Here is a 205360-nt window from a genome sequence, read left to right as displayed (position 1 = left end):
ACACTAGAAGGAATCCACAGTAGACTAAATGATACAGAGGAATGGATCAGTGAGCTGGAAAATGGAGTAGTGGAAACCACTACCACTGAACAGTAAAAAGAAAAGAAAATGAAAAGAAGTGAGGACAGTTTAACAGACCCCTGGGACAACACCAAGTGCAGGAATATTTGCATTATAGAGGTCCCAGAAAGAGAAGAGAGAGAGAAAAGGACATAGAGAACATATTTGAAGACATAATAGCTGAAAACTTCCCTAACCTGGGAAAGGAAACAGTCACCCAAGTCCAGGAAGCACAGAGAGTCCCATACGGGATTAACCCAAAGAGGAATACACCAAGACACTGTAATGAAAATGACAAAAGTTAAAGAATATTAAGCAACAAGGGAAAAGCAACAAATAACTTACAAGAGAACTCCCATAAGGCTATCAGTTAATTTATCAGCATCAACTCTACAGGCCAGAAGGGACTGGCATAATATACTTAAAGCAATGAAAGGGAAAAAGCTACAACCAAGAATACTCTACCCAGCAAGGTTCTCCTTCAGAGTTGATGGAGAAATCAAAAGCTTTACACACAGACAAAAGGTAAAAGAGTTCAGCACCACTAAACCAGCTTTATAACAAATGTTAAAGGAACCCCTTTAGGCATAAAAGAAAAGGCCACAACTAGAAACAAGAAAATTACAAAATGAAAATTTTAACCAGTAACGGAAAACCTACAGTAAAAGTAGGAAATCATCCACACACAAGGTTAGTAGGGAGGGTAAAAGAAAAAAGCAGTAAGATTCTGTATATTCACAATAAGCAGTTAAGGGATACACAAAATAATTAGATGTAAAATATGATACCAAAAACAGCAATCATGAGGAGAGGAGAATACAAATGCAAAATTTTAAAAATGTATTTAAAATTAAGAGATCAACAACTTAAAACAATCAAGTATATATATAGACTGCTCTACAAAAACCCCATGGTAAATGCAAACCAAAAATCTATAATAGATATACACACAAAAAAGAAAAAGCAGTCCAAACATACTACTAAAGATAGTCATCAAATCACAGAGAACAGAACAAAAAGAAGAAGGAAGGGGGGAAAAAAGACCTACAAAAACAAATCCAAAACAATTAACAAAATGGTAATAAGAACATACATATCAATAATTACCTAAAATGTAAATGGATGAAATACTCCAACCAAAAGACATAGAATGGCTGATGGATACAAAAACAAGACCCAGTATATATGCTGCCTACAAGATACTTGATCTAGAGACACACACAAACTGAAAGCGAGGGGATGGAAAAAGGTATTCCATGCAAATGGAAATCAAAAGAAATCCAGAGTAATACTTATATCAGAAAAAACAGACTTTAAAATAAGACTGTTACAAGAGACAAAGAAGGACACTACATAATGATCAAGGGATAAATCCAAGAGGAAGATATAACAACTGGAAATATTGGGTTGGCCAAGAAGTTTGTTCAGGTTTTTCCATAACATCTTATGGAAAAACCCAAATGAACTTTTTGGCCAACTCAATATATATGCACCCAACATAGGAGCAACTAAATTTATAAGGGCACATATTAACTGACATAGAAGGATAAACTGACAGTAACACAATAACAGTGGGGAATTTTAACATGCCGTTTACACCAATGGACAGATCATCCAGACAGAACATCAATAAGGAAACACTGGCCTTAAATGATACATTAGACCGAATGGACTTAATTGATATATAGAGCACTCCATCTGAAACTGGAATACACATTCTTTTAAAGTGCACATGGAACGTTCTTCACGATAGATCACTGCGGCCGCAAAAGAAGCCTCAGTAAATTTAAGAAAAGTGAAATTTTATCAAGCATCTTTTCCGACCACAATGTTATGAGATTAGAAATCAACTACGAGAAAAAAACTGCAAAAAAAAAAAAAAACAACCCACCACACACACATGGAGGCTAAACAGTATGCTACTAAACAACCAATGGATCACTGAAGAAATCTAAGAGGAAATTATTGATAAAATATACCTACAGACAGGGGCTTCCCTGGTGGCACAGTGGATAAGAATCCGCTTGCCAATGCAGGGGACACAGGTTTGATCTCTGGTCTGGGAAGATCCCACATGCTGCGGAGCAACTAAGCCTATGCGCCACAACTACTGAGCCTGCGCTCTAGAGCCTACGAGCCACGACTACTGAAGCCCGTGTGCCTAGAGCCTGTGCTCCGCAACAAGAGAAGCCACTGCAATGAGAAGCCTGTGCACCGCAATGAAGAGTAGACCCTGCTCGCTGCAACGAGAGAAAAGCCCGCGCGCAGCAACGAAGACCCAACACAGCCAAAAAAAAAAAAAAAACCTATAGGCAAATGAATACGAAAACACAAAGATCCAAAACCTATGGGATGTAGCAAAAGCACTTCTAAGAGGGAAGTTAATAGTGATTCAAGCTTACCTCAGGAAACAAGAAAAATTTCAAATAGACAATCTAACCATATACCTAAAGCAACTAGAGAAAGAAGAACAAACAAAACCCAAAGTTAGTAAAAGGAAAGAATCATAAAGATCAGAGCAGAAATAAGTGAAAGAGAGAATAAAAAACAATAGAAAAGATCAATGAAAATAAAAGCTGGTTCTCTGAAAAAATAAAATTAATAAATCTTTAGCCAGACTTATCAAGAAGAAAAGGGAGAGGGCTCAAATCAATAAAATTAGAAATAATAAAGAACTTACAACTGACACCACAGAAATACAAAGGATCATAAGAGACTACTATGAACAACTATATGCCAACAAAAGGAACAACCTAGAAGAAATGCACAAATTCTTAGAAAGGTATGATCTCCCAAGACTGAATCAGAAAGAAATAGAAAATATGGACAGATCAATTACCAGTAATGAAACTGAATCAGTAATCTAAAAACTCCCAACAAACAAAAGTCCAGGGCCAGATGGATTCATAGGTGAATTCTACCAAACATTTAGAGAAGAGATAACACCTATCCTTCTCAAATTGTTCCAAAAAATTGCAGAAGAAGGAACACTTCTGAATTAATTCTATGAGACCAGCATCACCCTGATACCAAAACATGACAAAGATATCACACACAAAAATATTTCAGGCCAGTATCACTGATGAACATACCTGCAAAAATCCTCAACAAAATACTAGCAAACTGAACCCAACAATACATTAAAAGGATCATACCCCATGATCAAGTGGGATCTATCCCAGGGATGCAAGGATTTTTCAATATTCATAAATCAATCAATGTGTTATATCACATTAACAAATTGAAGAATAAAAACCATATGATCATATCAACAGATACAGAAAAAGCTTTTGATAAAATTTAACATACACTTAGGATAAAACTTTCCAGGAAGTGGGCCTGGAGGGAACACACCTCAACATAATAAAGGCCATATGTCACAAACACACAGCTAACATCATACTCAACAGTTAAAAGCTGAAAGCATTTCCTCTAAGATCAGGAACAAGAGAAGGATGCCCACTCTTGCCACTTTTATTCAACATATTTTAGGAAGTCCTAGCCGCACCAATCAGAGAAGAAAAAGAAATAACAGGAATCCAAATTGGAAAGGAAAAAGTAAAACTGTCACTGTTTGTGGATGATATGATACTATACATAGAAAATCCTAAAGACGCTACCAGAAAACTATTGGAGCTCATCAACGAATTCAGTAAAGTTGCAGGATAAAACATGAATATACAGAAATCTGTTGAATTTCTATGCACTAACAATGAACTAGGAGAAAGAGAAATTGAAGAAACAATCCCATTTGCCATTGCATGAAAAAGAATAAAATACCTAGGAATAAAACTACCTACGGAGGCAAAAGACCTGTCCTCAGAAAACTATGACACTGATGGAAAAACTGAAGACAACACAAACAGATGGAAAGACATAGCATGTTCCTGGATTGAAAGAATCAATACTGTTAAAATTAATATACTAACCAAGGCAATCTAGATTCAGTGCAATCCCTATCAAAATACCAATGACATTTTTCACAGAATTGGAAGAAATAACTTTAAAATTTGTGTGGAAATATGAAAGACCCTGAAAAACCAAAATAATCTTGAGAAAGAAGAACAGAGTTGGAGGAACCACACACTCTGACTTCAGACTGTATTACAAAGTCAGTAATCAAAATAGTATGGTACTGGCACAAAAACAGACACATAGATTAATGAAACAGAATAGAGAGTCCAGAAATAAACTCACAAACTTATGGTCAATTAATCTATGATAAAGGAGGCAAGAATATACAATGGAGAAAAGACAGTGTCTTCAATAAGTGGTGCTGGGAAAACTGGACAGCTACATGTAAAAGACTCAAACTAGAACACTCCCTAACGCCATACACGAATTAAACTCAAAATGGATTAAAGACCTAAATGTAAGACCGGATACTATAAAACTCTAAGAGGAAAACATAGGCAGAACACTCTTTGACATAGTTGTAGCAATGTCCACCTCTTAGATTAATAAAAATAAAAATAATTTAAAAATGGGACCTAATTACACTTAAAAGCTTTTGCACAGCAAAGGAAACCATAAATAAAACAAAAGGACAATCCACAGAATGGGAGAAAATATCTGCAAATGAAGTGACTGACAAGGGATTAATCTCCAAAATATACAAACAGCTCCTGCAGCTCAATATCAAAAAAAAAAAAAACAAACCAATCAAAAAATGGGCATTTCTCCAAAGAAGCCATACAGAGGGCCAAAAAGCCCATAAAAGATGCTCAACATCACTAATTATTAGAGAAATACAAATCAAAACTACAATGAGGTATCACCTCACACCAGTCAGAATGGCCATCATTAAAAAGTCTACAGACAATAAATGCTGGAGAGGGTGTGGAGAAAAGGGAGCCTTCCTACACTGTTGGTGGGAATGTAAATTGTTACAGCCACTATGGAGAACAGTATGGAGGTTCCTTGAAAAACTACAAATAGGACTACCATATGATCCAGCAATCCCACTCCTGGGCATATATCTAGAGAAAACAATAATTTGAAAAGATAACATGCACCTCAATGTTCACTGCAGCACTATTTACAATAGCCAAGACATGGAAACAACATAAATGTTCATCAACAGAGGAAGAGATAAAGAAAATGTGGTACATATATACAATGGAATATTACTCAGCCATAAAAAAGAATGAAATAATGCCACTTGCAGCAACATGAATGGATCTAGCGATTATCATAGTAAGTGAAGTAAGTCAGAGAAACACAAATATCATATGACATCACTTATATGTGGAATCTAAAAAAATGATACAAATGAACTTATTTATAAAAAAGAAACAGACACACAGACTTCGAAAACAAACTTATAGTTACCAAAGGGGAAAGGTGGGGGAGCGATAAATTAGGAGTTTGGAACATATACAAACTACTATGTATTACATAGATACTCAACAAGGACATACTGTATAGCACAGGGAACTCTATTCAATATTCTGTAATAACCTACATGGGAAAGTAATCTGAAAAAGAATGGATATATGTACATATATAACTGAATCGCTTTGCTGTACACCTGAAACTAACACAATATTATAAATCAACTATACTCTAACATAAAATAAAAATTAAAGTAAAAAAAAAAGAGAAAAGAGAACACTCATACACTGTTGGTGGGAATGTAAATTTGTGCAGCCACTGTGGAAAACAGTATGGAGGTTTCTCAAAAAACTAAAAATAGAACTAGCATACAACCCAGCAATTTCACTACGTGGTATGTATCCAAAAAAACAAAAACACTAATTTGAAAAGATACATGCACCCTAATGTTCATGTTTACATTTACAGCATTATTTACAATTGCCGAGACATGGAGACGACCTGTATCCATCAACTGATGATGGATAAAGAAGATGTGGTGTATATATATAAAATGGAATATTACTCACCCATAAAAAAGAATAAAATTTTGCCATTTGCAGCAACATGGATATGTTAAGTGAAATAAGTCAGACAGAGAAAGACAAATAGTGTATGATATCACTTACATGCGGAATCTAAAAAATACAACAACCTAGTGAATATAACAAAAAAGAAACAGACTCACAGATATAGAGAACAAACTAGTGTTTACCCATGGGGAGAGAGAAGGGGGGAAGGGCAATATAGGGAAAAAGGGTTATTATAGGATTATATGAAATCATGTGTGTGAAACTTTTGAAAATTGTTTTGAAAAACTGTTTTGAAAATTGTTTAAAAGCACTATAGAATTTAAAGAATCTTTCACTCAATAAAAAAAATTAAACAAAGAAATTCTGCTAATGTCCTCATTAACCTCAGCATCATTTTTATGAAAACTATTATAACAATTGCTAAATCTAGGTAGGAGGTATGTGGGTTATAATTACACATGATTTTTTAAACCTCCCTGCATGTTTAAAATTATTCATAATATAGTTGGGAAACAAGTTATTGAGACACTCCTATTATAGTGACCAGCTGCACTATACACGTGTGGGGAGGGAGAGATTTAATTTATGGTCATTGGTTACCCTTCTACCAATGAAGAATTTTAGGCAAGTCAGGGGGGATGTTGTGATGCAAGTATTAATTTGGCAAAAGCAACTTGCTGTTGGCAAAGTTTCTTGAAGGGTTTTATTGCTAGGTCTCAACTAAAAAACATACACTTCAAGATCTGACTGAACACATCATTATTTGTAACAGGAAGGATAGAAATAAGAAAAATAAAATTTAAAAGGGAGAGTGATGAAAATGGTGGAGGAGTAGGACATGGAGCACACCTCCTCCCACAAATACATCAAAAATATATCTACATTTGGAACAATTCTCACAGAACATCTACTGAATCCTGGCAGAAGACCTCAGACTACTGAAAGTGCAAGAAAATCTCCACATAATCAGGTAGGACAAAAGGAAAAAGAAAAAAAAAAAAAGAGAGAAAGGAATTGGGATGGGACATGCACCCCTGGGAGGGAGCTGTGAAAAGAAAAATGTTCCCACACTTTGGAAGTCCCCTCACTGGCAGGGAGATCAGCCGGGATGGCGGGTGGGAGTGCAGCAACTGGTTTGTGGAAGGCAAAACAGAGAGAGACCTGCACAGACGGTTGGTACAGCCACCCTGTGCTCCACAGCCTGAGATGTGTGTCTGCCGGTATGGGCAGGGGCTGGGTGAGGAAGCTTGGGCTTCAGAGGTCAGACCCAGAGAGAGGACTGGGGTTGGCTGCATGGAGACAGCCTGAAGGGGCTGGAGTGTGGTGCAACTGCAACTGAGGATGTACATGGAAGAAGCCTGGGCCCACCAGAGAGGCAAGGCACCACTGTTGGTGGGCAAGCGAGGAGAGGGGTGGGACCTATAGGTGCCTCTTTCCCTGTGTGTGTGCTTTCAAGCAACAGGACACCACCTACATGAGCTCCAGGGGCAGGTGCAAGCTGCCACTGCCATCGTGGGCTCTAGAGGTGGGTGTGGGCCACCACTGCTGCTGAGAGACCCATGAGCAGGTGCCAGCCACTGCCCCCACAAGCACAGGCCCTGGGAGTGCACATGGGCCACCGTATCGGTACATGCCCTTCAATGGGATAACAGCACATGCTGAGGAAAGAGGTGGAAGGCATCCAAACTAAAACATAGCCCTCCCACCAAAAATATTAAACCCACACTAGCTACACAGGGACGCTCCTGCATATAAATAGCCTTCCGAGACTACAGTAGATAATTGTTTCTCCTAAACTCACAGAGTAAGAGAAATATAAGTAAAATGAAGAATCAGAGGAACCACTCCCAGTTAAAAGACCAAGAGAATTCTACTGAAGGAACAAACAATGTAACAGACTTCTTCAGTCTAATAGATACAGAGTTCAAAAAGGAGGTAATGAAAATACTGAAGAAATCAAGAAAGGCTATTGACAGAAATGCAGATTACTGTAAAAAGGAATTAGAAACTATAAGGAGGAGCCAAAAAGAATTAGGAAATTCGTTTGCCAAGATGAAAGCTGAGCTAAAGGCAATGAATAGCAGAATGAATAATGCAGAACGAATAAGTGAACTGGAAGACAAGAATAATGAAATTACCCAATCAGAACAGCAGACAGAAAGCCAACTGAAAAAAAAAATGAAAGCAATATAAGAGACCTGTAGGATAATATAAAGCAGCCAATCTATGCCTAACAGGAATTCCAGGAGGAGAAGAAAGAGAAAAGGGGATTGAAAATGTATTTGAAGAAATTATGGCTGAAAACTTCCCAAACCTAAAGAAGGAAACAGATATCTAGATACAGGAAGCACAGAGGGTGCCAAATAAGATGAACCAAAACAGACCTACACCAAGACATAATCAAAATGGCAAAAGTTAAAAATAAAGAGGATTCTAAAGGCAGCAAAAGAAAAACAAAGAGTTAATTACAAGGGAACCCCCATAAGGCTATCAGCTGATTTCTCTACAGAAACATTTCAGGCCAGAAGGGAGTGGCAAAATATATTCAAAGCCTTGAAAGGGAAAAATCTGCAACCTAGAATACTGTACCCAGCAAGATTATCATTTAGAATAGAAGGAGAGAGAAAGAATTTCTCAGACAAGCAAAAACTAAAAGAATACTGCAATAGTAAACCTATCCTAAAAGAAATATTCAAAGGTCTTCTCTAAATGAAAAAGAAGCAAAAAGATATAGGAAAAAGAAAAAAAAAAAAGATATAGGGAAGAGAATATCACAACTGGAAAGTAAATCACTTAAATAAGCAGATCAAAAGATCAAGTACAGATCAAATACAAAAAGAAAAAAAATTATTTGTGAAAGTGACAATAAACACAAGGACAAACACAAGCAAAAGGATAAACATAAAGATGTAAAAGGACATCAAAATCATAAAATGTGGGGGAGGAGAGTAAGAAAATGTTGATTTTTTTTTTTAAAGAATGTGTTTGAGCCTATATGACTATCAGTCTAAAGCAAGCAGACATAGGAAGGGGTTAACATACTTGAAAACAGCGTACCCACAAATCAAACACATACAATAGATTCACAAAAAACAAAAAGAGAACACAAGCATAAAAGGCAATCATCAAACCACAAAAAGAAAAACAAAAGAAAAAGTAACAAAGATGAAACATAGAATCAACTGGAAAACAAGGTTCAAATGGAAATAAATACATATTTATCAATAATTACCTTAAATGTCTACAGACTAAATGCTTCAATCAGAAGACATAGAGTGGGGGGGCTTCCCTGGTGGCGCAGTGGTTAGGAATCTGCCTGCTGGTGCAGGGGACACGGGTTCGAGCCCTGGTCTGGGAGGATCGCACATGCCGTGAAGCAACTAGGCCTGTGAGCCACAGCTACTGAGCCTGTGCGTCTGGAGCCTGTGCTCTGCAACAGGAGGGGCTGCGAAAGTGAGAGGCCCGCACACTGCGATGAGGAGTGGCCCCAGCTTGTCGCAACTGGAGAAAGCCCTCGCACAGAAACAAAGACCCAACACAGCCAAAAAAAAAAAAAAAAAAAGACATAGAGTGGCAGACTGGATAAAAAAACAAGAGCTTACAATATGCTGCCTATAAGAGACCCACTTTAGGGCAAAGGACACACAAAGATTGAAAGTGAGGGGATGGAAAAACATATTTCATGCAAATGGAAATGACAAGAAAGCAGAGGTCACAATACTCATATCAGACAAAATAGACATTAAAACAAAGGCCATAAAGAAAGATAAAGAAGGACACTATATAATGATAAAAGGATCAGTACAAGAAGAGGATTTTATGCTCATCAACGTATATGCACCCAATATAGGAGCACCCAAATACATAAAACAAATACTAACAGACATAAAGGGAGAAACTGACAGGAATACAATCATAGTAGAAGATTTTATACCCCACTCACATCAATGGACAGATCTTCTAGACAGAAAATCAATAAGGCAACAGAGATCCTAAATGATACAATAGAACAGTTAGACTTAATTGTTATTTTCAGGACATTACAACCAAAAAAACCAGAATACACATTCTTTTCAAAGTGTACTTGGAACATTCTCTAGGACTGACCACATACTATGGCATAAAACAAACCTCAACAAATTCAAGAGTATAAAAATTATTTTAAGCATCTTCTCTTGACCACAATGGCATGAAACTAGAAATCAACCAAAGAAAAAGATATGAGAAAAAAAAAAATGATTACATGGAGACGAAAAAACATTCTACTAAAAAAACTAATGGGTCAACAAGGAAATTAAAAAATATCTTGAGACAAATAACAATGAAAACACAACCAAACAAAATCTATGGAATGCAGCAAAAACAGTTCTGAGAGGGAAGTTCGTAGCAATACAGGCCTTCCTCAAAAAACAAGAAAAATCTCAAATAAAAAACCTAACCTACCACCTAAAAGAATTAGAAAAAGAGGAACAAACAAAACCTACAATCAGCAGAAAGAAGGAAATAAAGATCAAAGGGGAAATAAACAAAATAGTGATAAAAAAATAGAAAAAAGTCAGTAAAACAAAGAGTTGGTTCTTTGAAAGGGTAAACACAACTGACAAACCAAGTCACCAGGCTCACCAAGAAGAAAAGAGAGAGAACCCAAATAAGCAAAATAAGAAATGAAAAAGGAGAAATATCAACCGATACCACTGAAATACAAAAAACCATAAGAGAATATTATGAACAATTGTATGCCAACAAATTTGACAACCTAGAAGAAATGGACAAATTTCTAGAAACATAAAGCCCACCAAAACTGAATCAAGAAGAAATAGATAATTTGAACAGACCTATCACCAGAAGTGAAGTAGAATCTGTAAACAAACAAAAAAAACCCAAAAAGAACCTCCCTACAAACAAAAGTCCAGGACCAGATGGCTTCACAGGTGAATTCTACCAAACATACAAAGAAGAAATTTTACCAATCCTTTTCAAACTCTTCCAAAAGATTGAAGAGGAGGGAACACTCCCAAAGCCATTCCATAAAGCCACCATCACCCTGATACCGAAGCCAGACAAAGATACCACCAAAAAAAGAAAATTACAGGCCAATATCTCTGATGAATATAGATGTAAAAATTCTCAACAAAATATTAGCAAACCAAATCCAACAACACATAAAAAAGATCATACACCATGACCAAGTGGGATTTACCCCAAGTTCACAAGGATGGTTCAACATACACAAAATCAATCAATGTGATACACCACATCAACAAAGGAAAAGACAAAAACCACATGATCATCTCAATAGATGCAGAAAAAGCATTTGACAAAATTCAACATCCATTCATGATAAAAACTGTTACCAAAGTGGGTATAGAGGGAATATATTTCAATGTAGTAAAAGCTATTTATGACAAACCCACAGCCAATATAATACTCAACAGTGAAAAGCTGAAAGCCTTCCCACTAAAATCTGGAACTAGACAAGGATTCCCACTCTCAGTTCTTCTATTCAACATAGTATTGGAAGTCTCAGCCACAGCAATCAGACAAGAAAAAGAAATAAAAGGTATCCAAATTGGAAGAGAAGAGGTAAAATTGTCATTATATGCAGATGGCATAATACTATATATAGAAAACGCTAAAGACTCCACACAAAAATTACTAGAAGTGATAAATGAATTCAGCAGGGTAGCAGGATACAAGAGTAACATATTAGAAATCAGTTGCATTTCTTTACACTAACAATGAAATAACAGAAAGGGAATGTAAAAAAAAAAAAACTTTTTAAAATTACACCAAAAAAACCCCCACAAAACCTTAGGAATAAACCTAACCAAGGAGATGAAAGACATATGCTGAGAACTAGAAAATATTAATAAAGGAAATTAAAGATGATTCAAAGAAATGAAAACATATCCCATGCTCTTGGATTGGAAGAATATTGTTAAAATGGTGATAGTACCCAAAGCAGATTTAATGTGATCCCTATCAAATTACTCATGACATTTTTCACAGAACTAGAACAAATAATCCTAAAATTTATGTGGAACCATTAAAGACCCAGAATTGCCATCGCAATCCTGAGGAGAAAGAACAAAGCAGGAGGCATAATCCTCTCAGACTTCAGACAATACTACAATGCTACAGTAATCAAAACAGTGTGATATTGGCACAGAAACAGGCGTATGGATCAATGGAACAGAATAGAGAGGCCAGAAATAAACCCACACATCTATGGTCAATTAATCTTTGACAATGGAGGCAAGAATATAAAATGGGAAAAAGACTCTTCATCAAGTGGTGCTGGGAAAGTTGGACAGCTGCATGTAAAGCAATGAAGTTAGAACATACCTCACACCATGCACAAAATAAACTCAAGATGGCTTAAAGATTTAAACCTAAGACATGACACCATAAAACTCCTAGGAGAAATCATAGGCAAAACATTCTCTGACATAATTCGTACCAATGGTGTTTTAGGAGGAATGATGTTTACACTGAGAAGAGGAGCAAAGACTCTGAGGGTGGTGAGCTTATGGTGAGTTTTGTTAACAGAGTGTACATTATTCTAGAGTGGCAAGTTTGTTCCTTTACTCAATGAGCATGTATTTGTTGATGATTTTCTTTCCACCAGGCACTGTACTGGGTGATAAGGAAACAAAGACAACTAAGACACAATTCTCGTCTTCTAAGAATTATAAACTAATGAGAGTTCATGAAACATGGTCATAAAGAAAACCATACTAGAAAATTAAGTTGCCTGATTTTCTACCAGGTCATTTGTCATTTGATTTTTGGGAGTTCTTTATATATTTTTGATACTAGCGCATTGTTGGTTATATACACTGAAAATCTCTTCATGTTTGTAGCTTGTTGTTTCCCATTCTTTAAGTTGTGTTTTTAATGAAAAGTTCTTGTTAAGTAATTGAATATATCAATATTTGCTTTTATAGTTAAGCTTTTTTGTATCATATTTAAGAAATCCTTTCCTCCCCTGAAGTCAGAATGGGGTATTCACTGATATTTTATTTTGAAAAACTTAAAGTTTTGTTTCTTAAATTTAAGGTCTGAATGCATTTGAAGTTGATTTTTTTTTGTATGGTGTGAGATAGTAATCTATTTCTCCTTTTGCCCTCTATATGAAGAGTCAATTTTTTGCAACTCCACTTGCTAAATAACCATACTTTTTCCCCAATGACCTGATATACCATCTCCACCCCTTCTGAAGTTTCCTAAATTAATAAGTCTATTTTGGGTCTATTTTTTCTGTTCCATTGGTCAAAATGTATATTCCTGCACCAAAAACACACTGTCTTCATTACATTAGCTTTATAATAAGCCTTTATATATTGAAAGGAAGTCACTCCTTTTTCTTCTCCTTCAGAAATATCTTGGCTATTTTTGGCTCTTTGCTTTTCTATATAAATTTTAGAATAAACTTGTTAAGTTCCGCAACACTTGAATGGGAATTTTACAGAAGAGTTAATGTGTCTGGCTAATAAACATGAAGAATAGCTCAGCTTCATCAGCAATTGAAGGAATGCAAATCATGACCACAAGGAGATATCATTTGAACCTACTGACAAAAATTCAGAAGTTTAATAATACTAAAGAGATAATATGGACCAACAGAATCTCTTGTATACTCTGGTGGGAGTAGAAATTGGTACAAACACTTCGGAAAAAAAAAAAAGGATGAAATTACATAATATTTAACATTTGCATGTATCTTTTTACCTCTCTAGATGCAGTCTCTAGCTTTCTCCACCTTGCTCTGTGTGTTTGGAAGCTGACCTTTAGAGACTTTAATCAGTGGGTTCCCTGGTATTCTGGTTGGGTTGGGTTGAACTAATGAAAGACCCCGGCAAAACACTGGAGAGAAGGGTTGAGTGTGAGGTCAGGGTTTTTAGTGAGATCAGCTCTCTCTCTGCCAGGCTGTTGATTGGCTGAGTTCTACTAAAAGCTAGAGCTCTGTTGGGTAATACTCTCCTACAGCTGTAGCTGCCCTCTTCAGGTTCCAGTAATTCCTCCCTCTCCCTGCCTCTTCAGAGACGGGGATGCCTGTGGCTCCCTGCCCTTGCTAGTGCTAACGCGCTTCATTAGCCCGTAATAGTTCCTTTATTTAACTTTCCTCAGTTATACAATTTGACCTTGTTCCTGACAGGACCCTCACTGGTACAATCTAAAACTTAACAATTTCACTCTTAGGCACATACACAAGAGAAACCAAAGCAGGAATGCTTTCCAGGAGACATGTTCAAGAATGTTCGCAACACACTTGGCACACTTTGGTAATAGCAAAAAACCAAAAACCAAGGGGGGGAAGGGCTCAAAGCCAATTGTGATATATTTGCAACCTAATATCATACAAAAGTGGAAATTAACCGTAACACATGCAGCAACACAGATGAGTCTCAGGAACCAAAAGTTGAGGAAAAATTTTTGAAGCAAGCCATAGAAAGCATGATAACCTTTTTATAAAATTGAAATTATTTATACGTGCTAAAACTTTTTAAAAGTGAGGCATGACAAAAACAAATTTAAGACTGTGGTTACCTCTGAGAGGGAGGAAAAGGGTAAGATTAGGGTAGGCAAGGAGGACATTGGTAGGTTATTGGTAATATTATCCTATGTTATGAATTAGGTGGTGGATTCAGAGGTTAAAATTAATAAATTGGTTAAATAAAAACAAATGTATAATAGATTAATGTTAAAACATAAAAGCAGGTTTAGGAAGCCTGGAATTCCAGGATAAGAGTTTCATATTTAACCTCTAATCTTCTGAAGTTTTTGAGCAGAAAAGTGACATAACTATACATTTAAGTTAATTTGCCGGAAGTGGACAAAAGCAGAAATTCAGAAGGATCCTTTGTGAACTGATGGCGTTCTGGTCCTGGAGTCATGGCAGTGGTATCAGAAGGAAGAGAAACAGGGCTAAGTATTGATAATATTCTTTGTGGAAATCCAGAAGGCCAAAACAAGAGAGGACTGAAGTAGGAGGCCAAGAGTTAATTTTCCGGGTTTTCCATAACAGAATTTTTGAAGCCAGAATTTTAAATATAGTCTTTTAAGGAGATATGAAGAACTTTAAATTGATGCTGTCTCCACAGTGGCTAAACTTATGCTAAATAAACTGAATGCCTCCATTTCTTGGGCTCCTCCCAGTCCTATTTACTGGGAATTAAATTCAAGAGTAAAGCTGTGACACCGCAAAATCACCGCTGGGTTTTAGCTGCATCCGCTCAATCAGTTATGTCTATCTAGCTGATGCATATTATCCAAATTTGGGCTTTTTTTGGTATTTTTGTTTCTATATGGGAGGGGTACCATTAAAAGATATAAAGGGACTTCTCAGCTGAAACACTGAAAGAAACCTTATTCCAAATGATAAGTTGTCACTGCTTGAATGTCAATCATTCTTAAATCCTGAACACACTTTCATAACCAACATTTCTCTTAAATATTTAAATGGTATCCTATTTCCTACATTCAATAAAAATAATAAATCTTATTAGCGAATTCAATCCTGTGGGTTGAGTTGTTAATCCCAGTACTCTATTTATACAATATTTTCAAGTTTATTTCCTATTTTTATCTTGTCCTTCAACTGCAGTATAGTTCAGGGTTGCCTATTTTTAGTGCACACAAGTACCACAGGGCAGAAATGCTTTAACACTTCACTGTATAACCATGGCAGTTCTGGACTGCACCTTCCCTCCTAGCAGGCGGCCTGTGCTTATGTCATCTGTGTCTTCCAACTTAAAGGGTGAGTCTAAATTTTCCTATTTACCAATCATAAAGAATACCCATTTTGTGGCAAGAAGAAAAAGAGCAATAAAATATTTTGATGACCCTGTATTTTAGAGGAGACTTCAAAAACCTTGTCTAAAAATAAGACATTTAATGCAAGTGCCAAAGAGCAAGTAAATCATTTTTAGTAATCCTAGGACTTCTGACTGTGTCCAGGCTTGATTTGGGGAATCCTACTATGAGAATTGTTTTATTCTTTAAGAAAAAAAATCTGAACAAAAGCCTGACTTCTTGCAGAATCTTTGACAACTTTTTCTTTTTTAAACCCTTATCTAGATGAGCTGTCTGTGAAGCAAGCTGACCTTCACTTAAACATGAATTTAAAATCTGCCTCACATGTCTGAGTGGGGGCAAAATGCCAGGTGTATTTAGGGATATCTGGTTAATATTGTTGCAGATTATCCAAATCAGCTCACTCCTAGAAGGCTGAGAGTACAAGCAGAAAAAGAAGTGACTGTAATTAGGACATGGAGTTGTGGGGTGAGACAAAGATGGTTGGGTGAACGGGGTTGTGCGTTTCCTCTTTGGCACTCAGGCTGTCCATGCCATCTGCTGCAGAATGGGAGGAACAACTGGGCTTGTCCTCAACAAACACTGGCAGTTGGTCTTTTCATTTCCTCCCAGAAGAATTTGTCTTTACTAGGACAAAGGTCTCTGGAGCATCACAGAGATTTATGCCTTAAGAAATGCAGTGAACCATTTGGAAATCAAGATTGCTTTCTTGAAACTTTAAGTGGTCATAAAGAAAGGAGAACTGGAAAAATGAATTATTCCGAGGATATCTGCCCAACACAATGGTCCTAATGTGAAATTCCATTTGCTACTCGCTTGAAAGGGTATGATTTACCATAAAAATATCAAAGATTTTGAGACTCAGTCACCAGGGAGGGTGTGGAATAGCAAAGTGAAGTGTGGTTTCTCTTGGTTGCAAGAGAAGAAAGTGGCACATGAACATTTAGAGAGATGTTATATCCATGTGATATTATTCACATCATACTTCCCTTAAAAGCTATTTATCTAATTATTTATTATTTTCCCATTACTAATTTTTGTTCTCCATGAGGGAAAAACCATACCTAGTTTATCCTCCATGCTTAGTCCATAATACATAATAACAGCAGCAGTTAACATTTTGCCCTTACCATTCGCTCTTCTAAATGCTTTACTGATATTAATCATTTAATCTACAACAACAGGTATTATTACGTCCATTCTTACAAATGAAGAAATTGAGGAACAAATTACCCAAGATCACATCTAGTAAATAGAAAACCAGAACATAAACCCAGGTACTCTGACACGGAGTCCTCATTCTTCTATACTACCTGTCATATTAAGCATGCGATGTAAGTATTTGTTGAAAGAATGAACGACCAATTCAGTAAATTGCTTTTTAAAATCTTGACTAGGTGAGAAACAGGTCATTTAAATTTTTCTTCTCTCTCATTAGAAATATTGATCCACCTCCCTACAAATGTAAGAAAATAGTTATAGCCAACTGTATTGATAGCATGATAATGACCATAACCAAACTTCAATCTTGATACAACTACTGTAGAATTCCCTCCAATCCTAAAGAGACATCAAGGAAATCTGGATCATTTAGGTTAAATTTGCTCAAACCTGTCTTGATTTCCATTTAAACATATGCTGCCAGAAATACACACAAACATATTAGGAGGCACAGAAATCTTTCATAGTATTTGTAAAGTGGCTTACAGATTTAGAAATTTCTATAAATGAGTTAATTGATTTTTAAAACCCTCATTAAGTGCCCACTCTCTAAAGTACTATGGCTCTAATCAAGTCACCACCTCTTCCAAGGCCTTTAATTATTCCTTCTATAGAGAAGGACTTCGAATGGACACTTTCTCCAAATTCGAATTCATTGTAACGATTATTACTTGTCTCCATTTTAATAGATTTTTCCAAGGGAATAGGTGAATTTCATTGTTTCATAAATAAAATTCTTTAAGAATCGTAAGAAATAACATATGTGTACTAGTAAATACATTTGTTTGTTTCAAAACTCTACTTCATGATAAAAGTACAGTAACATTTAACTAAGGAGAGATTTTATTGGTTTTGTTAAAATCAGTTTCATTCAGGAGTGTTGACGAAAGCAGTGAGGGTTGCATTCTGGACCGGGACACCAGAGAGCTGGGTTCTAGTGCTGATGATGTTCCCAACTTACCGGGAGATCTTATCCAAGTCATTTAACTTCTCAGAGCCTCAATTCCTTCGTTAGTAACACTAAGGTTCTATGACGTGACCCTTGCCTCTTCCAGAGAACATATATTTTAATAAATTACAGAAGTACTATGAATTTAACATTTTAAAGTAGTCATTTTTAAGGGGGAAAAAACCCATCCTTTCTTGAGATCTAGATTCCACCTAAGTGGTACTGTTTCTCTGTGAAGAGATAGAATGAGCTATGGTGAGGTGACTTGTGTAAATGATCTCATTCGGGAGGTACCGAGGGGACAGAGACTTGTCATTGCCAAGTAAGTCACATTTAAATTCCCTCAAGCCTTGAGAAATAATGTGAGGGAAAGTGCAAAAATAGCACAGTCATTCCTTTGGACCAAGTTGACTCCTAGGCCTCCTGAGAGCACCGCAGCTGTGTATTCATCTATACGCAAAGAGAAGTAAGAATCCTCTATATTTGGCACATGGTGCTCTTCTATATACCAACGTGCTCATCTATCAATATATTTTACGCTGAGCCTTTCGGTAAGGAAAGATCCACCATGCACACTGCTTCATGCACAGCTACACATGTTGAAGATGCTTTTTTTTCCCCCTGCAATATGGAAAACTGCAAAGCACAGAGCCACACTGAACCAACCAGAATGAAGCTAGAGGCAGCTGTATCTGATTGAAACCGTAGAGAGAATCGAGACTGACAGAGTTGCAGGGCTAGAAGGTTAATGAGTCCATAGTCCTGCCTCCAGGCAGAACTGTCCTGAACCATTCCAGGCAAATGACAGCTCAGCCTCTTGGAAAATAAAATCTTCAAAACACGCTTCGGTAACATTTCATTGTCTAAAATGTCCTTATCCTCATAAAGTTCTGAAAGCAATATAAGTCCACACTCTTCTGTTTAATCTCCCTGTTGACAGATATATAGAATAATAAATTGACAGAAATGTCGAAGATGATGAGAGCCTTAGAGATGGGTCACAGACTTGCTTATCATCCTCCCAGAGACCTCAGAGGAGGGAATAATTAGCACATCTGTGGACTCTGGTTCTAGTTACAGTAATATTATGGGTCCAAGTATTTGTTTATTATAAATCAGATCTACTATTTATCATACATTACTAAATAAAATTTTGCCTTGCACTCCATAGCAAGAATCATAGCAAACACTATCTGAGCTGAAACATTTAATCAAGGAATATGTTCTTACATAAAAGCAAAGGAAGTACAGACTGGTGTGCAAATAGCCCCATACTTCTTTATTTACTAATCTTGTTATAGCATTCCAATTTACGGATACGTTCTTACATATAATGCTTCTACTAGATTACCGCCTCTTATGCCTCTGGGCATTAGGAATCATGAATGGGTTGGTGGCATTGTATAAAGACAAGTGTAGGTCATTTGCGGATCAGGGTTCAAATCCCTTGTCTGCTACCTATCATCTGCATGGTTAAGCTGCTCCGTCTGAGGCTTATTGCCCTTACCTGTAAGAAGAACTAATAATACCTATTTCACACTGATCTTGGAAGATAAAATGGGAAAATATTGGTAAAAGCACCTAGGACCTAGCAGGCAGTAGCATAAGTGTTAGTTGACCACTAACCATGAATCTGATCTGCTACATGCTGCCTTTCTTTCCTCTTCTCCATTCCTTAAAAGTTCCGAGAGAGGGTGATCGAGTGTGGGACAAACCTGCCTCCTCTGACTGTCACCAGGCTGTGCTTCTGCTTCCATTTGGCCTCTCTTCTATAGCTGATCCCCATGCTAACTTATCAGGGGATTTCCCTTAGGGACATAAAGGGTAAGAGCAAGGAGACCTTACGATGCCAAGTTAAATGCGATGCTGGATTTTAACTTGATTTTTAAAAAAAATCTGTGCATGTTACGTTTGTGCTAAGAACAAGTATTTGGAATTCAGATTCTAAAACACTATATTCATTTTTAGAAAGCCGTAATAGAACTGCTTTGTGCAAAGGATAAAAAGACTGATTCAAAGATAGACTACTTTTTAGTTCACAGGAGTGAGCAATAAGAGGAACTATTATTCATTGTGAAGTAGAAATGCTAATATCTACAGGATTTGAAATACATTTAAATAATGTCTTATTGTCAGAGAAATATGTTCTTATTACATAACAGATAGCTATAGAGACATTTTAAATCACCACTCCAATTTTATGATCCAGAAACCACTGATATTTGAGTACATTTTCTCTTTTCCTGCACATATTCTGACAAGCAGGACTGCTTTTAAGTTCAAGTTCTGCCACTTCCTAGTTAGTTGGTGTTGGGCATATTAGTTTCTTTAAGCATCTGTCACTGCATCTGAAAACTGGTATCAACTTCATAGAGTTACTGTGATGACTTGTGAAATAATGCATATGAAGCACTCAGTACTGTGTGTGGTACATAATAAGCATTCAGTCATGTCAGCCATCGTGATTATTCTTTGTTGTGTATTATTTTAAATGGAAAAATGACAATACAAGGAGAGGAAATGAGGGTCACTAGCAAGCTGTTTTGTCTTGAGCTCTTGGAGCCAGTACAGTACAGAAAGATTTCTCATGCAACATCATTAGAGACAATTTATTGAATGCTTTACTATGTGATTCCAGACACTAGGATATTATAACTGATTTAATCCTCACAACAGTCCTGAGACAGGTGGTATTACTATCTTAATTTTACAGATGAGTAAACTGAGCCAAAGACAGGTTAAGTATCAATAATATGCAAAGTCTCACAGCTAAGTGACAAAGCTGGGGTTGGAATGCAATCAATCTAGTTCCAGCGTCCATTCTTGTAAACTGCTGGGCTGCAAGCCCTGTACTTACCCAGCCTTAAGACTTCAGAAAGAGCCCAGCGTCAGCGACAGAGACATCAGTGGTTTAGTGGACAGGGGGATCTTATCCATCTTACCCAAGGCCATAGACCTCACCGCGTGCAGACGGTGGGAGGGACATGGCAACAGTCTTCGCTACTCAGGGGGAAAGGAGGCTACCATTTATAGGGGGAATTGATGTCAAGTTGGTTCAGTTACCAGGGAGACCAGCAGCTGGAGCATGGGGCAAGCACGCAGGCTGTTAATTAGGCCCTATAATTAAGCGGATTGGATAGTCATGGGAGGGAAGCAGGGCCTGGTTGAGCAGGGGACGTACAGAGAGAGAGCAGCCACCTTGAATGGCCTGACCGTGCATTCCACCCCTACTCGACCCTTACCATCTGGGTCCACCCCTCTTCCCTGATATCCCTGGGGTCAGGTATGTAGAGGTGCAATACAACCAAATACCCCACATACCGAACAGACAACTGCAGCTAAAGAAAATCAAGAGTCCAAGAGAGGGACGATCTTTGGGGGCCATGTGCTTATCAGGTCAATTTTTCATGGAAGTCCAGAGGAGGATGACTTACTCCTCTAGCTACAGCGACCCAGCAAACTCACTGCACAGTGAAGCCACCACAGTCACCCAGTCCGCAAACAGATTCCCTCCACTCAGACTAAGGACAAAATATAAGACGTTTAACAGGCACAATACAGGGAAAATCATGACCACTAAGCAAAATACAAGCAGTAACAGCCTTCTGAGATAATACCGTCTCTACCTGTGGTTTTCATCCTGGCCTGCAGGACCCCGCCATCCCTCCTGTCTACCCTCACTGCCCATAGCCGGTGCTAAATAATGAAGAAGTGGCATAACAGGCCACATGGCTAATATAATGGTGCCTTTCTCCAGTAGGGAGCCCGGATTAATTACTCTAGTAGTCCTAGGTGGGGCCCGGCAGGAGACAGGTGAGCTCTGTTAAGTCCCTTTCTAGTCCTATTCACCACGGGGAGGCAAACCGAAACCACCAGGGCCTTACCTGTCAGTCCCAGGGCCATTTTATAAGGTGTTCCTCTGGGTCTAGATCCTGTGGCAAGGGCAAGAGCAAGTTAGGGTCCTAGCCAATAACTGGCAGTGGGCCTTCAGTCCTTTGGTAGTCAACAGTGGAACTCGGATTGTGCTGGATCAGCTGCCTCTGGGTTCACGTGGCGTAAGCGCTGGGATGGTTGCTCCCACCTTAATGGTTGTTTAAGTAGCCTGGCAGCAGTGGGGCTGTAAGGCAAGTGGAAATGCCAGCGTATGTCATTTTTACTGGCCCATTCCTGAACTTCATGGCCAGGAAGGTGGATCCCTTGGTTCTTCTCAGTGTCCATGGCAGAGGGGGCGGGGTCTGTATATCACGCACAGCTGTTCTAGATCCCAAATAATGGTTTTGCGGTTGCTACACGACTAGGATAGACCTCTTGTAATGTCTTTTACCTGTTGTAGCGCGTTGTAGACGGCATTTAGCTGTTGTTCCATCACACCACATCATTGTTCTGTCCCCTTCCATGGCTGGGACCTGAGGCCCAAGGGTACTCTGATTATTTTCGTATTGTCACAGGCCCCTAACAAACACTTCCGAGTAACTGGTCATGTCCAATTCACAAGCCTGTCCCTGAGTTAACATCCCTAAAGCCTGTGTCTTGCTTAGGGCTGGTGGGTCAGGGATATGCTCATCGTACCCAGCTAGATAACAGCCAGGTATTTGATAATCCAGGTGCTTGCATTTTGTCTGTATTCACCAGCCATCCCTGGGCACTCAGATGAGTCACAAGCATGGGGCTGCTTTTCAACTGGAAAGAGGCTCTGAGGTTAACAGGATTTCATCAGCATAATGGGAGAGAACGACATCTCTCATGGTAAACAGCTGCCACGGGGCTCCACAAGCTAGTGGACAGACACCTTACCCCGCAACTTTCCGCTCCCCGTCCTTATTTCCCGGCATCTCAGCGCTCACGGGAGTTTCCTCGGCCACCTGGCTGGCTCACTAATTGTTAGGCTGCAAGCCTTGTACTCACTCGGCCAGTCTCAAGACGGAAGAAAAAGTTCGTAGTTAGCGACAGAGACACCAATGGTTTACTGGATAGGGGATCTTACGTGTCTGAAGCAAGGTCCTGGAGCGACACCCCACTGCGTGCTGTGCGCGGCAGACAGCGAGCAGGAAACGCCAGCAATCTTTGCTACCTGGGGGCGGGAGGAGGGGCGGGAGGAGGGGCGGGTGGGGGGAGCCAGGAGGAGGCCACCATCTAGAAGGGGAATTGACGTCAGGTTGGCTCAGTTACTAGGGGGACCAGCAGTTGGGGCATGGTGCAAGCAGGTAGGCAGTTAATTAGGCCCTATAATTAAGAGGATTGGATAGTCATGTGAGAGAGGCAGGGCCTAGTTGATCAGGGGATGTACAGTGAGCAAGAGAACAGCCATCTTGAAAGGCCTGACCATACATAAACAAATACAGAAGAGTTTAATATTGAGCAGATATTTTTGCAAATAGTACAGTTTAAGTCAAACATTCTAAAAAGCACTTAAATTTTAACAATTTAAATGCAATTAATTAGAAAAGGACCACATAGATAAATACCAGAAAAAGAATTAGATGCCCTATTCTTTCAGAAAGAATGTTTTGCAGTGTTCCCAAGTGGCTTATTATGCCCATCCAGCAACGTTACAGGGCCTCATATTCGATCCATTTCTTCTGAACTTTGTAGGTAGCTAGAAATGGTTAGGCAGCAAGCAGTGTTCTTGGAAAAATAGATTCGTGTTACCCTTGGAAACAGAGTGTGTTGCAAGAAAGTCTTTGGCATGAAACAAGGCTGAGTATACACAGCCGTCTCTCAGATGGTGTGGGTTTGGAAACATAAGTGGACAAGCCAAACCCTTTAAGTCTTCCTTTTCCTTTGAACTGAATTCCAGAATGTGTTTTTTATGTTACTGTGTAGCTTTTGTGTTTATCCTTATTTATTCCTGCATAATATTTCATTGAGTGGATGTGGCTATTGAATGAAAACAAGATCCCTCAGTCATTCCAAACTGAGTTAAGTTAAAAGTTCCATGCTTTCCAAGCTCATCTACTCATCCCTTTTGGAGAGTGAGAGAAACATCCCAAAGCATGGGTGTGGTCAAATGATAAAGCGAAATTGCTGTCAACTTTTGGGGAAAACTGGTATGTTCAGATATTGCTGATGGAAGCGTAAATTTGTATATTCCTTTTAGAGAACAATTTGGCAACATTTACGAAGTGCACTATAAATGTTCATAATATTTGGCACAGTTCCCCCTATTCCTGCGAATTTATCCTAAGGTAATAATTATAAAGAAAAAAAAACATAAATGGAGAGAGAATTCAAATGTAGCGTTAATTATAAATAAAACCTAAGGAACATACTGACTGTTCAACAACAGACAAATAGATAAGTAAAACATCCATGGAATATTTTGTTCCATGAAATAATTATAAACGTGAACTGTATAATAACATAGAAAAACAAGATGTTAAAAAGCAGGGATGATGATCTGTTTACTTTGATTATACCATGTGATGTGAATAAACTAGAAGGTAACGTTGAATAATGGAAGCGATGGTGTTAAAACAGGAAAAAGGACTAGGTGATTTTTTTTCTTCTTAAATTTCTTTTTTTTTTTTTTAAACTTTGGGTTTATTTATTTATTTATTTATTTATGGCTGTGTTGGGTCTTCGTTTCTGAGGGCTTTCTCTAGTTGCGGCAAGTAGGGGCCACTCTTCATCGCGGTGCGCGGGCCTCTCATTATCGCGGCCTCTCTTGTTGCGGAGCACAGGCTCCAGACGCGCAGGCTCAGTAGTTGTGGCTCACGGGCGTAGTTGCTCCGCGGCATGTGGGATCTTCCCAGACCAGGGCTCGAACCCGTGTCCCCTGCATTAGCAGGCAGATTCTCAACCACTGCGCCACCAGGGAAGCCCTTAAATTTCTTTAAATGTTGCTTGAGATAGGCAAAATAACTGACAAATAAGATAAATAAATGGATGAAGAGTTTTCTTTGTCATTAGAAGAGCAGGTAGATTTTCCTCTTCCCACCCCCAGTGTCAGAAACCAACCAACCAAACACATCAAAAACGAAACTCCTTGCCATTTGCCTTTAAGGAGAGCTGCCAGGTTTAGAGTTTACATCTCTGAAATAGCCACTCTGGTGAGAAAAGAGACTAAGAACGAACTTCTGGAGTAGGGTCTTCAATTTGCAGTAAGATTTCACTTCAAGAGATCATACTCTTCTCCTCTCCCTTCCTTTCCTTCCTCCCTCCCTCCCTCCCTCCCTCCCTTCCTTCCTTCCTTCCTTCTTTCCTCCCTCCCTCGTCCCTCCCTTCCTCCCTTCCTCCCTCCCTCCCTCTCTTCCTTCCTTCCTGCCTCCCTCCCTCTCTTGCTTCCTTCCTCCCTCCTTCCCTCCCTCCCTTCCTCCCTCCCTCCCTCTCTTCCTTCCTTCCTTCCTCCCTCCCTCTCTTCCTTCCTTCCTTCCTCCTCCCTCCCTCCTCCTTTTCCTTCCTTCGTTCCTCCCTCCCTCCCTTCCTTCCTCCCTCCCTCCCTCCGTACCTCCCTTCCTCCCTCTCTTCCTTTTCTTCCTTCAAATATAGCAGACATTTATATTGCTCCTCTCCTCCTTCCTCTTACCGATTTCTTTCCTTGATCATCAATAGGGCTTTAAGGCCCCCTTTTCAATACTTTTTAGTACTTTTTTTTACTTTACCTTCCATCTTTAGGTAATTATTTTACCCTTTATTTCTATATGTTATTTACAGTTAATTCACTAGTGCACTTTTACTCTCACCCTGTTTTGTGCTTCTTTTAAAGATACCCTGGCTGACTAGCTATAATTTCATTTTCAGTAGTGGATATAAATAAAGGTTAACTTGACTCCAGCTCTTAAATAGCACTTTTATGGTTAAGTGGTTATGGCTAAGTTTATGGCTGTGGTTAAATAATTTCTCAGAAGAACTAAAAGTTAATGGCTTTGCGTCATTAAGAACATCTTCTAATTATTCCTGTCTTTTATTCAAATTCTGTTATAAACAGAGTAAATGCTTTAAATTTCTTTATATTTATACAGTACAAATAAATGCCTTGTGGGGAAATTAACCATACTTTTTCATCCGTTTTTAAAATAGTTTTTGTCACTTAGTGTATATAGTTTGTCATATCGTTGAATAGTATTTCTATTTTTCATTTGTGTGGAGTAAACTAGCCAGGTATCTGCTGCCTAGTCTGTTTGCAGTGATTATATCATTTTGTGTTGCTAGTGATTTATTTTCTGAGAGTTATTCATATTGAAACATTTTCAGTTCAAGTGGATCATTGCCCTAAAGCACTTTTCAACTTAATAAATATAAGTAAAAATTGGACTTTTCATTTTGTTATGAAGTTTTGATTATAGGCAAAAACTCTAATTTGACTCTTTTCTTTTTTTTTTTATTTTTTATTAATTTATTTTTTATTTTTGGCTGCGTTGGGTCTTCGTTGTGGTGCGTGGGCTTCTCATTGCAGTGGCTTCTCTTGTTGCGGAGCACGGGCTCTAGGCGCACGGGCTTCAGTAGTTCTGGCTTGAGGGCTCTAGAGCGCAGGCTCAGTAGTTGTGGTGCATGGGCCTAGTTGCTCTGAGGCATGTGGGATCTTCCCGGACCAGGGCTGGAACCCATGTCCCCTGCATTGACAGGCGGACTCTCAACCACTGCGCCACCAGGGAAGCCCTTGACTCTTTTCTTAACTTAGTTCTTTTAGCATTTAAAAATACCAGATATCATTACAAAAACTTATGCTTCTCCAAATGGGAATGTAACACTGTTACATTTTCTGTTTCTCTGTTTTCGTAGGTGACATGTAAGTCATGTTTCTCTGTTTTCACAAGTAACATGTAAGGGTACTTCTGAGGCTTAATTTAACCATCATAGGTGACACTTGAGCAGTGTCATTATGAAATAATATGCAAATCCTTCACCTTAACAATACTCACCGAGAAGCTACTATGTATTAGGCTCAACGTGGGGCCCTAGGATACAACAGGAAGCAAGACTGTACCCTCTTTGCAGACTGTTCTCTTCACCTGCAAAATAGGAAACTGATATTTTATAAGGCTCCTTTTAGGAGTAAAGTCTCTAATTAATCTGATTGTTTTTATTTCAAAGATCATAAAAGATTATCCATTTTAGTAAAAGTGAAACTTAAAAAAAAATTAAGATATTTTAAGTGATACCTGGTTCAATATCTAGAGTTTACCATGGTAGACAAGAACTGGTGAATGTTAGGGTTATCTTTGAATATGACTATAGATGTGTGTATTTATATTTTCAAATATATGTGTATTGCACAAAGGAATTTAAACTGTAGGTTGCCATATGCACTCAGAAAATTGAACAAAAGCAATGAAACACGGTAAATACAACAAAACACAACAAAACAGAAGTTAGAGGGTTTTACACATAGACTAAACCCATTCCCTGAAAAATTCAGGGCATACATTAAATATTTCTACTACCATGATACTGAGATGAGAGGATAGCCTTATGGTATTACACACTGACTCTTCAGAAAATCCAATATTAAAAATCCTAAACTCATAAGAGAACTAAGTGTATTAGTTCCATGTTACACAAGGAGTCATTTGTCGGTTTTCTTTAAAAGGAACCATTTATGATCCCTCCACGAGTATATTTATAACATGATTCCATGTACAAAATTTCCCTTTCTGCACAGTTTCTCAGTAACAAATCTATTGTGTAAAGCATGGTCCACTTGTAATCTTCTTATACCGTACTAAGCTAGGCTGAGCAGCCTCAAGGTCATTCAGACTGGTTTTGGCTTCTGTGTAAAGACGGCCCCAAGCTATTTAAGGAACATCTGGCTGCTGGAGAGCTTGCAGCCAAATTTGCCGTTCATCACTAGCAAGTGCCTGCTTTTTAGATATTAACCTCACTCCTGGCTCCATCTAACTTTTCCATTCTTATTTTTCATTTACTTTGTTTAAAAACACATATTAATTAAAAAGTTAAAAAAATTTTACATGTGAAAAAAACTCTCAGTAATCTACCCTAAATTGTTTTGGGTGAATATCTAGATATAAATAAATAAAAAGGGGCTAAATAATTTGTGTGATCATTAGGAAACCCAAAAGACCAGAATTACGCAATAGCCTATTGCTTTAGTTATGTTTATGCTAAAATATCCAAAATGAATAACCACAAAAAAGCATCACTTTTTAACAGACAATAAGTCACGTGTTAGTAAACACAAAGAGTTAGCATGGGTAAATGACTTATTTAAATACATGGTTTTACTTGAAGTAATCCTAATAGTACTTATTTGTAAATTAAATTCTAAACAGTATATAAATCTGCATAAATAGACTATGACATCTTGAAAACTGCTTCAATCTTTAAAATAGTACATTAAAGTTGATTTACCACATGATCCTCATGAAAATACCTATGACATCTACATTAATACACAGTGAAAGGATAGTAATCAGTGAAACATCTGGGATTTCCACATGAATCAACACTGGTGCATTGCTAATGTAACACTCAATTACATCATGTTTAATTTATGTGGAAATGTTTGGATATGCCTAAAATGTCTGTGGTAAATCATTTTGGATCTTAATTGAACATTTTTCTGTGATAAATTACTCTGTAAGCACTGAAATAATATTCTTACATAACTACCAATTTATTTTGAAAGACTCCAACAACCCCAAATCATTATTTTCTTTGTATGATCCTAAGCTTGTATCCTTCAGGAATTTATTTTCCTTTCTGGTAGCAAATAATTTTAGCATTCATGAAATGCTTATTTCCATCCCACAGCTTGGTTATCATTTTTTAAAACTCAAAATATCTATGTTATTTTAATATACTAAAGATCATGGTGAGCTATAGTCTCTTCAGTAATGAAAAATGCTTAGAATTAAAAATTTGACACTCTTTTCCCCAATAATAAGCTACTTAATTTAATATACTAAAGTAGTGATACTCTATTTTCATACTCAATTACTTTATTATTAAGAATACTTAAGGGACTTCCCTGGTGGTGCAATGGTTAAGATTCCGCCTGCCAATGCAGGGGACACGAGTTCGAGTCCTGGTCCGGGAAGATCCTACATGCCGCGGAGCAACTAAGCCCGTGTGCCACAACTACTGAGCAAGCCATAACTACTGAGCCTGTGCGTCTGGAGCCTGTGCTCCGCAACAAGAGAGGCCGCAATAGTGAGAGGCCCGTGCACCGCGATGAAGAGTGAGAGGTCCGCGCACTGTGATGAAGAGTGCGAGCCACAACTAGTGAACCCGCGTGCCAAAAATACTGAAGCCCGCACGCCTAGAGCCTGTGCTCTGTAACAAGAGAAGCCACTGCAATAAGAGGCCTGTGCACCTCAACGAAGAGCAGCCCCTGCTCGCCACAACTAGAAAAAGCCCGGTGCAGCAATGAAAACCCAACGCAGCCAAAAATAAATTAATTAAATTAAAAAATATTTTAAAAAAGAATATTTAAGAAAGGAGTTCATTTTCATGGTGGAGACTAGTTGAAATGTCACCATTATAGTTAATACAGAAAAGATTTTATATGAAGCTGAGAAATAAATATTTTTAATCATAAAAATACTATGATACTAAAAATTAATAATTTCCCATGTCACTACCATTCATTACCTGATGAAATGTTTAAATCAAATAAATGTTTAAATCAAATAAATTCTATTTTGAAATTTTTATACACCTGTTTACTTGAAATATAATTCCCCCTAGAACTATAATTAAAGTAATATAATTTAATTAAAATTGATGTAAATTTATATTATTCTAATAGTTATAAACTTAAATTGGACTATGATTTTTCTATCATCTTCCAGAAAAATGAGTCAACAGCAAATCTGGAGACTGTACCAATCAGAATTCTTGGCTGCAAACAAACAAACAGCAGCACCAACAAAGCAACATGATACAGCAAAGGTAATCATGGGTTCTTCAGCTGAGGCCTTAACTGGATTTTGTGACTCCCTTCCTCCACTACACTTTCCTTGCCTTCAGTTTGAATCTCAATGGGTCATGATTCTTTACCCAATATGGTGAGGGATCTGAGCCCCTGGTAGCCTTGCTTAAATCGGATTGCAGTATACTGACATTTTCTTCCACCCACAACTGTGGCAGTAAGTCTACTTTCCCTTAAGCAGAACTGACAAACATAGTAACACAGCAACAACAGTAATAATCTTTTCTCTCTAGTTTTTTGTTTTTGCCTGCTTCCATAGGGCATGAAGAACCCAAACTGATTAGGTGCAGCCTTAGCTTCCAATTCAATGGAATTCCAATCCTCATGTTCCTATTCCATCAGAATCCAAAATCAAAAGGATAGAAAACAAACAATTGGCAAGTGAGTTAGTAAATATAATCCTGAGAACCTCCATTCCAATTTTAAACCCTACAATTCTAGACTTGGATATTCTGACCAAGTGGAAAAAGAACTCCATGTGGCAATCGTTTGTTCAAAATGTAAACCATATCCTGCAAGAAAACACATCAACCCCCCACGCTGTTGACTCTCGGTTAAGCTTATCTGACTCAGTGACTAGTTTCTTCTAGTAATGGGGTATGCAATAGTATCAATGAATCCCTTGAATATTAACCCATTGTCTTCCTTGTTTCCTTAAAAAAAAAGAGTTCCTTTAAACTGAATCTATTTAGTGTGGGGTACCATCGCCTTGCATAAGGCAACCAATTAATCTACAGATGGTGTAATGACAGAGAAGAATGATCAGGGAAAGCACAAACAAATTCAGAATAAATATCTACTGCAATAAGGAAAAACTGCTGCTCGCTGCTCCCCATCCCATAAAGATGATAGGTATTCCGTGTAGACAACTTGATATCAAATTGTTCTTTGGTCTCTCTAGGTATAATGCTTTTTAGAAGGCCATGATCAGTTACTGATACTAGAAAATGGAGTGTTCACTGTAGCCGGATGGCCACTGATGAGAGCTCCATGTTGTTGAAACCGCGGATAATCTTCATTCCCTCTATGATAAACATTTGGTTCACGAATCCGCTGGCATTGCTGAGAAAGGAGGTTAACCTATATTTACTGAGTGGGTCACCTTATCTGTTCAACATACCCTTTCCCCAAACTCCCTCCATAATCTCCAACCCTGCTCTTCCCAACTGTCTGGCCATCCAGCTAGTTCATTAGCCACTGAGTTGGTATAGGTTCTTGTTCTGATTATCTTTACTGCATATAAAATTAACCTACAATTTAGTGGCTTAAAACAATCATTCTATTATGATCATGGATTCTGTAGTTAAGGAATTCAGGTGGAACACTGGGGATGGCTTTCCCTTGCTCTATGATGTCTGCTGCCTCAGCTAGGAGGTCTTGAGTCTGGGGATGACTCAATGACTATGGGCTGGAACCATCTGAAAGCTCCTTCACTCACATATCTGGTACCTAGACTGGGCTGACTCAAGGACGAGGACTGGTGACTGAAGTAATTACATGTGGCCTCTCTTGGCAACCACATAGCATGACAGCCACAGGGTGATAGGATTTCATTCCCAGGGACCACAGGAAATAAGTTAATTAGCTGTTTCACTTTTGCCTAGTAGAATAAGGCAGATCTAAATTCTATCTCTAAAATGACTAGAATTTTAAATTCCTTCACCCTCAACAAAGCCAGATAAAAGCCCTGGATCCTGCCAATTTCACCAAGATTCTGTGCTGCAACTCACTACGGGTAACAATTTCTGTTTATATCGGGGTCTTGGTTGCACAGCAGAAACTGACTCTGATCCTACTAAACAGAAAAGGACTTCACTGGAAGAAAAAAGGTTGGCTCAGACAGTCCATAAGAGGGCTAAAGAACCAAGCTCAGAAAAGGGCCCTGAATTAGAGACTGGGAAGCAGAGAATGTAGCTAAGCTCATATCTCAGGATCAGCCTGGAGAGAACATCTCCACGAACAGTGCCCCCACTGGATCCTGGCTGCCGCTGCTAACATGAAGACCTACCACCGCTGTGACTGACTTCACTGTTCAGTCACCTCCAGAACAACCCCTAACTACCCCTGATTTTGTCACTTTCTACAGATCCAACATTCCCATATAGAGCTTCCTGCTGGCCAAACTTAATGGCATGTCTGCTTCCTAGCTCTTGGGGTGAGAAGAGGGGATGAATGCTTCTTCTAGTTCCCCAGAGGGAAGTGGGACTCTGCGTCACCACATTTACACAACAGGATTCCTACCAAATAAAAACGGGGCTTAGATTACGGGCAGACAAAAATAAAGCACATACCTATTGAACATGCTTAATCTGATTATTTAATAATTAAAATGAATGAATGGGTGAATTAACAGTAAGACTTAATTAGTTCAAGCAACTACTTTAATAAAAAGAGCCCCAAGCTTCTAGCCTTGATGTTGCTATGTGACTGGGTAAATCATTTAACCTCTCGAGTTCTTTTTTCTCATATATAATAAGAGGGTTTGGCCTCTGATCTCTGATTTTCATTAGAACTAACGTCTTTTTAAAAATTATTGTCAGTGTTATTTGCAGAGGCTCATCCACATGGTGGAGCCATATGCCTAGGACTTGGCAGTACCCACTGCACTAGTTTTTATAATATTTAAAAAACCCTTAGTGAACCAAGTTGGCTAATTTTTTTGAAGTTACAAATGGATTGTTTTAATGTGTGTATATAATGAAAGATTATTGAACAAAGCTTGGTGAAATTTAATGGTGATGCATCCAATTTTCCATTTTGTGTGCAGAAATTTGGGGATTAAAAAAATTTTTTTTAACATTGTCTCATTTAGTTTTCTGAACTCCAACACAGTTTCATCGTCTGGAGATAGCCTATAGCCTGGAAAACAGCAAATTCAAGAAAACACCCTTCCCAAAAGAGTGTGGGTTCTTGGTATAGAAATCTTTTCATGAGAGACTTGGTTCCAAGGTTCTCCATGAGGAAATTTGGGTACTTTCCATTTAATTCTCTCATCTGAGTCATTCCTTCAGTGGCCTAGATGTCACCTCTGAGGATGATTCAACCTTTTCAAGACAACACAGAATCTTTTCTATCCTCTTTGGGAAAGATCACAAATATGCTTCGGAGGGAAAGATGATGACATTCCAGACTGTCTGGCTTCCCCTTTCACAGTGATTCTATTAGGGAGTCTCTCAAGCTTATAGGCAATCCCCCTTCATCCATCTTTTGGCAGCCCGTACTGAACCAAGACCAAATCTTCGAAGACTTAACTCGTGGTGGCTCCCACAGCCCATCCTTCACAACAGAGCAATGTCTTGTAAGTTCAGAGAAGCATGTTTGCACTTTGGACAAAAATATGATTGGCCAAAATTCTGCACAGTTTGCTATACCATAGGATGGATCCAAATTTCCAAACAGGGTTATGACAGAAAGATCAGACAATTGGAATAGGCATTCAGAAATGGCTGCTCATCTAGCAACATGAAGTTCCCATCCTTGGGGACTTTTGGTTTCATTTACCCGACTTGAGTCATGTCTGTGTAAGGGAAATTCCTAGTGAGGTCCTGGATGTGACCACTGGGTGTGCTCCAGTCTCCTCAAGCCAGCACCAGGTCAAAACAGGACCTCATTCAGTGAAGCTTACAGTCAGACTGGTTCCCTCAGTCTTGCTGTGGGGCTGGCTCCATGGCTACGGGGAAGCTCGCACAGCAGGAATATGCGTTCAGAAGTTGCCTTCCAACCAGCTACATTAAATCCCCATATTATGGCAGACAATGGCTGTTATATTTCATCGCATAGACGTAACCAAAGATTACTGGTTAGTTGAAGATTTAATACGAACAGATGATGGGTAAATTTCACAAGTGACACAGTGTTGTTTGGAACATTTTCATTTTCTCACCAACATTACAAAAAATAAAAAATAAAAAAATCACAGCTGAAGGGACCAGTAATAATGATCTACTTCATGAGCGGATAGAGAGAAAACTCAAGAGGAGAGTAAATGTTCACACTTGTACTGTGTTAAAATTCTTCACACAGGGCCTGGCATAAAATGATCATAACAGTGAACTAACATTTGTGTTAGTTAACTTTACGACATGGACATATTAGTACATCTATTTTTAGGGAGGAAAATTGAGGTATAATAAAAAGTTACATTGCCTAAGTACATCCTGTTAGTCAGAGATGGGCTGACGTTTGAACTCAGGTCTTTTCTTACCACAGCCCATGGGCTTAGCCACACTACTCTGCTTGTGATGGATGCAGGCTGAATAGATATATTTTTTAAATAAATAAATAACGCTAAGCACAGAAATTATAGAATACATAACGCCTTCTTGGATTATGATTTTTTTTTTTGTTTCTTGTTTTTAAAGTACTCTTTTCATATCAGAACATTTAAAACCCCACATTTGTTTATTTATTTATTTATGGCTGTGTTGGGTCTTCGTTTCTGTGCGAGGGCTTTCTCTAGTTGTGGCAAGCAGGGGCCTCTCTTCATCGCAGTGCGCGGGCCTCTCACTATCCGGCCTCTCTTGTTGCGGAGCACAGGCTCCAGGCGGGCAGGCTCAGTAATTGTGGCTCACGGGCCTAGTTGCTCCGCGGCATGTGGGATCTTCCCAGACCAGGGCTAGAACCCGTGTCCCCTGCGTTAGCAGGCAGACTCTCAACCACTGCGCCACCAGGGAAGCCCCGGATTAAGAGTTTTTAAACCTCCTCTTCATTCCTATTATATTCCTATAATTTTGTTAATTTATTTTATTAGTGTCTCGAATTCAGTTTAGCAAAAATATTCTTCCTAAACTTTAATAAAATCTGTTGGTTAATATAGACATAGCTTGCTTTGTGTTAACTTTTTGTACGTGAAACTGTGTTGACCTTTGATGTATATACTGTATAGCTGTCAATTCCCAAGTTTAAGTATATGTAAACAAAAACAAAATCTCTTGTATTTTTTAAAAGGTTAAATGAAGTGACAGAGCACATTGATGACCTATGTAAATACAATAGATTTGCTGAAGGGACTGTTTCAGTGGCCTTTACATACTGGTGTCAAGTTCAACCAAACATGGTAAACTTGTTCCAAAAATACATGTCATTTTTAGGGGTCACATTTATTGCTGAAATGACATTCTTATGTGCTATAAAAATGACAGTCATTTTATGTAGACCCCTTTATTCATTTGCCACTATTCTCTGTTTCTTTTTAGGATTTCTGAGGATTTTTATTTCCTATTGTATATCCAAACCAACCTTACTGTGTCCCTTAAAAAGAACTTTCCAGAGAAGCATCCAGGAATTAATAAGTAAGCAATAGAATACTTTAGATAAGTTTTACAGACTGTTCAACTGTCACATATGCCAAAAAAGTCACTGTTTTTATATAGACTGGTAATTGACCTGATAATCTGTGTAGGAAGTGAGTTGTTTTATTCACTTACATATTTATATATTATACCATTATACAGGCATCCAGTGCTTTGGGGAATGAATACTTACAAAATAATGTTAGTTAAAAGGTCTTGTCAAGTAAGATGAAACTTATTTTAGTTGCAAAATCAGGGGTTGGCAAACTTTTCTGTAAAGGGTCAGATAGTAAATATTTTAGGCTTTCCTGGCCATATGGTCTCTGCTGCAACTCCTCAACTCTGCCATTGTAAAGCAAAAGCATACAAATAGTGCAACTGTGTTCCCATAAAACTTTACGGACACTGAATTTTGAATTTAATTTTTACATATCACAAAATATTATTCTTCTTTTGATTTTCTTCAACCATTTAAAAATGTGAAAAGTATTCTTAGCTTGTGGGTCCTCCGGCTGTAGTTTGCTAACCCCTGCAATAAACAGTGAAATCAGACGTAGGTGAATAACAAAAATCTCCCAATGAAATGATTTTTTAAATGTTAATGATAAAGGGCTTCCCTGGTGGTGCAGTGGATAAGAATCTGCCTGCCAATGCAAGGGACACAGGTTTGATCCCTGGTCTGAGAAGATCCCACATGCCGTGGAGCAACTAAGCCCGTGTGCCACAACTACTGAGCCTGTGCCCTAGAGCCCGCAAGCCACACCTACTGAGCCCGCGCGCCTAGAGGCTGTGCTCCACAACAAGAGAAGCCACAGCAATGAGAAGCCCACGCACCGCAACAAAGATTAGCTCCCGCTCGCCGAAACTAGAGAAAGCCCGTGTGCAGCAACAAAAACCCAACACAGCCAAAAATTAAAAAAAAAAAAGTTAATGACAAAGATACAAAGATAGTGGCATTTTAATTAGTATATTTGCTTTTGCTTTTAATCTCTGCTAGGAATTTTCATCTTCTTTGTTACCCCTTCTGAATTTACAGTGTTTTCTAAATCCACTATCTTTTCTTTTTACTATCGGTCAACCATTTTACCCTTGATCCTGTATTCTTCAAAACGTGCACTGATTTGCTATATTCTTATAATTTATAATAATTGATAACAATTATTGAGATAATTAATAACAAAGAATATATTAGCTTCTTCTTTATCCTTGCCCTGATGAAAGTTGTCATTTTATATGTTTTTAGGTTTTCATAAATGCAGTAAGTATTCCTCTGTCTTCTTAGTAATATAAAATTTTCTTCCCTCACATTTCTCTTTACTGATAGATTATGTTTAAAATATGCTGATGTACTATGATAATTTTGGCTCTTCTAATAATGATGTAATCTAAAATGGGGATTAATGGCTATTAATAACATTGGCCCTGAACATTGGCCCTTGTGGAACTGGTCAGAATATGGAAGACCAGAACCAGAAGTATAGGCAGGATTAAAAGTTGGGTGAAGATCTGAAATAGAAACACACAAGGATAATTGTTTTAATGATAAGAGGTGAAGATGTGATACTGAAGGAGAGTTCAAAGTTGGCCATACATCCAAGGAAAAAGGACAGGCACATTATGAGAATAAGTGACAAAAGTTCTAAAAGTTCAAAGGTGTCTTTTTAGAGATGGACTAGGCCACTGGTGAAAACTAAAGAATACTAATTAGTTGACATTTTAATACAGATTATGGGTAAGATTCATAAACAACAGAGTGTCTGAAAAATGTTTGTTTTCTCATAACATTATCAATATTACAAAAAAAAAAAACCCCTCAGAGCAGAAGAGAAAAGATCACTAAGTATGAACAAGTTGATGAGCTGATAACATCCATATTACCAGCTGATAACATTGGTTTGGCAGCTGGTAATATGGATCCTTAGCTAGAGAGGCCAAGGTTCAAATGTATGTGAATGGCAGGCATTGCACGGTGAAAAGCCCAAGTGTAGAAACTGGCACACGAAGTAGGAAAACTAGAGACAAGGTAGAAAGAGGAATGGGATCAAGGAAGATATTCACAACCTGGAATCTGAGTCATCTATCAAAGATAGATTGAAACTTGCAGGGTACAACCTGAATTTTGAGTTCCTACCAGCATTGGGAGAATAGTCACAGATGAGGTTCTTCTGCAGAGGAATTAGAATGGCAGGAAAAAAAGAGAGAGAGAGCGAGCTGTACTATAAACAACATAAGATAAGAATGAAGTGACACCATAGTTAGATTACATACTTTTTATAAAGTGAAACCTAGGTCTTTCAATTTATTCATTTAAAGTATGTCACTATTCAAATTATGTGTCATCAGTTAGAGATTAGTTGATGTTTATTTTAGTCATTTTAATGAAAAATATGGTCATGGAAAATGCATATTTGATTGTGTATGTCCTAAAATCTGGTACTCATGCCTGTTTGGAGAAGTCCATCTGGTCACATACTTGGCCTCACACCTTAACGACCCAACACTAAGTCCTGTCCTAGCCCCTGAAACATCTCTCTACGCATCTATTTCTTTCCTCCCGGTTGTCTCAACTTAGTTCAGGTCTTTGTCTTATTTCACTTGGATTATTGAAATGTCTTCACAAATTCTCTCTTCACTCTGGAGCCAGAATGATCTTTACAAAACAAAAATTACCTCATGCCCCTTCCCATCACTTTAAAAAGCCCAGCTCCAATTAACACCCAGCTGCACAACTTTGCTAATGTACTTTTATGTCTCCATGCCACACTTTCATTATCTATCAACATAAAATCAGGAGTAGTAGCAGTACCTAGAGCATATACTAGTTACAAACACAAAGTGAGATACATTTAAAACAATGAGGAGCCCACATTTCTGTAACTGAAACTTGCAGAAATGCATTACATGTTACTCTTATTATTGAGAATGGCATTCAAATTCCTTTGTAGGGCATTCAGCACCCCTCATGATCTTGCCCTTGCTTTCCTGTCCAGCATTAACCCTCTTCACTCTCCGTACCATTCCCTCCTTTGCACCAGCTAGGCTCTGCTTGAGCTATACTGAACTACTTGCAGCTATTTTGAATCTTCCATTCTTTCTCTTGGATTAGGGTCTTTGCACATGTACCTGTTCTATCTGGAAAGTCCCATCTCACGTAAGTTGCCTAATTAAATTCTATTCTTTTTTAGGACATAGCTTCATGGTCATCTTTGCAAAGACTTTTCTGGTCTCCCATGCCTGGACCAGATGCTCTTTCTGCCTAGATGCCCTGTGTACCTGTGTTTTCACCTGTCTTCCTAAAGATTCACTGTAACTGCTTGCTTCTTTGGCTTTCTCCCCATTTATCCATAAGATTCTTGGAGGCAGAATTTTCTGAGGGCAGAGCCTATGACAGTGCCTGGCACATAATGCACATATAATAAATATTTGCTGCCTTCATGAGTGAATAGGATGGCGTAATACAGTTGTTACAGTTGTTACAGTTGTTACTTCAAAAGTGAAACAAAACAAAGCATATTGGTGGCAATTATATAAAAGTCCTATTTGTTTCCTTCCCAAAATATTCAAGTATGCTGGAAATACATAAGTAAATGTGGCATTTGGAATATAAATAGGTCTTAAGTGAAAGTTTGTAATCATTATATATCAAGCATTTTAAAAATGTACTGTAAAAATACACTTAATGTTACAAGCTGTAAATTATTGAACCAGATAGAAAAAATCAAATTGGCAAACAAATTATGTTTCTATTTATAATTATTTCTTACTTTTTTTTGTTTTTCAGTTAGGGTTTCTCCTTTAACTTTGAGATAAACATGTTCACTGAGCTTGGCTTACTCGACTGTAACCCAGGACTGACTGAATTGAAGCTCACTGGAGAAATACAAATATATTTTTATTCATCATGGCAGATGCTCTTTGAAACTTGAATTGTGAGAACAGAAATTCAATTAATGTGTTTTTCACTTGTTCTTCTGACACAAAGAGGCCAAATGACACAGTGGAAAGATCCTCAACTAAGTGTCAAGAAAAAACCTTGTATTCTAGTGCCCTCTTTGCCACTTAAAATAGCCTTGTGACTGTGTGTCATTCAATATCTCTGAGGTTTAGATATGGAAAAGAAAGACATGTTGTAAGTGGCACAGCAGGGGTGGTAGAAAGTCTCTGATATGTACATGCCTGGGGAGTCCTGGTTTTGCCACTAATACTTGGGTGACCACTGAACAATCTGTTTTCATTTTCTCTTACACTCATTTACATACTGTAAGTGCTCAGCATATACTGACACTTTGTTAGGGGATTCAGAAATAAAATACATAGTTCTCATCTAGAGTAGCTCAGAGTTCAGTGTAAAAGACAGAGATCCAGATCTCTGATAATATCATCTCTAGTCACACATCCCAAACATTTATGTGCATAAGAATCACCTGTGGATTTCCTTAAAATGCAGATTGTGATTCAGTAAGTCTGGGGTAGAGCCTGAGATTCTATATTTTTCACAAGTTCCCAGGCGTAGAGACTGTGGACCAGTGGACCACAGTTTGAGGAGCAAGTTCATTGGGATATAAACAGAGAGATGCTGAAGGAGCACAGAAGAAAGGAAACTAACTCAACCAGGAAGGCTCCACTGAAAAGGGAGGTATTTATGCATACGAGTAGAGGGAATATTTTATAAAGGACAGAAGTGTGAATGGCTATGATGTGGGTGTGGAAGAAAAGATAGCAAATTGGTGGAGGCATGTGGCAGGGAGACCAATTTCCAGGAAGTGCAATAGTCCACGTGGGGGATGATGAGGACCTAAATTACCTTAATTCTTTCATCTGATTATTCGTAGCTCAGTTTTGCAAATGGGGTGTGGTGAAGAGGGCCTCATGAAGGTGGGAATAGTGTGGATGAAAATGAAACAGATTTCTCCCAATATATTTATGAGGTAAAAAATAACAGGACCAGATTTCTGATTGGATGTGGTTGAAGGTAAAGGATGAGGCATGCAGGGATGTTTGCATCTCAGGTGACTGAAAAAGAGGGTTATTTTTTAACTCAGGAATTCAACAGAAGAAGCAGGTTTGGATTTGGTGGGGGAAGTGAAAAGTGAAGATGAAGTGAGTTTTGAACACATAAAATTTAATGACTGGGAGACAGAAATTCATGTCCATTTAGGTGTAAAGATCCACTGTTGCTCCCTTTTCTTAAATCCATTGTCCTTGAATGATGCACAGTTACTACTTTCTATTTAGCAATAAATAAAACATCTTTGAGGATGAATTAACATTGCACAGTCATCTCAGGAGTCCCTTTAGGGATTTTCTTTTCTCACTTATAAATTCTCTTTGTGTATCCTTAGAAGTTGACTATCATGACTTATAGTATTAATTTATTTTTCTGAATACAACATTTTTTTATCTTGCCCATGGGTGGGTCATATAATACAATTCATTTTCTGTGTCTCTTCCTCTTAATTGTTGCTGCACCATTTCAGCTGTTTTTGTTGAAAAGTGATTATTGACTTTATTTTCTCCTTTGACACTACCATTTTATTTCTCATGGGCTTTATCTGATTATACTTCAGACTTTTAAAATAAGTCATTCTGAAATAATCTGTCCTGAGTAAATTCTCTTTGGTAGTCCTATAACTTATAGCTTATATACTAAAGTTGAAATTTATTACTTAATATTTCCTCAATATATCATGAAATATCTTGCCCCTTCACCTTTGCTGATATTGTGTTGCCACACAACCTTCAAAACCTAGTTTTCTCTTTCAAGATTTTTAACTTTTCAAGAGAAGTAGAAATCTAGATTTTTATCTGAAGTTTACAGACCTTAATGATGTTGGCTCAAATATTTTAAAAAATACTATTCATAGTTGTTATGGTTTGATCTGTCAACTAAAAAGATATGTTGAATTCTTCACTCCAGTGCCTGTGGATGTGACCTTATTTCAAAATAGGGTCTCTGCAGAGGTAATCAGTTAAGATGAGGTCATTAGGGTGAACCCTAATACTGTATGACTGGTGTCCTTATAAGAAGAGAAGGAGAAGAAGAACTACAGTCCTGCAGCCTGCAGAATGAAAACCACATTCACAGAAAGACAGACAAAATGAAAAGGTAGAGGACTATGTACCAAATGAAGGAACAAGATAAAACCCCAGAAAAACAACTAAATGAAGTGGAGATAGGCAACCTTCCAGAAAAAGAATTGAGAATAACGATAGTGAAGATGATCAAGGACCTCGGAAAAAGTATGGAGGCAAGGATCGAGAAGATGCAAGAAATGTTTGACAAAGACCTAGAAGAACTAAAGAACAAACAAACAGAGATGAACAATACAATAACTGAAATGAAAAATACACTAGAAGGAATCAATAGCAGAATAACTGAGGCAGAAGAACGGATAAGTGACCTGGAAGACAGAATGGTGGAATTCACTGCTGCAGAACAGAAAAAAGAAAAAAGAATGAAAAGAAATGTAGACAGCCTAAGAGACCTCTAGGACAACATTAAATGCACCAACATTTGCATTATAGGGGTCTCAGAAGGAGAAGAGAGAGAGGAAGGACCCGAGAAAATATTTGAAGAGATTATAGTCGAAAACTTCCTTAACATGGGAAAGGAAATAGCCACCCAAGTCCAGGAAGCGCAGAGAGTCCCAGGCAGGATAAACCCAAGGAGAAACACACCGAGACACATAGTAATCAAATTGACAAAAATTAAAGACAAAGAAAAATTATTGAAAGCAGCAAGGGAAAATCAACAAATAACATACAAGCAAACTCACATAAGGTTAAGAGCTGATTTCTCAGCAGAAATTCTACAAGCCAGAAGGGAGTGGCACGATATGTTTAAAGTGATGAAAGGAAAGAACCTACAACCAAGATTACTCTACCTGGCAAGGATCTCATTCAGATTTGACGGAGAAATCAAAAGCTTTAGAGACAAGCAAAAGCTAAGAGAATTCAGCACCACTAAACCAGCTCTACAACAAATGCTAAAGGAACTTCTCTAAGTGGGAAACACAAGAGAAGAAAAGGACCTACAAAAACAAACCCAAAACAATTAAGAAAATGGTCATAGGAACATACATATCAATAATTACCTTAAATGTGAATGGATTAAATGCTCCAACCAAAAGACACAGGCTTGCTGAATGGATACAAAAACAAGAGCCATAAATATGCTGTCTCCAAGAGACCCACTTCAGACCTAGGGATACATAGAGACTGAAAGTGAGGGGATGGAAAAAGATATTCCATGCAAATGGAAATCAAAAGAAAGCTGGAGTAGCAATATCCATATCAGGTAAAATAGACTTTAAAATAAAGAATGTTACAAGAGACAAAGAAGGACATTACATAATGATCAAGGGATCAATCCAAGAAGAAGATATAACAATTATAAATATATATGCACCCAACATAGGAGCACCTCAATACATAAGGCAACGGCTAACAGCTATAAAAGAGGAAATCAACAGTAACACAATAATCGTGGGGGACTTTAACACCTCACTTACACCAATGGACAGATCATCCAGACAGAAAATTAATAAGGAAACACAAGCTTTAAATGACACAATAGACCAGATAGATTTAATTGATATTTATAGGACATTCCATCCAAAAACAGCAGATGACACTTTCTTCTCAAGTGCATACGGAACATTCTCCAGGATAGACCACATCTTCAGTCACAGATCAAGCCTCAGTAAATTGAAGAAAATTGAAATCATATCAGGCATCTTTTCTGACCACAATGCTATGAGATTAGAAATAAATTACAGGGGCAAAAAACGTAAAAAATACAAACACATGGAGGCTAAACAATATGCTACTAAATAACCAAGAGATCACTGAAGAAATCAAAGAGGAAATCAAAAAATACCTAGAGACAAATGACAATGAAAACACGATGATCCAAAAGCTATGGGATGCAGCAAAAGCAGTTCTAAGAGGAAAGCTTATAGCAATACAATCCTACCTTAAGAAACAAGAAAAATCTCAAATAAACAATCTAACCTTACACTTAAAGGAACTAGAGAAAGAAGAATGAACAAAACCCAAAGTTAGTAGAAGGAAAGAAATCATAAAGATCAGGGCAAAAATATATGAAAAAGAAACAAAGAAAACAGTACAAAGATCAATAAAACTAAAAGCTGGTTCTTTGAGAAGATAAACAAAATTGATAAACCTTTAGCTAGACTCATCAAGAAAAAGAGGAAGAAGACTCAAGTCAATAAAATTAGAAATGAAAACAGAGAAGTTACAAAGGACACCGCAGAAATAGAAAACATCCTAAGAGACTACTACAAGCAACTCTATGCCAATAAAATGGACAACCTGGAAGAAATGGACAAATTCTTAGAAAGGTATAACCTTCCAAGACCGAATCAGGAAGAAATAGAAAATGTGAACAGACCAATCACAAGTAATGAAGTTGAAACTGTGATTAAAAATCTTCCAACAAACAAAAGTCTAGGACCAGGGTTGGTTTCACTTCGTAGAAACAGCCCACTCTCCCTCTGAGAGTGTAACTGTGCTTTAATAAACTTTGCTATGCAAAAAAAAAAAAAAAAGTCTAGGACCAGATAGCTTCACAGGTGAATTCTATCAAACATTTAGAGAAGAGCTAACACCCATCCTTCTCAAATTCTTCCAAAAAATTGCAGAGGAAGGAACACTCCCAAACTCATTCTATGAGGCCACCATCACCCTGATACCAAAACCAAAGATACTACAAAAAAAGAAAATTACAGACCAATAACATTGATGAACATAGAGGTAAAAATCCTCAACAAAATAGTAGCAAACAGAATCCAACAACACATTAGAAGGATCATACACCATGATCAGTGGGATTTATCCCAGGGATGCAAGGATTCTTCAGTATACACAAATCAATCAGTGTGATACACCATATTAACAAACTGAAGAATAAAAACCATATGATCATCTCAAAAGATGCAGAAAAAGCTTTTGACAAAATTCAACACCCATTTATGATAAAAACTCTCCAGAAAGTGGGCATAGAGGGAACCTACCTCAACATAATAAAGGCCATATACAACAAACCCACAGCAAACATCATTCTCAACAGTGAAAAACTGAAAGCATGTCCTCTAAGATCAGGAACAAGAAAAGGATGTCCACTCTCACCACTATTATTCAACATAGTTTTGGAAGTCCTAGCCATGGCAATAAGAGAAGAAAAGGAAATAAAAGGAATCCAAATTGGAAAAGAAGAAGTAAAACTGTCACTGTTTGCAGATGACATGATACTATAGATAGATAATCCTAAAGATGCCACCAGAAAACTACTAGAGCTAATCAATGAATTTGGTAAAGTTGCGGGATACAAAGTTAATGCACAGAAATCTCTTGCATTCCTATACACTAACAACAAAAGATTAGAAAGAGAAATTAAGGAAACACGCCCATTAACCACTGCAACAAAAAGAATAAAATACTTAGGAATAAACCTACCTAAGGAGGTAAAAGACCTGTACTCAGAAAAGTATGAGACACTGATGAAAGAAATCAAAGATGACACAAACAGATGGAGAGATATACCATGTTCTTGGATTGGAAGAATCAATATTGTGAAAACGACTATACTACCCAAAGCAATCTACAGATTCAATGCAAACCCTATCAAATTACCAATGGCATTTTTTACAGAACTAGAACAAAAAATCTTAAAATTTGTATGGAGATACAAAAGACCCCGAATAGCCAAAGCAATCTTGAGGGAAAAAAAAACAGAGCTGGAGGAATCAGACTCCCTGACTTCAGACTATACTACAAAGCTACAGTAATCAAGACAATATGGTACTGGCACAAAAACAGAAATATTGATCAATGGAACAGGATAGAAAGCCCAGAGATAAACCCACGCACCTATGGTCAACTAATCTATGACAAAGGAGGCAAGGATATACAATGGAGAAAAGACAGTCTCTTCAATAAGCGGTGCTGGGAAAACTGTACAGCTACATGTAAAAGAATGAAATTAGAACACTCCCTAACATCATACACAAAAATAAACTCAAAATGGATTAAAGACCTAAATGTAAGACTGGACACTATAAAACTCTTAGAGGAAAACATAGGAAGAACACTCTTTGACATAAATCACAGCAAGATCGTTTTTGACCCACCTCCTAGAGTAATGGAGATAAAAACAAAAATAAACAAATTGGACCTCATGAAACTTAAAAGCTTTTGCACAGCAAAGGAAACCATAAACAAGACCAAAAGGCAACCCTCAGAATGGGAGAAAATATTTGCAAAAGAATCGACTGACAAAGGATTAATCTCCAAAATATATAAACAGCTCATGCAACTCAATATCAAAAAAACAAAGAACCCAATCCAAAAATGGGCAGAAGACCTAAATAGACATTTTCCCAAAGAAGACATACAGATAGCCAAGAGGCACATGAAAAGATGCTCAATATCACTAATTATTAGAGAAATGCAAATCAAAACTACAATGAGGTATCACCTCACACCAGTTAGAATGGGCATCATCAGAAAATCTACAAACAACAAATGCTGGAGAGGGTGTGGAGAAAAGGGAACTCTCTTGCACTGTGGTGGGAATATAAATTGATACAGCCACTATGGAGAACAGTATGGAGTTTCCTTAAAAAACTAGAAATAGAATTACCATATGACCCAGCAATCCCACTACTGGGCATATACCCAGAGAAAACCATAATTCAAAAAGACACATGCACCCCAATGTTCATTGCAGCACTATTTACAATAGCCAGGTCATGGAAGCAACCTAAATGCCCATCGACAAACGAATAGATAAAGAAGATGTGGTACATATATACAATGGAATATTACTCAGCCATAAAAAGGAACGAAATTTGGTCATTTGTAGAGACGTGGATGGACCTAGAGACTGTCATACAGAGTAAGTCAGAAAGAGAAAAACAAATATCGTATATTAACGCATATATGTGCAACCTAGAAAAATGGTACAGATGAACTGGTTGCAAGGCAGAAATAGAGACACAGATGTAGAGAACAAACATATGGACACCAAGTGGGAAAGCAGTGGGGGGTGGGTGGTGGTGGTGGGATGAATTGGGAGATTGGGATTGACATATATACACTAATATGTATAAAACAGATAACTAATAAGAACCTGCTGTATAGCACAGGGAACTCCACTTTGCTGTACAGTAGAAACTAACACAACATTGTAAAACAACTATACCTCAATGAAAAAAAGAAAAAAAAAGAAGAGACAGGAGAAATACACAGGGAAAAGGCCATATGAAGAAGGCAGTTATTGTAATGATGCATCTACAAACCAAGGAAAAGCAAGGATTGCTGGCTGTCACCAGAAGCCAGGATGGGAGGCATGGGACAGGTTTTCCCTCACAGCCCTCAGAGGAACCAATCTTGTTGACTTCTAGCCTCCAGAAGCATGAGATAGTAAATTTCTGTTGTTTTAAGCCACATAATTTGTGTTGCTTTGTTACGACAGCCCTAGGAACCTAATACAATAGTAAATAAACACACCTGTGAGTTTTATATATAGTTTGCCACTATGTAATATCAAGTGATTTTCTTACAGATACAAAACCCTAGGAACTTGTAAAAATACATATTTTTGGCTATGCTTTTCTGGAATATGGCAAGGTATTTCATACCATTATCAACATCTCTATTTTCATCTGACGTTTCAGTCAAATAGATGACTAGAAAGTTAAGTATTTGAATTTAGTCCCTCAGTAAATATTAAACGCTTACCAGGTACCAGATATTCTACTAGGTACAAGGGATAAAACTATGAATAAGAACAGCCCTTTCCTTAAGAAACTTACCATTATAACAACAGTTATAATACAATAATGGTGATGATGGGAAAGTAGCACAGATTGCTATGGGAAGACAGAGCAGGGGCACCTAATACCAATGAGAGATCAGGAAAATCATCCAGTTGTGATGTGCACAATTTAATTGTATAGGAGTGACATATCAGCTGATTTGTCTTACAACTAAGTATGTAACAGAACTGAGATCCCAACCCAGGATCTCTTACCCAAATGTCTTTCTACATCACCACACCACTTTGGTTTTTTCATGTGCAAAAATGAGGATAATATTACTCCTTAAAGCTTTTGTGAAGATTAAATAAAACTTATGAAGCACACTGGCCTGATGCTTGGTCCTGGCAGACCTTACTAATGTCCACCAGAATCTGGTTCTTTTACCTGTCCTGGATCTTAGTCTATCCTGACTAATACATTGGTCCATAATACATGCTCCACAAACTTTCTTCTCTCCTTTGACAATAATATAGGGCACAGGGTGATAGAAATAACCTTTAAATTAAAAAAAATTAAAATTTAGGGCATGAATTGCACAGCTGCATGTAATATATTCTTATTCCAGGTTCTGAGACAAACCAAAAGCAGCTTATGATAGTTGAAAAAGTCACTATGCCCTAAGACCAGCTGAAATGAAAAATCCATTTGCTGTCAGAAAAAAGTCACCTCTCATTAAAGATCATTTCTTTCATTCTTCCAAACCAAATTATTTAAGGTTAAAAATAGCAAAAGAACCTTATGAAAAAACATATAAATGCTAAAAAATCCCAGCCTGAGGTTTCGGCAACTATTCTTAACATACCTTCAGAGGGTTTGACTGTCATTACTACAAATAGAAGACTTCCAGGAAGGCATTATTCAACAAAAAGAAGTCTTTTATTTTCTCTACAAATCTGGGACATGGAGAGAAAGATGAGAGTAAATATAATTCCAAGTTTTCCACTCAAACAAATCTAAATGCTTCTGCCTAGCATTCAACGTCTTGATGATATGTTCTCATTTGCTAACTAACCGCATTTCCCACTTTTTTTTTTCCAACATAGACTCCATTTTCATCGTCTCCTCAAAGTTCACAAACAAGCCATATTCATGCTTTCTTTATGTCTTTATCCATTTGCCTGAAATGCTCTTTTCTCTTACTTGGAGAATGGGCTCTAGGTCTGCTTCCTGTAATTGTATTCTGTCCTCTAAGAGTCAATGCTTTTTAAAAATTTATTGATTTGCTTTTATTTTACCTTTTAAAAAAATTGAGATATAATTGAAATATAACCTTATATTAGTGTCAGGTGTACAACACAATATATGTATATATTGCAAAATGATCACCACAATAAGTTTAGTTAACATTCGTCAATACTTTTTACGGCCAGTAATTTTGTCTCTTATCCGAACTATGGGTTCTCAAGAACAGGAATGGTTTTCTACAGTTCACCTCCATCTCCTCAAAGCTCTGGCACAGTACTGAGCACACCATCAGCAGTAAACAAATACTTCTTGGTTGATTGGTTTGTAAGTGCGTGTGGAGATGGTTGGGTAATGCAGTTTGAGGAAGAATCATGGAAAATTGAAGGGGTTCCAACAGAAGGACTTGTGACAGAAGTCAGAACTAGTGTCTAGGGGTGTGTGGAGGGCTTGAACATCATCCTCTGTGGTTGTTTAAAGCTGAGTATTAACAATTAGTGACCATTGGGCAGCGGGCAGTAGGATAAATGCCTCACAGAGAATGAAAGCAGGCGATCAAGCACTTCAAAAACTTTCCTGCTTGGGAACAGCTCTGGTGGCTAGAGAAAGAGGCCCTGAAAATGATACTGTTCCCATGTTAAACATTAGACATTGCATCCTCTGCTGTCATCTCCACTTTTGGGAAGCAGATACATGATCAGTGGGTATACTGTATGTGCTATGTCATTTTACCCAAACTGTCATCTAAGTTATGGATACAGCACAAAGATGTTTTATGTAACGGTGGAGTGTCAGTTAGTTAATAATGTTGTGATACATACTCATGTGAAGTGTATTAGCATCAATAAATACTAATAAATATTTAAGATGTTTGGGCAGGTTTTTCTCAGCTGCCTAGTTGTACTGTACTATCCTGTATATCCTGTTATGAAAGTAGTTTTCAGGTATATTATGTTAAACCAGGTGTTGAGCTAGATTTCACATTCCTAAAAAGGAAAGGTCGCGTGGTAGACAGAGACATGAACTGAGGGGCTTGAGTAGAAGCAGAGGAAGGAAGGATTGAAGTAGCTGTTACACTGACCTCAGTTTATTCATTTGAAAAGTATCTCTTCTATGCCAGCTACTGTTCCACACACTGAGGAGCTACAGGTGAACAAGACAGACACCCTCTGTAACCATGGTGCTTATGTTCCATTTGGGGTGATAGACAATCAATAAATGAATTAATGATAAAGAGATTCAGACAGTGATTGATGCTATGAAGAAAATAAAACAGGGTGTTGTAATAGAGTGAGGGAAGGGTTGACGAAGAAAGACTGTCTGGAGAGGTGACATGTAAGCAGAGGCCTAGATGACACAGGGGAGCTGCACTGCCCGAATGCGGGGGAAGAGTGTCCCAGCAAAGCCCTTTAGGCTGCACTGAGCTCAGTATGTTTGTGTCTGAGGAACAGCAGGCAGGCCAGTGTGATAGGAGCCTGGTGAAGGACACAGGAACGAAGGGGATGGCTCAGACCTGTAGGCCATGGGGAAGAGTTGGGCTTTAGCTTAATTGAAGATCGGACCCCTCACTACTGTTTTACTGATGCTGGTAGTACCTGAACATATTCCACCTGCTCCTAGGTTGTAGCTTCAGGTCCGTGTTCTCTCCTTTCTCTTGTCCTAGCTGCTGTTCCGAGGACTCCATCATCTGTCAAACAGAAAGACTTAACATCTTTGACTGATTATTTGGAGAAAACACATACCCGGTGTTTTGCATGAGTCTTTCCTTACAAAGTATACTTGGTCCTCATGTGTGGTTATTCTGCAACAAATGGTGTACTAGTTATGGCACTAAAATCTGAATGTGAGAAGCTGCACTTCATCTCTTATGGTGTTGGTGCCAGGGCCAACTTATCCATGTGGCACAGTGCCTAAGGCCCACAATAGTCTATTTAAAACATAAAAATGTTTCAATTTATTCTAAAAATCAGAAGAAAAAGAATGAACTTTTAGGTTAGAGAATACAAGTAATATTAATATATTTATTTTTATGCCAATGCAGTCATAAAATATAATTTAAAATATTTTTATGGAAGAAGAGGCCCATGAAGGCAAAGTGTCTAGGGTCCATGAAAGTCATAATGCAGCCCTTGTTGGTGCTTATGTGATAATAAATACTAAGGTACTGTTTAGTCTTCAATACAATTATTGTTTGCACAGAAAAACATTTTATTTTGTTCATTCTAGTTTAATGATTTAATAGACTCTAAACATTTGAATAGTAAACCCGTAACAGTGAAAAAATTTTGTGTATCCCATAGGTGTACATTTATTTATAATATATATATTATCTACTACTGTACTGTTATATTGTATGAAATATAACATATAGTTATAAGTATATAAATAGAAGATTTTAAAGTCTAGGTTAAGGGTGAAATAATGTTTAAATAATTTTCAAGTTACTAATGATACATAAAATCTTTGCTCTTAAAGTTATTGATAATTATTTTTAGTGAAAACCATATAATTGAACATGCTGAAATTCTATGAAAGTTTTATTTTAACATTTAGTAATATGAAAGTCAAGTTAAAGGTTCAACTTTTTAAACTTGGTTTTAAAGGCTAACATAACTGAAGAAGATATTTACAAAAAATGTTATATTCCAATGAAATGAGTACATCAAGGGAAATACTTAGGAAATCATGATACCAGTTTTTCAATTCCATCTACCAATTACACAAACAGTTTTTGAAATTCAGCAACTTGGTGTCTTCTTGAGTAAAAGCCACTTGTTTTTGACACCTAATCAGAAGTTGTTGCATTGTTACACTTTTAGCAAGATCCACTGAAATCTTCAGAAGATTGTTAAACAGATTGTAAAATGTTAGTTATTTTTTAAAGTAAAGAGCAGTCATGAGAGAATTTATAGTTGTCATATTTACATCTGCTGTTAAAATGCAGCAAAATCATATATTTTCAAAAATACTTTCTCTATATCAATGAGTTTCAAAAACAATTACTAATCACTCATTATTAAAACATCCACTTTATTTTGATGTGCTGGATGAAAACATGTCTTTTTTCAAAAAAATATCTACAAGGTAGCATTCTGTTGAGACCCACCTACCAGTGCAGAAAAGTACAGCAACTCTGAAGCACTTATCTAATTTGTAAAAGAAAAATGTATGACTCAATTTTTATTTCAACCACCACTTCAAGTACTTCAACAAGATAACTAGCGAATGTCTTTGTAGGACACAACGTTGTGGTCACTGTCTTTCTCATTACAAAGTATTTAAAGATTGTAATACTTAAAATAATACATTTTCAAATTCACTTGGTGGGACAAGGAAATTGCAATACATGGCAAAATGCTGAAAGGGAACCCAGGAGTGGTGGAGCAGTGCTGGCTGTCACAGTGTGCTTTCCATGTACCTTGCACTCACTGTATGACCCATGACCTCCTGATACACACAGCAAGTGAGGTGCCAGTGTAAATATCTATATTAATGATTAGTACCGCTGAATTTCTTTTCTACTTTTTTTAGGCAAGAAATAAATATATTTGATGTTTTCATCTTGCACTATAATGGATTATTTGTCTTTGAAGAACATTCTGTAAAATTGCCATTGGGTGTTCCTCATCTTTTAGAAATTTTTTATTCTAGTTGTCTTCTCCTAACATATTTACTATGACATCAGTTCCTTTTTGTAATTTTTACCAATCAAAATGTTCTTTAAAAGTAACAATAACAAACAAATAAATATAGAGATTACTGACACTTTCTAAACAGTCTGTGCATTTGCTAGGATTCTTTTTGGGGTTTCTCATATCAGCTGAAATTAATAATAGAGATTAATTGAAGAAAAAACTCCTTTCTCCAATTAAAAAGTAATTTTCCAAAGCCTCTGTTCATTATTCGAAAAGAACAAGCTTACATCAGCAAAAAATATTCAGAAAGCTATGAAATATGCATATTCTTATTATGACTGAGCAAACACAGGGAATATAATCAATACTTTATAATAACTTTGTATGGTATATAATCTATAAAAATATAGAGTCACTATGTTGTACACATGAAACTAGTGTAATATTGTAAACCAAGTATACTTCAAAATAAAAAGACTGAGCAAACAAATTTTGATCTTGAGCAATAAAGTTATTTTTTCACTTTTTGTCTGCTTTCTGTATGAGTATCACATACTTATACAATAGAAATATGCTGTGTGTTTATCAACCCCCCAAAAAATCCAAATACAGAACAGTATTTCTGTGGCTTTAGCATTATTAAAGGTTAGAGAAGCAAATGTTACTTATGTCAAGTTGGAATTTTTAAAAAAGTAAAATGACATTATCTAACTTACCAAAGATTGGAAACCAGAGGGCAAACAGGGATTAGTATTTCAGAGACAAAATATTAGAAATAGAAAAGAGTACATTAATAGCTGGGATAAAGTCATTCAATTAACTGACTATTTTCAATTCAAAGCCGACTATAACATCAGTTGCTAATAATTCAATTCATATTTGAATCAAGTCGAAAACTCGGCTTAGAAGAATATCCCTGAATGTTTTAAGAATTTACCAGGAATCCTTTATGCATTAGTATTGCCTATTACTTTTATTCAAAACGGTGGTGGTGGGGAGGGAATGCCTGGGAAAATAAGCCAGTTTTGAAGTAGTATTGTAAAAAAAAACTTTAAAAGTAAATGGCCGCGGAAAAAAATTCTATTCAGCTCATCAAATTTGCCTTGGTCTAATCCGTATTTACCAACTTACTTCCTCCTAGCTATTTCCATCATTTTCTATCATTAAACTAAGACAGTAGTCCTCAGTCTTGAAACTAGCAGAAATAACCTCCTGAGGGAAGTAATAACTACCTACCTCTTTGACCGCACCTTCTCTGTCTACTTTGAGGCTTCTTCTTCCTCCTTCTGTCCCCTAAATGTTCCTGCCTGAGGTTTGTTCAAGTTTTTACTTTTTGCTTTTCAGACCCTTGCCTCTGATAATCTCATTTACTCTATGATTTCAGTGATTGCCTCCCGGCAGAAGAATCCCAAATAGGTGACTCCAGCAGAAATTTTTCAAGCTATAGTCTCATATCCCAACTTCCTGCTGGTCATCTACATTTGGATATACTACAAGCAGTACAAACTTAATGCCTACAAACCTAAAAGCATGATCTTCCTACATCATCAATTTAACTCCTCTGTTTCTGTTAGTGCTTCATTCCCCTACCTATGTTGCCTTGAGACTCGGAGCCCTTTAAATTATTTGCCTTCTCCCTTACTGTTCCATCCTTACTATCATTACTTGCACTATTTTCAATAACATCTTAACTAGTCTCCTTACTTCTAATTGAGGAACATGTCAACTTGAATCATCATTCTAATTGATGATTGTGTTTGTGTTTCATATCTTCTTTAAAAACCTGTGTTTGCTTCCTATTTACTTATAAAAGAATGTTCAAATTCCTCAGTCTGCCATTCAAGAATTTAATGATCTGTCCTACCTTTCTAGATTCATTGTCCGTCATCATATAACTTATAGCTTATACACTTAAGTTGAACTTTATTACTTAATCTTTCCCCAATATAACATGCAGTATCTTGCCCCTTCACCTTGGCTGATGTTGTGCTGCTGCACAACCTTCAAAACCTAGTTCAAATTAAATCTTTTCCAAGATGCTTTACCTGATAACTCTAGCTAGCTGGGATCTCTGTTGATTTGTTCCTACAGGCACCATGATGCAATGGAAAGGGTATGGGCTTTGGAATTCTCTACATCTAGGTTCCAAAGTCGTTCTGTTAGCTTTGTGACAACAGGAAAGTCATCTAACTAAGTCTTGGTTTTAACATATATACAAAATGAGAATAATACAACTTAGCAACAAGTTCAAAAGAAATCCTGTGTGATATGATTGATGTCACCAGAAGGAGTCCAGTTGAGTAGCTAGCTACCAGTAAGCCTAAGAAGGTAAAATTTTTCTTCATTAAGATATATCAAATACTTGGGATTTCCCTGGTGGCTCAGTGGTTAAGAATCCGCCTGCCAATGCAGGGACACGGGTTCGAGCCCTGGTCCGGGAAGATCCCACATGCTGCAGAGCAACTAAGCCCATGAACCACAACTACTGAGCCTGCACTCTAGAGCCCACGAGCCACAACTACTGAAGCCCGCGCACATAGAGCCCGTGCTCTGCAACAAGAGAAGCCACCACAACGAGAAGCCTGCGCACCACAATGAAGAGTAGCCCCCGCTCGCCGCAACTAGAGAAAGCCCACACGCAGCAACAAAGACCCAACGCAGCCAAAAACAATTAAATAAATAAATTCATTTATATATGTATAAAAAGATATATCAAATACCAACTAAGGACTAGGCACTTTAAAATAAAGGGTGATGATGAAGATAAACACAGTCTCTGCCTTCACAGAGGTAATAGTCTGAATTCACCTCAGCCCAGAGTCTAGTCCTCTACTTTGCAGACTCAGAAATGACCTGGAATTGATTAGATTAATGCATATGATACTTGCTTAACACTGATATGTGAAACCAGAATAAACAATTTCTTATTTATACTGAAAATGTAACTGTCAAACAAACTGACCCCTCAACGTGGTCTAACCAGTTAGCTATGGAATCAGAATGAGAAGGGGAAAAGATTCAAATATTTGGTGGACTTGGGTTCTGATGGCCAGATGGGCCAATCTGTAACACAGGAAGATGGACTTTCTTTGTTAATACATGTGTATTAAGAGATGACACCTGGCATATCAAGTCCAAGAGAGGCTACAAAACAATACACCCCTCCTACCTTCCTCATTTCCTAAAGATTTGCAGAAGAGGTTCCCAAATATTCCTATGGATCTTAAAGGTAGGGATAAAAATGCTCACCATAGATCTCTGCAAAAAGTATTATCTTATGGTGAGGCTGGGGGTTATGCTGAGAGAAGTGGATAGAACTCTGAACTAAATTCTGAGCAGAACTTATGAATGTGAGGACAAGGCAAAGAGAAATCACTGGATAAAAAAGGATGAACTCAGTTGAGTATCTGCCATTTGGCAAAATAGCAGCTCAGGGTCAAAGATTAGATTTCAATCTCAAGCCAAAAAAATGTCATTATTGTACTCCTATAAAATTATGTGTTTGGTAATATATTATCTAAATTTCTTGAAGGCTGATACAAGGCCTGGTTTGGCTTTCTATTAGAACACCATACCCAATAGATAATATGCTCTGCATCAATACTTAAGAAAGGAATGAATGACCCATCTTATCCTTAAACAAACGGCATACATATTATCTAGGCATCATCTGCACATTGGGTAAACCCGCTTATGAGAGAGATTTTTGGTGACTGGAAGAGAACATTGAAGTAGGCTTTAAATGGCATGAGACTTAAGTAGTACTAGGTTGGCACCAGAAGGGAGGTTGAAATCTTATCTCTAGCTTCCCTGTATCCCTTTGATATTTGAGTGTCCGTTAAAAGAGAGATCCCCAAGACATATTGGCTGGGCATGATTAAATGGAAAATATAGAGTCAAAACAGCCTTAACAAAAAAACATTTTTCTGAGGTTTGTCTATACCCATTCTGCAGGCCTTTTAGCCCCTCACAAAACTGTGGAGTGCACAGTAATCATAATAAGCTGTTAATTATTATTATTATTATTATTATTATTTATCTCTCTACCCATCACCAGGTTCATTCCAAAAACTATTGATATTTCAGGTGGCTAGCACACACATAGCAAGATAACAATAAAAATAACAGCAATGACCAAAATATACAGAAGGAAGTCAAAGTCAATGCTGAACATAAGGAAAGGAAAATAAGCTACAACCATGGGTAGTGCTCATACAGAGAATGCAGGCTTTTGGGATCTGTATACCTGCTATAAATGGACTATAATAGTGACACTGAGCTTTCTTACACAAGCATTTGAACTTCACAAGTATATTCTGATTTTCCTGGAAAATCCAAGTTCTTTAGAACATGAGCAAAAAGAATCTCTAGGGAAAGAAGAGTATATTAGCCTTTCTTCAGGGTATACTGTCAGATTTCCTTAGGCCTAAACCCACAGTGCATTGCTGGTTTAAAAACCACTACCTGAGATTTCAATTCCTGTAGAATGCTTCTTAAGTGAATTTTCATTTCTACTTTATCTTGCCACTATCTCAATCTTTTTGCCCTTTCTTCCTTCTTTCCCTCCTTCCATTCTTCCTCCCTCCTTCCCTCCCTCCTTCCTTCCTTCCTTCCCTCCTTTAAAAATCTAATCTTGGTATTCGCTTAAGACATTCATTCAGAGGCTAGTCTTTCACTTTGCTGGCATTGCTATTTAAATAAGAGATACCTAATTTGTTTATATTTTAAAAAAAATTAATGAGAAGGGAACTATATTGAGCCACTGAAAGTAATAAAAATTGAAATATAAAATATTTTATACTTTCATACAAAAAGCTGGCAGAATCTCTGTGAGCCATCTGGAGCTCAGGAGTTTGAGAGCGTGCATATTTTTGATCTAATGAAGGCAGGCATGCACAGGTGTGCTGGAAGGCACTCACGAAACGTCATGCTTCCAGGACTGGAGAAGAAAGTATGCTCCCTGGAGTATTGTTGTGGTTTTCTTTTCCACTTAAAAAAATGATATTGTGGGACTTCCCTTGTGGTGTAGTGGTTAAGATCCATGCTCCCAATGCAGGGGGCTCGGGTTCGATTCCTGGTCAGGGAACTAGATCCCATATGCATGCCACAACTGTTTGCGTGCCACAACTAAGGAGCCCATGTGCTGCAACTAAGGAGCCAGCTTGCTGCAACTAAGACCCAGCTCAACCAAATAAATAATAAAATAAATAAAAATTAAAAAAAAATGATATTGTATGGAATGTAGCTCATAAAAGTGTCAAACTGGTAGTTTTGCAGCCCCAAATTTCTTCCTGCAAAGCAAGGAAGGAATATTACAAATTTGCTGAAACATTTTTAGTAATGGGACTTAACTGGGGCATTATAGGAACTTATAAGCATGCCAAAAATTTTACATGAAATAGGTTGAGCATCTGAAGGTTCTGGTAAGAGATAAATGAATACATTCATAAGAAGTGCAGGTAGCTTTGCATGTTAAGTCAATTATTGCTCCTAGAAGTTTCATTTTTAATTAGGCACAAAGATTACTTAAAATGGCCATTCATGGCAGAGGGCCACTTAACAGAAGATAATGGGATCTCCAGTAGATTGTGCTCCTGTAAAATAGGTTCCTGCACTGGCTGGCCATGGGGCCACCCTCCTATGTTAGAAGAACTTAAATTGTTACTATTATTCTCCTGTGCTTTATATTACTCAGGGGTGGACTTTATCTTCTAAAAGCCACTGAAAAAAATGTATGGCTCCTAGATCAGAGAGAAGATGCTTAAGCTTTTCCCACAATTACTAATTGCTTTGCTAGCACAGCTAGCTGTAAGCGGTGGGGCGGGGGGGGGGGGGGGGGGGGGGGGCTACAAAAGTCCTATTTTAAAGGAATAAAATATAGAATAGGCTAAGATTTGATGATGAAACTTCATTTGTCAGTTCTAGAGGATAGCTAAAAGGCTGAGCAATTTTTTATACTCTTGTGAGAGCTATGACAATAGAGCACTATCAAGGTAGAGAAAGGAATCCTGGTTAACACCCCTTGATTTGGGATGGGTCACCAAAAGGATGAACTCTAGCAGTAATGGTGAATCAGAAGTAGTAAGTCTTTGGAGGACCTAGAGCTCAGCTTTGAGTCATCAGCAGATGAGATAATTCCAGAGTGCTAGTTCTTCCTGGAAGCAGGTGGAAGAAATTACAATCCTTTCGAAAGGAAGCTAGCATCGTCCTAGGCCTCCAATTATTTCTAAAAGTTATTTTGCAAATCAATGTCAGGTAAACAAAAATAAATAAATAACCAGGAGCTTAAAGAGACAATAAGACATGAATCAAATATAACAAGAATAGCAGATAATAGACACATGGGGGGTTCAAAGACTGGCATTATAAGACACATCTTCTAAATAACACATTACTTTCAAGGAGATAAGAAACAAGACTGCGAGTTTTAACAGGTATTTAGATACTAAAAATAGGATAATTTTACATGAATTTATGTATGAATGAATGGATCTATTAATATCTTGGACACAGCTAAAGAAAGATATGTCAGGAAAAAAATGTCTAGAATAAAGTATGAAAAAAAAATTGGTAACGCATGAGAAACCATAAAAGACAAGGAAGGCACAGTGATAAGGTCTAAGATATATATAATTAGAATCCCAGAAAGGGAGAAAAGAGAGAAAGGGGAAAGAGCACTATTTGAAGAGATAATGGCTAAAAACATTTCCAAGTTGACAAAAAATGTTACGTCACAGATTCAAGAGCACTTACAGACTGCAAGAAGAATAAATAAAAATAAATCCTCACCTAGGTACAACACAAAACAATTGCTGAAAATCAAAGTAAAAGGAAACCTTAGAGTAAGGGGAGGCAAATAGGACTCAGATTACTTTCAAAATAAATGACAATTAGACTGAGTTGATTTCTCAATATAAACAAGTAAGCCAGAGCAATGGAAGAATATATTCAAAGTGTTGAAAGAAAGTAGTGCCAACCAAGAATTCTATAGGTAGCAAAAGATCCTTTAAATATGAAGCTGAGCAGAAAAGAACATTTAACAAAATCCTATAAGTCTTCATAATAAAAACACTCAAAACTAAGAATAGAAGTTAACTTTTTCAACTTGATAAAAGTCAAGTCTATGAAAACACACAGCTAACACCATACTTAATGCTGAAAGATTGAATTTTCCCCCCTATGATAAGAATCAAGACAAGGATATCTGTTCTCACTACTTCTATTCAACATTGAACCGGAGGTTCTAGTCAGGGCAGTTAGGCAAAAAGAAAAAAAAGAATAAAAAAAGAAAAACAAAATAAAAGGTATCCAGACAGGAAATAAAGAACTAAAATAGTCTCTATTTGCAAATGACCTGATCTTGTATGTGAAAAATCCTAAGAAATCACACACACACATAAAAAAACACCCAAAAACCTAATAGATCTAATAAGTGAGTTTGGCAAGGTTGCAGGATACAGGATCAATATACAAAAATCAATTTGATTTATATAAAGTAGAAATGAATAATCCAAAAATGAAATTAAGAAAACAATTCCATTTACATTAGCATCAAAAAGATAAAGTACTTAGTAATAAATTTTTTAAAAGTAGTACAACATTTATAATCCGAAAACTAGAAAACGTTGTTGAAAGAAGCTAGAGAAGACCTAAATAGATGAATAGACGTATCTCCAAAGAAGATATACAAATGGCCAATAGGCACATAAAAGATGTTCAACATTGTTAGCCATTTGGGAAATGCAAATCAAAACCATAACGAGAAACCACTTGGCACCCACTGGAATGGCTATATTCAAAAGAGAGATAATAAGTGTTAGTCAAAATGTGGAAAAATCGGAACCCTTTTATATTGCTGGTTGGAAAGCAAAGTGATGCAGACACCTTGGAAGACATTCTGGAAGTTCCTTAAATGATTAAACATAGAGCTACCATATAGCTCTGCAATTCCAAATAGAAGTGAAAACATATGTCTGCACAAAACCTTGTATGCAAATGTTCATTGTGGCACTATACACAATAGCCAAAAAGTGGAAAAAATCCAAATATCCATCAAATGATGAATGGATAAACAAAAATGTATATACATACGATAGACCATTTTTCCTCAGTAAAAAAGGAATGAAGTACTTACACGTGCTACAACATGTATGAACCTTGAAAACTTATGCCAGGTGAATGAAGCTCCCTCCAGGGAGCGTCCAACTATGTTGAGATATAGTTCACACACCATATAATTCACCACTTAAAATGTACAATCCAATAGCTATTAATATATGCACAGATTTGTACAACCAACATTACAATTAAATTTAGAACATTTTCATTGCCCCCAAAAGAAACTCATACCCGTTAACAATCACTCTCCATTTTACCCCAACCCATGCAGCCCTAGGTAACCAATAATCTACTTTCTGTCTCTATAGATTTGCTTATTCTGGACATTTCATACAAAAGTGCTCTAATATCCTCCCATTATCTGGAAAGATGGTAAAATTAAATAAATATAATTTGATAAGTCAAGAATATACGCTGTGATAGCTGATATAATCACTAAAAGAATAGTAAAAATGTGCATTAGTCCCAAGTTAATAATGAAGGAAACAGATGGCACATTCAAGCTGGGTAATTTGAAGAGAGCTTAATAAAGGAGCTCTTTATAAAGATGTGACCAAGTTTAAACAAAACAAAATAAAATATAACAAAAGGAGATAGTGCAGAACTCCATTGTGTCAAGAATTGTCTGAGATTTTGCATAGCGTGCAAGCTGACAAATTATCCTGCTGTAGTTTCAAGGATGCTGGCAAAAGACACAAAACTCCTGGGTGAGAGACAAAGGACAGTTTGTCATTCACAGTAATAGCAGTAGCCAGAGTATCAGCATTTGTGCAGTTCTCTGAGCCTGAAATTCCCATAGGGTTACATAAAGAGGTCAGGTAACACTTACACATGTAGTAGATTGCATTGCAGGAGAGGAACCATGCCACCTGACAGGGGAAAAAGAGAATAAATATCCCAACTTCATATTCTTCCCACTTTTCAATCTCTTACTGGTGTCTTCCATTGAACAAAACCAACCAGAAATCAGAAAGCAAGGAAGCTCTTTGATGTCATCCATAAATTTGACCTTCCTGGGGCCCAGGGCAAGGTGGAAAAGGATGGCAAATGAATGAGTCAGATGGGACAAATGAATAAGCAGAGGGGAAAACATGAAATAATACAAAATAATCCAAGAGAAGATAAGAAAGAAGGGGAAAAGGAACAAAGAAATGGTTAGATAAGGAGATAGCACTTCTTGGGATAGAGATTTAACCCAAAATGTTCTTCAATTAAAAGCAATGATCATCTACTTGGATAAAAACCAAATGAGCAAAGAGACTTAATCATATGTCATTTACAAAAGACACTTCTAAAACATGGAGATAAAAAAAATGTTGACACAAAGTATGGAAAAAAGATGTACCATAAAACATCAGCCAAACTGTATTAGTATCAGACAAAAAGGTGAAGGCAGAAAAGTTACTAGAGATAAAGGCGAACACCTCAAAATGTTAACTGTTTCAATTTACCAAGAAGACCTACTAATTCTAAATTTGTAAAATAATATACTAAAATTAACTTCTAAAAACATAGCCTTAACACCTATAAAGCAAAATAGAACGTATACAGTAAAAAAAAAAAAATCCACAATCATACTGGGGGATTTTAATATAACATCTCTCAGAATATGGTAGAATAAACAAATAAAAAATCATTATGAATACAGAGAATTTAAACAACATGGTTGACACATTTGACCTAATTGACATGTTTTATATATATATGTAAAACAATAAATCCAACAACCACAGAAAATACCTTCATTTCAAGCATACACATACTATTACAAATGTTGACCATATGCAGGGCCAAAAAGCAAGTTTCAACAAATTTCAAAGGACTGAAATCATATACATTCTGTGACAACAAGGAAATTAAACTACATATTAAAAAAAGAACAAAAAAAAAAGACAGCTAGAAAAAACTCTATCATAATGGAAAATACATTGAACAGAATAATAATCAAAATACAGCTCATTAAAGCTTGAGAGATACAGCTATGGTCATACCTCAGAGGAAATACATGTCTTTAAATGTGAACATTAGAAAATATGAAAAGCTAAATATCAATGAGCTATAAGCATCCACATGAAAAATTTAGGGAAAAAAAAAGAATAGCAAATAAACCCAAAGAAAGTGCAAGAAGGGAAATAGAAAAGATAAGAATGGAAATAAACAAGATCAAACACAAACAGACAATAAGGTCATTCCTGAAAAGCTTTAAAATTCATAAATTCTGGTGAATATAATCAAGAAAAAAAAGAGAAGGCACAAATATCCAATGTTAGGAATAAGGAATAGGCCAACACAATAAATCCTTTAGGTATTAAAAAGTTAAGAAGAAAATATGAATAATTTTCTGCTAAAACATTTGAAAATTTAGATGAAAGAGATGAATTCCTATAAAATGCTACTTGTCAAATAGACACTAGAAGAAATAAGAATATTAGAGTAGTCCTATAACTATTAAAAATATTAAGCCATTTATTAAAAACTTTCCCGCAAAGAAAACCACGGGGCCAAATTACTTTATAAGTAAATTGTATTAACTATTAAGGAACAAAGAACACCAATGTTATATATACACTCTTTAAGGAAAGATAAAAAGAGGGACACTCCTCATCTATAATAAGGCCATCATAACCTTATACCAACACCTCATAAGAATATTATAAGAGAGAAAAATTACAGGCCAATCTCATTCATGAACATAGATGCAAAAATTATAAACAAATATAAAAAAAATGTAAGAAAGAATGAGTAGGGTTTATTCTATGAATGCAAGTTTAGTTTACCATTAAAAAAATCAACGTAACTCATTACTTCAATAGAATGGAGGAAAACCATATAACCAACTCAGTAGTTGCAGAAATGCTGTTTAATAATATTCAATATCCACTCATGATAAAAATTCTTAGCAAACAAGGAATATTAGGGAACCCTCCTTCCTTATGATAAGGGTATGACAATATTATATTTAGTATATATCCATTTGAGATGGGGAATAAGACTAGAATCTGTGCTACCAACACTCATACTCAACATTGTTCTCAAATTCCTAAGCAGTGTAGTAAAACTAAAAAAAGACATAAAGATATAAAAATTAGGATGATGATTGAAACTGTCATTATTCATAGATAATATGGTCATGTACATTGAAAACCTAAGAATGTTTTCAGTAAAATTTCTAGAATTAATGTGTGAAAGTAATTATGTGGTAAAAAAAGATCAATACACAGAAATCAGTTGTTTTTCTCATCAACAACAAATGATAGAAAATCAAATTTTAAAAAGGTATCCAAAATAGTGTAAAAATATCAGATATCTAAGAACATGTTTAACAATATATGTGCAAGGTATCTATGAAAAAAACCATGAAGCATCATTGCAACAAATTAAAGATATAATCAAGTGAAAAGACATAGCAATTTCATGGATTGGGCCTTTGTAAAAATATTATTTCTCCCCAGATTGATTTATAGATTTAATATAATCCAGTCAAAATCCCAGCAGGTCTTTGCAGAACTTGTGACTCTAATTCTAAAATTAATAGACTGAAGAAGAATAAAATGAGAAAAGCCTTGTTCTACCGAATATTAAGACCTTTTATAAATCATAGTAATCAAGGCAATGTGATATTGGCATAAATATTGATAAATAAACCAATGGAATAGAAGAGAGAGCCCAGAAAAGACCCATGGATGGATGAACAATTGAATTAGACAAAAGAGGCACTGTAAAGTTGTGAGGAAAGAATAATCCTTTCAATGAATGAGCCTGTGACAATTACCTATTTATGGGGACAAAAATAAAAAACCTCTATATTTTCACACCTTCATACCATTAGAAAAAAAAAATCAGGTGGATCACAGATTTAAATGTGAAAAGCAAAACAATAAATTTCTGGAATATACAGGGAAAATTTCTAAGCAGTATACAAAAATATCATCATAAAAAGATAAATTTGGCTATATTAAGAACTTCTGTTTATCAAAAGATACCATTAAGAGATCTAAGATGTGAGACATAGAATGGGAGAATAGATTTACAAGACATAACTAAAAAATAGCTAGTAACTAGAATATAAAACAAATAAGAAAAAGACAGACAACTCATCATAAAATGGGCAGGAGAATTGGTACTTAGCAAAAGAGAATGTCCAAATGGCAAATAATCACATGAAAAAGTGCTCAACCTCATAAGTCATCAAGAAAAGTCAAATTCCACCATGAGGTATCTCTGTACGTGCACCAGAATATCTACTGTAAGAATTCTAATAATATTCCAATTGTCAAGGATGTGAAGAACTGGGGAAAGGTATGCATTGCTGGTGGTCGTGAAAATTGGTACAATTAATCTGAGAAACTGGCAGAATCTACAGGAGATGAGCATAGACACACCATGACCTCACAATGCCACTCCTGCATACATGCCATGCAGAAATGCATGCATATGTGCACCAAGAGAAGGGTGCAAAATGTTCACTGCAACAATACTAATAACAGTCCAAATCTGGAAATAGCTCGGATGTTTATCAGTAGTAGAATGGATACATGAATTGTGGTATTTACATACAATAGAAGAGTTAGAAAAACTACAGATACTTGTAAAAGCATGGAAAAATATGGTAAATAACGTGTAAAGGGAACCAAGTCAAGCACGAAAGGATCATACTGCATGAATCCATTTAAAGTTCCAAACCAGACAACCTACTCTATTGTGAGTACGGATGGATACTTACGGTTAAACTATGAGTTGATTACTCTGAAAATCTGGATTGGAGGGCGGGACTTTTGGAGGACTGACAATAATGCATTTCATGATCTGACATCAGTGTTTGCCTTGTGATAATTCATCACACAATTTTGTCTGTGAACTTCTTTTCTGTACATGTGTTATCTTTCCCAGTATAAAGGGTTAAGACATTTGATTTGATGAGAAAGGGAGAGAATAAAGCAAGGAGGACATATTTTCCTTAGGGGTAGGAAGGCCGGGAGGGGCCAGGAGACAAACTGCTTCCTTTGTCATTTTACAGACTCAAATCAAAAAGGACAAGGGCCACTAGGGGAGGACTCGCTCTTTGGTGCCAAGATATCTGCCTTATTGTTTCAGATATCTTCGTTAGTTATGGGAAGGAAAATCTCTTTTTAACTTCCCTTTTGACAGAAGAATGCCTCTGTATTCTCTTAGGCTGTACTAGGTCTGGTAGTATTCTGCGCCTTTTATGTTGCATAATTCTTTATTTAGAATCATTTTTTTGTAAACCTCCTGGATACAAAAGCTAGTTTGTTTGTTGGCTTGCTTCAAAAATGTGAATGAGGGAATTCCATCATTCTTGGTATAGATCTTCAAGGTGTCTGGGAGTAAACTCAATATTAACGTCAATCTACAAGACAAAACTATTTAGGTTCTCATTCCTCAGAGATTTGTTCTTTTTCTTTTTGTCCCCAGTTACCACAGGTATAACAATTTTTACCCATGGAAGTTAGAGGAGGAGCATAAAGTCTGCAAATGGATACTCCCTGGATTTCCACTAAATGAGAAAATGCCCAGAGAGGGGAGACACAATTGAGATCTCATTCTAACCAATGAATACTCTTTCTTGAGGTTAAAAATTTATGCTGGGAAGTGGAATACTACTGGGCAATAGTATTTCCAGTGATTCCAAAGATACAGTTTCCACCTACCCTTTTCTCTGGCAAAAAAGACAGTCTGCTCCCTCTCTCTCTCTGTGTGTGTTTGTGTGTGTGTGTATCAGAGACAGAAAGAGAAAGAGTTGTTGAGAATAGAGAGGGGATAAACATTAGCCATTGATTCACTTTCCTGTTAGAATGCTCAAACTATATCATTTTCAGAAAGGAGCAATGGTTGCCCGCAGAACTTTTGGATGAAAAGAGGAATGATTGATGATGATCAAGATGATGAAAGTATACTTCTTTATGTCTTTAGCTCAAGTTATCTGCAAATACATGACTCTTTTTTATTTTGCTGGAATGACCTCAACATATCTATATGCTTTTACATTAAAGTCTCTTAAAACCCACATACGGAATCCAGACCATACTTCAGGGAATTGGATGTGAATGAGGGCTTTGCCTGGCACACAGCATCAATATGTTAGCTATAATCATGATTAGTATTACTGATTTTATCCCTCAGGGGAACTACTGGGCTTAGCCGTTGCATTGCATAACATGTCCTACAGACCACACCCAACGTGTGACCCAGGCCAGTACTGCTCTTCATTGGGTCTTAATTTTGACATCAGAAAAATGAAGAACTTGGATTCTGTAAGCTCTTTGACTCAAAGATTTCCTGCCTCAGTGGAGTACTCCAGGTTTCTCACAGGCTGGGGGTGAGCAAACCCTGGGTGTCAGCAGTGGTTGGTGCCAAGGGCCGTGTGTGTGTGTGTGTGTGTGTGTATGTGTGTGTGTGAACACACAGATATGGAGGAGGGGGTTTTGCCAGTTTCTTCAGGAGGCAGTGTTTGCCTTTCCCTGGGCAGAGGTTGAGAAGGTTAAGAAAACCTGGTGTAACAGATGCCAGGGACAAATGTTACCTAATTTGGTCAAAGAACAAAGAGTGTGTAAAATATGTGAAAATCCCAAACAGTGCAGTGGGATGGGGACACTTACAGGAAGAGCAGAAACAGAATTACTACCCAAGAATTAAGAGTAGGGTTGCCTTATCTCAGAGGGTGAGCCTAATGTAATTACCACTTCAAACAGTCTGGATGGTGAGGATGGAATCTTCTGGGTTGGAAGCTTGACTGCACTATTACTAGCCCTATTTGTACCAGGTACTCCATGACACTGAGCCCCAATTTCCTTAACTGTAAAATGGGGTAAACATCTAATTTATGAGGCTGTTGTGAGGTGCAGCAGGACTAGGCAGAGTGGGGACTCAGTAAATGAGAGCTACTTTTATCAGTAGAAAATTAATTTTTCTAATTCCCAAGATCACGTCAGGTTTACTCATACCTTACTAAGAATCCTCAAACGTCTCAGTAGTTTTCTACACCGATTGTACTCCCTGTTCCCCGTCCACCCCTTCCCCACGCCCGTGTGTTTAGCTGCGGAGTGGAAGGAAGAAGAGGCACGTGGGGGAAAGACCGGGACAAACCTGGCCCCCTGGTCCCCTGGCCTCCAGGCACGGTGGGGCCTGTCATGGCGGCCCGGCGACAGCTTAGGTGATCTCAGACAGCAGAGCAGGAAGAATGAAAGGGTCTGGGGGTCAGGGCTGCCCAGACCCCTGCCCCGCCCGCGGTCGGCCAGGCTAGCCCTGCGCGAGCGCCGGCTCACACGGGTCCCACCTCCCGCGGCGCGGGCCCGCCCCGACCTCGGGCTCAGCCTCGCGCTCGGGCGCCCACCTGGGGAGGCGGCGGCCCGGACCTCGGGCGCCGGTAGCCAGGGCCCCGCGCGGGTGGCGCGGGCTCCGAGCCAGCGCCCCCCAGCGCCCCAGCCCCCGAGCGGGGCCCGCCCGGCGCCCTCCCCGCCCCCACTGCGCCTCGCCCCGCCGCCCGCGGCCCCCACCCACCGGCCGCTCCTCCCCTCTCCCCACCCTCCTCCTCCGCCCCCTCCCCTCCCCCGCCGCCTCGCCTACCGCCCGGCCGAGCGTCTGAGCCGCCCCGGCCCGGAGCGCAGGCGGCGAGGCCACCGCACCTGCAGCGTGCTCGGGCTGCCGAGCCGGCACCTCGCCTCCCGCCGCCCGACCTCCTTCTCCCCACGCGCCGGGTCTCCCATGACGCCCGAGCTCCCCGGCCGGCGACAATGACCACTTCCCTGCAAGATGGGCAGAGTGCCGCGGGTCGGGCGGCTGCCCGGGACTCGCCGCTGGCCACCCAGGTGTGCGGCGCTGCCCAGGGGAGGGGCGACGCCCGCGACCTGGTGCCGGCACCCTGGCTTCACGCGCGGGCGCTCCTGCCCCCTCCGGACGGGACCCGCGGCTGTGCTGCAGACAGGTAGGCAGCCCTCGGAGGGCGCGGGGGAGTGTCCTGGGTTGGCAACCGGCGAGGGGGTGAGGAGGCGGTCCTAGGGGGCGAGCCATGTGCCCAGAGCTGGGCCAAGTTTGTGAAACTCTCTGAAGACAATTGCCTTTGAGCTGGCTCCTACCGGATCAGCAGGACATTGCGATCTCTCAGCGCCTTATAAATAGCATCACCGTTTCATTGAGAGCTTCGGATCTTTCTCGCCTCTGCCCGTCGGTGTGAACTAGGAGGCCGAGCTCCAGGCTGGCCAGCCCCCTTGCTTCTTGCTTCGTGGTCCTGCATTAAAAATAAAATCCTTTTCTTTCATATATTTAAAAAAATCATAGAATAAATGAGTTCACCTCCCACATAGAGTCTTACAGCGACCCTGGAGAGGCAAAGCACGGATTGACATTTGAGCAGTCTTGCTGTTCAGCAGGAAAGAATAGAGGCTTTAAAAGGTTTCCCAGTCTCCATAGCATTCATCACTAAGTGCCTGTAGAGTTCACAATTTCGCACATACTTCAGGAAAGAAAAAGGCTGCAACAATACAAAAATCTGTAGTCCTTTATATTCATACATTTAAGTGGTGCTTTTTTTTTTTTTTTTTCTTCTTCAGATTTTCAAAGTGCTTCAACTTCACTGAAGTTAAAATTACTCCGCAGTGGACTAGAGTGCATTAACACCAGCAAGTTCTATTCACTTAACCTTCTCAAAAACACTGCCTTGCAGTTTAGTATCTATAAGCACTTGAAAAATCAACAGACTGTGTGTGGGCAACATTGTGAATGAAATTTGAAGTGCGATGAACCACAGCTATAATTAATAAACCATAACTTGCAAAAGTGATTAGTAAAATAGCATAGGGATGAATTCAGTAAATGTTTATAGACTTTGTCAATTTAGTGGATGCAAAACAATGTCTAGCTCCTCAGGATGATTTTTGCATCAATAATTCTGTAGTCTGTATTTCAGCTTCAGGAAAATTATCAGAAGTGCTGGAAATGGGGTTTCCAGGCCTGGTGATTTTTTTTTTTAAAGGCCCCCAAAAAAGGAATACAAAAGAAGATTGATTTATAGCAATTAACTAACTTATTTTGACCCATAGAAAGTACACCACAGACCTTTGCCATACACTTTATATAATATTAGTGTTGTCACAGAGTGGTGCATGCTGGCCTTAACTTTTTAATCCTGACAGCAATTATATTTTACATTCTGTTTTATGTAAATTACACTCTATGTTCTCTTGGTGTAGGAGAAAAAAGAAAGATCTTGATGTTCTGGAAATGCCATCTATTCCAAACCCTTTTCCTGAGCTATGCTGCTCTCCATTTACATCTGTGTTGTCAGCAGGCCTGTTTCCCAAAGCAAATTCAAGGAAAAAACAGGTATGCATTTAAAAGTGTTCTAATTCAAAAATCTTAGGAGTTCTACATCCATTTAGTCTTTAAGATACTCTTACACTATTAACAAAGTACTAGCATGGCCTATTTTAAATAACTCTATTGACTGATACAGTTCATAGCCATTAGTTTCCTTCAGGGTCTCAGTTTTCACATCTGTATAATGGGAACTTTAAAACTTACATGTCAGGCTTTTGGGATGGGTTAAATGGAAGAATATATGTAAAGTACAGAGCCTGGGAGCTACTATTATTCACATTGTAGGTGGGAGAGTTATATATGATAACAGCTGAACGATTTTAAGTCAGAAATTGGAAGGGCTGGCGGTGGTGTCGTGATGAGAAGGGGATTGACTGGTTCTTTTAATACCTTCTTTAATCTTTCACGTTTTCAACCCAAGCCAACTTTATTTACTAAAGGAAAGTGATAATGGTGAACTGTGGTGAAAGGTAATAGGAGTTTTGGACTCCGCAGGTTTTCTTTCAGCGAATTCCTCAGTTTGGAGGCTACTGGCTGCAGAAGGCAGATGACTTGTAAGTGATGATTAGCTTGTGAACTTAATTTTTATGATTTTCTTTCTTTTCAAGTTTCTATTTTGGGACTGACTTGAGCAAATTAGACATCAAGGACCAAGCAACTATGGGGAGATCCAAAACAATTATACATTTTTTGAAAGAAAAATTAGTGTATCCTAGGATAATCCCATCTCCTTGAATATGCTTTCTCCAAATTTATTTTTTATTTTTTTTTTTTATTTTTTTTTTTTTCTCCCAATTTTGAATCAACAAAACAAAGAGAAGCTTCACTATGCAAAATGTACCTTGTTCTTGCAAGGGTAGACGCAATAAATTTAAATAGTCAGATGCTTGCAGCAAGGAGAGGGATAATGAACAGAGAGGAGAAGACAGTCAATTATTTTCCCCCATCTGTTGTTCTCTTTCGTTTTTCCAGCACTTTTACTACCTGTGATGGGTTCAATAATGTGTGTTTATAGTTTTAGGAATGAAGGAAATGCCCCACGAAATAGATGAATTCTTGATAACATACAGTAATAATAGAGACAGTAGAGAAGCATTCCATGGGATGCTGTATTTTGATGGATGTCTGGTATAATAAGGCTTATATACTTGTTTTTTTGGGGGGAGGTAGGGGGTTGCAGTTTAATTGGTACATGTGCTTTTTGGATAAGGATTGGAGAAAGTGGGAGTAAATATTCCCGGAGCAGAGGTGTGTTCTGAATTAGAGTCTTTGATGGGGGAGGCCAGTCCTTCAGTATGTGGGACTGAGACTTTGGATGGGGAGATGATCAAGGAGGAGACTCTTTCAAGACCTGTAAAGACAGAGCCCAAGGAAAAAACAGCCCTGCTGAAATGTCTGGGCCTTTTAAGAGCTTGGCTTTGGGGTTAAGATGTAAGATGGGAATGTAGATGATAGATTTGTCTGTGCGTCATGGTGGTGGAAAAAATCGATTCTGGACTGTCCCTATGATCCAGAATGGGAAAAGGAACTATCTGATGATGGCATAATAGGCATTTGGGGAATTTAATACATTGTTTCCCTATTTATGGAGGGCCTGCTATGTTCCTTGCACCATCCTAGGCGCTGAGGCACTGAGCTGGGCAAAAATGCCACTCAAAGGGTGTTTATCAAGGTGGGGCTTTGATTCGGGGTTGGGTTAAGACTTAGGAGTTGAACAGAGGAAGGAGAGAGGACGGGGTCTACTCCGACTTTAATTTTGTGAATGAGCACTGGGAGAATGCCTCCTCTACCAGATGTGCCCAAGGGGCAGCGATTGTTTTGAATAGGGAGAGAATGTTTTATGCTTAAGTTAATAGAGGGAGAAAAACGAGAAAGAGAGTGGGTGTGAGTGTCAGGGTCAAGTAAAGGTTGTGGCCTAAGTATGGGTAGTCATCATCTTAGAGTAAGACGCCTGATCTTGGGGAATAACATTTCTTCAGATCAGGTTCAGCAAATCGGCAACATGGGAGAAGGGTGCTATGCTACCCTTGACTCTGACCGGTTTCCTGCTTCGGCCTTGGGTCCTGTTTCCACGGTGACCTTTTCAGAGAGCACTGCTCCCACACAGACAGCTGTGCTGTTGCAGGAGCAGAGTTCTGGCCTGACTCCTGGAGACCAGTCCCAAAGGGTTGTTTCCACCTGAGAAGTGCCCTTCCTGCTCCTGCTCTCTTCCGTGGCCCGAAGGTTGGGGGTCCCCATGAAGAGAAGGTTATCCCAGAGTTGGGGAAGAGGAACGTTCCTTTCTGCATTCTTTTAGTTCCCTTTTCCCCACCTGGACTTTGCATTTAGAACTGATCCTTTGTTTTTATTCCTTTGTATATGCTCAGTTCTTTGGAATGAGGGAGGTTTTGGGAACAGATGACTCTGTCAGTAATTCTCCCAAGCTCAGTCTTTGTGACACAGATTACCCTTTTACAAGATGATATTTCAGGCCCAATTATCTCTGACCTTTGGTTGAGATGAGGTAGATGACTATATGTGCTAGGTTTCTATTGAATATTATTTATGACTGCAACGTGATAGGAGACGATGTCTCATTTCTTTATAGTGTCTCTTTCATTTGTTTTGTTTAACCGTTCCAGTCATTTTAGCAATTCTTTTCTCCCCATAGAAAAAGTGAAGAATTGCACTTGTTACTTATAAATAAATGACCAGAAAGTTTGAAAGAGTCCAGACTGGAAACGTTAAATTTCATGTGGCCTTTCAAAACCACAGTCAAAAATCATTTTACAGGCCATAAATATTTTTTTTTTTTTACAATTTGAGATGTCTTCATAATGCATGAGTGGTAAAATGCATTGAAGCCACAAATAGGATATGCTTTATCTCTTTTTGCAAATAAAATGTCTCAAAGTATACAATACTGTATGCTTTCAGTATTTTTATTTTAAAATAAGAACTAGATTGAGATAAAATCTGGATACTTTATTCCCTCTCCCCACTTTTTTTTAATAGTACTGGCCAGATATATTTTTTAAGCATATTTCTTTGTGTTTATCAATGAAGCAGATTTAAAGTGTATGTTCCATATACATGGTTCAGAAAAGTTACCTGCAATTTAAATTTTATATGAAAAGTGACTTAACCTATGAATTTAGGTGTCTTACTTTTTTTTCTATTTCTGATTGAAATTTACCAGGAAATCATGCTTTAGCACTTATTATTTGAAGAAAGGGAAAGAATAAGATATATTTAGCCCTTGCAAAAGAATCAGTTCTTTTCTCGAGTTTGTCTCCCCCCAGGTTATTTTTGTGCTTGGACTCAGTTTGTGTAGTAGCTCTGCTTAATTGCTTTCCAGGATTTATGTAGGATAACTAATTAAAAATAAAGCTACTGAAGATTTTAAAGATAAAAAAATCACCTATGAAAAACAGTGTGTCATGGAATGTTCAAGCTGGAAGAGATCTTTGAGATCATCTAGGTGAAGCACTCTTCTTTTACAGGCGACTAAGTTGAGGCTAAGAAATGCTATGTGGCTGATGGTGTCACAGCTAGGACCTGAAAATCGGATTTCTTTTTCTTTTTTTTTTTTTTTAATTTAAAAAATTTTTATTAAAAATTATTTTTAAATTGAGATATATAAAGTGATATATAACATTATATTAATTTCAGGTGTACAAGATAATGATTTGATATTTGTACATATTCTGAAATGATCACAATAAGTCTAGTTAACATCTATCCATACATAGTTACAAATTTTTTTTCTGGTGATGAGAACTTTTAAGATCTACTCTTTTAGCAACTTTCAAATATACAATACAGTATTATTAACTATAGTCACCATGCTGTGCATTACATCCTCATGACTTATTTTAACATCTTGACTTGTAAAGTATAATTGCTTTACAATGTTGTGTTAGTTTCTGCTGTATAACAAAGTGAATCTGCCATATGTGTACATATATCCCCATATCTCCTCCCTCTTGCGTCTCCCTCCCACCCTCCCTATCCCACCCCTCTAGGTGGTCACAAAGCATGAGCTGATCTCCCTGTGCTATGTGGCTGCTTCCCACTAGCTATCTATTTTACATTTGGTAGTGTATATATGTCCATGCCACTCTCTCACTTTGTCCCAGCTTACCCTTCCCCCTCTCCATGTCCTCAAGTCCATTCTCTACGTCTGTGTCTTTATTCCTGTCCTAGCCCTAGGTTCTTCAGAACCATTTTTGTTTTTTTTTTTAGATTCCATATATATGTGTCAGCATACAGTATTTGTTTTTCTCTTTCTGACTTACTTCCCTCTGTACAACAGACTCCAGGTCCATCCACCTCACTACAAATAACTCAGTTTCATTTCTTTTTATGGCATATTCCATTGTATATATATGCCACATCTTCTTTATCCATTCATCTGTCAGTGGACACTTAGGTTGCTTCCATGTCCTGGCTATTGTAAATAGAGCTGCAATGAACATTGTGGTACTTGACTCTTTTTGAATTATGGTTTTCTTAGGGTGTATGCCCAGTAGTGGGATTGCTGGGTCGTATGGTAGTTCTATTTTTAGCTTGTTAAGGAACCTCCATACTGTTCTCCATAGTGGCTGTATCAATTTACATTCCCACCAACAGTGCAAGAGGGTTCCCTTTTCTCCACACCCTCTCCAGCATTTATTGTTTGTAGATTTTTTGATGATGGCCATTCTGACTGGCATGAGGTGATACCTCATTGTAGTTTTGATTTGCATTTCTCTAATGATTAATGATGTTGAGCATCCTTTCATTTGTTTGTTGGCAATCTGTATATCTTCTGTGGAGAAATGTCTATTTAGGTCTTCTGCCCAGTTTTGGATTGGGTTGTTTGTTTTTTTGATTACAAGCTGCATGAGCTGCTTGTAAATTTTGGAGATTAATCCTTTGTCAGTTGCTTCATTTGCAAATATTTTCTCCCATTCTGAGGGTTGTCTTTTCGTCTTATTTATGGTTTCCTTTGCTCTGCAAAAGCTTTTAAGTTTCATTATGTCCCATTTGTTTATTTTTGTTTTATTTCCATTTCTCTAGGAGGTGGGTCAAAAAGGATCTTGCTGTGATTTATGTCATAGAGTGTTCTGCCTATGTTTTCCTCTCAGAGTTTTATAGTGTCTGGTCTTACATTTAGGTCTTTAATCCATTTTGAGTTTATTTTTGTGTATGGTGTTGGGGAGTGTTCTAATTTCAGTCTTTTACATGTAGCTGTCCAGTTTTCCCAGCACCACTTATTGAAGAGGCTATCTTTTCTCCATTGTGTAATCTTACCTCCTTTATCAAAAATAAGGTGACCATATGTGCTTGGGTTTATCTCTGGGCTTTCTATCCTGTTCCATTGATCAATACTTCTGTTTTTGTGCCAGTACCATACTGTCTTGATTACTGTAACTTTGTAGTATAGTCTGAAGTCCAGGAGCCTGATTCCTCCAACTCCGTTTTTCTTTCTCAAGATTGCTTTGGCTATTCAGGGTCTTTTGTGTTTCCATACAAATTGTGAAATTTTTTGTTCTAGTTCTGTGAAAAATGCCATTGGTAGTTTGATAGGGATTGCGTTGAATCTGTAGATTGCTTTGGGTAGTATAGTCACTTTCACAATATGAGTCTTCCAATCCGAGAACATGGTATATCTCTCCATCTGTTTGTATCATCTTTAATTTCTTTCATCAGTGTCTTATAGTTTTCTGCATACAGGTCTTTTGTCTCCTTAGGTAGGTTTATTCCTATGTATTTTATTCTTTTTGTTGCAGTGGTAAATGGTAGTGTTTCCTTAATTTCTCTTTCAGAGTTTTCATCATTAGTGTATAGGAATGCAAGAGATTTCTGTGTGTTAATTTCATATCCTGCTACTTTACCAAATTTGTTGATTAGCTCTAGTAGTTTTCTGGTAGCATCTTTAGGATTCTCTATGTATAGTATCATGTCATCTGCAAACAGTGACAGCTTTACTTCTTTTCCTATTTGGATTCCTTTTATTTCTTTTCCTTCTTTGATTGCTGTGGCTAAAAATTCTAAAACTACGTTGAATAATAGTGGTGAGAGTGGACAACCTTGTCATGTTCCTGATCTTAGTGGAAATAGTTTCAGTTTTTCACCATTGAGAACGATGCTGGCTGTGGGTTTGTCATATATGGCCTTTATTATGTTGAGGTATGAAAATTGGATTTCTTGAGGCTTTGACAGCCCTTTTTTAGGAAGGTACAATTTCCACAGAAATTGAGAACCATAAGAGTAGCACAGTAATAAACCTATATCAATTGTTGTTAGTTACAACTCTGCCCATAATACAAAAGCAGAGGCAACAAATGCCATTTGATAATTTCCACCTAAGGACCTGGATTCCTTTTTTTTTTTTTTCCTTCCTCAAATATAACTGTCTCTTTGTGCTTTTTTCCTCCAGCTTTCTTCTATCTTCTTCCTAAAATTGATATGAAAAATCTATCAAATAATTGATCTATCAACAAGTAAGGTTTATTAGTATTATTAATAACCAGATTTTGTGTGCAGTTTACAGTCCACAGTCACACTAAAGCCAGGAAGTGGGTCTGTCATCCACATTTTAAGATTTTGTTTTTTAAAGTACATAAACAGGAAGTGATTTGCCCATGCTTCCACAGTTTAGATAAAGGAAGATCAAAAAGAATGTCGTTTCTGAATGTGTTTGCCCCTCACCACACTGTTTTTGGTTTATTCCATATTGAGTTAAACCTTTTTGTATATCTCAGGAAAATAAAAACTATCTTCCAAATAACTAAGAAATTATTTTCCACATGCTCTGCCTTTGATTTCGTTTTCATCTCACATGTCAGGTACTATCAAAAAATAAGTTCATCTCTGTCCCCAAATTAAACGACCTCTGATGTCATTCCTTCATGATGGCAGTAATGATCTTAATTTGTACGGTGCGAAACTTGCATGTGTGGCTCTTGTGTGGCTGCTGCATTATCCAAACTCAAATACTAATTTTTCCAATATACACAGAAGTAGAAAGTAATGAACTATGCCCCCATATTCTCGTTTTACAGATTCAGCAGTTATCAAGATTTTGTCTCATTTACTTCATCTATTCCTTTTTGAAATTTTTATTGTATTTGTTGAAGTACAATAAATAAATTACTTAAAAAAATGTAAAACCTAGACATCCTGTCACTGAATCCCTACCTAGTTTTGTATGCATTGCTGAAAAGTACATTTTTTCATTTAACCAACATGCCATTATTCCCTAACAAAAATAAAAATTCCTTGGTATCATTTAAAGTCATTCATAATCAAATTCTCTTAGTTGGAATGATACATGAAATCCTCAAATTACAAGCTGATTATGTTTCAAAATCTTTAAATTAGGTCTTTGGCAATTTAAATTTATGGAAACAGCGTATCAATTGTATATAGGTCCCCTAGGCCATTTTACAAAATCCTATATAATGTAAAATGAAACGTAAATTTCATATATTTGCAGAAAATGTAACAGACACTTTCTCCATTCTCTCTCTTTTGTTTTCCCATAAAAACAGCACATAGTCTCTGCTTCTTTTTCTAAATCCATTTCATCCTCTGACATTTCTCTACAGTCTTGCTTGTCTTGATTGCATGTCACTGCATGTGGCCCCCAGTGGCCACCCCTATTGGAATAAATATTTCCTCCTATTACTGGTTTAACACGTGGTAACTGACGGGAATCTATCTTTGGAGAGAGCTGTTAGCCCAGTGTGTTCCGCTCTTATTCAGTCAGCTGTGGCCAAGGGGACACAGGGACCTGGGCCGTTGTTCACTCAGCAAGGGTTATGGAACAAATTCTGTGAGTAGGAAGTGCGAGTTCAGTAGGTATGATGTATGGAGGTGGGGAGGAAACAATGGACAACTAGTACCCTAGGGGAAAAAAGCTCAAGCAAAAAATAGTTGACACACAAACAAATTCTTATAATATATGAATGATACATGGCAACCCACTGATTAATTTGGCTGACTTAGCCTCCACAGTTCACAGTATCCAACTCCTTTGCCTCAAATCATTTAATTCACGTGAAGGGCATTTATTTGACAGTGGTTTCAGTTGATGCCACCCTTCAGTGATGGTCATCTTCCTTGGTCCTTGTCCTGAGCCTGCATCTTATTGAGGTCCCTTGGCCTCTGATGACAGGAGCTATCAACTCAGGATCCTCCCTACTTCATGCTAGTTACCTTTGTCTGTAACAGAAGACAGCTGTCTCTTCCTATTTTAAAACTTAAATCGCCTAGCAGATCTTCTGCTCGTCAAGGTTTTATTTCCAGTTTGAAGGTTGCCTCTAATTTTTAGTTAATTTGCAGGATACACTTGCAGTCCAACCTTTATCTGCAACATGAATTTTATTTTTTACTTCTTTGAAAGCTCAGCTTCTGGTTTGTTTTTCCCTAGGGGCATATATTATGTTCTATCAGGAGAAGGAAAATTGGAGTCATTCATGGTTCAATATAAATGTGGATCTTAATATAAAAAAGCTTTCTGCAGTTTTATGGTTGTTGCTTTGAATCATGTCAGCTTATATGGAATAGTAATAAACTCCATTGTATAAGTATGCACTGATTTGAGTGAGGATAAGCAGACTTGGGAATTGTCCTTTTGGTACTCTAGGTAAGGGATGGCTCAATGGAGAACCTAGGAAATGGCCACAAGTCTTTGCTAAGGAAAGGGAGCAGAAGGGAAGCTTCCAGAATCAGTTTAGAAGACAAATAGGTGAGCTGACATAGGGAGAGCATCTTTTACTTCTTGTCCTTCCCTTTGGTTCCACTCATTGAGTAGTTTTCAAAGCCACAGAGAAAATAAACACAAATAGGAGGATTAACATTCTTAACTAGTTTACAAATGCTTCTGTCTATTCCAAAAGATCCTTTTTAAGTTGGCTGTTGATTCACATGTATTTTTCCATAGATGTAATGTTAGATGTGGTGGTTAGGTTGTTAGGGCAGGCAGTAAAAGTTTTTTTAACCCACAATAGCTCCCCCAGATGGTAGATTTACAACATCCTGTGCACCAGTTTTTAATACAGTTTCTATGGAAAGATGTGGGGCCATATGATGTAATTGAAAGATATTGGACTAGGAATCCACAAACCTAGTTTTTAATATGGTCCTGCTGCTGCTGAGTGATGTGATATGAGCCTATTAACCACACTTTCTGGGCCTGAGAGTGCTACAATTTTATTCTATTCCTAAAGCAAGTGATTCTAATGGCTCTTGAAGTACTAATGATTTCATAGTAGACGGGAGGCTTTTTTGGTCCCATTGGCCCCAGCAGTTCCCTCTCAGTCTTTGTTCAGATCTTCTCACGTGGTTACCACACCTCCTTTGATGAAGAGAACATTTGGGTGCCATGGGGCAAGGTGCACAGGAGCCACCTTTATGGAGATGATGTGGGCAGGAAGGGGCTAATTAAACTCAAAATTGTGCATCAAAGTCTAGGTCCAAATAATAGAGAGTCAGAAAAAGTATTGTATCTGGGAGGGGCCAGGTTGGGTGGTGAAACTGTATTTAAACTTAGAAATAAGGGTATGAGATTAGATATGAACATTGGAGGCTGGCATAGGTTCAGTATGCACCTGGTTGTGCTTGGCTTAAAGGGTTTGAGGTAGGCATAACTTCTAAGACCTTCTCTAAACAACTCTTGCTCAAGTCATGCATTTGATCGCTCAAGTCATCCACTTGATCACTCAAGCCAAAACCAAGGAGTCCTCTTTCTGGCCTTCTGTCAAGTACTGCTACATCTTTCATCACACTATACTTGAATCCATAAACTTCTCTCCGTCTCCACTGCTACCATCCCAACTTGAGCTACTGTCTTCTGACATCTAGGCACCTTATAAATGGCCTCCTTGCTTCTATTGATACTTCAGCTTATTTTGGTCCATTTTCCATACACTTGTTAGAAATGCACTTTTAGAAATGTAGATCACATTATCTCACTCTCTAGTTGAAAACTTTTTGATAGTTTAGGATAAAATTCAAAATTCTACCTTGGCCTACAGGATTCTATGTGGTTTGGCTTCTGTCTATGTCTTAAATTGTACTTGCATTCTACTCTTTATTCGTTATACTCCAGCCACAGTAGAGGGACAGTCCTACCTGAATGTGAACTTGGCAAGCTTTTTTCTACCTCAGAGCCTTGAGCTTGGCTGTTTCCTCCATCTGGAACCTTTTTTCCTGGTTCTTTACAAAGCTGACTCTTTATTCTTTAGATATCAGCATAAGATCATCTCATCAAGGAGGCCTTTTTTGACTAAAGTATCCCTCTACACCTTTTTTTTTTTCCCATCCTATCACATTTCCTAGTATATTTCCTTGATTGTACTTACCATAATCTGAATTGTCTCATTTATTTATTTGCTCTAATTACTGTTTTTCTTTCCAAATAAAGTGCTTTGGTTTTGTTGTTCTTGGGTTCTTTCCTTAAAAGAATTAATGAGTAAATGGATTAATGAAGATAAGTAGTTAAAACCAATTTAACAAATTATATTATTTATTTATTTATTTGTTTTTGGCTGTGTTGGGTCTTCGTTTCTGTGCGAGGGCTTTCTCTAGTTGTGGCAAGCGGGGGCCACTCTTCATCGTGGTGCGCGGGCCTCTCACTGTCTCGGCCTCTCTTGTTGCGGAGCACAGGCTCCAGACGCGCAGGCTCAGTAGTTGTGGCTCATGGGCCTAGTTGCTCCGCGGCATGTGGGATCTTCCCAGACCAGGGCTCGAACCCGTGTCCCCTGCATTAGCAGGCAGATCCTCAACCACTGCGCCACCAGGGAAGCCAACAAATTATATTTTGACATATTTATTCTAATCATGATTAATCATCTTCCTCCTCTTCATCAAATTTTAAAATGTATTTCTAATTTTGTTAACAGATTCTATTAACAAAAACAAAGTTATATACTAGGCTTCTGGACCAGTGAGATTTTAGCAGTATATGTCTTTTGCTTTCGTTACACGCATAGGAAATTTTGATCATGTGTAATGACATTAACGGATATATTTCTGATTTTAATCATTATTCTTATCTAATGGAATTGTAAGTGAAAAGTACATGGTGAATTGTTATACTTCCAGCGTATAGTGTTAAAAACCCACACATTTAGGAAAAATTAAGTGGAATATCAATTGGGTTTATAATACGGGTCTCTTAGAGCAAGGAGTAGATGTTAGCAAATGTTTTAATTGTTACCTGTTAATGTCATTGGTAAATGATTTAGGCCAGTGCTCATGCTGTAGAAATGGGGAGACATATACACCATGGATATACATGAAGACTTTCCAAGAGATTTACAAACTCAAAGATTTAAGATAACCAGCTTTCAGATCCTCATCTTCCATTTGTACTTTTTCCTAAAACCCACCTGTGTTCACAGTAACCTTCTCACTTGGTGCATTACCCCGGGGCATGTAAACCTCTAGGGCATCACACACAGGGAAAGCTTCCTTTAATGATTAATCAAAGTACCATGAATCAGAAGGGGTTCCTGTCTTTTTATGCCTTATATTTCTGTTAAGGGAAGACATAGTTAGAAATAAGGATTTTGGCTAGTGTTGAAACATTCTAAATTCAGATATATGATGATGTGATGGGAGTAATGACAGTTTTCATTTTTCATTTTTCAATTTTCATTTACTGACTTCAGTTCTTCCCTCTACTGACTGTTGTCAAACATATATAGCCTTTGAGGGAGAGTTTCCTAAGAACAAAGCAAATAGCGCACCAGTGGGAAATACTGAATGCTGAAAATGGCCTTTTGTGATGTATTTTCCACTATTCTCACCACTTGAGACACATCCATAGCTGAAAAAAAAATGTGCCTGCAAACATCTGATGTTATATATAGGTTAGTGCTGTGGGTGAGGGAAGTTCTCTGGGAAGCCGACTTGGAGCCTAGGTTTGCCTGCAAGAAGTTTACTGGGGCTCAGAGCCCTTGGAAACAATGCCTGTGGGATGGACACAGGGACAAGTTGGGCTGCAGTGCAGCCACAAGAGAGGCATCAGCTGATCCCCTAGGAGCTCAAGCTGGGATGGTCTTACAGAATTGTTCAGAATTAGGGCTCAGAGGCTGGGCTGCCCTGCAAGGACCTGATCTTGGGCATGGTGGCTCTCTTCAGCTGAGAGCAATGGCAGGCAGGGAGGACTTAGCTGGGTCTTAGTGGCTGACACACTAACAGCAGGGAGAATTAGCGCTTCACTCCTGAAGGGGGCAGGCTTGGACGGTGTGCTGCAGCATCTACAATAGTTAGTAGTTCGGATTATTTTAAATGTAACAGAAATCCTGTTTGAGACTACCAAATTTTTGAAGATAAATTGGATAAAACTCAAGGATATAATTTGTACATAATTTCTTTCAGATTTTGTGTCTTAATATTGTCCTGTTTTATCAAATCATATAATGAAATATTAATTCCAGTCAGTTCCCATCCTATTTTATCATAAAATATGTTAGTATTTTCCACTTTCTATTTATAAAATATACTAGCTGCTAGACTAATTTTTAAGAGTATATACCATTTGCTTTCATTAAAACCATAAGAAAATTTTATCATGATGAATACTACAATTAATGAAGCTGTTTCTAATTTTATACTTAATTGTTAAAAATTACACCCAAAAGCTGAAAATCAAGGAAATGTACCCTCACACAATTGCCAAAGGAACCCCATGGCCTTCCTAGCACTTTGTCATTACTCCTCAGAACTCTTAATTCTGTACTATTTTAATTTTGAGAGCTTTCAGCTATTTCTTTTAAAAGCTGTATTCCATAATGAATTTTTAGTGGTCTTTAAAATATTTTTTCTCAGAATGCATATTGATAACTCTGTTTGAATTGAAAAGTAAAGTTGGACTCTATTTGATAGAACATTAATCTGATTTGGCTGATTGATTTGAGAGTGAGGACTAACTTTTCCAATTATATGGTTGACATTTTTCTTAAACTGAATGAACTAAATTTACAGTCCTAAACTTTTTTTTTAATGTTTAACTTAGAAGGATTTAAAAAATTATTTTTATTGAAGTATAGTTGATTTACAATGTTGCGTTAGTTTCTGGTGAACAGCAAAGTGATTCAGTTTGCTATATATGTATATTCTTTTTCATATTCTTTTCCATTATGGTTTATTACAGGATATTGAATATATAGTAGTTTGTACCTGCTAATCCCAAACTTCTAATTTATCCCTCCCCTATTCCCTTTTCCCTTTGGTAACTATAAGTTTGTTTCTATGTCTGTGAGTCTGTTTCTGTTTTGTAGATAAGTTCATTTGTATCGTATTTTAGATTCCACATGTAAGTGATATCATATGATATTTGTCTTTCTATATCTGGCTTACTTCACTTAGTATGATAATCTCTAGGTCCGCCCATGTTGCTGCAAATGGCGTTATTTCATTCTTTTTATGGCTGAGTAATATTCCATGTCTATATACATATCACATCTTCTTTATCCATTCATCTGTTGCTTGCTTCCATGTCTTGGCTACTGTAGATAGTATACATCCCTAAACTTTTGATGAAAATACATTTAAAGCACATTATAAGACAAAAGCATTTTATTAAAAAAATTGGAAATAATGCAAAAGCCTCTTCAGTATGTTGGTTTGGCCAAAGTGTGATAAAATTAACACTTTTCCCTCATATTTTTCTGAGTGTTTTACTTTGAACAAAATATATTTAAGTGAAAGAGTACCATATCGTTAGTGGTAAAGCCTTGTTGATAAATTGTCCAGAAACTGAGAAAGTGAATGAATACGATTGGGTGACAAATCTTTTCCAAGTCAGGTGGTTTACATTCATTGTTTTCAGTTACATTATAAGACACTTTAGTTGATTTACTGGATGATGGATCATTAAAAACTATTTTTAGCTCAGATGGAGTTCAAAGATTGACATTGCCTTCTACTACCTCTGCACTCTTTTCTCCCTTACTCAGCTTAGTTTTTCTCTCTAGCACTTACTGTAATCTGGCATATTACATGTTCACACATGTATCTGTTTATTCTCCCATTGCCTTTTTGCACTAGAACATGAGCCCTGTGATGGCAGGGACTTTGTTTTATATACTACTCAATCTCCAGCAGATAGAGAAATGCCTGGCATTTAATAGGCCCTCAGTAAATTTTGCTGAATGAAAGAATAAATGAATGAATTAATGCATGGGGAAGGAGCAGAGGAAGTAGTTATTATTAAGGGAAGGAATGAGGGAGTATTTGAGAATGTACTGATAGTTTAATATAAATGATAAAGAGTTTGGAAGGAAACTTAGGAATGTGAATTTAGTTTAGTTACTGGGAGAAGTCTGATATTGTTAGATGTTAAAAGAGATCCTCATCAGGATAAACATTTGAGTATTGATTTACCACTATTAGCACATTCTAAATTTGGATAACCCCTGCTTAGAATAAATACTGTTCTTTGCCTCTTTGGTCTCCTTATAAGCATTTTCAGTCTTAGCAGCCCAGAAGTGCCAGTTAAAAAGCATGTATGCTTTATGGGACTAAGTCCAGTAAAAGCTTTTCAATCAACCCACATTCACAGTGGAAGATTACTTTCACTCTTGGGAAGGATGACACATGCGTGTGAAGCCAGTATTCAGATGAAAGGGGTACTTTGATATTATTTAACTGTGTATTGGCAAGACTTGGGCCAGTATCTAGTTTCTCTTTAGAGACATTTTGCATTATATTACAGTACTCTTACTGTGCTGTGCCAGGGAAATTAAGATCAGCTGGAACACTCTGTAGGTCATTGGCTTAGACTCTTAGGGCACTGGGAACTTGATGTTTTGTTTTCATGACCTCATTTAGGCTGAACCTGTCTTTGTCTCAAAGGCATAAGGGCCCCTTTACCAAACCATGTCTGTACCTTGGGACATGTATGGGAAAGGTTTAGAGAAAAGTGATTTGAAAGTATTGGGTCAACCTCCATGTAAAGAGTACTTGATAAATTAGGACACTTTAGTCAAGAAAGATGAGGAGGTGGTATAATTAAAGTCCCCTCAACATGGATGTAGCCATCCAATTCCATGAAATCTGAAACATACTTTGAAGGTTAAAGAAGATAGTTTTAAGAAAAATGAAAGGAAGAAATGTTTACAGGTCATGTTGCAGTTCACGGGCCTTGTGCTCTGGCAGATGCTTTCTGCAGAGATTTCCAGAGGATGTCACTCTTGTGGAATGAAACACCTCTTCCATGTTTCTCAAAGTGGGAGTATATGGCGTGTATATGCATATGGGGTGTGTGAGGATTGTGGGAGGGCCGTATGGGAAGTTGCACGATAAACATGGAACACTTTTCTAGAACAATAATTTTAATTGAAAATAGGAGAAAACAGTTTTAGATTAAAATAAACATTCCTGTTTTTATGAATAGAATGCATAATTTACATGGATTTTTAAGAACAAATTATATACCTTAGAGTTATTGCCTACCCTGAGATGGCAAGGGCTGTGTAATGACTTTCTTTTGCATTTTTGGTAGTTCTGATGGAAAAATTTGAGAAACACTAGTGTGGTTTTCAGGTCTGCGGTAAGTGGCTTTTTGTGATTCTCAGGAGGATAGGTTATCATCTCTCATTTCCTTCTCAGTTCTTCTTTCTTGCTAAAGCTTCTCTGATTTTATTGGTACCTATATCATTAATATCGAGGATATTGGGTTATTAAACATTTGAAGTGTTTTTCCTACTCGGCTTTCCTGCAGCTTGGCAGGAAATTGCTCTCACTAAAATCTCTAAAGACCACCATATTCCTGAAGACCTACTTCAGTGCTTATTTTGGTATCTCAGCAGTTTGGGGCATTTTTGACTACTCTTTCCTCCTTGAAACATTCTCTTGGCTTCTACTTCTTATAGGTCTCTGTTGGAGAATCTTAGTGTTGGTGTTCCTTAGGGTTTTATACTACAGCTTTTTGTTTTCATTTTATTTTCATTTTACTGCCAGAGTGATCTCATCTACTCCCATGGCCTCAATTACAGTCTCCATATAAGTCTAGACTAGGTTATCCTGGGCTACTTGCAAAATATCTTTATTTATACAGTCCATAGACATCGCACACTCAGCATATTCCAGACCGAATTAATACTTTTCCTCTAAAACTTACTTCTTCTCCTGTGTTGCCCTTCATTGGGAATGGCATGCTCTCTACTTACACTAGAAAATCAGAAATCTTGGTTCTCTTTTGGCTGCTCCCAATTCCTCTGTCTCCTCATACAATTGGTTACAAAGTCCTCTTGGAAAAACAACTGTTGAATTTATCCATTTTTTACAACCTCTCTGCCATTGTCAGAGTTCAGACTGAATCATCTCATAATTACTTTGAGAGTCTCCTCGCTGATTACTCCGTTTTTAGTCTTGTTCTACTCCTAGAAGTGTAACATGCTTAAAACAATTTTTTTTAAAATTGAGGAGCTAAAATTCATATAACATAAAATTAACCATTTTAAAGCATATAATTCAGTGGCATTTAGTACTTTTACAGTTACTTTTACAGTGTTGTGCAACAGTTACCTTTATTTAATTCCATCACCCCAAATAGAAACCCTGTATCCATTAAACAGTCACTCCCTACCCCTGCCTTCCCCCAGCCCCTGGCAACCATTAATTTGCTTCCTGTCTCTATGCATTTAGCTAATTCTAGATATTTCATATAAATGGAATCATATAATACATGACCTTTTGTGTCTGGTTTCTTTCACTTAGCATGTTTTTGAAGTTCATCCATGTTGTAGCATGTAATAATATGCTTTCAACCGTGAAATAATTCCAAACATGTAGAAAATTTCGTATTTTTTCTTTTGAAGAAACAGGAGGTTGTTCATACATGGTAGCGCCCCTCTTTGTTCCTTTGTTCTCAATCTTGTTTTGTCTCTCCTTTCCCCCTACTATTAGGGAACCACTGTTCTGAGGTTGGTGAGTATCCTTTCCTTCCATGTTTTTATACTTTTGCAATATATAGCACTGTACTGTGTTTTAGTGATTTATGTAAAAATGTATATTGAATGTATATCTCTGCAACTTGCTGTTTCATTCAACATTTTTGATTAATCCATCTCAGTAAATATAGATCTAGTTTATTTTATTTCATTGTAAGTATATATTACAATTTATTTATCCTTTCGCCATGAAAGAAAATCGAGAATCTTCTTAATTTCTATCATTAAAAAACACACCAAAGTGTAAGGGCTTCTCTACTGTATATATTTATAAGTGGGATTATTTGCCTCTAGAGCAGGTACATGACCAGTTTTACTAGATGTTGCCAAATTGTTCTCCAAAGTGATTGTACCCACCAGCACTATATGTGTCTCCATTTCCACACTTTCTCATCAACAGCTGGCATTTTCAGATTTTAAAGTTTTTGCCAATGTGATGAGTGTAATCAAATTTAATTATGACATTAATTTGCTTTAGCTTGACTACTTGTAAGGTTGAACATCTTTTCGTTTGCTTCTGGCCATTCATATTTCTTCTTTGTGAATTATCTATATTTTTCTATTGTGTTTGTCTTTCTTATTGATTTGTAAGAGTCCTTTATATAGTATGGATACTAATCTTTTTGTAATTAGAAACACTACACTAATCTTTTCTCAGTAATTGTGGCTTGTCTTAACTTTGTTTACACTGTCTTATGAAATAGACTATTTTTGTCTTAATTTAGTTAAATCTAGTTTTGTACTTGTGTGCATCTTACTTAATAAATTTTTTCCTCCTTCTGTCTCATGAACATATTTTCATCTAGTCATTTTAACATTTTACTTCTCATACTTGAGTCTTTAACACAGCATGACTTGTTTTTATGTATGGTAGGATTCTAATTTTACTCCAAATGGGTATCTACTCATACAAATACCATTTATTAACCACCTCTTCCTTTCCAAAGCATTTTAGCATTTCTTTGATCATGTATCATGTTCTCTTTTTTATAGTGAAGTGATGGTTTTAAAAGGCAAATCAGATAATTTCATTCTTCTCTTAAACCATTCCTCAGATCCCCATCAGTCTTCGAATACTGATTTTAATAGGGCTCTTGGGGTACTACATAGCTGGACCCCCTTTCTAATCCTGTCACCAACCCTTTCCTCCTTATACTCTGTGCTTTAGCCACACTGAACTCCTTTTAGTTTTCTAGTATATCATTCTTTTGCTTATCTGACCTAGTGAGGATTAGGTCTTTATGTAAGATGTTCGATCTTCCTGCATCTCTTTTCTCTTTAATCTTTAAAAAGCTAACTTCCAATACCTCTCTTCAAACACTTAGCTGAGAGAGTCTTCTCTTCCTCTCCCAGATCTGTGGTAGGTGCCCTGCTACTAGGTCAGTTATGTTGCATCATCCGTCTGTTGACATAACAGTGTTCCACTATCCAGGAAGCTCTCTGGGGGCAGCAGGAACCAAGTTTGCCTTAGACATCAATGCATTTCCAGACCCTAGCATTGTGCTTGGCACATTGTAAGCCCTCTATAAATACTTGCTGAATTGAACAGATGGTGCAGATAACGTTTTTTACCTAGCATTTGTCTTTGAAATATCTGATAGATGGTCTATATAGTCTCCTTAAACATTTTCAGTGATGAACTTAATTTTCTTGTGACCAATAGAACCCTAATAAAAATGCTTTCTTATGAACTGCATGTAAACCAAGATTGTGTATAATTTTTAGAAAATAATTTAATTACAATTTTTTGTAGTATTTTACCTTTCTGTATTTAAATTTTAATTTTGATCTATTCTTCCAGCATGTCAGGATATTATTGAATTGCATTCTTTCTTTACAGTAATTGTCCCTCTCAGTTTTGCTTCATATGCATATAGGTATAGATGACATTAGTGTCTTCATTCAAGAGTGAAAAACAAAGCTTGCTACTCTAGCCTGCGTCAAAGGTGATGCTAATGGATTAGCCAACACTTTTTTTCTCAACATGTTGCTAATCCATTCAACCAATATTTATTGTGTCTGCTTTGTATTATTCATTGTGCTTGGTATATGTATAATTATGTCATCATTCTGGTCTTACTCCTGTTTGGTCTATCAGGAGTGTCATGAGATATTGCTCAATTATTCTTTACAAATTAAGATATTTTAGTCCTGGATATTTCTTTGACCTATCAGTCTAGAGGCTTATTTAAAGATAATAACTTAGGAGTTATTGCTGTTATCAGTAATATTTATTCAGTCCTTACAATGCACCAGGTGTTGTGCTAAGAAGATAAGTTTTATAACATCTACTTTTCCCAATACCTCAGTGAAGTAGATGCTGTCATCATATCCATCATATAGGAAAGGGTGTTTAAGAAAGATTGTATCATTTGATCACAATTTTACACAGACGGGAAGCGACAGGGGCAGGATCCGAACTCAGACTCCCCTGTATTAGTGACATTTGCAGACTCCTGATGACCCTTCCTTTCTTCCTCCCTTCCTCCATTCTCTTTTTTTTTTTCCCCTTAAAAATTTTTTAAAAACAAAAAGGAATGTTTTAAATAGACCAGCCCCCTACTATGAATAGTTTTGCAAGGTAGAATTCTAGAGGTAGGCATTGCTGAGACATCTCTCATACATGGTGTAACCAGTGTGCCCCATGGAACAGAGCCAGTTTTAGATTTACCCAGAGGTTCCTTTCACTCAACATTAGCTTGAACTTGATTAGTTTATCTCTAGATATATGAAATTTAGTAATTGTGCAGAGTTTAAATATTAAAATGCTTTTTGCTCCTTTGAGAAGAATGACTTTTCAAAACTATTAAGATTGGCTCCTAGATTGTGGAGGTCCAAGCAATTTAGAGCAGCATGACTTCTCTTCTGCTGGTTCCTAAGGGTACATAGAGCCTCCTGCCTCTGTGTTAGTGATGATACAGTTTCCAAGGTACTTTCAAATATGTTATCATTTTTATCCTTTTAACATCTGAATGCTGTCAGTAGGAGAGTTAGTGTTATCTCAGTTTTACAGATGGAAAGAAGCAGGGTCAAAGATCAAGGGTTAAATCCTATAATCTTGCATAGTGAGGACTTGAACCCATATTTTCAGATTTCAATGCCAGCCCCGAGTGCCTAACACGAAATTGATAGGTGGCATTCTACTTAAAAACTACATATAAAATTCCTCCTTTGTGCTTTCAATATCACCAATGTTTATGTAGTGGGACATAGATTGTGACAGTCATAAAGAGTTGTCCTTTAAACTTCACGTGAAACCCAACCTTACTATATTCTGATCTCCTTCTACCTCCAGTGCTTTTAATTTTTATGGTATTGGTATATTGCTTTCAGTAAATATTAAAAAAATCCTTTTTATTGTGGTTTCAGGAAGTGTTAGAAGTCCTTATTATTATTTTTTAAAGTAGGATTTTGGATGATTTTTTGGAAACTACCAGGGAAATTGGATCATTCTCAAATCAGGATGTATTCTGACTGAAAGAGCTTAGCTGTGCTCTGGGGTGTTAAATTAATTTTTCATTGACAACCCTTGACTGGGATTTAACTGAGGTTTAAGTTAGTAAAAATCCTGCCCTGTGACCTAGAGAACAATTGGATGAAGTAGATGAAGGGGAGAACAGTGTATTTTCTCACTGTGTTTGTTGCATTGGACAGAACCCAGGTCATCTGCAGAGATAGTAGAGATTTGGTACAGACCTGTCCTGCCACTACACTGTCACCTTTAGCAAGTCAAATACCCATTATTAGACTAAATTTAGGGCTGTAAATATCAGTGCAGAGAATACTGGTTTTTAAAGCATGGGATCAAGAATGATGTAAGTGTTCATAGATTGAATTAAATTCCATTAAAAAGAGAAGTTAGTATCCTTCATTTATTAATATGATTACCCTCCAATCCCAGAAAAGTTGTTTTGTATATGTAATGCATTAGGGTGGCAATTCTCAAAGCTCATCAGGCATGTCACATACCTAGAGTGCTTGATATAAGTGAAGATTCCTGGGTCTTATCCCTGGGGAGTCTATTTCCATAGGTCTGGAGTGGGGCCGAAGTAGTAGAACTTTTAAGAAACACCTATTAGGAGATTCTTATGATTCTGATGCAGGTTGTCTGTAGACCACTTTAGAGGAAACTTTGGGATCATTTGATTGAATCAAGGGTTGAAAGAACGGCGTTTTCCTTACAGAGGAAGAATTAGGTAATCCACCGTTAGTATGGAAGTGTTACTCCATGTGTACATCCACATGCTTTAGATGCATTTGTGGTTCTGTAAAATAATTTCTAGAGGATAACATTTGTCTAAATATTTTTATTTCCTCTCCAAGCTGATTTGAAATCACATTACCTTTAAAAGTAAGGTGTATTTGTGGTTTAATAAAGAACTTCTACGGCCATGGGAATTGGCACAGCTCTGTGACTGGTGAAGTGGTTGCTGAAATAGATCACACAGGAGGGTGCTGTTGAGATATGGTTTTGTCTGTAGTTAGTTCCGAAAACAGACAGCAGAGGGGGCATGCTTTAAATGACCCAGAGAACCTGTGACCGGATTATTTTAATATGAATTATTCTAGATTGCATCATTAATTCATTTCATTTCGACCATTAGAAAGCTATCATTTTTGAAACAAATGATCTATTTAAAGAAGGACCATATGATCAGACATTTTTATCAGTTATTTATTTGAGGAAACATATTTTAATTGTATATTTAAATAATTCTGGTTTCTTTTCACATTATGTTGTGAACACTGGTTCTAGCTAGCATCTCTTACAGCTAGGGTTTTTTTTTTTTTAGTTGTAAGAATTAAGAGCCTGATAAGTTAAATGGTTAGTTGATTATAAAATTAGAATTGACAGATACCTCCTACAGATTATTTGTTGAATAAAGTTTTGTAGTGTTTGCCTAGGTATTGAAGACACATATCATTCAGACTATATTATATCATTAAAAAATTGGAAATGAATCCCATATCCTAAAACTTTTTTCCTTCCTTCCAGACTTAGTGCATATGTAGACTCTTTGTTCATAACTTGTTTTTTTTTTTTAATGTGGCGTTTTCCAATACATGCTTTTATCAGTTATTAATTAATGTTCTATTAGTAACAATAGAATAAATCAACTTGAGTTAGGTTACTAAGCAGAAAAGGAATGCTTCCTTTCCTGTTCTTTTTGTCATATTGTGACCTTTTTGAAGCCAGGGACTGTTTGTTCCTTTTTATCTTTTTAGTTTCTACTATGAAACATTGGACAGAGTAATGAGTGTCACTGTTGGTGTTAATTCCTAGATACAGGCTATGCTGGATTAAAAATGCCTATCGATCCTTTGCTACACCCCCTATTGAGAGGTGGAATCTGTATCTTGTCCTCTAGAATCTTAGAGGGATCTGATTATTTGGCCAATGTAATACAGTGGAAGTGATACTGTGACAGTTTCTGGTCCAAGGCTTTGAGAGACTGGTAGCTTCCATTTACTGTTTCTTGGAATACTCTCTTTGGGAGCCCCCAGCATTCTTATCTGAGACCAGTCTGACTATATTGAGATCACCATGTTGGAGAGGCTCCAACATGCTTCTCTGATTGATAGTCTCAGCTAAGCCCAGCTTTTCAGGCATCTCTGCCAAGGTGCTAGACACGAGAGTGAAGCAATCTTGAATCCTCCAGACCCACCCATCCTCCAGCTGATTACCTGTGACCTCTATTGACATCATATAGAACTGAAGAATTGCTTAGCCAAGTCCTGTCCTGATCCACAAAATCATGAGATACGATAAAAGCATTCTTGTTTTAAGTCACTGTGTCTTGGGACAGCTTGTTATGCAGCAAGAGGATGACCAGAACACAAGCAAAGTTCCTGAGAGAGGAATAGATGGTGATAAGTGGAAGGAACTTTGGAGAACATATTATCTAACCATTCCCTTTTGTAGGGAAAAACTGCATTCCAGAGAGATGAAGTGACATGTTCCTTTCAAGTCATGCAGACAGTCATGGTCACGGTCAAACTCTAATCTGACTTTGTTTCATTTGCTGCTGGAAGACCCTAGATCATTAATTTTGCACTTTACAACTGGTAAGCGAAGACATATGGATATAGCCTAGAGACACCTAAAAAATAGTAACATGAGAGAAAGAACTTTTGCAACCTTGAAAAGGATCCCAAGACAGTCTCTGTTCCAGGAGTACCCAGGCCAGCCATTTTGTATGATTTAACTACTATTAAAAAAAGTTACATTCCAGTGTAAATGGATGTTTCACTTACTATTCAAAGATAGTAAGTAATGTTAGAAAAATAAGCATGCACACAAATAATGGATGCTGATTTCCTATATAAGCAATCTCAACATTTATGCAATTTGTATTCCAGAAACTCCTTGGTAAATTTGGAAACTTTGAATGCATTTTTCCATGGAAACAATGATAATCAAATTTCAATTTAACACATAATGTGCCTAATGTATAGTACTTTAAATAATCACCATATTTATTAATTTTCTATGGGAAGATGCTTTTCAAATTCCAGCTTGGTATCTGTGAACCTGTAAGTCCAATCTCTCCCTTTATTTGACCTTGGCAGAGGAACTGGGCTCTACTCTTCCCATTAGCAGTGGGAGCGAGCACCTTACCTTGTTCTTAGCATCAGCTGGTGGCAGATGTCTTCTTATGCTTAAGGAGGAAGGAGAGAAGATTCTGGGGGCTCTATGCAGTTGGACAGTGTACTCTACTTGGTGATAAGGAGAAGAACGGGAGCAACAGCATAGCTCAGGACTTCTTGCTCTTTAAATTTCTTAGTTCAGATCAGCTCCTAGTGCTTTTCCTCCCCTCTTTCTTCTAAGAATCCTAGAGATTGGTTTACTTGCTTTCTATTCCATCCTTCCCAATAGCTTCCAATGCTGGAGAGGGTGTGGAGAAAAGGGAACCCTCCTACGCTATTGGTCGGAATGTAAATTGGTACAGCTACCATGGACAACAGTATGGAGGTTCCTTAAAAAACTAAAAAGGATATGATCCAGCTATCCCACTCTGGGGCATGTATCTGGAGAAAACCATAATTGGAAAGGATGCATGCACCCCAATGTTCATTGCAGCACTGCTTACGATAGCCAGGACATGGAAGCAACCTAAATGTCCATCAACAGAGGAATGGATACAGAAAATGTGGTACATACTACACACAATAGAATATTACTCAGCCATAAAAAGAAACAAAATAATGCCATTTGCAAGCAACATGGATGGACCTAGAGATTGTCATACAGAGTGAAGTAAGTCAGAAAGAGAAAGACAAATATAGTATAATATAATTTATATGTGGAATCTAGAAAAATGGTACAGATAAACTTATTTGCAAAGCAGAAATAGAGTCACAGATGTAGAAAACAAACTTTTGGTTACCAAGGTGGGGTGGGACGAATTGGGAGATTGGGATTGACATATATACACTACTGATACTATATATAAAATAGATAACTAATGAGAACCTACTGTATAGCACAGGGAACTCTACTCAGTGCTCTGTGGTGACCTAAATGGGAAGGGAATCTAAAAAAGAGTGGATATATGTATATGTATAACTGATTCACTTTGCTGTACAGCAGAAACTAACACAACAGTGTAAAGCAACTATACTCCAATAAAAATTAATTTAAAAAAACAAGGTATCAATTCTTAAACTCACTAGAGACGGGATGAAGTCTTTCCATTTTTCTATACTTTTCTATTTCTAAAGGTAGGACAGTGATTTTCTTTTCTATTCTATTCTTTTCTTCCCTTCCCTTCCCTTCCCTTCGCTTTTCCCCTCCCCTTCCCCCCTCTTCTCTTCTCTTCTCTTCTCTTCTCTCTCCTCGCTCTCTTCTTTCCCTCCACTCCCTCCTCCCTCCCTCCTTCCCTTCCTTCCTTCCTCTCCACTCATTGTCTTATTTCTCTTAAAATCAACCTAATTTCTTTTTATGCCCTGGGAATTGTTATCTGATATAGTTAATTAAATACTTCAGTTTATTTTTAGATTTAGGGAAGGTGAGTGGCACCTTTACTGCTTATATAACTAAGACAAATTATAGGTGTTTCTACTAAGTTATAAGCCCGTGATAGGAGGGACTACACCTAATTTTTCTCAGTAATCCCTTTTCACACAATTTTGAAATACTCATCACTATTTACTATGTAAATGAATAAAGATTAAAGATCACAGTTCTGACCTCTCTATGGTTATATATCTGTGCAGTGAAAGAGGGTGAAATGCCCTGAAACTTATTTTAAAATCCCATGAATGCTTGTATATTGCCCACATTCCTAACCTGTGTATTTAATGCAAGTGTATGTGAAGATTTAAAGTCAAATTTTGCCTTTGGTTTTCTCTTTTACCTTTATTACTGCTTGACTTTCTTGTTACAATATCATCAAACAGTGGAACCATGTAAGGCCATAAATGAGGTATGGTTAATTTAGTAATAATAAGGGCAATATCTGACATTAAATCCTTCTATTCCTTAGAGTAAGATTGAAATAAATGAAGGTTTTATACATTAGTTCAAGGATTATAGACTACAACTAGGAATCGTGTGGTTTTTTTTCAGCTGGTTTTTTGACAAGTGAGCTTTACTCAGAACAGAATAATTTGCACTATGACAGTTCTAGCTTTCTTCAAGGATAAGACAGAAATTGTGCAGAAAAGTTCAAGGTAATTTTTTTGTTTTATGTTTCCTTGAGCCTGGTTTGAAGTGTAAAAATAAGATGCCAGGAAGCCCCAAATTGAAGAACATATTATTCTACAAAATGTTATCTTCAGGTATTTATCAGTTTTTGGCGCTAGCCATTCTAAACTATTTGCTATTTTTTATCTTCTTAGACCAAATGTCCTTTAAATAATTCTTCAAATTATCGAAAACACAACTATGAGAGAATCCTAAATAGTAATTTTGAGAGAAAGTTAGAATAATATGTAAGGAAACATTTTATTAAAGATCTTGGTTAATTCTTAGTCCTTTTTCTTTTTTTTTAAAGAAAGCTGGCATTTTAATGACTTGAGTGGTATTAATTATCTACTTCTTATGTTAGGTTCAGGATTCTTTAAACATCCATTAGGGCACAAATTATTTAGACACTCAGTATTTCAAAAGAGGAACTTAGCTCTCTTTGCTTTATTAAAACTCGACTTATTATTGTTATAGATTTTATAAAAATTCTTGTGTCCCTTCTATCACTGCTGAATCAGTTATGTTTGGGAAAAATTTATTTGTTATTGTGCTTGGAGTGGAATACCTATAGTACTAGTTCCCAGGTACTAATTCCCAAATACTAGTGCCCAAGTTGGAAGTTTATATGTAGGTACCAAATATAGAATGCAGCTTTTGCCTGCATTTTCCCTGAGCATATTTTAATTAGACTCGTGACCTTATTCTGCACTATTGCAATAGTCCCTAAATGCCATGTAGTAGTCTCCCAGACCATATCTTTCTCTCTTTTGTTGCTAATGCTAGAGTACTCTTTCTAAGAACCTAAATCTGAACATGACATTCTTCTCTGTTAATCCTTGAATGACTCTCCACTGGTGGAGATTGTTGTTGAGAGTTCCAGTTCATTCAAAATTTCAGTCCTTTGTGACCTATTTGTTCCTCTTTGGAGGCTTTTAGGATAGTCTCTTTATCACAGATGTTCTAGAATTTCATGATGAAATGTCATGATGTGGGATTTATTTTAGAAAAATTATTGCGTAGGGCACTTTGTAATCTGGAGATTTGTCCTTCTGTTCTGAATTTTTTTCTGTAATATTACTGTGTTATATTCCTACTCCCTGTTTTCTCTTCTCTATTTTAGAATTAAACAAGTCTGAGTTTGTTCACTTTATTTTGTTCATGTATATTGTCTATTTTCTGAAATAATATATATTGTTCCTTTAAAAGTGGGAATGCATTTAGAAATATCATCTAAGTAAAAAAAAAAAAAAATTCTACCAACATATTATTTTTGTGTATCTGTATCTTAAATGTCCTATAAAATGACTTCATATTCTAAAAAAAAAAAAAAAAAATGAGCCTATTTAAGTGATATAATTTTTAAATCATTTCTTCCCTCTCATCCTTCTTTTGGTCTTTTTTGTTCTACTTTCTGGGTGATTTTTTCAATTTATGTTTCCATTTTGAAATAACCATTTTTTTAGTAATTATATCTTTAATGTCTAAGAACTGTTTTCTTATTCTAAGTATTCCTTTTTAATTTTTATAGTATCTTGATGCAATTTCTGCCATCTCTGTATATTATTCTTAGCTTCTTTGAAGTTATCGTCTGTCTCAGTCATTGTGTCTGATTTTTTTCTTTTTATTTGTTGTGCTCCTTTCTTATGTGCTGGAGATACTTATCAAATGTCTGTTGACTTTTGGCTGCCCATTCATATTTAAAAATGAGGTCATAAAATGATTATTGAAAACTCTGTTTGTTGGCTAGTAGTTTTCATGGTAGAGCAGTATTAATCAAACTTACTGGGAAATACACATGACTGTGTACGTCTTATATCTGAGGCCATTTAGTTCATCCAGACAGGGATTCTCCAATATTTTTGCTTGGGGATATAAGCGTGGCAGGCAGTGTAGGAGATAGGTGAGGATAGAGTGCTTGGAGAGTGGATGTCCTACTATTTGGGATATAGATTTTCACCCCCAGCCTCCTCTGACCCTGGAGCCAATTCCATTTCTCTTAAGACTATATCTCCCTTGAGGCTTGGTAGAAGTAGTGGCCTGACTCTGCAGCATGCAGAAGGAGGATGTAGGAGTGTAAAGACACTTTATACAAAATTTCAGGCCATGACCTTTTTTAAATGTCTAATAACAGCACCTCTTCTGTACATGTCTTATATTTTTAGTTTCTGAACATATCAGGGGTTTGCAGGACATAATGGATTGCTTTTCATTGCTTCTGCTCTCAGGTTTGACCTCCCTCTATTCTCCTAAGTCATGTACTATTCTTTCAGCCATTTTGTGTTTTCATATATTAAAGTTTGTTGTTAAATCTTCTCCTTGATCTCTGTGTAGCCGGAGTATTTTTGTTTATTGTTCTTGTTTGGGGGAATTTGAAAAGGAGGAGAAGATGTATTACACTACAGCCTTGAAACTTTAAATCCATTGAAAATGCATTCATGCATTTATTCATTTAATTTTTAATTTTATTCTCTTGAGTAGCTATAACATACATATAATTCACAGTATAAAAATATATTAAAATTATTCATCGAGAAGTCTTGCTCTCGTTCTTGAATCCATTGGTTTAGGACATCTCCCCCAAGCCCTACAGGGATTCACATTTATTAATAACTTTTATATATCCCCCATATTTATTTATGTAAATATTAATAACTATAAATGTATATTTATTTGTAGGCACACCCTATTTACTTTGCCTTTTGGCTTAACAGTTTCTCTGGATATCTTTTCCTGAAAACACTTTAAAAGGTACAAACCACTATATATCATAAAGTGATTTGTATTAATTTAGAGTTTAGAATTAGTTCTTAAACACTTGCAATCACATTTTTTATGAAATTCAAGGATTATCATGGGGATTGTGCAGAAGACTGGGGAATAAAAGATCAAAGAGGCAAGGGCATGGAGGCAGTGTTGAGATGCGATGAGAGAAGCAGCACAGGGTTGAAAGGAAATGAGGAAAATAGAAGTGGGTATTTAGGCCGACTTTCATAAACTGAGGAGTATTTCCACACATGGAAAAATTAGTATAGGTAGTATAGTGTTCAACTACATACAAAACACATACAAAGTAAGCAAAGTAAGTATATGGTGAGTTTTACCATATGCTTCCCAAAATATCTAGTAAATAGCAAAGTTTGCATCAGAAAGTCTTGGCACTTCTAAAAGAGAACACACATCTGTACACGTCTTGAAAAGTTTTGATAGCCTCAAGACCGTTAAAGGATTTCTGTGGCTTTTATGTATAAAATAAAATACATGTATATTCAGCAATAAATATTCATTCAGTGATTCAAAATGAGGATGATGCCTTCAAGGAATTTATTTTCTGAACATCTATATCAACATTATACAAAAACAAGTACTCAAAGACTTTGCTGGTTGTAATTCAGTTAGTAATGCTGAGTAAATAGTTCCATCATGCTTCGTGTATGTGTAAATGAGAAAGCTCTACTAAACCAGCTTCCTGGTCTACATAACAGAAAAAACAACGCAAAAAATATTTGGTGATTTGGAAAAATCCTGCCTGACTGATCTTAAACATCAGTCTTTAGTTGGGAAGTAATATAACTTTATTTTATATTTTAAAGTTAAAAGAAGTATTTAAATTTAAGTAATTTATTTAAATTATTAAATACTGTAGAAAGCTATAACCTCTATACAAACAAAAGATAAAATTAAAACCACTGAACAAAAATAAAAGTACAATCCCATTGCTTAGAAATAACTCCTGCTAAAATCTTGGGTACCTTATCTCTTTCTACCTCATTAACGCATCTAAACATACTTTAAACTTTTTCAATCAAATACTGTATATTGATCTAGAGTCATAAGCTTTCAGCAGGAGGGGTCCTATTAATGATTTTTTTTCTTATTTTACAAATGTACAGACTGAGACCCAAGTGAATTAAATTACTTGCCAGTACTGGGCTATGATGCTTTATCAAGTGAAGTGGAGGCAAGAGGAGACCTAAGGTTTTCTGATGATCTTTCTGCAGTGTCACTAAACTGCGAGTCACACTATTCCTTTAATTTTTCAGATTGTTAGCAGGTTGCCATGCACACGAATGCCAGACTGTGAAGACTCAGGCTGCTTGAACACAGTGTGTTGATGCCAGCCATCTGCTTGGATCCCAGCCTGGTGGTGCCAAGAGGCAGGGCCTCCAGGTCAGAGCTGACCTGTTCAGGGTTGGGTCCCAAAGGCCTCACTGAGATCAGTAGCCTACGAAGGCTATGAAGTGGCCTATGAAGTAGCCTATGAAGAGCAGAGGCCCTGAGCCAAGCTTACCAAGCGTGTCTGCTCAGCCGCCCAGAACAATGGATAGTGCTTTGGAGAAGGCAGTGGGATCAGGAAATAGTTTCTGAGGATTAGTGGGGAATGGTAGGGAGTAACCTGCCCTAAGGCCTTTGGAAACCTCTGGTTTCCAGACCAACAACCCAGAGGGCTGGAGGAAACCAGGCCTTCCTATGTCTGTCCTCTAATTCTCTGAAAATTAGCAAAATAACAGCATGGTATTTCAGGACTCAGTTGGACTTGGGCAGAATAGCCTTTTCTTTTTCCCTTTTTTATTGAAGAGTGTAAGTACAATTAAGGCACTCAGGATCTAAGCCTCTACTGAAGATATTAGCCATGTGGGGTGGCGGGGGTAGGTGGGGAAGGGAAAAGGAAGGGAAGGAGGAAAAGATTTTTTTTTTTAATCTTTTGAAACATTCTAAGACTTTTGTCACTCAGTAGACACTTTCAATGCAATGTTTTGGTCAAAACTGCTTACTTTATCGTCTAGAGTGGAAGGTACCTTAGTGAGATACTGACAATAGAAGTGAATGCTAGTATAATCTCCCCCTGTACTCCTTTTCCATCTCTAGTCTTGGAAAGTCTACATTCTACACAGAAGACTGATGTGGAAGAGTATTTTTAAGTGTCAGTTTATCCCAGCAACTGCTGGGTTTTAGAGGAACTCTCAATTAAATACATAGAAATTTCTATGTATTATTTCTCATCAGCTTAATGTTAGAACTGAAAGCAATTTTCTAGGGCTGATAGAAATTCATTAGGCCAAATAATTGTACTGGGTTAACAAACTGCATAATTGATATAGGATTATAGCCAAGTATTGTCGTGTTATTACATACGTGTTGTAGCTGTTTACAAAATAAATCAAGTGGCAGTTTTACAAATATGCATTAGAATAGAACCAGTGCAGTTGTACATTTAGAGCACTTGTAATACCAAAATAATGGATTGGATATTTTCTTTTCATATATTGCAGAATATGATTATGTCTTTTTTGTTTAAAAAAAGTAAAACGACTTCTACAAAGCACTATAAAATTAGTTTCAGCCATAGGTTCAGATGAAATAATACTCTAGAAAAGACATGTATAGTCTTGTAGGACTCATCCAATGCCTGGGTGCTATATAGAGAGCATAAATTAAATGTCAATTTGCATTAGATTATAATCTAAATAATAGTTTTGTTGTTTTGTCCGACTCCAAACTATTGGATTTATCTTCATTTGGGTGTGGCTTAAGGTCATGCAATTTATTTATTTTATTCTGGAATTGATACATCCGAATGAGTGTAGTCTCATTCAAGATAAACACTGATTTATCTTGAATGAGATGACATTGATTCTCGTGATGGTGTTACTGCTCAAAAGTTTGTAACAACTGACTTGCTTTTAGAGATTTATAACAATCTTTTAACCATTCCCACTGGTGACTGATCTTAATTCCTTTAGACTGTTTGATTTTGAGAATTAGCAAAAAGTTGTTTTGAATCAATTCTGGAGAATGATGTGAACACTCGAACTAGGAAATACATGAAGAAGTTAATGAGGCTCTGAGTTTCCTGCTTGACCTGAACACGTTGGTATTTCTTAGGAAGAATGTAAAAATTGCTTGTGGAAAAGAACATTTTTAGGATAAGGGTATAGGATGTCTAAAACTTCTTCTGTGACATTTTCTTTGGAATTGCAAAGTAGAATATTTTAACTAGGATAGTATTTTTTTCCAAGGGCAGGGTATTATTATAGTTGTAACTTGAACTAAATACATCCTAGTAGGACAGTATTGTGAAAGCAAAAACACAATAACCATAAATCACTATAAATAGCAGTGGAATACAGTGACTATAAAATGTACACACTGACTCCAGCAAAGACCCTCTATGTACTGTGATGCATACATTCAACCTACCAAAAGTGCAAGTCTACCTCATCAATTTTGTCATGCAACTAATATGTACCATTAAATGAATGCTATTCAGAAAAAATTTTTGGAATGATCTATCTGAATTGGGAATTTTAATAAACATGTCTGGGAGGTTTAAACAGAAACCATCTTCTTCTCAAAATAGCTTTCCCAGCAGCAAACTGAACATTCAAAACTACCGCATTGACTTTAGAACCATGTTACTTAAAATAGCTTACAACTCCTCCCCATTTATGCCAGAAAATAATGGTCCCTTCTTAATAAACTGTCTCATGGATAAAGGTGGCTGAAAATAAAAATATAGGTTTATTTTAGACAATTTAGAATGAAGCTCCACGTGATGAGATCTACCTGAATAACTTGTGAGGATTTCACCCATTTGCCGCATCTATATGTTCTGGTATATTTGTTAAATCAGGATCATTATCACATAGTCACACCTCATAAATATTTGAACTTGCAGTCAAGAAAATGCATATTCTCTCACAATTACTTAAAAGTTAAGAATACTTTTCTCTCTCCACCTACATACAACTCTATAATGATGTCCACATTTGCTTTCTCAAAGTTTCTGCTGTGACCACTGGCAGAAACAGCATAGCAAACCAGATGGTCTGTTGATTTGAGTCGAGAAATTCTTTGGCCCTTATTTAATTCAGTAGTTCTACTCAATCTGCTCAGGAGAGTTTACTGAGAGAACATAAGGATGCTGCTGTTAAGATGAGGTACATTGGCAACGTTTCTGCATTTCTTTCCTACCCTTGGCTGGGCATTGTCGTTAGTTCTCTTATCTTTGTAAAACCGTTAAATGAATCATTTAAATAATAAAGTCGTTTCTCCATGTGGCATAATATTTTAAAAGATGGCTCTATGATTAAATCCTGTTACCTACAGAAACTTTGTGAAGATCGGAAACAGATTTATCTGTTAACAACTGATGAGAAGTTGACCATTTCATTTGGCTTCCGAAATATTTTGGTGACCCCTGTGGTTCTAATGTGGAAGGGTTGCAATGAGTAGGAGCAAAGTCCTAAACAAATGCACGGACTGTCTCTGGAACTGGATGTTTATATCAGAAGTTGCCATGACAAACACCATCTCTGAAGAGCTCCTTCGTGAGCTCACCTCTTTCTAGTGTTGTCTGCAGCGATTCCATGGTACCCCCATTTTGTATGAGAAAACTTTTATGTCAGGTACAGTTTTCTTCACAGTCGGTCCTGATATCTAGAATGAAACTTTGGAAGATAATCCTAAATAGAGTTTCTCTTCGGGGAGGTTAGCAGACTCTGAATTGGAGAAAATAAAAATGAGTAAAGATATTTGCCTTGAATTATTTGTTGGAATTTCAACTTACTGACTCCCTGGGTCTCCTTCCTTCCTTTTCTTTATTGTCATTAGTTATTTGTTATTTGTCTGTCTGTGGTATGAGAGTTGGTACGTATAAACAATATTACATTATTGTGTCAATCCTAGTATTAAAAAATACCTCATTTATAGACATATTGGAGTTAAGCCTGTTTGGGGAATACGGTGTTCCAATAAACTAAAATTTTTTATTAACTGTAAGAAAACTCTTTCATGTAGAAAAACTGTCTTGGACAGAGTAGTTCACCTGAAATAATGAATGCCTGGCACCACACCTGAAACAGAAAGGGTATTCATCTATAATTAATAGCGAAAGGGGCCCTGTTTTTAAGGATGTCTTCCTTTGACCCTCACTCGTGTTTAACTATTTGGCTAGGTATAGAATTCTAAGTTCAAAATAATTTTACTCTCAGAACTTTGAATATATTAATCTATTGTGGTAGACTAGTGGTATATTCAAAGCATGGACTATTTCTCTTATTGTTGGGGTTATGATATTTCACTAAAATATGTTTAAAAATTGTCTTAAAAACCCCACTATTCCTGCTCTGTACTTGGTAGGTTCATTTAATCTCAAGTTCACAGTCTTTTCTTCAGCTAAGAGAACATTACGTGTTTCATTATTTTCTCTCTTCTGTTTTTCCCTTCTGGGCCCAAATTTTGCCAAGCATTATGTCAGCCTTGTGGTTTTGAGCTAGTTAACCTCTAACATCTTTGATCATCAATTGCATTATTATAAAGTGGAAATTATAATCCCCAGGAGGCTAGTACCCAAAATGGTAATTATTTTTTCTCCTGCAGATGCCTTGTTCCTCTGAGCTTATCGTTTTGATCAAGGCACTTGAATCTAAATATAGACTTCTGGCTCTTAAAGTGATGTCTGGGCTGTTTTTAGCATGAAGGTTATTGGACATGACTCTGGTCTTCCTCAAGGTAGCACTGGCTCATTTCTGAAGGCTTCTTTGGATAGCATAGCTGTGTTATATGGCAAATACAGAGAAAAGAGTCAAAGTATATGTTGAAATGGGAGATAGAATGTTAAATAACAAGGCGACCCCGTTTGTTATAAGGTAGAAGTCTATACAAGAAAGCTGTGGGATCTATAGTATTTCCGTATGGATTCAGCTGATGAACGCCTGCCAGATTAATCTTCCCAGAAGAAGAGCTCTGGTCATGTCACCACTCCTTAAAAATCTTCATTGGATCCCCATTGCCTACAAAGTTAACATCAAGTTCTTAAACTTAATTTTCAAGTTGTCCAAAACACTGGCTCCAGTGAAACTTTCCAATCTTATATCCTACTATTCTCTACATACTCATTCTAATTAAAATACATTATTCTGTTTCCCAAATCTATCCCATGCTGTTCCCTTTGCCTAGAATTCTCCCTGCCTCCTATTTATTCTAGTGAAATCCTTCTCTTTTACGGTCCAACTCCAGAGCTTCTTCCTTTGCCAAGCCTCTGGCAATCTCTGCAACTCTTTCTCTATATGGCCCGAAGCACAGAATTTGTACATCTCTTATAGCACCTAACATACTGCACTGAAGTGACTTTAGGTAGAAACTACGTCATATTCATCTGTGATTTACTAAGGTCTAACGATGCCTCTTTTGTAACCTGTGCTTGGTAAATATGGTTGAATGATTAAATGAATGGATGCATTATAGTAATGCTGCATTGTAATGTTTTACATGGAGGAAAATAGATTTGGAGATTGTTTTGTTTTGTTTTGTTTTTTGATGGAGCTGACTGGTGACCAAAATTGTGCCTTGTTGACTATTTTGATTAGAGATTTAAAAAAAAATCATTTATATGATCACTTCTTGATTTTTATAAATAGCTATAAGCACTTGCTAATGAGACAGGAATACGGTCAGATATTTGGGAAATATTTACTCAGCTTTTAATCCTTCTCCTTTTAAGAGTCTTTGTGAAGAAAAATGAAAATCAGATATAATACTGCTTGTGACTGAAAATATTGTGCATTTTAATGAAATTTCTTATACCATCTAACTTGTTTTGCCTGTGGACATAGTTTGGAAATAAACTGACTTGTTGCTTGGGATTGACCATAATAAATCTGCTGAGAGCTGAGTTCTATTTCAAAATGCATCCTCTCTTCTAACTTCTTTTCCACTAATGAAATTGAAGATATGAAGTATCTTATTCTTTAAGTAGCAGCATTCCCTGTAAATAAGTATGTAACTTTTATAAATGCACTAGCAGTTTCTTAATGGCTGTGAAGAAGTGGAGTAGAGCAAGACATTACATGGTAATTTGTTATGTGTGACTTATAATATTTGGGGAAAGAGCAGCTATAATTTTCTGTCTTCAGTCAGCAGGGTGGCCTTGATTTGTGGCAAGTCAACATATTCCTCTGAATTTTTGCGATGATGACAGTACTTAAGAGGAAAACACTTAAGTCTTCTGGAAAGAACTTTTAAATTGTAGGGACTTACATCTAATCATCCCTCTGATAACATACAAATATTTTTGTTTCTTTCAGGAAATGAGTGTGTTTTCAAGTTTATGTTAGTTTTTTCCCCCTTGTAAATGGAAAAATACTTAAAGACCATTTTGTACAACTACCTCACTTTGCAGAGAAGGATAGATGCTCTGAGAGTTGGTAGAGGACCTGGGGCCAAAACTCAAGTCTTCCAACTTAATGCTAACAGTATTAACAACAACACATAATAGCAGCTAATATGTATAATATTTTCATATACTCTTATTATAAGGAAACTGAGGCACTGAGAAATAGCTTGTTCAAGATCACACTATCAGGGCTTCCCTGGTGGCGCAGTGGTTGAGAATCTGCCTGCCAATGCAGGGGACACGGGTTCGAGCCATGGTCTGGGAAGATCCCACGTGCCGCGGGGCCGCTAAGCCCGAGCGCCACAACCACTGAGCCTGCACTTTAGAGCCGCAAGCCACAACTACTGAAGCCCGTGTGCCACAACTACTGAAGCTCACGGACCTAGAGACCGTGCTCCACGACAAGAGAAGCCACCGCAATGAGAAGGCTGTGCACCGCAACAAAGAGTAGCCCCTGAGCACTGCAACTAGAGAAAGCCCGTGCGCAGCAACGAAGACCCAACGCAGCCAAAAATAAATAAATAAATACATTTACAAAAAAAAAAAAAAATTATAACCTGTGACTTCGAGAAAAAAAAAAAGGTCACACTACCAAGTGGTAGAGTTGGGGTCCAAAAATAGGTTGTCTTCCTTTGAGTCTCTCAGCATAACCCAGAGATGTGGTAATACGTGGTTTCACTTTTTAAAGGAAGCTTTTGAGTGCATTTAAGTGCCCTAAGAAAATTAGGATTAACTTTAAACCTAATATCACAACATTAGTATTAGTAATTGTTTTGTAAATGTCAGTTCATCTCATTGCAGAGCATAACTAAGTTACAATTCATAGACAGAAAAAAATTCTTTTATTATTGGGCTGAATAAAAATTTCTTATTTAAAATAAAAATATGATGGAAATTGAAATTGGGTTAAACCTTTCATAGTTTATAAATTGAATTCAATGTAATTCATTTCAAACTCTGGGTACTAATATAGAATTGATTATAATGCATAAGTGCATATGAGGTCACCTAATCATGTATATTCACAGGGAGGCAAAACAAGTATGATTTTCAGCACCAGTAAAGAAGGAAACTCCCTCAAATAAGAAAAGCTCCACTTTATTGAATTTATCTAGAATGTTTACAGTCAGAAAATCTATTAAGAAATTATGTCAATTTTAATGTTTTTTACATTTACGTTTTACTATTTGTCCTATTTTATGTTCCTTATTTTTTGTTTCCTGCCTTCTTTTGGACTAATGAAGTATTTTAAAATTATTTAACTATTTCACTCTATTAGCTTGTAGGTTTACACTATTTTACTATTCCGTTTGTGATTATCCTAGACTTTGTAACATGCATCCTTGACTCCTTGAAGTGGTACTGTTATCACTACTCAGACCAGTTGACTCTATTATTGCCCTTCCATCCTTTGTGTTAATGTTGTCATATATTTTAATTCTACACATATTTTAAACTTAATAAGGCATTAATATGTTTATTCAAAATTCATTTTGAATTACCAGTATATTTACCTTTTTCATTGCTCTTCCTTGCATTCTGCATTTAAAAAAAAATCTGGAATCAATTTTCTTTTGCCTGAAGAATTCCCTCTTATACTTATTTTAAAGCTGTTCTGCTAGTGACAGATTATCTCTGGTTTTCTTTCTGTGTCTCTGTTTTGAAGGGTATTTTCACTGGGTGTAACATGCTAGGTTGGCTTTACTTTCTATTAACATTTTACAGTTGTCTTTTCATTGTATTCTGACTTCTATCATTTCTGTTAAGACATTATCTGTCAATCTTATTACTGATTTTTCAAAGATAGTTTGCTGTCTCAGGCTGCTTCTGAGATTTCCCTTTGTCTTTAGGTGAACCTAGTTATTATTATTATTTTAAAATATTTATCTGCTTGGCATGTGTAGTGCTTCTTAGTTTTTTGACTTAATGGCGTTCCTCAGTTTTGGAGTATCTTGACCATATGAAGAAAGTTATTTAAATATTGTTTTTTCCCAGTTCTTTCTCTGCTGACCTCATGATCTTTTTTTCTTTGCCTCATATATACCTTTTGCTCTTTTTTCCTTTCTCTTTGCTCTTCTTATATCAATTGAATGTTTTTACTGTGATATTCCAGTTCACTAATCTTCTCTTTGGCTATATCCAACCTGCTATTAAAGCCATATTTTGAGTTTTTTGTTTTATTATTGTACTTTACACTTCTAGAATATCTATTTTATTTATTTTTATAGATCTGAGTTCTTTTGTGAATTCTCCATTTTGTCATTTATTTTCTTGAACACATTATTTACAATTATTTTGAAGTCCATATCTGATCCAATATCTAGATCTTTTTGTATGGTGTTTCCTCCTCTCTCCCCCTGCCCTGTTTTTTTTGTATGCCAGTTGACTTTTTAAATCAGATGTTGGACATTGAGTATAAAAATTGAAGAAGTTTTAAAGAAGTCGCCTTCTTCCTGAGGCTGTTCACTCTAGTCTCTGATTGGATGGATAACCTCAATCCATTCATGAGAGTATCTGAGATGACCAAAGACAACTGCCACAAGGAGGAATAATGGGTGGTATAGTTTAATGGTAGAAGATTTAAAGCTAGGCAAATTTAGAAAAGAGGAAGGAAGATATGTCTAAAAATAACAATGAGGATCAAGAAGAACCTCTGCCCACCTCTGGGCCATGAGAAGTGTGGAACAGTGATCTTCAGTGATAGTGAGAGTTCAGTTAGAATGAAGGCAAAATTGAGGGAAGAGATTAAATTTTGTGGGATTTTGTTCATGATTAATTGTGAGATCCAGAGGCATAGTAAAAGGATTTCAGCAGTTGGGAAAGTGTGGGGTGACAAGGAGGTGAGGTACTGATCCAGAGAATATGGGGACTGAGGATGGATGACCTGGGAGTTCTGGGCTTGGAGTAGCTGACGTAAACAGGGAAAAGTGCATAAAGAGATTATTTTGAGGGACTCTCAGACAGATACTCATGGTGAAACTGTAAGGAGGGAGAATCTTTCTACCAGGACATAAAGTTCTGTATTCTCCTATTAACTATTATGATAACAGTGTGGAAGAGGAGGTGTGTGGAGATCTGAAGCTTCCGCTTAATTCCTAGAATGAACTATAAGAGAAGAAAATAAGTGGATTGATTTTGGAGATATTTGCAAAGTAAAATTAGCAAGACTTGGTGATAGAATGGATATGAGGTGTGAACAATGAGGCATGTCCAAAATTACGCCCAAATTTCTGGCTGTTGCAGCTGAATAGATGGATAGTAGTGCCATTCACTGAGCTAGAAACACTAGAAGAAGACCAGATTTGGGTGTCAGATGGTGACATTGTGAGTTTGATTTGGACTTTTTGAGTATAAGGTGCATTTGAGTCATCCAAATGGGGATATCAAATAGCCAATTAAATACATGAGTCTGTTGCTTCACAGAGATATCGGAGCAGGAGATGTGAGTATGTGGGCATCTGCTTATATGGTGGTGATTGAAGTTTTTGGACAGAGTGAGCTGGCCAAATGAGAGTCAACAGAGAGAAGCTAGCCAAGAATGTTCACATATGCTGAAGGGCAAATAGAAAGGAGGATGAAAATGTTCATTTTACTTAACTTCAAGGAGATCATTGGTAAGAGGGTTGGATTAAGTCCTTCAGAGTAGAAGCCTTAGATTATAGTTGGAGAAGTTTGTTGGTAAAAGAAAAAATGATATTTTAGCTGGAGAGAAATTTTAGTATCTTTTATTTTTAAATCTAGGGGCTTCAGTATGTTTAAAAGCCAGTGAGAGAAGTCTGGTTGAAAAAAAATTAAATATACAGAAGAAAGAAAAGAGCATAACATAAGGCTCCTAGGAAACTGGAGAGAAAGGGGGATGTATTAGTTTCCTATTGTTGCTGTAACAAACTACAGCAAAAATTAGTAGCTCAAAACAAGACACATTTATTATCTTACAATTTCGGAAATCTGAAACCAGGTCATTGGGCTAAAATCAAGGTGTCAGCCTTTTTCCTTCTGGAGACTCCATCTACTTGCCTTCTCTAGCATCTGGCTCTTGGTCCCACATCACTGACCCCTGCTTCTGTTTTTACATCTCTTCATTTCTGTTTCCGTTGGCACATCACTTTTTCTGACGCTGACCCTCCCTACCTTCGCCTTGTAAGGACCCTTGTGAATATCTTGAGACCACCTGTATAATTCAGGATAATCTTCGGTTATCAAGATCTTTAACTTAATCACATCTGCAAAGCCCTTTTTATCATGTAAGCTAATACATACAGAACCACAGATTCCGGGGATTAGGATGTGGACTTCTGTTTTTTTTGATGGAGGGGAGCATTATTCAGCCTGCCAAGGATAGAAAGGACCATTTTCTAATTTAATTGGAAACAAGGAAGGTAGAACATGTGCAAGACATGGGTGTGTCTGTAAAAATATATTTGGGGGCACATATTACATATTTTCTCTTTAAAATGGAGTTGTTGCACTTGCTTGAGGGGAGAGGCAGACAGGAAATTCAGGGAAGAAAGTTCTAACCTAACAACTAGAGCACTCCTTCATTTAGCCAATAGTTAATAAGAACCTGCTGGGAACCTGATGGGTACAGGGGTACAAAGTTATAAACACACAGCAGTTATTATCTTTCTATACACAGTTAGAGGTTTTCAAGGTGTGCTAAATGACCATTTGACCAGAGGCATTTAAAAAGGATTCCTGGGTACTAAGTTACAGATGACCTCACAGATAATTCTGATATTTACTGATTGTTATAAGTAACGTGTACTTCCTAAATACAATATATTTTAAAGAAATGGGTAACATATCATAGAATGCATTAAATGCTAATACCAGAGATAATTGCTCAGAAGTAAGGAGTGTAGTAAGTATTCTTAAGGAGTCCTTGTCAATATTTGAGCAGTCAGAGCTCATGACACTCTACTTTTACTAAGTACTTGAACTTTAACTTGAATAATCTTATAGCTCTTTACATTTTAAGTTTTACATGAATAGTACATGAACTATAAATATTATAAAAAAATAAATACATTAAAAATAACCACTTCGCGATCACAGGTCTCCTCAATCTCACTTTCTTCCCTAGAGATCAAGATTGTTAAAAATTTGGCATGGATTCTTTTAGGTTTTTTTTTTTTCTTATGGGTTTACTGACACATGTGTATATGTGAAAGTATAGGTATTTTCTTTGTTTTTTACACAAATGGGGTCATACTAAATTATTGCTCTATAGTTAAAAAAATTCAACATTATGTTTTTGCAATCTTTTTTGTTAATCTGTATGTTAGTTCTGTCAGTTGCTACCTACTAGTGCATAGACTGAATGCAATATATTTTATTAATATGTAACCATTTTCAATACATGAGTTGTTTCCAAATTTTTCTCTTGTAAGCAGTGATACAGTGAACATTCTTCCAGATGCCTTTCTAATGTTTATGCTAGTTAGTCTAGAGAATCAGGAAAGGAGTAGTTATATCAAAAGGCGTGGCTTCTCAAGGTTTTTATAGATGCTGCCAGATTTCATTCCTTAAAGTCTATTCCCATTTATTCTACTTTCTTTTATGTCGGACAGTACCACTTTCTTCCTAACACTCGTGCCAGCATTTGACATGATCAATATTTAAAATATTTGTCCAGTAGTGAAAGTGCCTTATTTTAATGTATGTTTCTTTTGGTTACTAGTGAGACTGAATATTTTTTTCAAGTTTTTATATTCAGTGGTGTAATATGTTTGTTCATGTGTATGTGAATTGTGTGTTCATATCTGCCTTTTGGTTCATTTTTATTTTGGGAGGTATTTATTTTTTCTGTTAATTTTTAGGAACTCTTTGTATATTCTGAGTATTAGTCCTCTCTTAAATGTGTTGTACACATATTCTCTCAATCTGTGCCTGGTGTTCGAATTTTAATTTGTTGAATTTTTTTATGGCTTCGAGGTCTAGATTATTAAAATTCTTTGGTTATTTTTTCTAACGTATATAAATTAGTTAAATTAGTGAAATTTTGGGAATTTCTTTTTAGTTTTCTAATTTTGGAGTCCATTTTAGTATCAGGTTAAAGAATATCCTTTGTTACTCAAATGGGTAGAGTCAGTCTTTTTTGAGTATCTCATCCTTTCTCCCTTGATTTTCTGTACCAACTGCTGCATATACACATGGATCTGTAGGTAACTTTTTAAAAATTGGATGACTGCCTTTTTATATTATGTTAGGTATGTCAGGTATAGAAAGACACTCATTGATCTTGTTCTTCTAACTTTCTTGGCTATAATTACACATTTTCTTTACTCTGAAACAGTTTGAAAAGCAGAGACATCATCTGTTCCTTAAAGATTATGTAGAATTTCTCTGTAAAATAAACTATCTGTAGTGGCCTACCTTTTTGGGGAATAGCTCTTTGACAACTTGCTGTCTTTCTTCTATCGTAATTAATGTCTTTGAATTTTCTGTTTGCTGGATTCAATATGTATAAATTATATTGTCCTAGAGAATTATCAATTTCATCCAGATTTTATTTACATAAAATTGTGGGAAGTATTTTCTTAATATTCTTTTAATTGCTTCTTCATTTCTCTAGTATTATTTCTTATTTTATATATTGTTACTTTCCCTTTTTTCCCCCTTGATTTGTTTCACTAACTATTTATCTGTTTTATTTTTTCCCCCCAAAGATCAGATCTTGCATTTATTTATTAGTTCTACATTTTGCATTTTTTCCAAGTTTTAATTTCTACTTTTATTTTTACTAAATTTCTTCTTTCTGCTTTCCTCAGATTTAACTTAATGATATTTTCTAAATTTTGGATACTAATGAATTTATTTTCATTCTTGTTTATTAATAGATATGTGTTTAAGGCTATGAATTATAGTGTGAGAACTGTTAGCAGTAAAAGATGTGATGTGTAGTGTTTTCATTAAATTCATTATTCTTATTAGTAGTAGTATTATTTATTTATTTATTTAAAAAATAAATTTATTTATTTATTTATTTATGGCTGTGTTGGGTCTTCGTTTCTGTGCGAGGGCTTTCTCCAGTTGTGGCAAGTGGGGGCCACTCTTCATGGCGGTGCGCGGTCCTCTCACTATCGCGGCCTCTCTTGTTGTGGAGCACAGGCTCCAGACGCGCAGGCTCAGTAATTGTGGCTCACAAGCCCAGTTGCTCCGCGGCATGTGGGATCCTCCCAGACCAGGGCTCGAACCCGTGTCCCCTGCATTGGCAGGAAGATTCTCAACCACTGCGCCACCAGGGAAGCCCAGTAGTAGTAGTATTATATAGATATTCTGCAATTTCAACTTTTATTTTTTTCTTTGGAGAGTTATGTAAAGAGTCTTAAAATTTTTCCTAACCCCAGATTTTATTAGTAATTTTTCATTTTATTGTACTGTGATCAGAAACTGTTGTCTGCATTCTTTACACTATTAGAATTTATTGGGGTTTTATCTGTGACCTAAAATGGGACCAAGTTTTTTTTTTAACCTTTTAATTTTTTTTAATAAATGTATTTATTTTATTTATTTATTTTTGGCTGCATTGGGTCTTCGTTGCTGCGCACGGACTTTCTCTAGTTGCGCAAGCAGGGGCTAATCTTCATTGCGGTGTGCGGGCTTCTCATTGCAGTGACTTCTCTTGTGCGGAGCACAGGCTCTAGGCACGCGGGCTTCAGTAGTTTGTAGCATGCGGGCTCAGTAGCTGTGGCTCGCGGGCTCTAGAGCTCAGGCTCAGTAGTTGTGGCGCACGGGCTTAGTTGCTCCGCGGCATGTGGGATCTTCCCAGACCAGGGCTCGAACCTGTGTCCCCTGCATTGGCAGGCAGATTCTTAACCACTGCGCCACCAGGGAAGCCCTAAGCATTTTCTTAAAGAGAAGTTATATTCTCTGACTTAACATTAGAATTCAAAATGTAACAGTTAAATCTATTTTGTTGTTTATATTAGCCTATTTATATTTTTCATATTTATATCTACTTTTTTTTTTTTTTTAATTTATTTTTTATTTTATGGCTGTGTTGGGTCTTCGTTTCTGTGCGAGGGCTTTCTCTAGTTGTGGCAAGCGGGGGCCACTCTTCATCACGGTGCGCGGGCCTCTCACTATCGCGGCCTCTCTTGTTGCGGAGCACAGGCTCCAGATGCGCAGGCTCAGTAATTGTGGCTCACGGGCCCAGTTGCTCCGCGGCATGTGGGATCCTCCCAGACCAGGGCTCAAACCCGTGTCCCCTACATTGACAGGCAGACTCCCAACCACTGCGCCACCAGGGAAGCCCCTATATCTACTTTTTAATACACCTGTTCATCATGGTTTGAGAGGGTTGGATAGTAGTCTATTAATAGTGTGTCTCTATCCGATTTTCCTTATATCTCCTGTACCTATGTGTATTGTATGACACCTAGACATTCATAACCAATATATTTTTTATTGTGAATCACATCTTTTAGCATTAAAGTTTTCTTCATTGCTTGTTTAGTGCTTTTCTGTCCTGAGTTCAGTCTTGCATGATATTGACCACTGTATTCTTTCCTTCCCTCCCTCCCTCTGTTCTTTCTCCATCCCTCCTTCCCTTCTTTCTTTTTTTTCTTTCTCGCCCACCCCCCCCCTCCCCTTACCCCCACCACATTCTTTGTTTTCAAACTTTCTCAGTCACTGGGTTATAGGAGTCTCTTTCCCACCGAATAGAGTGGAATCTGCTTTATGATTCAAATGGAAAGTTTGTTTTCTTTCAGTAGGTAAGTTTGGCTCTCTAACATTTATTGAGATAACATAAAAGTTTGGTGCTAATACTGTTATACTATTTTATATTATGTTTTAAAATTTATAGGTTTTGAAGAAAATTTACAAGGTGTTCTGCCTTCTTAGCATTGTGTTCTTTTAATTAGAAAGGTTTATATTTCTGTTATCATTATGACTATAACTACATGGAAACCCTTCAACCTCTTATTTCTTTAAACATTATCTATTAATCCCCTCTAAGGAGCAATAATAAAATTAATATTTTTCTTCTTCCTCCTCCATTTTCTACCAGCTGATTTTAGCATTATAAAATAATTTAGTTAAATTCTCCTGTGATTTATCAGTTTTAAAATAATATCTTTTGATCTCAGTAACATTCCATGTTTTTCCTCCTTCAGCCTTTATCTTTCCATGTTTCTTTTATCATTTCTGCATTTTAAGGCTTATATTACTTATATTTTATTATAGCAACATAATTACATAGGGATTTAGTCCCATAATTAGTTTTGGTATTTATTATAGTCCTTTTACTTTGAATTTTCCAGCTGGCTCTCGGATGACTGCAATTTATCTCCTAGTAAATTCCTCAAGAAGGTTCCATGGGAACAAGATTTTATGTGCTTTCATATGTTCAAAACTTTTGAATATTGTCTGTTACCTTTACAGTCAATGAGTTTTGCTAGATTAAAAAATCTCATTTCTATTTTCTTTCCCCAAGGATTTCATGAGCATTACTCCATCCAGTGGAGTAACTAAAAGACAGTGGGGTCCACTGAAACTTGTTGAATGTTATTGTGGAGAAATACTGCAACAGATTGATTTCCCCCTAATGAGCTACTGGGGCTTTTTTGCCTTGATGTCCAAAGCATTCTGTAAATTTCAAGTCCAATAAAGTAGGGCATTTTACTGTTGACTATTAAAATGAGTTTCTCTGGGGACGTGTGCCCTTCAATATGTATTTTATTTTATGTTTTAAGCATTAAAATAGTGTTTCAGATTTATTAGTAGTAAATTTGGAATAGGGAAATCAATATAGACCATAAGGAAAACTTGAACTTTCTATTCGTTTCCCAGCTACCCACTCACTTTTCATACAAAACAGACCTTGACTCCCACATCTGAGTGAAATGGGTCTGCAGAATCTTTCGGGGAATGATAGGGTACCAGTGGCCAGCCTCAAACCTTGTCAGGTCTGAAAATAAGATTACAAGAAGGAAATAACATTTCAGTCTTGTCTTGAGAGACATAACCTAGGTTCAGTTACGACTGCGTTTGCCATGTGAGGGTAAAGAGCTCAGTGTCCATTTATTGGTCAGTGTGGCAGGCAAGGTATGCAAGATGGAGCCAATTGTTTGAGCTAAATTAATGCAGTTTTTTTTTTTTTTTAAAACTCATTGTTACCTATTTTGTAACTTACTCATTCTTCTGTAGGGGAAAGAAAGACTGTGGAAGAGAATGAAGAGGTTAACTGAGTATAGTAAAATATGCATCCCTCAATAGAAATATAAGGAATGGAGTGATAATCGTCACCCTTTTCCTAAAATCTTGTTTGAAATTTCCCTACTGTTACACTACAACTGAAGCTTTCACACCACTCTATACGGACTTCTACATTCTGTATTTTATAGCTAGAAATACACTAATAAATTTTTACAAAATATCGCATATGCTTACTATTGTTCCTAGTGTATTGCTAAATACCTATTAAGCTGTGGACAAATTATCAATGAACATTACACAAGTAGCTTAATTCTCCATGTTGGGATAATAGACCAACCCACTGCACAACTCTATTCTTATTTTCAGACAGTGGAACTCTTATATTGCTTTTCCCTAAAGTATACTGACGTATTTTATCTTAGTCGTAAAGTATGAAGATGTCCTTCTCTCAACAGAGTATGAAACACGCCTTTAGTGGAATGTTGAACCCTCGTTTCAGAGCAAAATAATATATGGCTATCAGAGCCTATTAAGAGGAAAATACTTAAATTCTTTTAGAAGTAAACTTTGTATGGAATGAGTTTCTGATGTGCCCCTCTAATCTTTTTTTTTTTTAATTGAGGTATAGTTGATTTACAATGTTGTGTAAGTTTCAGGTGTACAGCAAAGTGATTTCAGTTATACATATATATGTATATCTATATATCTATTTCAGATTTCAGTAGTATTTTTATTATAAAAAGTTTTCTTATATTTTATTTTTATATATTTATTCTTTTCCATTATTTTGATTTTCTTCTGGGGAGATTCCAGTTACACATGTATAGATCTCTTTTACTTGTCTTTAGTTCTCTGTTTCTAATACTTCTTAAATTTAAAACAGTTTTCTTCTCTCTTTGGTTGCATTTTTGTATCTGTCATCTATTACCTCGACTTTGATGGATTTCAATACATAGCAATTAAATCTCTGGAGCTCTGCTAGCTGATGTTTCATCTCCTCTTACTGTCTTGGTGTTTCTTCTCTATCCTTTTAATTGTCTGCTTTGTGTGTGAACAGATACGATTTTGCTTCATTAATTAAAAAAAAAAATAATTTATTTAATTATTTTTGGCTGTGTTGGGTCTTCGTTTCTGTGCGAGGGCTTTCTCCAGTTGCGGCAAGCGGGGGCCACTCTTCATCGCGGTGCGCGGGCCTCTCACTATCACGGCCTCTATTGTTGCAGAGCACAGGCTCCAGACGCTCAGGCTCAGTAGTTGTGGCTCGCGGGCCTAGTTGCTCTGCGGCATGTGGGATCCTCCCAGACCAGGGCTCGAACCCGTGTACCCTGCATTAGCAGGCAGATTCTCAACCACTGCGCCACCAGGGAAGCCCCCCATTAAGTATTTTTTGTTCTTGGTTTAATGTATGATCTTAAATTTTATCTGTTCTTTGGCAGTGCTTTTCTTGCAAGTAGTCCTCATCTGCCATTTGTTTTTCCTGTGCCTTTTCTCCTTTCTTCCCATTCATAGTATGTTTGTACAGATTCGATGATGGTTCTGTTTTGTTATTCATCTTCAAAGCAGTGGGTTTTTCTTGGAACATATTTATGGGAGGTTCATGAGGAAGACAGTCACAGTTTAGGTACTAAGTTAAAAAGACTTCCTTTTTTGTGTTTGAATTTTATTTTCAGTCTTTAATTCTTCTAAGCTAAGGGATATGGGAAGGTGTGACATTTTTCTTAATATAATGACTTCCCACTGCTACAGAGGTATGGTCTTCCTGCAAAAATGGATTTCTGACCTCCTTTTTTTCCCGTTATTTATTTATTTATTTTAATAAATTTATTTATTTATTTATTTTTGGGTGTGTTGGGTCTTCGTTTCTGTGCGAGGGCTTTCTCCAGTTGCGGCGAGCGGGGGCCACTCTTCATCGCGGTGCGCGGGCCTCTCACCGTCACGGCCTCTCTTGCTGCGGGGCATAAGCTCCAGACGCGCAGGCTCAGTAGTTGTGGCTCACGGGCCTAGTTGCTCTGCGGCATGTGGGATCTTCCCAGACCAGGGCTCGAACCCGTGTCCCCTGCATTGGCAGACACAGTCTCAACCACTGTGCCACCAGGGAAGCCCTGTTTCCGTTATTTTTTAAGGATTTTTGTGCCTATGTTCATGGGGGATATTGAGAAACTGGATAATATTTTGATGCCAGTCTGATTCTCATACCTTGCAGGTAAATGATAATTCCTCTCTCAGGAAGTGTTAGGAATTTTATCTTTTCTCTTTGAATTTGTCACATTTCCCACTATTTGTCTAACATGACTACTTTTTTGTTCAAATTAGCCATCGGGGGGCACTTTTAGTTTAAAATTTGTAACTATTCAGCTCAGGGAACTTCTGTCTTTTCTTTCTTATTCCTTGTGCTTTCTTTTTTTACTCTTTCTGTAACTCATATTCTATGTGTGTTGATCTTTTTAGATTGTTCCTCCATGGTTTCTTTTTCTTTTCGTTTCTTTGACTTTTCCCTTCACATTGTGAGAGACATTTTCTCAACTTTATCTTCTATACTGTTTATTAGTTGTTAGCTTTGTTTATTACAGTATTGTTTGGAAGTTCTGGGTTGCCTCATCCTCTACATTCCTTTTCTCTTAAGTATTTATATAGTATTTAAGATGACCTTATATTTTCTCTAAATATACTCTAAACCTAAGTTCTCTGGATCTGTCTTCACCATCTTTTCTCTTATACACAAATTCTGGCTATAATTTCTTGTGCTCTTATCAGTCTAATCCCAATGATTTCTAGCTTCTAGAGATTCTTTTAATTTATGGTATACTGAAGGTACCATTCTTATATCCCAGCATAGCAAAAAAAAGAAATGATTTCTTCTTTCTTAGCAAGGAAATTATCTCTTTATTTTCTTTCTCTTCCTCCTTCTCCTTCTTGTCATTTTAAGGTTTTGGGGGCATGAAGAAAGTTAGGTGCTTGTTTTCTGTCTGCTTTCTTGATCTAACTATTTTTCTAAAGAGAACCTTAAAGTATATGAAATTTGAAGAGTGTAGGTAAGACATTTATCTTCTTATAGCCTATACTTTTGTTAATTATAATTTATGTTGGAAGCTCAAATACAGGGAAAAATTATAATTTTATTTATATTTGTTAATGTATTTGGCCACTTGAATCTGTGTTTCTACTTCCTTGTCATCTTTGAAATCTTGACTTCCTTCTAATCTGGTAATTTCCATTTCTCTCTAAGACTCATTTAGGACTCATTTCTCTGTTTCTGTTTTCCTTCCTTCTAGTCACTTCCATAGTTTGTCTTTCACACTGAGGTAAAATTCACATCTTATCAAATATCACTACCCTTGAGGATGAGAGTCAAATTTCTGAGCATGACATAGAATGACCATTCTTGTCTGGAAGCTCCTTCCATGTTTTTCATCTTTGTATATATTTCCATTACTTGGAATTACCTTCATTCTTGGATCTTTTGTCCACTTAGGGAACTTGTCTGCTATCTCATGGTGAAAGTAAGCTCTTTCTTTTTTATGGTTCCAGAACTTTATTTATACTCAGTTAAAGAACTTAACATATAGTTGTAGTTATTTTTAAGTGTCCATCTGCCCTCCTGTAGACAGTACAATACATTATGCCTCCTTGATAGGCAGCCATAATGCTCCTAGAAAGCTATGTCAGGTGAAGAATACATAGGCACTTTTAAAATACTTGACTGAACTGCAGATTGGTTATATTTATCATGACTAAGGCTTATAAGTCATTCAGTAATTTCTTTGAAAGAGGAAACTTTCTATCAGAGTTTAAATCAGTAAGAAATCCTAGGGGACTTCCCTGGTGGTGCAGTGGTTAAGACTCCGCACTCCCAAAGCAGAGGGCCCGGGTTCAATCCCTGGTCAGGGAACTAGATCCCACATGCATGCCCCAACTAAAAGTTTGCATGCCGCAACTAAGGAGCCCTCGAGCCACAGCTAAGGAGCTCGCCTGCCGCAACTAAGACCTAGCGCAACCAAATAAATAAATAAAATAAATAAATATGAGAAAAAAGAAATCCTAGACATTTTTGATGGAAGGAAGGAACTGTCAGAGTAGAGGGGGAGAAATAGGATAGAGGAAGATCAGATCAGGCCCATCAAGTGTAAAGAATGATGCCCTGTGTATACCTAGAGAAGCAAAAGGTCTTTGAGTAATATGAGCCGATAGAACTAGAGGTACTGAGTTTGTGTCTAAAGATCTAGACTGTTTATTGCTATTAAATGCTATAACCAAATATTTTAAGACTTTTCTAAAACCGGTGTTCTTAGGACAACAGTTAAATTTAGTGTCGACACTACTGACCACTAACAGAACTATGTCAGATAGCAAAAGAATATCCAAATGATCCTGTGAAGAAGACTGTGTGCTTTTGTTCAGATTAAATCATAAGGCTAGCAACTGTGAAGACGAGAAAGGGGGCTTGTCCGCCATGTAACCGGAGTGACTAGTCTTTCCACATTGATTGTGAGTGAACATGATGCCTGCTGTGTACAGAGAGCATCCTGCTAGGTATTCTGGGAGCAGCACAGGAGATGAAATCCTGGGTCCCACACTTAAGGATTATAGTCTCCTTAGGCAAACAACTGGGGCCTATGAAAGGATTTATTAGCTATCAAAGCAGTGTATTAGTGTGTGCAGAGAAAGGCATGAGAAATGGAAAAGTTTAAGTCCTAAAAAAAAAAGTACAAAACAAGGAATGATATAATTTAGATGGAGGAATGACTTCTTGGAGGGGTCAGTTTTGATCTGTATCTTTGGGGGAGTTAATGAATATGGAGGGGCAATGAGCTACCCCAAATGGGTAGCACAATAGCACAATATACAGGAGGAAAATGGAGGGGCAAACCAAGTTGTGTTTTGTGTAAAGCAGGAGACTGGTCGATTGGTTGGCTGAAGAAGTATTTGTAGGAATTAGTAATCAAGAAGCATTCTTGTGCCTTATAGCATTTTTTCCCCATGTATAAAGACACTTGGGGTGACAGAGTGATGGTTAAAGGGAAATTACACATGTCCCTACTTTCAGGGAGCCTACATTCTAAATGATATAAGGTGCTCACACATAGAAAACAGTAGCTGAAGCTTGACTAAACTGGTATATGATGAAGGGTAAAGAGATAGTCTGGAAAAAATAGATATGGTTTGAATCTGTAAAATGGGAACAAATGATGCCTGCTTTACGGGTTTGTTAGAATAAAATGAAATACCATATGTAAAGTGCCTAACACTTGACAGGCACTCTGTGTTTGTTGTCGCTCCCTCCTTTTCTACCTCTCAATTCTAAAGTAATATGTGCAAAAAAAAAAAAAGGAAGAAAGAAAAGGAGAGAAGCTTGAAGGATGAGAGATCAGTGAAACTTTCAGAAGAGGTGGGACTGGTTTTGGGCCTTAAAAGATTTGTGGGTTTTAGAGAGTGAACATTATGAAAAAAGAGGTGGAACTTGAACGCGCTTCAGGGAACTCCAAGGAGCTTTTGTTGATGTTGAGTGGGAGAAGAGGTCTGAAAGGCAGGCTTGGAACCTAGATGTTGGCTGGTGCTTATGTCGCATTCTTCTGCCCAGATTCCACCTTGTACACTGCTTTGACCAAGTGTTGACATGTTGCCATGTGTCAGCTCCTCTGATACGCAGGAGTTATCAACTTTGAATTCCCCATAGCAAATAGCATAGTACTCTACACATACTAAGGCCCTCAACGCTTATTTATTAGGTGAGTTAGTAAAACAAATGCTTAGGTACATCAGAAACAAGGGTGGTATGAAGATGACATTTTATGCTAATACTACATCAAATTATATAGTACAATGTGGGAGAGAATATTGTAGAGTAGAATAGTAGAGTATCTTGGGGAGGGCCAGATGTGGTGTTCACCTTGGCTGATTGACTTATGTACTTCGTGGACTTGGATAAGTTTTTGCAATACATACTTGTATCTGAGACCATTTTTAGCCGTCTGCTCTTCTGGCCTCAGTTTCCTCATCTATTGAATAGCTAGTACCTGCTTCATAGAGTTGTCATGAGGATTCAATGAAAACTAGCTCAATGCCTGGCTCGTACTGGGTGCTCACTTAAATATTATTAATTATCATCATAATACTTATTATATATTATTTTCTGTGTTATTCTTAATTCACATTGAAACTTTGATATGCATATTTTGAGTGACAAAATTCACTCTTGTTCTATCAAAGTGTTGAGCAAAGAACAAAATCATGTACAGTGCTATTCTATAGTATTTCATTGTTGACCTTGCTATATTGTTTGCAACCCTGTTATATCAAAATTTAATTTGGAAATAATGATCTGTGACACAGTCTAAGGAGAATGCATCTTAGGCCCAGTCCTCTGCAGGAGCAGTTCACGGAGTATTTCTCATCACCTGCCTTGGGCTCTTCCAGACCGTACACAAAACTGATATCCTTGATCCTCATAGCAATCCCCAAATTGTTGGCCATAGCTTTTTATCCCCATTTAGCAGCAGCTGAAGAAATTAAGGCTCAGGTGACAAGGTTAGTGAGTGGTGCAAGCCATTTATAATAATGGTAAAAAAAAAAAAAAGCATGGGCTAAAGTTAAATTTTGAATCAGCGTCTACAATAACTAGGAAGTGAGATACAGCACAGTCACTAGGAACACGTGGAAAAGATCGCTGAAAAATGAGACTCTGCCTGTTATTAAGTGTGAGTGTCGTCTCATTAGTCTTTCAGCCTGCTGACTGTGAGAAGAGTATGTGAGTTTTTTTCAAAGACCTTTTTGGCAACATAGAGTCACAAAATGCCACATTTCCCTCTTCATGGTTTTCACTGAAAATTTATAAACTTCAACTTTCAAGAGTTCCAAAGAGATGACCTATCATACTTCAGCAGTTCACTGTCTGTAGAATATTTTTTAAGGACAGGTATGTTGCACTGTAGTGAATATAGAGCCTGGACATTGTTTTGACTTGAAGGATTCATTTTAGTGTTTAAAAAGCTCTATCATGTGATGTGAAACAGCATCTCTGACTCCCCATTCGCCTAGACTTCAAAACTTGCAGTCGGCTTTGAGAACCTCACTCTGTATCTCCATCAGTTATCAAGTTCTGCGTATTCTTTTCTCTTAATCACTTTTCAAAGCAAATGTCGTTTCCTCCTTGAAGCCTGCCGTGATCTCACCTCTGATGTGTAGTTTCCTCTACCTTGGTGCACCCCTGGTACTTGGCATTTAATCACAATGAGACTCAGCCCTTTACTGAACGTGATTTTTAATTTAAAAATGAGTATCTCTATTCCACTATGAGGCAGTGACCATATCTTACTCATTAGCATGTACTTATCACCTAACACACTGCCTGGCACATAGTGGGTTCTTTGCCTCATGATTTAGTGGAATGAATTACTTTGATTATGGTGGAACCCTTTCTGAGACCAGAGATAACACTTCTTTGTAATATTCAAGCCTAAATTGAGAAAAGAAGAAAGAAAAATTGTAGATAATAAACTTGAAATTATGTAGTAACCATGGGCTTTGTTATTGTGTGCCTGCCAAAAAAGTGACTCAAGGTTAAACCAAAATCTTTTCCTTCACAAATGGTGACTCCCCTCCCAGTATTAGTAGATTTTTGTTAGTAGTTTTATTTTAAAAGACCATGATAAACCTAGTAGGATAAGAATAAAATGAATGCCCACAAATTAGATCTGTCTGTGACTTTTTTATTAAGTGAATTCCCCCCCAGCTGCCATTGTGAGCGAGCTGTGTAGGTTTTGAAATTCAAAGTAGGGAACCCTAGAGTTTGTAGTGTCTCTTTTTTTCTTTTGAGGAATATGAGATCACCATGCATATAAAACACACCCAAATGAACTCTGCCCAGTAGCAGTCTAGATAATGAAATGGAAAGTTTGTATCTGAGTTGCCGAGAATCTCCCATTTTGCCCTGTTACTACGACAACCACTTTGTGATCTAGAAGTGACAGGGAGCTCCCCTCATGCTGAACGCAGCATGTCATTCTCTGTGTCCTGGTTGGAGAGCACTGAGTAGGTGCTTGTTAAGGAATCGGTCCAAAGGGATTTTATAATATGAAAACTCAGATTAGTTTTAATATTGCAATACTTCTTGTCATTTTTGTGTTTCTCTTACTTTTTATTTAGACATTATTGAAAATTTTCTCATTAACCAGAAATGGACCCTTCTCCAACCCTCGAAAATACTGGAATACAATTTTTAGTTATTGTAAGAAAAAAGGCAAAATGGTTGTTAAAATTTTGAGAATGCTTTGAGCATGATTATTTAAATGCTTTGAATTGAATGAAATATGCTCAATTACACAGATCTGTGCTTTTAAAAAACATTAGCATTTGCAATTCATATGTTGTAGTTTTATGCCCCATTTATTAACAGTATTATTTAGGTTGATTGTTAAGGTAATATTTAACAGGAATAGTTAAGTGTGTAGCTTCAAGGATAGCTAAAAGGTCCATAATACAGAAATTTTAGCTGTTTGGGAGACGAAATACATAAATATATATTAAAATCCTTTTATTATGACTTGTAAAGTTTAACACTTTTGGACCAATTCTAACTTCAGGATTATTTTTTGTGCCTCATATAATATGTTTCAATCTACCCATTTATCACTTTTATGAGTAGCATAAGTAAATTTAGTGCATCTGCATATTTATACACTTTAAATAGACCAATGTAAACAGTTTCTTATCTGCCATATGTTGAAATGTTTTAGTAAAGTAAAGACATAACTGCCTAGTCAACAAAGAATGGCATTGAATTGCACTGTTTTGGAAAAAAAAAGTTAAGTGAACTAGATGGCTGTTAATCTGGTTCTTTAAATATCATAAACAAAAGTATCAGAATGTGTTTCCAAGGACAAAGGCGGAGTTTTCTGGGCTTTGATTGGTTGCTGCCTTGTCCTGTCCCACAGCCATCCTTAATTGGCTTTGGTAGATTGGAATCACATAAGCAGAGTGACATTTATTACTTTCCTAGTTGTTTCTTTGCACTGAGCCCCGAGATTCCCAAGGAGTAACTGTAAAAGATTTCTTTCATTTCGTCCATGATCTACGGGAGGGGATCGCTCTAAGAGCAGGCATGAGTTTGAGTGCAAGAAGAGTCACTCTGCCTGCAATAACGCCCATAGTTCTACAGAAAAGGGTATGTGACTTGTGCTTTTTTTTCTTTTCTTTTTCTTGCCGTTTTTTAATTTCCTGTTACTGTGTTTATTAATGTGTTGGAAACTTTCGTTACATATCCTGAGAGAGGCTATAATTCGTTGAGGCTATAGGTGATTAAAGGATAGATTATTGAAATTAGACTAATTATTGAAATTAGACTATTAAAAAAAAGCTGGGCCAGAACATCTCTGTAGTAAAAAAAAGCTCCATGTGAAAGTAGTTTGGTCTCGATTTCAGGGCATTGTGATGGAGACTGTATTGAAGATTTTTCTTTCTTTTTTTTTTTTCCCTTCTACTGTAACTTCAGGCCTCTTTGCCTTTAGTTCAATAGGCAATCTGCTAGCTATTATGTTTTATATTTGTTTACTAAGGAGCAGATTCTTTGTTTCACTATAATTCATAATACATCCATCTTCATTGTTGAATGGACTATATAATTGTTTTACTGTTTAAAACATATGGCACCAGTTTATTTTCCTCTGGTTTTCTACCCATTTCTATTGAGTTCCTGCTTACTTGCTTAAGAAAAACTTTCCATTAAGTTCCCTTGTGAAAAGGCTTTCTGTTAATTATTAATGCAGTCAGTCCTGTGTGTGAAAATATTTTGTCTATTGGTTTTTTGTAAAGTTTATTTCTATGTCTTACTTGCCACATCGTATTTTATAAGGTAATAAATACACCATGTAATGTAGCATTTAAGTAAAGCTGAATATACTGAACTTCTCTTGTAAATACATCAAATAAGAACCGTGTATTGAAATCCTTAAAGAATCAAATCTGTTGTATAGAAAAAAAAAAAGCACCAAAACACATTTTGACACTGTGCTTTCTGAATGGTTTTGGTGACACTAGAAACTGTAATGTTTATTTCTGTACCTGACTTTTAATGGTTAACTATTAGTGTATTTCATTAAGTCAAAGGTCATGGTTTAATTTATTTGAAAATGACACATCTTACAATTAGGGTGTCTTTTAAAAGAAGTGTCTCTTTTTATTGTTTTTAATTTTTAGGTTTTTAATTTATTTTCTTATCCAGTTGACTACTTATTCACCAGGGACATTTTACTTGGCAGTAAAACAGTATATGATAATTTTGCCAACATTTGTTCTTATCTTTCTTGATGTCTTTCTTTCATCTTAAGCAAATTTAATTAAAAATATTTTGCTTTGAGCTGGAGTCTTTACTTTGATTTAGACTTAGTAGTACATTAATAATGACCATATAGATTACCTGAGTCACTGGCAATGTGAAAAGGTATAATAGCATATATCAAATCTATATCCTTATGTTTGGATTCTTCTTTATCCAGTTAATACTGCAGTTTGGATTAACCAAGAAATTTTCATCATGTGGTTTTTTTGCACAACATGTTGGTGTGGTGGAAAGCATGCCACCTGGATTCTCCATTTCCTAGCTGTGTGATCTTGGGCAAGTCATTTAAACTCTCTGAGTCACTACTTTCTCACCTATAATATAATAGTGGAGAGATTTTCATTAAATGCTCTCTTCAGTCTTATTTGTGTCTATAATTCTGTGACTCAAATAATATATTTTGAATTTTCATAATTATAATAAAGTATTTAAACCATTTCTTATTAGAGTATAAAACATTAGAAGAAGATGCTATCATTTTCAAGGATTTGGAGCAGTTAATCTAGAGGAAATTTGTATGAGTAAAACTTAGCTAGAAAATAACATCCAGCACTGGTTGGTAAGTAGCAAAACAAGATTACTCTGCAAAGCTGTGATTATAATTGATGTTAGGTCTGAGCTGCCAATGGATACATCATTGTGATTTCTCTTGGTTCTTTTATAATAAGCTTCTAGTCAGGTTTCTATTATAATAATTAACATAAGTCAAAATTCCCTAAGCCCAAGTCCATGTTATTCCTTTCCAGTTGGTACACATATTAAATGTTCATATAATTTAGCACATCATTTGCTGAAAATACTTAATGCTATTTCTTTCTCCCGACAGTTTAATCCCCAGAGGACCCATTGTTGATAAGACTGTTCTGAAAATCTTAGTATCTCTTATTTTAGGAACTGGGTGTTTTTCTGACTAAAAAATATCCATCTGCTCTGGTTACACCATGCCTTTTTTTTCTAAGATAGGAAATTATTCCACACTTGTAATTAACTTGTTTTCTATATGCACCATAATTTAAGATGATACAAATTAATACAAGCATTTCTCAGTATTTTGGGGGCAGCTTCTCATTTTCCAAAGAACGTAGGTGCTTTTCCCACAGGTTTGGCATAGAGTTGGCACATCCTGAACGAGTGGTTCTTGCAAAATAATTTGTCAGCTAGAATCCTAATCATTTGAAAGGCTGAGGGCATTTCTGAAAATGCTTAATAGTGCTAGGGAGTAATTTTCTTATCAGCAAGTATATCTGATCTAAGTGGGCATAAGGTCTCCTGAGATTGGTTGGGAACTTGAACTTTAAACACGGCTCTTAACATGGTATGGGTCTTTTTTGTAGCACATCAAATATACTTTGATCTTTGAGGACCAGAGTAGTTCAGTGGACTCTCTATCAAGTAAATTGGAAAGAAATTTTTGACTTTTTCTAATTCTATCAGGATCCAATTTCCTTGATTCTAGTAATCAAGGTTCCAGTGAAGAAAGTTTCATCATCTCTCTCAGAAACGATCGTATCCTCATCAAGTGTTCTGAATGAGTTCTTCACCTCATAGCATTTTTCTCAGATAACTACTAGGTTATGCCTTTTTTTTTTTCAAATGAGAAGACTGAGTCTCTTGGATGTTGAGTGACTTATGCAAGGTCACCCAGAAGGTCAATGGCAAAGCTAGAAATAGAATCTAGGTCTTGTGACTTCCACTGTGTTTCTCTTATTAGATATGTGTTACCGCCTGAAATTAATATGTTAATGAAATTGCCTTATGGTGTGTATAACGGCCATTCAACTTCTAGTCTGGAATTAGCTTAGGCAAATCTTTTCATCTTCCTCTGCACCTCCACCAACTCCCATATGCTCTAGTGTAGAAAACATTTTATTCAGACAGCAATTGTAAGCAACAAAGTGTGTGTGTGTTTGTGTGTGTGTGTGTGTGAGAGAGAGAGAGAGAGAGAGAAAGGGAGAGAGGGAGAGAGTAAGAGAGAGAGAGATGGAAAGACAGTTTTACCCAGCGCTCTAATTGGGTTCATTACATCAAGAAACTATTTTAAGGTCCCAGAGAGTTAACAAAAACTCAAGCATTGTAAGGCTTATACTAAGTGCAATATAAAATTCACATTCTTTTTATATAAAGGTTGGAAGGTCTGAAGGCCAGATGCCCGTATTCTGATTCTGTGGGTAGGAAGGTTTCTACCTCTGTCAGATTAAAATTGTTCTGCATATTGTTTCCAAGCATTTCTACATTCTTTAGCCATACTACAATTATGAGAGACTTTCCTAGGCACACAAAATTCTAACGTGTCTTCCAGAATCTCAGAGAAAAAAGGAATACTTTTTGGAATATATTTTTTATAAGATTCAAATCATTTGAAAATCCAAAATCCATGAGTATAATATGGAGCAATGCCATTTATCAAAAGATCCAATTCCCCATCTATACAAGAGAATAGTTTGTTATATTCCTTTCCCTCCTCATACAATTAGAATTATTGCTGTGAATTTCTGAAAACAAGTTTGTAAAGAATGAAAGAATATAGATCATCATTATATCACTATTTTGCCCAGAAGCTTTTAAATACATACAAAATCAGTCCAAGCGAATGTAGCATTCGCTGTGCTTCGCGGCCTGGGTGCACTGGGGTTTCCTCAGCTTCATCTGAAGCCCCCACTCCAGCACATCGTTTTTCTCCTTGTGCTCCAAACAGGGTTTGCTGTTTGTCCCTCTGTACTTCTGCACCCAGTCTTGTGCTCCATGACCCGTGGACAACTCCAGGATCCTGTTATTGTCTGTGTCCCAGCTCAGGCTGTGGTACCATCCTGAAACCTTCTAAGACTGTTTCTTATCACATCCGTCTCAATGGTGTCTTGACTCGCGTGTCAACGGATGCACCTTTATTACTCATTTCTCAATGGAATAACTACTGCCATGTGACATCAGTTTTGGTATTACCTTTTATGATATTTAAGTCTTATTAGCTCTCCTTAGGGTGTATCTTAAGCTTTCTGGCTTTTCATATTTGACTTTTAGTTTTTTCTATGGACCTTGTGTATGTTTTATATATCTTGCATTATTTGGTTTTCAAAATTTGTTGTATTTTGTCTTACAACTAGATTTTACATTTTGAAGGGAAAGACCCTTTAAATAAAGTGCTTTGTCAGTTACAGGCTGAATTTAATTTCATGTAACCGGACAACTCAAATGACAGCATATTAAACAGGGGAGAGATTTATTTTTCTTTCACTTTACAAGAAGAATTGGTCCCAAGCTAATGTAGCCGTCCAGCAATGTCCTCAGGCAACCAAGCTCCTTCTTGCTTTCTATTGTATCTTCCTTAGTGTGGGTCCCTTTTCCTTTTATGGAAAGATAAATGCAGATCGCTAGTCATCCGGCTCACATTCCTGGCATACAAAATGGGAAGAACCAAGGGCATACAGGCTAGTTCTGCCAGTTATTAACGTGCCACTGGGGAATAACCAGGAGCTTCTGATCATATCTTACTGGCTAGGATTGTGTCACGTGGTCTGGATCCAAGGGAAGCCAGGAAATGTGGGCCTTGACCTCCACGCACTGCCCTTCTCATCAGAATTAGGAAATGGGGAGGATGGCTTTCGGTGGGGAACTAGCTGTCTCCACTGCAAGTTAACTCCAGTGTATTAGGCATGCAGAAAATGTTTGTCCCTTGGATTTTTATTATTGTCTTGCCAGGTATAGAATATAGTTATGCTTTTTGAACAAATGTATTCTATTGCTTGATTGGAGATTGTAGAAGGTGTAGTAAGTGGGGAGAGAGCAGATTTCCTGTGTAGGGGAGGGTAATGGAGTGCATAGATGGTGACCTGAGTTTAGATGGCTGGCTTGCTTGGAAAGTGGTTGTGAAGTGGTAGTGAGTACTGTTATTGCTGTTTACCTGGAGCTCTCATTCTCCCTAAACCTTGATCTTTCTTCTGCCCTTTTAATTTTTATACAGGGTAACATAGTTGCATATTCACCCAGGAAGGGTACCACATAGATGAATGGATTCTGTGTTTTCAAAAAATGTTTCCTTTCCCTAAAAGTGAGTTTTTACGAAGTGTGCTGTAGTGGAGATTGTTTGTGTGTTTTAGCCAGGAAACCCTGAGTTTGAGCTCAGCTCTGTCACTGATCAGTGTTGTGACTTTAGGTGTCTTCTTTTAAACCTTTCAAAAATTCAGTTTCTCTGTTTTGCGGATAATGATGCTTCCTCACAGAACAGTTGTGAGGATTAAATAGGATAAATATTTAGAAGTACTTGACACGTAGTAGAAGCTCAACAAATGTGAATTTCTTTTTTTTCCCCTCATCTGGGGAATGGCGTGTTTTACTAGTTTCATAAACAGTTTAAAATCTCCCTATTACCGTGATTTAAATTTTTTTTGGGGGGGGGCTCTATCCTATTAAGTATTGATAGTTATCCAAAAGTTTTCTTGTAGCAAATGAATCAAACAAAAAGTAGTTGTCCTTGATACAATGCAGCCAGGGAACGAAAGACAGTATGCCTCTTAAATTCTTGTTCCCTCAGCTCACTTTCTGTATACAGACTCTAATTTGAATTAAAAAAAAATTAATCCAACTACTATATGCTGATAAATATTTTTTTTAAAAATCTGGGAATGTAGATTTAAATCGAATAAGATAGGTGGTTAGATTACTTCTTTCACTCTCCTAGGGAATATCAGGCAGGGACTTCTGGCTTACATATTTGAAAGAGGTACAGTTGTACCTAGTGTTAAGACATTGTTTCGGTAGACAGAGGTGACATTACTGGAATGTGAGCTATATGATGGTAGGGGCTGTGTCATCTTTGATCATCATTAGACTCAAGTGCCCAGCACAGGGAATGTACAAAGTTGGGATATAATTACTATTCATTGAATAAACACAATTTTTGAAAAAACAAAATTGGGCTTTTTTGATACTGACCTGTCATTGGCATTTCCATCTCTGCATTTGTGTCTCTGTGGCATTCATTTCCTTTTTCCTGGATTGCATACCTTGTGGTAAGAAGCTGTGCACTCAGGGCCCACCTCAGCTGGTCCACCTTGCTTTTTCATGAGCTCTGTCTCCGGCCCCTCTCTCCCTCCCAACTTGTTCCTGTGAGCAATTTTGAGTACTCCCTGCCCTCCACACCAGTAGAAATAAAAACAGCTATACTGTGTTCAGCGCTGATTACGCTCTCTTTAATCCTCATAAGAACCCTACAAGATTGGTGGACAAACCCAGGCTGGGATGAGAAAAGTGAGCCCTGGAGAAGTTAAGTATCTTACCCAAAGCACAGTGCTAATGAATGACAAGTCAGGACTGAGCCCGGGTGGGCCCCGCCTGGCACAGGGGCTGCCTGTCAGAATTGATGGGCACACACGTGCTGCAGAGCTGCACGCCATTGCGCAGCTGCAATGCCCTTGCCTTTCACCTATAGTCTACTCATCAGACAAATCTCACCTTTTTTTTTTTTTTTACCAGTCTGTCTGTTGCCTTCCTAGCTATTTTTCCCTCATTGTACACTCCAGTCTTACCTCAAAGATATAGTGAGTAAACCATATGTCAGAGTTCCTTGGAGCTCAATAGGAATCTCTGGGGACTTACTAATTTTGCTTTAAAAAATTTATAATAATAGTCACTATTATGAATTGAGTGCTATCAGTTTGCCATCATTTTGCCCATTTTACAGGATGAGGAATCTGAGACTCATCATTGATAAGCTAATGGTGTAGGATCTGATCCCAGAGCAGATTCTGGAGTGTACCATCGCCACAAGCACCTGGACTGAACCTCCATGAGAATGAGGGCCATGCCTCATATTAGTTTGCAAACTACAGTGTCTGGTCCACGTTTGGCAATGAAGGCAGATTAAAAATAGCTGGGCTGATTAACAGTCTAAGACTCTTGCTTGGGGGGAGCAGTCTTACCGCTGGCTCTCCTGGCTGTACCGCAGCACCCTAAGCCAAATCTAGAAAATAAGAATCTCTTTTGTCAGAAAAAAAGAAGTAAGACTTTTGGTTATTTCAGATATTTCGGGTATTAAACCCTCTGAAAGATAAAGATTTTCTACCCCTGTATGATATTAAAAATGCTTTCTCTTAAGACAGTTTCAAAAGAGCAATTAAAAAACCATTTTGGCTAAACAGCATTGTCCTATATTCTTGATAGCCTCCTAATTGGGCCTGCATATTTGGGCATATCCATTCAGTTGTATTTGTGAAACATCAGGAATATTATTTTATAGTTTCAGAAGTGAAATTAGTTTGGGTGGTTCTATCAGGATTTGAAGAAAAATTTTGACATCACCATTCTAAATGCCAAGGAGGATCTCTAGCTTGAGTTGCAGGAAAGGGGACTTTATATTATATACCACCTGAAGTGACTATATATATACCACCCCAACCCATCCCCAACCCTTCTTATTAAAGATGTAGACATAATTTATCTTAAAAATTCAAATAGTCAAGAATGTTTAAAAATAGATTTAAATTTTTTAGAAGCTTGCAACTATTTTAAGCAGTACCTCTATAGGGTTAACAATGTTAAAGTTGTAATTTTCAAAGCATTGTTTTCTTTCTCTATTTGCACCGAGAAATAAAGACTCCCTCTGCTGGCTGTTTCTGTATATGCAATTTTTCTGGCAAGTTGTGCTAAAAAAAGGGAAACACAAAGAATAACCTTTTTTGACATTCAAAAAGCTGGGTGCTTTGGGACATACATGCAACTTTATATTTGGGTTTTTAGTTATCTAGTGCTTTAATGCAAGATGTTGTGTCGAAGCAGCAGCTTAAAGCAGCATGAAAATTAGGTAAGCAGAGTGGAAAAGAACAGGATCAGGTAGGAGCCCAGAGATGGGGTTCCCTGGCTGGTTCTGCCAGTGACCAGCTGGAGATCCCCCGGTAAGTCAGATCCTCTTCAGTCTCAGCTTCTTCACTTGTAGAATGAGAAGATTTCAGGAGATGTTTTCTAAGAGTCCTAACCTTTAGTATTTTACGATTCTAACAGTATTGATTCCATTTCTTTTACAGGAATATACATGTTTTACACTGATACACATGCTTTGCACTGATATAAAATAAATATTTAGAAAAGTGAGGGAAAGGTAAAATTACAAAAGTGGATATAAATCGGTTATTCCTAGTGCTATCACAGTACGGGAATGTTAGATCTAGAAAGTGATAGTTTGCATGGTAAGTTCATAAAATAATACCCCCCAGATGTACCAGAAAGACTGAATATAGCATATTTCATTGATTCTATGGCACCTTAAATTACAAGAAGCATCATTATCTTATATGCTTCCAATTAAATTATGACATACCATTGATGGTAAGTTACATCTAAGTTACAGAGAAGTTAAATGTGAGAAGATGTGCTTTTAAAAATCAGTGAAACAAGGTAGTTCCTAAAAGTGCTTCAGTTGATGCCAGACAGCTCAAGAATTAACAGTAAAAAGTCTGATGTGTCCTGGACTCTGATAAATGTTCTCTTTCCTCTCCTCGTGTTTTCCTCTCTCTTCTAAACACTTCTCCCTTCACCACTCCCCAACTTGTCCTTCTTTCTCACTGTGTGAAACAGTTATTAACTTTTTCACTTAGGCATGTCTTATGGTTATTCTGGGAACAAACGACTGCTGAAAAACTGAAATGAGATACTGGAATAACATTGTGTCCAACATAAGCATGACCAGTGGTTTTCTGCTTTGAATATGAATAAGCATTAGCACTTGTGAAAGGGTTTTTTTTTTTTAAACTTCAAAGGTGAATTAGTCAGCACTGGCATCTTCACAGGAATTACATGAGTTTTAAAAACACTGAGGCTTCAGAGAACGCTCCTTTGATGAAGTCACTGGAAATGTTAGAGTGGGATTTGTGATTTGACCCTCTTTATTATTCGTATTGGATTTAGGTCCTAAAATAACATGAATATATACATATGTATATGTGTGCGTCCATGGTTTGGGATATTTTTAGGCTTAGTTTTTAATGTTTGCTTTCTTTTATAATGAAGTTAGAGCTGTTTCTTTTGCCTTTTTTTTTTTACCATGTAAGAGCACACTGAAAGCGCTTCTGATTTCTTGCTTTATAAAATTGAACACCCGCTTGAGTTAGGATCTTTCTTGCTATCCTCCAGGGAGAAAGAAAGCCCAAGGAAGGCGCAGGCTGCCCGGCTCTTGGCCTGAGAAGCAGAGATGGTCAAGAACAGAGTAGAGCACAGGGGCTTCAAGGAGGCTTTCTGGGCCCCCCTTTGCCTGCAGACCGGCTTTCTTCTCTTGGTTGGAAGCCTAGACGTGGCATGATTTGGCAGTGTCATTGAGCCAGACAGTCAGGTGGGACAGTGCTAAATCCCCTGCCGTGCCAGGTTTGGGGCATTTCCAGTAGCAAGGCCACTCTGGGCCTCGTGGGCCTGATGCTGGATGGGAAATGAATTCATACAGCATAAAGCTTCATCTTTGCATTTTGAATTCATGCAGAACTTGCAGAAGATCTGTATGGATCCCCAGCCTCACAGGTCCTTTAACTCTGAATTAGTTAATCTCTTTATCCCCGCATGCCCTCTAATGTTCCTGCTGAAATGTAAAGACCTACAAATGTGTACAAGTCCAGAGTTTTTACAGAGGTGGTGTGGGGATGATTCATCCTGTGACCTTGAGGATTGTGGAAAGAGCCTGGATCCGTGGTCACTTGATGGAACTGCCTCACCAGACCCTGAGCTATCCGCCTCTGGTTTCAAATATGAGAGAAAAAAACCAAACCTTTAATTGGATTAATCAGCCATTGTTGGGTAGATTTTTCTATTACTTAGAGCTGAACTTGTTCCTAAATGATTAGCTCACCATGTAGTTATTTATCATTATTCTCTTATCACTTTATAATCTTATTCTGGTAAAACTGTCTTTTTAAAATTTAATTCTTTATTTCCAACCATTGAAAAAAGCTACTTTATAATTTGTGTATCTTAAAAAGGATCCCCTCTCGGGGTGGCCTCCTTGCTCGTTTGCACTGATGGAAACCAGTGTCTAGCAGTGCTGGGCAAAGACGACGCTTCTTCCACAGACCTTCCAGCACCTGTGCACCTGTGCTTCCTCACCTCTTCCTCATAACTCAGTCCCTCTGATCTCAGGAGAGTGGTCTGTGTGCTGTTCCATGTGTATTTTTTGCCTCTTCAGTCCTCAGTATTTTTGCTCATGATACTTGTTCCATGCAGCTGTTCTTTTTTTTTTTTTTTTGAATTCTCAGAGTCCCAGACTTAAAATGGGCCAGAGAAGTCACCTTATCTACCTTTGTTCAGTCCGTAGATTTCTTAAAAACTTGCCTACGTTTTCTCTTTGGTCCCGTGTGTGTCCTTTCTTCCCTAGAGGTTTTTCAACCCTGTGAGGTTTCCAAGCTACTGTTTTGGAATCCCTAATATTGTCTCCTATAGGGCCATTCATGACGGTGTCAGTCGTCCCTAAAGGGATATTTACACTGTGCCAGGCCCCATGCTGACTGCTGGGGACACAAATGGGAAGCACATATTGACATTATTCCTGGTGTCATGCAGCATGCTGAGTAGTAGAAGCTTATGGATAATAATTATGTAGTTGCACATATACATACGTGAAACAAAGGGCCTGGACCTAAACTGGGAGTAGCATTGAAAACTCCCCCACAGAATGAATGGTTTACCTGAGGGATAAGAAGTAGGAGGTGGGTGGACAGTATTCTAGGCAGCAGTAGTAGGTGCAAAGGCCCTGTGTCAGGAAGGAGCATAGCTATTTCAAGAAACTGAGAAAATATATGGTCAGAGTTGGAGAATAAGGAAAGGATTATAGGGAATAAAGTTGAAAGGGGGGGCTTCCCTGGTGGCGCAGTGGTTGAGAATCTGCCTGCTAATGCAGGGGACACGGGTTCGAGCCCTGGTCTGGGAAGATCCCACATGCCGTGGAGCAGCTGGGCCCGTGAGCCACAATTACTGAGCCTGCGCGTCTGGAGCCTGTGCTCCGCAACAAGAGAGGCCGCAAGAATGAGAGGCCCGTGCACCGCGATGAAGAGTGGCCCCCACTTGCCGCAACTAGAGAAAGCCCTCGCACAGAAACGAAGACCCAACACAGCCATAAATAAATAAATAAATAAATTTAAAAAGAGAGCATTTCTGCTAAAAAAAAAAAAGTTGAAAGGGGCCACATGGATATGAAATGGACCTGTTTATGTCAATCAATTCCTGTAATTCTGATATTGGTGACAATATCTATTTTGAGTTAATGAACATGTACTGCTAATGCTCAAATAAAATATGTAGTTGAATATCTCTTTCAATGGAGATAATTTGACTCCCTACGACCTGATTTCTCTAAACTATGTACTGTTTTGCTCTTAATAAATATTTGACAGCTAACAAAATAATGAAGGATAGCAATATGGAAGCAACAGCTTTTCTTGGGCTGTTAGGATCTTTGGGAACAGTCTTTGTTTTTAAATATAACATTTTGTTAGAGGTTTGGAATAAGTAATAATGAATATATTATTTGCCATTTCCCTTCAAGGGAACATATTGAGTTGCTTAATTCAAAACATCTAAGACTGTCTCCTCTTATCTTAGGAGACTACATTCCTTATTTAGAAGAACATAAATATCCAGGGCTGCTCTGACCTCTATATAAAAATATTTCACTGATTTAGGTACATTGCCTATCTGTTAAAAATAATGGAGAAAAAAATCTGAAACATTAAAAGATAGCTTTATAATCTTACTGTACTTGGGTGATAAAATTTTAAAGAGTGGTAGAAATAAGCTTTACTTTGGGACCTGGTTAAAATCAAATTTCTATGGGCCTTGTTTCTTATTTTCTATTAATTATATATAAACAACATATATAATTAATAGATATAATAAATGCATTTATTTTTCTGTTGAAAAGTTATGTACTTCTCATTGTGGTAAGATCTTGGTATTTAAATAATGGTGTTTAAATTATTTTAAATTAAATATTAATTAATAAGAATTAATATTTAATTAAATATTAACTGTGATATTTAAATGTAGTTAATCTAAAAATCAAATTTAAATTCTCCCCAAATAGAAACTTTGACACCGAAGATAACCATGCCCAACCGTCTTTTTCCTTCTCTTTTGCTCTTTCTTTCTTCTTTTTCTAAAAAGAAGTCTCTCACTTCATCCTATGGATTCTTGCTCATATAGTTATGCTTAATCTGTGCTCGTTTTTTACCTGCTGAATAATTATCCCATTTTGCCTCCTTTCTTCTCTGAAGGAACAAAGGATAAGCGATTAAGTAACTAGTTACTTACCAATGGGTCCAATGCCCCTTTCTGCTCTACGGCATTGCCAAATGACCAGATGACAACCCTGAGTTTTTTTTCACATATTCTAGGATGAACCCAGTTTGGAAAGGAATGAGGCATCCCATTCCATCACTTTCTTGGGTCTGCAGGAAGGAGGAGAAAGGCTGACCGCTTAGCCTCTGCCCAGTGCTTTCCTGAAGCTTTCCACATAATCTGTTCTGAGAATCAGAATTTCCGGGGATTATAGCAGATGAATACTATGTGTGCTTTGGGGAGAAAGCAATACATATTGAATTGATTTTCAAATTCAGGCTCTGTGTTTTCAGAAATGGCCTTTGTCTTATATTTTAAACAGTTCATCTCTTTTAGTCCCTTGGCTTTAGGGGCATCAAACTTCTTTTCTGAAAAGTTAACCATTTCTTGCTCTGTGTGTTTCAACATTGTTGTGTCTACTGCTTTCAAAATGAGTTATGTTAATTTTTTAATCTCTTGCCTCCACTTACTTTTTATGGAGGGCAGCCTAAGGGAGTTGAGGTATAAAGTATATAAACTGCCTTGATAAGGATGTCAGCCAAAACAGAGATCTGCTCCACCCACATTCCAGCATATTCTCTGCAGGGGCTACTACTGTGTCTTTATATTACATTTTCATTGCTAGATGCCATATGCTCCCGGCACAGTTTTTGAAGCTGTAAACCACTCTAAAGGCCAAGGTTGCTCTGATTGTCAGGATTACAGTGACACTGAGGGCTTCCTCAACACAGCCTGTGTGTACATTGTTGGCTGTCCTTGGGAGCTCTCTCTGTTCCTGCTGGTGGGATGTTATAGACAGATCTTATCAATGCATGTCTTTCTTGCTAATCAAGTGTGTCTGCTCATTGATGAGACAAAGAAAGTTCCTATTCTTCTTTAGGGTCCAGGCAGGATTTCTTCCTTCTGGCATACAATTGCAAATGATCTCGTGGATCGATTGATATGAATTCTTCTTACCCTAGTTTTTACTTTATATAGCAAGGTGGGGATTTGGGCCACTGAACTGGGAATTTATAATATCCCTTTATTAAATAGCATGATTATATGACCTTCAGATCTCTTTTTACCTTTCAGTATGTAGAGGAAACAGGATACCACTATTTTACTCTAATGATTCTTTTTTTTTTTTTAATAAGATTAACGAATTATTTATTTATTTATTTATTTTTGGCTGTGTTGGGTCTTCGTTTCTGTGCGAGGGCTTTCTCCAGTTGCGGCAAGTGGGGGCCACTCTTCATCGCGGTGCGCGGGCCTCTCACTATCGCGGCCTCTCTTGTTGCGGAGCACAGGCTCCAGACGCGCAGGCTCAGTAGTTGTGGCTCACGGGCCTAGCTGCTCCGCGGCATGTGGGATCTTCCCAGACCAGGGCTCGAACCCGTGTCCCCTGCATTAGCAGGCAGATTCTCAACCACTGCGCCACCAGGGAAGCCCCTACTCTAATGATTCTTAAGAGCAGCCCTGCCATTTGGTTTTTACATGATCACAAAAGTTTGTACCTTAGTTTTAATCCGTACTAGTCTTCTATCAATATCTTTACTTATGACGACTTTTTTTCTTAAACAGGAAGGTTTAGTATAGTAATATTTTTGGCATATTCAACTCTACTAGAGAGCTAAGGCTTAGATTATCTTTCCCTTTTTCATATATTTCAAGGAGAAATAAATAGAAATAAAAATGAGATTTTTTAACAAAGGCTCCCCATCAGTAGTGTAAGGAATTTTTCATAAGTACTGAATAAATCTGAGAGATGACAGGGACTTACTGCTGTGGAAGATCAACCAAAATAAATTTTTATCGTTCGTAGATGAATGTGTATTTTGGACAAATGTCAGCATTAAATGAGATTATTTTTTTAAGAAGAAGAGTTTGAAATGGAGCTCAAACAAAAGTAGTGTTTTTCTCCTAACAGGTGTTATTAATTTAAAAAATGAGTACATGCACTTATTCCAGAAATTTAAGTTAGCCTCGGCCTTCTAAATTTATGTGTCTCAGTTCTTGGCAACTTATTTCTTTCAAATTTGCAGCAAAATCAACTGAAGAGATTAATGGCATTTCTAATTGGTTAGGTATCTTTTTCATTTTCCCCAACTTTACCTCTTGCTCTATTCTTGCCCTCTTCTTGAATTTGCCTTAGACTTCAGAATGTCTCCAGATTTTCATTTGTTAATTCCTCTGGTATAAAAATTAGAGCATGAAAAATAAGAGGCATGCTTCTCTTACCCCAGGTGATGGGCATTTATTGTAAGAAAGCATGGGGTAGTCAGGAAGTCTCGGGAACCTGTCCCGTGGCCACCAGGTCATTCCCAACCCCCTGTTTCCTGGCATGGAATGAGCAGTGGCCCCTGAGGGCCCTGAAATGGCAGCTCATCATTGCTCTGCATGAAGGAGCAGCCCCAGGGTCGGATCTTCTTTTCCTCTCAGGACTGGTTGTCTTCATGTTGCTTTTGGCAAGAGCACCCACCAGTGTTTGACCCAATCAGTGTTAGCCACAGCAGCATGGTGGACGGCATTTCTTAGCGTCTCAGCAATTGCCTGGCACTGAGATTTGTCTGAAGGCACAAACTTAAAAACAATAGCCTACCCAGATGCAATCATGGGAAACACTGATATTCCAAAGAGATCTTGGGATCTTCATGAACCACATGTGTTAACCAAAAAATGAAGGAATTGAAGTGAGAGCTCAGACACCTGCACCTGATTTTGGCAGTGTATTTTCATAGCCTTTTTCATATGACTTCACAGCTGCCTCAATGACTTCAAAACTCAGAACTGCCTGCTAATGGCAATATTAAGTCAATTCTTACCTAGGATTATTTATAAGAAAATTTGTATATCTGTTGCTCTTTGAGAAGCATTTTAATTTCCTGAGCATTAAAATTTAATCAATCATATACTTTGTGACAGAAGAGATTTTTAAATTAAAATTTACAAATATGTATTGAGTACCTGTTATGTGCAAAACATTTTGGTAGGCTTTGCAGGGGTACAAAGTTCATTTGTTCCAAAGATCTTTATTAAGCCATACATTGGCTTGGGCTAGGTCCCTGGGATATCATGTCAAATGGTGAGTAAATGTAGATTTTCCTCAAAGGAGCTTACTAGTGCAGTTGAGGAGAAAGATATTCAAGTAGAACATTACAAAGTAAGAGCTCTAAGAGGGGCACATTATAAAGCCATGGGCAGTCAGGGGAGACTTTCTGGAGGAGGTGCTGTGGGAACTGGGGCCAAATGATAAGTAGGAATTTGCCAAATAATGCATGTTGTTGGTGGCTGGGGCAAAGATTTCAGGTAGAGGATACCTCTTGAGCAAATAGAAAGAAGAGGTTGCAGATGTTTATCATATTTGGCTAAGGTCAGAGTGACCTGTTCCATAGGCTGATTTGCTGGGGAGTGTGCATGCTGTGTGCGTGCTGAAGAGTTTGGGCTTTATTCCATGGGGCCCCACTTCCCTGGTTCTCTATCTCACTTTATCTTTCAGACTTTCTTGCCTCTAACTCACCATTAAATATTGCAACTTCTCAGGGTTCAGCCCTAGATTCTTTTTTTTCTCATGCTTCTTCCTTTTCTCCCTTGTCAGATATATCCATATCCAGAAGTTTACCACCTATAAGCTCAATGATTCTTACGTCAATTCTGAACTTAGGATCGTACATCCCTGTTACTGCTGTCATGCTTACCACTTCATCTCCCTCAGGACCATGCTTCCTGTTTGCTGCTCCTGCCGTCCCTGACTCCTCTTAATCCTTAGAATCTGCCAAGTTTCTTCTTGCCCCACGGACTTCGCATGGCTTCGCTTCCCTTAGCTAGAAATGCTCTTACCCTCTCTTTGCCTAGCTACTGCCCACTCCTTCTTCAGGTCTTGGCCTGAATATCACTTTTTCATGATATCTTTCAGGTCTCTCCTAACCCCCATTATATGATGTAGTAACATACTGAATTTTTATTTCCTACTTTGTGACTATTGTTTTTAATACTGCTTTCCCCACTATGCTTTAGCTCTCTGAGGGCAACAACCAACTCTATGACAGCCTTATATATGTATGTATATATATATATATATATGTATATATATATATATATATATGTATATATATATATATGTATATATATATATATATATATATACACACACATATATATATATTTGTTTTTAAAGGGAACTTTATTTTTATTTATTATTTATTTATTTTTGGCTGCGTTGGGTCTTCATTGCTGCGAGTGGGCTTTCTTTAGTTGAGGTGAGCGGGGGCTACTCTTAGTTGCAGTGCGCGGGCTTCTCATTGCGGTGGCTTCTCTTGTTGCAGAGCACAGGCTCTAGGCACGCGGGCTTCAGTAGTTGTGGCACGTAGGCTCAGTAGTTGTGGCTTGTGGGCTCTAGAGCACAGGCTCTGTAGTTGTGGCGCACTGGCTTAGTTGCTCCGTGGCATGTGGGATCTTCCCAGACTAGGGCTCGAACCCGTGTCCCCTGCATTGGCAGGCGGATTCTTAACCACTGCACCACCAGGGAAGCCCAATGACAGCCTTATACTAAAACACTTAGCAAAGGATGTACGCTTTGCATGGGATCTTAATAAACACAATGAGCTGCTTGAGTTAGGACAACGAGGAGCCATTGAAGAATTTTAGAAGAATGACCTCATATGATTGGCTATTAGAAAGTTTATTCCCCTAGCAGTATGGAGAAAGAGTTGGAGAAGGTCTTTGGCTAGAACAAGAGATATAAGTAGGTGGATATTACCACTAGAAACTTACAGCCTCATGGCACACATATGATTAAAAAACACAATTCAAGTATTCCTTGGTCCAGGGGCCCAATGATATTCTCAGGGCCCTTTTCATCTCTTGGCATGGTTTACTCCATGTGGGCCCCATTTTCCCACAGTCTTTCTCTTCATGAACAGTAGCAGCTTCACCCTACACCTACCCAGTGGAAAAGAGGGCTCAGTTTATGGTTATGTGAACAGATGTCTAGATTGGCCCTGACTGACTCTGATTAGGTCATGTGCCCATCTCTGAAATAGTCACTGTTGCCAGAGGGATTCTGGGTGTTGATTGATCAATCTGGATAACATGTGTGCGGAGCTGAGGCAGTCATGCACTGGTAAACTGGCTATAAAAATAATTTTTTTTTAAAAAAGGCCTTATTTGTAGCATTTGCCAGTTTCTTTTGTGTACTCCCACCATGGCTGATTTCAAGATGCCTGGCTTGCAGAGTTCCTGAATGTTTAACAGTCACCCCTTGCAAGCCAGTTCCAGCAGCTCCACTATACCATCACTGAGCTGAAAGTAGAGCTGCCAGAATCACAAAGACTAATGGTGAGAGAGGGAGTGGGTCTCTAAAAGACAATCAGAATGCTCTTAGAAGAGGGGTAGGTGCCTGGTAGCCAGTCCAACAAATAAGCCTGCACTCTACTGCGTAACTTATACTTTGGTGTCGTGATCTTATTTTACTTAGGAATTTTTTTTAAAGTTCTTATATTATTTCCTTGAATAACATTTTTAAGTACCTTATAATATTCCATTTTGTGCAAGTGCTATAGTTTACCATTCTTTTGTTGTTGTATATTTAGGTTGATAGAATTATACATAATGCTTTGCTGGATAAGTCTATGCCTAAAGCTATTTTCCACATTTAGGACAGATTTATTGAGATAGTTTGCCTAAGTGAAATTACTGAGTCAAAGGAATGGACCTTTTAATGCTTTTGATAAATACTTTCCAACAGGTGTACAAAATAGTTTTACCAATTTATATCACTCCTGTCATTGTAAGAGAGCAACTATTTCATTCCACTTCATTCCACTGTCATTACACATAATTAGAAAAATAATCGATAGAGAATTGGTACATCATTTTAATTTTCATTTGTTTGAATTACTGAAAATGTTTAAATGTCTATATTTTTATAAGGTGTATTTCTTATATTGAATTTTCTTACAATTTCCTACTTCTGTGTGTGTTGATCTTACTATACTATTTTCATAGGTATTTAGCTTATTATAATTATTTTAATTTATATATGACATACCACAGTTAGTAGTGGAAATTCTAGCACATAGCACAACTTGGTAAATGTTGAGGGGAGTGTTGTATATGAAACTCTCTACCTCGGTATGATTTGGGGTGACATTAGCTGCTGTAATAGATAAATAAAAAATCACAGTGAGTTAACAGACTAAAAGTTTATTTCTTGCTCACGTCAAAGTTACATGTGGGCATTCCTAGTTGGGCACCTTCCATGTGGTCATTCAGAGACAAAGCCTCCTTCTGTCCCATGGCTCTGCTCTCCTCGTTACGTCTTTGTCATCATTTCCATTCAGTGAGAGGCTGGCGTAAGAGAATGGATGACAGTATGTGGGAAATTTTTATGGATTAGGTCTGGAGGTGCAACACTGCATGTGCTTACATCTCATTGACTAAAACTCAATCCCATGGACACAACTAATTGCAAGGGAGAAAAGAAAAAGGATTTGGTGAACATCTAGCCAGTCTTTGCCAAAATTTCTATAACCTGAAATAGAGAAATCTTTATATTCTATTTACTGCTGTTACAAAATGTATATCTGGGAATAAATCCCCCATGTTACTTGGATTATTTACAGATTTAAATATGGAGTGGAAAATTTAAAATATTGATAAGAGATATGTAGCTTTTTAGTAGATCAGAGTGGTGGGAAATGACATTGAATGGTCATTGAATGGCCTCCAGTTTAGACACTGAAGAGAAGAGATTGGAAGTTGTCAGACAGAGTGACTTTGACACATATTATAAACAAGTCTTGGATGGGCAACATTTACTCCATGCATAAGAAAATTAGATGTAAAACAAACTGTATAAGGAATTTGTAATTAGCTCAACGGATAAGTTTGATGACTTATTAGAATGATATTTTTAAGAGACTATTTTAGCTCATTTTTTAATTTCTACCTACACAGGTAATTAAAGTATACAGTGAAGATGAAACCAGCAGGGCTTTAGAGGTACCCAGTGACATAACTGCCCGAGATGTTTGCCAGCTGTTGATCCTGAAGAATCATTACATTGATGACCACAGCTGGACCCTTTTTGAGCACCTGCCTCACATAGGTCTAGGTAAGGATACAAAATCACAGTCATATCATTGCTTTTCTGTCCCTTATAGTTTGATCATATGGCAAAGGTTTTCTTCACTTGTAGAAAAATAGAGGACAATTATGAATAGTCCTTTTCTTTGTTTTTTATTTTTGGTGTTGGTAGTTGAGAGAAAAATAAAGTAGCACAAAATGGAAATAAGAATAAAAATATTACAAATTTACCACCCTTCATGGTTTAAATAACGATGTGTGGAGATTTGGGAGCTAAACCATAGAGTCTAAACTGATGGAAAGATACATTTCATAATAATCTTTAGTAGCACAATGAACATTTTTTGAGAGGTCAATAAAATATGCTGTTATTTGGACTACTTTTTGAATTGATTGTAGTGCAGACCTGGGAAATATCCACAGTGGCAGTTCTCTTTATGGGACTGTACACCCTAAATTTTTCTTGAAGAATGAGTAATCCTTCACATTTTAAAGTCATAAACATAAAAAATAATCGTATTTATTTGCAGTTGGATATATATCTCTGTATTGTGAACTGTAGAGGCTTTTCCCCTCATATCTTTTGATAAGTTATAAAGAATTTTCATTCTTCTGCTAGCGTGGGACAGAATTTGGCGACAATTTTGTCTCCCCTTTCTTATTTTTTTTTTTTTAAATTAATTAATTAATTTATTTTTGGCTGTGTTGGGTCTTCGTTTCTGTGCGAGGGCTTTCTCTAGTTGCGGTGCGAGGGCTTTCTCTAGTTGCGGAGAGCGGGGGCCACTCTTCATTGCGGTGCGCGGGCCTCTCACTATTGCAGCCTCTCTTGTTGCGGAGCACAGGCTCCAGATGCGCAGGCTCAGTAGTTGTGGCTCACGGGCTTAGTTGCTCCGCGGCGTGTGGGATCTTCCCAGACCAGGGCTTGAACCTGTGTCCCCTGCATTGGCAGGCAGATTCTCAACCACTGCGCCACCAGGGAAGCCCTCCCCTTTCTTATTTTTACAGATACTGCTGTTAAAAAACATGTCCCCATAATAGGTAGATGAGAAAGGAAGGAGTTTGTTATGGCAGTGCCATTTGATTCTTTGAATTTGTATTAGTTTCCCTTGGCTGCTGTAACAAATTAGCATAATCTCAGTGGCTTAAAACAACCGAAGTTTATTCCGTTACATTTCTGGAGGCCAGAAGTCTGCAATCAGTATCAATGGATTAAAATCAAGGTATCTTCAGGGATGAGCTTCCTCTGGAGGTTCAAGGAGAGATTCCATTTCCTGCCTCTTCTAGCTTCTAGTGGCTGCTGGCGTGCCTTGGCCATGGCTGCATCACTCTAATCTCTACCTCCATGGTCACACTGTGTTCTCTTCTGTCTGTGTGCAGTCTCCCTCTACCTCGCTCTCTTATGAGATAGTAGCATTTAGGCTTTATCCAGAATAATCCAGGATAATCACTTCATGTCAAGATCCTTAAATCAATGATATCTGCAAAGTTTTGTTTTGCTTTTATTTTTTTACCATGTAAGGTAACATTCACAGGTTTCAGGGATTAAGATGTAGATATCTTTAGGGGGCTATTATTTAGCCTACCTCCTTTGCATTGTATGTCAAACAACTTTTAGTAATAAACAACTGGTTCAAAATTATTTTACATAAGTTGTCAATGACAGGACAATTTGTCCCTTCAACTTGTTTAAAGAATTGAGAATTTTATAGCTAGTCATGAGAGTCATTCACTTTCTTGCATAGCTAGCTACCAATATATAAAAATTTTCCTTCGTTTGATACATAGAGGGTTTACACCTCAGAGCAGCGTACCAAAGTGAGGTTCAGTTCGGATGAGAAGTTTGCCTTTGTCTTATGAAGTGCAATAAAGATGATGTTGGCAGAAAAGGTATGTTCTTAGGAGGATCCGTTTTTAAAAGATTCTGGAAAATGGTTCATTTAAAGTCCCTTGCATTCCCTGAACCATTCAGAAAGTGTCTATAGTACTTCCAGTTTGAAGACTGCTATCCAAGGATGTATCAGGACCTCAGGAAAAGGACAGGGGGAAGCCTGCGGAAAAGAAGTTTGGATAGTTCCACAGTCTCCACAGGGATTCTGAACCTCAACCCACCCTCCCACCCCCTGTTTGATAGTTGATGAGCTACAGCATGTCAGCTGATCTCCACAGCTGAGCATGTACCTTCCAAGAAAACTTGAATTCTGAACGTATGCTATACTGGTCCGTGTGACTTGCTGTCTCACCCTCGTAGGGCAGAAAAAGTTCAACATATATTTTCTTCATTGCCATTTGTGACTAATTTAACTTCTATTCATGATCATTACTCTCAGAAGTATGGTGTTAACTCTCAACAGATACCTGCCGTAATTCCAAACTATTTTGTTTGCTTATGCTTCTAGAAATATAGCTCTCAATTAGTATAATATATAATTACAGTATTTTATACTCTTAAAATTTTCTTTTGGAGAGAGTTTATAAGTCATTAAACATCTTTTGCAGTTATAGTCACTACAATTTATCCCTAACAAAGAGCTTGAAGTTCAGTAATAAAATCTACTTTATAAATCAAGAAGCAGTTTTCACAGAGACCGCGGCAAGTCATGTGAGGAATAAAAAGATTTGTGCAAGTCTTTTAATGTAGAAGCTTAAAATGGAACGTTGAGAATTAATTTGAGCTACATGCTAAATTTAAACTTCTAGGCATTGAATAGAAATATATTTCTCCACTACTGTATTTTCTGGAAACTGCTGAAATAAAATCAAAGATGTGAGAATATTGTCTCATGGCTTCATTAACCATGCATTAGACCAAAGCTTATGAGAAAGAAATTTAGTTCCAGAGCTTTTTTGTGTTCTTTTTTTCTCTTTGTTTTTACTCAGATAAAAAGTTTATACAGTAGAAAAATTGCAGACACTAATGCTACCCAAATACTAATGTATATTAGATTTGCCATCTTCTGTTCCTTTTTAAAAAAATCTGCTGCTTTTTTTCTGTAAGGATACACTGAGATGTTAGATGATAAGAGTTAATGAATATCCAACTAAACTCTTGAGAAACAGTTTTTATTCTTTTTCTTTCTTCTACTTCTTTAACAATATAACCAGAGAATAACATCTTAAGATGCTGTGGTCTTCCTCAGCATCAAATGCAAAACCAGTGTGTCTTTAAATTTTATTTGTGTGTGTGTAGCTTATAAATACTCTTGTAGTAGCTATTCAACCTAAGAGTAGTATTCAGGAACATTTTTGCTATTTGCATATTAAAATGAATGAAAAGAACTAGAGTGGGGTGTTTCTGCCCCTTAAATATGCTGTGCAGCTGCCGATGCCCTTTGTCAATAGAATGAAGCACTGACATATTCAACTGCAAATCTTTTAGTGGTGATGATGTAAAGAACCAAAGGACAAATCATTTGCCAAAACTTTGGTGACCAGCTAGTGAGCTCTGCATGTTGTTCAGGAGACATTCTTGACCTCTCTTTGATTAAAATGATGAGTTTTCAATGAATAGAATTCTAAAAGTGAAGAGGTGGTCTATTATTTAAAAAAATTTTTTTAATACAAAAATAATTCAGCTCACTGTAAATAACAGAAATAAAGATGTCAGGAATTAAACAATACTATCCATTATTTCACAATGCTGAGATAACTTTCTTTAGTTTCTCTATTTTAACATAATCTCTAGCCTATGAGTTCACTTGTGTAGACTACCTTCTTTTATGTATGTGTGCATTTTAAAAAAATACTGATTATTTTTAGTTTTTTTTTTTCCTTTCCACCTTACAGATTCCACAAAAACTAGGAACTCCCCCTGCCTTTCCCTGTTGCTTTCCTCCAATAGTTTAACAAATATCTGTTGACTATTTTGCACCAAGCCTGTTTTGTGTGTGGATCCCGTGGGTACAGTATGAACACAACAGACAAAAAGCAATGCCCTCATGAGTTTGCATTCTAGTGGGAAGAGAAAGACAAGAGATACATGACTGAAATGTGCAATCTCTTAGGTGGTGATTAGCACTGGGGAGAAAAGGAAGGCAGGGAAAGGGATAGGGAGTCCGGGGCTGGTTGGGAGATGCACTTTAAGTAGATCAGGGAAGGTGTCCCTGACAGCGTGATGTTTGAGTAGAGGTCTGAAGCAGACAGGAGCAGGTCTTGCACTTAAATAGAAGATTGTTCTAGAAGGAGGGAACATCAAGCGGGAAGGCCTGGACGTGGCAATGTGCTTGTGTTCAGGAAACAGGACTTAGGGAGTCAGTAAGGTGGAAAGTAATGGAAAGGGACTGCACAGAGCTACCGCAGAGCCAGCTCATGCAGGGTCTCCCAGGCCATGGAGGGGACTGGACTTTTACACTGAGTGAGGGAAAAAGTAACTGTAGGTCTCTTCGTCAGAGAGCAGTATGATGTGACTTAGTTTTAAAGTCTACTACTAAGAAGACCCGAACGTAAGTTGTTTTTCTTTTTTTAAAAATTATTTATTTAATTTTGGCTGTGTTGGGTCTTCGTTTCTGTGCGAGGGCTTTCTGTAGTTGTGGCGAGCGGGGGCCACTCTTCATCGCGGTGCGTGGGCCTCTCACTATCGCGGCCTCTCTTGTTGCGGAGCACAGGCTCCAGACGCGCAGGCTCAGTAGTTGTGGCTCACGGGCCCAGTTGCTCCGCGGCATGTGGGATCCTCCCAGACCAGGGCTCGAACCTGTGTCCCCTGCATTGGCAGGCAGATTCTCAACCACTGCGCCACCAGGGAAGCCCCCCGAACGCAAATTTTGACCATTTGGAGGCTAAGCAACTTCGTTTTGCTTTTACATCAAATTATCTGTGGCTTCCGGGCTTGATCCTTGCCCATCTCTCATTTCTGCCAGTCGCGCATGCCACATTGTACCATCTTCATGTCATGGTCTGCACATGTACGAGGCTTAGTGTTTGTGAGATCCTGAAGCCTTGTAGGCAAGAATATTGTGACTTAGGAGATAGATGAGAGTAGGGAGTTTTCTGCACTCTAGTTCACTTTCATATCCCAGATAAGCTTAGGAAAGTTTCAGAGACATGCTATGTGGTTAATAGATGTACTACTGTTGTTGTGTGTGATCCATTAAAACACACCACAAATTACTGAAGTCAGAAGGAGGAGCACATGACATTCAAAATATGGTAGGGTTATGGAATTCAAAGTCTGTTTTCAGAACGACACTTTGTGCTGCAAAGAAACCTCCAATTTTATTGGTATTTTTAATATGAATGCATACGTGTGATAGCTACTATTAATGTGCATCTTATGTGTTCAGGGCCCCTACTTAGAGGTCTCACATTCATCTTGATAGACACTCTCAATATTTAGCCTTATAGCAACCCCGCAATGTACATTTATTTCATCTCCATTTTACACATAAGAATACAAAGAATCGGTGATAAAAAATACCTGGCCCAGAGTCAACCTTGCACAAATCTAGGTACCTGTCAGATTCTCAAGTGTATGCATTTTCTGTGGAAGCAAGTTTGTTATTTCCTCACCTCACTAGGTCAGGCCAGTGTTTTTGGGATTCTGTGGTTGGTTTGTCTCTCTCACTCTCCATCTGCATCTCTCATGCATGCTATAAATACAAATTTCAATTCTGAAACCTCAAGAACATTTTCAGACAAACCTAGGTAGTACTGAAATTATTGGAATCAAACTGAGCCAGCCTGGTCCACTTTATAGCAGAGCCACCTATTTATCATGGCTGAGTGAGAGGATCACTTTGGAAATGGCCTGTTGTTGAATTTATACACATTGTGAATGGTAATATGACATTTGGAGCTTTGAATATGATATCAATATTTCATATCCTCTGTCCATAGTTATTAATATATGCTACCAAGAATTTTCATGGGTAGAGTAAATCATGGAAGGCAGCTAAATATCCTGATTTTGTTACAAATTGCTGATTTGCCTGATTTTGGGTTGTGTCATTATGAGTTTCTAGTAGTACATACAGCTTTATAGACATTGGATTTAAAATATCAGTATATCAACATATTTCCCCTTCTCTAATGATATAACAACCCGTTTTGTAACTGGTGTGTTTTACTTCACAGCCACTGGATGTCACTATAGTTCCCCAGATGGAGTCCCCTGCCTTTATAATTATTGTAAGAGGATGGTGGGGGGGTGGGGGAAACTTCAGTTTTAAGTCTTCTGGAACTTAATGGGATCCATGTTTGCCTTGCTCCCATTTTGATTCCTAATTGAAGCCATGGTATGAAGCAGCGGCAATTAACACAATACCTCAAGCGCATACCTATAGATTCCTCGGGAAGTGGAATTAATTGTATTTCAGTGTCATTGCTAGGGACCGCTGAGATTTCTATTGTGAGTATCATTGTGGAGTGGCTTTAATAAGCAAAATGAATGACTGCAGGCTTTTAATGAAACCATTTTTATGTGTGCAGCTATACCCACATGATCTCTTTAAGACTGAAGCAATGCACAGCAGCGGTGAGGGAACACTTCACAGCCGCCTGCTTTGAAGCTGCTCCTTCACTTTTTTCTTCTTTGCAAAAGAAACACAAGTGCTTTTTCTGTTGTCTGGCACTGATACTGATATGTAGTTGTACTTCCTGTGCTGTTTGGAACCTACCAGCCATCAGAGTTGTGACCACCCTCGTCACCAGCGGAAATAATTGTGGAACCTTTAGGACATGTGTGCTTCCTTCTCTATCGAGACTTATGTAGCCCTGACCTGAGGGTTAAGGCAACATGTGCTCTGGTAGCACACTAAGGCTGGAGATGGGAAATGTGAAGCCAGCAAAGAGTGCTCATAACTAAATCTGCCTTGTGGTCCAGCTGATTTTTCCTTTTCAGTACTCTCATAGCCTGAGTTCAGCTCTCATCATCCTCTCGTCTCAGGAATTCCTTTAGCCTTACAGTTGGTCCTTCCTCTTGCCTCTGGTCATACCAAAGTTATTCATCTGAGTGCAGACCTCGATTCACCTTGCCTTAGGGTCCAAGGTCCTTTGCAGGGCTTGTAGTACCTGTGACCTGACTACCCTTCCTACCTCAAGCCTTGTGTCTTGCACCTCCCTCCTCTAAGTTTATGCATTAGAGAACTGCCTGTAGTCGCCGGCATTTCTACTCCTTGGGTTCCTTGCTCATGCTGTTAAGATTCTCAGGAAGCCCTTTCTCACCCATCTTTACCTGGCTAACTGCTATGCATCTTCCAAGGCTTACTTGGAATGTCAGTTAAAAATAGCAATAGAGTATAACTGTATAATAACTGCTAGCCATTTCCTAAAAATTCCTATGAAAACAGAGACGGAACCCCTCAGCTGTCCAAGCTGACTGACAGCTAACCTAGTGCCACGGTCTGGGGAGAGGAGAGTTCGAAGAGCAGTTGGAGGCATCCCACGCTCAGTCTTATGAAGTAGAGTCACCCTTTCCATTTGAGAGCAGGTAGGGAGACACACCTGCCTCTCTCATATGCCTGGGTGCAGACTTTGGCTGCTCAGAAGCTAGTTGTTTTTTGAGACAATTGGCATACTTGCTGGCATTACCTTTTCTCCTACATCCATTAGGCAATTACAACCTCCCCCCAACCCCCCCAAAAAAAAGAGTGGTGCAGAAAGCACTAGGAGTGACAGAGGTGAATTGTGTCCTGGGAGGTGAGGCTCCCACAAGTACACACTATAGGTGGGTGTGGAGAACAAGCAAATCTGGATAAGAAACAGATTTAAGGCTGTTCAAGCAGGATTATTTTACAGTATCAATTAATGAGAAAAATAATACCTAATGCTATTATAATAGGGGAATGTTATAAATTACAGTGTATTAATAGGATGTAAGATATGCTGCTTTTAATCATGTTTTTGGAGCTTTTCCTTTGAAGACTGATGTGGACAAATGTAAGATTGTAACAGTGATTGAATAAAATGTATATTTTTCACAGCATTTAGGAAACATTGTATATATGTTTATATGTGTACAGTGTTTTCTAAATGCTGTGAAAAATATATACACATAAACTCACATAGTCCCAAAGAAAAAGACAATAATGTAATGTTAAGTGCTTATTCCTGACTGACAGTTTTAAAGATGGATTGTGATTGTCGGCTGTGTTTTTCAAATTTTCTGTAATGGAAATGTATTATTTTAGTAATCAGGGATAAAAGAGAAATAAACACAATTTTTAAAACTTATTAAGAGATTTTTAAAGACTTAGTTCAGACAACTTCCTGAAGCCCCAAGTTGGATCAAGTACCCGTCTTCTACACTGCTATAATATTTTCTGCAACTGTCTTAATAGTGATCATATTATTATTAAAAGTAGTCCATAATTCCATAAGCAATGGAACTCTCTGTATATGTACATCTTTGTAACCCAGGGTGTAGGACAAATAAATGGCTTTTGAACTCAGGTATACTAAACTGTAAGTTGTTATATCAAGTAGTTCAAAGGATGGATTACAAAAGTACATAGAAGGAAGAGACTTGAAAAAGAAGCCAAAGAAATCACATACCATGCCCAGATGGAAATTTACTCTGAGTCCTTAAAGGGTTCATTGGATAACTTAGAATTCATGGAAGCTGTTTCTAAGCTCTTCAGGTATTAACAGTCAGCTTGAGATAATATATATGCAAACATTTTGTGGAAAAATAAGGCTTTCTATGAATACAAGTTGTGATCATTGAGTCTGAGTTAATATGAGGACTGTTTCACTCTGTTGAAGAATGATCCACAAGGCCTTTATACCCATCAGCTTTAGTGTCAAGATTTTCCTATTATTGCACTTGGGAAGCTGAATCTGGCAGTGGCAATTTTCCGGGGAATCTTGCTGGTATTAAGTAGTTTTCTTAGGTAAAGGAACCTTTTAGAAATTGGGCCTTGCTTTATTCTTTGCTTCTCCAGTTTTTGTTTTGCTTGGTCAGAGGCTGTTCATTTTTATCTGAAAATAAGATTGACAAAATGTATGTAGTTTCTACCTAACACAGAGACATACAAGGACCATTTGTCTCCTGGAGTTTCCTGTAACAAAGGTATACAAAGAATTGTTTTCTGGGTGACTTAGAGCTAAAAGCCACTTTTGTTTCTTCTCTTATCAAGTGATGAGAAGAGTAGGGACTCCAGTTTCTATTTGATCCTCACGCTGTACTTTCAGTAGATTCAGTGAAGAAATCCAGGTAGAAGGTCACAGGTGAACACTTTCCATTCTGGGAGGATTGAGGTTTTTTAAAAGACTTTGAAGTTAAATCAACAGTTTCAGAAGAACCTTCTCTCTTCTTTTTTTTTTTTTTTTAAAGAAAAGGTTTCTGAAAATTAAATAGAAAACAGAATTATGTGTAGTTATCACTGTTCGGTAATATTTTATTTTATTAACGTAAGACTTCACTGATCTATCAGAAACAAAAATAAAACTTAAAGTGATATGAAGCTTTTGTTTTTGTTTTAAGAAAGCTTTTTTTCACTCTTTTTGAAGGCTTTTTTTCCTTTTTTCCTCCTTTTTGGTTGCTGTCTTGAAGTGATTTAAGACAGCTTCTCTCCTATTTTTCTACCTACGTAAGAGTGCTATTTGATCATTGTAATAATTCACTTTACAATCCCTGAAAAATTCTTCAGAAAGCTTTTTAAATAGACTTGTATCTGTTAAATTTTAATAATACATCTTAATATAGTATTTTAGATGAATTTATGAAGTTTTAAAAGTAAGGTTTTTAAAAAAAAAATCACGTTGAATTTATTTGAATTTTACCAGGGGTCATTTCTCAAATGGTAGCTCAAAAAGTCTCTGAGTTCATTCTGGGTGACAGCTCCTAATATTGTTTTTTCAAACATTACAGCGAAGAGCCCCTAAATATAGAATTAATAATTTTTTTTTGATAATTAAAAAATATATTATAAGTTACTTAGTAGAATTACTGAGTTGGTTAAAGTCTGCTTGGTTTTAGAATGGGGCTATAGAGGAAGAGTCAAGAGAAAGTTTATGGGAAGCCATCTAGACAAGGGTTTTGTTTTGTTTTGTTTTTCCTTTCTTGGGTGTTGGTGATGATGTCTTATACTATGCTTAGGCCTTGGCAAAACAAAGCTGGTCTTCAGCCACTTTTCACCTCCCTTTTAAGCATTTTTCTTTTTCTCTCAAAATAATCCATCTAGGCATCTTATATCCTGTTGTTGAACTTTCTCCCTGTTAAGGTCTGTATTTAGTTCAATATCTGCACTTTTTAAAAAAACACAAATTTTGGGACTTCGCTGGTGGCGCAGTGGTTAAGAATCCGCCTGCCAACGCAGGGGACATGGCTTCAAGCCCTAGTCTGGGAAGATCCCACATGCCACGGAGCAACTAAGCCCGTGCACCACAACTACAGAGCCTGTGCTCTAGAGCCCGTGAGCCACAACTAGTGAGCCTGCGAGCCACAACTACTGAAGCCTGCGTGCCTAGAGCCCGTGCTCCGCAACAAAGAGAAGCCACCACAATGAGAAGCCCGTGCACCGCAATGAAGAGTAGCCCCTGCTCTCGCAACTAGAGAAAGCCCATGAGCAGCAACAAAGACCTGATGCAGCCAAAAATAAATAAGTTAATTAATTAATTTTTTAAAAACCACAAATTTTCTGTAAGATGTGATTAGCTGATAATCAGTTAGGCCTCTTAGGGTTCTTTGGGTTATTTATTTTTAAATTTAATTTTATTTATTTTTTTATACAGCAGGTTCTTATTAGTCATCAATTTTATACATATTAGTGTATACATGTCAATCCCAATCTCCCAATTCATCAAACCACCACCACCCCCTGCCACTTTCCCCCCTTGGTGTCCATATATTTGTTCTCTACATCTGTGTCTCAATTTCTGCCCTGCAAACCAGTTCATCTGTACCATTTTTCTAGATTCCACATATACGTGTTCATATACGATATGTGTTTTTCTCTTTCTGACTTACTTCACTCTGTATGACAGTCTCTAGGTCCATCCACATCTCTACAAATGATGCAATTTCGCTCCTTTTTACGGCTGAGTAATATTCCATTGTACATATGTACCACATCTTCTTTATCCATTCGTCTGTCGATAGGCATTTAGGTTGCTTCCATGACCTGGCTGTTGTAAATAGTGCTGCAGTGAACATTGGGGTGCATGTGTCTTTTTGAATTATGGTTTTCTCTGGGTATATGCCCAGTAGTGGGGTTGCTGGGTCATATGGTAATTCTGTTTTTAGTTTTTTAAGGAACCTCCATACTGTTCTCCATAGTGGCTATATCAATTTACATTCCCACCAACAGTGCAAGAGGGTTCCCTTTTCTCCACACCCTCTCCAGCATTTGTTGTTTGTAGATTTTCTGATGATGCCCATTCTAACTGGTGTGAGGTGATACCTCATTGTAGTTTTGATTTGCATTTCTCTAATAGTTAGTGATGTTGAGGAGCTTTTCATGTGCTTCTTGGCCATCTGTATTTCTTCTTTGGAGAAATGTCTATTTAGGTCTTCTGCCCATTTTTGGATTGGGTTGTTTGTTTTTTTGATATTGAGCTGCATGAGCTGTTTATATATTTTGGAGATTAATCCTTTGTCCGTTGATTCGTTTGCAAATATTTACTCCCATTCTGAGGGTTGTCTTTTTGTCTTGTAGTTTCCTTTGCTTTGCAAAAGCTTTGAAGTTTCATTAGGTCCCATTTGTTTATTTTTGTTTTTATTTCCATTACTCTAGGAGGTGGATCAAAAAAGATCTTGCTGTGATTTATGTCAAAGAGTGTTCTTCCTATGTTTTCCTCTAAGAGTTTTATAGTGTCAGGTCTTACATTTAGGTCTCTAATCTATTTTGAGTTTATTTTTGTGTATGGTGTTAGGGAGTGTTCTAATTTCATTCTTTTACATGTACCTGTCCAATTTTCCCAGCACCACTTATTGAAGAGACTGTCTTTTCTCCATTGTATATCCTTGCCTCCTTTGTCATAGATTAGTTGACCATAGGTACGTGGGCTTATCTCTGGGCCTTCTATCCTGTTCCATTGATCTATATTTCTGTTTTTGTGCCAGTACCATATTGTCTTGATTACTGTAGCTTTGTAGTATAGTCTGAAGTCAGGGAGTCTGATTCTTCCAGCTCCGTTTTTGTCCCTCAACACTGCTTTGGCTATTTGGGGTCTTTTGTATCTCCATACAAATTTTAAGATTTTTTGTTCTAGTTCTGTAAAAAATGCCACTGGTAATTTGATAGGGATTGCATTGAATCTGTAGATTGCTTTGGGTAATATAGTCATTTTCACAATATTGATTCTTCCGATCCAAGAACATGGTATATCTCTCCATCTGTTGGTATCATCTTTAACTTCTTTCAACAGTGTCTTACGGTTTTCTGCATACACGTCTTTTGTCTCCCTAGGTAGGTTTATTCCTAGGTATTTTATTCTTTTTGTTGCAATAGTAAATGGGCGTATTTCCTTAATTTCTCTTTCAGGTTTTTCATCATTAGTGTATAGGAATGCAAGAGATTTCTGTGCATTAATTTTGTAGCCTGCAACCTTAACAAATTCATTGATTAGTTCTAGTAAGTTTTCTGGTGGCATCCTTAGGATTATCTATGTACAGTATCATGTCATCTGCAAACAGTGACAGTTTTACTTCTTTCTTTTCCAATTTGTATTCCTTTTATTTCTTTTTCTTCTCTGATTGCCGTGGCTAGGACTTCCAAAACTATGTTGAATAATAGTGGTGAGAGTGGACATCCTTGTCTCGTTCCTGATCTTAGAGGAGATGCTTTCAGTTTTTCACCATTGAGAATAATGTTTGCTGTGGGTTTGTCATATATGGCCTTTATTATGTTGAGGTAGGTTCCCTCTATTCCCACTTTCTGGAGAGTTTTTATCATAAATGTGTGTTGAATTTTGTCAGAAGCTTTTTCTGAATCTATTGAGATGATCATATGGTTTTTATTCTTCAATTTGTTCATATGGTGTATCACATTGATTGATTTGCATATACTGAAGAATCCTTGCATCCCTGGGATAAATGCCACTTGATCATGGTGTATGATCCTTTTAATGGGTTGTTGGATTCTGTTTGCTAGTATTTTGTTGAGGATTTTTGCATCTATATTCATCAGTGATATTGGTCTGTTATTTTCTTTTTTTGTAGTATCTTTGTCTGGTTTTGGTATCAGGGTGATGGTGGCCTCATAGAATGAGTTTGGGAGTGTTCCTTCCTCTGCAATTTTTTGGAAGAGTTTGAGAAGGATGAGTGTTAGTTCTTCTCTAAATGTTTGATAAAAGTCACCTGTGAAGTCATCTGTCCTGGACTTTTGTTTGTTGGAAGATTTTTAATCAGAGTTTCTATTTCATTAATTGTGATTGGTCTGTTCATATTTTCTATTCCTAGTTCAGTCTTGGAAGGTTATACCTTTCTAAGAATTTGTCCATTTCTTCCAGGTTGTCCATTTTATTGGCATAGAGTTGCTCATAGTAGTCTCTTAGGATGCTTTGTATTTCTGCGGTGTCTGTTGTAACTTCTCCTTTTTCATATCTAATTTTATTGACTTGAGTCCTCTCCCCCTTTTTCTTGATGAGTCTGGCTAATGGTTTATCAATGTTCTTTATCTTCTCAAAGAACCAGCTTTTAGTTTTATTGGTCTTTGCTATTGTTTTCTTTGTTTCTATTTCATTTATTTCTGCTCTGATCTTTATGATTTCTTTCCTTCTGCTAACTTTGGGTTTTGTTTGTTCTTCTTTCTCTAGTTCCTTTAGGTGTAAGGTTAGATTGTTTGAGATTTTTCTTGTTTCTTGAGGTAGGCTTGTATTGTGATAAACTTTCCTCTTAGAACTGCTTTTGCTGCACCCCATAGCTTTTGGATCGTCGTATTTTCATTGTCATTTGTCTCTAGGTATTTTTTGATTTGCTCTTTGATTTCTTCAGTGATCTCTTGGTTATTTAGTAAAGTACTGCTTAGCCTTCATGTGTTTGTGTTTTTTACGTTTTTTCCCTGTAATTGATTTCTAATCTCATAGCAGTGTGGTCAGAAAAGATGCTTGATATGATTTCAGTTTTCTTAAATTTACTGAGGCTTGATTTGTGACCCAAGATGTGATCTATCCTGGAGAATGTTCCATGCACACTTGAGAAGAAAGTGTAATCTGCTGTTTTTGGAGGGAGCGTCCTAAAAATATCAATTAAATCTATCTGGTCTATTGTGTCATTTAAAGCTTGTGTTTCCTTAGTAACTTTCTGTTTGGATGATCTGTCCATTGGTGTAAGTGAGGTGTTAAAGTCCCCCACTATTTTTGTGTCACTGTCAATTTCCTCTTTTATAGCTGTTAGCAGTTGCCTTATGTATTGAGGTGCTCCTATGTTGGGTGCATATATAAAGTCTATTTTTTCTGATCTGAGTATTGCTACTCCAGCTTTCTTTTGATTTCCATTTGCATGGAATATCTTTTTCCATCCCCTCACTTTCAGTCTGTATGTGTCCCTAGGTCTGAAGTGGGTCTCTTGGAGACAGCATATATATGGGTCTTGTTTTTGTATCCATTCAGCAAGCCTGTGTCTTTTGGTTGGAGCATTTAATTCATTCACGTTTAAGGTACTTATCGATATGTATGTTCCTATGACCATTTTCTTAATTGTTTTGGGTTTGTTTTTGTAGGTCCTTTTCTTCTCTTGTGTTTCCCACTTAGAGAAGTTCCTTTAGCATTTGTTGTAGAGGTGGTTTGGTGGTGCTGAATTCTCTTAGCTTTTGCCTGTCTGTAAAGCTTTTGATTTCTCCATCGAATCTGAATGAGATCCTTGCTGGGTAGAGTAATCTTGGTTGTAGGTTCTTCCCTTTCATCAGTTTAAATATGTCATGCCACTCCCTTCTGGCTTGCAGAATTTCTGCTGAGAAATCAGCTGGTAACCTTATGGGAGTTCCCTTGTATGATATTTGTCATTTTTCCCTTGCTGTTTTCAATAATTTTTCTTTGTCTTTAATTTTTGCCAATTTGATTACTGTGTGTCTCAGCGTGTTTCTCCTTGGGTTTATCCTGTATGGGACTCTCTGTGCTTCCTGGACTTGGGTGGCTATTTCCCTTCCCATGTTCACGAAGTTTTCGACTATAATCTCTTCAAATATTTTCTCTGGTCCTTTCTCTCTCTCGTCTCCTTCTGGGACCCCTGTCATGCGAATGTTGGTGTGTTTAATGTTGTCCCAGAGGTCTCTTAGGCTGTCTTCATTTCTTTTCATTATTTTTTCTTTATTCTGTTCCGCAGCAGTGAATTCCACCATTCTGTCTTCCAGGTCACTTATCCGTTCTTCTGCCTCAGTTATTCTGCTATTGATTCCTTCTAGTGTATTTTTCATTTCAGTTATTGTATTGTTCCTCTCTGTTTGTTCTTTAGTTCTTCTAGGTCTTTGTTAAACATTTCTTGCATCTTCTTGATCTTTGCGTTCATTCTTTTTCTGAGGTCCTGGATCATCTTCACTATCATTATTCTGAATTCTTTTTCTGGAAGGTTGCCTATCTCCACTTCATTTAGTTGTTTTTCTAGGGTTGTATCTTGTTCCTTCATCTGGTACATAGCCCTCTGCCTTTTCATCTTGTCTATCTTTCTGTGAATGTGGTTTTTGTTCCACAGGCTGCAGGATTGTAGTTATTCTTGCCTCTGCTGTCTGCCCTCTGGTGGATGAGGCTAAGAGGCTTGTGCAGGTTTCCTGATGGTGGTGGGTAGAGCTGGGTGTTGCTCTGGTGGGCAGAGCTCAGTAAAATTTTAATCTGCTTGTTTGCTGATGGGTGGGGCTGGGTTCCCTCCCTGTTGGTTGTTTGGCCTGAGGCGACCCAACACTGGAGCCTACCTGGGCTCTTTGTTGGGTAATGGCAGACTCTGGGAGGGCTCATGCCAAGGAGTACTTCCCAGAACTTCTGCTGCCAGTGTCCTTGTCCTCACGGTAAGACACAGGCACCCCCGCGTCTACAGGAGACCCTCCAACACTAGCAGGTAAGTCTGGTTCAGTCTCCTATGGGGTCACTGCTCTTTCCCCTGGGTCCCAATGTGCACACTACTTTGTGTGTGCCCTCCAAGAGTGGACTCTGTGTTTCCCCCAGTCCTGTCGAAGTCCTGCAATCAAATCCCACTAGCCTTCACAGTCTGATTCTCTAGGAATTCCTCCTCCCATTGCCGGATCCCCAAGTTGGGAAGCCTGACGTGGGGCTCAGAACCTTCACTCCAGTGGGTGGACTTCTGTGGTATACGTGCTCTCCAGTTTGTGAGTCACCTACCCAGCAGTTATGGGATTTGATTTTATTGTGATTGCGCCCCTCCTTCCATCTCATTGTAGCTTCTCCTTTGCCTTTGGATATGTGGTATCTTTTTTGGTGAGTTCCAGTGTCTTCCTGTTGATGATTGTTCAGCAGTTAGTTGTGATTCCGGTGCTCTTGCAAGAGGGAGTAAGAGCACGTCCTTGTACTCCGCCATCTTGAAGCAATCTCTCTTTGGGTTATTATAGCCTTAATCCTTTAACATAATGAGACTTGGTTGGGGGACGGTATTTATGACAGAACATCTAAATGGGGATGGTGATATATAAATGTAAAAAAATTATTTAATATTTTAAAAAGCCAGATTCTATAATAAGTAAGTTTTATCTCCATTACGAGATGAGTATAAGAGGTGATAACCTGCAGCTGCATTTGATCCTCTGGATTTTGCTTTTTATGTTTTTATGTTTTCTGAATTTTCAATAGAATAGTGCCAGAAATCTTCTTTGAAGGAATGGGAAATATGTCTTTTGCTTTCCCACTTACTCTAGTTTTAGCCAGCTTTATTTGAAGACATTTTTCTGCTTAAGATTACCAGGCTATTTTCCTAATGCTAGTAATTGCATTATTTAAATATTTGGTGTTATAGTTCTATGAAATTTTCTGCAAATATTGTATCCCTTATTTTTTCATTGTAGATTGGTATGCTGGGCTTTATTTGTGTGTAGCCAACAAAACCCCAACTAGACTGCTGCTTTTTTGGTGACTACACATATTACACTAGTCTTTTTGTGACACATTTGTCATAGCTGTTCAAATGCAGCTTGGTTTTTCCATTCTTTGTTTTATTTTCTTTTTTGATGTAATCCAAATTCAACTGATTTATGTTACTTTCATGTGAGGTTAAGATTGATAACAATTTGAAATATGGCCTGTTAAATTCTTTCCCCTTACACTCAAAATATGGTTGTTTGTTTTCAGTTAATTAGTAAATAGTTATCGAACACATTTCAAGATAAAAGAATTTGAGGCAATCGAATCTTGAGGACTGAGGAATGTGAAAGAGATTTGAGCTGATACAAAAAGAATGAGTAGGATATAAACAGGGGATGCCCTACCAGTGGGAACTGTAGTGAAGGCAGAGGCAGTGCTGTGCAGAGGAAGGAGCAGAGACTTGGGGTCAGACATGTGGCAGCCACTCAAATCCTGAGACGTTTGCCATCTGTAAAATGGAGATAGAATTTGCTCTTTAGGTTAACCTCTTAGTTTCCTAAGGCTGCTGTAACAAATTACTGCTGGCTTAAACCAATAGAAATGTCATCTTTTAACAGTTCTGGAGGTGAGAAGTCCAAAATTAATTTCACTGGGCTGAAATCAAGGTGTTGGCAGGGCCACACTCCTTCCAGGGGCTTTATGGGGAGGCTGTTCCTTGCCTCTTTCAGCTTCTGGTGGCTGCCATCATTCCTTGGCTTGTGGTCACATCACTTGAGTCTCTGCCTCTGTGGTCACATTGCCCTTTCTTCTTCTTTCTCTGTCAGATCTCCTTCTGTCTCCTAAAAGCATACTTGTGTTTGGATTTAGGGCCCACCTTTGTAATCCTGGATAATCTCCTCATCTTAATATCTTTCAGTTAATGACATCTGCAAATGCTTTGCCATATAAGGTAACATTTACAGATTCCAGAGATTAGGACCTGATGTCTTTGGGGCCATATTCAGCTTACTGCAGATATTATAAGAATTAAATACAGTCATGAACAAGGTCTCAGACTGAGATATGCAGAGATGTAACTTCCTTTATTTCTATAACTTGAATTAATTTCTAACTCTGAGTCTCCTGACCTCTTAATGGCAGACAGTTTAATCTTCTGTTACTGGTTTGCTTTATGGATTGTTATAGTCTTGTTGGGGTAAATAATCAATTCAGGTTATAGAAATGAGTTACATACAGGTTTAAGATACACTCAATTGAAGGTTAAGACCTACTTTCACTCTTCCAACACTCTGGTGGAGCATTTAAGTCCCAGGAAGGGTATTTGTCTAACTTCTATCCAACTCTTCTCTTCGTGTTCTAGAAACTCTTATTTCTCTTAATCTTATTGCCTGTATCATAAAGCCCCCTAAATTCATGGTCTTCTCTTAGCCCTTCCACACTTCTTCTAGAGGACTTGGTTCTGCAGTGCTCTTTCCTCATACTTGGATGCTATGGACTCATCTTCCTCAACATTGCACTTAGCTATTGCTTTTCCGCCATGTTAGATGCAGGGCTTCTACTTGAGGGTAGAAGCCTCCTAAGACTACTCTTTGGTTTGAACCACACACCACCATTAAACTTCCCTGGGATTTTATCAACATCAACTGCTTATCCTGAAAGGGTCCTAGTTCCGGAAGGGGCAGGATATAGGGTCACTGTGACCTAAACCATCCAGTTACTATCTAGCCCCCTCTCAGTCTCCACTCCACCCTTTCCTCCACTAACCCCTTAATTCCAGATCCTTTCCCAGAGGACAGAAGATGCATCCCTGTATGAGTCAGTGGAGGATTGGCTGGCCATTATTCTCCCCAAGTGATCATATTTGTCAAAGATTGATAAAGTCTAATTTGAAGCTCAAAAGTAAAGAAAGTGCATCTCTGTCATTTTTTCCTCTGTGTATAGTTTATCTTCAGGGCAGAACATGTGCTGTTTCCTTAGTGGTAGAGATAGGTGATGGGTACAGTGAAACACAGGTTGGTAAAACAAATAAGCAGACATATTGCTTAATACCTTGTAATTTTCTCCCACTGTGGTTGCAATAAATACAGATACAGTGTGTAGCACATAGGATATTTAATAATGTGAACCTATGCTTCATAAGATTGAAAATATCAGCTGGGGTTGTGTGAGAAGTAAACAAAAGTAAGGATAATAAAGATTGTTAGGGATGCAACTTCCCACTCGATATGTCAGTGACTGCTGCATCTCCCCGCAAACTGCTTCTCTTACAGTCTTCTTAGCTCATTAATGGCAGTAGTCCTTCCAAATGCTTTAGCCAAGAATCTTGGTGTCTTCCTTCACTGCCCCCTCTCTTTCACTCCACATCCAATTTGTCAACAAATCCTGTTGGCTCTACCTTCAGAATACACACAGATTCTGTCTACTTCTTACATGCTGCCACTCTCATCCAGGCCACATCATCTCCCCTTGTTAATTGCAATATTCTACTAGATGGTCTTCCTGTTTCTACCCTTAAACCTTTTGAAATCAGTTATCCACTCAGCATCCGGTGTGATCCAATGAAAACGTAAGTCAGCTCATAGTAGTCTTATGTTCAAAATGGATTCCTTTCCCTTATGCCCTCCTTTTTCCCTCCTCCCTGATCCATTTTTCTCTATAGTGTTTATTGCCACCTTTTAAGATTTACATGATTTACATGATTTATTGTCCATGTCTTCCCATTAGAATTGAAGCTCCATGAGGCAATGACTTCTGACTGTCTTGTTCACTACAAAATTCCAAGCCCCACAATGACTGTCTGACACATGGTAGGCCTTCAATAAATATTTGTTGAATGGATAGATGAATGAATAAGTTAAAACTGCCAGACTATATGGATTTATCTCATAACAAGTAGGAAGTGGACAAGTTTTTGAGCAGGGGTCACATTGATACAAATGTTTTATGAGGTTTCCTGTGATATCAGGGTCCAGGTTGGATTGGAAGAATGAGAAAAACAGAGGTTTGGAGATTAGTTAGGAAAAAGTGAAGGTCTAAATGGGAATGGTGATAGTGGGAATGGGTGGGGGGTTGTTGGTTGTGTGAGAGACACTCGGACGAAGAGTCTGATATCTGGGGTAACAACTGGAGGATATTGGAGTGGACATAGAGAAAGTTGTAATGGACATTGGAAAATTTAGGAAAAAACAGTTTGAGAGAGAAAAAGGAAGATACTTTGTTTCATTTTTTTACATTTTTTTTACAAATTTTGGTAAAATGCATGTAACATAAAATTTACCATTTCATTCATTTTAAGGGTAAAGTTCACTGGCATTATGTACATTTATTTATATTTATATTGTTGTACAACCATCACCCCCATCCATCTCTAGAATATTTTTATCTTCTCATACTGAAACCCTGAACCCATTAAACAATAACTCCTCATTCTTCCCACACCCCGGTCCTTGACAACCACCATTCTACTTTGTGTCTCTATGAATTTGTCTGCTCTAGGTACCTCACGTAAATGGAATCATATAATGTTTTTTCTTTTGTGTCTGTCTTATTTTACATAGTACAATATCTTTAAGGTTCATCCATGTTGTAACATGTGTCAGAATTTCATTGCTTTTTAAGGCTAAATATTCCACTGAATGTCTTTACTACATTTTGTTTATCCATTCATTTGTTGATGGACATTAGGGTGTTTTTACTTTCTGGCTATTGTGAATGATGCTACAATGAACATTGATGTACAAGTATCTGTTCTAGTCCCTGCTTTCACTTCTTTTGGTTATGAACTCAGAAGTGGAATTGCTGGAATTGTTTAATATTTGGAGGGACCACCATACTGAACTTTGGTTTTAGACAGATTATGTTTGAAGTGGTGGAAAGTCTAGCAGTTAGGATTGGAGTGCAAGTGAAAGCAACTGTAGCTGGAGATTTCACTTCAGGGAACTTGACAGACATAATGGCTGAAGAGAGGAGAGTTAATTAGTTGAGAGAAGAGAAAAAAAAGAGTCCAGCCAAGGACTGCATCTTAGGTGGGAGAAGGAGCTACCAGAGCTAGTCAATGAGACCGAAAAAGAGCAATCTGAATTAGGAACAGAACCCAGGAGTGCTGATACACACTTAGCTCCAACTCATTCGTATTCATATATTCATTCAGCACTCTTACAAGAACTCCCTTTCAGATGAATAAGCTTCTATTTAAGTATGACATTACTTTCAAGGGTTTGGGTGCTGTAGGTCACAGATTACTCCTGAGGGTTGAATTCCTGAGACATAGAGACTTTTCAAAAAGGTCCTAGAAGCACCTAAAAAAGCAGAGGATTTCTATATTTCTTATTTGGCTGTTCTCCATTTCTTACTTTGCATTAGTAATTTCACAGTCACTTTTCTTTAACCTTTTATTGAAATATGACATACCTTAACATAAGTGAACAAAGATGGACAACTTGGTGAATTCTCAGATATTGTTTCTACCTGAGTATCCAACACCCAGATGAAGAAACAGAATATTTCTCACCCCCAGTGGTTCCCTCATGCCCCTGCTTACTCACCCACTATCCCTATTATCTTGATTTCTAACACCATAGATTTATTGTATCTGTGTTGAACTTATATAAATGGAATCATGTAGTATGTACTCTTTGTGTCTGACTTCTTTCATTTAATATTATGTTTGTGGAATTCATCCATGCAGTTGTGTGTTATTGTAGTATATATTCCATTGTGTCCTTTACACAGTTTATTTATTCATTCTCACGTTGATAGGCATTTGGGTAGTTTCCAGTTTGGGACTATTATGAATAGTACCGCTATGAACATCACAGTTTCTTATTAAAATAGGAAATTTGCATGTTATGTTCACCTCTTTAAAGTTGCCATTGCTTTTTTCATTTAAGTGCCTTTCCTCTTAAGTGCCTTCCCACCCTGCCTAATTATCTTCATTGGTAATACAAACTACATTTGCCTGAACATTAGTTTTGAAAGTAAAAAGTGCCACAAGAAATTAGGTTTCTTAAAAAATTGTATGTCCTTGCATTAAAATTTTCTTTTTAAAGCATTTATTTCAATTTTTCTCAACTATCCAGATTATATGTCTTAAACGCATAGTGAACCTGTCAAATTTTTTCAGCTCTTAATGGGATGAATTGTTCAACCTTGAGGCAAATATTTTAATTTTGGCACCATGATGAGTTGGAGAAAAAGAATAGTTTCCATATTCTTAATGCAGTTTTGTTATCAAACTTATAATTTACATAGCAATAAAAGGAGATTGAGAATTAGTAAAAAGTGCATTGTGATATTTTATGTCATTTTTCTCTTTGGGTTACAGTCTGCTTTGGTATAAAAATCAACATTACTAATTCAAAATTAATGAAAATTTTATCAATCTGATTATTCCAGAATTGAGTTGAAATTTTCTATGTTTAATAAAGATACACACATAATATATTTTATATATTTGTATGGATATATATGTCCATATGTTTATTTGTCTACCTACCTGTCTATCTTTCTATCTATCCATCCATCCATCTATCTGTTGACGTGCTCACTGGAACATTCTTTACAGAAAGAACAATAGAAGACCACGAGCTGGTGATTGAAGTGCTATCTAACTGGGGAATGGAAGAAGAAAATAAGCTATACTTTAGAAAAAATTATGCCAAATATGAATTCTTTAAAAACCCAATGGTAAGTGAAATCCCCATTAATAGTTATGGAAAATGAATGAGTTTAGTTAAATTTTATTTTATTTTATGTGAAGAAAAATGTCACTATGGATAAAATACAAGTCCCTATTTGGTAAACTGTAGGTAAGAATTCTGGCCCTTTAAAATTATAGTCACACTTCTTACTCTAACAATGATTAGCCAACATCGTCACAGAAGTTCATATACATGGTTTTGGGGAACTATTGCTTCTTTTCTTGCTTTTTAAGAAAAACAACTACATTTGATTTGGGAAATTATTAGATATCTCTAAGCAGATTCCAAAATATTATGGTTTAACTCTTTTCACAGAATTTAGGAAATTAAATAAGAAAAATTCTAAAGGAAAAACAGATTGATGTTGGTTGGGAGTGTTGAAACTTAGCCAGAAGTTTAGATTGACATGCATCTTGCTGTTCCAAACTATTTTGTTTTCAGTGCAATAATTGAGCTAAGTAGAAATGAGATAAAGACCAGTGCATTATCTAGTAAATACTCCTTTCATTATAGTTCTTTTTAAAAGAAAGTAAATGTATGTCACATTCTAATGAAGACTAGTGATCTAGAGAAGTCAGAATAGCCTCTGGGCTCATTATTTTAAATTGTTTTTGACTCTGCAGCTGTAGCACATTTTTACACTAAGTTTTGGATAATTGGATTGAAATGATACTTTATGAAAAATATATGATACACAACATAATAGAATATTTTCAAACCCTGAAAGACCTTTTACGCTCTCTTTTATTTCAATTATTAATAGAAACATAGTGGGATGGTCTTTGATAAAGAAAATACGAGTCCTAATAAAAATTAAATAGAATTAGAATTTGAAAGGAAACTGTTTTCTTATTATGAATCTTTATTAAAAGCAAGAATTTAAAAGTCATAGTTAAAGACATAGGGTTTAGTGCTCAGTTTCAGTTTTTTTTTTTTTTAGTTTAAACAAGGCTGTAGATTCATTTTGTAGACTTAGAGTAGTGGTTCTCAACTGGGGGGTGATGTGGTAATGTCTGGAGACATTTTTGGTTGTCATACTGGGGGGATGGGGGTGCTGCTAGTGGGTGGAGGCCAGGAATGATCTAAACGTCCTGCAATGCACAGGACAGTCCCCCCAACACAGCGTTATTAGACCAACATTAATAGAACTACGCTTCAAAAACCCTGTCCTAAAGGAAGTATAGTGGCATATATTTTCCCAAACTTGCCTGATCATAAAAACTCCCTGGGGAAGGGGATAGTGCTTGTTAAAAATACAGGATCCAGGTCCTACCCTGACCTACTGAATCAGACACTCCAGGAAAGAGGCCTGGGAATTCCTATTTTTAAACAGCTTTCCTGGGTGAATTTTATGATTAAACAGGTTTGGAAAGATCGAAGGTGGAAAAGACTGTCATTTTAGCTCCCTGACCCTCTAGTTTAACTCCTTGTTCCTCTACTCTATGGGCTGTGACCTTGGGTATATATATCCTTTACTTCTATGAGCCTTGACTTTATGAAATGGAGCTGATAGTCCTTCAGTACCTGCTAGAGTGGTTGCAGGACTCAGGGAAGACGTATGGGAGCTAGCACACTGTCAGCCTGAGGGCAGTGTTTGTAACTGGAGGTACGTGGATCTCTGTGTATCAGCACCATCTGAGGGTGTTTGGCTAGTCTTTGGGCCCTGCTCCTACCTTCTCTCTCATTAAGATACCTGCGGGTAGAGTCAGGGACTGGCATTTTTAAAAGCGCTTTGGGTGAATTTTCAACACCCTGATTTAAAGAGCTTTTGCTTTAGATTACTGTGTTGGTCATAGTTCGATCTTTTCTGGCATGGCTTTGGGATAATATAACATGTATCTTTTCGTCAGTATTTTTTTCCAGAGCATATGGTGTCTTTTGCAACTGAAACCAATGGTGAAATATCCCCCACACAGATTTTGCAGGTAAAATATATTTTTTCACTAAAATATGTAAGTACTAAATAATGAAGGGAAACTGTAAGGTCCTTATTTACTTATTTATTTATATTTCTAATTTTATAAGTAGATATACTCATTTATCTTGCATTTCCATGCCTTTTTTTTTTTTACTTCATGAGAGTTGACAATATTCTTTTTTTAAATTGAAGTATAGTTGATTTACAATGTTGTGTTAGTTTCAGGTGTACTGCAAAGTGATTAAGTTATACACACATATAGAGTTATTTTTTTTCAGATTCTTTTCCCTTATAGGTTATTACAAAATATTGAGTATAGTTCTCTTAGCTATACAGTAGGTCCTTGTTGGTTATCTATTTTATATATAGTAGTATGTATATATTAATCCCAAACTCTTAATTTATCCTCCCCCTTCCCCTTTGGTAACCATAAGTTTGTTTTCTATGTCTGTGGGTCTATTTCTGTTTTGTATATAAGTTCATTTGTATTTTTTTCCCTTAGATTCTAATATAAGCGATATCATATGATATTTGTCTTTCTCTGGCTGGCTTACTTCACTTAGTAGGATAATCTCTAGGTCCAACCATGTTGCTGAAAATGGCATTATTTCATTCGTTTTTTATGGCTGAGTAATATTCCATTGTATATATGTACTACAACTTCTTTATCCATTCATCTGTCAATGGACATTTAGGTTGCTTCCATGTCTTGGCTGTTGTAAATAGTGCTGCAATGAACACTGGGGTGCATGTGTCTTTTCCAATTATGGTTTTCTCCAGATATATGCCCAGGAATGGGATTGCAGGATCATATGGTAGCTCTATTTTTAGTTTTCTGAGGAACCTCCATACTGTTCTCTATAGTGGCTGTACCAATTTACATTCCTACCAACAGTGTAGGAGGGTTCCTTTTTCTCCACACCCTCTCCAGCATTTATTATTTGTAGACTTTTTGATGATGGCCATTCTAACCAGTGTGAGGTGATACCTCATTGTAGCTTTGACTTTCATTTCTCTAATAATTAGTGATGTTGAGCATCTTTTCATGTGCCATCTGTATGTCTTCTTTGGAGAAATGTCTATTTAGTGAGGTCCATATTTATACATGTCCAGATTTTGGATGGTATGCCTTGAGTGGTTAATTTTTGCTGGAGATAAAGTTGGAAAAGAGAAGAAGAGGAAAGAAAAGAAAAGAGCACAATCTAGATAAAGAATTCTGTAAATCAGTAAAGACCCCTAACTATATTATTCTTCCCAGTTTTGAACAACTGTCAAAGGATTTTAAGTGTTTAAAAAATGTGTATCATGAAAGGAAACTTGCAGAGTTTTGCTCTCTGATGTATTTAAAGATTATGCTAGTCTTTGAAAAAATCAAAATTTCCAGTAAACTATAGACATTTTACCAACAGATATTTAGTGTTAACTTTTATAATAAATGCTCTCAATCCTATTTGTGATAAAATATTTAGCAATTAAATGAAATATTATCTATGATGGAAACACTTGACTGAAACATGAAATAGCTGAATTAAGAATACTAGTTATTTAATTTAAAATTTCCTTAGTTTTGCATCTATTGAGCTCATTTCTTACAAACTGGCAATGGCTGTAGGTGACCATTTTCCAAGACATTTTCATTACAATAAAAAATTTCAGTTGTTTTATATTTGATACTATACTTGTTAACAGGTTAATGGTGAGCAATGTCTTTATAATGGTTGCTGTTTGATCTAAACACCAGGCATCCCCGAACCCACTCAATAGTCTCTGATCTTTAATGAAGAAAACTTTTAATAGTTCCAGTATAGATATTACTTTAAATATGTTGGTATTTGAATATACTGGTAAATATATTGGGTATCACAAATTTGTTTTCTATGGGCTTTTTATTTGTAATAGGTTATATTTCATTTTTTGCTTCAAAATATTTTAGAAATATGATTAGCCTCAGGATTTCTCTAAAAGCTACTTATGTGCTACTAGGTTGTCACAGACACCCTGTAGAATGTTAGGGTGAATGGCAGCAGCGGCAGTGCCCCAGCACCCCTAGCTCTCACGCCTCTTTATACTTTGCCTTTGGATTATGACAGGGCGGTGGATTGGAGTTTTTCTTCTGCCTCCTTTCCCAAATTCTCCTATAATTTAGTTATATTATTTTAATGTTAAATTATAAAAACAAGAAAAGTCATAGCTTTGGAATCAGATAGTCCTGCATGTGCCCCTGACCTCTTCTCTCCACTGAGGCAATGTTTCCACTTTTTAAAACATTCCTTCTTTTTCCAGTGTGACCTCTATGACTCCCTTTTTAAAATTTAATTGGTTTGGTTTAATAACTTGGAAAGCACTCAAACTAAAAAACCTACTTGCCTGCTTTGCATGTCAATTAATTAATATCTGTGGCTCATTAAATTAAAAGTTTTTTAATTAATTTATTTAAAAAACATTATCTACTCTCAGCATTTCCCCGAATAGCCTTTTAAAACTATGTTACGTTGTTTGAGCTAATATTTTCTCTTAGTTTCAGTTTTAACATTTTGCATTCGTTTATTCATAGGGATTTCCATTTTCTTCTTTTAGTGAGACACTAATGCATTTCCACTGTCTTATTAAGGATGCTGAGCACAGCCACTCAGAGCTATTCCTTTTCATTCTCAATTTCCTGACCAACACATGCCTGCTGTCTCAGTTAATTATCACTGGGTTACAAACTATTCTAAATCTTAATGGCTTAAGTACCCACTCATATTTTGTCAACAGTTTTGTAGGTTGGTATTTGGGAAGGGTTTAGCTGGATGGGTCTCTGAGGCAGGTTGACTCCCAAAGGGATTGTGGATCCGCTTCTTCTAAGATAGCTTTTCACTACATGTGTCTGGTACTCCTTGGCCTCTCTCTCTCTCTCTCTCTCCACATGGTGTGTCATTCTCCAAGGCTTTTCCAGTTGCCTTGTGCTTCTCACCACATAGCCATCTCAGGGTAGTCACGTTTCTTATATGAAAGTTAGCTTCCAAGAGTTAAGGAGTGGAAGCCATCAGGCTAGTTAAGGGACTACAGTGAGAACGGCAGCCTGTCCCGCCATATCCTATTGGTCAGAGCAGTCACGAGCCTTGCCCAGATTCAAGGGGGTGGAGAAACTTCACCTCTTGGTTCAGTGGCAGGATCACATTTGCAGAAGAGCATGTGGAATGAAAGATATTGTTGCAGTTCTCTTTGGAAAACACAACCTGCCCATACCCACCCACAACTGAGAACCATAGAGGACAAAGAGATTGTTTACTTTACCTTCATCGAGGAGGTGAACTTGGCTCAATTTCTTTAATAATTGAATAATGGAAGTCAGGATCATGGTCTTACATATACCATAATGAAGTTGAAGTTGATAGGTCAATCTATAATCTCAAGGAAAATCATAGGCAGGGATGAGAAGTATCAGGACTTAACTCTGTAGACAAAGTTCAGCTTTTCAAATGGACATTCAAATAGCTTGTAATGTTGGTGTTTGACTAAGTACTGATCACTTAGAATGTATATTTCGTGAGCATATTTTCATTTGGAACTTGCCTCAGGTTTTCACAAGACTGATTTATTTTCTGTTATATATATCGCTATTTCTGTAATGGTGTATAAGTGCTTTCAATGCTGTTTGATTTTGCACATTTCTATTTGAAATATAAAACTACAATATCATTGATTCAGAAACTGTATGAGAGTATCTGATTTTTCTTCCAGATATTTCTGAGTTCAAGCACATATCCTGAAATCCATGGCTTCTTACATGCAAAAGAACAGGGAAAGAAGTCCTGGAAAAAGATTTACTTCCTTTTAAGAAGATCCGGTTTATATTTTTCTACTAAAGGGACATCAAAGGTAAATTGGAATATCAGTGATGTGCTATGAATTATATGGAAGTTGTAAGTTAAAATGGGTTTTACTTTGTTTTATTCATTATCTTATTGCATGATGTCAATAGTTGGTAATTTTTTTTAGATTCCAAACATTTGCCATAATCCATTTAAAAACTAATTATTCAGCTTTATTTCCCACTAGTTTCAATATACATCCTTTGATACCATCTGGATGCTCTTGTTTCAGTACCACATTCCTTGCCCATTTCTCCCCCACTCTGAATCTACCCCCATTCTCCTTATCAAGGCTGGGATTTTGAAGCCCGACAGAGTTCACATCTTTTCTTTTTACCCAGGTCATACTACTGACCTTGCCCACCTCTGAACTTCTGTTGATGCAGTTAGTAACACTCAGCTGAGTCTGTAACTGCTTATTAATTCCTTTGTGTGTGTTAGTTTTGTCTCCTCACCTAGATTATAAATTCCTAGAGGAAGTTATCATGTTATGATCAGGGATGGATGTATGTGTGTGCTTGCTTATGTATACCTATGTATACAGTTACATAGACATACCTGTGCAGTCGTTCATACACACATACATAATCACTTATGAATGTAATTCCCTTAGCACTAGCACTATGTAGTCTGTTTCCGTGTAGTCTAGTTGTTGCCTACTATGCCATATGCCTGTGTTTTATGTCTTGATATTTTATGCAATGCATCGATTTCCTTCAAGTAAAACTACTTTTGAGAGTTTTCATGAGAGTTTAATTCTATGTTCATGCATCTGTTTTGTCAGTGACAATACTGTTGCTTCTTTATGGGTAATCTGTCATTTTTCTTTGGCTCTTTTTCAAATTTTATTATCATCATTGGTATTTAGTCATTTTCCTGCCGTATTTCTAGGTATGTTCAAATATATTCTGCTATACATATCTTGCTTGATTCTTTTTTTTTTTTAATTAATTAATTTATTTATGGCTGTGTTGGGTCTTCGTTTCTTGTGCGAGGGCTTTCTCTAGTTGTGGCAAGCGGGGGACACTCTTCATCGCGGTGCGTGGGCCTCTCACTATCGCGGCCTCTCTTGTTGCGGAGCACAGGCTCCAGACGCGCAGGCTCAGTAATTGTGGCTCACGGGCCTAGCTGCTCCGCGGCATGTGGGATCTTCCCAGACCAGGGCTCGAACCCGTGTCCCCTGCATTAGCAGGCAGATTCTCAACCACTGCGCCACCAGGGAAGCCCTTGATTCTTAACATACACATTCAATCTGCAAATTCATATTTTTCTTTTATGCTGAAAATGTTCATTATTTATTTCTCATTCTCAATATTTGATCCTTTAAATTTTTAGTAGGATTTTCTGTCTTGGCTAGTCATGGCCCTAGGTCTCCCTTTGCTTGTGGCTGCCTAACTCCAGTCTCTGCCTCTGTCTTCACACAGCCTTCTCCTTTCTCTGTGTGTCTCTGATAAGGACACTTGTCATCGATTTAGAGCCCACCCAGATAATCTAGGAAGATGTCATCTCTAGATCCTTAGCTTAATTACATCTGCAAAGGCCCCTTTGCAAAACAGGTCACATTCACAGTTTCTTCAGGTTAGGACATGGACAGATCTTTTAATTTTGAGTGAGAGAGTGAAATGATCATGTTGTTAGAAGATGAGTATGGCCATAGGGAGCTTAAAAAATCAACTAGAGAGACAGAGAAACGGAGAGGGGAAGGGAGCAGGGGAGGCAGGGGGGAAGGGACAAGTGGGCAGGAAGGGAGAGCGATTGATTGAGTTGAGGCACAGATGCTAATTAGTGCTAACTAGATGATCATTTCAGTAATCAAGGGTGGAGGCCATGGGATCTAACCTAGGATGAGCAGTGGAGAGAGAAGAAGGGGATGGATGTAAGATTAAATGAAAAATGGTCAGATTTTGTTGACTGGTTGATATGAAAGAAGAGGAAGCACTTAATGTTCTTAGAGAAAGACATAAGGAAAATAAAGAAATAGAAAATGATAGAATAAACAGGAATAGGAGATTTGAAGAAATCAAATCTTAGAAGAAAGATACTGATCTTAGTTCTAGATATATTGTGTTGATGGTGAAGTATCCAAATGGAAATGCCCAGATCACAGCTAATGATAGAGACTAGATATTTGGGCAGTGGTATGGAGATATGGAGTTGCAAAGGAGTGATACTTTCCATATTTACCCCGACTGTTCTTACATAGTTTCCTCCCTTCCCTGATATACAGTTTTCCTTTGCTGCTATTCACACGTGTGTGCACACACATGTGCAAGTGTGTGTGTGTGTGTGTGTGTTTTAGGTTTAAGTGGTGGAATACTTCATGGAAAAGGCCTCTACTTATTTAGTAATCCATTCCTTTACAGAAATCTTTTATTTTTAAGTATATATAGTTTGACTACTAGTGTTCTATCATATAGATGCATTTAATTTTTCTTGAGGATTTAAACCTAGTTTTCAAATTTTTATATTATAGATAATGTTAGGATGAATAATTACCCACTTTTGTAATTAAGGTTATAGACTTTTTCTTAACCTTTGTAATGAAGTTTCTCTTTTCCCAGTTTTCCTCATGTATGAAGTAATATACGAAGGTGGTTTTAAACAAATGTGTGCTGGATCATCTTTTTACTTTTAGCATCAGAGAAAATTGGCTTCTAAATCCAGTAATCACATTTCTTTGACTTTCTTCCCAGTGATTCTTCACTGGAAGATATGACAATATCTCCTTAATTCCTGAATTCCTAATTCTTTAACAGGTTTCGCATGAAAATCCACAGCCCATTGTCTTTTTACTTCACCCTCCACCTCCTTTCCTTTCCCACCTATTACAAAACAAGACAGCTCCTATTCCATCTACTGAAGCCATGCTCTTATCCCTGCAATGGTCCCCCCTTGGCTGGGCAACATTATAGGCATCAAACCTCTGTTCTCAGGTCATGCCTCAGCTCTCCTCAACATGGTGTCTAACTTTGCTGTGCATCGTACATAATAGTGTTCTCTCTAGCCTGTGCTGAATGAGCGTGTGTTCCATAGTCTATATATATATGAAAATGATCTTACATTCCCCCTTAAAAACGAAATTCAAGATATTAGATAAACTCAAGGATTATGACCTCTCTAAAAATCATGTAGGTTATCTAATGTCTAATATGACATTTCTACCTGGCAAAGTGACCATTTCCTGCCCTTTTTCTATGAGAAGGGTCTTGATTTATTTTACTTTCTAAAGATGTAGGCTGCATGGGACTTAGATAAACACTTACGCAAGCCTTGGAGGTGTGGCCATGACTTACAGAGAAACATCTAAGTACCCTGCTCTCCAACTTCCCCCTTATATACACGTTTGCATGCTTACCTTTCGCTAACCATGCCAGCTCAGCCTTAGTCTTGTACTGTCATAAGCCTTGATGTGTCTGCAGTAATGGAACAAAAATCAGTCAAGAGAAGAAACTCATCATGTCCCTTATGTCCTTCCAGTATTTCTTAAGCTGCCTTTTTCTCACATCCAAATGACTCAGCTACATTGACTTCTACAGTATCAGTGGGCAGGGATGGTTTTATTCCATCTTCATAGAAATCAGACATTTTTACTAGCAAATCAGTTTCTATCAAGGAATAAAGTTTTAAAGGCCTTGCCAACAAGAGTACTTTTCTCCCTCCTCCTCTCTTGTTCCAAGGGCCCTAGGCTGGGTCTCTTTTTTTTTTTTTTTAATTAATTAATTAATTAATTTATTTATGGCTGTGTTGGGTCTTCGTTTCTGTGCGAGGGCTTTCTCTAGTTGTGGCAAGCGGGGGCCACTCTTCATCGCGGTGCGCGGGCCTCTCGCTATCGCGGCCTCTCCCATTGCGGAGCACAGGCTCCAGACGCGCAGGCTCAGTAGTTGTGGCTCACGGGCCCAGTCGCTCCGCGGCATGTGGGATCTTCCCAGACCAGGGCTCGAACCCGTGTCCCCTGCATTGACAGGCAGACTCCCAACCACCGCACCACCAGGGAAGCCCTGGGTCTCTTTTAACAATTTTCTTTTCTGACTCATTCTCCCATGGAGTTGGGAACTTTAGTCATCCATTAGATCAAAATGCCTAAACAATAGTGACACACAGAGAAACAGTTGCATACACAGAAGCTCTTGCTCTACTAATCATCACTGATGGAATAGCCAGCCTACTGGCCAATGACTGAAATTGTTTTGGATTTGGATTTGAATGGGTTGCTCAAATTGCTGAATGTTCTGCTTTATCTTTTTGTTTTAAGAGCACTGCTTCTCAAATTTCAGTGCATATGAATCACCTGGGTTCTTGTTAAAATGCAGATTTTGATTTTGAATCAGCAGATCTGGGGTGGGCCCTGAGATTTTGCATTTCTAATAAGCTCCCAGGTGATGCTGATACTGCTGGTCTGGGACCACACGACTAGTAGCAAGGTTTTAAAGAACCAATGCGTTGTGGTCAGTTTTGATTACACATTCAACCCCAGAATTAAGCATTTCTCCAAGTTATTAACCTATCACAGAATAATATGACCCAGTGATTTCCCATGACCAGCTCTAAATCTTATGGATTTCCCAGAGAAGAAATAGCTCTTCATGATTCCACTTTGCCTTGAAAATCAGACACATTCCATTGCCAGGTAATCTTCCTGAATTTATCTGTACAGGCTTCCTTCCTTTTGTAAAGGAAGGTGGTCATGCCGCCTGTTTCATTGCTTGCTGTGGTACATGAGGCAGTACACAAACATGAGGGACGATCATTTCTCAATGAAGCAGGAATCATCATCTGTTTTTTTTTTTTTTTCTTTAGCTGCTATAGAAGCTCAAACCAACCTTCTTTCCTTTGTGGAACTACCATTATTTAAAACCCAAATAAGAAAACATTTTCAAAAGCCATGCTTTGCTCTCTTCTCTCCCTCAGATTCCTTGAAGTGGTGGTTAAAGCAAGTAATTTTAAAATAGGAAGATATATTTTTTTGTATATTGGAAGTTAAATTATAAACAAATCACTGCTTCTCAAATTAAATACTCTCGTATCCAGCTCCTGGTTATTTAAGGATATAGTGACTTAGTTTTCCTTTCCTTTTGTTTCTGTGACATTATTTGGAATATTTTTTGCCAAGGTATAAGTTATGTAACATAATAGAAATACAAAAGGTAGTGTAAAAATATGTATCCATTTCAACATACATATATATTTTTTTAAGGAACCACGGCATTTGCAGTTTTTCAGCGAATTTGGCAATAGTGATATTTATGTGTCACTGGCAGGCAAAAAAAAACATGGAGCACCGACTAACTATGGATTCTGCTTTAAGGTACAGGCTTAATATTTTGCTAGATGAATAAAGCAAGCCTCAGCCTTTTAGGTAAGCTTGAGTTTCTTTTAATTTCTTTTAAAAAGAGACAGCTTTCTCTTATATATAGGAGAATTTTAGTGGCTTTTATTTCAACAGGTGTTACCTTCAAGATATGCATTAACGATAAACAATGTGCTGTGGCCTTCTAGCCTAACAAAGCAGGAGGGCCTCGAGACCTGAAAATGCTCTGTGCAGAAGAAGAGCAGAGTAGGACGTGCTGGGTGACCGCGATTAGATTGCTTAAGGTAATCTCACTGCAGGTGTGAATTTCTATTAAACATTGGGAGTACCATCAAAGTTTGAAAATACCTGTATTTCAAAACTCAGAAGACTCACTATGAATCCATGTGGGTATGTGAGGAAGAAGAAAAATAACCACCACCAAATGCGTGTATTTTATTTTTTATCTAAAAGATAAACATTTCCAGAGTAGAGTGCAATAACCTAATACATTTATCTTGTGTGTGTGGAGTATTCCATTTTTAAAAATGTTCTGATTTTTATTTTTTTGTAAGAGTATTACATATATAGCAAGTATAACTGATTGAAATTTCTCCTGTCCGTGACTTAGTCTGCATTTTAAAAACATTGCCGTCAATCCAATGTGAAGTATATTTTAAAATGTGCCCAGCTGAATATGTTTAGTGCAGTTGTTTTATGTTTTATTTAAGTGTTGTGTGAATTGCTTTCTAGTTTAATGCAAATTATTTTATAAATTTTACTATAGCTGTATTATTCAAACATTTACCTTTGTGCTAAGTAAAAATTACCGCTTCCATAAGCAAAATTTATTGGTAAGCATCTTGACAAGGAGTAAGAATGTTCTAAAAGTAGGTAGGGGAGAGAGACACAGAACTGATTTCTTCCAGGATGTATAGAAAACACATTTACTTTCAAAACTTGTATGCTAGCAAATTTAGCACAACTTTAAATTTATAATGATAAAACTTATCGACCATTTCCTTTTAAGAAGGGCAGAATAATCAGAATCAGAATTACTCATTGTCATACCAGGTTTGCAAGAAAGTTTTATTTTCTGTTCTTTTACTTTTTTTTTTAATTGAGGTGAAATTCACATAACATAAAATTAACCAAATTAACTATTTTTAATGTGAATAATTCAGAGGCATTGAGTACATTCAAAATGTTGTGCAATTGCCATCTCTGTCTAGTTCCAAAACATTTTTTTCACCTCCGAAGGAGACTCCATACCCATTAAGCAGTTACTCCCAGCCCCTGGCAACCACTAATCCATGTTCTGTCTCTGTGGATTTACCAATCTGGATATTTCATAGAAATGGAATCATACAATATGTGACATTTTGGGTCTGGCTTCTTCACTTAGCATAACGTTTGTGGTTCATCCATGTTGTAGCAGCATGTATCGGTACTTCATTCCTTTTTATGGCTGAATAATAATATTCCATTGTATGTGTGTTGTTTAACATATATATATGTTAACTAAACAATTTGTTTTTCCACTGATGGGTATTTGGATTGTTTCTACCTTTTTACTGTTGTGGATAGTGCTGCTATGAATATGTCTCTACACGTATTTGTCTGAGTAACAGTTTTCAGTTTTTTTGATATATACCTAAAAATGGAATTGCTGGTCATATGGTAATTCTATGTTTAACTTTTTGATGAATTGCCAAAATGTTTTCCACAGAGGCTAAACCATTTTACATTCCCACCAGCAATGTATAAGAATTCCAGTTTCTCCATAGGCTCACCAACACTTGTTATTTTCCACTTTTTAAAAAAATACTCATCCTAGTGGGTGTGAAGGGTAGGAAGAACGTTTTTTAAAGTAATTTAAAGGAAGCTTTTGGATTAACTGTGAAATTTTCTTCCTTTTGCTGTTATGGCAGAAAGTCACTATGGTTATTACCTCTTTTATTAGAGATTTGTTTGTTTCTCAAATAGTCTACTGTCAAAATGACTGTCATAATTTTGGTTTTGACAAATCTTAGAAATCTTGATTCTTTGAAACCCTCATGATAAGTAGTCACTTCTGTTTGCTCTCATTGTCATAAAATGTAAAACAAACAAACAAACAAACAAAATGAAGAAGAGAAAAGTACTTTAGAGGGTCTTGGAAACCAACCAGTCAAAGCAGTAGTAACTAGGTAACTAGGGATATGCATTGGAATCACCTGAGGTGCTTTCTGAAGCTCCATGTGCCCAGCCCCATCCTGGGAGATCCCGAGTTAGTGACTTGAGTTCCAGGTGTCTGCCTGATTAAGAAACACTGAGTTCATCCAGTGCTGTCCTTTTACACATAAAGAAGCTGGCACTCTTTGGTAGACTTTACTCCATCACAGTTATGGTAGAGAAAATATCTTGAGGTGTCAGGTTTTCTCTCCCCTTCCATCAGAACCCTGTAAGTCCAGCTAGGCTGGTGGAAGAGATACTTTCCAACCTTGTTAGCCAAGTCTTTCTCCCTTCTAAGGGGCTCAAATTCAAACACCCAACACAGAAGCAGGTGGTAAACCCACTTCCTTTAATCAGTCTTTCAGTGACTCTGACATGCCATTGATTTTACTAGGATGCTCCATTATTTTTTGTGTAACTAGAAAGATGAGAATTATGCCAATAAAATTGTGATATGATGTTTCATATCACTTATAATTTTTATTTTCATTTCAATATTTAGATTTATTTAGGCCTATAATCCTGATTTTCATCATTTTTGTTGATGTTATCAATTTTGTGTATACACACAGATATATATGTATGTGTATATATATACATATATATGAAATAAGTTAGTTGAGGTATTCTTAAAACTTCTTCATATTCTCAATCTGGCTTTTCTGAATCATTTTCATCTCAGAGTCATGGATACTCATATTTTCCACAGATTAACCAGCTCTGTGGTTCAAGAGCTTTGGGGAGGCATCATCTCTCAGATGAGTGCTCTGCCATGGTCCGTGGGGTTGTCTTTCTAGCCACTGGCATTCCTTTTGCAAGGTTTTCATGCTAATGACTTCTTAATCCCAACAGTTTCAGGCAATGGCAAGTCACTTCGTCCACCGTGAATATAAGATGCCATAGATTATAATACAGATTGTTAGTCTGAAAACAAATGTGTGTCTAAGAAATGATGAAATGTACTAAAAGCTTTCTTTGTTCTTTCTATATCCAGAATGCTCAGTTTCTGGAAGACTGTCTCCTTCTTACCTTTTTTTTTCTCTCGTTTGACTCTTCTCAAAGCCTCTTTCAAGTCACAGATGCCCGGTTTAAAGATGCTCTGTTGTATTAGTTTTCTATAGCTGCTGTAACACATTACCACCAACCTAGTGGCTTAAAACACAGATTTATTATCCTATACCTCTGTCATTCAGAAGTCTGAAATGGGTCTTATTGGCCTAAAAGCAAGGTGTCAACAGGGCTCCATTGTCTTTTGCAGTCTCTAGGGGGAAATCCATTTTCTTGCCCTTTCCAGCCTTTAGAGGCTGCTCATGGCAACTTCCTCCACCCTTAAAGCCAGCAATATCCAGCTGAGTCCTTTCCATGCTGCCATTTTTCTGGTTCTCTCTTCTGGCTCTGGATAAGGACCCTTGTGATTACATTGGATCTACCAGGATAATCCAAGATAATCACGTCATTTCAAAGTCAGCTGATTAGGGACTTCCCTGGTGGTCCAGTGGTTAAGAATGCACTTCCATTGCAGGGGGCACAGGTTTGATCCATGGTGGGGGAACTAAGATCCCTCATGCCACGTGGCGTGGCCAGAAAATAAATAAATGAAAATAAATGTAAAAAAAAAAAATCAGCTGATTAGCACCCTTAACTGTATCTGCAACCTTATTTCCCCTTTGCCAGGTAGCCTAATATATTCACAGGTTCTAGGGATTAGGGCGTGGACATATATGGGGACCATTATTCTGCTACCACATCTGTGTTCCCTGTTTATGTCAGTTATGGCAAAGTGTTTCCAGATGCGGCTGGAAATAGAGGCCAGCATCAGTGAGGTCCTTTATCATGGAGCCAATGAGAAACCACCACGGTTTCAAATAGGAAAGTGATATGATCTGTTTTACACTTTAAAATAATCAGTTACAGGAAGCCTGGGCCTGCCAGCACAGACACATTTGAGGCTCTCTAATAGGGGCCTGGCAGCTTGTTGTCAGTGGGGCACTGGTTTGATCCCCCTGGCTGGTGCAGCTGGGCCCACCTGGTGTTAGAGGTAGCTTTTGCTCATCTCCTTTGGTTGTCTATCGTGCTATTTCCAGAGTTTATCATTGTACCTAGTAGCGAGGAGCAGGGAAAGACTAGTCTATGTTATGTTGGCTGGACCAGAAGTGTCCTTCTTCTTTTCATTATGTGTTATTTATTAGATATAGCCTCCCCCAAGAATTTGGCCACTTGTTTTATTTTCCTTTCTTTTTCATATACACATGTAAACTCTTCATGTAGCATCAGATAGAGATATTCCCATTCTCTTTGGAGAAATTCCAGTTACATATAGAATCAGAAAAATCAGAAGACTTAGAAAAGGGGAGATTTGCTCATGTACAGTGTCCTAGTTACATGTTGTCTTTTCCCCTTCCCTTCAGTTAGAACTCTGCTAGTTTCTCTCTAACACATTTTGGTCCCTTATCTGCCCCTCCATAGGACAGGGAAATGTTAAGGTGACCCGTGCCCTACCCCTTAGCCAGAGTTAACTTTCAACAGCACAGAAGCAACTTCCTAACACCACAGGTACCAGGGACAATACATCTTTGAAGGAAACAGTCTTATTAGTGGGTAGCAGGCTTTTCACTGCAGGTAAATAAAAGGTGTCCAGGCAGCATGTCCTTGTGAAAGTGTGGTTGCAGGCTATTGTATATTCTCCAAATGAACTTGACTAGGAATTAAGCTCCTTTGTCTTCTTTTTAAAGTTACTGTAGGCTTAGAGTTGATTTAAAATAAATTTCACTAGGTCCTATTAATTTCAATCAAACCTTAAATTAAAAAATAATTTTTATAAGTTGGGAAATAATTGGATAAAGAAGTCAACACAGAGAATTTTAAATGACTGTATTCATGTTAAAAGCAAAATCTTGAAAACAGTGACTCCCCTCACCTCCCTCTGATTTTCTGCCTAATTACCAAATATATCCACTTTGCTGCAATTGCTTTTAAGAAAATAGTTTTTAGTAGAGAAACAGCTCTGTTAGAATGTTTAAATGGAATTCATCCTAAGGGTAAGATTGGTTTCCATGGTGTCTCTTCAATCGCTTTTATATCGGACCTACTTTTAAGTTCATAATGGCTCCATGAAATGGAGAGAATTATAGAGGGTAGCAGGAAAAAGAAAAAAAAAAAAGAAGCCTATCTGTTCCATTGGTTTCTTTCTTTTTTAACGAAGTAACTTAAATCTAAGGGGCTTATCTTCCAGTTTCAGATAGGGACTCCTGCAAGATAAGTTTGGCCATGGCAGTTGGCGTTCTTAATGTTTCTCAAACTAACAATCCAATTACACTCTAGACCCACTTTCCAATTGTAGCCTAGCAGTCCAGTTCTTATGATGCTACCTCTTGAAAGTAAAGCCTCTGTAGTTCTTATCTACTGCTCTTTACACTGTATGCCATGACTCTGTCTGAAATTAGCCTGATTCCCCACCATTTTGATTTCCCTGAATTTAAAGCCAAAAATTAAACAATGCCCTAAGAGTACTGTTACCAGAGGGTGATACAGTGCCAAAAATCTTCAAAATAGGATCAAGTTTATGGATTACAAAAGACAATGTAATTCATCAATCAATCAGTCATTGAAGAATTATGGTAAATTTTACCCAGGTTTGCTTAGGATGTGTGTCAGATTCTCAGAGTCTTTGTACCATAAAGTCGGGCACCCTTCCCAAGTGAGCTTTCTTATTGCTAAGCTCCAAATGGTTTTGGTGCTATTGACACTAAGAATAATGAGTAGGCATGTCAGTTCTAGATCTTTATATTGTGAGCTACAACATAAGTGTGGGTCCAAATAAAAAACACTGTCTTTTAAACTGTACTATTTAGGACACTAAAAGTTTACCATTCAAAAGTATGGCTGCTTTACTTACTTGTTTTAAGGAAAGCTTATAATTTTCAGTTTTTATATTGATGATGTATAATTAATGAAAGTGTTGATTTTCAAAAGTTGGAGTAAAACTCTGTGTAGTAAAAGTGGTGGGAATGTGTTTTTATTTATTTATTCTGCAGTATGGCATGCAGCTGTACCAGAATTACATGCATCCTTATCAAGGTAGAAGTGGCTGCAGTTCTCAGAGTATATCACCCATGGTAAGCACCAAGTTTTTGAACCTACATTTTATTTTATATTTACATTAATTTGCAATCACATTACATTATAAATGTACATTTCCATTCTTTCCTTTTGGTCAAGTAAAGTAACTTTTTGGCACCATCCTACTATCATGTTATAGTGAACTATTTTTTTGTTTTTGGATTTTATATGATTGCAGCCTATGTGATAAAATCACAATAGTCGGGCACACATGAAGTATTCAATTAAAATAATGTTTTATGTTAAAGAAAAGCTTTAAATATTTGCAAGAATTATGAGAGTGATTCTGTGTCATTACATTTGAGGATTAGAAAATAAGATAATTTATAGAACATTGTCCTTGAGATTGTAGATCTTTCTTAATTATTGATTTGATTGTGGGTTTATTTATTTATTTAAATATTAATTCTGGGATTATCATAGCCTGTGAGCTCTTTTGCATTCTGACTTTCTAACAATTAAATTTTTAAAGTTCCAGGTCCTTGAAAAGCATACTGCTCTACAGGAAACCCAAAAGATGCAAGCCAAAATACAGGTTGTGCATTGCGTTAAGACTAGCACCGCTTCACAGATTTATACTAAATGCCACTTGGATATTTACAGGCAGATACATTTTTTCCCTTCTTTGGGACCTAATTTTAATTTCCTGTGCATTAACACAAGAAATTTATTTCTGAACTCCAAGTTTATGTTCTGCTATTTTTGCTTGTGCTCCTTGAGTATATTAGGAATTCAGAAGTATGAGCCCATGTTACAATCAGCTAATGTGCTACATTTCCACTTAGGTTAAAACGTGCGTTTCATGGCTGTGACCAAAGAAGGTGCATTTCCCCACATGTAACGTAGCATACAAAATGCTCACCTCTAGGAATGAGGCATGAAATAATGTTGATTATGAAGTCTGATAGACTAATATGGAAAAAGAACTCCAATGCTGTAGTTACGTTGCTTTACGTTATGGAAGAGTAACTTTTCATCTTTGTATCATATTACATTTTAGCCCTAAAATAAGAAACTAAGGAATGTAATGAATTTTTATAAAAGCAATAGCTTTAAGGTGAGAATTTTTACAATTTGTCAGCTTACCATAATCTTTTAATTCATATATGTATATATGAATAATGAATTTTATTATCTTAATCCTTTCCTAAATCCTTCTAAATTTATTTTAAAGTTATTAGGACGAGCATGTTAATAGCAGCCATGATTTGGAGGCAGTTATTATTTAGTGTCCTCTTAATCATAGAAAAAAATGTTACACAGTAAGTACTTTCTAGTCTCAGCACTGTCATTAGTGTACAAATACGGTATTATTCTTGCTTCTTTCCGTTGAAAGTGATCCTACTGTTGATCAGTATGTCTATGGCATTTTGGTTAACGTAGCTTTACTTGTTCAGCACCTGGTATAAGAAAAGACATTCCTTGAGTGAATTGGCTGTAAATAGGGACAGAAGGACAAGAGGTTTAAGTCTCTGTGTGATGAGAACAAGAACCTGTCCTGTATCGCAGTTGACATGATCAGAGAGAATAGCATCAAGAATTATATCTCTACTCTTCTTAATTTTCATGAAGGAAACTAAGAAGGTTGGGGAGGTATTTGTGTTTATTTTAGTGTCTATACAGAATCCCAGGATAATTTCTACACTATCATGAAAGAATCAGTGACCTATATCCTGGATGCCAGTGTCTCTCACCTCCCTCTGCTGGTTTTCATTGAGGCCCCATGTTCAAGGAACAACAGGGAAAAGTTCACATACTTTAGTTATAGTTTTAAAGGGACAATATTGTCTTCTTCTCCAGGGATTCATTTTGAGAAGGGAAATGAGAAAAAAATTATCATACCATAATGAACATCATAACTATATATAGCACATAATAGCCATCCCATCAGCCTTTGAAATGAGAATCATCAGCAGATATTTCAAGAAGCCAAATGTATTTGGTTCTTTTTAGGATAATAAAAAGGATTCATTTAAAGGAGCATCTGTTAATATGGTCCTGGCCAGAACACGGGGATGGGAAAAACAAGTCAACTGAAGTTCTTATTATTTTTCACATTTGACTGAGCTAGACATCCCAAACTGCACTTTCTTCCCTGTACCTCCCATTCCGTGGTACATAAAGGAACCTTAGATAGGGCCTGTTATTATCTTTACCAAAAGCGTGACCTTGATTGAGTCACTGCCATCCTACAGTATAAAATAAGGGGGACAGTTGCATGATCTCTAGAATCGATTACACCTCTGATGTCCTGTGGCTCTGTATGACACTGATGAGAGAACAATGTCTGAGGAAATTCTGTGCCCTCTTACTAAGGCCACAGTGCTACACGTCTATGTAGCTTTTTCAAATGGGGTGACAGGGAGTGAGTGACTACGAGTTGCTGCTTAGCTAAGCTGCCTGAAAAACATTTCATGTTCCAACCTCACTAAAAGTGTTTGGATCTGATCTCGAGGTGTGGTCTGGATAATCCAGGAGACACCCAAACCTCTTCTTTCTTAAAAAGAGAGGCATGCCATTAAAATCATGGACCCTTTTTTAGGGCTTGCCCTATTTATCCCACCAGAAGGAAGAGCTAGAAAAAGGGACAAATATTTGAGAAATACACTGATTCTGAATGTTATCAACATCGCTCTTCTATGTGAAAGAAATTGAGCTGAAAATGACCTTTTGGTTCAAGTCAGATTTTGCTTCACTTCCATTTCTTTGTCCACCAAAGGTAAACTATTAATTTTTCATCCACCACCTGCCATTCAGTAGAAAACATTTTCTATATTCCTGTGTTTTCCCCTAGTGTAGTTAATGTAGCAAATGAAAATACTTATTTGTATCGTAGACTCCCCACTTAGGTCAAGTAATTATGTAACATGGGATCTTATTTTACATTTCAGCCTGTCATATTATAGGAGAAAAATGAAAAAAAGAATAAGAACTGGTTATGTTTATTTTTGTTTCCTAACGGTATTTTTATGTTATCAGAACCTTGTGATTACAGAGCCCATCTTGGCATGTGAAGGCAGAGATATTATAAGGATAAAGCTATCATTATGATTGAGATTAGTTACTCTCTGGCTTGGGCAGGTGGAAGCTTTTCATTAATGTCAGCAAAGCAAAAGTATATCCATCTGGTCCACAGCCCAGCACAGAAGATCACGGGGTGAGAAGGGCAAAGTAAGGTGTGACAGCAAATAGAGATTACAGAGACAGCATCTGTCTGGAAAGAGCAGCTGTCAGTTATGAAGGCTCCTATAACAAATGAAAGATTGCACGCCGGATCTCCAGAAATAAAGATGAACCATAATAAGATTGTGGACCACTACAGCAAGGTTTCAAGAGGAAATAATAAATGCTAATAAAGGGGGATGTATAATGCAGGGATAAATGATCCCCCCTCCCATTTTTGTATGGACCAGGTTTTGTTTCAAGCAGACATTTGACTAGAGTCTGTTAGACCAAGCAGGGTATGGCTGAATCCATGTGGAGAGAGAAAATGGTCTTAAGCCAGGAGTCTCCAGGTGTATGTTGGCTGATCCTGTACAATGAGAACTCCGGTTTTTGCGTTGCTCTTCTATTAATGACGAGTGGGGAAAACATTGTTCATGCTGGTTTTGGATGTTTTGTCTTTTAAGAGTTTTAATTCTTATCAATTGAGTGACACTTTTTTTTAAAAAAAAATCTTTATTGGAGTATAATTGCTTTACAATGGTGTGTTAGTTTCTGCTTTATAACAAAGTGAATCAGCTATAACATTTACATGTATCCCCATATCCGCCCCCCCCTTGCATCTCCCTCCTACCCTACCCCACCCCTCTAGGTGGTCACAAAGCACCGAGCTGATCTCCCTGTGCTATGAGGCTGCTTCCCACTAGCTATCTATTTTACATTTGGTAGTATATATAAGTCCCTGCCACTCTCTCACTTTGTCCCAGCTTACCCTTCCCCCTCCCCATCCTGAGTGACACTCTTAACTGAAGATTCTGACAACTGTTTTTTTTTTTTAGGATGCATGACTTGGGTTGGCACACTTTTTAAAAGACGGTTACGAAGTAGAGCCCTAAACAAAGAAAAAAATAAAAATAAGGTCCAGGTTTTGGATGTTTTATTTTCACCTTCAGAGACTATGAACACAAAAAGTAATTCGCAAAAAAGATGACTTTATTACTTGTTTAAAATTATGTTTGTTTAAAGATGTCTTCCTTTTATATCAGTTCTTCTTTTGTCATTCAGACTTATTTTTGCAGCTCTCATTTTGCCATGTTCATGCTCACAAGATGAAAAAACATTCACGTATTAAATCATAGAAATTTTAATATTATGGAGTTATCTGAATTATTTCACTAAATTTCATTTTCTAAGTTAGAGAAAAGTTGATGTGATAAACTTTTAAAATACATATTGTTGATTTGTTATAAAATATGGGTACTATTTGTTTCTAAAGAAGTGATGTAAGTCAGTCTGTTACAGCTTTAGTGTATCTTGAATCTTAATAAGTAGACAGATTTGACATTTAAATGATCATTAATGAATCTCAAAGCATAATAGAGAGGTGAGTTTGGAAGTGATGGATCTTCTTAGCCACAGGAAAGGTTATTCTTTTCTAAATATGAAGAGATAGGGTTGCTTTAGAAGAAAGACATGCTTACCTTGAAAGCTTTTAATCTCTTTATTCAACACTTAATTCAATGACCTTAACAAATAACTGTATAACTTATTTAACCAAAATATTTTATAGCACCATTTTCTGTTGAATATGTATTGTTAACTTTTTAATTTCCTGCTAGCCACCTTTGGAACCACATCCTAAAATGGAAACGTATTGCCAGCAAAGCACTGAAAGGTAACTTCAAAGATGTTTTCAAGGTAAAAAATGTGCTTTTTTTTCCCCAGAGAAGTATATCAGAGAATTCCCTGGTAGCAATGGACTTCTCAGGCCAGAAAAGCAGAGTTATAGAAAATCCCACTGAAGCCCTTTCAGTTGCAGTTGAAGAAGGACTAGCTTGGAGGGTACAAATTAGCTTCCTGTTCTTCAAAATATTTATGATTTGAATTTGTTTCTCCCCGAAAGTTAAAATTTGTTTCCCACTTCCTTGCACAGAAAAAAGGATGTTTACGCCTGGGCACTCATGGTAGCCCCACTGCATCTTCACAGAGCTGTGCCACAAACATGGGTATGTCTCTGCCTATTCACTGTGACTAACTGGGTGGCAAGACGTGCATTTAGATGTAGTCATTGCGGGGTTAGGGTAGAAAGTACACATAATTAAGTTGTGATCATTTCAAACAAATCTCTGTATTCCTCCACTTTATTTCTTCAGCTATCCACCGGTCCCAACCATGGTTTCACCACAAAATTTCTAGAGAGGAAGCTCAGCGATTGATCATTCAGCAAGGTCTAGTGGACGGGTAAGTTTGATTCTGAGTAGCACTGATTTTGATTTCTCCTATAATCAGTAATGACTTATTCAACACACACACAGAGTTTTGACTTCAGCTTATTAAAACAGAAGTGACTTTATTCTATAAGGATGGTTGTCATTGAATCCTAGCAGTACCTATACAGTACCTGTTACATAGTGTGTGCTTAGTATTTGCGCATAAGGAGAAGATAGCTGAATAGGATGCTCTGCTCTTAACCAGTGATCAGTAATATTACCCATTCTGTGCATCTCAGATATTAATTGATGGGGGGAAAACTGAACTTGTTTTGGCATGTCAACATTTTGATTTGAACAAATAATATGTTTGCAAAGTATGGTTTGTGTCATGACACTATCTTACGTGTTATACATTTTTTTAGGTTTGATGCAGGGTGTGTCAAAGTAAAAAGCTGTTTCTCATATATTTAGACTGTCTTATTTTTTTCTTTCTGTTTACACCCCTGTTTTCTTTTCTCTAAATTTTAACAGTTTAAAGGAATATAAACCTATGAAAACAGTACTTTTTGACTCTTCTCATGTTATCTTTTAGTGGGATACCACAGAAGAGACAGGAGAAACAGAAAATTTATTATGCAAGATTTATGATCTAAAGAATTTTCTTTTTCTCAGATTACTCAGTATTTCAGATATCAATACTTCCTATAATACTAGCTGAATTCTCTTCCCAAATGCAATACAAGTTAAGGAGCTTGTATTGAGGTTTGGATGAGAAATAAAACCAGCATCAATTTAAACAAGTGGTAATGGGATCTTATATCTTCATGGGTTGGCTTAAGATGATGGCAAAATTTCAAGGTGATTTAATACTGACATTTGGATAAAAATGCACCTTCACATGGAAGATTATTAATAGCAAGTCAGCATTTCAGTAGACTCTAAATAAGAAAAGATTTCAATATACTTCTCTGCATGGAACACGGTCTTTTCAGATATAAATCTGAGCAATCAGCAGAATTACCATCTAAGACCAAGAAAAGAAATAAATCACAAAGAATTGTCAAAATGTTTTGGAGGATTATAATTTCCCTTATTTCTGAGCCCATTTTTTGTAAATTGAATGAAATAATTGCATAAAGAATGACAGTATCTTTATTTTTTTAAATTTTTAATTAAAAAATGGGTTATTTGGGGTATTCTTTTGGAAAGATGTGATGATGCCAGGCAATCCACTAGGTGGTAGTGGTGTTCTACTCAGGAATGGGGAGAGAATTAAGCTTGATTGACCAGTGAAACTCCCTTTTGTCCCATCTCCTAGAGATGTAATGTCGGAACCTCACACAGCACAGATGAAATGGATAATCTCATCAGACATCTGTGATGGCTCAGATTTGGCTGTCTCTTCGCCCAGGCACAGTGAGATTAGTATTGGAGTCACCAGTGGGGACTGTTTGCACAGTCTGTTTGCCAACAATTAATATAAAGCTGGTTATGCACTGAATTGCCAGTTAATAAGAATCCACGCCTGGCAGCATTTTTCTCAGGCCATTAGGCCATGTTTTGTTTTTCTAGCCTGTTATGGAGGCTTTTCTGCTGCATTCTTCAAGGTTAAATTACATGTTGTTTGGGTGTTTCTTTTACTTAAAATATTTTGCTCAAACATTTAATAAATGATTTCAGGATTGATTTTTTAGAATATATTCATTTCTCACTTTCTCTTGTGTATGTAATAGTAGGAACCAGAATCAAAAGAAAGGATCCAGTGTAGAAGAGGGAGTTAAAAACTATTTCACTCTAAATAATTTTCTTTTTTTAGGGCCTAACATGACCCAGAAGTTAAAATAACAATATGCTAATGCCTTATTCTCTGTACCAAAGAGTTACATGTGAATACCCAGCTTTCCCAGTGGAAAAAGGACATAGCACTAATTATTATATTAATAATATAGCATTATATTGGTTATTGTGAGCAAGCAATCTGACAAATGGCTGTGTATTTATCCTATTAAAATTAAATTAGCGGGGCTTCCCTGGTGGCGCAGTGGTTGAGAATCTGCCTGCCAGTGCAGGGGACACGGGTTCGGGCCCTGGTCTGGGAAGATCCCACATGCCACGGAGCAACTAGGCCCGTGAGCCACAACTACTGAGCCTGTGCGTCTGGAGCCTGTGCTCCGCAACGAGAGAGGCCGTGATAGTGAGAGGCCCGCGCACCGCGATGAGGAGTGGCCCCCGCTTGCCGCGACTGGAGAAAGCCCTCGCACAGAAACGAAGACCCAACACAGCCAAAAATAAATAAATAAATAAATAAAAATTAAATATGGTCCCTTTAAAAAAAAAAAATTAAATTAGCTCTGATGATAGTTTTATAGTATAAGGTTTATGTTATACCATATTGTGTACCATGTTGGATAATCCCATCATTGAATACATAGTAAAGGAAAACTCTGGCTACATTTATGAATATACTTCCTGGATTTGGTACAGGCTATATTTCTATGAAATCCATGAGTAAATGTAGAAAAATATTGAAATCCTTCTCTCTCTTTAGGGTTTTCTTGGTACGGGATAGTCAGAGCAACCCCAAAACTTTCGTACTGTCAATGAGTCATGGACAAAAAATAAAGCACTTTCAAATTATACCAGTAAGTAATTTGTGATTTCATATTTGTATATTAGAGATGATCTTAATGCATAAGCTTTTGGAAACTTTAGTTTTTTTTGGCTCTTTTATTAAATATAATTTGGGAACTTGTGCTTTGACTAGAGTTAAGTTTGGCAGAAATGGTTTTATGAGCCTGAATTAATATAAGAAATACAGGAATTGCAAAAATTAAATTTCCCTTTTCCCATGAAATATGATTTGGTAATATTGTATAGACCCCATGCCACCTATTGTTAAAAGGCCACTGAGAATTCCTTCCCCTGAATTCCTCTAGTGGTTCTTTAAAAATCGTTATTTTCAAGCCCCTTCACCTCTCTTGTCCCAAAAATGTTTTTTTGGTGTTTTTTGTAGTTTTGTTTTTAATCATTATGGATAGGTACACAGGTGCTGTGGAACTGGAGATCATTATTTAAACTATTCTGAGCACATTTAAAAATTTTCTGTAATTCTGCTTTCATGTGGCACAACTTGCTTTGGGATTTTTTTTGTTGCTTCTGCTTTTGTGTGTGTGTGTGTGTGTGTGTGTGTGTGTGTGTGTGAACGTGTATGTATGCATGTGGTCTGTGTATTGGAACCAGATAGTGTGGAACAGAGATTCAGTCTACTTTCAAGAAAGTATTACATCAGATTGCTAAGTTGCTAGTGTTTTCTTTTTTTTGAATGACCTCTTTTTGGAACTATCTAAAGTCCATGTGAAGTTATCTTCCCCACTTCATTGATTATGTGAGCGATGTCCCTGGCACGTATGAATTGCTTAATGCCTGAAGATCTCACTGCAGAAAACAAAAACAGAAAAACCCCAAAATGCTGTCATTCCACTAACACAATATTTGATTGCTCCAGAATCAGTTTACTGATACAAATTATGGTGAATATTCATTTTTAATATATTAAGTAAGGCTTTAGGTAGACAACAACTAGAAATGGAAATTAATTTCTGTAGGTGGGAGTATTAAAATCTTTTGTTTACTTTTACACTGAATAGTGCCGATTTCTCACTGTGTACTGTATTGATTCAGAATAATCCTACTATTCTAACTACTGAACGTTAAGAGAATTTAGAGACAGAGAAAGTAGAGCCACACTGCTTACCTTAGGATCAGATGGTATTTCTTTTAAATGCAAGGGAAGTTACAAAGAAGAAGTGGACATGCCATAACATTCTTTTCACTGTCCTTTAGTGTTATAAATACATCAATTTTGGCATTTAAAGATGCAGTATGCAATAGAATATGATTGTCTTTCTGGGTATTTTGCCCTTCTTACCAGTTTGTTGTTTTTCCTGTTGCAGGTGGAAGATGATGGTGAAATGTTCCACACCCTGGATGATGGGCACACAAGATTTACGGATCTAATCCAGCTGGTGGAGTTCTATCAACTCAATAAGGGCGTTCTTCCTTGCAAGCTGAAACATTATTGTGCTAGGATTGCACTTTAGCCAAACAAGAAGTGACTTGTTAAACTGCTGAAGAAAAAGGACTCAAGAAAAAGAAAGACCATAAATAAGGGTGAAAGCATTGCCATGGTGAAAAGAATCTATTTCTCTTACAAGTTACAAAAAATAGTTTGTGCATTACAAATAAGTAAAGATTTGGATTGACATTACCTTCATCATTGAAATATTAATTAGTTAAAATTAAACCTCCGAAAAAAAATAATCTGGTGTGTTCTTGTGTGATTTTCCATTACTATAATATTTTCTTCAAATATGCACATTTTAAACATCTTTCTGTCCTTATTTACTATAGCAACATTAGAATTCTCAACCACAAAATATGAAAAAAAGTTGGGGCTCAGAATGAATTATTTGTGGACTGAATTTCAATTAACTACTGTTTTTGTAACTTAAGAAGTATGACAAAAACTTGAGTTAACAATTAAAAGAAGCTACTCACAACCTGTTAATAAAACTAAAAACTGGGCTTCCCTGGTGGCGCAGTGGTTAAGCTTCTGCCTGCCAATGCAGGGGACACGGGTTCGAGCCCTGGTCTGGGAAGATCCCACGTGCCGCGGAGCAACTGAGCCCGTGGGCCACAACTACTGAACCTGTGCGTCTGGAGCCTGTGCTCCGCGACAGTGAGAGGCCCGCGCACCGCAATGAAGAGTGGCCCCCACTCGCTGCAACTGGAGAAAGCCCTCGCACAGAAACGAAGACCCAACACAGCCAAAAATAAATAAATAAATTTATATAAAAAAAAAAAAAACTAAAAACTATTTTGAATTGTATATTTTCTGAGTTTATTATAACCTTAAAATCAAATCATATTTTGAAATAGCAGCTTAAAATTATTTTGAAGTATTGATATATTGATTTTTTTCAGGATGACTTTTATTACATATTATTAATTATACTATAATATTTACACTGATATTGTACCTATTAGTGACACGTTATATTCACTACATTTTTTTCATTCACTTAAGGATTGATTGGAACTATCTACTTGTTTTTAAGGAAATGATTAAAATATAGAGGGGATTTATATAATTTGCACATGCTTTCTCATGGCATGTAATCTGTCACAGTGTAACATTTTTCACGTTAATATTTAACATTTGCCCCACGCTGTAACTTTCAGAAGTTTCTTTAGATCCTTATACAACTAGATGATTAACCTGATCAAAATGTTAAAATCAAAGATGCAAAATCTATTAAGATCCAAATAGGTAAATCCATGCTATTCTCTTTGCCTACTCCCTTTTCATCATCTTACCTTGGCAATGTCGGTATGGAAAAGGTTTTGGAAACGTGAGGCACCCACCTCCCTTATCACCTCACTGAGACCATCTAGAAAGTTTTCGTTGGGATTTATAACTCTATTTTTCCTCCTTTTTGTGAGAAGGGTATTCACTGTTCTAAAAAAAGATGAGAAATAAAACATTAAATAAATGTTAAAATCATACAAAATATTGCTCATCTCCTCTGATCCTCGTAACAACATTTTGGGAAAGTTAAGAAGATTTTTTAAGAACAATATTTCAAAAATGCATACTGTAGTTTTAAATAAAAGCGATTCATTTTTGGTAATAGAGCATCTGAAAACATTCATACAATGCTAATAAAATCAATTATTACTGAAAAAGAATTACTGGCAGAATTTTAAAAATACTCAATTTGCTTTTAGCCAAAGCAAACCTAATTCTTAAAACACTGAAACTTAGAACATAAATCTGATGCTATAAAATATCGATCTGGTGTCTACAAAGGCTTAAATGACACATAGGACCCCTAAATAGAGGAGCAAGAGGTAAACACACTTGACCCTTTCAACCTTGTAGAGTATCTCTGATTATTTCTGACTTATTTCTGATTTATAAAAATACTTTGTGTTTTGAACTGATATGCATTTTCTTATTTTGCACCAGGGTCAAATTGACAATATCAGAAAATGTAATATTTTAAATGCTAGACTCTCATAAGTTGACCAATTTGTGCTTGTCTTTGTTATTTGTGCCTCTAACTTCATTCACAATCTAAATTAATTATTGTGGAGCCCAGATTTTGTACATAATTGCTCATTTTGGTCTTAAAGCATGAGTCAAGAAAAATTATTGAGGAAAGGCTGACATTATCCTTCCTGATTCCTTCGGATAAAAGGTTTTGAACACGTGTGTATGTATGTAAATCTTATATGAAATTAAATCTGAGAGTGTCAGACACATCAAGAGTTAGTACAGTATTAAAATGGATTTCCAAGAAAAATGTGAATTACCTTTGGGTTATTTTTCATTTTGGTTTAGCCAAGTTTTGCTATCTTGCACCATTTTAGAGTGGGATTAGGTCAGATTAGCTCTATGTTTTCTTCTTTTTTTCTTTTCATTATGTTGGAGTTAGTATACTTTATTCTCCTAGAAAGAAAAAAAACCCAGCAGATCTGGTCCACATTGTTCTTTTTCATTTTTTTAAATGGAAGAATTATTTATTTTGAAACATTCAGGAAACCTAGGTCAAACAAGATAAAAATTATGAGTGTTTCAATTCAGAATAATTACTTGTTTCACGTGTATAATGGTGCAAAGACCTGACTGATTTGAGTATATTAGTTGGAGATTTTTATCTTAGCTCTATTTTAGGGTGGTCAGCATCAGTTAATCAGAGGCCCATGGGGTCTCTAGCTTCTGATCACCAGCAGTGCCAACTCTACATATGGTAGTTGTGTTACGGTAGGGATATCAGACTATCACCTGGATTATGATTTCTCTGAAGAGGAAAGATTATCATTGGTTATGGTTACAATTTGGTGTTTCAAGCTGGCTCCATATTTAGAAAGCTCTTCCCTCTATTGCCAGGCATTCTTAAGCTTTTCTGTGCCTTGGATCCATCTAGCAGCCTGGTGAAATTTATGGACCCTCTTCACAGAATGTCTTTAAATGCAGAAAATAAATAGAATTTCAAAGCACAGTAATTATAGAAACATAACTGTACAATTGTATATGTAGGTGGACCCTGGGTGGAAACGCTGCTGTAGCGTGGCCTGCTGTGTCTCCTGGCTGTGTTGATTGTTGCCCATATAAAGCAACAGTTTTCTGTCTCACGTTCTAGTTTTCTGTCTCACGTTCTGTAGGGAATACAGGAGCTGATTCTCAGTCAGTGTTAACCCACACCAGTGGGGCACAGAGTAGTTTGCTTGAGATGCAGGGTTCTTGTAACACTTATTGAACACTCAACCAAACCTTCATACCTGCCTCTTGTGGGATTATCACCTCCTGCCAGCACTGGCTCCTACACTTTTACCATCTGTGACACTTAGGCATGCTCATAACCAGGGCACTGCTTGTAATGTCTCTAACTGCATGTATCTCAGACCACAAATTATAGATGTGAACAAGAGAAAGGCAAGCCTTTGGGCTGAGCACATAACTATACTCACCCAAAACATCATTGCAGAGATCACCCAATTTGAGAAAGGGATCTGAGTGAATTTTTAACCAGCATAAATACTTGTTTCTACAGTGGGGTATCAGGTGACTAGTCCTTTACCATGCTGGTTCACTTTGTAATTATAAAAAATTCACCAGTTCCTAATTCAACCCCACGTGATACACAAGGCATTAGAAACTAGAATTAAGATTATAGCTCTGAGGTTAGACTTTGCGGATTTGGATTCCAGGCCATTACATAGTAGCTATGTAGCCTTGGTCAAATCACAGTTTCTTCTTTTCTGTAGAGGGTATTACAATCACCATCACCACCTCTTCTTTAGTGGGGGGGCGGGGGTGTGTGTGTGAAATGAAATCATTGATGTAAAGTGCTCAGCACATGGTCTAGAATCTTAATCGATGTATTTTTTATTATATTAGTGATTGTACATTTAGGTACTCCACCTCCCTGGGACATTGCCCATTCCACCACTGAGTATACTTGCTGTGCTACCACTTGTTTGCCCTTCCTGCCAAGAACGACACAATATACGTCATACATCGTGCCTCTGCCCTGGTTTCAGTCCTTTGTATAACACTGCTTTTGTGGAAGTAGCCACAGTTACAGTACAGTGGGGGGTACCCAGACCATCTGTAGGGACTATGTGGACAGCTGTCCCTAACTGCACCAGATCCTACAGACTCCCGTGCTTCCTTCCACTTGCTGATTAATAAATATAAAGTGAGATTTGAGATTCTCATACTTTCCATCTCCCTCCCCCCAAATAACATTGATAGGATGGGAAGTATAGAAGATTGAAAACCTGCTCCAGAGACCCCCACCTAGACAACACAGGAATTGAGCTAACACATGGCTGAGTGGAGGAAGAAAAAAGGACTCCTAGGTGATGGTGCATCTCTGGGAAATTAGTAAACTTTCACTGAATGAACGTGTCCCTGGTTGTACACTTAGAGTGGATTCTGCTCCCCTCAGAAGCTCTTGTAATGCTGGCAATCTGATTAGGAGCTGAAAACAATGCTGTCACCTTGTGTGCTTGTTAAGTTCACTTCAGCATGTACTGAGTGCCTATTATGTGAAAGGCACTTTTAGAGATGCAGAATTGAATATTAGAGTATTGGATACACAAATATGTGTCCTAGAAGCCAAGCTGGATAAGTGTTATAAATACAATGGGAGAGAGACATTGGTTACACTTGCTGAATGATGGGAAGAATGAGATGGGTCCTGGAAGGCCTGTAGGATTTATATTTACAAAACCTTGGAGAAACAGCCGACAGTGTCGTCAAAGGGGGAGTGGCAATGCCAGGCAGCATGGAAAGTGCACAGATTGAATTTAAGAGTTTTTCAGCAAATGATAGCTTCATTGTAACTGAAGTACACAGGGCATGTGACAGAGGGGAAGGCCATGGCTAATAGGACTGGAAAGGCAAGCTTGGCAAAGTGGTTTACATTTTAGTTAAGGAAAGCCATAGCCGGGCACCCCATTTCATTTTTACCTGGTTGAAATCAGGAATGGGCTTTATTAGTCTTTTTATCTCTTTTAAACCAAAGAGCTCATCAAGAAGCCATTGCAATAATCTGGGCAATAATCAGGAGAGCCTGCTCTAGACCCATGGGCATGAAAAAATGATTTTATGGAGTGGGGAATCATCAGTGTTATCATCAGACATTGGAGAAGCAAAGGGAGGAGTTGAAAATTATTAGTAGGTTTAGGGCCAAAGAAACTAGGAAGATTGTGATAATTATGATGGTAACAAAGTTCCAATTTTAACAGATGTCACTGGAATTCTTTGAAAAATAATTCTCTTTATTTAGAACCTCTTTATATAGGAAGGTAGGCCTGAAGGCTTGATGCTGAAAAAAATAGGTAAGTACAGAGAACTTCATTTTGCATTGGAAGATAATTTGGGCATGGAAGTGGACTGGGGAGGCAGCAACAGGATGAATGAAGGGGCCTAATGAGATGGTGGGAGGCTGGAAGCTGAGGAGAAAGATGGCCTGAGAAAGTCCTGAGACCAGGTGGTAAAAAAGACTCTTAAGAACATGGATATTGAGGACATATTTCTTGGGATGTTTGCTCTGTGGTTCTGCAATTTAACAACCTTTCATTTTCCCAAACCTGATATGAAGTCTCCACACATACAAATGATTTGGAAGAGAGTTGTGGTAGAAAGTCCAGAGAAAGGACCATGCTCCACATCAAGGTTTAGGTGGAACGCAAGCAAATAAAATTTCAGCAGAAATAGGAAATTCAAACAACAGGAACAAATGTCAGAAATTTTGAGTTGGGCTTTGGCCTTCCAAGTAGATGTAGTTTGTTTTACAACAACCAAAAAGCAGTCCGCCCTCAGCTAAGATATAATTTTCCCTTTCTGTAATCGTTACAAAAAAATCACCCTTTGTTTGCCTTAGCAGCAACCCTAACTCATTCCCTGCCCTCCCCCTTTATAATGTACCTTCTTGCGCATCACCGTTTCTTCACTTGCTGGGACTCAATCGCTGACATTCCCCCCACCTCCCTGAAACTGTGTGGCCACATAAAAGGAAAAAATTCAGACCTTTCTTACATGCTCTTTCAGCAACTTTGGTGCTGCTAGTCACTCTCTCCTTCTTGAACCATTCCCTTCTTTTGTTTTCCGTGTCAACAAAATCCTTACATTCTTCCTATCCTGCTGGATGCCTCTTCTTGGTCTTCTTTACAAACTTGTTGCCCTTTTTGCTCATCCCTTAAATCTTGCTATGCTCAGCTACATCCTAGGATTAATTTTCCTCCCTCCTTATTTTACTCCAACCCTGTAGACTCTTTCCTTTATTCTCATGGCTTCACATACCGTCTTAAGTGGCTTTAAAACTTGTGCCTCCTTTCTGAACTTTAGATCCATTTATTCGGCTACTTGTTCAACCTCTCCATTTGTATATCTTACAGTTACATCAAACTCTACATTTCTATGGATCTCTGTATCTTCCCTCAAGACCTGATCTCCTCCAGAGCTTCACAGCTCAGTAACCGTGCTACCACCAGCTTTCCAAACAGCAACCTAGAAAGTATCAAGTGCTGTGAAATGTCAATTATATCTGTGTATTTCTCTCCACTTCCATTGCCATTGCACAAATCTGGGCCACGTTCTTTCCTAGACTACTATAGCAGATTCTTGGATGGTCTTTCTTTTTCTGATCTTTCTCTATACCCTCCCTCCTCAAGTTCATTCTATACTCTACAGAGTGATCTCTCAAAAATACTTGATCATACCACTCACTCCCCTACTTAAAAACTTCAATGGCTTCCTACTGCCTTTGGATAAAGCCTTTTTAAAAGGGCTATGAGGCTTTCATGATTTGGCCTTTGTATTTCCAGCATTATCTTTAGCCACTCTTCCTTGCATTCTATTTTCCAGCTAGCCAATTCCTTGGAATAGACTCTATTCTGACACGTTTTCTTTGGCTTTGGCCCTTGCACATACTGGTCCCTTTATCTTGAACACATTTCTTTACCGTTCTCTCCAACCCAGGTAACCCTTTCCCCCTTTTTGGGGCTTACGTAACATACTATTTCTTCAGGAAAATTTTCTTGACTATAGATTAGGTTAGGTTACCCAACAATATGTTCCTCCCACTTTTCTCTTACAAAGCGTGTCACACTCTATTGAATTAGTCATTAACTTTTGTTTTCTCTATTAAGTCCAAGTTTCTGGCAAGAAAGGACTTTGTTCATGGTTGTAGCCTCAGAATTTAGCAGAGTGTCTAAGGCAGATATTAAGTGCTCAATAGAGATTTGTTGAATGAATCAATACAATGATGAGGAGGAACAGAATATAAGATCAGTGTTTGAACTCCTAAATCTGGAGTTCCTATGGAGCATCCATGAGGAAATGGTTTCAGAGATTATAAGATAAAAGTCAGAATTCAGGTATACCCTGTGATCATTTACCTAATCATGATAATGATGATATTTCAGTTTCCCTCCATCCTTATTTTATTCTCCTTCATTGAAAATTTATACTCATTAAAAATTGCTTTCGCATTGAATTCAGTTGAAAACATCCAGAATTCCGATCGTGTTTTTCTGGGCTGGTGGCATGGTATCTCTCCTATTCTGCTTTTAAAAAGTGCTGGAGTCTCAGTACTCAGCAAACCTATAAATTCAATACAACCCTCATCAAGACCCTACTGGATTTTTTCCCATGCTGTAGTAATGATTCTAACTTTGTCCAGAAAAATAAACATATAAGAACAGCCAACAGTACTTAGAAAACGGTGGGGTGTTGCTCTAACATATTAAAACATACATAAAGTAAGAGTGATTAAAATAATTTATAAATCAACTAATGTGATTATTGTGTAATTGAAACTGAGCAACCTGCTTTTGGTTGTTGTTGCTGAGGACTCACAAGAGAAGAAAGCTACTCTTTTTCCTATCCTTACTTCAGAAAGCAGAGACTAACACTGTGATTGTAAACATCTGAGCTACCCTCACACCTGAAAAGAGGTGAGAAAACCTTGTCTTTTAGAAGTATTGAAGGGTAGTAAAAGCTAGATTATCCAAAGAGGAGAAAAGGGATTTATTTGTATGTTGCAAGAAGTGGAAACGGCCTAACCAAAGGGGAGATAAATATAGTTTAGCTGAAGTTGAGAAGCAGATGGTGGTTTGGGTTTTACTTTTGAGGAGCAGAAACCTGTGTCCCTCTTATCCACATCTCTGTGGATGGGCAGATGATTGGAGAATGCCTGGAAGATGAGACTCTAAGTATTTTATCTCAGAGAGCAGAGACAAGGGCTTCTGTGGCAGAACCTGGAGACAGGAGACTGCTCAGAGCGCCAGGGGTAACCTGATGGCAGAAGATCCATGTGACAGCAACATATTTTAGCAAAAGGATCAAATGGTGCTAATTGCCAAAGAGGAAGATCAAGCCACAGCCTTTGGTGCCTGGGACCGTGCCTTGGATTTCTATAAAGGTAAAGTTGGCTGCACTCAAGTGTCATTGAGCAAATTCACATTTCTTTAAAATGGAAAAGAGAAGCCAAAGAAAGAATAAAGAATATGCATGGAATTAGAATCAATGAGGAAACAGTTGAGTTTTTTAGGTTTGATGGGACAACTAGTATTTCACAACTCCCTACTTTACTCTTTATGCCATAATAAATTTCAGATAGTTCAAAAACCTAAACATAAAATATGAAGTCATAAAGAACCGGAAAAATTATAGAGGAATATTTCTGTAAAACTGTGGTTGTATTTGATCATTAAAGCCAGAAATAAAAGAAGCACTGAAACATACAAAGTTAAAATCTATACAAAAAAGGAATACCACCACCATAAATAAGGCTTAATAACAAAAGAAAAATTTGATAAAATATTCATAACATTATTAACAAAAAATATGATTAACATTGCTATTGTGCAAAATGCCTTTACGTATCAATAAACAAGACATGCATTCTAAGAGAAAAAAGGCAAAGAAATAACTAACAGCCAATTTAAAAAAATAGATCGCCAATTTACATATAAAAAGAAGTTCAGCCTTATTAGCATTCAGGAACTAAAATTTAAATTTTGATCAGTTATTTCTTTTCCAAATAGATTGGCATAAAGTATTGTCAGGGAGGGAAACATTAAACATCCCCACCATGTTATTGGTGGGAATTTCGAGTGCTCCATACTTCTGGTAGAATAGTTAGGCAATATTTTGTTTGAGATTTAAAAATTGAGATATAACTGACATATAACATTTTATTAGTTTTAGGTATACTCAAATACACAATTTGTTATATGTATATATTGTGAAATGATTACCAAAATAAACTCATCCATCACTACCCAGAGTTACAATTTTTTTCTTGTGAAGAGAACTTTTAAGATCTACTCTCTTATCAACTTTTAAATATATAATACAGTATTGTTAACTATAGTCACCATACTATGAATTACATCCCCAGGACTTATTTATCTCATAACTGAAAGTTTATGCCTTTTGACCACCTTCACCTCTTTCACCCAACCACCCCAAACCTCTGGCAACCACTAATCTGTTCTCTGTATCTATGAATTCAGTTTTTTTTAGATTCCATCATTCAGTATTTGTCTTTTTCTGTCTGACTTATTTTGCTTAGTATAATGTCCTCAAGGACCATCCATATTGTTGAAAATGGCAGGATTTCCTTATTCTGTGGCTGAATAATATTTGGCAATATATTCATAAAATAGAAAATGTGAATTCCACTTTATCAAGAAACTCTATTTCTAGAAATTTATTCTAAGGAGAAAATTGGTCAAATAGTGTATCTAAATGTACTCATCAATTCGTTTGTTCACATATTCATTCACACAACAGATATTTTGTTGGTGCCCACTGTATGCTTGACTATGAACAACTGATGTATATAAAAGACACAATCACTGATCTTGTGGAGCTTATGTTCTGGTTAAAGATACAGACAAAACAGAGAAAACAAATTAAAAATAGATTCAAATGACGTGTAAGGAACTACTAACAAGAATAAGAGAATAATGGGTAATGTACATTAGATAAGATGGCCAGAGAAGACCTCTCTGGGGAAGTGTCATTTAAGGGGAGACAAATAATTAAATATATTTACAATATATAAACAATGTTTATATATTTTGTTCTATGGTTGAAGAGTTTTCCAAGCAGTGAAAAGAACACATGCAAAAGCCCAAGGTAAAACAAAACATTACATACTTGAGGAACAGAATGGTTGGGCGTGGTGTGGAAGGAGTGAGTAGCACAGATGATAGTAAAGACAGGTAACATTCAGAGCATATAGGCCCTTTTAGGCAGGCCATGAAAAGGAATTTGGATTCTATTCTAAGGGTAATGGAAAGCCTTTGATGGCTTTTTCTTTTAATTGGAGTGAAATTGCTTTACAATGTTGCGTTAGTTTCTGCTGTACAATGAAGTGAATCAGCTATATGTATACCTATATCCCCTCCTTCTTGGACCTCCCTCCCACCCATCTAGGTTGTCACAGAGCACCGAGCTGAGCTCCGTGTGCTATACAGCAGGTTCCCACTAGCTATCTATTTTACACATGGTAGTGTATTTATGTCAAACCTAATCACCCAATTCATCCCACCCTCCCCTTGCACCGGTGTCCACATGTCTCTTCTCTATGTCTGTCTCTATTCCTACCCGACAAATAGGCTGATCTGTACCATTTTTCTAGATTCCACATATATGCGTTAATATATGATATTTGTTTTTCTCTTTCTGGCTTACTTCACCCTGTATGACAGACTCTAGGTCCATCCATATCTCTACAAATGACCCAGTTGCGTTCCTTTTTATGGCTGAGTAATATTCCATTGTATATATGTACCACATCTTCTTTATCCATTCATCTATCGTTGGACATTTACATTGTTTCCATGACCTGGCTATTGTAAATAGTGCTGCAATGAACACTGGGGTACATGTGTCCTTTTGAATTATGGTTTTCTCAGGGTATATGCCCAGTAGTGGGATTCCTGGGTCATATGGTAGTTCTATTTTTAGTTTTGTTTTTTTTTTTAAATATAATTTTTTTTTATACAGCAGTTTCTTATTAGTTATCTATTTTATACATATTAGTGTATATATACCAATCCCAGTCCCCCAGTTCAACCCACCACCCCCCGGCACTTCCCTCCTTGGTGTCCATACGTTTGTTCTCTACATCTGTGTCTCTATTTCTGCCTTGCAAACCAGTTCATCTATAGCATTTTTCTAGATTCCACATATACGTGTTCATATATGATATGTGTTTTTCTCTTTCTGACTTACTTCACTCTGTATGACAGTCTCTAGGTCCATCCACATCTATACAATTGACGCAATTTCGCTCCTTTTTATGGCTGAGTGATATTCCATTGTACATATGTACCACATCTTCTTTATCCATTCATCTGTCGATGGGCATTTAGGTTGCTTCCATGACCTGGCTACTGTAAATAGTGTGGCAATGAACATTGGGGTGCGTGTGTCTTTTGAATTATGGTTTTCTCTGGGTATATGCCCAGTAGAGGGATTGCTGGGTCATATGGTAATTCTATTTTTAGTTTTTTAAGGAACCTCCATACTATTCTCCATGGTGACTGTATCAATTGACATTCCCACCAACAGTGCAAGAGGGTTCCCTTTTTCCACACCCTCTCCAGCATTTGTTGTTTGTAGATTTTTGGATGATGGCTCTTCTAACCGGTGTGAGGTGATACCTCATTGTAGTTTTGATTCGCATTTCTCTAATAACTAGTGATGTTGAGCAGCTTTTCATGTGCCTCTTGGCCATCTGTATGTCTTCTTTGCAGAGATGTCTGCTTAGGTCTGCTGCCCATTTTTGGATTGGGTTGTTTGTTTTTTTTTGATATTGAGCTGCATGAGCTGTTTGTATATTTTGGAGATTAATCCTTTGTCAGTCGATTCACTTGCAAATATTTTCTCCCATTCTGAGGGTTGTCTTTTCGTCTTGTTTGTGGTTTCCTTTGCTGTGCAAAAGGTTTGAAGTTTCATGAGGTCCCATTTGTTTATTTTTGTTTTTATTTCCATTACTCTAGGA

The 205360-nt window shown here is 37.3% G+C and overlaps 1 protein-coding gene across 7 annotated transcripts; it reads left to right on the top strand.

The window, feature by feature from the left end:
• Positions 1-15641: 15641 nt before the first annotated feature.
• On the top strand, positions 15642-193586 carry GRB14 (growth factor receptor bound protein 14). Of its 7 annotated transcripts, none has more exons than XM_036858656.1 (15): positions 15642-15726; positions 29703-29802; positions 143773-143929; positions 166361-166482; positions 168347-168421; positions 172141-172278; positions 177466-177576; positions 177768-177863; positions 183807-183887; positions 184364-184426; positions 188779-188895; positions 188987-189059; positions 189207-189294; positions 191815-191908; positions 193220-193586. In XM_036858656.1, exons 2-15 carry the CDS (start codon positions 29707-29709, stop codon positions 193364-193366), a joined length of 1458 nt encoding a protein of 485 aa, XP_036714551.1. In that variant the 5' UTR covers positions 15642-15726; positions 29703-29706; the 3' UTR covers positions 193367-193586. The 7 variants fall into 7 exon arrangements, with proteins under 7 accessions (XP_036714551.1, XP_036714550.1, XP_036714548.1 ...); XM_036858653.1 differs by lacking the exons at positions 15642-15726; positions 29703-29802 and adding exons at positions 67491-67853; positions 69118-69250; XM_036858654.1 differs by lacking the exons at positions 15642-15726; positions 29703-29802; positions 184364-184426 and adding exons at positions 67493-67853; positions 69118-69250.
• Positions 193587-205360: the final 11774 nt, after the last annotated feature.

This window comes from Balaenoptera musculus, chromosome 7, assembly GCF_009873245.2.
Source record: "Balaenoptera musculus isolate JJ_BM4_2016_0621 chromosome 7, mBalMus1.pri.v3, whole genome shotgun sequence".
NCBI classification, from domain to species: Eukaryota; Metazoa; Chordata; class Mammalia; order Artiodactyla; family Balaenopteridae; genus Balaenoptera; species Balaenoptera musculus.
The sequence above is the reverse complement of the archived record's forward strand: the minus strand, read 5'-3'. Positions and strand labels throughout refer to the sequence as shown.

Bases quoted from the DNA above. Each gene is read 5' to 3' on its own strand.
- GRB14 (XM_036858653.1), top strand. From the start codon at position 67,663: ATGACCACTTCCCTGCAAGATGGGCAGAGTGCCGCGGGTCGGGCGGCT. The intron at 177,577-177,767 runs GTACAGGCTTAA...GTGGCCTTCTAG, and splicing joins ACTATGGATTCTGCTTTAAG to CCTAACAAAGCAGGAGGGCC. The intron at 191,909-193,219 runs GTAAGTAATTTG...TTCCTGTTGCAG, and splicing joins AGCACTTTCAAATTATACCA to GTGGAAGATGATGGTGAAAT.